The following is a 288358-nucleotide window of genomic DNA, read 5'->3' on the forward strand; positions in this document are numbered from 1 at the left end:
AAAATGCAGCATCAGCCATAATTCTGTGGTTCAGCAACTCTCTCTCTGTGGCTTCTGCAGAGCATCAAGAAGTGCTAAGCATATGGCAAATAAAACATGAGCCTATAGAAACAAACAAGCAACAAAGAGAGATTTCTGTGTTTGGAGGATGCTGGGCCTAGGAGAATCACGGAGGACATGAGGAACCTGGAGGATTGTTGGCTGTTCTATGTGGATCCTTTGCATCTGTGCATGTGACCTTTGATTTCCCCAGTCCTCACACAGGAACAACTATTACCAAGTAAGTCTCCCTGGTAAACAGGGGACAATAAAATCCTTAAAGTACATCTGTTTAGCACAGTTCAGTGATATGAAGTTTAGAGATACTTGAGCTAACTCAGGACTGAGGCATGATACTCTGCTCAGGCTAATAAAGCCTGTTGAGAAGCTCTGAAACACTAATACAACCTTTTTTTGTTCAGCGTGTTTATTAATGATTTGGATGCTAGTGTAGAAACCTTCCTGAGCAAGTTTGCGGACAACATGAAACTGGAATAGATTGTGAACGGAGGATGTGAGCACAATTCAGAAGGGTCTCAATAGATCAGAAAGTTGGGCTAGAGCTAACAAGATGAAGTTCATTGTGGACAGATACAGTGTGTGACACCTTGGGAGGAATAATCAAAAACACAAATATAAAATGGGAGACAACTGGCTGGGTGGCAGCTCTGTGGAAAAGACTTGGGAGTCTTGGTAGACCACAGACTCAATATGAGTCTTCAGTGTGATGCAGCCACACAAAAGGTGAATGTGATTTTGGGCTCCATCAATAGAAACATTAGGTGCAAGACACAGTACCTCTACTCAGCACTGGTTAGGCCTCATCTGGAGTACTGTGTGCAGTTCTGGGCTCCACATTTTAAGAACATGGACAAGTTAGAGAGGATCCAGAGGTGGGACACAAAGGACACTTGTATACATGAGGGGGGTTTAGTCCTTAGAGTTGCATTCTGTGTCCCCTAAATTGAAACTCTGGGTTTTTAATTGAAACCTACAATTTCCATTTAGGGGTTTCTATCACTGCTATCATGAGGGGCCCAATCTTTTTTTTTTCTCCCCTGGCGGAGCCTGCCCGAAGCCAGGGGGTGAGCTGCTGTGGGTTGAGTGGCCCCTGAGCTGCAGGGGGCCACAGTCCTTCCCTCTACTGTGGCGGTGCCCCCTGGGACTGTCTGGGTGGGCTGCTAGTGAGCCAGCTGCTGCCCCAGCTCAGAGGCAGCACTGGCCCAATCCAACTCTTCCTCATCCCCAAGCTGGGGCAGCACCCAGCCCACTAGCAGCCCACCTGGGCAGTCCTGGGGGGTGCTGCTGCCATAGAGGGAAGGAATGGAGCCCCCCCATAGCTAAGGGGCTGCTCGGCCTGCTGGCAGCTCACCCTCTAGCCATGGGAGAGGTGGGCAGGCTCTGCTGAAAAAAATAAAGAAGGTTCAGGCCCCTTCCTGCTTCTGCCTTCATCAGCACCTGCTGAAGGCAGAAGCAGCAAGGGGTCCAATTTTTTTTTTCTGCAGAGCTTCCCTGCCTCTCCTGCAGCCAGGGGACAAGCTGACTAATAGCTGCAATGCATTGTTGGAAACTAAACTACACCAGGAGGCAGTTTAGTTTGCAACAATGCAAACTCATTTAAGACCCCCAAAACTCCTGCATGTGTACAGTGTAATGCCATTAAGCCACCCAAAGTGACATTTTCGTCACATGTACATGGTAATGGTGTCATGTGTAGAAGTACCCCCAGATGATCAAGGGCTTAGAAGGCAAGTCATATGAGGAAACGCTGAAGGACCTAGGCATGTTCGGATTGTAGAAAAGGCGCTTAAGAGGGGACATGATAACAGTCTTCACATACTTGAAGATTGGATACAATTCAAGTACAATTTAGATTGGATTTCTGGAAAAACTTCTTCACTGTGAGAATAGTGAGGCAGTAGAATAGACTTCTGAGGGAAGTTGTGGACTCTATCACTGGAGGTGTTCAAGAAGAGGTTGGACAGCCACTGGTTGGGGATGATCTAGGCGTAGCTATGCCTATTTTCTACTGTGTATATTTCTCATGTTTCTGGGCTTTGCTGATTCTTTCCCCACCCACTTTTTTCTGCTATATGTGTCAGGGTGTTTCCAAAGCTGCCCAGAGGCATTGGGTGTTAGCTAGAACTAAGGCTGGGGACTTCAACTGGGTGTGCCAATTCTCTTGCTAGGAACAAAGCCAGGAGTTCCTGGCTAGAGGGTCTTGCCTCTCCACTCAGGGTCAGATCAATATCCATATTTTGTGTCAGGAAGGAATTTTACCCCATGGTCAGATTGGTATGTATGGCAGGGGTTTTTGCCTTTCTTTATAGTGGGGGATATCGCCCTTTACCCAGGACCTCTTGAGTATATTCTGACATTATTTTACAGAAGGAGGCCATTGGCTGCTGTGGTTCCCCTGCTTTACTTGTGGCAGGCTAGGGTGTTAGGTCTATGTTGTGTCAGGGTTGAGGATAGTTTTACATAAAGTTTAGATTATGGTTTGTATGGGATGGTTTGGATAGTGATGGTCCTGCCTGAGGCAGGGAGTTGGACTACATGACCTCTGGACGTCCCTTCCAGCCCTACTTCTCTATGACTTTAACTACACTGCTGCTGGTGCTGCAGCTAGCTTGCAAGTCATTTCATGGCACTGTATTGTTCAGTATAGATGTTACCATGGTTTATGATAAAGGAAATACTGCCCAACAGATGAATGGAAGAAAAACACTAGCCTTAAGCAAACTTGACTAATCTCCAAAAATCTGTTTTGTTGTTGCTTTGTTTTAGCAAATGTGGCTGTCAGTTTTTTTCAGACAGCATGTTGTTTCCTCAACCCCCACAAACAGGGTTTCAGGATTATACTGGAAGGAGTATTCTGCAGTTTTCATTCTATTTTCTGTTTCTGAGCCCCTGCCATCTCCTATCTCAGATACGTTTTAATTTGTACAAGTGATACAAGGATAGATGTAGTCTGTTTAATTGGTATTAGTCCACTGAACCATATGTAGAAAAACATATATTTCATTAATGCCAATGCTAGTATTCTAAGCCTCTGATGCTCAGTCCTCCCCTTGCCCCTACCTTTCCCTCAGCTCTGAGGTATTCGCTAGGCCTCTGCGAAGCGGCTAGTATTGGCCTTGTATTTGGATTTGGCCAATTCAGGGGACAGTGATTCGATTCAGTGATTCGAATCACTATCCTGAATTGACTCGGCCAAATCTGATTTGGAGATTCAGCTGCTGCCAAACCTCGGAAATCTCTGAATCACCCAGGCCCATCCCCAGCCCGCTGTCCCAGGCTGGAAATGGCTGACCTGCCCGCCCCAGCTCCCAGCACTTTGAAAAAAAAAGCCCCGACTCACTGGGTGCTGCTGGGTGGGTGGTGATCCCTGCTGCCCCCCACTGCCCCACACTGTGTGGGGAGGCTCTGCATGAGCCCCCCAACCCTCCTCCTGCTCCCCCAGTCCCCCTCCTTGGCTGCCCCTCCCACCACAGCTCAGGCCCTTTAAGGAAAATAAAACCCCAGACTCACCATTCCTGCCAGCGGGGAGCGATCCCCGCTGCCCCCTGCTGCCCCACACCAGCACAAGCCCCCAGAAGCCCTGAGGCCACTGCAGGAGCAGTGAGTCCTGGGGTTTTCCTCATGGGGGGGTTCCTTAAAGGGCCAGTGCTGCAGCAGGCAGGACAGCTGTGGGGGGGGGGCTGGGGGAGTCAGGGGGCTCCCCCATGCAACATGGGCAGTGGAGTGCAGCAGGGATTTTCCCCCTGCCCATCAGCACCCAGCGAGTAGGGCTTTTTTTTAAAGCACCAGGAGCTGGGGTGGGCAGGGCAGCCATGGTGGGGCTGGGGGAACGTGTGGGGTCCGGGGAGGGCTGGGGGAGCAGGCAGGGGCAGGGGCCGGGGCCTGGCAGTTGTCCCACCATGGTTCCCTTCCCCCCTCCCCCAGCTCCCCTTTCCCCGCCCCCTACTTACCAGCTCTGAGTGCGGCTGCAACTCTGTGCTGCAGCAGGCGGCGACTGCCTGAATCATCAAAACTTTGAATCGATTCGGACCATTTTATTGGTCCCCTGATTTGATTCAGATTTGGAGATTCAGTGACTGAATTGGGCTGAATCTCCTCCAAATCGAATCACCACTGGAAGCTTCTCACAGCCCTAGTATTCACAGCTCTGGGACCTGTGGGATTTAGCAATGCACCCTCTGGTTAAAGAGGTGTTTCCTAGCCTGGCTTCTGTCCTACAAGAGAGTTTTTTAAAGGCACAGGGGTGAGTTAGATATCCAGTTCACTCCCTTTGTTAGGCTATTTCTACTGGTTTCCAAATTGGTACCTTTCAAATATCTTCTCCAAAAAGATAAATACATGATGCTGAGACTAGACAATTGAGATTAGATTAAAAAGGTGGGTAGGTTATACACAACTGCATGACTGTTGCTCCTCAACATGTCACGTTGTGTTATTTCCAAATGCCAAGTTGCAGTCCATGTGTGAGGATCTCATGATGGCAATGGCAAGTTAAATGAAGTTCTGAAACATGTCTTTGTTTTCTGTACTTTGAGTGCAACTCAGTAATGTCTGAAGGTTTTAACTGAAGTGTTAAGTCACTGGTTTGGACAGAGGGCTGTTATCTGTTCATTATTCCAAGCCTGCCTACCCGCTGATTTGGCTTTTGCAATAAAATTCACTGAACAGTCTCCTCAAATATTGTAGTTAATGAAGCTAAGTTAGACCTGAGTATGAAAATACTGCACTGGATACCTGCTCTTTCCTTCATTCTACCAGGGCAGTTAGCAGCATGTCAGTCAAATACTATTGGTGTCATAAAAGAAATATGAAAGCAGCTTTCTGAAATGGAAGCTCCATTATCAAGCTCCTGAATATGCTTGCTAGACAATGCAGCATTGCTCAAATGTCCTGATACCTATTATGTGACATTCATTTCTTGCTTTAGTGGGTTAGAAAATGGACCTTTTTTTTAACCACATTGTTATGAAGTCTTCTGATTGTCCTTCTTGGGTGTATATATGTACACTATGGACAAGGAAAACCTAGTGCAAAGTGGTTTTAATGTAGCAAAATCAAATGAGGGTACCAAGTAAAAGTTGTACAGCTAATCATTGAATGCGCAGCAAAACATAATAAGATTTACTGTGGATACGAATGGCCTTGGGGGCAGTGGTACTTAATCTTCTGACTCTGCAAGCCAGATGAGTGGGGTGGGAGGTGGTCCATAGGCCAGATCAGGCCATGTGCCAACCCCCGCCCACCAGGATCAGGCCCCAGGATCATGCACCCCTCTGCATGCCCAATCCAATGCACAGGGCCATGCTCTCCAGCACTCTGAGGTTCTCCATGGGTCTGGAAATTTGGCAGCAAGGGAACAGTGCCACCGCTCCCCATCACCAAACTGTCAGACCCACAGGAGGCCCCATAGACTGGATAACCCAGCACTGAGGGCTGGATCTGGCTTGTGGGTCCAAAGGCTGAGCATCCTTTCCTTAGGGTAAATGTGAATCATTTGCAGTAGGATCAGTGAACAGTTTTTTTTTCCCCTTTTTCTAAGTCTAGAACTCTCTCAAGTAACTTGACTAAAACTAAGTTGCTCCTCATTCCTGACTTGCAGCCCCCCAGCCCTACTGGTGCCCCTCACTCCCAAGCCACAGCCCCCTGGCCTTGCCAGTGCTCCTCACTCCCGACCCGCAACCTCCCCAGCCCTGCCAGTGCCCCCAGCTCCCAACCTGCTTACAGCCCCCACTACGGGCAGTGCCTCCCAGCCACCCCACCCCTGTGAGTATGGGCACCGGCCCTGGCACCACCAGCCCAGCCACACAGTTCCCTGCTACCCCAGAGGGGTCCCCCTACCTCTTTTCCTGGTGGAGGGGTAGGTGCCTCCCCCTCACCTCCCCTGCCCTGCTGCAGCCCCAGCACCCAGACACATTCTTCCAGCACTGGCAGGCACCTGCCTTCCCCTCACACACCCATCCCCTGCACACACCCCTGCCACAGCCCCTTCCCACAGCCCCCAAGCTCTGGCCCTCCAATCCCCACTCCCCATAAACCTGTCATGACCCATGGGTTGAGAAACATGCTTTAGAGTAAGCTGCAAGGAGAGACGTAATAAAAGCAAGTGCTAGTAATTTCAGCTCTGGCATGTGAAGCACCAGTATTCATGTGCTGAATCACAGAAATAGTGACAGGCATCATCTATATGATGTTGGAAAAGGAGGATTCAGTGTCAAGAAGGATTCCAGCATCAAGACCACTGATGGCAGGCTTAGAGGGAAAGAGGCTGGCAGCAAGCCATAAGTGTCTTTTGTCATGGGTGGCAGAGAGTAGTCAGTAAAGGTTCTGGAAGAGAGGTCTTTTGGCTATTGTCAGTTTAAATTTGGTAGTTAAAAGAGTTAATGGTAAGGATTGTTGGATACAAATGTCCAACTCAGGATCCTTAAAATTCTGGTTTATTGGGTGGATTGAAACACTGTAATGAAGTTAAATCATAAACCTTGGGGCTGGTCCCCTTCCCCCACACACACACACGCAGTAGCAAGCTACAAGAGTCTGGTATACCTATCCTACAAGCGCTGGAGTCGATGGCCAGTCGAGGCTTCTTTCAGCGTGGTGTTATCCTCCAGAAGGGGGTCACCGGCTGGTCCTTCTGGCTGGACAGGTCGGGTGCTAGTTGAGTTGGAGATCAAGAGGGTGTCACTGAGGGTCACTTTTCACTGCTTTTTATCTGTCCTTGGCAGACTTTGGTGACTCCCCAGTTTTCAGGTTTGCCCAATCCAAGGGTCGTTGACCCTCGTGAGACTTTTCCCCTCAGTGGCTACTGGATGGCATCTGTCAGCCCCAGGGGTCGTCCGCATGTATGTGCAGATTTGGGAGTCCGTTGATGAATTTTGAATAGGGCTCTGGGAGCGGTCGATTTGGAGATATTCAGCCCAAAAGTTGGTCCCCAGCATTGATTAACTCAGGCCAGGGCTTCTAGCCCTTGATCAGTGACAGTTAGAGATTTCCTGGTTGTTACCTTGTCTTCTATTGAGTTCTTCCGTTGGTTGATCTGCAGTTTCCTTAGGTGTTAATTACTGTCTGCTTCTATGTTACACATTCAATCACTGATTCACTCGCTCTTTCAGGGGCTAGCCTGACACAGGGAAGCGGCAGTTTGACTCCTGCCCTTGTTAACATTGTTACTAAACACATTTATAGTTGAAAGGTGAGGAGTATAAAATATAAGCTACAAATGCCATGGCACACAAATAGCTAAAAATACCAACATACATGGGGAGATACAAAATGCACACATACAAATTTTAAAACACAATTCCTTATCTTAAAGTGAAAGAAAGAGGAAGGAAGAAAAGGTAGAAGAGGAAAAACATATTTAAAGAGGGGAGAGCAAATGCAGGCAAGAGGAAAAGGGGGCTTTCTGCTACAGGATCATTAAAGGGGTGGTAGAATAAAGACTGAGAACAGAACTTGCCCACTGGCACAAAGGAGCCCAAATCCTATATCTTTCCACATTAAAATTATATTTTTGAAGCAGTTGTCTATAAACACTAAGTTATATGTAATATTAAACAGTGAGAGCTTTTGAGCATTTTCTTCACTTTCAGATAATCACTTAAATATATTTAAGATATATTTATCTTACTCATTTTTTTCAGTCTAGTCTATGTTCAACAGACCTGTATTTCAGTTGAGTTCCTGTTTTTTCCTCTTACATTTAACCCTGTTGAGTACATCAAGCCCTGTTCTTTGTATATAATTCACATTTACTTTTGGTATACCTTAAAACCAGGGGCAGGCAATTATTTTGGCTGGAGGGCCACTTGATGAGTTTTGGTGGGCTGTTGAGGGCCACAAGGGTAGCCCCGTCCCTTGACAGGTGCCCCACCCCCTGGTCACCATCTTGGGACCAGAAGTCCCACCCCAACCCCTGACCCTTGCCACCTGAAGTCCCTCCCCTTGCCCCGGAAGTATTCCTTTTGGTAAAGGGGTTTTCCATCTTGGAACTGAAAAAAAACAAATTATGTACTAAAAATCAAACATCTACAATAACCTATTTTAATTTTATTTTAAAAGTATGTTTGTTCTGATTTGTGTGTGTTTGCGTAGTGTATATAGAGGTAATTGCATAATAGCTCAAAATGAAGTCTTGTATATTGTGGAGGGGGGTGGGGTGGTGTGGGTTGGTGGGTATGGGGTGTATGTGTGTGTGGAGGTGGAAGGGTGGGGGTGGGTATGTGGGGTTTATGGGAGGTGGGGGCATGGGGGTGTGTGAGTATGTGTATCGGTGAGTTTTGGGTTTTGTGGTGGGCTGTGGGTGTATGGGGGATTGTGAGGTGTGTGGAGGTGGGGGGTGACTGTGGGTGTGGGGTGTGCGTGGGGGGTATGGGTGCATGTGTATGGTGGAATGTGTGTGTGCAGGGGGGCTACAAACATGCCACCCCCCTTGCACACAGTCCCTGCGACCAGTAGCAGCAGGTAGAGTGGTGCGTGGTCCCAGTGAGCTCCAGAACTGCATATGGCTGGGCTGCTGGCTCTACTGCACGGGGCTTACGCACCCGAGCCCCACACTGCCAGAGGGAGCCCCATGTGATGAAGCTGGCAGGACAGATCATGCAGCTTGATCAGGGCAGCAGGGAGAGTGGCAGAGCTGGCCCAGCTCCATAGCATGGCACTCCCACCATTCCCCATGATGTGTGCATAACAGTGAGTGGGGCCGGGCTGCCAGCTTCATTACACAGGGCTCCCCCCAGAGGTGTGTGGCTTGAGCAGAGAACCAGGAAACTGCATGAGAGCCCCACACGATGAAGCCAGGCGGACCCCATGCTCCCATTGACCTGGGTTCCACGTTCCTGTCACATCACCCTGGGCCCCCACCAGCCCTGGCCCTGGGGCAGTGGCATGGGCTCTGCAATCCTGCCCGCCACAGCTCCCTCCTGCCCTTCTGTCTTCTGCAGCCACCACCACTCCCGCCACCTGCCACCACCACCATTTCCCCCTGCCCTGCCTCCACACATTGCCACTGCCCTCCTTCCCCTTCTGCTTCCCTATCTTCCCACCCTCCTGCCGTACCCCCTCTGCCTTCCCCTCCCCTCCCCTCCCTCTGCCCACCCACCGCTGCCGCCACAGCCACCACATTCCCTGCCTGCTGCCCCCACCCTTCCCCTGCCCTCACTGCTTCCCTACCTGTGTGGCCAGGGTCAGGGTCATCCCATGGGTGAGGGTGGGAGCACAGTATGTGCTGCTCCCGCAGGAATGACCAGGGCTTGGCCCCATGCGAGGACAGCAGGAGAAACCTGGTGCTGGGCCAGATATAGTGAATTTGTAGGCACCCACCAGTGGGCTGGATGAAATTGCCTGGTGGGCCAGATCTGGCCCATGGGCTATATTTTGCCTGCCCCTGCTTAAAACAAACACAACCTTAATTAAAGAACCTACATACACTACATCATATCATTTCCACTTAAAAGAGTGAGCTACATCAGTTAGTCTCATGTAATATCAGCACTGAAAAGTTTCCAGATCAGCTCAGAGCAGCAGTAGCAGCAGCAGCGACAGGTGAGAATTTCCCCTCCCTGCCTGCTCCCAGGCTTCCTACAGCTCACACTGTTCCCACGTGGCCACTTCCAAACTGCACACTGCTGCCATGCCCTGTGGCTGCCCACTCACCTGCCAGGCCCCTCCCCTCCCCCCCTGCAGTGACTGCCAGGCAACTCCCCATGTGTACAGATCAGGCCTGCACCACCCCTGCTGGGCCCTGCACCTGTCTGGCAGGTCCCTACCCACCTGTCTCCCTTGCTCCCCCTTTCCCTCCACTCCTACCCCCCTCCCTACCTGCTTGCAAGTCGCTCTTTCCCATCACCCTCCCTTTGCCCTCTCCACTCCTGCCTCCTTTCTGCTTCCCTCCCTTCCTCTGCTTCACCCTTCCTTCCCCCAAATTCACCCCTTCTCTACTCACTTATGACCCAGCTGTCCCCAGCTCTCATTCCAGGGCTGTGGAGTTCAAGGATAGCTAGTCCATGCTGGGAGCAGTGCTTCCTGGGATGCTGGAGGACTGCAAATCAGTCATTTCATCTCATCATCTCAGTGGAGCAGCCAGAAGTTATGATAACTCGAGCTGGGTAGTAGGGTTCAAAGATAATCTTTGCCTTAAGTGGCACAACTTTAAGATACCTAGAAGGCACTTAGTACTTGTTAACAAGCCTTAACATGAAGACACTTGGGGTGCCTGTAGATATGTGGGAACACTACTCCAATGTGCTGTAATTGCAGTGTGTCAGGGAAGACTTGATTAATTGAGTCTGCTGGAGTGAGCTAATAAATGTGCTCCAGCAACCTCCCCATCTCGTGTATTCAGTATCCCTGCACTTCAAAATGGTGTGTGTGGTGGCGTGCTTTAAAGCTCATTGAATGAACTTTAGTTAAAGTGTCCCCCTGCCATTTTGAAGTGCAGGACACTGAATACATGAGACGCTGCAGGCACTTTAATTAGAATGGCTCTCAGAGCCACTATAATTAAAATGCGTCTCCTGCACCCCGGGAGCATATGTAAAGATGCCCTTGGTTTTAAGTGCCCTTCCTATGGTCTAATTGTAACATGTATCCTCACCCTGAGTCAGAGAAGTGTAACTGCCCTCTTTTTCCCTGCCACCCATGGGTTTTGTGATCGTGTGTATTTTTCCATATTTTAGTTGGTGTTAATACATTAGTGTGTAACACTGAGAGTATCTATGAAGTCTTGTTGTCTGTCTGTCTAGTGGATGTTATTCTATACTAGTGTAGCAGACTTTATGACCTGAGGTAATCCTCACTGTATTGCTTGTGCTCCTCAAACAAACTTCAAAATATATGAGATCTCAAAACAATATCTGGGCCAGCAGATTTGAGCTCATTGTTGAAGTATTTCTCTTTGTTTTCATAAGGTATGTCCAGCCTACAGCTCCTGGTTCTGTGTTAATGGGATTAATTAATTGCAAATTAACTTGTTTTTAACTAAGACAATAGCAAATGCTAGGTCTAGACACTATGTAAACATTTGTTCCAGGACACAAATGTCTGTGACTGTCCTAGGGCTCAATTAACTAGAGTTAAAATGGGATCATATATGTTAGTCTAGGTATACTTCTAAAGGCTATGGTTATACTAGACATAACCTTATATGCTACGGTTGCAATAGAACCATTACATGTTAAAGCCACTTAAATACTACAATTTACATTTATCCGTAGCACAGCTGCAGTGAATGTGAGTTGAACTACATCAGAAACTAATTTAGCCTTCTCCAAATTGAACAAATTTAGAAGGATTTGGTTGCTTACACTTGCTTGGAAATACACTGTGATTCACAATACCTTGGGCCAGTGGTGTTCAACCTTTTGACCCCACAGGCCAGATGAGCAGTGCAGGTCTCATCCATGGGCTGGATTGGGCTCCACATAGCCTCCACTCATCCATGAGTTCCAAGATCAGGCTTTGAGGCCCCATGTTGCCTCTGCCAAATCCTGGACACATGGATTGGGCTCTAAGACCCTGTGCCATCTCCACCCAGCCACTTGTGCTGAGTTCTGGGTCCTTGGACCCTGCACTGACTGTCCAGCCCTGTGGGCCAGGATTAGGTCTTGCATTGCCCTGCATGCCCAATCTAATGTGCAGGGCCACAGCCTGTGGGGCTCCCCATAGAAACCTAGAAGTACTGGAGGCTAGATCTGGCCCATTGGCCAGGCCTTAAGTACCCTTGTTGTAGGGCCTTGTCACATGTTCACTCGGCAAACATGAAAACCATTGGAGTGTTGTGATGTTCTGAAGTTAGTATGTGTTAGGGTAAGGTCACATGCTCACTTGCAACAGTTGCAAATCATTGGATTGTAGTCCAGGGTGCATTTGATTTAAATCACTGGTCAGGAAACCTCGATTTAATTATTGTTTTCTACAAAAAGTGCATTCTTGTCGTTTGATATCCTTTATTCATTTAACTTCTTGAAACTGCACTTGTCGAGAAAGGTAAGGGCTTGACTGTGTGTTCACAACTTTGCAGAGAGACAAGAGGGCCTATGGGTAGGTATCAGGTCTGTTCTCTCTCATCTCCATATACTGCTGTTAACAAGGATGTTGACTCTGGAGAGACATATCCACAGTTTGAGAACTGAAACTAAGCATCACAGGGATGCTTAATGGGATCTTCTAAACTGAGCACTGAGTCCCATTGGATAGAGTAATTTTCTTTAATCTATACTAATCTATAAAGGAGCCTCTGGGAACCTCATAAGATTGGGCCCCTGATATAGTCCATGGCCCATTTTGACCTATTTATAAAACTTTTCTAAAAAGGTTACATGAAAATACTGTCTCAAATAGTATATAATTTAAAGTTATAATCCCTAGTCTGTGGTGATATCTATGAACTTTAACGTATCTTAAATTGAAAGTATCTTTATATAGGTTTGTTTGTTTTTTAAAGCATCTTAACAAAAAAAAAAGAATATGATTAAATAAAAAAAATCTGATTTAAATTAGATAATCCAATTTTTTTTTATGTTGATTTTTATCCACCCTGGTAATGACCTATTAAAGTTAGTACATGTTAAGAGATAAGCCTAGCCTGAAAGGGAGCAACTTAGCAATGTCATTAGGAGTCTTACCATGCCCTAAATTGCTTGAACATGTACCTGCTTCGTGTTAAGTTGAATGTGTGATACCACCCTCAGTAATAATACATTACCATCTGATTACATAGGTCATAGGGCATATGCTGTATACTATTAGTAAATCAGTAATATAAGAAAACTCGAGGGCCTACCAGGGGAAAAACTTATACAACACTGCTCCATTTTATGCTGCATGAAGAAAACAATCAAACTGAATAATGTTTATAATGTTCTTATTTTAAAGTTATGATCTGTAATTGTGCTGCATTGCAGATCAAAATTATTGTCATTCTTAACTTATGAGCTATATGCTTTTTAACAGAAATCTGAAAATATAGCCTTTAGGTGTGTAGAAGATAGGACAAGGACAGGATTTCAAGGTAGAAGACATTTCTGCTTGGACTCTTTTTTCCCTCTGGTTGGGTAATTTAGCTAAGAAGGTTGCAGAAAAAAGAGACGTTAAATATGCAATAACTGTCTGTACTTAGATTTCTTTTTGAGGGAGTGGGGGCAGGAATCTCCTTTCCTTTTTCATCTTTGCACATAATTGTCTAAATTATAAAGTAAAGTATATCCTTTTTAGTGAAAGTTGTAACTATGTAGAGAATTTCTGTAACTAGATTATATTCAAGAATATCCCAAACTGGAGATTTATGTCATTTTAATAATAACCAGAGGATGTAAGTGCTTATTTTCGCTGTTTTAAATTGAGAATATCAGCACACTTGGAGGTGGGGAGGATGTTTAAATGACTGACTTTATATGGAAATCTAAAAGGAAAGCAAATGAAGGAAATCTCAAAAGACTCCTAATGAGGCACAAATGAGAAATAGTCATTAGAACAGGAACACCAAGTAATGTGAAGATCTGGGTGGGAAAGAACAAGGATCCCTCATAGCTGGGCTCCCTAGCTGCCTAATGTTCAGTTCAGTCTTATAATTTTGTAGTTGTTATGTTATTTTTGTCTGGCAGTCCTGTTCTAAGCCTGTTATTTGTGTATATTGTTTAGCACTTCCATAAACACTGGTTTCAGAGGACAGAAGAAAACCACATTTAGCTTCAGCAGGCACTGTCATTTACAACTGAATTAAAACAAGCTTAAATGGAAAGGTGTCCTTTTTACAATAGCAGTCTTTATGCCATTTGTTAGGACATAAAACCAGGAACTTTGTAATGACTCCATGTGACAGGTGCAATGCTGTACCATATTTTGTCCATTCAGCAGCCAAGCACCTCTTTCACTTGCAAATGGTGTGGTTAGATTTCCAAACAGGTGCAACTGGAGGCATGAGTAATTCTCCCAACTTAGAGCATATTATTGCATCACCAAAGTCAACAGCTTGGAGAACAGAGGCAAAATCTGTATGTGTAACTGCTGTCCCAAGAACGAACTGGGGATTGTGACATAAAGTAAGTCCCACAAAACTCTAGATGATGCCACCAGGGATTTCCAGGTAGCAGGAGGGCAGCCACAAGACTTGCAGGGCAGAAGGAAAACTTTTACCTCGGTCAATAGATGTATATATGTAATAAAGGGTTTTTCCACAGGGATGAAATGGCCTTTGCAACAACCTGGAGGTGACTGAAATTTAAAATGACTCTGGCATTGTGAATACTTTTGATGGTGCAGAGTCAAAACCTTCAGGAATATAGGTGTTTTTCTTGCCAAACTCTGCGTTTTTCACTTGGATCAACCTTTTTTACCACCATCGAAGTCTCCCCCTCTGTCCCTCTCCCAGGAATGAGGAAATCAGAGGCACTGCATTATCTGCATCCAATGCAAGGCGGGGCGGGGGCTTGTAGTGCTGTCTTCCATCAGCATACGGATGACACTGCAACCCAAGCAGTTTTACTGACTCCCCCTAGTAACTGCATGTTGAACAGGAAGGGGGAACTGGCTACTGCAAAATATAAGTCGAAGTCCCAATGAAGCTGAGCTTCCCAGAGTGATGTCTTTTTTTTCTTTTTTAAGGTATTTTTTATCTTTCATTTCCCCAGCTCACACTGACACACTAACATACACTCTAGTGAAAGTTTGAAGTGGAGCTTTATAATATTATTGGTATTGAAAGCAAACCCTGATAAATTCACAGGTCTCTTGAAGAGCTCTGATGTAGTCATATGAAGGGGAAGTGGGGAAGGGCTATGGATGGCCTCTCAGAATGCCTTCAATGGTAGGGAGGAGAGAGAGACCACCACCAACAGCTTCTTAAAAAATGTTGGTATCAGAGATGGGAGCATGCTCTCCACAATCGCTCTGTCAGTGTCTCTCTGTACCCGTAGCCCACTTTGTATACGGAAAGACATCTGACTTGCTGGTAAAACAAAAAATGATGCCATGGCATGAATTCAAAGGGAAACAGCTGCTACCCTATTGTCCTCAATAACTTTGCATTGCACAGCCTACTAAGAGAGAATATTGAGAGGAAATTAAAAAAAAATTACTTATAATTGCATTGGCAGAGGGCATCTCCTGAGGATTAATGACCTGTCTTTGTACACTTGGCTCCTTCCAGCTAGTCATTAATCCCCACAACTTGCACCTTGGCTGTTTTTTGCTCACTTAAAACAGCACTTTCAATTTTTTACAAAGTATTCTCTATGAAAATGTTAATGAGTTCTGCATCAAGTAACCCTACTGTAAGATGGGCTATACAGAGCAGGGATGGAGAAAATTGTCATCGAGTACTAAAGGAAAGAGTGAGACCTAGATCAGAGTGATGGGTCAGCTTTTCACTGGAGTTGAATCTTCACACTTATTTGTTTGTAACATAAAGACTAAGCATAGGGATATCAGTCTAAATATTGGTAGAAAAACCTCTAGTGACTTCAGTAGGTTTAGGGTCAAGTCTATTGACATTTTTATAACAGTTCAGCAGTAAGAAGTGTGATTTATCATCACTTCAGCAAACAGTTTCTAAGTCTGAAGAACAGTAAACAGTAGTGATTCTCAACTGTAGTGCCAGGGAATCTTGGGGTGCTGCAAGATCCTTTGAAGGGTGCTGTGAGGGGTGAGGAGATAAGCAGATAAGGTGCTTCTCAATTCACAAGACTTGTAGAAGTGGGGGCCTTGTGTCTTGAAAGTCTGAAAATCACTGGTATACACCAGCTGAAACATCCACAGGCAAACAACTGTGGCTATACCCTTGTCACACAAGGGGCTTGTCTGTGTAATAAAAGTCTTCCTAAACAGAATATCTGAGATACTGTACAATGGGTGTGTCTATACATTCATCAATGCAACTTTTGTTAATGTGCATTAAATTTAGTACCTTCATTGTCAGGTACTAAAAAAAAGGCACATTAGCCTATTTTAATGCGCATTGGCAAAAGCGCACCTTTTTGTGATGCTTTAATGCATGTTAAAATAAGCTAATTGCATTAAGGTGCACACGTAGATGCACCCAGTATAAATTTTACAGGTGTTCCTGGCAAATGGAAGTTTTCATGTCTTAGGAAGTGTCCTTTGTACAACTAATGGCCTTGCTGTTCAAACTAATAAATGCTAAGACTGCAAAGGAGGATATTAAAGCAACACAATAGAGACAATCTAAGCTGATAAATTTTCAAAGACTAGTGAGCCATGCCAGTTGCAGAGAGAAGCTTTCTCGTATAATAACCAGAGATTTCTCACTTTTGGTTGCATAACAGGCAGGTTAGATGCATATAGAGAGGGAGACACTACAGAATTCCCTTTTATTGTTTTTTCCCCCTAGAAATAAACTGAAGGCTGACATGGATTTCATTCAACAGCCAGGACATGCTTCAGTTATTTGGCTATGATCCCATCTCAATTCATTGTCTCACCTGAAAATGTTTTGGTTTTTGAGAGTTTAGCAGCCAGAATATGAAGGAGATGTAATTAAACTGAACTACTTCAGCACTCTTTCCCTCGGATTATAATCAAGACAAAGGTTTATAAAGAAACAAAAACCCAGAACCTGCCAACGTAAAATGCTCATAAGCAAAAAGATAAGAGGCATATGCGAGTGGCTCAAATTCAAGGTTTCTCTGCTTTGTTATGTGGAGATGTGTTTTTATCTCAAACAAGTATTGGTACTGCAAAGGGTGACAGCCTCATGGTCATCCAAGTAGTCTGAATTTTAAACCATGAACTTAACAAATTGTATAACTTGCCTGCTTTAAACTTTGTGTAATTAATAAACTCTTCTGGGTGTTCTTTATTAGACCTAATTAGGCTGTCTTGACCTGCACAGAAATTAAACTGAGCAAGTGCAGGTAGGAGCTGTAAAATATTCTTATTTTAGCTTTTGTCTGAGGGGTATCCTTTGGATGGCAATTTTCTCTATCTTCAGTTTTACTCCAGTTGTTGCCATACGATCTGCATATCCCGTTTATCTCCCCGATCAGAGTATGAGCAAGAGTACATTTGTAGTTGGTTCAAAAGGGAAGGGAAGAGGTGAGGGAAGAGTCTTGCTCAGGAATAGTTACTCTGTGGGTGTGTCTATACATGTCCCTATGACACATTTGTTACTTCCAAAAGGAAGTACTAATGATGGCGCAGTAACAGCTCTGCACTTTAACAGCCCATACTGTGCTGTGCATGCCACATGACATTATTTTTAGCTGCTGCATTGCCGTATCAATGCACTATGAGGCAGTGTGTTGCTACAGCGACATAGCTGTGGTGTCACTGTTTGTGACTGCCAATGCTATATCGCTGTAGCATGTTGCTATGGTGATGTAGCATCACGTGTAGATGCGCCCTGTAACTGTTCTGCCTGCCTGAGCCTGTAGCAGTTCTGCGATGTGGAGTCTGTGGTGCCTCTTGTACGAGTAGAAGTGGACACCCCAGAGTTCCTGTCTTAAATGTCCTGCCCTATCCTTTGGTGCAGCAGGCTGTTCACTGGGTATCCAACTAGATGATTCCTTTGAGTAATGAGATGGCTGCATTTTAGTCGGGTAAATTGTGGCTTCTTTGTATTTGAAATTATTTGAAACACTTGCACTTCTAAAGTTGGTGAGAGCTTGCACCACACACCCTAATGTGCTCTGGGATCCTTTGGACTGAAGGACTAAATCAGTTGTGCTCAACCCCTAGCCTGCAGGCCTGATCCAGCCCATGAGTCAATGCCAACTGGCATTTGGGTTTCTCCACAGGTCTGGAAATGTGGTGGTGGGGGAGTGGTGGTAGCATTAATTGCCACTCCTCATGCTGCCAAATACCTAGATCCATGGGGAGCCCATGAACTGGATGAGGTCCTGCATGTTAGATCGTGCCAGTACACAGTGGGACTGGTGTACGGGGTCACTCTGTGGCTGGATCCAGCATGAGGGATTGGGTTGGTGTGAAGACACGTGGTATGTGGCCTTGAGTCACACCTACAGACTAACACCATGCATCAGCCCCATGGACTGGCCTTGCACCACTTACCTGGCCCAGGAGGCTGACAGGTTGAACATAACTGGGCTAAATGGTTAGAGCTGAGTTAATGATGGAAAAGTAATTGCCATTTTTTTAAGCTTACTAACAAAAAAGCTTAGTTTGTTTGTTTTTTTAGATGGAGTAGTGGCATACTCACTAAAAGTGAATTTTTACTGTGGCAATGATTATTGTTAGGAATATGGGGTAAGTTGGGTTTCTTCCTTTTCTTAATTTGAAAAAAAGCAGACGCTTTTATTTGTGTTTGTATTAGCATGATTTATATTTTTATTATATGAAAAATTCATCTAAAAACTTGGAGAGCATTTACTACTAAATACATTAGTGCAGCCATATAAACATTGCATTTTCTATGCCTTAATTACATAAATCATTTGTTTGGTGAACAGGTATTCAATTCCATTCAATATAAATCTCACATATTCATGCTGAATTTTTCCTCAGAGTTTAGCAGTGAATCAAGGATAAAACCCTTATTTCTTCCATGAGGCTAGAATTTCACCCCAGAAGCTCAAATTGTTGTGAGCAATTTTAAAATACTGAATATGTTTTAGAATGTTGTGGCTTCAAGTAAATCTCTTGAACAAAGAAAAAGCAAAACTCTTTGAATAGATGTTCCTTGTGAATGTTTGCCTCTATTTTTCATAAGTGAATAGTACAATGCCAAAAAAGGCAAAGTCCCTATGTTTCTCTTTGTCTAAGCAACTACAACTTGTCTACATCTACAACTTGTCACATTTCTCTCTTGTACTTTTCAGGATGAGTATTAAGAGCATGACAGTTCAGTGTTCCAAGACTGAATCAATGTAATTGCAGGGTACTGGGTGATACTTATTTAGGGCCACTATTTGCATACTATTAATTTATATCCTCTATTACTTATTGATTTGCTCTTCAGTAAAAGTAGATTCATTAGAACAGTAAGCAAAGCTTTTGTAAGATTTCTTGAATAATATTGAGTACTTTAAATAACAGTAATTATAACTGTTACAGTCACTGGGAACAATACGAAATAGCTTTACTCTGAATGATATGCCAGCACTTGTCAACTTGCCAATCACAGGAATCTTTTCAAATGCCATGGTGGTTAAATTATTTTCTAAATGCATAAATATTAAGCCACTGGCACAAAATCAAGACAATGACATCCAGGGAAGGATGCTCACACAATGGATTTTGAATTAAGTGATTCATGAGGTAAAATGTTAAACTTTTAAGAAAAGTATAGTGTGATAGGGACCAGGATCATAGGAAAGTAGGACTAATAAAATATGTTTGAGGTGATCATTTTTCCTGTGTGATAGTGATGTTCTGAAAACAACATTTCTGAGATTTGCTTCTGCATAATAGCAAAGAATTTGGCCCACATTTCATGCAGTATTTCCAATATCTGTGAATAGAATGTGATCAAGCACACACTTGTGTAGTGTTACCATATTTAAGCTGTGACCTCAATTGCTACATAGCTGTACTCAAGTTATCCAGTACTAAAACAGAGCCCCTCCTGTCATTTGAGCTCAGCCAGCAACTTCCCTCCCTTTATCTCCTTGGGGGCCAGCTACTGAAGGCAGACAGCAAACACCAAATAAGTCTCCATATTATAGCACCTGGTCTGTGTTTAATACACCAGGAGCTAAAATGAACTGGAATCAATTGGTGGTGGGTTTTAATTTTCATTTTTCAATTTTTTGGGGAAGGGCTTTGAGGACAGAACTCCTTTTTCATAAAGACCCAGTCCAATCCTCAGAGATTGGGTATGTAATAAGTTCCTGTGATCCTTTGTTTTGAGGCATATTTGTTTCAGATCTTTGCCTTCTGAGATCACTTCATGCTGAGCTCTGTTAGCTTCTGGACAAACTGACCCAAACTATTGTGACCCTCATGTTGTATGGTGCATGGGCCACACCCACAGGGAGAGGAAGGTATCTGGTCCAGAGATCATGGGTTGCATATTAAGGCACTGCAATCATTGGGAGATGAAAACTGCTCTGTGTTCAGAAGAATTTGTCTGCTTCTGGAAAGTTTTGCTGCTGAACTCAAAACAATGCTGCAAGCACTAGTGATCCTTCCAGTCAAATTGACATATTGGTAGGAACCTACTCAAATCGCTATTTCACAGAAATCATGAAGTCAGGGGATCTCTGCAAAATCTGCAGGGAAAAAAGAATGACTAAAAATAAAATGCTGGCTCCCCAGTGGGACTGAGCAGTCCTCCTGGCCATGCAGCCTGGCATGAAATGGACTGCATGAAGTGGGTGGCATGAAAGCAAGCAGGCAAGATGGCTGTGGCCCCTACCTCTCACTGCTGATTGGCTGAGAGGGATGCCTGTCATGCAGCCCTGCCCTTCTACACCAATCAGTGTTGAGGAGTAGGGCCACATGATGGACAACCCTCTCAGACAACCAGCAGCAAGGGGCAGGCCCATAAAAATGGCAGCTGGCCCCACAATCTGCTCATGAAATTGGCTGGCCACTGCCTCAAGTTGGGTACATCACCTACCTATGGATAATGGAATATCAAAAGTGACTGGACTGTCTGCCACTGATGGTTCATCATGGAGAGCAGTGGAAGATGTATCTGCATTGATTATGTCATGATGGTGGTGGGATGTCATTACCATCAGTTAGATCAATTGAGCTCACATTGATTGAGGTTTTATCCAGCAAATATCAGAGATCATTTCCTGCTTATTGTGGCTCAGTGGACAGTTTATTGGTGTAAATTTTTGTGTAGATTTAAAGATACTGACTAAGGGTCAACTCAGTTCACCAGTCTTGTAGACATAAGCCCTAGGAAGGTTTTTAAATGAAAGTTGAGAGTCAGTAGCTATTGACAACAGAAATCCAGGAAAGTGGGAAGGGGTAGGTTAGGGAAACATGAAGGGAGACAGGAAGACTAGTTTTCAAACTTGGGATCCTAAAGTGAGTTATTTGAAAACCACATTTACTATTTGGGTACCTAAGCAAAGCGTTGAAATTTAGAAAGATTAGTCGCAAGATTTAGTTTTAATTCTCTATGCAATGAACACAGTGGGAGTTTTGCTATTGACTTCTTTGTTGAAGGTTTCAAGTGCCCTTTTTCAACACTCACAGAATTCAGTTAATGCAGCCAAATAACATGTATCACATAGTTTACACAATCAAAGTTGTACAAGTCTTTGTTGACTGTTATCCTTCATATTAAGAAAAAATATGAGCAGTATACACTGTATACTTTTTTACTTTTTGTGGAAATGACAGAACTGATGGCTCTAAGATGGATGGAAAATATGAAAGCTACAAGACTGAAAGAAAAAGTAAATCATGGAAAAATTGCTGTGCAAGCAGAAGTATAATATATAGCAGAACAAAATGTATAGTAAGGTCAAGAAAGTTTCCCTGGGGGGGTTGTTTGACATGATGTGAAGAATCATAGGAATGCTGAAAACATAGTGTAGACTTTATGGGTACAATACATACTGACTTTTTTTATTAAAACACAACAGCAGTCACAAAATACTGACACACCATAAAAAAGACTTTTCTGCACAGTATTTTCTTATTCACTGCTTTTTAGTACAACCAAAGCTTTTACTATAACCAAATATGGACATGTTACAATCTTACACAGGGGTGATAGAGAATTCAGTGTAGCATATGTGTTCAAACTGAACTGGGAAGATCTGTTGTCTACAGACCTAAAGGTATAGATTTTATCTAAAGGAGGCATGCAACAGGGCTTCAGCAGCCCTGAGCCAGGGTACAGCACAGCTGCCTTCTTCTGTTGCTCCTAGCATATTGGAATTGCTGTGCACTAAGAAGGAATATATGTCATTATTCTAACTCTTCTGTCAATAGGAGATTGATGCTGTGTTTGGTCTCATGAAGCCTGAACATGCATCATTGAAATCAGATCTCATTTTGCCCACGCACTGAAGTATCCTCATGCCCTAGCCAATCTTGTCAGTGCCTACATGTACATTCCTACACACTAAAAATCTCTGCTGCAGGATAGTATTTATTTAGTACCCATGAACTGTTTACCAATACTATCCTGCAGCAGAGTTTTTAGTGTACAGCAATGCCCATGTAGACACTGATGGGATTGGCTAGGGCATGAGGATGCTTCAGTGTGGGGGCTACATGCCAGCTAGCCATGCACTGGACCACCCTTGTGCTCCAGCCTTCAACCTGCAGTGGAGTTTATTAGCTTACTCTAGCCAAAGAGGGCCATCTGAGTAGATGCTGAGACATTTACTGTGGAGCTAATTAGGTAGCTCTGCAGTGGACATGTCTTCATGTGAATTTATGTGTGCCTAAATTTAATGCCCCTTTAGGCATGTGCCTACCTGTGCTCCTTAATGCGGCTTGCTGGGCAAATGCCTTTGCAGCCTGCCCTGGTCAGCACCCTGGACAGCCCCCTGAAGCCCATGGGTGTTGCAGCCCAGTGCTGGCTGAAGGGGTGGGAGCCACAGAGAATGGCTTGGCCCTGGCCCCAGCCCTAGTCCTGGCTCTAACCCCTTCCCTGTGTTCCTGCCTCCTCTGCGTTGGATGAGAGCAGACTGGAGCTGAGCCTGCAGGGCCCCGTGCTGCCGCTGTGTGTCACCAAGAAGAAGATGTATGGGTGTTGTTCTTCAATGTGTAGACACTGAGCTGGAGTGGGGCTCTGCGCAGCTCAGTCTGGGCAGTTTGGGCACAATGTGAATGGGGGCTCAGCTGTGGATAAGGCAGGCCAAGGAGAGCACCTAGCCCCTACCTGCAATGCATCCAGCCTGCCCAGACTGAGCTGCGCAGAGCCCCCGGGAGCTCATACCACCTCTCCTATGGGTAACGTCATCCAACAGGAAGGCCACGTGCTTGCCTAGGACACAGTTGGGTGGAGCACAGAAAGCCATGCCAGGTTCTGGGGGCAGACACAGTCCCAGCCTGCCTGCTGTCTCAGACAGGAGCCCCAGTGCGGGCTTCTAAGGGCTTCTGAATCCCAGGTGAACAGCAAGGTGTCGTGCCCGTGCAGGGCTGCATTGCCCAGCCAACGTACCTGCCCCAAGGGAGAGCTATGGGGGAGCTGCTAGCAAAACCCCACCTGCTGTGCTGCCCCCTTCCCCTGCAGGGAGTCTCAGGGGGGGTCTTCCCCTTGTGCTCTGACAGGAGCCCTCGTGCCTCCCGCCCCTCTGCCAACTTAGTCCCAAGTCAGTAGGCACACAAACAGGTACTGCTGCTTCTGGAACTGTCATTCCAGCTGTGGTGTCTGCGCCTTGGAGAACAGCACCTGCTGCTTCTTTGTCTTGGCACCTGGTGGCAGTGTGGGGCCCTGCGGGCTTAGCTCTGGCCCGCTCAGTCAACCTAGATAGTGTTAAAGCACCTTAAGGCATCTACACATGGGTTAAGGTGCCTTTAATTAATCACACCTAAATTTGATACCTGCTTTATGTAGGTATCAAATTTAGGCATGATTAGCCTAAAATCATCATTTTTAAGGTGCTTTAAGGGTGTGCATATATAGACCCATGCCCTTAATGTGCCTTAAATTGGCACATGTAGACATGTCCAGTAAAGTCACTAAGAAGATGCAAATGATGTCCTTTCTCTTATGTGGAGGTGTAAAGTAGCAAAGCTCTTTGCATTCATTCTCTCCAGCCTGCACATGTCAGGCACAATTAACCCTAAGTGTTTTGTAAACCAGGCAGGTAGCTGTTTCTAAATCTGCAAAAAAGCAATCCTAACATTGGTCCTAAGGCTATGCTATCTGAAGAGCTCATTAAAGTGCACGGACAATTAGGACTGTTTTCAAAAGAACACATCTCCCAGTGAAGCTTCAAAATAAGTGCCAGATTTTCAAAAGTGTTTAGATCCTATCAACACTGATGTCTGTATTTTCAAATAAGCTCAGGCCATTGTTTTGAAAATCTGGCCCACTCTATAGAGGTGTCTAAATGGTAGCTGAGCTTCTCTGAAAGTGTGGCCCTTGTTATGAGAGGGATGATGCTAGTCTATGCATTAGGGTAGTGTTGGAGTGATGTTCTAGCCATGAGGGTCCTGGAAGTATGTGAGAGGCAAGGATTTTTGTGGGTAATATCTTTTATTGGGCCAACTGCATAGTTGGGAGAGATTGATTTAAACAAGATTTTGGCCACAACAGACCTTTCCTCAGGTCCTTGCCTCCTACTTTGTGTGGTAGAGATTTCTGTAGTATTTAGCATAGTGAATGGCAGAAACCAGTAGGGGTGTGTGAAGTGGGCCCTATTTGATTCTGATTTGGATTCAGATCACTGTCCCCGACTCAATTCAGCCAAATCCGAATCTGAAGATTTGATGCTGATTTGGACATAGACACAGCTTTAAATGTTTTTTTCTATATACCTTGAGGTACCAGTGCAGCTTGTGAATGCTGCAGTGCTGGGGAGGATGGAACACCCCACAGGAATGCGGGGGGCCCTCCATGTGCTCAGCGGTGAACCCAGGGAGCACATGCAGGGGGCCCCCCCATGCCACCCTTGCTTGGTGATCGGCTGTGGGGGGACCCCGGGTGTCCTTGCAGACCCAGGAGTCACCAGTCACCAAGCCAGGGGGGATGCAGGGGGGCCCCCACCGTGCACTCGCCAGTGGACCCGGAAGTGAACCAGAAGTACTTTTGGTCCACTTCTGGGTCTGCTGTTGAGTGCACTGGGGAGCCCCCCCCACACTGCTGTGGGACACTCCATGCGCCCCAGCATTGATTGCAGCATTCACAAGCTCCCTGCTACCTAGAGGTATGTAGAAAAAAACATTTAAAGCTGTGTCTATGTCCGAATTGCCTAATATTTCCGAATCTCTTTGAATCGATTTGGAACACTCCGATTTGATTCAAAGAGATTAAGGGGCCTCCTGATTTGATTGGGAGATTTGGCCACCGAATCGGGCTGAATCTCTGCCAAATTGAATCGGAGACTGAAGTTTTGCACAGCCCTAGAAACCAGCACATTTCAGTAAACTTAAAGCATATCTGTCATGGGCCAGAGTGTGGATGGACCAGAAAAGAAAGTCTAAGTTAGTACCATGTGTCTTCTCAATTGCCTGGTGAGTCACTGAGCACATATTAAGAGAGTCAGTGGAAATTATGTCCTCTTTTTCAGGTCTTTCCTAAGTTTTCATGTATTGGTGCATAAATGTCCACGGATAACATGCTTGGTGACCCCCATTCCTGGCTGAGGAGAGGGCAGGCTGTAAGCGATCAGGCTGAAAGACAGGATCCACTTGGGGTGTTGTGGGTGGGGAGGAAGCGGAGAAGCAACACCTTGTTGCCCCCTGGCTGGAGACCAGGCCTTTGTAGTAATATTGTAGTGCTGGAATCCAGAGGGGCCGAGGTGGTTGGGGAGGGGAGCGGAGGGGCCGAGGTAGTTGGGTTGGGGAGGGGGCGGGGAAGTGTCTGAAAATGTGGTCCATAGCACTACAAAATACTACAGCATTTTCAGCACTACAAACATATGTCTGTTCATGGCTTAAGTCCTCTGACTCTCAGTCCAGTGCCCTTTCTATAGGCCCCTGCTGACTGTTTTTATAATTTGGCTGAAACTTTTCTAATTCCTTCTATTTCTGTATTGTAGGGAATGAAGGACTGATGTTATGAACACATAAGTATAAAGGGAAGATATATATAATATACTGCATATAATAGGATGAATGAAAAAAAAAGTGTATCATTTCTAAATGCAGGTCTTGTCCTTTTCATCATCAAGCTTAGAGCAAAGGTCCTTACATAACAAACAATAAAGCAATTATCTGTAGAACAAACATCAGTTGCTCACAACTATCTCTGTGGGGGTGGGGAGGAAGCAGAGAAGCAACCCCTTGGAGACCAGGCCTTTGCAGTAACGTTGTAGTGCTGGAACCCAGAGGGGTCGAGGGTGGTTGGGGAGGGGGCGGAGAAGTGTCTGTACATATATTACTCCTGGTGTAACATATGTATTCTACCCGTTTCCTTTACCTAATCCCATGGAGAGGGCATTTTGGAATTCCCTGCAATCATCCTTAAATTGTTAGTGAAGTACAAATATTCTACCCGCTGCAACTTAATGGATGCACTTTGCCTGTTTTTTATTCCTTTGGAAGAAAAGTCCTTTCAGAATATTCCTTGTGGTTACACAGATTTACAGTACCCATGAATTGAGTTACTGTTGTGTGGTTAAAAAATTCCACAATTGTACCATTAAAGAATTTTTTTTTTTTTTAAGGTTAGGAAATAACCCCAGATCCCTAATATAAAATTGATGCACTATAAAGTATGGCTTAAAATGCCATGTTGCCGTTGACTTGGCCTCCAACCAGCCATCTAATTTTTTGTTTCTTCACTTCTTGTAGTTTTCCCTCTTTCTGTTCTTTTCCCTTGCAATCTTCCCTTTAAGCTTGAAGGGCGTAAGATTCATAGATGTTAGGGTGGGAAGGGACCTCAATAGATCATCGAGTCCAACCCCCTCATCGAGTCCGACCCCCGGCAATATATAAGGCAAAGCAATAATAATCATTAATAATAATTATTTTGTTGTGCACATCCCAAATATGGATTCAAAAATGAAGTTAATATATTTTGTATTGAGGTGGTTTTTGTGACCACAGGCTGCTGAGTCCAAATAGCTTTAGAGGCCAGGAGCAAATGGCAACCGATGTGTGTTTGAGAATATGGGGCTAGTAAATTTAGATCTTTTCAACTAAAGCTAGTTAAATCCTGAATGCACTGCTGTATAGGGGTTTTAGCCCTAAGGACGTCATACTTTCTGGAAGTGCTTTATTTTGAAAGAGATTAAAAGGTAATTTTAGAACACATCTCCCAAGGAGAAACAAATCTAAAGTGCTTCTGTAGACCCCTTAAAGGCAGATTGATTGGATAATGGCCTAAAGCCTGGTGAAAGGGGCATATGAAATACTTCATCTTGGACAGAACAGGAAAGAATTCATGGAATCAAGATATGCTATCCTGAGCAACCAGCAAATTGACTGTTGATGTGTGTCCTCCTCCTGGCTTTGCCAAGGCTACACAGCATGCTGGGGAGTCTGCGAATACCAGAGGCTGAGGCAGCCAGAAGAGCTAACTGTAACTTGAGATTTTAGCTTTGTGGTCTTTATTCAGAACAATTCTTACATTTAATTATAGTTTCATAGTTGGTAGGGTCAGAAGGAACCTGAGCAGATCATCACGTCCGACCCCCTGCCATGGCAGGAAAAAGTACTGGGGTCAAATGACCCCAGCAAGGTGTTCATCTAACCTCCTCTTAAAGACCCCCAGGGTAGGAGCCAGCACCACTTCTCTTGGAAGTTGGTTCCAGGTCCTAGCTGCCCTGACAGTGAAGTAGCGCCTCCTGTTGTCTAGTCTGAATCTACCCACTGCCAGCTTGTGACCGTTATTTCTAGTCACTCCTGGTAGTGCTTGGGGGAATAGGGACTCCCCCAATGCCTGCTGGTCCCCCCTGACTAGCTTGTAAATGGCCACTAGATCCCCCCTCAGCCTTCTCTTGTGGAGGCTGAACAGGTTCAGGTCCCTTAGCCTCTCCTCATAGGGCCTGCCCTGCTGCCCCCTGATCATGTGGGTGACCCTCCTCTGAACCCTCTCAATGCTGTCCACATCTCTCCTGAAGTGCAGTGCCCAGAACTGGATGCAGTACTCCAACTGTGGCCTGACCAGTGCCGCATAGAGGGGGAGGATCACCTCCTTGGGCCTGCTTGAGATGCATCTGTGGATGCATGACAAGGTGCGGTTGGCCTTCCTGACCACGTCCCCACACTGTCGGCCCATGTTCATTTTGACATCAATAATGATTCCAAGATCCTTTTCCGCCTCTGCACTGACAAGAAGGGAGTTCCCCAGCTTATAGGTATGCTGCTGGTTCTTCCTCCCCAGGTGCAGCACCTTGCACTTGTCAGTGTTGAACCCCATCCTGTTCTCATCTGCCCACCCCTGTAACCTGTTTAGGTCCAATTATTGCAGGTTGTGAAATTTTTAGACATCCTTGGTATTCAAACTACTTAGCATGCTAGAATTAAAGAGTTTTTTTTGTCTAATAAGGAGCTAGAATAGGCTCTTTTTTAGTCGGAATAATAAGGATCCTACGCTAGCTCCTATGCTAAGGTCAGGAGAGGATGCTTTAATAACAAATATGGCTTGTAGTTAGTAATGAAGTGGTCTTCCTCTTTGGAATCAGGGATGTGCACTGAACTTACTCTCTAGGAACGTAACCTAAACATATCCATAACAGGGAGGCCTCCTCATCAGGTCTTTGCTAGCCGCCCTGCTCCTGGGGTAACCACCAACTTCTCTCGTCTGCCATACCTTGATAGAAAAATATGAGAGTTGTTATTAAGGAGGGAGGCTACCCATTACTTGCCCTGCTGACAGGGGCCTAATACCCACTCTGACCTCCCCTCCACAGGTCCCATGCCTCGCAGATGTTTACTTTAGTGTCACTTTTCCGGCCTATGGTGAGAGCAAACTGGGCACATGGTTGTAGCTCTTTTCTACAGTTCCAGAGTGCCACTCACATGCCACCCCTCTCTCACCAGGGTCCCATTTACTCTGCTGGCTCTCACTCATCCTGTTTCGTACGGTCTTCTCTCAGGGCCACACTCATCCTGCCTGGCCTCACGCAGCTTTGGGCTTAGCTCTCCTCACCTCGGTCAACCCCAGCACAGTCTCTTGGGTGTCTCCTGCTACCCTCACCAGAGCATTGACTGAGCAATTGTACAACTGTATGCCTATTTTACTCTTGGCCCCTTGCCAGGCCACTATGCCCCCACTGGGCCTCCTCACTCACCCACACTCAAGGAGCCACGCTGCTCGTCACCCCTTTCTCCCGGGGTCTCACTACTCATCGCCTCCAGGCCTTACCCTGCAGCCTGGGGGCAGCCCCAGGTCCCTCCTCCAGGCTGAGCTTTGCCTCAGGGCTCCTTAATGAGCCTGGGCTCCCTCTGCTTATTAGAATACCACCAGGGAAGTGGGGCTGGGGTTATAAGGCACCCCAACCCATTTTTCACCAGGGAGGTAACTAGCCTGGCATTTCCTGGAGGCTCCCATGCCACTAGGGGCCCCACCAGACCACCCTTCCCCAGCAGGGTGCAGTTTTACATCTTACCCAGGATATAGGGTCACCTCACCCCATAGCCCCTGCACTTACCTCCTGATTATGGCCATAGCAGCCCCTCAGCCTGATGTTATCTCCTTCCTCCTGCAGCAAACTGCAGCCCAGCTTATATCCCTGGGTCCAAAATGGCTGCCCTCATCAGGCACCTCGCTGCTGCCTGTTTTCTGCCCTTAAAGTGTCAGGCACCAAAGGTGCCCTGCCACAACATCTCTCCGATGATTGCTGGTGTCCAGTGCCTCAAAGAACAGGAGCATATAAAAGTGTTGTACTGGATCAGACCACAGGCCTGTCTAGCCCTGTATGCGGTATCTCACAGTAGCACAGAACAGATGCTAAGGGAAGAGTATTTTTGCATGACCTCATTCATCTCCTGTTCCTCCTTTCTTGCAGCCTAGGGAGTCCTAATATTGAGGCTGTAACCCTTCTATTGTGTTTAATACCCACTGTATGAATGTATCTAATCATCTTGTGAACCTGATTAAATAGTTGGCCCATACAACATCTTGTGGCAATGACTTCCACAAGCTAAGTATATGCTGTATGAAAAAGAACTTTCCTTTATTAGTTTTAAACCTGCTTTCTAATATTCTCTTTGTCTATTCCCTAGTTCTAATATGGTGAGAGATGGTAAACAGTAAATCCCTATTTACATTCTCTGCACAAGGAGCCAGCAACCTTCGTAAACCATGGGCCAGAACAACCAGTCACAGTCAGGCCAGTTGGCTTAGGGGGAGCATCAGCAGCTCTACATAATTCATTATCTTATAACCTCCTATCATAACCCCCCTCCATCATCTTTTAAAAAAGCTGAAAAATTCTATCATATTTAGTCTCTCCTCATACAGAGTCCTCTCCATACTTCCAGTCATCCTTTTTGCCTTTTCCTGTACCTTTTCTAGTTCCTTTTGGAGTGGAAATGGGACCAGAATTGTATACGATACTCAAGATGTGGGTCAACCTTACACAGTGGCACAGAGGCACTTTTTGTTTCATTTTCAATTCTCTTCTTAATGATACCTGCTAGTTTATTTGTCTCTCTGCCTGCTGAACACTAGGTTGATGTTTTCAGAAAAGCAGCCACAATATATTAGCCCTCCCTCCTTCACACCTAATTAATGATTTAGCTTAGGCCCCACCAAGGGAGTTCTTTGGCAGTGCGGATGGGACCTGGGAGTTTTCACATCTTTATTGTACCCATCCTCCAATCCTACGCTATTTCTATTTCCCTTGGGCCCATTCAGAGACAGGGCTAGGAAGGGAGCTCAGGTGCTCATTTGATTTATTTATTTTTTAATTGGCTGAAGGTGAACAGTTCTGTTATTGCTTATTTCATAATTAAGTAGCTGGATGTCCCTACATTGTTCAAGGTGCTGTACAAACACAGATAAGACATGATGTTATCCTAAAGACCTTGTACTCAAATATGAAAAAACCCAAATGCCACCACACTACTGACTACAAAATGGGCAGAGACTAAAGCAGAAGAACAGGGAACATAAAAAGGTTAGAATGGGACATGGGTTAATAGACCAACAAGCAGATGTAGCTAGAACCAGCATCATGCTTTGGAGTACATCTATATCTCTTCTCCAGCAGTGAACATTGCTAGGGGTCTTCTTAAATTATGGGTAGACTTATCAATTTTTATGGGTTGGTCACAGCATGAAGAGCAAATTCCATGGACATTTTGTGGATGGGCTCTGGCATCTCCGACCCTTTGGCACTGATTGGTGGAGATGCCCTGAGGGAGAGGAGAAATGAGGGGGTGGCCACCATCTTGACTGCTGGCTGCCCTTTATGTGGCCCTGCCCCTCAACACTGATTGGCAGAGAGGTCCTGCGGGGGAGCAACCATCTTTTCTGCTGCCCTTCATGCTGCCCCACCAGCTGGCACCTTCCCCTCCCAGGTGGGCTGCAAGACTGGGCTGCAGAGGCAGCAAGGACCACTGCCTCCCACACGGAAACAAACATTTTACTTTTAAGTTTTCTTTTTGTTGATTTTGTGGACAATCTCAGATGTTGTGGTTCCCACAAAATTCATGAAACCAGAATTTAAGTAGATCCCTAAACACTGCAGGAGCAAGAGACATTTCCTAGTGCCCTGGGAAAGATGATGAAAAAGAACAAAACTGCTTGTGACAGAATTTAATTGCATCACTCAATGCTCTCCTGGAAGGTGTTCAAATATTTCGGTGTGGAGAGCAGTAGCATAACTGGGGGGCGGGGGGGTGTGGAAATGAGAGGGGCATCAGCCCCAGGCCCTGACTTAAAGAGGATACAGTATGGCCCTCTCCTCATAGGAGCTGGGCACGTGCAGCCAAGTAGTGCATCTGAGGGGGCTATGCCTGGTGGAATGGTGCCTTTCCTGGCAGTCTTTCATAGGGTGGTGGAAGGTAAGACTTCTCTCTCTTTTCCTTCTCTCTCACCCCACCTCCTGCAGTGGTCAGCCACTGCTGACTGAACCACTTCCCTGACCTTTGCCTTGGGGCTGAAAGAGCTTGCTATGTCTCTGGTGGAGGGCAGTAAAAAGACTAGAGCTTGCCAATTTTGGTCTCTCTTGAACATTTTGTGCAGATCTTTTAGCACTGTCCTGAGACGCTGTAATTATTTCCTTGAGAATTTCAAAGTTTTTACAGCAAATAATAGAATTGCTGGAGTTAGACTTCCAAGACAGGAAAAGCAAGAGCTAGCCATTACTGATTTTTCTGAGCCACCTGACTCCTGATAGAAAGAATACAAAGTCTAAGCATATGTTCAGCTGCTGGTACCAGCTGTTACATTCATTGCGGTAATTACTATCATTAGTGCTATCAATATTTCTCATACAAATGTACAAAGGAACATAAATGAAAACATTAAATCTTCTTCATCTGCAAATGTTTGGGTTCAGACAAGGTCAAGCTGTCTTGTCCAAACAAGAGCTCCCATTGAGTTCTTTGGGAGTTCTGTGCACACAGGGTCTTGTATGTTTGGTCCCATTAAGAAGAAATTAATTCTTAATACTTTTTAGTGGATAAGTAATTTTTATGTTATGCCCCGTGTCTGGAGGAGCTGAGTTATGATCTCACAGGAAAAGCTCTTCTGACGTGAAGGTTGTGAGGACTCTTTACATTTCCATTTTGCTTTGGAGGGGTATGTGGAATTCAGAAAGAAATCAGCAAAGAATTTGCTTTCCTACTGTTACAAAACCCTGAACTGTAGATTCTCAATCCTGGGGTACTGCAACCTAGTTTTAAGGGTGTCATAATGCATGTGGATCCTCCAGAAAGTGGTCTGGCATGAACTGCCCCTGCCTTGCACCTGGGTTTGTTGGAGTCACTCATGGTAGGCAGAGGCTGGTTGCATCAGCCCTACCTGTATTAGATGAAGTTGGCACACCCAGTGCTCACAGAAGAGCCTGTGGAGGATAAGCCAGTAAAGAACTAGCTACAACTGTCTGCAAGAAAGCAGCACAGGGTGAAGTGGGAGCTGCTGAGTGAGTATGGAGTGGGCACAGAAACCCAGGATGACAGGACTGGACTGAGAGCAGGCATGAAGCTGGTGCTTGGGACTGCATCCTCACTGATGCACCAGGGAGCTTCCATAGTCTGTTCACTACCTTTCTTGCTCAGGCCAAACATATACCTACTACCTTCAGTCACCAAGTAGTCTTCTATAGCCAGCCCCTGCATCTAGCCTGCAGGAAAGGGGCTTTGCTTGGGGTCTTACAGCAACTATCTCCCTTCCTAAATTGCTTATGAGAGAGATTGCTGCTGCTAAGCAGAAAGGAGGACAACTACTCTGCTGGTTGCAGTTCCTCTCAGGTGTGCTGCAAAATTTCATTCCTACCCTGAAGTCAGACCATTGTACCCATGCCAATGTGGCTACGTACAGACAGTCAGAAAGCCCAAGACTGAATTGATTCAGTCTTTGCAGGTTAGTCTAAGCTGCAAAGGTTGAACCAATAAGCTAATGAACAGACATTCACTTTTGATTCAGGAAATGCAGCCACATGCCTGCAGTGGCTCAAGCCACAAGCCAGGGGGTGCTAGAGCATGGCTCTAGCACAGCCAGCATGGGCTGTGTGTTTGCTTCCTCTTCCTGCTGCTCTTGAGGTCTCTGGGATTTGCAGTCCAGAATCACAGCAGCAGGATTCTGCATGAATGCTCATCACTCTCTCTTTCTGCTTCCAGGAGCCCCTGGAATTTGTAGTTCACAGTTGGGGCCAGCACTAAGTAAGCAGGCAGCTCTGTATTCAGGGGAAGGGAAGTTTAACTCCCCTTTCTGGCTCCAGACCCCACCAGGGGTTTGCCGGGTGTGGGGGAGGCAAGTGAGCCAGCTCTTACTGCTCCAGCTAGGAAGCAGAAAGGTGGGGCCAGCCCTGCTCTCTGGAGCAGACAGCCCAGCCCAGCCCAGGGTTGCAAAATGCTGGAGGACTCTGATTGAACTTGAACTGGGATGGGGTCTGGGACAGAAGTTTCATAAACTGGTTTGACCCAAATCAGTTAAGTCTGATACTGCATTCAACCAGGATTATCTTAAACCAGTTTCAGCCATTTTGAAACTGTTTTATATGCACTGAGCTTCTATTCTGTTACAGGTTTAAACCAGTTTCTGATCACTTACTGGTTTATGTGTAACTTCTGTCCCTAGCCTGTGGGGCTGTGACCCTGAAGTATTTTCATTTTCTGGCTTCTGGTGTTCCCATAATTTTCAACTGGAACACTGCCTTAACATTGGTGTTTGTGCTTTATCTTCATGCTCTTAATTTATAGAAAAATTTCTAAGTTTTTTTTAAAGAGAAGAGACCTAATTAAGCTCAGACTTTTGTGATCCAGAAAGGGCAGAGCCCAAGACTATATAAGCTCCACTCCTGGGCAGAGCAGGAAAGTCCAGCCTGCACTGTGGAGGAAAGAGGAACTCCTTGCCATGGGCTGTGCTCCCTGAGTTAAACTGTGAGTGGAAGCTGCTATAGGTGGGGGATCTAGCAGCTGAAAAGGGGCAGGCTCCAGGGAAAGGCCCTTTGCTACTGGGGTGTATTGTCTATAATGATTGGTGGTAGGGGCTTTGAGGGCTCCCAGGGAGTGGAAATAAGGCCTCCCAGTCCTGTGTATGGGGAGCAGAGATGGTGAGAGGGGCGGCTATTACAAGCTTACCAGGCTGAACATGTACCCAGGCTGATGGAATACCAGTATTAGACATGGGCTTACTCCCCGTGTTTGGTTTCGAGGCCAGGTGGGTCAAAGCTGGTTTGTCTTGATTAGGCCTCAAGATAGGACTCAATTAGAGCAGACCCAGGAAACCAGCAGGCAGTTGCTGGTGTGGTCTCTTGCACCAAGTATTGAGTAAACCAAATCAAGAAGGAACAGCTTATAAAGAATGACTGGCCTCTCAAAGTGGTATTTTCCTCAAGGCATGACAGGCAAGTGTAAAGGAGGTGATTGATGGGAAGACAAACAAACTTCAGCAGGTTGCTAGAAGGCATTGAGCGCTGCAGCCAAGTCCCAGGTCGGTTACATGGAGTGTCTTGGGTCTAAAAAGGTTGAGAACCGCTGACCTAAGTCAAGCAAGTACACTTGCATCAAGAAGCAGGAAATATTTGGGGCTGCTTCAGCTGCCAGCATAATAGAAGCAGCATTAGGGCTCCCTAACAGATGCATACAGAGCCACAGATTGCTACAGCATGACAGTATGTCTCCATACACCCTAGTTTGAGGCCTGGATTGGGTGATACCATATTTTCTCACATATGACACACGTTTTCCCCCCAAAATAGCTTCTGTGAATTGTGGTGCACATTATAAGCAAGGAAATGTGGTAACCACACTACCTGCTGCTTAACCTTCTGTTGAACAAAAGCTGAAATAAGTGTGCATTCAATTCGCAGAAAGCAGAACAATGAGCAGGGTTACCTGCTGCTACACAAGAAAAAGGAAATATCTGTTTTTTCTTCATCTGCCTTTCTGACATCTGAATATCTTCACATTCAGGGATGTATTGTATGTAAGAAACTATGGTATATCACTGACTATGTCAGTTTACCATCATCCAGCATTCTCCTGGCAAAGAAGCCTTATTGTAGGCCAGGATCTGGCCCTGTGATTCTTTTCTTCTTGTTTCCCTTTTTGTTTAGGTCTGTTAATTGTCTTCTACATAAGTACTTATTGAATCAAGGCATTTCACCTCAGAAATGCCAAACACTGTTCAAACCAAGTGGCTGGCAAAAAATGTTTTAATTTTAATTGTTTTCCTCTCTTACACAGGAATAATTAGGATGGAGGACACTGCTAATCTAAAAGACATTCTTATTCATTAAAATGATTTACAAGGTAGTTAAACAGGGACTACTTAATTCTTGTCGTTCATGTCAGGAGAAAATATAAAGTCTTGGAGAAAGTTGCTAAGCCTACCAATACCTTGTGGACTAATCTATTTCCATCTGCTATGAAAAAAAAGTCATGACAAAGTATATTAGTGATGCAAATGAATTACTTGGTAATCAGGAAATTACTTGATACCATGTAATTGCTATTGTTTGCAATGCAGTTTCCATGCCAACACGACATGGATACCATGAAATAACACACGTTGTATCATAGTAACGAAGGCCCTGATTCCACAAGATGCTTTGTCTCGCGGCATTAACCAAGCTGTCTAACCCTGAGCATGTGAATGCTCTATTTGCAGTCAGTTGGACTATTTAGGTACTCCATTGAGCTCCACTTTGCTGTCCACTTGTGATTTCTCATGAATGTCATGACATTTGGTATTGCTTAAACACAGGGCTCCAGGTGCTGCAGCTTCATATATAAAAGAATCACAGCTTTTGTTCGAAAAAGAAAAGATATTTCTATCATGCATGGTTGCAGGGACAAATTGAAAGCAAGAACCATAAAGGCTTAAAAACTAAAATGCAAGTAAAAGGAGCTCCAAACTTATTCATTAACACCTCATTATTTTTAAACCAAGCCCAAAAGGAACTGGTGTGTGATCTTTCCATGAATACTGGCTGTATGTTAACAGAGTTGCTGGAGGCCCCTGTGAAGGAGCCGTTTTAGCTGCTTCATTTCTTTTCTTTTTTTTTTTTTGTCTAGACCAGGTGTTGGCAACTTTTTTGAGCAGAGTACCAAAACCACCCACAACCTCAAATTGTAAGATGTTGGTGTGCCATGGACAAACAGTGAAGGAGCTGAGGGGCCCAATCCTTCTTGTGGCAACACAGCCCCTTCCCTGCTGTCTGCCTCAGGGGACACATGTCTTTGCATACTGCATTCTGGCACCCATGCCAGGGGTTGCCTACCCCTGGTGGAGATCTTTTTTCTCTTCCAGAGAGCCCCTCAATGTGTAATTCAGGATAGCCTGATGGCTAAGGATAAATGGAGCAACCAGCCAGGCTCCACTTCTGCACCAGGAGACTGAAGAGGCCAAGCTAACTATGCTCTCACCTGCCTTACACATGCTTTTTCTGTACAATTCCCAAATCATCCTTACTATTGTTCTGCAAAATCCTTGGGCTAGACCTCAGGATAGCGGTAGGTGAAGGTCAGGTATCAGCCACATCTGAGATGAAGCATGACAAAAAGAAACAAAAAGCCCACTCAAAATGCTAAGGGTGACTCTGCATGTTAACAGGTTTAGCCTGCCTGGGGCTGGGACTAAGTTGGTTGCTGCCTCTCTAGTAGATGCTACCCTGTAAAAGCAGCTACTGTGTGTGGAAGTTCCCTCCTGTGCACTCCTTTTCTTTTCCCCCTACTCTCCACTTCCTAGCTGGCTACAGACTGTTTTGAGTATGAACAGCTGGTATGCATTTCCAGCCAACAGCAACTCTTTACATCAGCTAGGGGAGACTTGTTCACCCATTTCATTATCCCACGTCTGTATACTGTCATTTAGAGTTAATTTGCCTTCTTGTATGCTCTGTCTCAAGAGCCCAGACTAAACTGTGCTCCAACAGTGACCAATGAGGACCTGTTTCCCACCTTGCCAGTCACTTTATCAACAGATATGGTAAGATGCTATTGTCAGGGCTGGCAGAGGCCACTGAACTATCCAGCTGCATTCATCATGTCTATGTAAAAAATAATTCGTAGACAGGGAAGCTGATAACCTACTGGGCGGGAGGGAATGCTGGTGGTAGAGACTTGTTCTGTTAATGGAAGGGTGGAAGTCTATGTGGATTTAGGTAAGAAAGCAGAGAGACTCTTGAACTGGGCTGGACATCAGTTATTTATGGATTTTTGGGTATTCAGATAAATTTGTGTTGCTGCATGTTGTGGGACATAAAAGGTAAAATACAAAATTGGTGAATTTTGAAGGTAGAGTATTTTGCTCACAAAATGCCATATAAAATGTTGATTGAACCAGAAAAAATTGAGGGAGCCCCTTGTCACATTTTTTAGCCCATCATGATCTATCATGTTCTGTGATGGTTTACATGATACAATGGAAATAAATGGCCAAATCTTCAGCTGATCTTAACCTGCATCAGTCCCTTGAAGTCAATGAAGTTATGCCACTGAGTACCCTACTGCGTATCCAGGAATCTGATCTCTTAACATATTTGATTCGCTGATTTTATTGTTACTCAATGTAGTGCACTGCTTTCACAGCTTTGCAAGAAACATTTTGGGTAATGTGGAAGGTGATGACAAACCCATTTAGTACATTTTTTGTTTTGCCTTTTTGTTTTTTTGCCAATACTGAAAATGAGCTTGGTGTCCTAGAAAGCTCCATGACCTCACATTGTTAATGCAATCAGTAATACTGAGGAAGTCTTGTTTTCATGGTATTAGCTCTTAACATTGCAGCTCCACAGCAAAAACAGAACATGAAGTTTACAGCACCACAGCAAATTGTCTTATTAATTTCCAAATTATATCCCCAGCATACGAGAAGATCCATAAATATCTTTCTGGGGGTGTGCTATCAGTGCCTATGTAAACTGTGCAACATCTTATGACCTGAATAGAGCCATTCAATAACTCCTATCTGTAAAATAAAATTTGAAGGAGCTGTTAACTCCATTTGTTTCACTTCTATTGTATTTTCATCTAATTTCTTTCTACAATTTTGTCTGAATTAGAATTATAGGGCTTGGCCCTGAGGCCCAGTCCACTCCTGCAATGCAAATACACAGGAAAACCACCAGAAATCTTCAGATAGGCATTCCCTCATGGAGTCCCTACTTGACAGAGCCAGCATCATATTAATGTGGATTCTCAAAATCTTTTTGAAAGGTCGAGTGTTGCCAGGGTACTGCTGTACTCTGGCAATTCTTGATTGGTAAATGGTTATTTGGCTCCAAAGTCAAAAAGGCATCATTTAAAGCAGTCTAGCTACTCAGGATGAGAGAAATACTAATTGCGAAACTTCCTACAACTATAAGTGACATTTTCCTTCCAAGTACATTTCCGCATTTAAAGTTTTGGATGTTGAAAAAAGGCATTTGTGCAGGCAGATCATGTTGCTAGATAAAATAGCAACCTGTCTGACAGTTCATGCAAGTGTAGCATGCAGTTCAAAATCTGAATTTTACATGCAAAGTTTAAGTGAGACATGTAAAATGTAATAATATATTATTTAGAGAAATATATAAATCATTTAGATATTTTAATTATCTAAATTCAAATAGCAAAAGTAAGGATTTATAAAATAAAATCGATTATAATTTGTTTGATTTTTTTTTTTTAAACAAACCCAATAGAATTGACTCCATTTGGCAGTTGCCTTTCTGGATTCTTAAAAAAAACCAATTTTTGAAATGATTCCCTCAAGTTTGATAATCTTGTTTCTTAAGATACTGTTTAACCTCAATTTCTATACATCTTCATAAAATAACGTGGAACTTAGCCACAGTTCTGTTTTCTCTTAACATCCTTAAGCAGTCTCAGATAGCAAGAGAGAGGTGGTTAAGTTCTTTCAATTCTTTAGCTTTGAGCTCTTGTTCTCCTGCTTGCTTTGCTGCTATAGAACAGTTAAACTCTTTGTTGGCTTGGGATTGCAAAAGTTTTGGCTCCATTCATTTCCCTCCATTTTCTAATTTGTCTACCAAACTATATCACACAAAAAGTGGGGTCAAAAGAGTTTATTAGCACAGAAGCAGCTAATCATCTTAACCTGATAAAATAATCTTGCCAATAGAACATCTCTGCCTGTTCACAAAGCAAGAAGGAATTAGACTTTCTTATCAGAGCTTATCAGTCTGCACACAGCACTGCACTAATGTGGCTATATTGCTTCTGATTTAGGAGCCAGCTGATATAAAGTTAGCATGGTGCATCTTAGGGAACATTCCCTTGCACAATAGAGATGGGGTGTACTGCTGTACTTCATTCATGCATACTGTGTAAACTCCCATAGTTTTTTAATGAGGATAAAAAGGGGTGTCACCAGGGCTAGGAACAGAAGTTACACACAAACCGGTTTAAGTGATCACAAACTGGTTTAAACCTGTAACAGAACAGAAGTTCAGTGCACATAAACCAGTTTCAAAATGACTGAAACTGGTTTAAGATAAACCTGGTTGAATGTACTATCAGACTTAACTGATTTGGTCGAACTGGTTTATGAAACTTCTGTCCCAGACCCTATCCTGATTCAAGTTAAATCACCGTCCCCCAGCATGCTTTCCAGCCCTGGGCTGTGCTGCGCTGTGCTGTCTGGTCCAGAGAGCAGGGCTGGCCCTGCCCCTCCGCTCCCTAGCTGGAGCAGTGAAGGTTGGCTGGCAAGGGTGGGGGTGGGGAAGGGCAAGCCTGGCTGGGGATGCAACCCAGTCTGCAGGGGAAGGCGGGGGGGGGGGGGGGGGGGAAACTGTCTCCTTCCCCTCCCCCCCCAGGCAAAACCTGGCTGGGGTCTGGGGCCAGGAAGGAGGGTTGAACATCCCTTTCCCTGCTCAAACTTACTGCTAGCTGCAACTGTGGACTACAAATCCCAGAAGCACCTGGAAGCAAGAAGAGGAAGTGATGAGCAACCCTGCAGAGTCCTGCTGCTGTGATTTTTGGACTACAAATCCCAGAGACCTCAGGGGTAGCAGGAAGAGGAAACAACCACATATCTCATGCTGGCTATGTTAAAAAAAACCCAACAAACGCTGGCTATGTACCAGAAAACCATGCTTTGGCACCCCCCAGCTTCTGGTGTGAGCCACTGCTGGCATGTAGCTGCATTTCCTGAATCAAAAGTAAATAAATATCTGTTCACATCTGTTTCAATTTAATCTCTGCAGTTTAGACTAACCTGCAAAGACTGAATCAATTCAGCCTCAGGCTTTTTGACTGTCTGTACTTAGCCCAAATGTAGAACTATACAGTGTGGCATTGTCTCTTCCTTGGAGACATGAACATTGCGTGTTCCCAGCAGCTGGGGGGGCATGGCTGTGCTGGTGGCAGCGGAAGTGCAGCGGTGAGAGCCCAGCGGCAGTAAGTTTGGAGCTCCCGCAGATGCCACTGGCACTGTCAGCAGTGTGGGGTGGGGGTAGTAAGCCCAGACCAGGGGTTGGCAACCACCTGCAGGCACTGCCGGCAGTGACGGCAGCTGCCACTGGCAGTGTTGACAGCGGTGTGGTGAGCAGCAACTGCCCGCAGGCACACTGACAGTGTCGGTGGTGCCTTTTTGCAGGGGGTGCACCCCTACGTGTTGCCCCTGCTTGGAGATTTGTCAGATTTCCGGTGGAATTACTGCATGATATTCATGCAGTTTGGGACTATTTTATTTGCTTTCTTTCCATCTCTCACTGTCCTCAGCTGCTTTTTCACAGATGCCTTGGGCAAAGAAAGGCAAGCCCTAGAGAGGGCAGTGTATGGAGCTTCAGAGACAGGCAACCAAGCATGCCTGCTAGCTCATGGGTCTAGTGAGATTCTTTATTTGTGGGTATAGGAGATGTTGCAGAGTTTTCTTGCCTTCCCATGGGCTTCTTTGCAAGACATGATTTGTCCTCTCTATTCTTTCTGTTTTTAGTTCTGTCAGAGCACCTTTCATCCATTGCAAAGATCAATCAAGCTACTGATCTTTCTTTGGAAGAGGTCAGAGCTTAGGGACCCATATAGCTTTGAAATGCCTTTTTATAATGGCACAATAGAGGATTATTCTTCCTACAAGACATATTGGTTAGCAGTAAAATAGATTTTCAACTCCTGTGTAAAAAATTAAATTCTCCAGCCTCACATTTTCTCTATTATTTTGAAATATATAACCTATAATTTATGAGCACTGCTATAGGGGATATATGTACCTATCCTTTCTTTGCAGGAATTCACAGCTGCATGTCACCACAAACAAAAGGATAGATGTTCATTACTCAAATGCAGTATACATCCTAACTTGCCTTCCATTCCAAATGCACATATTACTGGGATCCAGGTAGGTTTCTTACAGCAGATGCTGGTACCATCATTTTCAAAAAGGATGCACAAGATAACTGAAGAGCTATAAAGCTACTGAGTTGCATTTTGATAAATTGCCTAAGCAACAACCTCCTAACTCTCATTTAGAATATCTTTGAAACATTTAGAACATTTTGCTTTCTTAACTTAATAAAAATAATGTTTCCATTCTTACCTCTCACGAATTGGCATACAACCTATCTCAAGTCCATGGAAAGACCTGCATTTACATCGGAGAACTTCGGCTTTCATAGCTCTATTTCCTGATTGCTTTTTGCTGGTTAAGAAGCTTAGTCCTATAAGGCAGATAGAAGAATTCCCTGTACCTGTGGGGATTGATTACTTTAAGTTTATAAATGCCTCTTTGATGGTGAACAGTACATTGAGTACCTTGTTAAAACTGGGAACGCAATGGATGCTTAAATAAACTGCCTTTGATAAATAGCCTGCATACCTTTTTAACTATTATAGAACATTGTACTGCACATTGTGCCCTGAAATTCAACTCGACATAAGCTGATTGCTATCTGGTTCTGCATTTGTTGTTATGATTGTACAGTGATGGTACCTAGAGGTCCCAATCCAGAGTGGTCCCTATTGTGCCAGTTATAAATACATAGTCACAGTCTTTCCCCGTCTAAGAGTACAACCTAGGCAGTGGTACTCAAAATGCTGAGGAGAGAAGCATATACAAAGAGACAGAGTACCCTGTCCATGGCCTAGCTGCTAGGAGAACCTAGCTGTCCTGAATTGAAGCTTATTATTCTATTTAGTAGATCACACTGTCTCCCTGTTTACCTCCTTATTTAATGTTTTGCATAAAAATTATTTTGGATTGGGTGGAGGGACTGGTGTTTTATTTAATCTTTATTAATGCGCATCATATTCTAAGAATGAAGGGGTTGGGTAGCTCAGAGAAGAGCCAGTCAGAAAATGGGAAAAGTAACTTGTGAGCATTTCAGGGGAGATGGGGGGGAATCTCTTTGTTTCATTGAAAAATATTGAAACTTTGAATATTTTTTTTTGACTAGCCATAGTCAGGGGTTTGGAAATGAAATAGAGAAAGACGCATCTCCCTCTGTCCCTGGTTAAAATTCAGCTCAGGCCACCAGTGAATGAATATAGTTTTCCCTGATGAATGGTGATCAGCTAGAGTTAAATGGGAGTCCAGCCTCCATCTAGTTATTACTGAACATGGGTCCATATCATAGTTTCTAGGGTTGGAAGGGACCTGAACAGATCATCAAGTTCGACCCCCTGCCCTGGGCAGGAACGAGTGCTGGGATCACAATACCCCAGCCAGATATCTTTCCAACCTCATCAAAGCTGTCATTGCTATTGACGCTGGTTGACAATTTCTGCATTTGAGGCATGAAGGCAAAACAGCACAGAGAAAAGGCAAGACTGTCCAATAAGGGGTGATTGCTCTGAAATAGTGCTGTGACTGTGGAAAGTTACATAGGGAAGTATACTCACGATGTCTTCTATGGGCCACGACCTTCACTCACTAGGATATCAATTCAGCATCTAAAGTAGAAATCATAAAAACAATTCCTAGGGATTTTTTCTCTCTAATTTGCAGTTAAAATACAGGAGTGCTGGCAAAATGAAATGTTATATAGTGACTTTTAAAAAATATGGACAATTTTTCAGCAAATTCTGTAAGGCAAACACATTTGACTGTTTCCTGAACTTGGTTATTTTTAAATTTTAGCATGAAAAGTTGGTGCTTGCTCCATGATCTTCTAGTTTGATGAAATGGTCCTTGAAACTTTTTAACATGATCACGCTTTCTCTTCTCAAATGCCTTCCTGTTAGAATGACTTTTGATTTATTCTCAGGATATTTTGAAAGTACTTCGTTCGATTGTTCCCATAGCCATTGTATAGTTCATGCCTTAGCCAAACATGACCCTGAATTAATTAATTACATCCTGTCATACATATAGATCTGACAGTGATTCTGTGTACAGCATAATTAATTTTCAAACAAAAATCATAATATTCAAGTAATGTTTGATAGTTGAAATCTATGTGTGTATGATGGAAGCTTTCCAAGAACAGATTTCTTATCAATGGGAGTGCTTGCCGTTAGAAGCAAGTCTCATAAAAGAGCAGGCAAGAAGACAGGCAAGGGAGATAAAGCAGGATCTGGCTGACGTAAAATGTGATCTGGTAGTTAGAGCATCTTGCTGGGAAGCAGGAAATGCAGATTCAAACCCTTCTTGAGTTGAAGAAGATTGCCTAGGATCTCAATCTCAGTTCTCTGGGAAAGTGCCCTACCATGGCCTTCCTTTTTTGACTCGTAATGGCTGCTAGGCATGGTTTTTCTGTGACTAAAATTTCCAGATCGTACGTGTTCTTGGGTAATGTTTTGCTGCAGACCTACCAAGCCACTGTTTTGCTGCAGGCCTACCACCAGGTCCACTGCAGCCCTGTCGAGCATGTTTTATTGGGACATGCATGCTTGCATGACCAGAGCTAAATTGCAAAATGTGTGTGAATGTCAAAAAAACTGCAGTAACACATCCTTGTATGTGCCATTCAGGCATGTCAAGTGAAGTAGGATTTAGTTCGAAGTGATTTACTCAAGGACATGTAGGGATATCACTGGCAAAACAAGGAACTGAGACTGGGTTTAAAGTTTCCAGCTAGCACCATTTACCACTGTTCTCTCTGTATGTCATTAATTTATCTCAAAATAATATGAGCTACAACAGCATTCAGTGCCATTAAAGAATGAGAAGCTGGCAAATAAGAAAAATGTGTTTATATCCACCCTCTGCTGTTATTTCACGCGTTGTATGTCCTTGTGTGCTTTATCTGTGACTCACTTCCAATTAACTATAATAATGTGTGCTTTAATGCACAGTAGCCTATTTTACTGAGCGTTAGAGCTTCATGGCAAAACCCGTGCTAATATGCTAATATACAGTAAAATTAGGTTACTGCACATTAAGTGTCACTAAAAAACCATGTGCTTTTACTACAGCACATTGGGACAGCCTAATGTGCATTTAGTTAGTACCTTACCTTAGAGGTACTAAATTTAATACAGAGTAGCAAAAGCACATTAATGAGCATGTAGATGCACCCACTGATGATTTGTATATAGTCCATTGTCCTACTGAAATGTAGCTTTCTGAATCTGTCATTATTATGGCTTTTTTCATCTTGCTGATATAAACACCTTTTATGGGCAGTTCCTTTGACTTGGAGCTAATGGATGATCTAAATACAACTCTATAGTCTTGACTTTGGTCTCCCTTTCTTATTTTTCCCCTTGTCTCTGACATACTGTCTTCTTCCATGTCCATTTTCCTATTACCCTTTTGTGAACTTTTTCCATGTGTCCTGTACTGGTTGTGTTCTATTTCTCCTTGGTTTCATTTCTTTTTGTAATTTCTAGTTTTCTGTTGAGGTTTATATAAAGGAAATGCCTCATTGTTATCTAGATATGCTGTGAGTTAAATCAGAATGCATGCTGTGAGGTATAAAAAGGACTCTCCCTAGATCTCAGAGCCAGAGCACCCAAAGAGCCTTTTTTGCCACTCCAGTAGAATGTAGTGTCATTTGCTAACAGATTCAAACAACTACTGTATCTGATGGAGCACAGCAGTTACAACAATTGAAAAGTTTGCCTCTACCTTCTTATTTGAATTAAGGTGTGAACTGGTAATAGTAAACACTGGTGGGCTACAACAATCAGTCAGTGGTCCCTGTAGAAGATGCAGGATTTAAAAAAGAAGAAAGAAATTTGGGTCTTAGTAGGCTTGTTTAAATTGAGGAGTCAGTGTGATGGAGCAGTAGACTATTCCATACACTACAGGCATCAGTGAAGGTCTGGTCTGTGCCAGATTTCTACTGTGAACACTTAAACTCAGTTAATTATGCTCACGGCATGGATGTTCTAAATGTGTCAACACTTTGGGATTAGGCCGGATTCAAAGCCTGTTAACATGAGTCTTTCTGATGATGTTACCAGGCTTTAGAACAAGCTCTTTATAAATGTCACCAAATTATTTTTCCTCTACAACCCATCCATGTCCAAATGAATTCCATTTTCCCCACCAATCCCCAACCTTAAGATTATCTCGTGCTTATTTTTCCAGCCAAAGAACTCCAAAGTTCATCCGTGCTTCCCCTCCTACCCCCACCCCCCTCTCAAAGACGGGTTGCTTCAGAATCCTTAGAAATTCCTTCTCCAGAATTAAAGAACATATTTTCCCCCAAGAGCATTACTATTACTACAATTACTTCCAGATAAAGCACATTAAGATCCTTGCAGTGTTGTAGGAATTTTTCTAAGGGTGCAGTCTCTTCAGCTGTGCAAATCAGATCAGAATTTGACTGATTTGATGCTTTTACCCATGTGCATGTCTCTAGTGTCAAAGAAATATTGAATTCATTTTCTGGTTTAGATTATTCTGTGACAGTATGTAGTGGGTGGATTTGGAAGTATCCCTGTAAGTGAAGACTCCAGTTTGCTGCCAAATAGACAAACAGTAGCTGGTGATGTCCAAGGATGTGATGCCTCTAAAGAACGTGCAGTAACCCTACACCTATAGTTTTGTGGTTTATTTTGAAGTTATGAACAGCAATATGCATTTGATACATACTTAATACAGATCATGTGCATGTACCTCATACATAATTAGCTATACAGTTCCCTAGACAGATATCCTTACTCATAGCGTGAAACCACTAGTTTTATTTATATGAGTAAAATTAGCAAGATTTAATTTAGAGACGGTGAGAGAAAGAGAAGCTTAGTGGACAAGGTGTCTTGGAGAGTCATAGGTGTCTTGAAAGAGTCAAAGAAGAGGTTTCCAAATTAGGTCAGAAAGGAAGGGGCTTCCTGGAGAGAATCTGGAGTAGTTTAGGAGAACCTGGATGAAGCCTCAAAATAAGTAAATGGATAGTGATAGAGAGTGACATACTAGCTAAAGAGAAATTATAACAAGATTCTGTGCAGCTTTTGTCATGAAAATCTCTACAGAAACTGCTTTGGAGTAGTCTTGTGTTTGTGCAATTATTTAAAAATATAGAGTATATGATATACCCATATATAAACTCATTTTCATAATTTGATTTTCTTTTCTTGTTTTCAGTTCTTTTCCTCCTAAAACTGCATGCGAATTGTTACTTTACTTTTTTTTCTGCCATGCAAGCAAATATAATTTCCTTTGCAGAATTCTAACATTTAAATGGAAATCACATATTAATGCATATTTTGTGTGTGTGTGTGTGTGTGTGTGTTTTTAAACTAGGGTTCTTTCAAAGTCTGAATATATGTTTTGCTTAGTAATTAACTGGTGCTTAAGTATTTATCATTTTATGTCTAGAGGGGACGTTTTAAAAGCTTATTTTCTTGTTTGTGTGCCAAGAAAGATATTTTGCAAATAATATTTACTCTAACTTTTTACAGAGTAGGAGCAAATGAGAATGATTTGATTTGATTTCTGCTTTTGGGAAAAGAAAATGTGCTTGAATCACTTAAGGGAGAATTTTGCTTGCTACCTGCCACAAACTAATAGTTGAATTTCTGATGCTTCAGTAGGGGGCACTCTTCTCTTTGAATTAGCATTAATGAGTACAGTGTTACAGATTATTGTGCTACAGGTATTAACATGGATACTTCATAGAGGGTACATTCCCTTCCCTGAGCCATCAAGTCCAGTCTCTTGTGTTCACAGTCAACTCCACATGCAACTACAAGGCACAAAACCTGAAACACCCAACAAGATGCTGTAGGTAAAAGCAGGGGAGATGAGGCCCCTGCTAATGCTCTGCCACTGCAGCAACCTAAAGAAGTAATTGGTTAATGCTGGCAGGCATTTAGTCATAGGCGATGCATAGCGGGTGCACGGGCTGCCTGCGGACAGTCCCCACTTGGCCTGCCCTCATTGCCGATGCCTGTGTTGCCACCTGCGGGTGGTCACTGTGCCACCGCCCCCCACCTCTCCCCCCAGCTTCAGGAGGCACGTGTCACCTATGCATTTAGTTAATTCCATTTGTAAATGTTACATTTACATTTATGGAACAAGTGTTCCATTTGTAAATGAGGAACCATTTTACTAGTTATCTTAGCAATAAAATGATGTGCATTATTCTCTTTGGTCTTGAAGCAAAAACAAGTCAAGTGACAGAAGGATGATTTGAGGTTAGGACACTGAACTGGAACTTAGGAGACCACTACTTAGTTCCCAGTTTAGCCACAAACTTCCAAAATATCTGAGAGCAAATCACTTAATCTACTTTGTGCCTCGGTTCATCATCTAAAGCTGAGAAAGTGTTTTTCTATGTCATCTAAAGACATAACTTCAAAATCATGTTATATATCCTGTGTTATATATCCTATATAGCTCAAATATGCTAAACCCATTTCCATTTTTCAAGTAACTTTGGCTCCAGTGTGAACACATCCAAAGTTAGGTAAATCTTTTTTTTTAACTTGTACATTGAACTCAAATTTAAATTTGATTGCAACTATATGCTGAAGTATTATGGATTATGTAATTGTTTCAAAATCTGCAGGTCATTTTTTTCCTAATTCACTTCATTCTTTCACTAATTGTATTCACCGTGAAAAGAAATATAAAGGGCATAAAATGAGAAGGTCATTATATTGATGTTCCAGGCTAACACCTATTGCAACACGTATTTAGATCCACCTACAGGTTCTGTGGGGAACACTTTAATTTTCAGGTTCATTGGTAAGAGAGGTCAACAACTTTTAAAGGCACACAGTCATATAATCATGTTTGAAACATCTGTGGATTTGAAACTTAAACAAAGCTGTATAGAAGTACCTTCCAGTTTTGAGAGCTTGCCTAGTTCACTGGTATTCAACATGAATATGTGGGGATAGGTTCTCAGCCAATGTAGAGTGGCATAACTCTGTTCACATCAATGGAACTGTTCTGATTTATACCAACTGCAGATCTGGCCTATGTGTCTTTCTAAGGAGCAACAGTTCTAAAGGATCTAATCACATTCCTATTATTCCTGTTGTACTGTAACAGTGCACACAATCGCCTACTCAACTCATTGCACCAGATGAAGGATTTTTTTTAAGTATATTTGCTTTTGTAGAATTCTCTTCTTTCAAGGCCAACAGACAAAAACATATGCTGCCATTTACTAACTCATGAGAAATCTCTGAAGGCTTCTAGCAGTTTAAGGTTAGAAAATCCTGTGTTTATCTTTAGTAAATTAAAAGACACTTCAATTTTTAGAATCACTTTTTTTCTTAGTCTCTGATTACAGGGAAACTGTCCTAATCTACATAATCCTTCTTTTAAGATGGAGTGAGGGATACAGATGATACCCGTATGTGGTGCTAAACAATGCAAAGCAATGGTGCTCAGTACAGTGGTCTTTTTACCAAATAAAATTTACAAAGTACAGATCTGAGATTGAAGAATAACCTTGATTTAAGAGGGAGAAGCAAAAGATATGGTTAAAATTGTCAAAGGCATCAGGGGATATTCTATTTGCCATGAATCTAGAGAGCCCAGTGGGCCTTATTCATGGCCAGTAGATAAAAGAAGGCTAGGTTTTCAGGAATTTTTTTTTTTTTTGCTATCTATATTGCATAAATGTAGCTCTTGCTAACAGCAATGAAATGGTGGCAATGAAATTCAAAAAAGAAGTTCAAAAAGTAAGCATGAGGGCAAGAAGGGAACGGTAAGAAAGCAAAATTACCTATGTAAAACTTGTTTAATTAGAAGATTAAATGGCCTGAACAAACATCATAAAATAAGTTATATAATTTTTTGACAGAATAGGATATGGTTAATACTTTTTTTTCCCCAAGCACTGTATCGCAGCATAATTTACTCCTATATGTAAACAGCTAATTATTTTAAATGTGCAGGATGTAAGAGCTGAATGGAATGGGGTAGAAAAGGGAACGTTGTTCTACAATAGACGTCTCTTTCAACAATATCATTAGTCAGAGGGAATGGAGGTTGAAGGGGTCGCAGTTCCATAAATGGCATGCATTCAACTGATGAACCTTCTCCTTCACTGTTCAGGAGATCAATAGCTTTGTTAAGTACTCTGGTGGTACAGGTCAGTATGTCTTTTTGCAAGAGGTTGTGATAGGTTTTAATGTTGTGGGTCATTGCCATTTCTAATGGCAAATAAGAATAAAAAGAATTATTTATCCAGAATATTTTATAGGAGGTGTTGAATTTTGTGTATTTCCAGATTGAACTAAAACTAAATGGGCGTTTATACACATGCTCCAGCAGCAAGAGGGGTGCTTTAATTAGAGTGGTTCTGAGAGCCACTCTAATTATAATGCCCACAATGTCTCATGTATCACAGCATTCTATGCTGAAAAATGGCAGTGGGGGCACTTTATCTAAAGCTCATCGAACAAGCTTTAAAGTGCCCCCACTGCCATTTTGAAGTGTGGAGACACTGATACATGAGACGCTAGAGGCTGCTGGAGCGTAATAATTACAATGCTCCAGCAGACTTGATTAATTAATTACAGCGCATTGGAGCAGCCTTGCTGTTTGTATATAGGTGCCAATAGCATGAGTCAAGTAAAAATAAAGAAGCATTGACTTACTGGTGGTAAAATCTATGGCTTCTGTTACTTAAAGCTGTACAAGACTTTGAGTAATAGAAACTTGGTAGGATTTGCTGAATGAGCTTTTTCCCTTATGCTCTAAAAGCTTAACTTTGGCAATACACATTTCTTTTATTGAAGTAGATAGGTAAACATACGGGTTTGTCAGCTTTGATTTCTATCACCAAAACACTAGTATTAAATAGACACAACCTCAGTGAAGGTAACCAGGTTTGGACTGAAGCAGTTAAAGTGAATTTGGCTCTCCCTAAGTATTTGGACAATCCTGTTCTGATACTATTCTAGTATATTACTGATGGATATCTGTGCTTTCTAGCATCACCATAAAGAAATAGAAATTTACTCAATGGCATGATGATAGATAGCATAAAGGAAAAGAAAAGTGACCCTTTGTCCATCTGTCCATGAAAGCTCAGCCAAGTAAAAACTGCAATAAATCTTTTATATCCCTTTCCCAGAGTTTCATCTTTGCCACACAGTTCTTTTACCACAGTAGAAAACTGAGATAACACAAGTGCTGGATTTTCAGATGACTAGAAAAAGAGGCTTAGGGATAGATTTAGATCGGATTTTCTCCTTCCTCATTTCTTTGAATGGAAAGAGGTCATTTGGTGCAAGCATTTTGGATCCTCATCTAAAGCTCAGTCAGTGGAATTCTGTCATGTTGCTAGACTGACTGAAGTCTCTATTGCTGAAATTACCATTTGGCACTTTTATTTGTTTGAGTTAAAAAATGTCTTAGCTTTTGATTAATGTAGATTTTGATTCCCTTGTCATCATCCCTGGAATTTCTTTCAATGTATTCCACAATTCAGTGGGGGGAAAAAGGTACCATCTAGTGTCACCTCACCATATGAAACCTGATTATTCTGCAGGAGTACATTAAAAAACAAAACAAACCCCCCAAAAACCCTAATTGGCTGTGCCGCCCACAAAAATGGTTCCAGTTTCATGCAAAAAGTTCACAAGCTTTGTTATAGGAACTCACTTGGGTTTGTAACAAAATCCTAGAACCAACTAAGGTTTATTTAGTTTAGGGTTTTGTTGCAAATGTTTGGTATGGCTGTACTTAAAATCCAAGGCCTTGATTTTTAGGGATATTATAGTGGAAAATCTAATACAACCTTAGCTATAACTATGTCTGTGCAAACACTGCAGAACTTTTCAGCATTTAGGTTTATGTGATTACAGTATAAAATACTGTATTAATACCATTGGCCTCTAATTCTATTTTCATGTGTTTTTTTTTTTAGTTTTTTTTAAATGCTTACATTTAAGAAACTAAAAAATCCAGATAATCTAATCTTTCCTGCTTAAGTCTCTTGTATTCCTGGTATGGTCTGATTTTTAAATGATGAATAAAAATATTTTTCATGGCATGACCACACTATTTCCGGTAACGCCAAACTCTTAGTTACTGTCCTTTATTTAAAAAAAACCTTAAAGGTAAAGACCATATTAAAGTTTTGGCTGTCTTTGAAACCATTCAGAATTGTGCCATGCACTTAATGGGACAAAGAGTAGGATTATGTTTTAAGTACAAAAGCGGATCATTTGTTCTCTTTTTTTTTCATAACTGAACCCCACCAAAATTAAGAAAATGTAATAAAAAGACAGTGGGTTTTAATGCACAGATTGTCCCTATAAACTAAGAGCAGTAAGGGGTATATATAGATGGTGTGGTGCATTATAACACATTTTCTTCAGGTAAAAAGAAACTAGAAGATTTACAAATATACTAGGGGCCTAGGCCTGTATTATTCAGGTTAAGATAGAAGTAAGAATAAGTTTACTGGAATGAGTTAAAAACAGTCTGCAGAGCTGTGAAATAGGAGCTATATTACCAGGAGTAGCTAACAGACAGCAGAATTGTAGAAAAAAGGATAGCTTGATTAGTGGAACACCAAGATCATTAAAAAAGGGAGAGGGCCATTAACACCAGTGGAATGAAGAGTTTAGAAAGAATCCAGTACATTGTAATGAGCCATGAATTCAATTGACTTCCTCAGTGCTGCCTGATAAAAAATGCTGCTGCCACTGCTAGTTGGTTTTAACTTTGGGTGAAGCAAGAATCAAAGTGGGGTGCAAATGTACCAGTGTATCTTCTCCCCATTCCCCTGTCCACCCATCCACCCGTGCTTCCAAACCACACTGATTTGAGGACCTCTTTATCCTTAAGAGACTGACTGAGGAATGCCATTACTATTAGCCAAGGAACAACGACGAAGCAGGTAGCTCAAAGAAGAAGAATTAATGACTGTAGATAAAATAGAAATCTATGAATAAACCACTTACATCCTTCCTATTGACTTCCAAATTAGTGCAGATATTTAATGCCTGTTTACTGGATTAAGTCATCTATGGATTGCTAGACCTTCCTTCATACTTCATTGCAAATGTTAGGTATTTTAATTATTAATCCATACTTAACATAAAGTCTATACCAATTCCTTATTCTATAGCTCACTTACTTTGTTCCTATTTCCTTTCAGCACACAGAGGTTTTATACTTTGATGTTATACACTTTATACATTCACTGCCAGAAGGCTTTCTGTAACAAATTCAGGTGTTTTCATCTGTTAGATGAAGCGGTGTTATATTCATAGATGTTAGGGTCGGAAGGGACCTCAATAGATCATTGAGTCCGAACCCCTGCATAGGCAGGAAAGAGTGCTGGGTCTAGATGACCCCAGCTAGATGCCTATCTAACCTCCTCTTGAAGACCCCCAGGGTAGGGGAGAGCACCACTTCCCTTGGGAGCCCGTTCCAGACCTTGGCCACTCGAACTGTGAAGAAGTTCTTCCTAATGTCCAGTCTAAATCTGCTCTCTGCTAGCTTGTGGCCATTGTTTCTTGTAACCCCCGGGGGCGCCTTGGTGAATAAATACTCATCAATTCCCTTCTGTGCCCCCGTGATGAACTTATAGGCAGCCACAAGGTCGCCTCTCAACCTTCTCTTGCGGAGGCTGAAAAGGTCCAGTTTCTCTAGTCTCTCCTTGTAGGGCTTGGTCTGCAGGCCCTTAACCATATGAGTGGCCCTTCTCTGGACCCTCTCCAGGTTATCCGCATCCCTCTTGAATTGTGGCGCCCAGAATTGCACGCAGTACTCCAACTGCGGTCTGACCAGCGCCCGATAGAGGGGAAGTATCACTTCCTTGGACCTATTCGTCATGCATCTGCTGATGCATGATAAAGTGCCATTGGCTTTTCTGATGGCTTCGTCACACTGCCGACTCATGTTCATCTTGGAGTCCACTAGGACTCCAAGATCCCTTTCCACTTCCGTGCCACCCAGCAGGTCATTCCCTAGGCTGTAGGTGTGCTGGACATTTTTCCTCCCTAGGTGCAGCACTTTGCATTTCTCCTTGTTGAACTGCATTCTGTTGTTTTCTGCCCACTTGTCCAACCTGTCCAGGTCTGCCTGCAGCTGTTCCCTGCCCTCCAGCGTGTCCACTTCTCCCCATAGCTTTGTGTCATCCGCAAACTTGGACAGAGTACATTTCACTCCCTCGTCCAAGTCGCTGATGAAGACATCAAAGAGTATCGGTCCAAGGACCGAGCCCTGCGGGACCCCACTGCCCACAACCTTCCAAGTCGAAGCCGACCCATCCACTACGACTCTCTGGGTGCGACCCTCCAGCCAATTCTCCACCCACCAGACTGTGTAGTCATCCAAGTCACAGTCTCTTAACTTGTTCACCAGTATGGGGTGGGATACCGTATCGAAGGCCTTCCTGAAGTCTAAGTAGACGACATCCACCCCTCCTCCTGTGTCCAGGCGTTTCGTAACCTGGTCATAAAAAGAGACTAGATTGGTCAGGCACGATCTGCCTGCCACGAACCCGTGCTGGTTTCCCCTCAGCATAATTTGTCCTGCCGGGCTCTCGCATATATGAGCCTTGATAATTTTTTCAAAGACTTTGCCAAGGATGGAGGTGAGACTGACTGGCCTATAGTTGCCCGGGTCCTCCTTCCTCCCCTTCTTGAAAATGGGGACCACATTGGCCCTTTTCCAGTCCTCCAGGACTTGGCCCGTGTGCCACGAGCATTCGAATATTCCTGCCAGTGGCTCTGCAGTGATGTCGGCCAGTGCCTTCAGCACCCTTGGATGGAGCTCATCCGGGCCTGCCGACTTAAAGGCATCCAGTTCTTCCAAGTGACTCTGCACCATCTCAGGGTCTACGCATGGAAGTCTGGCGCCTTGCTGCTGCCTCTCTACAACCCCAGTGAGAGACTTGTCCTGCCCCTCACTTAGGAACACTGAGGCAAAGAACTCGTTGAGGAGTTCAGCCTTGTCCCCATGTCCGTCACCAATTGTTTCTGCCCATTTAGCAGGGGTCCTATTCCTCCCTGGGCCTTCCTTTTACTCCCTATATATCTAAAAAACAATTTCTTGTTGTCCTTTACTTGGGATGCCATCCTCAGCTCCATGGTAGCTTTGGCCCATCTAACTGCCTCCCTACAAGCATGAGCAGAGGAGGTATATTCGTCTTTGGTGATCTCTCCTTGTTTCCACTTTTTGTGTGCTCCCCTTTTGGCCCTTAGGCTGCCCTGGATTTCTGCGGTCAGCCAGGGAAGCCTCCTGGCCGCTTTCCCTCTTTTACCCTGCACGGGGATTGTCTCGCTTTGTGCCCGAAGGATCGTTTCCTTAAGGCACAGCCACCCATCTTGGGCTCCCATCATTTCAAAACTCCTACTCTGCAGTGAGTCCTTGACTAATCGCCTGAGTTCATTTAAATCAGCTTTCCTAAAGTCTAGTACTTTCACCCTACTAGTTACCTTACCCACTCGACGTCTTATGGTGAATTCTATTATTAGGTGATCACTGTCCCCCAGATGGCTACCGATCTGTAGGTCCCCTACCATGTTATCCCCCGTTGCCAATACCAGATCCAGTATGGCATTCCCCCTAGTGGGACCATGTACCTCCTGTGTCAGGTGGAGGTCCTGTACACAGGTTAGAAACCTGCGTGAGCGGTGGGACTTTGCCGTCTGCGTCTCCCAGCAGATGTCTGGGTAGTTTAGGTCCGCCATGACTACCGCCTCTTTAGCTTTTATGGCCTCTGAGAGCTGCCTCAGAAGCCCCGCATCTCTTTCTTCCCCTTGATGTGGGGGTCTGTAGCAGACCCCTACCACCAAATCCCTTTCTCCTTGCCCCCCATGTAGCCTAACCCACAATCCTTCTACTTCCTCATCCTTGGATTCCGTCTTGATGAGGGTTGACGTATATTGCTCATTGACATAGAGCGCAACCCCTCCCCCTTTTTTCCCCACCCTGTCCTTTCTGTACAATCTATAACTCTCAATATGTACTGCCCTGTCGTGGGACGAATCCCACCAGGTTTCCGTTAGTCCTACTAAGTCGTAGGTGTTTTGTGCAAGCAGGAGAGCTAGTTCATCCTGCTTGTTTCCCATGCTCCTAGCATTAGTATATAGGCACTTGAGCCCTGCGACAGGTGCCTTTGCTGCCCCCCCGCTCCGAGTCCCAAGGGGCCCCTTATTTCTTACCTTCACGTTTTTTACCTGTGCCGTAGTGCTGGCCGCCCCGTGTCTTGCAGGTTCCCAATGTTCTCTTTCTTCAGGCTGGGCTGTCCTTGTGGGTGCCACATGGTTTGGTGGTCCACAGCTTCCCCCGCCCTCATCTTCCCCTTCCCCCGGCGAGCCTAGTTTAAAGCCCGCCGGAGGAGATCCGCCAACCTAGAAGAAAACACACGCTTACCTTTGGGGGACAGGTGAAGCCCATCCCAGCTGAGCATGTCCCTCGTCGTGATGTGCGGGTCGTTGTCCAGGAAGCCGAAGCCTGCCTCGAGACACCACTGCCGAAGCCGCCAGCTGGTCTCTCAGATGCAGTTCTCATGCCATCTTCCGCGTCCGTTCACTGGTAGGATGGAAGAGAATACCACCTGTGCACCAAACTCCCTCAGCACGCCGCCCAGAGCACTGTAGTCTGCCATCAGGTGATCGGGGGTTCTCCTGGCCGCATCATTAGTACCCACATGGACTAGGACCATGGGGTAGTAATCGGTGGGCTTGATCCTGGCCTGGATTACCTCCTTCACATCCTGAATCTTTGCTCCGGGCAGGCAGTATACCTCTCGTGTTGAGGGGTCCTGGCGACAGATGGGCCCTTCCGTACCTCTCAGGATGGAGTCACCTATGACGAGTACTCGTCGCCTCCTCCTCTGGGTCTGCTTGGATCTCTTGACCTGTTCGGAGCGTGAAGAATGTGGTGTTTCTTCCTGCCCAAGGGTTTCCTCCTCCCCTTCCATCTCCTGCAGGGTTGCCAGGGCCTCGTACCTGTTCTCCAGTTGGACTGGAGGAACTGGTACCTGTTCGCTGCGAGCAGCTCCGGTCCTGGCTGTGACCGTCTGCCACTCTGCTGTGGAGGGCATTCCCCAGGCTGCTGCTTCTGTTGGTGCCTGGTCCTGCAGGAAAAGGAAATAGCTGTCAATTTCATCCTCCGCCTCCCTGATACCCCTCAGCCTGCCAACCTCCTCCCGGAGCTCCCTCACCTGTGCCTCCAGATCCCTAAGACGGGCACCTGCCGGGCAGGTGTGGGGGCCCCCAATCTCTGCCCCCCCCAGCCCTGCTGGGGATCCCCCGCAGGCCAGGAGGTAGGGGGACATCAGCTCCCCCATGGGCTCAGTCTGGGTGGAGGCCTCAGACCAGCCCCGGTTAGCCATGTCCCTCTGGGCAGAGGCCCTAGTAGCACTCCTCGTCGACACCATTCTAAGCTGCTGTTTGTAGATCTATTATTATTTATCCCAGTCATAAAAATTATTTGCAGGACACTTATCTCACAAGGATGACAAAACAGAAATACTGTATTTTCTTGTGTATAAGACATTGTTTTTCCCCTGGTGAAGGGAATCGAAAAGTAATGTGAGCCTTATATACCACAGCCAAAAAATAACCAAAATTGTAATAAAAATTGACCAAATTTCAGTCAACCTCATTCTGCAATGATGATGCATGTACTTAATTTAACCTACCCAAATTTTCTTTTAAATCTAATAGAAATGTCTTGCTCATCAGCTTGATGTCTGAAACTAATTAAGCATTAAAATTAATTAACTTTTTATATATGCAGTATTCTTTACAGCAAGATGATATGGCATTCTCATGACACAGCTGCTTCATGACATAAAAGTGTTACTTTTTATATGTAAGTGTCTTGTCCTGGTTTTTATAGTAACTCAGGAGACTGAGTAAGAGTCCAGTCTAAACTGAGCTGCTGAAAACTGACAGAAGGCTAATTGAATGTTTATGCATACTCATGGACTTTTCTTATTTACCCTTGTATATTTTATACCCTTGTGTATGTATAACCCTTGTTATACAATAAATGCTACCACACAACCCTTCAGGCATGTTCTTTCAGCTCCACACTTTCATTCAGAGCCAGCTTTGGTATCTCTGCATAGCACTATTGACATACCTTCAAAATCAGGTTCAAATGAAGTCTAAGACTGGGCACTGCATTGAGGGTGAACATTTCTTGGCTGCACTGCCTCATGAAAGTGGCTAGTGAGGTTCAGCAACCCTGCTTCTGCTCACCTACCCCACTCCAGAAGCAAGCACCAGGTTATGGCAGGATATTGAAGGCATGCAAGAACCAAAGGGTGGGGAGCACAAAGTTAAATGTGGCAGAGTGGGAGGACAATCTAAGGCCCCTGACAGAGTTTACACCGAAGATGCAATTAGCTGGTTAATCACGACTTAAGTAGTGACCCAGCCATAGGTTCATTCAATTAATGGCATGATAAAATGAGGAATCATATACAAAGTTATTATACAAAATATGTGCAATAAATTTGTGGCTAGTTCCCATCCTGCCTTAATTGAATGTGTGGCCAGTGCTTAGCTTCTGGAGCACACTGAAGCCTTTCAGGACTCCTGTGTGTCCTCTCCAGAGGCTGGGACTGTGCTTCAGGTGATCAGAGCTCCCAGCTGTGGGAGTGTAGCGAGCCAAGCTTGCTACTTGCTGGTGCAGGTGTGGTGGGATCTGATGTGGGATCGCACAAGCATGCCCTCTGTCATGCACATGTGACATGGCAGGAAGTGTGATGGTTGGGATCCTGCATCAGATCCCGTTCACACATTTACTTCAATGTCTGCCTGGGGCCTAAGTGTGTGAGAGCTAGGAAAGGAGGAAGTAGGAGCAGAGGAGAAAAAGATGAAGAAAATAGGGGAAAAAACAAAACAAAACCCCAAACCCAAATGGAAAGCATAGAAAATATAGGAGCTAGTAAAAAGAACCTTTTCCTTTTTTCCTTCCTGCGTATCTAACAATGTCTCCTACCCTCCACTGAAACTGTACCCTCTTTAAAACCCTGTTCTCCATGACATCTGCCCCAGGATTTCACCTTGAAAATCTAAATACCCTATGTACTTTTTATTTTTAAACATTTAAGACTATTAAACTATGATAAATACTTCTACCAATTCAAACAGCTCAAATGTTCAGAGGAATATTTTCATGTTTGTGAATGAATTTATGTACACTCTTATACTTCTTCTACTGAGACCATCACAAATCCTGAGATCCTTCATTAGAATACCTGTTGTTCTTATATATATGTATATACACAGTTCTGCAGACCATAGTAATGGATAGGTGCACTGGAAATGTATCTGTGCAAACCTAATCATGATAAAATTAGGGCTTTCAAGTATGAGTGAAGGTGTGGCCAACTTTTCTAGGCACTGTTGTTCTGAGACATGGAGGGTGTATCTACCCAAGGGTGTGTCTACACATTAGACTAATCTAATGCACAGTAAAGTGTCCCTTGTCTACACATGCACAACAATTACTGTGCAGTATATTAGCCTAATGTGCTGTTTTCTGGTACCTGTAGTTGTTTTCTAGTACCTTATCTATGGCACATATAGACACCGACTGGGAGCAAATTACTTCTGATCAGCCTAGGCAATAGCGAGCTGCAGAGGGCGGGGGGAGTTGTCTGCTGGGTGGGATGCTGCCTCACCCATGTGGAGATTGTGATGGATCTCATGATCTCCCCCCAGCTGGGATGGAGCTGCCCACTAAGCCAGGACAGCTTCCCTCTGGAGCTTGGAGCTAAGCCTCCATGTCCCTTGCCATGCCAGGGCTGGCACCCAAGGAAGCCTGGAGCTCCCCCTGGCTGCTGCAGGGTGGCAGAGCAGGGCAGGAGCAGCCCTGGATTGGCTCAATTTGCTCCTGATGTGGGCAAACATGTAGATGTGCACCAGGGAGCACTTTAATGAGCCTGAGTTTTCTGCACAGAAAATTCAGGTGCATTAATTGCATGTGTAGACGCACCCAGAGAGTTCTTTTCAGGGGTGGTATCTTTCTGCTGTCACTTTTCATATATAGGTGACTTGGGGTATGCATGTCATGGGATCTGGACACTAGCAAGCAGTCTTCCAGATTCCAAAAGTGATGCAGAAAAAACAGCTCAAATCCATGTTCATTGGTGAAAGCTCAGAAAGGTTTTTTGTCCTTGGGCAGTACATCAGTTGGTCTGATTAATAGTCAGTCCAACTTAGTGTAGCTTGCCCTTGACAGGTAGCAGCAACACAGTACACGAGACAGGTCTTGCAGCCTGTTTTCATATGAGTGCCCCTTGTCTTGTACCAATTCTTCTCTCTCTCTCCGTCACGATGTTCATCTCTACATGCCTTTTGCAAAGTTTACACACCTACACTTCAGTTCTTGTTATCTCTGCCTCATTAGTGAGTTCTTACTTTTTACATTTGTCCTTGAGTTTCTCAGCTGCTGTTTTCTTACTGTCTCTTTTGAATCAGTGTTTTTTGGCTCATTAGTGTGCGTTAATTTTTTTTTGTATCAGGTCATCCTGCAGTCATGAGGCCTGTTTCTCCCAAGCTCATTTTCAGCACCTTCAGTTATACTAACCGGAACTCCTACAGGCACTAATATGCTGGATCAGACCTGAGATCTATTCAGTCCAATATCTTTTGTCAGACAGTGGCCACTGCCAGATACCCCAGAGGAAGATGCAGTAGGTAGACGAGAGAGAGTTTGCTCCCCTACTAGGTCTCACTTGATTTTTGATAGAAGTTGACCCTGAGATATGAGATTTAATAACTGTTCAGTAATTTTCCATCTTTATTATGACCTTGACTTTTGTTAAATAAACATCCAGTCTGTTTTTTAATCCTGCCAAGTTCTTGACCTCAGCCACATTCTATGGCATTAAATGCCATCTTCTTTCTGTGAAAACATATTTCCTGTTACCAGTTTGTAAACTGTCACATTTTAACAGCACTGAATGACTATTTTTATAAAATAAGAACAAAAACTTCTACTCTACTGTTCTGATCTACTGTACTTCTCTATACTATTTACCATTATCTATTTTTTTCATACTCTTTCTTATTCATCTCTGTTTAAGGGTAAACTGTTTTTCTCATTCTCTTTTCATATGTGATTTTTTTCCCCTTAATCATTCTTATTGCCCTACTAGGAGCTGTCTCTAGTTTTGTGATATTCTTTGTCAGATGTGATGACCAGTACCAGTCTTCCAGATTTGGCCATATACTATATTTATATAATTGAACTGTATTTTCTGTAAATGTGTATGTTTTATTGAGGGCTAAACTACTACAGTTTAGCTTTCATATACTGTGGAGTAGAAACATGAGGACAGGCAGTCACCCTAGAGCAATAAAGTTTCCCCCCCTCCACCCTTACCTTGAGATAACCTGTTCTTGTGCCCATGCTCTATATATATCTGTGAGGAAGGATGGTATTAAGGAATTGGAATAGAAGTTGGGCGATAGGTTCAATTCCCAGCTTCACTACAGCCTTGCATAACCTTGGACAAATAGCTTAATTTTTCTGTGTCTCAGTACCTTACAAACAAAACTGGGACAATGATGCTCTTCTTCTTGGTAAGTGGCTTTGAGATCAATTGATGAAAGGGGCTATGTAAATGCTAAGTAGTCATCATGCTAGGATGGGCATGTGCTAAACATCATCAAATTCTGAATGATGTGTTTTTTTTGTGGGGGCCATAGCAGAGCCAGCCTTGGCATTTTTGGATGGGACTGGCAAAAAATAGTTGCTCCCCCAGATGAAAAGGATAATGTTCACCACAATCAAAACATAAATCACAGGGCCGGCCTGAGGATTGGGGAAATAGGTTAATGAACTTTCTTTTTTATTGTGTTATCCTTTATTTCTTGCCATTCATGCCAGCTTTGATTCTGTGGTTACCTCAGTGCTTTCTTTCATGATGTGTCATTCTTCATGCAGAGTCTTTCCTTAACTGATTCATATGGATCCCTTTCTGCCTCCAGATCTCTTCTCCATACATACTACTATATTGATGCCTACACAGTATTAGTCCATTAATATTAGCTAAGTAGGTAATATTTTAAGAAAATATCTCAACATTGATTTTTGCTTTTATCTCCTCTCTTATTGTTAATTTGTTGCTCCTGTCCTCCTGGCTAAGATTCTTACTGTATAAAATGAGCATACTCTCAGCCTTTTGCTGCAGAAGTGAAGCTCAGCTGCTTGCTGGAATCTGCACCTACTTGCCAGCAAGCAAAAGTTTTGAAAGGGACATCTGTCCAAACAAGCGAAGGGTTCTGAGATGGCTGCTGCATTCCCAAGCCCTGAAAGATGGTTTACATTCTAGTGAGATTAAGGACTTGTATAATATTTCAGAAACACTAACTCTACAACACTTAATGCTTTTGTTATTGTTTCTGTATGTAGGTAGGCAGCAGTATTCTTATTTCACAGCTGTGGAAATTTGACAAGTTGCACATTACCATAAGAAAAGGCACTAAATTCCCCACTTAGGCTAAGTAGAAAAAACATGATTTTTTTCAGGAGTTGAGGGCCAGTGCATGCTGTCCAATGTGCTCTGCTCAGTGTCCCCCCTTTGGCACACTAGTTGTTAACCTATGACCTCAACTTCCATCCCTGTTTTCATTATTATTTGTCCCAAGTACTCAGTAACACATCATTAGTGGCCCCCGGTACTAAAGGGAGCTAATAGTTTCCTTGGAGGGCCTGGCACTGTGACTCTCCTTGACGTGTCAAAAGTCCGGTGTTACATAAAAAAAAGCCCGCACCTTTTTTGTTATGCACTTCTCATCTGTGGCCCCACTAAGTCCTAGGACCTTTGGGTTAACCTCCTTCTGCCCCTGGTTAACCTGGTTGTACATCTGACCATGATGGAGGCTGTGGCCAGGAGGGTCCCCAGGGACTGCGGGCCTGGGCTGTTCTCCTTTCCTATATACAATCCTGTCTCTGGGCAGAGTATCGCTTGGCAGTGTCCACTGGCTCCTTGGACTCGTTTGAGGGCCAGTGGGTGCTGTCTGGTGTGCTCTGCTCAGTGTCCCCCCTTGGCACACTAGTTATTAACCTTTGACCATCACTCCCATCCCTGTTTTGCTATCATTTGTCCCAAGCAACCAGTTGCTGCCTTCTCAGTAACCTCCCTGGTTAAAGGAGGCTAATAGTTCACTTGGTGGACCTAGTTATCTAGGTTCACGATCCCATAAGGCAGCAAACAGGCCTGTGTCACGTAGCCCTGTACCTTTCTGTTATGCACTTCCCATCCACAGCCCCAGGACCTCCTGGTCAACCTCCTCCCGGCTCTAGCCTAGCTGGCCATCTATAAGACCAGGAAGGAGGCTCTGGCTGGGGCAAACATGGGCAAATGTGGGGCTGTCTTCCTGTCACTCCTGCACTCCAGCGTCCTGGAAGTGTTTCACTGGTTGGCATCCACAGGCTCCCTTGACTCATTCAGGGGCCAGTGGGCACTGGCTGGTGCGCTCTGCTCGGTGTCCCCTTCTGAATCCCTTGTTCTTAACCTATGACCTCACTCCTTTTCCTGTTTTTTTTTTTATTTGTGTCAAATCATCAGCTGGTGCGTCCCCAGTAGCCTCCCTTATTAAGGGGGTCTGTGGGCAGGGGGTAGCGGGTCGGGACTGGCCATCGTTGTTTCCAAATGGGTCCTAGTACAAAAAAGCTTGCAAATCGCTGGGCTACGGCTTAGGAAGTCGGAGCCAGGAGGCCCAGGTGGAGGCCAAGCCAGAGGAGGCCAAGTGGAGGAAGCATCCCCCTGGCCTCAGGGGCTGCAGAGACGCCCTTATCAAGGGAGGCTACTGGGGACACAGCAGCTGATGACTCGGTGCCACGGGCAGCAATGACTTGTTAAAGGAGGCTTCTGGTCTGGCGACGGGCCTACCCCCCCGTGATCTTGAGGCACATCAATCAGGCCTGCGTCTGGCAGGGGCAGGGTCTGACCTACGGGGTAGCTCGGGGTGCTGGAAGGGAAAGGGGAGCAGGGTTGTTTCTCCCACCTTGCCTCTCTCCAGCCCTGCAGGCCCCGCGCCTGCTCCAGGAGCGCCGCGGGCAGGCGAGGCTGGGGTGGAGCTGCCCGGCCCCCCGCCGTCCCTGCCAGCCGGCCGGGCTGCGGGAGCGCCCGGGGGCTGCCCGGCCTGGCCCGGCCCGGCCAGGCCGCCTCCCCCTGCCGGGCCCGGGCAGCTCCCCCTGGTGGCGCGCGGCGGCGGCCGCGGCAATCTCGGCGGCGGCTCGGCGGGGAGCGGAGCCTGCAGCTGCTGCTGCCCCCGCCAGTCCCGCGCGCCGCCCGCCGCCCCTCTGCGGCGCCCGCGGCCCGACCCCGGGCCGGCCGCCCCTGCGCCGCCGCCGCCGCCCCGCTCCGCTCCGGACAGAGGATGCTGCGCGGGTGGCGGGAGGCTCTGAGCAGGGGACCGTCCTCTCCTTCCGCTCCGGGCGCTGCTGCCGCCGCCGCCTGCTCCGGGCAGCGATGACTTCTAAGCATCAGGCGGACTGGATCCCTTACAGGTAGGCACCTGGCCGCCCCTCTCGCCTGTGGGGGCCCGGGGGGTGAGCACCCCGCTCTCCCGCCCGGGCACCGGGAAAGTTTGTGAGGTGGTGCAGGGGGCAGGAGAAGCGGGAGCTTGCTCGGCGCGGAGCTGGCGCCGCGCGGGGAGGGAGGGCGCCCGGGGGCACCTCGCTCCCCTGTGTTGCCGCCCGGCAGCTGGCTCTGGGGCCCCTCAAGCCGGGGACATGCCCCCCACCCCCCCTTGGCCTCCTCTGGCAGCGCCCGCCTGGTCCTCCTGGCTCCTTTTCTAGGCTCTAGTGCAGCTCTTCGCAGCCTTTTTAGTACCAGGATCCACTTGGAAATGTCGATGACCAGTCCTGACCCGCCGCCCCCCCAGCATGCGGGGCGTGGGGAGACCCCAAGCAGCCCCCCGCAAGCTGGCCCTGGCTGCAAGGGACAAGCCATGGTTTCTCCTGTTTTTCTCCTTGAAAGGAGAATCTGTTGGGGGTTTTTTTTTAAGTTTGTTGCTCCCTTTTTAAAGTTTTTAACGCCCCTTTCTTCTGTTCCCGCAACCCGCTTTTGGGTCGTGGCCCACAGGGTGAGAAATGCTGCTGCAGGGCAGCGGTTCTCTGCCAGGCTGCCCCGGGGTGGGAGGCCTTCAGATCCTTCAGTGGTGTCAGCCCTGGGCTAGTGGGCAAGCTGGGCTCGCAAGAGCAACCCGGTGACTTCCCCTCAGAATCCCAGAGCATGGGAAGCCGCCTGCCTTGTTGCAGGCTCTCTTGAGTTCTCAGCCGAAGATGAAGGGCCCCGTTGGATTTCTTGTGCTCCAACCACGTGAGGAAAGGAAGAGCTGGTGTTTTCCCAGGGGTGCCTCGAGGCTAAACAAGCTTGAGGATCTCAGGATAAGGATCGGACATGTTCTCGGAGGAAAGGGGCATCAACAGCTGTTGAGTACAGGATTTGGGGGCACAGCCTCGGAAACAGAGCTTCCTAGAGTGCTGGAGGCTGCAAACAAGAGAGGAGCCATGGGGGGAAAGCCTTGGTCAGACCCAGTTCACTCTCCCTTTCAGCATCCGCTTCCTGCCACTGTGGGACACAGGCCTATTTGTTACTTTCAAGGGATCATGAGCCATTACTGACCAAGAAGAATGATGCACCTCTCTTAGAGCAGCCTCTGAGGAAGTAACAACTCCTTTTTTTCGACAAAAAAAAAAGGCAAAACAGAGATGGAAGTGAGGGCCAGCAGTTCAGAACGAGTGCCCCAAGGGGAACACTGAGCAGAGCACTCCGGGCAGTACCCACTGGCCCCTGAATTGAGTCCAAGGAGCCAGTGGATGCTGCCCAGTAAAACTCTGCCTGGAGATGTGACTGGACAAGAGTCAGGAAAACTGCCTGACAGTCCCCGGGGGTTCTCCACTGTGCGACACAGGCCTGTTTGACACCTGCTGGGGGCATGGGTCTTAGGCTCAGAGCAAGAGTTAGTTCCTCTGTTAATAGAAGGATGGATATATGTCGTCTGATTACTTGGGGACACCAAAAGAACAAAGCAGGGGTGGGACTGAAGTTTAAAAATAAGTTCACTGAGGTGGGACACGGAGCAGATCACATTGGACAGTGCCCACTGGCCCCTGAATGAGTCCAAAGAGCCAGTGGGCACTACTTAGTGAATGGACAGGGGATAGGAAAATGACCCTGCAGTCCCTGGGGGTCCTCCCCGGTGGACACAGGCAACTGGGCAAGATGGACCTATAATCTGACCCAGTTAGTGGCTGTTTGTATGTTCTTATGGAGCCAGCATGGACTTGAGTGAGTTCGCAAACTTTGGGCCCTTAGTTGAGCATAGTGGCAGGTTTATTATCATTGACTTCTGTTGGTTCAGGCTTGGTGCCTGTGGTCCCTGAACATCTCTGGCTGCTAGCACTACATCCCTGACTGAAACCTACTTTGCTTTGCAGCTGCTCAGCTTTGCACTTGTTATGCATGTGCATGTGCAGTGTTTTGCCTACTGCTGTAACAGCCCTAGTCTTTAGGGTGTGTTTGTGTTTAGGCAAAGCCAGATTCAGATATCATCCCTGAGGTGCTTTGCATTTTTAGAATGGTTTGCAACACGTGCTTCATGTTGCATTCAGGGCTCACATGTTTCCTTTCTAGAGGGGGTGACTTCTAGATAAAAGGGACACTCATTTGGGGAATAAAGGGAGTTTAGAAATACAGAGGGGCACCTGGCAGAGCATCTGTATTTTGATTTTTGTGTGTATGGGACATGGGGGCTGGTTAGCAAGTGCCTTTTAAGAGAACCTTTTGTTAAGATGACTGAAAGGGAAGGTCCTTTACCTCTTGCCTTATTCACCCACCATCCTCTACAACACAGACACATCATGGGCCATGCAGCAGTCTGGCAATCAGTATTAGCTGCACTCCCAAATCCTGCTGCTGCTGCTGCTGCCATGGAGAAGAGCTGGGATCGCCATGGCAGCGTACACTACCGCTCTCTGTCATTGGCTCTTTGGTTGCCATAAGCTACCGAAGTCTGTGTGCTGGTTCTCTTTCTGGAGAAGTGTGTGCGTCAAAAGTGTGGTGGGCAACGTCTGTCACTTTGAACAGGGTCCCCTCATCCTGGCCGGTCTGCTCAGTAGAGAGAACTGCAAAACTTGTCTGCAAATTGATTCAGGGCTTGCAGGACAACTACACCTTAATGGGAGTCTTCTGATCCTTGTTTATTCCTGTACTCATGCTGTGACTGAAGTCAGTGAGAGTTTAGGTGCTTGAGGAATGCAGAACCAGGATTTCAGAGCACGTTATTTGGCTTGAGAATATTTTACATTATGTATTTCACAAGGCTTTTAATTGCATCACCTTGGTGTTGAGTGGGAGCATTTATAGCTATGCTGCAAATAAATGTTGTTTCAAACTTTTCAAGAAATATTGGCACGTGAGGTTTGAGGAGAAAACCATACTACAGTGCTGAAAAATGATATCGCCAGAGGGGCACAATTAAATACTTTTAAAGGCTGATTTTTCAGGACCTATTTTTGATAGTTTGTTGAACAGATTTTATTTCAATATATTTGTGATGTGTTTAAATTAAGATTGCAAAAAGGGGATGAGAGAGACTTATTTAACATTTGTTTCATTTTATTAAATCAGATCTTGTGTACAGTTAGCTGTACAGGAAGAGTTATTTGATTATAGAGGGAAACTTTATTTTTTTGAAGATCTTATCTTTTCACAACATCATATTGTTGCATTTCCAGACTTACTTTTGTTCCATCAGCTTGCATGTATATAAAACAGTACAATGTAGATAAAGTGCTAAACGTCGTTCTTTTTTTGTGGGAAAGCATAATTTTAAAATAATTCTTTACAGAGTACATTTTAAAAATAAGCAGAGGTATTCAAAATGTCTGGTGGGAAAACTGTGCTTTGCCCCATTGTACATTACAGCCACCCACCAGATAGACATCACAGTAATGGGAACAATATAAATACAAAAAGTGCACACACATGTTCCCAATGTAGAATAGAGTGGTGAATGATACCCATAAAGGTTGTAATGTGTTGGGCAGGGGTCTTTGGGGAGAGGTTCCATGTGCATTATAGACCTAACCCACTAAAGTATTAAAAAAAATTAGAGTTTAAAATTGGTTACAAAGAATCTACAAATACCATGATTGACTCCTGCACAAAGCTTTCTGAGCACATGTGCCAGTGAGAGAACACAAGACCAGGTGAAACACAGCCCCCAGATTCACTAGCTAAGTCTTTGAAGCCAAGTAGTAAAGCATACCATGAGAACAGCTAATCTGTGCCTAGGAACAGGCATTTCATTTGTCCCTGGATAAATTGTGCCCGTGTTTATCCTAGAACAAAAATATCTTGGGCCTGGCATATACACACATCACTCTTCTAATCAGGCTTTAATGAACAGCTAAATACAGTGCTGCTTTTCTGCCCTTGATTCAGTCCCAGGATAACTGTACAGACATACTTTGCAGTATGCCAGGATATCGATACTCCCTCTTATCTAGAAACATGTTTTAGGATTTATACCAGGACAACGGACGTAGATGTCTGTACCGTTGCACTGTGTCTGAGGATAAAATGGTTTATCCTCAGATAAATGCAACATCTGTTTGCAGCCTTTGATTCTCCTGCAGCAGCCTGGCTGTGTCCATTTCCCTGTATTGTAGGCAGGCCAAGCTAAAACTTTGCAGAGGGGTTGGTGTTAGCCCCAGAGATGGAAATGCTATATTCTTTGAAGCTGCAATCTCTTCTCCTGTGCTGTCTGGGTCTTCTCTGTACTGTGTAATTCTGAGAAACATGGAACATGAGCAATGGTTTTTCATATTTGCATCTCTTTGATATCTCCCTCAACCTTTTTATCTCTATTTTTTATTGCATGCTTGCTTTTCAATATGAACAATAGCTGTTAAAAAATAAAGTAATTTAAATTCCTTTTGCTGAGAAGGATATGTTTTTGTTTAGATTTATGGAATTATTTTAATTCTCTTGTATGAAACTTGAGCTACTTTGAAAAAGAGCTGCTTTTTCAGTAGGTGCAAGCATCTGAGAATCCTATGAATACAGTAGTTTTCATCAGCATGGAGGATCCAGCCCAGAATGTACTTATCCAGAAACAGAAGTCTCTGAAGTGTAGGTTCTATTTCAGGGTCTGAGATTATGTATAAAAAGGGCTTTAGAAAAGGAGGGCAAAAATTGATCTTTTCAAAGATCAATACATACACAGTAAGAGAAAAGCCTACACTCCATGTACATCTCAGACTACTTTCTCTTACATTAATGATCGAGACGTATAGAGGTTGATTTGCTCGGAGTTGTGGCCTCTTATGTGTTGTCCTGGTTTCAGTGGTTGCTAGCTGTTTAAGCTCAAAGGCTTGTTGCACACCTGCTGTTGACTGTCACATGTAAGCCATGACATACAATGTCACTGCTAGCCTGGGGATGGAGCACAGGACAGTTGGCATGCTGTACTTCATAAAGAAGTGTGAACATTATTGACATACATACAACATGCTGCAAAATGCTGCAAGCTTCACTTCAGAATTAGAAAATCAGTTTTGACTTTGGGATGGGCTCTAAAATGGTGTGACATGAATTTTAAACTTACATTGCTTATCCTAGCAATCTCATTATGCAAGTGGGCAGAGGTATATCTGAATTTATCTGAGCTTAGAAGTACTACTTAATTTTATAAAATGTCAGATGGCTCATCTGGCTACTTTTCCTTTAAAGAAGAATGAGCCAGATGGCATCGGATTGGTGTGTATCTTACACTAATTAAACAATCTATAAGTGTGTCCAAAATTCACAGAATGGATTTTAGTTTAATTACTAGTAGCTAAAAATGTAAGACACATCTTCCAGGGGTGGTGCTATGTTTTATTTTCTCAGACAGATGGAAATTCATATTATTTGCAGGGTAGAACTTGGAGTATTTTAGCATTTTGCCCCTAGCACCTTTTGTCTTTCTTTTTGGTTTCTTCTTTTTTTGAAGCCTTTACTTTTTTTGGTAGGCTGGGAAGGCCAGTTTTGTCACCTGCTGACTGTAGTGCAGTGCAATGTAATCTGGAATAAAGCTCTAAAATTAAAAAAAATTGCTTTGTTTCAGTAAAACTACTCATATGAATGGAGTTAAACATCTGATGAGGACTTTACAAGACTGGGCCACAGGTGAGTCATTGTGGCAGGACACTTGATGTGCCTGCCACTTTACGAGGTCAGGCAGCTTACTGAGCCACCGGCAGGTGGGGGTCAGGGCTAATTGCTGAGTCAGCTGACCCAGGGGGCTGGCAGGTGTGGTTATGCCTGATCAAAGGAGTCACCTGGGTGAAGGGAGTCTTCTGGTTGGAGGAGGGCTGGACATAGACTAGGTATAAGCCCAGATCCTGAGAGCAGGGCTGGCAGTAACATCTTGGGAGCTGGTGTAGGAACATCACCTGGCAGGAAGGCTGCTGCTTCTGAATGGAGGAGGTTCCTGGGGACCTCGTGTGGGGTCCAGAGGCCTGAGAAGGGACCAAGAGTTTGTGGGCCTGTTGAGGGACAAGGAGAACACTGAGAGAAGGGCTGAGTACCTTGGCCCAGTTGAAAGGCGAGACAAGCCCAGAGAGAGAGGGTCTGAGCGAGAGATCAGACGAGCCCTGGGAGAGGGACTGAAAGTCTGTGGGCATATTGAGGGGCCAGGTGAGCCATGAGAGTGGGTCTGAGTGTCTGGACCCTGTTGAGAGGCCAGACAAGTGCAGAGAGAGAGAGAGGCCAAGTGCACAGTGGTCTGATGAGAAACCAGGCAAGTCCTGGGAGATGGGCTGAGAGTTGGTGGGCCTGTTGAGGGGCCAGGTTGTGTCCAGAGAGGGAAGGGGCTGTGTAGGAAGACCTGTGGAGGAGTCTGAGCCCACAGAGAGTGATCCATGGAGGGGTCCAAGAGGGCAGACCCACAGAGATGAGAGGGCTGACAGCTGTAGGACTGACCCTAGAAACCTTGACTGGCCTGTGTGGGGGCCCAAGGCCCAGGAGGGGCCAAAGGGTGAAACAGATCACAGCGGAGATTGTCAGAGCTGGGCAGGCCTGGAGTTCTCGACTGACCTTGAGGCAGGGACAGGGCCTGGGAGAGGCCAAAGTTCCCTGGGGGACCACAGCCGAGCGTGGAATGGGTCAAGGGGCTTGCAGCCGGAGATGATGATGGCCGGTGGGTCTGAGAGTGAGCTGGGGCCAGTTATGGAGGACTCAGAGTAGGAGATGGAGACAGGGCCAGGGGGCTCAGTGGTTAGCAGCCCAGGAGAGGCGTAGGACATGTAAGATCAGGTAGGCCTGAACACCAGTTCTGTGTAAGACCTAAAACTGCACCCTACTGGAGTTGGTTGATGTGGTAGGGTTGCCAGTGGCACAGCAGCCTCCATGAAATGCCACGCCTGGGCCACTCCAGGGAAAGGAGATGATGGGGTGTTGGAAAGTGTCAGCTCCCACTGCTTTGTGGGTGACCCTGTGGAGGGGGAAAGTGAGGGGAGCACACCCTAAGAAAAGCACTTGATATGGGTCCAGAGGCCCAGTGAGGAGTCAGGGAAGACCGGGACCATGTGGATCCAGAGGCCCAGTGAGGGGTCAGGGAAGACTGGGACCATGGGTGTCCAGAGGCCCAGTGAGGAGCCAGGAGAGACTAGGACTGTGGGGTCCAGTGGCCCAGCAAGGGACCAGGAATAGAGAACAGGAGTGTGGTGGGGCTGGAAGGGTGGAGTGGCCCAGTGAGGGGCTGGGAATAGAACACAGGGTCAGATGGGGCTGAGGGCATAAAGAGCGGCTGGGAAAGTACAGAGGAGCTGACACCCCAGAGAGGGCCTGGGAGAGAGACTGAGGGACCTGGTAGCCCAGGGAATGATTGGGTGACACTGAGGGGTATGAGCGTCCAGGGAGGGGCTGGAGGAGAGATTGAGGGGTCTGAGGGCTGGAGTGGGGCTGAGAGAGGCCAAAGGGTCAGAAGGCCTAGAGAGGGGCTACATCAATGACTGGCAGAACATCTACAAGGATGTCATCTGCAAGGCATGGAACATGGTGTAGGAGAGGTAAGGAGCTATATAATTGGCCCACAAGTCTATGACCACAATCCGGGTGGTCATTATAGTAAGACTAGGGCAGCTGCCTGCACTTGTATCATTATATTTCCATCAAGGTGTGGCAGGAGAGATAGGAAGGCGCCCTAGGAGTGAAGTGGGCATGGTTGCGGAGCCATCACGAGGTGTCACGGCCACCCCGGGATCCCCGACCTTATAACAGTCTCAGATGGATAGTGGTAAAAGACAGTCAAAGGGGAAAAGAAAAAAAAATTAAAAACTTTCAGGTCCTCCTTAGAAAGAAGTAAACACAAGTCTAGAGTTCCTACAGCCCATTTAAAAAAAATTATTTCAGATCACTTGCAAAAAACCTGTGGCTCACTCTAGATTGCAGTAAGCTATGATGTGGTTTATTTTATACAAATACCTCATGTATGGGGTAAGTATCTTTAAACAGCGTCCTTTGGCAGTCTTCACTTAGAATCAAGCACATGAGTCAAGTTGCATACATAACGATAACATCTAAATATCTGGATATCCATAGCGTCTATTGGACAACATTTATGTAAGCAGGGATCTACTCAAGTCGTGGCAAATGAAAGGGATTTTCAGGGACTGCTCATGGCATGTGGAGCTGATTTCTCAGCCTTTTTGCAGTAAGCTCACCCCTTGCTGCTAATCAGCTGAGGGGCCCGATTGTCCCTGCCCCTTGCTGCTGATAGGCCATCTTGGCTGTTCTCCTTCAAGTCTGTGGGCCAAGGAGAGGCAAAGCGCTGCTCGACCTGGTACTGGCTACTGGGGACGACCTAGTCGGCGACCTAGTGATAGATGGGAAGCTGGGTGACAGCGACCACGAGCTGATCACTTTCACCATCCGCCGAAAAGCTGGCAAGTCAGTCAGCAACACGGAAGTCCTTGACTTCAGGAAAGCCGACTTTGACAAGCTCAGGAGGCTTCTCAGTGAGGCCCTAAGGGACCGTGACCACAGGGAGAGGGGAGTTCAAGAAGAGTGGTTGCTCCTCAAGGAAGTGATCCTCAATGCACAAACTAAGTCTATTCCATCTCGGAGGAAAGGCAGCAAGAGGGCACAGCAGCCCCCCTGGCTCTCCAGGGACCTAGCAGACCTCCTGAGGCTAAAAAGAAAGGCCTACAAAGGATGGAGGATGGGAGTCACCTCCAAGGAGGATTATTCTGCACTGGTCCGGTCCTGTAGGGAGCAGACCAGGAAAGCCAAGGCTGCAACTGAACTCCAACTAGCTTTGAGCATCAAGGACAATAAAAAGTCCTTTTTCAGATATGTGGGGAGCCGGAGGAAAAGCAGGGGCAACATTGGACCCCTGCTGAACCAGATGGGGCAACTGATGCCCAGGAAAAAGCCAACCTATTAAATAGGTACTTTGCATCAGTCTTCCATCAGCCCCATGGGACGCCCATGCCTGCTACAGGGCCGGGAAGTCCGGGTGAGGGTGATCCCCTGCCCTCCATTAATGCTGACTTCATGAAGGAACATCTTGAGAAGCTGGATACCTCCAAGTCAGCTGGCCCTGACAATCTTCACCCCAGGGTACTCAAGGAGCTGGCGAGCATCATAGCCCAGCCTCTAGCACGGATCTTTGAAAACTCTTGGCGCTCTGGTGTAGTGCCCGAAGACTGGAAGAAGGCCAACGTGGTGCCTATCTTCAAGAAAGGGAGGAAAGTGGATCTGGCTAACTATAGGCCCATTAGCCTGACTTCTATCCTGGGGAAGATCTTAGAAAAGTTTATTAAAGAGGCCATCCTTAATGGACTGGCCGACGGCAACATCTTAAAGGATAGCCAGCATGGGTTTGTTGCGGGTAGGTCTTGCTTGATCAATCTCATTTCCTTCTACGACCAGGTGACCTATCACCTGGACAAGGGAGAAGAGATTGATGTCATATATCTTGACTTCAAAAAAGCCTTCGATCTGGTTTCCCATGATCACCTCTTGGAGAAACTGGCCAATTGTCGCCTTGGGTCCTCCACGATCCACTGGCTGGAAAATTGGCTCCGTGGTCGGACCCAGAGGGTAGTAATTGATGGAAGTCACTCATTGGGGTGTCCTGTGACCAGTGGGGTCCCCCAAGGCTCTGTCCTTGGACCCATACTTTTCAACATCTTCATTAATGATGTGGACACTGGAGTCAGAAGCAGACTGGCCAAGTTTGCCGATGACACCAAACTTTGGGGCAAAGCATCCGCACCAGAAGACAGGCGAGTGATCCAGGCTGACCTGGACAGGCTCAGCAAGTGAGCGGACGAGAATCTGATGGTGTTCAACGCCAATAAATGCAAGGTTCTCCACCTTGGGGAAAAAAAACCCGCAGCATCCTTATAGGCTCGGCAGTGCTATGTTGGCTAGCACTATGGAAGAAAGAGACTTGGGGGTCATCATTGACCACAAGATGAACATGAACCTGCAGTGCGATGCTGTGGCTAGTAAAGCGACCAAAACGCTGGCTTGCATCCATAGATGCTTCTCAAGCAAATCCCGGGACGTCATTCTCCCCTTGTACTTGGCCTTGGTGAGGCCGCAGCTGGAGTACTGCATCCAGTTTTGGGCTCCATATTTCAAAAAGGATGTGGAGAAGCTTGAGAGAGTCCAGAGAAGAGCCACGCGCATGATCAGAGGACAGGGAAGCAGACCCTACGATGACAGGCTGAGCGCCCTGGGGCTCTTTAGCCTGGAATAGCACAGGCTCAGGGGTGATCTGATGGCCACCTATAAGTTTATCAGGGGTGACTACCAGTATCTGGGGGAATGTTTGTTCACCAGAGCGCCTCTAGGGATGACGACTAAGTCGAACAGTCATAAACTACTACAAGACCATTTCAGGCTGGACATAAGGAAGAATTTCTTTACTGTCCGAGCCCCCAAGGTCTGGAACAGCCTGCCACCGGAGGTGGTTCAAGCGCCTACATTGAACACCTTCAAGAGCAAACTGGATGCTTATCTTGCTGGGATCCTATGACCCCAGCTGACTTCCTGCCCTTTGGGCAGGGGGCTGGACTCGATGATCTTCCGAGGTCCCTTCCATCCCTAATGTCTATGAAATCTATGAAATGCCAGCGGCCCGCCCCCCCCCCCCCTCCTCCCATGGCGGGGTGCAAGGCCAGGCTGCAGGAGCCACAAGGACCACTAGCTCCCACTGTGGAACCAGCATTTTATTTTCAGTAAGTATTTTTTTCTGATTTCAAGAATTTCATAGACAATGCCCAATTTCACAGTATCTGCGAAATAACAAAGTTGGTCTGTACATATAAGATACTAAAGGTAGCAAATTCTGACCCTCCCACTGTCCCATCATTGCTGTCCTGCCTGCCCAAGCTCTGACCCTTTAAGAAAAAACAAAAAACCCCGAACTCACTGGTTCCTGCCTGGTGGGGGGTGATCCCCACTGCCCCACGCCATGTGGGGGACTCTTCCATGAACCCCCCGAGGCTGCTGCAGGAGTTGGAGAGTGCGTGGGTTTTTCGGGGTTTTTTTCTTAAAGGGCCAGAGCTGGGGCACGTGGGGGGGAGGTGTTGTGGGGTAGTAGCAGCAGTGGGGGCCAGCAGGGATCGTTCCCCTGCAGGCCAGCACCCAGTGAGTAGGGGCTTTTTTTTTTTTTTTTTAAAGCATCGGGAGCTGGGGCCAGGCTGGGCAGCCATGGGAGTGCTAGGGGAGCAGGCAGGGGATGGGGCCTGGCAGGGCTCCCCCCATGACCCCTCCCCCCCACCTGCCCCAGCTCTGGCCCTTCTCCGCCCCTACTTACCAGCTCTAAGTCCGGCTCCAGCTCCCTCTGCAGTGGGCGGTGACTACCCAAATCATCGAAGCACTCTGATCCTTTTCCAAAGTTTCAGAGAGCTTCGAAAAGGTTTGGAGAGCTTCGAATCGATTCGGACCTTTTTGGTCTCCTGATTTGATTCGGATTTGGAGATTCAACCACCAAATCTCCTCTGAATCGAATCAGCACCCAAAGCTTCACACAACCCTAATATTTAGCACACAGTCCATTTTTCATGCATAGGTTCTCTGAAATGTACATATTAGTGCTGTTTAATGCTATGCCAGTGAAGATGCTTTGGACGAAAACATGTATCTTGTACATTGTACCTTTGGAACTTCTGTTATTGCGCACGAGACAATAGGAAAGGATAACTTCCTCTATGACTTTATAATGCCTTGATGGCACATAGCTCTTTCAGTTGACTGACTGTTCAGGGATTGAAATTCTTAGCTGACTTTTTAAATAAATATCATCAATGAACAACATTTAAAATAAAAGCATAAAAATATATTTTTTTTATACCAGAAATAGATTGTACTGTTAGCTGAAAAGTATGGTGAATTTAGGAAAATTTGTGGCTCTAGTTTCCTTAGCTCTCCATAAAGCATCCCTGAGCTTTGGGTAACTCTACTGAAACTCTACACAGGTGTGCAAATAATCCCACAAAGCTCAACAGTGTGGCATAGCAGGGAATTTAGCTGTTTTTGTGCAGAGTGCTATATAACATGAAAAATATAAGAAATGTGTTGGCAATAAAAATATATATATTTATATCCCTGGGAAAAATTATTACACTTTTGAGTTTTCTCTTGCTTTAGGTTGTCCTTAGAAATCATAACTTCAGACTGCTGCTCTAGTAACATTATTACTTTTACTCTGATTTCATGACAATTGTGTTGCAGAAGTGCTGCCTAGTGAATTCACAAATATTTGTCACGGGAGTGGTTAAGAAGATTGTTAAAGTGGTACGTAAACAAGTTTTATAACAGAGGAGGTGTTGAAGACAAAACATTCCAAAAGCTATTTCTACTCATTTAAGATGGGGAAAGTAATTTATTTTAAGTGTATTTGCAGTCTGGTAGCCTCTACATTAAGGGTTGTAGTACAGATAAAATACTCAGCTTCTCACCTGGGCTGGTTTGCATTTGTGAGTGTATGTCAAAATATATAGTTGTCATTCAGCATGTCTGATATGAGTTAGGTTAGGTTATTGATGTTTTGGAAGAGGAGTGCTGATGAAGTGAAAGGTGCAAAGACAACAAGTCTGTGGCACACCAAATCAGACTGACAAGTCAAAGCTGAAGATTTTTTATGTATTAAAATTAAAATGGTCACATGCTGTTTAAACATTGCAGATAAAAGTCTGCCTGAGGGGTAAACCTATCCTCCTTATACAGGATGGTAGTATTGTAGCCCACAGACTCCAACTGAGATCAAAGCTCCATTGCATAGGTATCAGTAACATTGAACTGTACAAACACACAACAGACAGTCCTCATCTTGGGGGTTCTTAACAATCTGAATCAACAAGACAGACAAAAGGTAGAAGAAAGGCAGTATTAACCCAGTTTTATAAATGAACACAGGTGCAAAGGATCAGATCAGTTGAAATTGATGGAAAACAAATTTTAAAAGAATGAAAGAAGGCTCAAGAAGAACTGTGATGTGTCCACAGAAAGAGGAGAAGGTAGTGGTAAAACTGAAATTCTGGATCCTTTGTGCCCTAGTCGAGTACTGTAACCACAAGACCATCCCTACAATGTCAAGGTAGTGATTGAGACCAGGATCTAACTTGGCAGAAGGCCAAGTAGGTATCAGGCAGTGCCAGTTAGTCCCTACCAAACAGTGCCTGCTTTGAACCAGAGATGGAAAGGCTGTGCTTCCTGCTGAAAATCCCCAGGTCTGCAACTTTCCCTCCTTTATACATGTAGATTTTGTCTCTCTGTGATTCTGTTTTCACTTGCTGATGCATAATCTGGCTTTTCTGGGAGGCAGTAGTTTCTTTCTGTGATTGAGTGAAAATTGCAATTCTGGAGGGGATGGGTTTTTCTCCATTCACCCCCCCCCCCCCCCGGTGTCCCTTATTCTCATTTAATTATGACCCCTGTTTTTATTTTTGTTTCAATTCTTTTCTCTTGCCACATATACACTGTTTCTTATTACCATTTATTCATATTGTCTGTAACTTCTGTTGCCTTGGCCATTTCTGCCTCTCTTTCTTGGTTTATTTCTCTGTTTTTCTGCATAACTTATTTTTCCTTCTTCTGCTTTGTTATCCCATCCCATTACTTTATAGATTGCCTTTTGTTTGCAATGTACCAAATCTACTTCAGTGTTATAAAATGAGGAAGCATTGAAGAGAACTGAAGGCAAAGAATGAATGGTGTTTAATTTTTGCAGGCAAAAGAAACACAGAAGACTTCCTTAAAATAGCAAGGTTGGAGATTGTGAAATGCAGACTCAGCCACATTGTTGCAGTTTGAAAATTACTGTAGCAAAGAAGAAAAAAATAACCCTTAGTATTAGGTTTTACAAAATGAATAAAAACTGGCTCTCCTCTATTGGAGTACATCAGTAAATCAAATAACAAACCCTACCTCAAGTCTGCCTACACTTTGGGATTCATTTGCATTTTTAATAAGGATTTTTTTACTTGTTTCTGAAACTAGAATGGTGTGTCTAAAGTCAGTATGTTTCCCTGTTACCTTTAATTGGGATTTTATCATGTGTAACTCTTAAGTAATGGTGTCCTGGTTTATGTATCGCTTTAACAATTCCATAGGCAAAAACCTTTAAAATGTAAATTATCCATTCCACATATTGTCAGATATTAATTTCCATTGTTACTGCAGATTATGTAAATATATCTTTACACAGAATAGTCTCTTAAAAGTACTGTTTGTTTTACTTTTCATTTCTTACTAACATTGCCATCCCTGTAGTTTGTAGCTGCCAATTAAAAGGATTAGTAGATGCACCCTTGTTGTCTCTCTAGGAGGTTGTTGCTCCCAATGATAAATTGTGTTATGCAAAGATTACTCTTGAAAACGGATGACGGTGGGGAGCAGAAAAACTACCTCCTTATGGTTTTGCAGCTATTTTTGCTAGGCAAAGCAGTAAGAATGCCCTGCTCTAGATGTCCAGGAATTTTGCCATTGGCTCTGTTATCATTAATTATTTATATTACAGTAATGCTCTGCAGACGTAGACAAGACAGTCCCTGCCCTGAAGTGCTTACAGTCTAAAAGCTGGAAAGTTGGCAGGCAAGGGCAAACAAGGGCATGCATCTTGCTACTTCCATTTTTATGTATTTTTTTCTTTTATAGATAAATAATCATCAGCTGCCCTCTAGTATTCCTCTGTTCCTTAACTGAGTTTTTCTTAGGTGGTAGGGAATGACAGGGTCTTACAAAGGCAAGAAAAGAGTGGATTTCAAGTTGTGTCGGTTTCCACTGAGTGAGGAAATGGAGGGAAGTGCAGAGAGGACTTCAGGAGAATATGAAAACAAGGTAACCATTTTAGCTAAACTGGGGTTAAGAGTGACTCAGCAAAGAAAAACATAGGTTTCTTACTATGGTCACAGAAGATTTTTATGAATCAATGCAGCTGAGGAGCTAAACCAGCAGATTATACTAAAATTAATGTGGTGTATGGAGGGGTATGACTGAATGCTTTCTGTGTGTGTCACAAAGCTAGAAAATATAGAAATGTAAAAAAAAAAAAGTCTTTCACATGTTTAATATTGAATTAAATTGTGTATAAGCAAAACAAAAAGTCTGTTTTTCTTTTTTCCCCAGTTAATTGGAAACTGAAATATTTCCTTTCTTGTTGGTTTTCCCTGCAATTATTAAAGGATATATTGAGTTTTCGTAATACAGTTGTTAAAATAGTACCATATTGTGGCTTTTTTTTCTTCGTTTTATGTTTTAGGAGGCAGGGGAATGATTCAGTTTGAAACATTTCCTTTGGGGAGACTTAACTGGGTCTTCTGCAGCAGAAATTATTAGTGGCTTTCCAGTCCATGCAAGCTGGATTCTAGGGCAAGCAAATATCTCAGTCCATGGCTAAGCTCAGCCTGTTACTGAATGGCTGTCCTTTTTCCCCTCCATACTCTGGTTGTATGCTGAATGATTAGGAAGTTGCTTACAAGGAAGAGTCAGTAAGGATACGCATTGAGAGTCTTTCCATGGACTTTACTGGGAGATTTTTGAAGGCCTCTTATACCTTCATGTTATAGGTAAATGCATAATGGAAAACAGTCTTGTAATACTGATATGAATTTGAGAGGGAATCGCATGATTATATCCATAGCAGTGCCATGTTCACTGTCTGAGCATTTGAGTGCTCGAGACTTCTTTCATGATAATGAGTTTTAGTCTGAGTTCACAGATTTTCCTCAAAGCTATGTACTGAGCTGTAGATTTGTTTTTTAAAGGTTACAGTTCTTGATGAGGTGCAGGTTAGTACAAATTTGTGACTGTTATAATTCATAACTTAATGATAGAACCCAGCTGATGAAGGTAACAAAGTCACAGCGTGAGTTTGTAATGGTATGCTTAATTGTAATCACAATTTAACTACCTACAAGTTGGGAATTATAGGTTGAAATTCTGTGATTGATTTCAAGCAATAAATATTTCTGAGGATGTTTATGAGTAAGACTAAGGGTGGGATAGACCAAATGCATCGGTGTTTGATTCCCTGGTTAAGGGTAGAATCAAGATAGTTATCTAGCCTGATGGTATCACTTCAAATGCTAAATTAGAGGTGCACTGATGCATCGGTCCCAGGCCCCCACTGGGAAGAGCCCAGCACAGCCCTGGCCCCAGCCCACCCTGCCCTGTGCACAGATCCAGGGGCACATGCTCCCCATGCCCTCCTGGGATGCGTGCAATGGACGGGGGCCTCTATCTTCCCCCTCACCCCCACATAAGTTGCTTCCCCCCTTCCCCTACGACAGACTTACCAGCCAGGTGCCGCTCTCCATGCTGCAGGGCTGCATATCAGAGTTGGCTCAGTATTGACTGATATGGTTCGTTAAAAATCAGCCATTGGTATCGGCCCAAAAATCTCTATCAGTGCACCCCTAGGCTGAATGTATCTCAAATTCAAGGTTAGGTACAAGTACATTGAATAAAAATTATGCCAAAGCACAAGCTGAAGAAAAAGCAATTTCTTTCAAAGGTAGATTGTAGTTAGCTAGGTTTCATACAGCCATCTTTGCACTGGTATGCCAGGACAGGCAGATACCAGCTCTCTCTAGATTCATCAATTCTAATAAAACAATGTTGAGAATTTAATTTCTATGGTATATATTAATTTTATCTTTCATGTCATAGTAGGATTGGAGTGTTGTTGTAGGCATGATGGTCCAGGAGATGTATAAGAGGCAAGGATATTTTGTGGTATCTTACTTTGGATCAACTGTATAGTTGGGAGTGCTGTTGGATAAGATTTTGTGTATTAAGGTTGCTTACAGACTTAAAAAAACTAAAATTGTGCTTTAAATTTGGTGTGCTTTGAATCAGCTTTAGATTGAATCGGTTTTAGATTAAAACACTGCTAAAAATCCTTGCTTAGACACCTAATCTATACAGATTGAGGAGCTGGGTCAAACTAATGTGCTGCTTCTTCCAGTAAAAGTGCAGTTTGGGGTTTTTTTTTAATGTCTGTAAGTAGCCTAAGTGCTTTTCCTTAGGTCACTTGTCTGAAAGCTTGATGCCCTAAAGCTTGTCCAACAACTCTCCAAGCTACACAGTCGGTCCAGTATAAAAGTCATCACAAAAAAATCCTTGCCTCATAGAAATTAAAACAGATGGTTTGTCAAATGACTTAAAACAACTACTCAGGCTAGTACTGCTGGAAACTAAGGCCACATATAGGCATTCAGTTTCTCATGGGAGAGTCACTGCTCTCCCAGGAGAAATCATGTGTGTACAGATGTTCAGGATTTTTGTCCCAGTGCAAAAGTGGCCTCTTCAGGAGAAAAATAACCCAGGAACAACCAAGGTTAAATTGCTCCCGGGAGTGTTGTTCCTGAGAGAGTGAATGTCTGAGAGAAGCTACAGCACAGATCTCCAGCATCCCAGGGTGCTTTTCTGCATCTTCCCTCACCACCTACCCAGGGTACAGTGTGTCGCTTGGGCTGGACCCTACTGCTCCAGCTTAGCAGGGAGCAGAACATGCTCCCTTCACAATCCTCACATTGTGCTGGAGGGAGACACAGGCCAACCCTGAGTACGCTATGCCAGCAAATCAGGGCTGCCCTGTGAAGTACCGCCATTTGGTGCCAGACAGACTGAGGGAGTCTGCAGAGCTTGCTGAGATGTGTGTGTACAGGGCCCCCCTGACTACACAGGATGAGTACTGCAAGCTTTGCTCTCCAGGGACTCAGCATTTCAGTGTCTGCTCAGGCGTCTCCGGATAAGTTTTTCTACCAGGAGAACAAACGCAAAAGATTTGTCCCAGGTCATTTGAATACGTATATGCAGCTGAAACAACTGAAAGACTTGCTGCATAGTGGAAAGCATCCCATTATTTTTGTCAGATATGAATCTGTAAAATCCAGTAAGGAAGAGGAATTTATTTTCCAATAAAAAGTTTTTGCAGACTTTGGAGTAGCATGAACTCTTATACTTAAACTACAGGTTAGATATATTGGAGATAATTCACCTTTTGGGACACTAACTTTACATAGCATCAGTAAAATAAGATTCAAGTAGTCTCTGCACACCAGTGAATCACTCTGCTTATTGATTTGTCCAAGTTACTGAATTTTAAATCACTTCTTCTTCTGTTGCAGGTTTTAGGAAGGAAGTAATGTACAAAATTGTAGGGAAAGTTTTTCATACTTACATTAAGATAATACTAACATTGCTTCATTACATTTCCTTACGTTAGAACTGAGGTCTCCGATACTTGGTATGGGACTAAATCTATCCTAAACAAAAAAGGAGAGCCTGCTTCCTTTTTATTATGTGGGATTGCTTAAGTATCTTTTATATTGTTTGCTTTCCTCCTCCGAAATTTGTTGCATAGGTTCTGTGATCAATGATCATTGTTTCTCGGCTGTTCAGCTATAAAGTGTCATAGCACAAGCCACCTATCATTAGGCCTCTGACCTTCTAGAAGTAGGATCATTATTTCCAGATCTGTAAGAAAGAAATCCAAAGCATTCTACTTATTCTGGAGGATCTGGAATAATTTACTCGGAAAGTAGGTAATCTTTTTCAGTCAGATGATATGGCACTTGATTTTTTTTTTTTAGTATAATCTCAATTTGAAATAATTTGGATTTTTTATGATTTGTATTAAAAACATGACAAAAGCTGTAGTATTCCTCTGAAGGGTTTCCTCCCTTCTAAATAACTGTTATGTATATTTAGAGCTGTAGTTCTGGATTAACAGAGTTGGTTTTTTGTGTGACAGTATGCAGTCAGACAACTTTGCTATTTCACTTCAAGTGTTAGGCATTCTGGAAAGATATTCGGTTTCTATAAGCTGGATCTATTATAACACAAGATGAAATTCTGCTCTTATTGAAGTACATAGCAAAACTCCCATTTACTTTGAAGGGGCTGAATTTTATCTGCGTTAGTTTAAGATAGAGTAATTCAAACCTTAAAGAAATTTTAAATAAACAGAAGGTACCCTGTTTTCTGTCTGAAAGTTACAACCTATAAGGTATCCATTGGTTGTTTGCTGTTTAATATTCATTGGGTGCGTCTACATTAGACGCTATGTCGCTGTAGTGACGAGCTATGGTGATGCAGCGTTGGCAGGCACTAACTTTGACACTGCCACTACTATATAGTAGCAACAAGCTACTGCACAGTAGAGTTGGAAATAACTCCTACACCTCCAGGACTGCTCAGTACCAAGTACAAACCTACTATTTTAGCAAGTACTAAATGATTGTGCAGTACCAACTACGCAGTGGGGCACGTGTAGACGCGCCTGCTGGGCTCATCTACATGTTCATTGATGCCCTGTAATAACAGCTACTAACTTAATGCACCGTAATCAGCATTACTGCGCATTAGTGCAGATGAATGTTTTGTGTGTGACACTAAGTACACGTTGAATTAAATCTACTGTGTGTTAGTGCATTAACATGGTTTTTTGCCAGCTGCACTAATGCACAGTAGAACTAGTCCAATGCTCATTGTCTCATGTAGATGTGCCCTCTGTGTGCAGTCCTGACCAGAGCTTGAAGTATTCCCAGACTGTAAAACTTTGCAAAGTTTTAAAATGTTTTCCTTTCTCTTACGATAAAACCAAGCCTTTCTGAGTTTGTCATGGAAAATGATAGAGAGAGTGCCCAGAATATCATGGTTTGCCTGAGACGTAAGAGAACCAGATTCCAACTCCTGGTATGACTCGGGCAAACCTGGGACATGAACCTGGGTCTCTCTCATCTCAGGTAAGTGTCCTGACCCCAAAGGTATTTGTTTTTGGCTGGGTCTCCCATTTTGACAGAAATTTCATCACGAACTTGTTGAATTAAAGACATTTCTATGCAATACTCAGTTAGGACAAATGGGTGTTTTCTGCCAGGCAAAAGAGTAGCATTTTTATTTTAGTCTAACATAAACCTACATGAAATAAATATTGTGGCATATTTAAACTTTGTGGAGATTAGTTAGGATTTTTAAAAGTACTCAGAATTGGTTTAAATCTCTACTCTCCATATTAACTTAATTTCTCACCATTTTGAAAATCTTACCCTGTAGCTACTACTTAAAATACCATTGTGGAGGTCAGAGAGGAGGATGAAAAATCATTATACTTGTTCAAAATGACAAGCAACATATATATAGGGGCATATGCAATTTTTGTACATGGTTTGGCAAGAACAACTTGCTCTCAACTTTAAAGGGTTGTTAACAGGGACATCGTGCAATACATCAGAGGCACACAAGTAGTAAGTTTTCACTGCATCATAAGATGAATTATACAGATATCAAATTAAAAATACTGTGGGTTCTCAAAGAAACTCCTTGTGCATAGTGATGAAGATTCAACCTAAAGCGTCTTAGTCAATTTATAACTAGCTTTGTAATTTTCATTTTACTGCGAACAAGCATTTGGTTTAATAATGCTATGCATGACTGCATGTGCAATAAGCAGTAATTAGACAGTCTTGTGTGTGCCCTTGCTTTTTACTCTAAGAAGTGCACTTGACTAGTAACATTTGTTGTGTAGCATCTTGAGCAAGACCATTATGATATTGCCTCCTTTTGTTTTGTTTCTTTAACTCTGTCAGTATTAGTTAATATGTAGCAACAATTCCTATATTCATTACAGTTTATTTTATTAGTTGGAATTTATTTATTCATTTTCCTTCCTTCCTTTCCCTGCATAACAACTACATTCATTTCATCATTGCTCTTACTTGGCTTACCTTTGGTAATTTTTAAAATAATTTTTCATGTCAGGAAAGATATAGTGTAGTATTTGGGGGGTTTTAAAAGTCCCCTAGAACAGGAGAGGGGGACATGGATCAGTTTTCTGTTAGGGCAATTGCATTCAGAAAGTACTCTTTCAGGTTTGCTTATTTGTCTTTATTTTAATCTGTGTGCTTACTGTTCTCTCCGTATCTTGAATTACTTTTAACTTAAGTCAAGGGCAGCATAAACAGTCATCTTCCTTGTAATACTTCTGCTATCCATAACTGATTTACAAATGGATCTAAAACAAGCATGCTTGACCAGGAAGTTTTCGTGCCTTCGCTTCCTTTTTGAAACTTTCTATGCAAGTAATCCTAAAATAGATTTCATATAAACGCAAGGCTTTATTATTAGAAACAACACCTTTGCTTCTTCCACATCCATGTAACTCTTTATAATTAGAATCAACACCTTCACTTCTGCCTAGAAACAGATGGGCAGTGGGTGCATTCCATGTAGACCAAGTTTAATTTGCACATACCAGCATACTCCATTAAGTCGGCAGCCTATCACATATTGCAGTAATCCAATATGAAGATGACCAAAGTAGTGAAGATTGCTGTGGGTTTTGCATAAGCAAGAAATGGCTGCTCATTCGTAGCTAACCAGAGATGAAGGTAAACTAGGGAACAGCTGGCAGTACAGAAATTAACACAGGAGTGAAGTGCTAAGGGATAAACATATAAGGGATAAATGATGAGATAATCACAAATTTCATTGGTGCCTAAAACTGCTTGTGTGCACCAACCGGCCTCTTCTTCCTAATTCCTGGATTGAATTTGTTGTCATCCATGTTCCAGTTTGGGTCAGGCATCCAAAAAGCAAGGCAGCTGCAGCACTGTAGTTAGGTGAGCGGAATGGAATTGTGCATCATTCACAAATTGATGGTCCTGCAGCCTCAAAATGTTTCACCGTGTATATCCCACCTTAAATACTTGCAATGGAGTAGAACATGTTAAAAGGACCTCTGAGTTAGAGCCATAGCTACTATCAGATGTTGAGGCTTTAAGACAAAGAAGCATTAGTACCTTATCTATATTTGATAAGACTGGTTGATCATACTCAGTGATTTCAGCTTCTGGCTGTAACCCACTATCCCTGAAGTTGGAGCCATGTCAGTGGCTGTTTAAGTGATTCTTCTGTATTGGTTACAGGCTGTTCAGTCAGTTGGCTCAGTGCTTGGGGAATCACTGAATGAAAGGCCCTATATACAAGATGCAGGATTCTTACTTTCATAACAAAGTTGTGAAATTTGACTAAGTGTTGGTTGGAAAACCTTTTTCTGTCAAGCTGATCTGGATGTAAGTGTACTTTGTTGTTGAGGTCTTGCAGTTTTCTACAAATGAAATATAACTCTTTCAGAATGAGTGCAAAGAAAATGAAGACATACACCAAAGAGTAAGATGAACACCCTCTAGCAAATGGGGATCTGAAAGGTGACTATGACTTCAAATTAAATAGCGTAAATGGGCACATATATTCCATAGGCCCTGTTTTGGGATGGGTCTTCAGCTGGTTCATTAAGAAACCTAGAAATATGCAGTTATGTCTAATTATTTGTGAAGTCTGGCTAAACATATGCTGGCTTTCAGATTTCAGTTATAAGTAGAAGGAAGTCTTATTTTGACTATATAAACAGTACCATTTTGGAAGCAACACATACCACCTTACTCATCAGAAATAGCTTCCGACTGTGCCAAAAACAGCTTGGCTACATCTGTGAGAGGCAAGGATTTTTGTGGGTGATATATTTTACTAGCAAATTGCCTGTCAAGAATGACTGGGGTGGGGGGCGGGCAGGGATGGAGCACAGCCACCCACCGCCCTGCACCACCACCACCTCCCAGGAGCAGTGGGGGAGCTTGCACATGGCGGCCACATGCCACCCCCCTCCCCCCCCCCCGCGCTCTGTGTCTGGCCCTGCACCCCACCCCCCTCAGCTCTGCATCCGGCCCTGCGCCACCCCTCCTCCTCACCCCCCACTCCGCATCCACCTGGCCTGCTCTGCCTGGCCCACTCTGCTGGAGCCACACTACACTTGTCATTCTTGACACAGCACTGGCTGGAGCCCCCCCCCACCAGGAGCCATACCCCCCAAGAGCAGTAGGGACAGACAGACAGATACACAGATGGCAGGACTAAGCCTTTGTGTGTGTGTGTGTGTAATATATATATACATAGATATCTATAGATGTATATAGATATGCATATGTATGTATGTGTGCATATATATAGATAGAATTAGATCAACTACATAGTTGGGATCAACAAGCTTGCAAATGCAGCGCGTTCTTCTTCAGGTTACATCTGCTAGAGGGCTTTCACATTACTTCTTGGTGTACCTCTTCATTTTCTCTGCTCTCATTCTATAGTAGTTATGCTTAGGATTGTAGGAAAGTAGATCTGGAAGGGACCTCATGAGGTCATCCAGTCCAGACTTGATTTATAGAAAATTAATTGCATTTGATATTATTCAGAAAGCAGGCCAAAGTGGCACCTTAAAGACTAATTCATGTAGGAAGGTATAACCTTTTGTAGGCAACAGCCTCCGTCAGCTGCTATGAATGGACTTGCAAAGAGCAATGATTCTAAATAGAAAGGAATAAAGTAATTTAAATACAAAGGATAGGGATAGGGGGAATGGACAATGCTGAAAGAGACTAAGCTTGGTTGAAGAGTTCAAAAGGAAAAATAAAGCAGTTCGCTCATTGAGAAACCTGAGTGTTATGAAAGCTTGTCCAGGTAATGGGATAAGAATCCAGGGTCTCTACTGAGACCATACTTAGCACAATCTAGTCTATGGATGATTTCTTGTTCTGCAGTTTCTTGTTCACATTGTTTTTTAAAGTTTTGTTGTTTAAGAACAGCTACTCCAAGGTCAATGATGGACTGTCCAGGGAGTTTAATGTCTTAATGGACTTTTGTGTCTTTCTAGAATTGATGTCAAACTGGTGTCAATTCATTCTTTCATGTAGGATGCCCATTCATTCTTTTACCTTGTCTGTCCAATGTAAGCAGGTGATGACATATATGATATTGGTAAAGGAATAGGTGAGTGACTCCATGTTATTTGGTGTAGCAATGACGTGGTCAGTGTTGATGAGCAGGCCTGGTGGCTTGATGGAATTGGAGTCTGGTGCTGGAAAGGTGTTTGTGGTTGAGGGGTTGCCTGTGAGCCAGGAAAGACGGTCTTGTCCCCCAAGGCTAACTTGAGATGGTCAAACTACCTCCCATCTGATGTTATTGTAAGGGCCCCTCTACCTGTGCAGTTAAAGGTGTGCAGTAGGCTCTAATGTGTGATCCACACAATTGTACCACCTGCCATGCCGTATGTGTATAGCAGGAGGTACAATTGTGGGACTGCACGATAGGTCCCATTGCTCCTTATCACCAGTGCACGGGGAGCCCTGGATCATGATTCTGGGCTTCCCCTCTACCATCTCCTGCAAAGTTCACAGGGGGAGCGGAATTTTTCCTGCTGCATGCCCCACAGCTGACAAGGCTCATAGCAGGATCAGCGCCAGGAACGCTACCACCACTGAAAGCCTTGTCAGCTGCAGGGCTGGCAGAAGGTGGTACGCCCCTGTGGCTGGGAGCCCCTTTGTTGGCCCATCAACAAAGGGGCTCCCAGCCACAGGGGAGCACTTGGCCTTAAGTTCAATTAATAGCATGATTAGCACAAGCTACAAACTTATTACACACTTCTTTGTGGAATAACTTTGTAGCTTATTGTTTGTTTTATCACACCATTAATGTCAGCTGGGTCACAACTTAATGCATGATTAACTGATTAATGTGTAGAGGGGGCCTAAGGGATCTCCAGATTTTTTTAAGCCGGAGTATTCCATCTAAGAGCAACATTATGATTTCAGTACCTGTATTAAACTTCTAGAACATCCATAGTGATTATGCCATCACCATAGTATGAGAGATCCATATGAAAATTGCTTCAGTAGTTTAGAGGAAACGTCTAACTTGAGATCAGTTTGTTTGATGCACTCCCTTACTAGGTCACTAAACACTGTAATAGCTTGCCTTGATATGATACTTTTCATTTGAGGATATTAGAGTATATTACAGAGGAGGGAAAATATATTAATATTCCTGGGCAGGGCATTAGAGACGCAAAGGAAGTGTGATTTGTATAGGCTTGTATGGCAGACCTTAAATGTCTTGGTCCCTATTCTCTCAATACTATATTTCTACTCTTCCAACTGCTAAATTGCAATGTCCTTTTGAGTTTTTATATACTTGGATAAAGCTCCATGCAGGTGTGTCCAAAGGAAAAGACCACTAACTTAAGCCAGTGCAGAAATCTGAAGTGCAAGTGCCCCAACCAAGTTCTTTCTAGAACCACTGGTGAATATTCACATAAACAAGGGAAGCTCTTTTTAACTGTGCAAAGTCTAAACATGATCTTGGAAACATATTTCACCATGACTTTCTGTTGTGTATTGAAATGCAGAATAGCTCTCAGATATACCACATGACAAAGGAAGAATAAAAAGATGTTTCTACTTGACTGATTCTTTTTTTCTAGAAAGCAAACTATATATGCTTTTTCTCTGTTTTTGTATAGTGGGGATATATTTTCTGTCGTAAAATTGTCAGTCATAGCCTAACATCTTACCTTTGTATAATTTTTTCCCCCATATTTTAATTGAAAGTGTTCCATAGGAGGGAGTTAACAGGCTTAAATGTGAGTTTTCTGATGGAAATGTATGTAGAGATGTCATCCCCATTGAAGAAAGAACTGCTTTTACTGTAATTGTTGCTGACAGGCATTATGGCAGACCGAGTGGAATGATTAAAATGGCAACTGTAGTCCTATATTAATAAAATATGAAAGTGATTGTTCAGAAGGTCTTTTTGTAGTGGCATGCTGCTATTGGCATAGCATCTATTTAGTTTTTTTATTTGGCTGTTTAAGAAAGTTACTCTACAGATCTCACTCTTCTACACACTGTTAACAGCGGTGTAAATGCAAATCCATCAGGGCATAGCATCACATTTGCCTTTTGGTTTCAACCGGGGAAATGTGTTAAACTTTTTGTAAACTGTTTGTGAATACCAGTCTTCCCTTGTCCACGAGTAACTAGGTTCAGATTAAACTAATTTATTTCAGTTGTGACCTTACATTAAGTGAACCCAATCTACTTCCTCGATGCGAAGTGTAGTAAATTAAGACACTTGAAGCCCTTCTCGTTCTTTAGGTAAGAGGAAACAAAAATCCCTGGAATGTCTTGTATGATCTCAGGGTCTGTTTCTGTGCGCTGCTCAGCCCAGATCTGCTTACATGGTTGTAATGACATCCCTTTCAGGCTATGCTGCTTTTGGAGACTCTTAAGATTATAGAATTAGACAGACATACATGATTTTTGAGCTAGCTTTGTATTGACGTTTTAAATATATATATCCATATTTGTTGTGGGGAAACCTACATATTTTTATATATTTTATTTACTCAAATATAAGATGGGGCTTTTCCCCCCATTTAACATGTTGGGGAGGGGCTCATTCTGGATTTGAGTACCAGGGCTAGGCAGGAGCTGCTGCTACTGTTACTGCTGCCTGGCTGGGGCTAGGGTAACGAGGTAACTCGTGCAGCAGGGGAGCAGGCATATGGTGGGGAAGCATGGGGGGACCATGTGGTGTAGGGGAGAGCCCCAGGGAGACTGTGCAGTGCAAGGGAGGGGGGGAAATGCAGGTGAAAGTGCAGTGTAGGTTGGGGGGTACTGCATGGTGTAGGTGAGGAGGGCAATGTAGGGGAGACTGCATGCTGCGGGGAGAGGGGGAAACATAAGGGACAGTGGCAGGGCAGCGGCTCTGGCTTGGCAAGGGGCCAGAGCTGCCACCACCGCTACTACCACCACCACTGCTACATACAGTAAATAAAGTAAATGGCAGCAGAAAGTCAGGGGGGGGGGGTGCTTGCAGTGGGAGCAAGGGACAGGGGTTACACCTCCTGCCTCCCCACTGCTATTTTCCCCACTGTGTAGCTATGTAGGGGACAAATTTAAGACAGTACTCCAAAAATTAGGTTCTATACATGGAAAATTATAACAAATATATACTTTTACATATCTAAAATCTATTTCTTGAGGGGTTGTGTTAAATTCAAAATCATCTTAGATTTGGGTAAATATGGTAGTTTCTGTTTTTTGTGACTATACCAAGGGTGATGACATAATTTTTCTTTCTCAGAATGTGCTCTCTATACTCTTCCTGTCTTGACTATCTTACTGGCTAAGGGGAAACACTTGGTAAATGTCACTTTGTGTGCAGAAATTGAATCTAAATTTAAGGTGGATTGCATTCCTACCCCATACTATCACAGGCTCAAGTTCAAACAAGGAAGCTCTTGCACCTTCATCTTCAGTTTTATGCGGCTTCTTTGAAGCATTCTTTTGGAGGGGACCTTAAAAATGGAAGTTTTGCTTAGTCTGTGTGGTGAGTGCCATTCCCCTGATACTTCTGGAGAGAAGGTAGATTTTTCCCTGGTACTTGTGGTTTAACTCATTAGTGTTATGTTATATGTTATACACTTAACACAAATAAAAAAAGTAAGAGGAAAAACTTTGATTAAGTATCTTTAAAAGCCTGAGAAATGTAGAATTTGCAAGCCTGTATAATTAAAACATTATTCTAAAAATATATATATTTCCATATCCAGAATTTGGGATATATTTTCATTGCCCAGTATAGAGGGAATTTGCAACACAATTTTAATGAAAACCATGCTGCCATTTTTTTTCAGCACACTGCTGTTATATTGTCTGTTATTGATTACGAGCATCCAAATTATGCTGGAAGTAAACGGTATTTTATGGCTAGCAGACTACTTGAGCAATTTCTAAGATAGCTATAATTTAATTTATAACACATGACACCCTATTTGACTAGCTGTTTCCAAATGATGAAAAAATAGAAGAATAATGGCTAAGTCATTTACAAATAGCTTTAAAGACATCAGACATGTCAAATGTTAATTGAGTAAACCTTTCATTATTCTAATACACTTGGTATTTATATTACTGTTTTAGGGTTGATGATTATTTTGATATTGAAATAATTTCCATATATGAAGTAGGGATTTTTAAAATCCATTTTCTGACTCATTTATCTTTAAGAAAAGCTTAACATTTTTCTGTTGAAAAATATTTGGGTTATTTTATAGCATTTTGTGTATCTCTCAGAATAGTCATTTTGTTCTTATCCTTCCCTCTGTATGTTAAGATACTGATTTTTTTAAAGATGTTTAGGTGATATAGTAGCAATGGCATATATTAGCCTTTTCCCTTGATAGCAACAATGCCATATGTAGAGTGGTAATGCAGCATGCTAGACCACTTACTTGCAAGCAATTACTCATTTGAATATTCTCATTGAGGCTAATGGGACTATTCTTGTAAGTACAATCACACTCATAAATCTTTGCAGGATCAAGTCCATGATTTTAATGTAGCGATGGTCTCTTGCACCCCTTTATCGATCAACTCTATCATCTTTGAAAAAAAGAAATGTCCAGTGGCCTGTTTGTTCTAAATTGAAAGGTAGTTTAGAGAAGGCTTGATGCAATTCCCTCAGGGCTTTGTGTGGAAAGCATTTTTGAGGACTTAAGTACAGTACTAATTTTGAAAGGAGTATTGTAATTAGAGATAGGAAAGGAATTTGGTTATCTCATCTATCTACAATCATGCTATTGATTGTAAGATAACTGATAATTATTTCTAACAGCCATACCCTCTCAGGATATTGCACATATTAAAAGTAGTGACTTCAAAATGGAGGAAAATATTTAAAGATCTTGTTTCTGGAGTTCTGTCAAGTGCTTCTTACAGTAGAGAAGGATTTGCTTCGGCATAGGGGGGCATTGATTAGAAGTAAGTGTTTTCCAGTGTCCTAGAATTAAAAACCTAGTCACTGTTTTGTCTTCTCTTCTACATACTTCCCTCCTACGTCCCCCTCCCAATAGACAGCACATCTTGCATGGGCTACACATGTGTGTGTATGTGTTTGGAGTGGCTTTGCATCTTCAAATGAAAGCTTGGTGTAATTTACTGCCAAAGACCCTGAAAAACACTCAAACAGTTAGTTTAGTCATGCAAGTAGGTGGTGATAGAGTTCCAAATTTCACTTAAAGAAAAGGGTAGATTACCAGATTTTCCTTTCCAGTCTGCCAGATTTCTTTTTATATTTATTTAAAGGGACGATAGAATAATTGAAACTTCATGTCATAACCTTTTAGAGCAGGGGCGGGCAATTATTTGGCTGGAGGGATGCTTAATGAGTTTTGGTGAGCTGTGGAGGGCTGCAAGAGTAGTTCTGCCCCTTGATGGGTGTCCCACCTCCTGGTCACCATCTTGGGACTTGAAGTCCCTCCCCCTTGTCCCCTGGAAATACTCCTTTTGGGAGGGAGGGTGCTGCCGTCTTGAAACTAGGAGAAAAAAACCAAACCGTATACTAAGACAATCAAACATCTACTATAACTGATTTAAATTTTATTTGAAATTTTTTTTGTCATAATTTATGTGCGTTTACGTAGTAGATCTAGAAGCGATTGCATAATAGCTCAAATACAGTCTTACTCTTATATGTTATGTGTGAGGGTTAAGGGGGTGTATGTGGGGGTGTGTGGGGTATGTGGTTGGGGTGTGGGAGGGTGTGGGTGTGTTTGGTGGTATGGTGGGGGTGGGATCTTCAGAGTCCCTGGAGTGTGCCAGCCTCTGACTGCACATGGTGGCAGCATGTGGGGCAAGCCCCACCTTTCCCTGTAACACACAGCTCTTACACAAATCCCTGGCTGCACATGGTGGCAGCATACAGGGCCAGCTCCATAGCGCATGGCTCCCTGCACTCCCAGTCCTTTCCTGCAGCAGAAGTCGCTGGCCCCAGCCTGGTGGGACCCTTATCTGCATTTCCAGGCTCACAGGCAGGGAAGCTGGGTACAGCCATGGGGTGGCCAGGCTCAAGCTCTGCCAGACAGAGGCTTGTCCCCAGCACCTCCTGGCTCGGGGCTGGGGTGGGTCAGGCCAGGCTGGCATGGGGGGTGGTTGCTTACAACCAGAGCTGCACCTCCTGCATGGAGACGCCAGCTTGCAGAGGAGCAGCGAGGGCCAGGGCTTTCAGAGGGCTCACGGAGGGGCCCCACAGACCAGATGGAATTGCCTGGTGGGCTGCATGCAGCTTGCGGGCCGTATATTGCCCGCCCCTGTTTTAGGGGGTGTCTTTCCCAGTTGTCTTCAGGAACTGTCCCCAGACCAGGCAGAATGATGTGTATTGCTTACCTCAAGTCTATAAATACCCTTAGCCATTAAAGTCTGTGTCTGCTTTCAGGGGCAGATCTGGGGGGCAGGGGAAGTGGCACAGTTGTACTCCGTTTGGCTGTGCGGTGTGTGCAGAGTGAGCTTTCTCAGTTCAACAGCATGTCAGCGCTGCTCTAGCCAGAGCTCCACGTGTGCCCTGAGTCCTAAGCTCACCAGCTGGTTGGGGTGGGGTCTCATTGGAGCCCCGCCACTTTCGTATGGCTCTGGAGAGCAGGGGGTGAGCACCGCTGCTCTTCGCCTTCCCTCAGCACCCCCTGCTGAATTTAGTGGCAGGGAAGAAGAGAGGGTGAATCAGAGGAGTGGCGGTACTCAGCCCCTGGGCTCTGGAGCTGCATGAAAACAGGAGCTGAGTACTGCAGCAGGGGAAAGTTCGTCCCCTCCTTTCCCCTGCTGCTAAATTCAGCTGGGAGCTCTCTGAGCTTACTGACATCCAGGATTGCAGCAAGAGGGTTGCGGCCACATTGCCTTTGGCTGTGGTGCATGCGCAGTATGCTGTCCTCACCTGCATGTGCGCCGCACTGCCAAAGGGGCTGTGGCCTCACCCCTCTCATCATAACCCTGGATCCAGCCATTTTACTTCCATTTGTATTTCATTTCAGCTAGGTGGTGACTGGAAGGTATTCCTGCCTCCCTGTGGTTACATATAGCTCTGTTTCTCCAGACAGAACATGAGAAAGCAGTAGAAGAATTAATAATTATTAGAACAAAGTATTATTTCTCACTTGATTCATTGGAGGCATTTTGAGAGAACCAGAGACAATTTAGCAATAAGGTAGATAACATATTCCATTTCTGTGTTTGTTCTTGTCTTCTTTCTTGGCAAAGAATTTAAGAGGAGGCTTTTTTAGAATGACAGCAATCCATATTCAATAGCTTGTAAAGCGCAGGGAAAAAAAATCACTGGGGAAAACTGTCTTTATTAAATGAAGCATGTTTACAAGGATTGCATGCTGTCATTTCCCCTAATTTTCAATTTGAGATGCACATGCTCTCAAAAACTGCTCTTGAGAACCTAGCATGTTTCATAGCAGATGCAAAGAGAACTGAGACTTGGAAGTGATTGGAAGAGTTCATGGGTTAGCATAATTGTAAGTCAACCTTGAAATGGAGAGGTTACCTCACATTCTACCTTGTGCATATCTTAAGTATGGTCTGAGGCTCTTCTTACATAAAGAAAGATCTTTGTTAGCCTTGAAAGACAACCGGCTTTGTAAGGCAGGTATCATAGTTGATTTCTGTTAGAAGCAATCTAAGTGATGAGCCTGGGATATCTGCGTCTCTCAACTCTGTGTTTTCCTTCTTGGCTAAAGCATGGCTTCAGCTAGTATCAGGCAGTGTTATCAGGTGGCATTTAAAAAAAAATTTTTTTTGCAGTAGAGCACGGGTTAGATGACCTTTCTCAGGTTTGAGTTTTAGATAATCAGCAGAAGAGCAGAAATCACATTCAATTGTGATCATGTGTATGTTTGTTTGTGGGGGTTCTTTGTGATGCAGTGTGAGATGCATTTATTTCTTATGTCTTGGCTTTTAATTGGTACATGCTTTGAAGAATTTGGAGTGCACATGACTTTCAGTAAAAACAGAATCAAAATGGTCACATGGAAGTTAATTACAGGACTGTCCCTATTCATGATGAAGGAAATAAAATGTAAATGATACCAACACCAAATTTCAAAGTGTTAAAACAGAGGTTAAACTGGATATTAAAAAGCCCACACTCATTAGGATTGAATACGATAATCAAATTATGGAAGTTAAATTAAAAATTATAAAAATTGCAGGGTGTAATTAAAACTTTCACAACATACATATTTTAGCAAGCAAGGAAAAATGGTATGTTGCATAGCAATGCTTAGACTTAGTTGTATGTGTCACTTTCAAGTAATTATGGAATGAAATTGAAGCATTATTTTGAATGAGGCTATATTTTGCCAAATTGAAATACAAAAATATATGACAGTGTATTTTAGATAGTAGAGATTAAACTTAATTATGTCAGGCTCTGATAACATATGGTCCTGATGCTATACGGTTACTTTCTAAAATGGGTTTCAAATGCAATTGTAATTTCATGAGAGGTCATTTTGTAAAATAGGAGTGAAATTTTACTCGGTATTAGTTTTCATGCCCTTTCAATATTCTCTATTTTTTTTTTCTTTTTCTTTATATGTAGTTAATTGGTTTTGAAACTGGACTGTGGCTGAAATTTGTCTTGGGCAGTCTTTTAAATCTTTTAAATAACACGGTCTATATGTACATAACTTGGTGACATAAACCTCCAAAAGGAGGAAAATGAAAAGTTAAGCCACTTGACAGGGCATAACCTCACTCCCTTCTCCTATAGGTGCAGAATTGAACATTACCCTAAAAGTACAGACTATGCCCACAACTTAAAATCTCTGCTTCTAGAGATGCTAGGTTTTTGTCTCTCTTTTCTCCTTCCTTCCAACGCAGGACCAAGCATCCACAAGAAATATTGTTGGAAGTGGGGCAGTTTAGTTTAGGGTTGTGAAGGGAAAGAAACATTGAGGAGGCCAGAGTTACGGTTGTGGTGTTTGGTCTCTGATAATGTATAGGAAAAGGTGTCTTATACCAACAAGGGCATTTTTGCTTCCTTGTTTTTGTGGATTTTTGTCAAATATGTTGTGTATGTAAGTAACGGGATTTGACTCGACAGTGACCATTCCACATGCATGTTAGCATAGCTGAGTACTGGTTTGGACTGTAGAGACTAGATCAGGCTCATGTCATGTGGGATCTGGAGCAGAGCTTTCACATAGACCGCTTCAAATCAGGCAGAGTAGGGACTTGAACTCCAACCAAGGCTAGTATCGAGACAAGTGGTCTCCAAATGTTGAGGGTTGTGTACCCCTTATTAAATTTGTTACATTTTGGTGGGCTCTATGTCTCCATGTTATCTATAATAGTCACTACAACCACATAGTGACTTCAGCAACACAAGAGAGATTGCAGAGTTCAGTAGCATAAGTAAGGGTAGGCTAGTGGCACACCCAGGCACTGTTTTAAAAGGGGCACCCAAATTACAGGCCTCCAGATATAGTCTTTGCTATATCCCAAGCCATGGCGGTAACAACCAGGTGCTGAGACACCATGCTGCTATAGCATCTGAGGTCTTTGAGTCCTTGGGGGCAGGTAAGAATGTCCCCACCCCCAAGTTTCCAGTGCTTGGTATGCTGTTCCCCCCACCCCACAATCACCTCCCATCTCAGTCCCCAGCAGGGGTTTGCTCAGGATGCAGACTTGGTTAGTTATGCCTCTGGAAAAGTTGTTCTTTGTTAGTTTTTTTTTTCTCTTTTCCTTCCATTCTTCCCTTTTATATTTCCCTTTGGCCTTCCTTTGTTTCTCGTTCCTCCCTCTTGCGTGCCTTCTAGATGTGCATCATATACCGCATGGATATAGATGCCTTAATATGAGATACCCCTGAATGCCTAAAGTAGCATATAGTGCCTCTCTCTTTCCTATACCACCACTTCACATTTAAAAAAAAAATCCTGACAAAAAGTTTTGTAGACGGATCTATGCTGCGCATTTTGACAAATGTTCTAACCATCTCTAACAGTAATCCTGACTACTTTGCATGTTAAGGTTTGGTTGTATTTTGTTTTATAGGCACCACAGATAGTGATGTCATAATTAAAGCTGCCTGACATCTTCCATTTAAAGAGCCTTTATCTCCAGTTGCTTATAACTTTGGCACGCTTAACCTGTTCAGGGTGACATTTTTACAAGTCTGTCTTGGGCTGATTTTTTTGGCCTATTTTAACCAAAGTGTATTGTATTATTAATTCCTCAGAGTATGGTTAAGAGAAACGTGCATTACTTGGAAATGCTAGAATTAGTCTAGGCAATTTTTGATTCAGTCTTCTTTTGAAAATGCATCATAATATAGTCTTTGCTTATACTGTCGCATATATTCTCTATGTTATTCACCACTGTCATTGCAGGTCACTCATAGTCTCCACCTCCCTTTCAAAAGCATGTAGCACAAATATATGGCACTATTTAAATACACTGACATCTCTCTAGATTTGGGTAAGCAAGGAATAGTTTGCTGAAATGGGCAAAAAATGAATAGGCCAAATTGGACAGATGCTTAGCAGGTATGGAGATTTCATTAGTGTGCAGTAGCGATTTTCTTGGGTTTGTTTTTTGTTTGTTTTTTTAATCGGCATCTTGTATGTTGTCTGGATTTTCTATGTAGTTGTTTTAACAACACTTTTTCATCATGATTTTCTGATTGATTGACAGTTAAATGTTTTACAGAGACAATTCATTTTTGGTGACATTCTGACAGAGCCCTTCCTCTTGAATGCTTTTCCAGCAGAAACTGTCCTGGTTTGCAGGGTTTGCCCACTTGGCTGAGCAGCCTGCCTAATGAACTGATATGGAGTTGAGAGCCTGGAGCCCTATAAAACTCCTGGTTTCACGATGCTTCAGGAGTTTGGGCTTCTAGGGTTGTTGGTTCTATAGCAGCTTGCCAGGTAGAATGCCTTGGCCTTGGGGTCCCTGGTTGTGGTGCCTTCATTCCCATTCTCAAAGAGTTGTGGCTATGAAGTTTTCATTCTAAAACATAATAAAATAAAAAATAGGAATATTAAGATTCTCTGCATATTCATGCAGCACCCTTTCTTGTGTACATGCTCAGGACCCTGCCACAGCATTCCAGTGCTCTCCTGAAATGTAATGCTATTGTTTAAATCATTCAGTGATGTCTGACATGTTGCCCAGTTTTGATAACATGCTCCCTCTTATGGCATACAGTGTGCTTTGCAATCACCTCCATGGCTGCACTGACTAAGGCTCCCAAACGGTGACTGACTGCCAGGAAATTAGTAAGGAAGCCCACTTGCAGAAAACATTAGCTATATTTTAATGGGTGAGCAGAGCTGTCCTGTGTTCAGCTTGCAAGAGTGAAAAATCTGTCCTCACTGTGACATTCTGTAGCCACGTGTCCTTTTCTTAGGTTTTGAGACTTGCTTGGTCCCACTCATGTGTGATTGCTCTTTTTTTAATAATCAGATAAAAGCACAGGAAGGAGAGATGTCCAATATCTAAAAATTGCTCTGTGAAACATTTTAAAATCACAAAAGCATCCTTCCTCAAGGATCTTGACATGAAAGCTGGAGAAAAGCCCCAAATACTTACCTTGAAATGTCACTACGTACTGTTACAGATTACAGTATTTATGAGATTGTAATGGCTCATACTTACAACAATGGAAAGGGGAGGTTACTATGTCACTTCTTTACGTTTGGATCTTTGGGCTATGGAAGCTAACAAGGCTAAATGATGGACAGCCGACTGACAGGTGTGACCTTGATAGATCATTGCGGCCTGGGGACAGCTCCATGGCTGTTTGGCACAGCAGCAGAGAGGACATCCAAGACTGTTAGCCACTGGGATACCCTAGCTGGGCAGTGATTTAAATTGTCAGCTTGGAGTGGGAGGCAGGAGGACTGGAGAAAGTGAGGATCAATATATTCCAGGCCCGCTATGCCCAGGCTTGCTTCCCAGGCTTGTTCTCTGATCTGTTTGGGATGGTTTGGATAGGGATGATCCCGTTTCGGGTGAGGTTTGGAATAGATGATCTCCTCAGGTTCCTCCAGCCCTACTTGTCTATGATTCTGTTATTTCTTCTCTATATATACAGTACGAGGATAATGTCATTATTTTGATATTGTTTATTATTATGATTTTACCTTTCGTGTAATAGCTCCTAGAAAGCTCAGTCATGAATTGGAGCTCAATTTTGCTAAGTACGGCTGTCATGTGATATCTATCTCTGCAGTGGTTCATTTTGAGGAACACTGTTCTCACACCCAGGTATTTGCCCCAAGATTAATCTAATTACCATCGTGTTTAGTCTATCAAGAGCTGATATTAAGTTTTGTTCATTTGTATCATTCATATGCTTTTATGTACCATGATATTCAGTGTAAGATATGATTTTGTATTTAATAATTTAACTCAATCAAAAAAGTATTTGTTTATATTCAGCTCCGATGATAAAGCACGTTTCACTAGGCCTGAGGCATAACCAGCAAGTTTCGCACCATGGGCAAAACCCTTCCATGGAGTGGGGAGGGGAGAGAGTGCTGGTTGCCAGAGAGCAGTGCATTTGTGTTTTGGAGCAAGGGAGGAGGGTGAAATCACTTGGGGTGCTGCTGCTGCAGTAAAATGTGCCTGCTTCTAGTTGCTGCTGCTGCTACAGCAGTGGCATGATGTCCCTGCACCCAGTTGTAGCAGTGGCATGGGACTTCTGTTGGCCTGGACTTCAATGGGGGACCATCACTCTGGCATCCTCCATAAGTCAGTGCCCGTGCCCAGGGCTGTTGCCATATACCTGCCCCTACTTATGCTATTACACTAAACAGTGGTTGAGTACATATTAAAGGAAATTCCATTAGATTCCTACCAGATGGATAGGAAGGGGAACTAGAATCATCAACTGAAATAAGGGAAAGTTTACCTGGAATCATTCATGTGCACATGTATCAAACAGTGACCAGGTGCCTGTCAAGGAGAACACCTACGCACTGAAGCAGCAGACACCAAACCTGAAAAGGAAATCATCTACCAAGATAAATGTGTTCCAGGAAATAGAATAGAAAATAAAAGATGAGAGATAATGTTCAGTGAATTTAAAGAGTAGCCTCTTGCAGCAGACAAGAGAGAAGATGGAGCTAGACTGTTCTCAGTGGTGGCAGACAGGACAAGGAGCAATGGTCTCAAGTTGCAGCAAGAGAAGTTTAGGTTGAATATTAGAAAAAACTTTTTCACTAGGATAGTAGTAAAGCACTGGAATAGGCTACCTAGAGAGGTTGTGGAATCTACTTCCTTGGACATTTTTAAGACCCAGCTAGACAAAGCGTTGCCTGGGATGATATAGTTGGGAATGGTCCTCTTTGATCAAGGGGTTGAACTAAATGACCTCCTGAGGTCCCTTACAACCCTAACTTTCTATGATTCTGAGTCTAGGGCAGGGGTGGCCAGAGTTACTTATCCTGGGAGCCACATCCGATCCTCCACTGAAGTTCAAGGACACGCCCGGGCTGTGCTCCCTGCGGGGAAAGCTGGAGTGGCGGGACGTGCCAGGCTGTGCTGTCCCCTGAAGCTGCCTTGAGGAGAAGTGAGCAGGGCTTTGGCCAATTTCTGAAGAGCCAGAAGTACTGTGCCGCGTGTGGCTTGCGAGCCACAGTTTGGCCATCGTGGCTGTAGGGGAAAGAGACCTCAGCCAAGGAGTGAGACTAGGGGTCACCTGAGAAGATAGCATAATTCCTTGCTGTTGAAAGCAGAGGGAACAGCTTGAAGCTGCTTCAGTAAAAGAGCATGCTAATGAGTCTTTCTTTTTACAGTGGTTTTCTATATCTGTATCTAAACCTAGCAATCTTTTTCTCTTGTTTTTCTGTTTATATGCAATAAATTCATTTTGGGTTTTTACCTTATAGTTCATCTTGTGATAGGAGAGATTTCAGGGTGGCTGGAAGCAGCAGGCATTCCCTTTCTACAGACCTATTTCCTTTTGTAAATCCAGGGAGCCTTAAAAGTTTGTGGATTTTGCCTTGGCTCTAAGGCCCAGTCAAGGGGCTGGAGAAACATGGGCTTTGGACAGAAATGTAGCACTGTGAAGGCATGGAGACTTTCCAGGCCCCTGGCTGAAGTGCTACAACATCACCTCAAAGGTGCTCTCAAGGCAGGGACAGGGAGTTGTTCTTTTGCTCTGCTTGTCCCTAGGGCAGCCTCTCTGTGAGACCCATCACTTGCAGCCTGTCCTCTCTGGCAGGCTGATAGTGTTCACTGGCTCTTCTCAGTATTCGCAGCGGTGGTGGCAACTCTTTACCCTAGGACCAGGGCCTCTGCCAGCTGTCCTCATGGGGGCTGTGGCAGTGGAAGAAGCTGCTGCGGGAAGAGACCTCCCTGCTGTCTCCCACGCTAGCAACAGCAGGTCCCTTCAGGGCTCTTTAATAACTTGCTGCAGGTAAATGAGCCATCAGGGAGCCAGCTGCTATCCTTTCCTTCCCTCCCCTCTCCTCTGCAGGGGGAGCAGAGCTCTGTAGGATGCTTGGAGACCCTGTAGCACTACATGAGACTAACAGATGTTCTTGTGGCACTATGCTTTGTAGCACCATGTGGAAGTTCCTGTTTCAAGCAGATGCTTTTTTGTAGCGGTTGAGCCACTTTTGTGGCATTTCCAGCGCTTGCATGTCTATGTGGTCACAGCATGTAGCACTGCAAGGGCATCTGTCATGTGACAAGTGTAACATCTGTCCATACACTGAGACTGCTAGGGGAGGAGACTCCCAGGAACAAGATCCAGTGAGAGCACTGGTCATACACAGGGAAATAGGAGAAGGACCTGGAGCCCCAGGATCACCCCAAGACCAGACCCAGGTTTGTCACAACTCATGCACACATAATTAAAAGAGTGTGGTCTTTACAGTCAAGTGTGACAGTACTGCAAAGGACTTGCGAATGTACAGAGTTTCTGTCATATGATCAGTCCTATTGAAGTTAATGGGAGTACTCCTGGGCAAGAAAATTAAGCGTGTGTGTAAAAAAAATTTGCAAGATTGTGGCCCCAGTGGGTAAAACAGTATGCAATATTTATGTTTTCTATAGATGATATTACACAGTTTATACTTGCAGTTTGCTGAATGAAATAATAACTAGCTTTTAATAATATAAACAAAATTTGTTACAGTGAGTCCTTAAAGCTTGCAAAAAAAAATCCTTTTTGAAATAAGTATTTTGTTCTCCAGGAGAAGAAATAGGTAATCTAGAGGTTTGTCTACCAAAAGTGCTCTCAACATTTCTATTTCTGTGGAAGATAAACATGAAAAATATTGCCTTCTTCAGTCCCAGCCAGACAAAATATTTTATTACAAGCGCCATTTGAATGGAACAAGTGACAGAATATGTCATTTTCATGCTCTAATACTAACCTGAAACAACAAATGTTCCCTTGGAGACTGTATTCTAAAATGAGACTGTAAACCTACTTTTAAAAAATTAAATAGGAGCTAGGCTGTATCACTTTACTAATGCCACATAGTAGAGCAGGAATTCTTACTATATTTCTGTTTAGCTTTGCTAATGAAAGCAGCTCAGAGGTTCTAGCTAGCATATTCTCTTTCCTTTTCCTCATTTTTAGTGAACAAGCAATAGTCTGTTTTCACATAATTCAAATAATTTAGGGAAAAAATTCAGAACTGGTTCTAAATTAGAAAGTAACACTATTTTTTCTGTTAACAAGTGGCTCTGCTTCTCCTTGGACACTGTTGCTTTTTACCAGCAGATGATGTCATCTGCATATTTGGATCAAACCCTCTGCATGCAAAACTCACTGAAATTGGCTGGGCTGAACTCTTAAAAGATCAGCATCTTAGTTTGTATGGGTATTTGATTTGGGAAGCACTCTGGGACTTTTGGGATGAAAAAGGCGTATAAAATCAGACTATTATTTTAAAGGGCAGCATTCACAACTTCCTACAGCTACCATTTCATTTGTACTGCTGTGCATCTGTAGTAACTGTACCATAGATTTTCCTTTCAAATAACAATACTTGGAACATTGTATTGGTATATATGAAAGCCCATTAAAAAGGAAGTTATGCCTTATTAACCCCATTTCATAGACACACTGGGCACGTCTGCACGAGACTCTAATTGTGCAGTAGCCTAATAACACTGTGCAGTAGTGTGTCACAGCACAGACAGTGCTAATATGCTATTGTGCAGTATTATTAGGCTACTGCACAGTAGCATCACTAAAAAGACATTCGCCAGCACTACTGTGCAGTAACTCTGGTTACTGCACATTTATTTAGTATCTGGTTATACAAGTACTAAATAAATGTGCAGTAACCACTGTCGATTAATATACATGTCGACGCGCCCACTGAGAAGATAAATTGACGCTCAACAGAATAGGACATAAAATGCCTCTAGTGAGCTCTCTATCAGACCATGCCACATTCCCTAATATAGCTAAGAGCAGAGAGAGGTAGTTAGCTGTGTTAGTCTGAAGTTAGGCAAAAGGCAGGGAAGGGTAGCACCTTATAGATTAATTTGTTCAAAGAGCAAATGGCATAGCATCTGATGAAGTAGGCTCTAGCCCATGAAAGCTCAGGCCTCTCTGAATTAGTTAGCCTATAAGGTGCTTCCCTGCTCTGCCTTCTGCTTACAGGTGAGAATGTGAAAGGCTGCACAGGAGAAGGGACAGCAGCAGCTCTGTCAAGCAGGCTTTTTCTTCAGGGTGGTTCTCAAACTTTTCTATATCCAGATCAGCCAAGGCTTCACTGTCCCCCAAGTCTCTCCCCTTTCGCAGTTTTGGGATGCTGGAGTTATCGTGGCTCCCTGACTCCCAGGCTGTGACCCCTTGTATTCATTATACCCAATCAATCGTGTTTTACGTTTTTCTTTATTTCCACTTCCACCTGGATCACTAAAATTTACTAGTTCCGTGCTAGGCTTTTTATATGTCTGTGTAGAGATAATATCCAGGAGGTTCTTTTTTAAATGCATTTCATGGGGCCAGTGGTTGATTAGGGAAATGAACTTTCACCTGTCCAGCTGAGGAACTGAACAATGGGACCTCTTCCAGGGGAAGGCTGATTAGTATTGTTGATGTTGTGATGTTACATTCCTGGGACTCATGCCAATCATCATGGCTACATACGTAAAATACTCAGCTTTTTTTTGAACGTGCAGGGCCTCCGGTTCAGATTTTACTTGTTCCAAGTTTTATTTTTATACCTCTTCATTGACTGTTTAACCTTTCTTTTACACATGTCCACATTTAATGTTACAGAAAGTCTGTTCTGTACTTGGGCTCAGTTACTACACATTTAGTGGATTTCCCTTCCTTTTTTGGAACATATTTTTCACCTTTCCACTCTTGCATTCCATGTAGGTTTAAAAATAGCCCAAGCATCTACTTTCCTCTGACTGCTGCGTACTATCTCATTCACCTCTGTAACTGTACAGAGTGAATCCGTATAAATATTAGATCAGTCAATCTGTCTAGGGAGATAGTGGCAGCCTCATTGTTTGGTTATTTAAAACACTAAATGTGTTATGGGAAACAATCCCACTTCACCTACTAGGCCATTAGCTGGTTTCTTGCAATCTTAATTGAAAGTCACCAATCCAAATATTGTGTGAAGGCTGGAAAATCAGGTCTACTTTCAGATGACTTTCTTGGGGCTCATTCCTACTGAGGCTTATCCCTTCTGCCTGCCTTTATCATTGACCTCATTTTTATTGTCTGAGGACACATAGCACTTTACAAGATAGGGCTGTTAAAGCTGGTGTCCCTGCGAGCATGTAACTTCTGTATCTGCAGTTCTTGCTTTACATGTTAATGCAAAGATTGTGTTCCTAATCAAAAGCTAATGCTACATGGCTATACATCCCATAATATTCTACTCTTGGAGCTTAGTCTTAATTGAACTTCACTCTTTCTAGTTCTTAAATTTGCACAGAGTATAATTAAAAAAAAATGCATTTCTAAAATTCCTGCCAGTTTCATCTGCCCCTAAAGTCATACTGCTGGAGATGTATTTTGATGAATAATGCTAATTAAAATTAAACACAACTATGAGTTGCATAGAGTAACTATGGTTATCATCCTTGGGGATTCAGTTGATGTTTAGTTTAATAATTATCTACGTGAAATTGAGAAAATAATTGTGTACATATATTCTTGTTGTGATAGACTTACATTTTCTTTAATTAATTCCATTGGCTATGTAATCTGCAGTATAGCTGAGCTGAGATGTTGACATTTCTGTTACCCATTTTCTGTGTGACTTCCAGAAGGAAATGTTGCTCCAGGCTAATATTATTGCTTGTTCAGTTGTAAATACCAAGAGCAGTGGTGCGGCGGGAGGAGGCTCAACAATAAGTACCCAGTGTCTACACATGCTGCTATGGCACCGTTGTTACTGAACTGTCATTTAGTACTTCCTTATGGAAGTACCAAAAGATTGCACAATAACAGCTAGTACTGTGTCGTCCACACTGTGCACTATTATTTTTAGGCACTACATCGCTGTATTGATGCGCTATAACCAGGGTGTGTGTTACTATGGCAGCATAGCTGTGACATCACGAGTTTTGTCCGCAGATGCTACACCGCTGTCACTCATAGCTATGGCGATGTAGCACCATGTGTAGATGTGCCCAGTGTTCCTGAACTTAAAATGCAAGAAACCAGAAGTTTTCCTGATCCACAAAAGCTGAAATGTTGGAGTTATTCAAATTGTGACTTGGGTGTTAGCTGAATGCAGAGACTGTTCAGAATAAACCACTCTGGGACTAGCTCTTCAAATAGTAAATTAATTAAACTTTCCTGGACTGGCCATTCATATCATTGAGTTTTAAATTATTGCATTTAACAGTTTTTCAAGAAAAAAAGACAGTACTTTGTTTTAATTATTGATATCACTTGAAATCTAGTCTGCTGTCAGCCATCTGCTCTGCAGGAATTACTTTTGCTGTTATTTTGACCACTAATATATACTGTGTTTGGACTTCTACATTTTCTTGTATTTACCAGCTGAATCTCTGCTGATAATTCTGACACACATATTATATACACAGAATGGCTGTGTGTATATTTCTGCCTTTCTCTTTTTGTTCCCTTTCCGCTTCATCACTGTTGAGTCTCTTTAGGGGTCTATCGAGCAGCTGCACCAGAAGTGGAATAATGCTGTGCTTCTATACAGAAGCACTCTTATTTGCTGTATGAATTAAACAGTGAACTCGCTAGCTGCAGAACAACTGCAATCCTAATCACTTTGACTGTACAGGAGGTTCTATGAGTAAAAAAAAAAATCACAGGAAGCAATGCAATCCTTCATTTCAGCAGCAGTTCCTGGCAGCAGGAGTTTGCTGCATAGAGTGGGGTGAGAAGGATGACTAGACTTCTCTTCTTGGAGGCCTAAGGAGAGAAGCTGTCTGTTGATTACAAAGGATAGTTATTAAATCTCCTTTAAATCAAAGGGTTGAGCAGTTCATTTTGGGTCAGGTTATCCTGGGAAATATCCCAGCCTGTGTGGAACACTCTAGCCCCTGCCATACTTTACACTTTAAATATATTATGCAATTAACTGGTTAATCAGACAATAAATTCAGACCAGCCACATATGCAAAGTAAATATTATATAATAAAAATGTCCATCCAGCTATAGAAAAGCCAACCAGTTACAAAGTTAGGGCTTGAAAATGGGTAACAACTGTATAGCTGTTTTTTATCCAGCTTTAATTTGAACGGGTGGAAGAGCCCTTTCAGACTTCAAAGGTAATTAAAGAGACTTCTAATCAGGGAAGTTATTTAATTTAGTAACTAAAAGTGCTAATGTTCTACCAAGTAACTTCTAGTGGACTACAATATAAGGCTTTCATGGGAGTGCAGTAGGTATATTTTCTGAGGAATTTCAGATATGTCGACTTCTCACAGATTATTAGCATGACTGGTTTGGGAACACATTTAATTAAAGTTGTTTCAAGCTAATTATGTGCCATTCCCGGTGGGGCATAACTTCCATCTGGGACTTCCTTGAGCCTGTCAGTGGACTTTTGTAAGGGAACGAATAGCATTTCAGGTCTACTATTGTAAAGCTTTCTGCTAAGCACTTCCTAAGGAAGGTATGTAGAAGTGTTTGGTTGTAGTGAAGTAAAGAGATTGTCAGCAGAATATGAAAATGCAGTTGGGTCATTCATTTCATGTCCATCATTCCAAAGTCATGTTGGTTGCAATGGTGGTAGAGGAACTGCAGATTACAAGTAGAATAATGTGGAACCTGCAGTAAATATGCGGCCTTCATGGGTCCCATAGAGAGGGACTAAGTGACTTGTCCAAGGTCATACAGGCTGTTCGTGGCAACACAGATAATTGAACCTTCTTCCCAGGCTCTAGGCTAGCACTTTACAATCCTTTCTGTCCCAGTGCAGTTGGGTGGATATCTTGGGAAAAGTACTCAGTACCATTTGATAGGATGTTTTGTTTGTTTATTTTGTTAATTTTGATAGAGAAAGAAATCTGAACTATCGATGTGTCAGATAAGCCTTTGAACATTTGAAGCAGAGGTTTACATCCCCACCCACTCCATCCTTAAAGTCAGCCTTGATCTAAGATGATCCAAACATGATCTACTTCTTTCAGGTGTAGGCATGCACAGTTTTTTCCAAAGAAAAAATAACATTTTCAAAAAATAGTTTTTAATGCTTAACTTTTTTATTTCTACTCTGTGATTCTTCATTTGTTCAAATTGCTAATTGTAAATTATTTTAAACAGCAAAATGTGTCCTTTGGTTGCTTAATTCCCCATCTGGAAAATGGGGATAATATTGCCTGTTCCAAATGCTGGTCTGTTTAGGTCATAAATTGTTTGGTGCAGGGATTGTCATTTCTGCCTTGTGCCTAGACAGCAGAACCCTGATTTTATCCTGGTTGGGGTGGGTGCTACTCTGGTGCAAGTAAAATCATAAAATGACAGATAAGGGACAATTGCAAGGGTGATTCTTTGAAATAACATGTAAAGAAGTAACAGGGTGTGCATTTGGTTGTCTAACTGGGGCATTTCTCATTATAATTAGTGTTGTGATTGTCATCTAAGTACAGGGAAGCTAGATAACAATTTTGCACCTTGGTCCTTGTGAACTAGTCACAGGTAATACTTCTTTTTAGAAGCGAAGCCTGCAGGAGCCATGAGCACAAACATATTTTCTCAGGTAGGGATAACATAGCTGTGTGTTTTTTCAAAGACCCTTTTCATTACAAAAATAGTGAATATGTGCATTTTCTCTTATGAAAATGTTTCTGTGTTATTTTTCTGAAAGGTTTGTTGAAATGTGAACATTTTGCACATTTCAAGAAGCATTTGAGAGACCACTTGTGTTAACTGCTGAGAAATGCATTGTTTGCATCAGGAGCTTCCAATTTTACACTATATTGAAATCCACCTGTGTGAAATTAAAATAAGTGTTGTATGGAGGTTGATTTACTGAATTTTCCTGCCTTTTGGACCCTGAAAGGAAATTTAAGGGGCTCTGTGTAATTTATGTTCTAGCTTCCATCAAGTGTCAGCTTAAAAAGTACATGGCTTCATGGATCTTTTTGTAGCATTTTCCAAATGTTAAACTATAGTTTATGAACAGGACATCAGACTATTAAGATAATTATTATTGTTTTAACCTTTATTATGATAGAGAATTTTTTAAAGGTCACGGTGAATCTTATCTAGTTTTTACTGAATATTGAAGCATCTACATAATATGTTTCATATATTGCTTAAAAAGTAGTACTAGCTGCAATATTCTGATAAAAGGATTGTAGTGAAAAATGTATTAAATCAAGCATGGTGAATAAGAGAGGAAAATATATGAATGAAAATGTACATTTAAAAAAAGGAAATAATCCATATTTAAAAATTTAAAAACTTTCTGTGGGCTTTAAACAGGCTCTTATTGTGAATCTCTTAGAATATGTAGTTATGGAAATGACTCCTATTCAAGCCAGTCAACCTGAGTTCAGGAGCTTTTCCTGAGCTAGGTGCATGGACCGAGACTGTACAGATAATGAGTTGTTGATGTGCACAAGCTCTGAATCTTTAAATCTAATTTGAACTAGAAGTGTAGCAAAACTGAAGTACATCTTACAATATTTTACACAATACATAATTATCTTCCCTTTTAGAATTGCATTAGGATTTTATATTGTATGGTATTTGTTCAAACACTAGAAAAGTAGGCTGTATCCTCACTTCTATTTTGCCTTAAAATGCACCATAGTTAGTTAACATGCTCAATTTAATTAGTTACAGATTATATAGGAAGACCCATTAAATGAATGTGTTTTGGAGTAAGCACACTGATGGGGATTTTCTGACTTGCACATCAAGGATGCAGTCAGGCCCCTACCCCCCCCCCCCCCAATTAACTGGTTAATTGCACGGTAAATTTAGACCAGCCACATGCAAAGTAACTAACACACCATAAAACTCACTATCCAGCTATAAAAGAGCCAAACAGCTACAATTAGTGTTTGAAAATGTGTAGCAACTCATCGCTGGTTTCAGTCCAGCTTCAATTTGAACGTTTGTCAGGGCCCTCAGAATTGCACCTAACAGACTTATTCCAAGTGCCCCACAGTCTGCTTCTCAATGGGCACGTGTACATGTGTGCCCAACTGCGAAGTTGTTACTGCGCAGTCATTTAGTACTGTGCTTTAGCAAGTACAAAATGACTGCACAGTAACCATTGGTACTGCGGAGTCCTAGCACTGCACGGGTTGTTTCTGACCCTACTGCACAGTAGCAATGAACTACTGCGCAATAGCTTGTTACTACTGCGCAATAGCGGCAGTGTCTTGGTTTGTGCCTGCCAGTGCTATGTCACCATAGCAACAAGCTATGTCTCTGTAGCTTGTCACTTTGGCGATGTAGCATCTCGTGTACTCATACCCACTGGGTGCATCTATATGTGCAAATGCTGCTTGATGGGTTTACTCCAGAGTAATGTACTCAGGAGTAAACCCACCCTAGATAGGAATGAAATGTGTGCACCCATTTGGGAGCAGATTTGCTGCTCCTGGCAGCAGTCTGCTCCTACCCCTCCAGCCCTGCACAGCCTTGGGCAAGTTTGGAAATATGAAATAGCAGTCAGTACCCATTAGCTCCAGAGGTAGCTGTTGTCCCACAGAAAATAATATTATAACATTAGGTTCAAAACTCATGATGACCTACTAAAATAATAGAAAAACACATAATGCTAAATTCTACCTTCATTATTGACTTAAATGGGGATTAGATAGGCATCTAAGTATAAAGGTGGACCTTTATGCTTACACACTGATGTTGCTATTCTGCAATTAGGAAGAAACAAAACCCTGTGAAAGTCATGATCTCTGTGAAGCAGGAGGTATTCCAATCCCATTCCAATGAACTGGGGGGCTCAGGATGAGACTGGAATATTCACATTCTGCTGAAACTCAGCTTCAGTGAATTAGTCTGGTGTTCATTTTGTCACAATTTACAGTCTGCATAATCCAAGAGATGTCAGCAATCTGCTGTCAGCCCTATCTCTGGTTGCATGTACTTACAAAGTCTAAAAATAATCACCTTCCACAGGAAGAAAATGTAGAGATATGTCTTAAAAGCATGGCATTACAGCATGTGGATGGAGAGTCATTACTTTGGGTCCCCTTGTAGTCCTATAGAAACTCTAAAGATAGATTCTGAGCACTAAGTTATCATATCTAGAGTACAGATAATTCAAGATATACCTGGAATATAGTGATTTACAGGAACAATAATTTTTCTGGTGTGGAGTTGGTGCTTTTCATGAGAAGGTCTGTTAAGTTTATAGTTCACTTACTGTATCACCTGAGAGGCAGTTACACAGCAGACATTAAACATAGTCTGCTATGTAAAATGAAACAGGAGATCAGGGTTCTTATCCAGCCCTGCCTGGAGGCATAACATATTGCAAGCACTCTGCCATTCTGGGATTCTGTGGCAAGTTGCCTGTGCAGCTCTCAAACTCTGTGCTGCTACCTCACTTTCAGAGCTGTGTCATTTTAAGAAGTTTGTGGGTTATTTTAGTTCTACACACAATGATTGGTACTTAGACACATTTTGCTACAGTCATTTGCCCAAAAATATATTTTGGGAGTGGAGCTTCCTGAGTAGTCAACACACATAACGTATAATCTCAAGTATCACATTCTTGCTGTAAAAGACAGTCCATAATGTGAAGATAGCATTTCCCAACCTTTCACAATATATTTGAGTTTAAAGTGGAAGATGCTAAGGATAAACTAATATCCGCTTTGGATACTTTATTTAAAACCATCTACATGGTGGTGCAGTATACCTCCAGGGAAACTTGTATTGCTTAGCTCCTCCAAGAACAGCATTGGATCATAGGCCTCCTGAGTACAGCGACTGTGTTGCTTCAACTCTGCTGCGATGACTGTATGTGTCTGCACAGTGTGAATGCTCTGCACTTGGGCTGTAAATATCCTGTGGCCAACCAGAAAAATAAGTCTCCAGCTAGCATATGCACTGTATGGGAGGTTATCAAGGTTATCAAGTACATATTATCATAGATTATCGTGTCCTGGTACAGGGGGAATTGTTAGGAACATGCCAGAAGTAGGAAGGTGCTGTTTGCTATGCCACCACACTATAGAAATTCCTGGTGATGTCGTGAAGTGGGAGGGTGTGTGTGGTTCAAAACCATCAGTGTCTTTCCTCTTCCAGGGATGCAGGGTTTATACTGAAACCTAAGTGGTCTACCAGAGAATCTCTCCTAAAGTTCTTCTATATCTTGTCCCATTGTGGCCACGTTGTGTGGGCATTTCACAAATAAATAAGAAATCGGTGTATGCAACATAATACATCTCAGTAGCTAATCTTTTTGTGGGCGTTTGATGTTTATTTTCTCTGGAAAATAAGGCGGAGTTAACAGTTTTATGCCAACACAATTTTTCTTGTTTTATTTTCATTGGTTCTCAACACATAATTAATGAGAGTATGTGGCATGAGCTAATCCACTATCAACAACAATGAACAGTTACCTAAAAATAGAAGAAATGATGGCAGGGTAGCCCAAAATACTTGGGTGTTCCTTGCAAATCTCTGACCATTAGAGCTCACAAAAGTAAATTAGGATTCCTAGTAAGAGTAATTCTTCATATTTGTAAAAAGAAACCATTTCTGGTTCTTCATGTGAAGTTTATACTATTAATTTTCCAAAGCTAATTTTGAGTACCACTGATTTGCTAAATAGCTGCCTAAGTGCTTTACCCTTTTATGTGCTTTATATACAAATTTACAATCAATTCCCTGCTGTACATGTCAGCATCTCCATTAAAAGGTGGTAGAGAACAAAGCATAGGCATAGGAGCCTTGCAAGTTACTGTGCATTTTCTTTTCTGTTCTGGCAAAATCTACATTTTGAATCACATAAACTTCACACAGAGGAATTTATTTATATTTCATAGGTCACACTTCACTCTTTTAAGCCAAATTTTGCAGCTTTAGTCAGGCAACATTTCCTTGGATTTCAGTAGAAGTTCTGTCTTGAGTAAGTCCTGCCAGATTGTAATTGTAACTTGGCACTATATTGACTGCATATACTTTCTAATGAATTCTCTTTGCCTTTGCAGTGTTTTAGATGATGAGGGCAGCAGTCTGCGTCAACAAAAGCTTGATAGACAGGTAAGATTTTGGAGCCTGCTCTGGACCCATTTCCTTTTTTAATAAGTAGAGCATTCTCAATTGGATTACTATGGAAACCTTTACTTATTGACACACACACCGCTGATAACTGATAGAATTATTGTGCCAGAAAATTACATTTTGGAATTTTAGGTTCCTGGCCTTCCAGACTGTGCTACTTATGCTTATGTGATGGGAAGGGAAAGATTTGCATTGAGATTTGATTTCTTATTACTGTCATTTGAGTGATTCTTGCTTTTTTTCTAAATTAGCATTGTATCGTGCAGCTAAGAATACATTATTCCTTTTGGTGGACCATGAAAGAATTGGAGCAACGCACAAAATACAAGTGGGGGGGTGGCAGCCAGTTGCAAATTTCTGAAAACTTTGCAGTAATTTTCATCTTCATCTCATTTCCAGAAACATAGGATTAAGATTGTTTGGTAATCTCTAATGACTGCTGAGTAACCAGTATGCTCCTGTATTTCTATTGCATTCCTAAATGGCTAACATAAAACACTCATTCTGAAGATCTTTGGTGAGATCCAGTCCCTGCTGAAATCAATAAAAAACTTCCATTGGCTTTGACATGGTTACTAGGGCTGTGCGAAGCTTTGGTCCCTGAATCAATTTGGCAGAGATTTGGCCCGATTCGGTGCCCGAATCTCCAAATCCGAATAGAATCAGGAGACCCTTTAGTCTCTCTGAATCATATCGGAGCCCTCTGGATCGATTCGAAGAGATTCAAAAATATTTGGTTATTTGGACATAGACACAGCTTTAAATGTTTTTTTTCTACATACCTCTAGGTACCAGGTGGCTCATGAGTGCTGTCATGCTGGGGCGCATGGAGTGTCCCACAGCAGTGTGGGGGGGCTCCCCAGTGCGCTTGGCAGCAGACCCAGAAGTGGACCAGAAGTACTTCTGGTCCACTTCCGGGTCCGCTGGGGAGCGCTCGGCAACTGGTGACTCCTGGGTCTGGGGGGAACACCTGGGGTCCCCCCGTGGTTGATCACCAAGCAAGGAGGGCATTGGGGGGGGGAGGCCTGCACGTTCCCCGTGTTTGCTGCCGAGCACGTGGAGGGCCCCTCTGCACTCCTGTGGGATGCTCCATCCTCCCCAAGGATCACAGTGTTCATGAGCCGTGCTGGTACGTCAAGATATGTAGAAAAAACATTTAAAGCTGTGTCTGTCTAAATCGCTGATTCTCTGAATCAGCATCGAATCTTCAGATTTGGATTCAGCCGAATCAAATTGGGGACAGTGATCTGAATCAACAAATTGAATCCCTGTCCCTGATTTGGGCTTAATCCAAATCAGAATTGAATGGGGCCCGCTTTGCACACCCCTAACGGTTAGGGTTCCACCCCTGTCTTTATTTCTTCTTCATCCCCTTGCCAGGAACCTCTGTTTCACTTAGCAGGTATTTTTATTGCCCAGTCAAACCATGTGAGCTGTATTTTTTTTATTTTTCTGTTACCATTTCTGTTACATTGTTATGTCCATACCATGCCCATTACTCTATCAATCCATATCATGTTTTCAGCCCCAAATGCTACATAGCTCTGAGACAGTCCCATATCAAGCTGTCTCAGACCCAGATTCTGAGCCCTCCACCATGCTGAGTGGCAGCATACTACCTGTGGACTGAAGTACTACTCAGCACAGCAAATTATACATTCCATGTACCATCCACTATGTTAACACACCCCTTTTGCTATTTATAATAGCATTGAATGCCCTTTTTTATCTTTACGTGAGTGAAGTCAAGAAAACACCCAAGCAAACAGGGAGCTGTACAAGCGCAGGGAGCAAGTGAGACAGACGATGGATTGCTAACATTAGCTTTGGTTAGACCCTGCAGTTCCACATGGACATGCAAATAGGATTCAGCAGAGTGGTGCTTCATGATATGTTGCCTACCATCATGTTCTTATCCTAGAAGTGCCTGGAGGAAGGGATTGGTTGGTTTTTTAAATCAATCCCCTGCCTCTTAGTGTTAATACCTAATTTTTTTTTTTTGGGGTGGAGGGGCTGCAAATGGAGGAGAATGTGTTTAATTAGTATTCAGAGCATATAATATAATGCTGGACTTATGTTTTGTTTTACTGCTTAATTTACAGATTATTGGTTCTTGATTTTTCAAAAAACTTAAATCAGCCTTTTCATGCCTTGTGCTTTTGGTCCTCATTTTATTGGTTCACAGCTTGTGCTTTCCCTGCTGGCCTCCCAAAGGATGTTGTTTCTAAGCAGGCTCTGACAGTTGCTAGACTGCTTAGAAACATCTATTTTAACTATCTGATGCTTTCAACTGAGCGTTTTAGAAAAGCTTTCTATAGCGTAGTATCACAGTCAGAATCCCAATAGATTGTGGTCCTGCCACTTGAAAAATAGTACGCTTCCAGGGAAGTAGCTATAAAGGTGTTGTGATTCTTAAGGAAGTGTTGCTGTCCAAAGTCAAATAACATGCATTTAACTACACCTTGCAGAGCTTCAGATTCCTGTATATGACTAGAATTTACTCTAATAGTAAAGTACTTTTTTTTGTATTTTCCCCAGCGAGCATTGTTAGAACAGAAGCAGAAAAAAAAGCGCCAGGAGCCACTAATGGTTCAGTCCAATGTGGACAGCCGCACTAGAACACGCAGAACGAAACATTCAGAGGAACAAGCGCCGTTGGTTGAATCCTATCTTAACAGCAACAGCAGCACCATTTACCATGGTATATTAACATAACCTATTGCATGCATGTTTACTAGACGTAGTGCAATATTGTAAAAAAATTGAAGTAAACTTGTGGGAACAAGAATGTAATTTTTTTTAATGAAAGCTTTTATTTGGCTATGGGGATGAAAATAACGATAAAAATGTAGAACTCCAAGGGATAGGTTCACAAGCTCAACTACTTTTTAGGTGTCAAGTTCAATAGTTAGGTGCCACTGGAATTCCTAAAACCCATGCTCAGCTGTCCCCTACCATAGAAGTGTGTAAGTTTCTGCTGGTAGTCACATGGGATGTATAAAATAAATGCCAAACAGCTTAGGTCTTGAGAGACCTATACAGCTTGGCATCTGTTTGTCTACGCCCTAGCAGGGCTAACAAATTAGCTGGTCCCCACTCATGGTCCTTATCTGTGGGGTGCAAACTGATAAACATTCTCAAAGCACATCTAACTCCGTGCAAATGATAGGAGACAGGACGAGGGGGTGGTGGTGGGTGGTGTTCTTTTGCCCAGTAACCAAGACAGAGGAGATTTGCATTCATCTGCCTGCAGGGATCTGAACCCATGTCTTCTACCTCCTACCAGAAAAGTCTAACCAGCAAGTCATACAATATTCTGAGCTTGAGTTCCTTCAGTATCTTAAGGACTCTATGGTCCAGTGTTTAGTGCTTCAATCCCTGCTCCAATGGCTATTTACATAGTTTTTTATATGAAGCAGAACACCTCCAAAAGGTGTAATTGAGAGAGATCCACTCCCAGGACATCCTTAGACCCTCGTAGGTGGGATACTTTCCCAAGACAGGGTTTCCATTCCTAAGAGGCAGTATCTCTATTAGTAATTTAGGAAAACAAGAGTGCAGGGCTTTCTCCTCCGTTGTCTGCAAAAAAAGGGTTGACTCGGGCAGCTAATTTCAGGGTTTTATGACTCTGAATCCCAGCTAGTCACACCCCTCATCCACATTTCTGAGTGGCAGCTACCTATTCTGCATTATGTAAATCCTGTTTATAGTTACCTAACTACATACGTGGTACAGGGAGCAGTAATGTAATGGGGGACAGGGATCCAGGCACCTTCTCAAACACCCGTTTAGAGGAGGTGCAGAAATGGCAGCTGCTGCTGCAGCTGACCTGATTCCTGCTGCCACTGCAGCCCAGGTTGATACACCTCTGACAGGGAGGATAGCCACCTAATGTGGAGTTGTGAATTGAAGTGGGAATCAAGGCATCCACAAATCTTGCTCCCAAATACTCATTATCCTAGCTTTAATATTTTTTTTGACTGAACACTTTCATTGTTGTTTTACACTTGCTTGGATTCTAGCTCTCTTTTTAATAAACTTCATTTGCCATACATTATATTCACCTTTGTCATCTGATTTCAGTATTTCATAAAAGATTGTTGGTTTTTTGTGCAGTAAGAAAATATGCTTACTAAAAGCATCTGAGGGATTGTGAGAAATGTATAGTGGAATGGGAATATTTTTCCCTTCTGTGGAATTGATTCATTGAAGATTCAGAATGCACAGGCTATGAACAAAAGGGGTTTGAAGTGTGAACCTCTTAACATGTTTCTAAAAACTACATAAGCTACAGCAAATGATCTCTGGACTAGAACACATTATTTTCTCACACAGTTGGAGAGAAGAGCATGTCAAAATTGAACCTAATTTTTTTTTTTTTATCCTGGCTATCTAAGAAACTGATCTTGCACAGAATTTTATGGAAATATTTTCTTTAGCATTTCTTTAGCTGCAGAAAATAGAAAGCTTCCTTTCATCCTCTTCCCACCATCACAGGTTATCAGAAGTGCAAAGCCTTAGACTGAGAAAAGCTGTTTTATGATGCCCAGGAACAATTGTACTCAGAGCCTTCTTTATATAAAGTGGGAAAACAAGGTTTTAACTCAGCTATGGGCCAGAGAAACCAGACCTTATCCTCTCGCCATCAAAAGTGAAATCCTTATTTACAAAATCTGGACTGAGTTCTGTAACAGCTTGTACCCTGGGCAGTCCTCTGATGTCAGCAAAGTTCCCCGAGGTGTCAGTTAAGACAGAATTTGGCCCTTCATATCACATCACATCATTTCACTTCTTCCAGGTGCTTCTTTGCAATGATTATTCACTTCTTATCCTCAGAGCACTTCATTATAAATTCTCTTACAAACTCAGCCACCAAAGAGTGTCAGTGGGTAACAGACTTTGAGATGACTTCCTTTTTAACTCTTTATTTTTTTACAACTTTCTTTAAGCCATTAAATGAGATATGGTTCTTCCTCCATCTGACATGCACAGGATAAGTAAATAAGGTAGGTGAAATGCCATAGAACTGAAAAGAGATGTATTTGTTTCTCATATTTGATCCATGGTTTGTTAAGCTTTGGAGGACAGCTGCCCTTGTAATACACTGCTTGTTCAGTTATCGAATGCTTCAACTAAGCAGTATTTAATTACCCAATAAAGTATTTTATTTCCATATAAAATCTTGTAATACACTGCTTGTTCAGTTATCGAATGCTTCAACTAAGCAGTATTTGATTACCCAATAAAGTATTTTATTTCCATATAAAATCTTCTGTCAGAAGCATTATTCTTGAAAACTTTAAAAGAACTCCAAACTCTCCTTTTTTGGGGTGGCTTTATTTCAGACTGTGTGTGGTATTTGAGGGGACAGTAATTATATGGTGTAGGTTTAGGTCTTGCTGGCCATTTTAAATTACTGGATTCAGTTCCAGTTTTTGTCGTTTTTTTCCCTTCTTCTTTAATGAAAACATTTATATGTGGGAGTATTAGATGTATGAGACAGCTGGGCTGTATATAAAGAAGAGTTCTGCTTTTTTCCATTCATTTGGTTTTTTAATGGGCAAGCATAAAAATGACTCTTTTGATGGGAATTGGCAGTCTAGTGAATGAACTGTATTGACTGTGTGAGCACACAGGCAAGATCTGTTCCTGTACAGGAAGCACTGCAAACAACATTTTTTCTCATATCTACCTCCCCCTAATATTTTCCTGTCTAATTTCTGTCCATTAGCTTTGGCAGGAAGGTAGGACCCATGAATGCTTGTTGAATTTGATGAGTAAAATGAAGCCTGTTTCTCATGGGAGGGTGCATGAATAAATTATGGGGCCTTTACGTAATACTTTGAGCAAAAGGGGTCAGGGACAGGCCAGCAGGATTTCTCTTATTTCCACCATGTTAGAGCTTGTCTACGCAGGGAAGTTGAATGCTACAGTGAAATAAATGAACATTATTCCAGAATAGAAGTCACTTTGTGAGCAGTTATGCTGGAATAAAGCCAATTTTGTACTGGAACAGAGTGTCCATGCAGGGAGCTATTCCAAAATAGTTATAGGAGAATAACTTTCTGCTCTGGTTATGCTGGTCTGCAGTTTCCCCATGTACAGAGGGCCTTGGTTGCTGTTAGAAACCTGCAGTGCATTTCAGGCTGATTGCTGCTAATCTGTTGATTGCAGGTCCTGCATTCAGGATGGAGTCTATGGGAGGTGAGAGTAGGTCAGAGACCGGAAGGGAGCCAATTAAAGGCTGAGGCTGAATTAAGCTTGGTGCATCTCGAAAAGCAGAGATAAGCAGAAGAAGGTTTATTGCATTTTGGCGCTGGTCTGTATCGGGCCTCTCTGAGGCCACCTGTGTGTGCTGGAGCCAGTGTGCAGGCCCATCTGGTAGGGTGTGCCTGCAGTGTGTGCCCTATGCTGGTCATGAGCACCAACCACAGCACTGCAAGCCCTGGCGTGGGATTGGTGCGTGCTGCACATGACATTAGGGTGGCCATTGGTCCTGTTGTATACTGAACTGTCCTGTTTTTAAAACCCTCTATCCCCTGTCCACTTCTAAATGAGGAAGTGACTGCAGAAGTCCTGTTTTTCAGTTTATTGGTAGAAATACATGTCAGTCATTTGTCCTCAGGATTCTATTGGCTGCATGTAGAGGCAGGGCAATGTATAGCCAGGAGGAGCAGGGTTTTGAGCCAGGGAGGGAGGGAGGTAGTCTTTTTGTGGTGGCCTCACCTCTTGCTGCTGATTGGCCAAGAAGGCAGTGGCCCCACCCCTCATTGGTGATTGGCTGAGGGGGCTAGTGGTTCTCTCCCCCAAGGGGATGTCCTGTATTCTGGGGATGTGTCAGTGGCCACTCTACATGACATGTAGCTTTGATCCAGCACTGTGGCACTGCATGTGGCACAGGGCCAACACTACATGTGGTGCCCCACTAGGCCAGCTCTGGAGCCAGTGCATAGGGTCAGTCCAATGGCTCTGGCACAGGAAGCGTGTGCCTTGGAGTAAGCCCCTGTGCTGTGAGCAGTGCCTATGGCACTGGGTCCAGCCCACGCACCAGATTGGCTCCTCACATCACATCTGGTGTGAGAGGTTAGTCAGGATCCACGGCCTGGATCATATGGCTCCAAATCTGGCCCATGGATCGTATGTTGCACCCTCCCTGCCCTAGGGTTTTCTCCCTGTCACTTACCTGTCATGCCTTGATGAAATTTGGATCTCTTGGGAGGTGGTTTGGAGGTCCCTGGGGGAAGTGAATCTGGCGCCACTAGACCAGGGGTGGACAATTATTTTGGTTGGAGAGCTTAACTAGTTTCGTTGAGCTGTTGAGGGTTGCAAGGGTAGCCCCACTCCTTGACAAGTGTCCCACCTCCTGGTTGCCATCTTGGAACCGGAAGTCTCATCCCTAACCCCTAACCTTTGCCACTGGAAGTCCCTCACCTTGCCCCAGAAGTACTCCTTTTGAAGGGGGGAAGGTCGCCATCTTGAACCCAGAAAAAAAACAAATCATATACTAAAAAAATCAAACAACTACTATGACTTACTTTAATTTTATTTTTTTTTAAATTGTCCTGATTTATGTGCGTTTGCATAGTGTATCTAGAGGCGATTGTTGATAGCTCAAAATACAGTCTTACTTTTGTATAGTGTGTGTGGGGGGTAAGAGGTTTATGTGGTTGGGGGTTGGAAAGTGGGTATGATGGGAGGGGGGTGGGTGTGGAGGGGTGTGGAGTATGTGGTTGGGGTGGGGGGGTGGAAAGGTGTGGGTATGGTGAAGGTGGAGGAGTGAGAGTGTGTGTGGGTGGGTGTGTATATGGGAAGGCGTCACAGAATCCCTGGATTGTATGAGTCCCTGGAGCTGCATGTGGTGGTAGCGAGTGGGGCCAGCCCTGCCCAGCCCCATAGTGCACAGCTGCCTGCATTCCTACCCCAGTCCCCAGCCACAGGTGGCGGCAGTGGGTGGGGCCAGTGCTACCTGGTCCTGTAACACACAGCTCCCACCCAAGTCCCTGACTGCACATGGCAGCAGCATGCAGGGCCAGCCCCACCTGGCCCAATAACACTCCTTCCCAAGTCCCCAACCGTACATGGTGGCAGGGTGTGAGGTCAGCCTCACCCAACCCCATAGCTGCAGCTCCTGCGCTCCTACCCCAGTTCCCAGCTGCACGTGATGGCAGTGGGCAGGGTCAGCCCCATGCAGCCCCACAGTGTGCAGCTCCTACCTGAGTCCCTGACCATACATCGTGGCAGCGTGCGGAGCCAGCCTGACCCAGCCTGATAGCACGCAGCTCCTGCAGGGTGCAGGACCAGCCCAGCCAGGCCCCATACCACATGGCTCCCTGCACTCCTGGTCCTTTCCTGCAGCGGGAGTCCCTGGCCTCGGCCTGGTGTAGCTCTTACCTGCATTTCCAGGCTCGCAGGCAGGGAAGCTGGGAACAGCCACGGGGCGGCCTGGGACAAGCTTTGCCAGTCAGAGGCTTGTCTCCAGTGCCCCTTGGCTCAGAGCTGGGGTGGGAAGTTAGCACCCAGAGCCGCACCTCCTGCATGGAGGTGCTGGCTTGCAGAGGGGCAGTGAGGGCCAGGGCTTCCAGAGGGCTCATGGAGGGGCCCCATGGGTTGGATGGAATTGCTTGGCAGGCCAGACTCGGCCCGCAGGCCATATTTTGCGTGCCCTTGCAGTAGACTCTAACCTGGTTCTGGGGTTAGGTTACTTTGTCAATTATCTCTGCCTCAAGGGTGTCATTGACTCTGTTTTATGAGGCTTCCTGGCCTGGTCAGTAAGTTCTGCCTCTCAGTTGCTAACCCTTTTGTCTGGGTTTCAGTACTGGCCTTGGCTCTTTTTCTTCTAATCAAAGCTTTCAGCTGTGGCCCACTGTTTCGGGCCTCAGCTCAGCTTGTGTCTTTGCCCTGTCCAGGGGCTCAGACCACAGAGAGTGATTGCGGCCCTCCCGTGGCCTCCAAACTGCCCCTTTACAACCACTCCCAGACCATTGATAAGAAACAGAAACACCAGCAAACCACTTGAAATATTTGAACCCCACTCTGGGTCACTGCTAGGGTTGCCATCGTAGAGGACATTCCGGTTTTCTGCTACTCTGTCCTCTATTGATATGAAACCCAATGCCTTTATGTCATCTATTTTTCTCTTCATAAGAAAAATAAAGCATGTAAAGGCATTGGGTTTCGTATCGATGGAGGACAGAGGACAACTGGACTGTCCTCTATGGTGGCCATTCTAGTCACTGCATTGCTGCAAAAGCCTTGTCACAGTCTGCTGGCCTCCTCCCAGCATTTAGGGTACCTTTCCCAGCCTTCAGCTTCTTCCTAGCAGCCTGGGCTGACAGGAGGTCTTCTCATTCCAGAGGTCTGGGTCCCTCTGCCTTCTCTGGCTCAGGAACCAGGGTCAAAACCCTTGAGCACTGGTCTTTCTGGTTAGGTGCATCACTGACCAGCCAGGATTGTCTCTCCCCAAGCTCACTGATCAGTCCACTCATGTTCTGCTGTTTAGCCTAGTTAGGTTTTATTTGCTTCCCGCTGAGCTGACCTGGACTCTGCCCTATTGGCCTATTACTATGCAGGCAGCTTGTAAGTAGTTAGCTGCAGTGCTGTGGTCCCCCTACCCAGCTTCTCCTGGCTGCTTATTCCCCTGTAGCTAGCGTTGCTCCACTGCCTGTGTCTGATTTTAGGTTATGCCCTGCTGCACTTTCCTATTATAGTAACAGTCTTCTGACCCCTGTTCCAGGTGGAAAGTCAGATTGTTTGCTGTGCCCATTCTTTCTTGGTTGGGTGCTAATGCTAATGTTGCCAGTGAAAGTCCCCAGTAGCATTCTCAATGACTGTGATGAGATAGACACTTCTCCACTAAGGAAATGGGATTGAGACCAAAAAACTTGTCTAATGTATGCCACCAAACAGCTACTACGTGGGCATCACTTTTCAGTCCCTAATAACTTGACAGTGGCAGGATTCATGTTCCATTTTCATACAGCCTCTGTATTGATAATGTGAACTTTTTTATCTATTGATAAATTAGTGTGGAAGTTAATTAACCAGTAATTACATATTAAGGCTGAGGATTCTATGAGTTAACTACAGAAAATGACATCACTTAGGAAGAAAAGTTTAAAGTGAGGTCTTCTGGTATCAGTGGACATTTGCACACATGCTTGAACTACAAATGCTGTGGTGCATGCATTTGTATAAATAGCAAAACGCGCGTCAGCGCTGAGAAAGTGGCAGCGGTAGGCTTTTGAACTAAAACACATCAAAGGTGTGTTAGTTGAAAAGTGCACCACTGCCATTTTTCACAGCCCTGACGTGGATTTCGCCATTAATACAAATGCATGTGATGCAGCACCAGGTGCCTCAGCTCAGCAGTTGATCTCCAGATGCTGATACATGTGACGCTGGAGTCTGCTGGAGCACAGTTATTACCACGTTCCAGCAGACTCAATTAATCGTGTCTACTCCAATGCTCTGTAATTCAAGCGCATTGGAGCAGTCTCCCTGCACATGTATAGGAGGCCAGTGACAATGTTTGACAGACCATTTTTCCTTAAGAATTGACTTAAGATGCAGTTTTTCTACGTTAAGAAACTGTTGTTTCCCACAATAGGTAATGGTTATTCTCACGGCTAACTGGCCATTGTTCATATCTTATAACTGTTTGAAATATAAAATTTACATTTAATGGTGATTAGACTCATGATCTCTTATGGAGTAAGGCCTTTGTGTGAAAGGTTTTTTGCATTACTTGGAAGAAATTGTAGTGTTACTTTTTCTCCAAGAAATGTTGCACAGGCATTTGGTATTATATAACCTGTTCTTTTGTCTTCTATTCTGAATGCATATGGGATATGTACAGAAAGAGAAGAAATGAACAGATTCTTGGTAAGAAAATGAGTAGGTAAATAGGATTGAAAATTTTCATCCAAGAGATGAATGAAGTGTCAAGGTGATGCCTTTTTGGCACCAAAATCTTAAGTTTTAATAGTAGTTTATGAATAGTCTTTTCTCTGCAGATGAACAAAACATTTAAGGCCTGATCTTTAGATCATATATGTCAATGGGAATCTTTCTATTGACTTCAGTGAGCTTCAGTTGCAGCCCTTAGTCTTATGAATAATGCCGCTGTTTTCCATAACATCAGATAAAATGTCATTGTCTGTCATCCTTACCAGCTGATTAGCAGTATACAGCAATATGAGTATTTCTATCAAGTTTATAATATTAATAGGAGACTATTGAAACCATTTATTTATAAGAACAAATGATTAATTTGTCTACCCAGAAAAGGGAATTTATAAACTACTATTTTTTTCTCTGTGTTTCTTTCCACTTGTAAAACATACTATTAGTAGTTTATTTAAAATGTTTACTAAATCGTACTCTATAATATCTGGGTCACATCTGCTGATTTATTTACATGCCTTTCTTAGTCCTTATTTCTTCAGATTTGCCGAAGATCTGGAGAAAAGTTTCAGCTCTTACATATGTGAGAGCAAAATTCCTCAGTATGCTTTGGGGGTTTAGGTTGTAGCCGTGTTGGTCTAAGGACATAGGCAGACAAGGTTCCTTGGGTGAATTTGATATCTTTTATTAGACCAACCTAAATGGTTGGAGAAGTTATTAAGCAAGCTTTCGGGTTCAAAAACCCTTTGTCAGGCTAAGGAAGCTGCAGCAGTTGCTGTGTGCTCTTCCTGGATGGAATGAAAAGTAAACAAGCCAGGGGCTGGGCTGGGCTGGGGAGTCAGTTGCCAGGCTGATTGTAATGTATCAAAAATCCAATGTCTGTGTTTAGTCCCTGATCTCTAGTATCCAGCAGGTTGATGAAATGGAGCTCATAGGCTCGTCTCTGGGATGTGTTGTGTAAATTTCCCTTGAGGATCAGGACTGAGAGATTGGAGAGAGAGTGGCCCTCCTGTGAGAAGTGTGCCCCCACCGGTAATTGGGTGTTTCTGTCTTGGACGTTACCAGCCTATGGTTACCTACCACACCAACATCCCACACCAGGATGGCATCCATGCCTTCCTTACATATCTACAGGAACAAGATTACAACCCAGAATACAGACCCAAAGATATTGCTGAGCTTATACACTTCATCCTTACACACAATTTCACTTTTAATAATCAACACTTCCTCCAGATGATGGGAACAGCTATGGGCACTAAAATGGCCCCACAGTATGCCAACCTTTTTATGAGCCACCTGGAAGAAGACTTCCTCAAGAACTGCACCATCAAACCCTTGCTGTACTTACGATATATCGATGACATCTTCATCATTTGGAGTGAGAACCGGGAATCTCTAATTGAGTTCCACCAGAAATTCAACAGTCACGATCCCTCCATCCGACTTTCTTTAGAATACTCCAACACCAACATCCCCTTTTGAGACACAAGGATCAGTATCCAGAAGGGTAAAATACAGACCACAGTATACAAGAAACCCACAGACCAACATACATATCTGCACAAAACCAGCAATCACCCGAAACACACCAAAAAAGCTGTGATACACAGCCAAGCCCTCAGATACCACCGCATCTGTACTGAAGAGAACGCCCGGGATTGCCACCTCGCCAATCTTAAAAAGGCTTTAACCCAGCAAGGACACTCCTCCAGAGAGGTAGATCGCACGTTTGAAAGAGCCACCTGGATACCACGTGAAGAACTGCTGCAGTACAGAAGAAAAACACCCACAAATCGCACACCGCTTGTTATGACATATCACCCATCCCTTGAACCTGTATGGAAAATCCTCAAAAAATTGCAACCCATATTAGAAAAAGACCCTATTCTTAAAAAGATCTTCCCAGAGCCACTCATCCTAGCCTTCAAACAAGCACCGAACCTCGCCAACCTCATCACCAGAAGCAAACTTCCTCAACCCCAGAACACACCAAAAGGATCCAGACCGTGCCATGACAAGAGATGCAAAACCTGCCCCCACATCTCCACCACCTCCACTATTACTACACCCCACAACAGAGCCATCAGCATCCCAGGATCTTACAGCTGCACCTCCAGGAATGTGATATACCTCATCCAATGCACCAAATGCCCTGATGGAAGATATGTAGGAGAGACCAGACAACAACTGCACACCAGAATGAACGCACACCGGAAATCCATCAAAGACAGAAACACCCAATTACCGGTGGGGGCACATTTCTCACAGGAGGGCCACTCTCTCTCCAATCTCTCAGTCCTGATCTTCAAGGGAAATTTACACAACACATCCCAGAGATGAGCCTATGAGCTCCATTTCATTAACCTGCTGGATACTAGAGATCAGGGACTAAACATAGACATTGGATTTTTGATACATAACAATCAGCCTGGCAACTGACAGCCCAGCCCAGCCCCTGGCTTGTTTACTTTTCATTCCATCCAGGAAGAGCACACACCAACTGCTGCAGCTTCCTTAGCCTGACAAAGGGTTTTTGAACCCGAAAGCTTGCTTAATAACTATTCTCCAACCATTTAGGTTGGTCTAATAAAAGATATCAAATTCACCCAAGGAACCTTGCCTGTCAGTATGCTTTGTTCTTTTCATCCTGCTAATGTCTTTTAAAGGGATAATGAATGATAATTTCTGGGATATTGCCACTGGTGTAAGCAATAACTACTTTAACGGCACTCTTAACATATACTTCCTTAAAGATTTTATCTCTATTGCAATATTTAATTTTTAATATGACACTACAACATGTTAGATGTGTGGCAGATTTTTTTTTATATTCTCATTAAGAGCCCACTTTTGCTCCTACCAAAGTCCTTATGAGCTTGCCACCGGTACAGAATTGGTTACTGTTACCTATGCTAAAGTATAGCAATAGACATTTTTTTAACATCTTTATGTAGTCCCAGATCTGTTACTAGCTAGTTCTATGCTAATGTAAATATAATTTTTGCACAGATTTATAAAAAGTGATCTAAAAGCCAGGCTTTTTGACCAAGAAGCTGCAATTTTTTTTCCTGTGAAAACAGTGAGTTTCCATTGGGAACAAATTATTTTTTAACAATATTAAGTGAATTTGAACAAGAGCCAGGTCAGCTTTTATCCATCTTACTTTGTTGCAGAGATGGCTTTTTTCAAGTTTGGAATAAGCACCATCTTCAATTAAGAACAGATTAAACCTCTCAAAGTAATGCTCACAACAAGTTCCAAATTAGCAATTTAGATTAACCATGTGTAAAGTAGCAAAATTACTTTCCTGCTTTCTTTTTGACATTTGGAAGCATGGCTAAATGAGATGTCTGTATTTTGTGCCAAGAAGATTTCCAATGACAAGTCATAGCTCTGAATTGTTAAATATGACATGCCATTCTATTCTGGCACTGTAAATGGTGAAAGAGAAAAATGAGTAGCAAACTGTCAAATTATAAGGTGACAGATAATCATTCATTTAAAAAAATGTTTGTGTATATTCTTCACATACTTGGATTTTAAAAAGGCCTTTGACTTGGTCTCCCACGATGTCCTTATGGTAATATTGGGAAATTGTGGCCTCAACAACTTAACGGTCCAGTGGCTAGGAAACTGGCTCCAAGGTCAGACCCAGAGAGTGTTAATAGATGAAATTGAGTCAACATGGTGAAGGGTGACCAGTAGTGTCCCCCATGGTTCAGTCCTCGGACCAGTGCTTTTCAACATATTCATCAGTGATTTGGATATGGGTGTGAAAAGCATACTGGCAAAGTTCGTGGACGACACCAAGTTATGGGGGAGTGAGCTCATGCTGGAGGACAGGCTGAGGATACAGGCTGACTTGGACAGGTTTGTAAAGTGGGCGGATCAAAACCTAATGATGTTTAACACTGAAAAACGTAATGTGCTCCATCTGGGGAGAAATAATCTGCAACATCTGTACAGGCTCAGCGGTGCTACATTAGCTAGCACCACAATTAAAAGAGACCTAGGGGTCATGATCAACCACAGAATGAACATGAACTACCAGTGCAATGCTATAGCCGGCAGAGCAAACAATACACTGGCATGCATCTCAAGCAAGACTAAAGATATCATCCTCCCGCTCTACTCAGCATTGGTGAGGCTGCAGCTGGAGTACTGCATTCAGTTGTGGGTGCTGCACTTAAAAAAGGATGTGGAGGAGCTTGAAAGAGTCCAAAGGAGGACCATATGAATTATTAGAGGTCTGGAGAACAGGCCATATGAGGAGAGGCTGAAGGACATGGGACTGTTCAGCCTGGAGAAGAGAAGATATAGGGGGGACTTGGTGGCAGTCTATAAGTATATAAGGGGCAAACATCATGGGCTGAGAGAGCATTTGTTCAGCAAGGCACCCCAGGGAAGATGAGGAATAGTGGACATAAACTGGTAGAAGACCACTTCAGATTGGATATAAGGAAAAACTTTATGGTTTGATTGTCCAGAGTCTGAAACAGACTCCCCCCAGAGGTGGTACAGACACCTACCCTGGAGATCTTCAAAAGACGACTGGTTGCACACCTTGCTGGGGTCGTCTGACCCCCGCAGTCTTTCCTGCCTAAGAGCAGGGGAGCTGGACCTGATGATCTTGTGAGGTCCCTTCCAGCCCCTAACTTCTATGAACTAGTGGCAAGTATGCCTGTTTTCTATTCAGCATGATAAGGTGGTATTTTTTTTGTGGCAGACAGTTATGAATATGTTCCTTATATTTAATTATACTCTGGATACTTAGGGTGCCTGCAGACATGCCAGGAGGCTGCTCTGATGGAGCATGCTAATTAGCACACTCCAGCCATCCTCCACATCTTGTGTACCAGCGTCCCTATGCTTCAAAATGACGGTGAGGTACTTGAACTAAAGCTCATTTGACGAGCTTTAGTTCAAGAGCTCCTGCCGCCATTTTGAAGCACAGGGACACTGATACATGAGGTGTTGTGGTGCTTTAATTCGAATGGCTCTCGGAGCTGCTTTAATTAAAGTGCCCCACCCCCAGAGCACATGTAAAAATGCCGTTAGAGTGTTGCCTGACCTTACAATAAGGTATAGAGCTAATTGTATGTTCTCAACAGACACATATTCTGGTGTCTCCATTTAAGTCATCGGCTCTTCATATTCCCTCTCTTTTAAGAACTCATTTTGATTTGCAGGCAATCCTGATTTGTGCTTTTGTTTTTTTTGTTTTTTAAAGCCCCCCCCACAATAATAACCACAAAGAGCACTCACTGTAGCATGTTTTAGATTTATCTGTGATTTTCAGATTAGAATCTGGCCCACTGATTTCACTCCACATATTAGGCATGTCAGTAGACATGAGGTGCATCTACATTTGCATCTTAATGTGCAGCACTAAACTCTGGCATTTATCATGTTGGGATTTATTGCTCCCAGGCACCATGTTAACACATGCATCTGGGACAGCAGCACATTGAGCTGGGTCAGAGCAGCCGCAGCTGGCAGGGGCCAGGCAACCCCCCACACTGAAGTACCCTTGTACCCCAGCTAGCCCTGTCAGCATCTACACATGCATTGCTGCAAAGTGAAAAACTCTGCATCAGGATAGCACTTTTATTTACAGTGGAGTTATATGGCCTAATAACACTGCATGTGTAGATGCTAAGACATTTACTGTGGAGCTAATTAAGCAACTTAGTGGTAAATGTCTCCCACAGACATGTCCATAGGCATCTAAGTATGATATTATTCCACCCTGTTCAAACAAAACTATGGCCAGAAAGGTTTAAATGCTCATACTTCAGAAGAGATGTTGAAAAATGGGAGAGTGTTTAGAAAAGAACTATAGGAAGGATTTGTGATCTGGGCATTACCTACAGTGAGAAACTTAAGCAGCTCAGTTTATCAAAAAGAAGGCTTAAGTGGGTCCTTAATCACAGTATATGAGTATTTACAATGCAAAGAAGTTTCTCATAGCAGATAGATCTGTAATATCGAAGAATAGTTATAACAGATCCAGTAGCTGGAAAGTGAAACTAGACTAAATCAGATTAGAATTAAAATGCAGATCTTAATGTGAAAGGTAATTAATCAATATACGCAAGGGATGTGATGGGTTCCCCAGTTTTTAATGTTTTCCCATCAGGATTGGCTCTCTTTCCAAAAGATATGCTTAAATGGATTACAGAGTTGGGATTGATACATAAATTGTTGAGTGGAGTTCTGTGGCTTGTGTTATATAGCAGATATATTAGCTTGTCATACTCTTACTTCCTGGCCTTAAAAATCTATGAATTAGAAACTTAAAAATTTAAGAGCATGCTTGGACTGGGCAGTACCTTTCACCATGAATAGATCCATTGATATTGACAAACGTACACAAATACTATTTAAAGACCTTCCTAGGAGAACCATAGATTTTTAAGGTGGCCACTCGAGCAGTAAGGCAGTATGCATGACTAAGGGTGGTGATAATCAAACCCTCAAAAAGGAAATACCAGAATGATGAGATATGCCACACCTTGTGAATGTCAACCTCCTTCTTCACACTTATGCTCACATATGGCTTGCTGTGATCCCTTAGAAATTGGATGGAATTTGAATTCCTTGGGTATGTTGTCTGTTCAGACTTCAAGCTCTAATATCTGTCCCTGACTGTAACTTCCTAGTCTCCTGCATTGTAATGTGTTTCAGAACAGCAGCCCCCAGACATAGACCACAGCATGCCATCTGGCCCTTATAGTATAGCTTTGATGACTTGACTTGGCTGAAAACTACTGTGTATACTTTTGAGGGTCAAGTAATATTTGTGTACAAAAATACAGTCTCATGTATTAAAATTACAACTGGTGTTTTCTGCTACTTACACCTTTTGCTTCTGGAACTAGAGATTCTGGAGAATTTCAAGTTCATGAGGACATGTGCTATTTTCAATCATAAGAAGTCACTCCTATAGCAAGTTAAGTTTTAGTTCTTTTTCTTCTGTGTGGACCAGTGGTGAATTCTACAGGGTTCTGTGCAGGTACTGGAATCTGACTGTATGCTAACTGTTGACATGCTAATTTCTGCATGCTAACTTATTTGGGCTGAGCAAGAACAGCACTTAGCATAAGGAAGCCCTGACTCTGACTGAAACCTTTGGATGTCATTGCAATGTACTGGCTTCCAAAGTGACATGCTTTAGTGGTGGTGATGATGAAGATGAGGTCTTTTTTGCAAGATTTCTATAAGGCATGCAAATTGCTGGTTATTTTATGAAACATAACCTTTTCCCCATCTTTGCCTTACTAAATAATTATTATAATTAGGAATATCCCGGGCCTTGTAAACTATTAAAAAAATTACAGTTTAAATACAGTGTAAAACTAGATTAAATAAAATTATAGTGGTGGGCTGTTCAAAAGAGCAGCAATATTCTTTCATGCCAAGAAATTATGAAAGAAGGTGCTAAGCCATTTTTATGGTGATATGTGAGAGTACATTAGAAAAGGGTATGCAAAACCAATGTATTTGCACTGATTGTTAAAGAGCATTTTATTAAATTGTAGGTTAACTTTCTTTGCTCACTGCTCATTCTGGGTTTTACTCATTATGAAATAGAAACTGTAAGAACAGTAACAAATGGCCTGAGTTATTGCTTAGTAGAATTTATACAATAATTTGCAATAAATAATTTAACCAACTGGCTTAGCTTCTTTCTCTTTGGTGGATTATCACACAGATTACATTTTTTAAATTATTTAAATCATTTAAAAAATCCTTAGCTCTGTGTATTGACCTAGAATAATGGTGCTCAACCTTTTGGCTCTACAGGCTAGATGAGTGGAGCAGGACCCATTTGCTGGCCGGATTGGGCCCTTTGGCCTGCCACCACATACTTCTTGCCCCACATGCTGGGATTGGATCCTGGGGGCTCAGCATCATCCCCTCCCACCACCCACATGTCGGGATTGGGTCCTGGGAAGCTGGCACCATTTCCACCCGCCCCCCTGAACACTGGGATTGGGTCTCGGGGAACTGGCACTGCTCCCTCCCACTCTCTACACGCTGGAGTTGGGTCCCAGGGAACTAGCATCACCCCCTTCTGTCCCCTGCATTCTGGGATTGGGCCTTGGGGCCTGATGCTGGCCCTGTGCTCTGGGATCAGGCACTGGATCCAGGACTTTACAGATTGAGGATCCCTATGGATCCGGAGATTTGGCAGCAGTGGAGCAGTGCCACTGCTTCCCGCCACCAAATTTCTGAACCCATGGGGAGCACTGTGGATAGCTCCATGCTGGATGGCATGGAACCATGGGCTCGATCTGGCCAATGGGCAGAGGTTGAGCACCCCTGACTTATAACAGTTCTTTTAGGTATTTAATATCACTGTGTTATGTGGGCTGACTAGTTGTGACCAATTTCATAAAGATAATTAGTAATATTCTTTCCTGCTCTGAGAACAGATGTATGGGTAAGCATTTGTCTCTGAGTTAAGGTTAGAAAGGAAAGCAACAGGGGTGATGTGGTGAGTGTCCGCTATAGACCACCAGACCAGGAGGATGAGGTAGATGACGCTTTCTTCTGACAACTAGTGGCCCTGGTTCTTATGTGGGACTTCAGTCACCCTGACATCTGCTTGGAGGGCAATACAGTGGTGCATAGGCAGTCCAGGAAGTTTTGGGAGAGCATTGGAGATAATTTCCTGGTGTAAGTGTTGGAGTGGCCAACTAGGGTCTGTGTTCTTCTTGACCTACTGCTCACAAACACGGAAGATTTGGTGGGGGGATGTGGAAGTGGATGGCAAGTTGAGCAGCAGTGACCATGAGATCATTGACTTCACTCTTTGGTGAGCTTAAACACAAAAATGAAACTTACAAGAAGTGCAAGCTCGGACAAACAACTTGGGAGGAGCATAAGAGTATTGCTTGGGCATGCAGGGATGAAGTTAGGAAGGCCAAAGTGCAACTGGAGTTGCAACTAGCAAGGAACATGAAGGGTAACAAGGGTTTCAACAAGTATATTAGCAACAAGAAGAAGGTCAAGAAAAGTGTGGGTACTTTACTGCAGGGGTTTTCAGCCTTTTTGGATCAGTGTACCCCTGGTGGCCGGACACAGATCAGTGTACCCCTGGTGGCCGGACATAGAGCGGGAGGGGGAGAAGGGTGTGCGGCCGGATACGGGGGTGGGGGAGTGCACGGCCAAACGCGGAGTGGCGGCAGCCGCCATGTGCGAGTTTCCCCTGGGTGGGTGGTGCCTGTGTGGCAGCACGGGATGGTATGTAGCGGCACTCCATCCCTGCCTGCCCGCGCATACCCCCTAGGGCCTTCTCAAGTACCCCCGGGGGTTCACGTACCCCCAGTTGATAACCCTGCCTTGGGGGTGGCAACCTAGCAACAGGTGTTGAGAAAAAGACAGAAGTATTCAATGCCTTTTTTACCTTGGTCTTCACAGGCAAGGTCAGCTCTCAGACTGCTGCACCTGACAGCACAGTTTGGGGAGAAGGTGAGCAGCCCTCAGTGGTGAAATTGGTTGGGAATTATTTAGAAAAGTTGGACATGTATAAGTCACTGGGGCTGGCTGAAATGCATCAAAGGGTGCTGTGGGAGTTGGCTGATGTGATTGCAGAGCTACTAGTCATTATTCGTGAAGACTTGTGGCAATTGGAGGAGGCCCCAGATGATTAGAAAGGGGCAAATATGGTGCCCATCTTTAAGAAAGGAAAGGAAGAGGATCTGGGGAATTACAGACCAGTCAGCCTCACTTCAGTCCCTGGAAAAATCACAGAGCAGGTCCTCAAAGAATCCATTTCTAAGCACTTGGAGGCAAAGAATATGATTAGGAACAGTCAGCATGGATTCACCAAGGGCAGGTCAGGCCTGATCAACCTGAGATAACTGGCTCAGTGGATGCATGATATACCTTGACTTAAGCAAGGCTTTTGATACCGTCTCTCACAACATTCTTGCAAGCAAGCTGTGAAAGTATGGGTTGGATGAATGGACTGTAAGGTGGATAAAAAGTTGGCTGGATTATCAGGCTCAATGGACAGTAATCAATGGCTCAATGTCTAGCTGGCAGCCAATATCAAGTGGAGTGCCCTAGGGGCTGGTCCTGGGGCCGGTTTTCTTCAATATCTTCATTAATGATCTGGAAGATGGGATGTACACCCTCAGCGAGTTTACGAGTGACACAAAACTGTGAGGTGTAGTAGACACACTGGAGGATAGGGCTAGGATTCAGGGTTACATAGACAAATTTGGGGATTGGGCCAAAAGAGATTTCCTGAGGTTCAACAGGACAAGTGCAAAGTCCTACACTTAGGATGGAAGAATCTCATGCATTGCTACAAGCTTGGGACTGACTGGCTAAGCAGCAGCTGTGCAGAAAAGGACCTGGGGGTTACAGTGGACAGTAAGCTGGATTTGAGTCAGCAGTGTGCCCTTGCTGCCAGGAAGGCTAATGGCACATTGGGCTGTATTAGTATGTTGCCAGCAGATCAAGGGAAGTAATTATTCCTCTCTTTTCAGCACTGGTGAAGCTACATCTGGAGTACTGTGTCTAGTTTTGGTCTCCTCACTATAGAAAGGATGTGGACAAGTTGGAGAGAGTATAGCAGAGAGCAACAAAAATGGTTTGGGGGGTGGGGCACATGACTTATGATAAGAGGCTGAGGGAACTGGGTTTATTTAGTAGGGCTGTGTGAAGCTTCAGTCCCTGATTTGATTCGGTGGAGATTCAGCCCAATTTGATAGCCAAATCTCTGAATTCGAATTAAATCGGAGGACTCTTTAATCTCTCCGAATCAAATTGGAACCCTCTGAATCGATTTGGAGAGATTCGGAGATTCGGACATTAACACAACTTTAAATAGTTTTTCTATGTACCCCTAGGTACCAGGCAGCTCGCGAATGCTGCAATGCTGGGGCACATGGAATGTCCCACAGGAGCTTGGGGGGCTCCCCAGCGCACTCAGTGGCAGACCCAGAAGTAGATCAGAACCACTTCCAGTTCACTTCCGGATCTGCTGGGGACCGTCAGAGGCTCGGCGACTAGTGCCTTCTGGGTCTGGGGCAGCATCCATGGTCCCCCTGCGGCGAATCGCCGAGCCAAAGGAGTGCGGGGGGGGGCGGAGCCTGCGTGCTCCCCAGTGGACCCAGAATTGGGCCAGAAATACTTCCGGGTTTACCGCCGAGCGTGTTGGAGAGCCCCCACATACTCCTGTGGGACGCTCCATCTGCCCCAGCATCGCAGTGTTCACAAGCCCATGCTGGTACCTCGAGATATGTAGAAAAAACTTTAAAGCTGTCTGTGTCCAAATCGCTGATTCTCTGAATCAGTATCGAATTGTCAGAGTTGGATTCAGCCGAATCGAATTGGGGACAGTGATCTGAATCAACGAATCGAATCACTGTCCCTGATTTGGACCAAATCTGAATCAAATAGGGGCCGCTTCACACACCTATATTGTTTAGTCTGCAGAAGAGAAGACTGAGGGGGGATTTGATAGCATTCTTCAACTACCTGGAGGGTGGTTCCAAAGAGGATGGAGCTAGACTGTTCTCAGTGATGACAGAACAAGGAGCAGCAAGTTGCAGCAAGGAAGGTTTAAGTTGGATATTAGGAAAAACTTCTTCACTAGGAGGGTGGTGAAGCACTGGAACAGGTTACCTAGAGAGGTGGTGGAATCTCCATCCTTGGAGGTTTTTAAGGCCTGGGCTTGACAAACCCCTGGCTGGGATGATCTAGTTGGGGATGGTCCTGCTTTGCACAGGGGGTTGGACTAGATTATCTTCTGAGGTCCCTTCCAACCCTAATTTTCTATGATTCCATGATTTCTAGGAAGGAAAATTGTGCTTACAAATTCTAAACTTGTTTTTGAAAAATATTCAGTGCCTGCTGCTAGGAAACTGACTTCTGCTGTTATTATTTCCAGCATAAGCATTTGATCATTAAGAACAAATATGGAGCAGAAGTAGTGGTAAATATTTATGGGCAGTGTTTTTATAAATATTTGCCTAGTTTTAATAGTTTTAATATTTGTCTAGTTTTTAGTATTTGCCTATTCTGCTGTCATTTTTGCACTGTAGCTTATTTAGTTAGATTACAAAGTGCATCCAGATATTTTGCATCTTGACTTACAAATTCTGTTGGTACAGCACAAGGTGATTCAATACCCTCACAACACAAAATGACAAGAGAGCAATTTTTTCTCTTTGTATCAGTGAAAGAGCATTGGTGTCACAAGGCTGTTAGGGCACTGCCCCTTTCTTGAGCAACAGTAACAAGTCTGATATTCAGATCCCTGTGACATGAAAAGAATACTACAGTTTTTTTATTTGCCATTAAATCAAAATTCTGAGCTAATACAGAGAGATTATTTCCTGGTGTGTCTCCCCAAAAACGTGGTATCTTTCCATATTGAAATCAATAGAAAGTAGATAGCTAATCTATTGTTTCATTTAATGAACATAGAGAATTTAAAAATGAATGATTAACTTATGCCATCCTATTATCTGAAAGTATCCTTGTCACTGGAAACCTTTCTGTTATCATTTGTGACACCAGAAAAGAATAACATGATAGATATGACAGTATGGAGTCATGCATCTGTTCCACTTCAAACACATCTTGTTTGCATTTCAGGGTTATCTAAAAGCAGAACTACTATTCTTAGCCCTTAATACTTATGGGAGAAAAAAATTCAAAAAGAATTATTTGAAGTGCATGAGCACATTTTGAGAGCTCCCTAGCGGCTCTCTGCTAATCTGCCCCCACTCTTGCAGCTTCCTGGCAGGTCACCTGCTACCCCATATACCCAGGGCTGCCCAGCTTTGAGATGTTCAGAGGGCACTTAGCTTAATACATGGACACTCCCTTCTTTAGAGCATTTAACACACGGGAAAGATAACGTCTAACAAGAGCCTTAGGGTGCATGTAGACAAAAATGGGGGCCCTAAATTGAAGCAGTAGGTTTTTAAAAACACTGCTTCAATTTAGGGCCAAGTAAACTCCAGTGTTGTGAACATACCTGTGCACTTACCTGCTTCTCCAGCAGCAGGGAGGGGAGGGCAAGCTGCCAGTTGGCACAGTGGTCAGGGGGAGTAGTTCCCTCCACGACAGCAGCGCCCCCCCCCCCCCAACCAGGCAGCACCCGCCTGTAGGCACACAGCTTGGGCAGTCCTGGGGGCACCACCACAGCTGCAAAGGGAAGCACTGGGCCCCTGCGCAGCTCAGGCAGGTAGGCAGGCTCCAGGAAAGAAAAAAAAATGCCTTTTTTTTTTTCTTGGGCAGAGCCTGCCTTCCCGGGCTGCTGCCACACTGCCTACATGGGCTTCCTGCAGAGCTATGGAGCTGCATGGAGCACAGTGCTTCGCTCCATTGCTGTAGGGCAGCAAACTAGAACTCTTTGGAGGAGTTTTAGTTTGCTGTGCCCCAAGTCATTTAAGGCACAATACGCCACCAAATTTGCTACAGCAGCTGGAATTACTGCACAATATGCAGCTGACACGTGCAGATGGCAACACCATTAAAATGGTGCAGAAGCATTTAACCTGCTTTAAAGTGTCATGCACTCATTTCATCTACACATGGCCAGCATGCCTTGACATTAGGTAGTGGGGGAGCATGTAACAGTCTGTTTCCATTGAACATGTGGCTAGCCCAGAATAACTGTGGACACAACATGCATATTAGTGTAACTAACATCAGCGTATTTTTTCCTACTGTTTTTTCACAGGGTAACTATATCAAATCATAGTAAGTTGCTCTAACAAACGTAATGTTTTGTGTCTGCTCCTATTTTACACTTGTGTAAATGCAGATTATGCTGTTGTAAATGTGATATGTCTAGCACCTAATTGGGGTTTTTTGAAAATATGGCCCCTTAGCTGCCTGTCAAATATCTTTTATGTTATTGTTACTATTGCCATGACTGTTTTTATTTTTCATCCCACTGAATGGACAGTTGTGTTTATTGCTGACTGGGGACCAGTTTAACATATATATCTCTCATTCAGGGCCACTTCTGTGGAGCAACCTATTGTTGCATTGCCTCAAAAACAGCCTCTAAAAACAGATTGCGACTGGTCATTATTTGCCTCTTGGTTCTCATCCTGCTTGGGAGGAAAGCATACATTGTGCCAGCTTTCTCTCTGTCCATTCATCACTCTTGGCAAATTGTGTGTGAGGTTGGAGGAACAGAGAGGCTATGCTAACATGACTTTTCCTCCCCTTTAGTTTATCGTAGCAGGACAGAGGTAGGTCAGCCCAGAGCAGTGTGGGGTGAGGTAGGCTAATGTGCTGTGGCAGCAAGGCTTGGGGATGTGGGGAGAGGGAGCATTCCCCTGGGGCCAAAACCCTCCTTGGGCTCTTTGTGACAGCTGCTGCCTTCCAGCAGCTGCCAACTGCAACTTGACAGCTTGCCCCCTTCCCAAGCAACTAAATGCACCCCTTAGGGAACAGCTCTCTAGTGTCCACTGGCTGGAGAGCTTGCCTGTGAAACTCTCTGACCCTGGGGATTGGAATACATGTATGTTCCAGCTCCAGGGCTAGTTTTCTACCAGTAAAAAATTAAGACATTCTTACTGGTAGAAATGAGTGCCTCTCTGTGGCCATAGTAAATGCAGGAAGGCATGATATTTCTTCTGTGGTCCACAGTCTATAAGAAAAGTAGAAATTACTATCCAGTCCATGGTCCACAAGAAGTATGGTGTTAGTGCGATCAGCTTGAAGGACAGAAAACTGGAGAAATGTTGCCATGCTTCTCATTGCAAAGATAATCTTTGAGGACCGGGGTCAGGTCCTAAATCCATCCTTTTTTTTCAGGCAAGCTCATACTCGCATGCTAAACTTTGACTGTAATGTTAAGGCCCTTTGAAACTAATGCCTTCCTGAATAGGGGTCCTAGAGCTAGAAATGTATATTGTTTAAACTTTTTATTTTTTCAAAAAGTATAAAAAGTGGTCATTCAGTAAGGAAAGCACTAGTGAGGGTGTTTTCATACAAAATATATAGAAAACAATACCAGAGGATTCTGGGCTAGATTTGACTTTGTTTTAGAAGCTGTCCTTAAAAGCTAATTTTACAACTAAGAAGAAAATCTACCAACTCCTCTTCACTACCCAAGTGTAGATAGTGGGGAGTGATGCATCTTAAACATTAGTTTTCTTCCTCTGCCACTTGCCAAGCATTACAGAACACTGTGAATAAGACATTAGAAATAACGGGGGCAGTGACCACTTACTCCCTGAGGGAGAAGAGCAAGACTCAGGTAAAAGGCAGCAAATATTTGGTATTTTCAGTATTGATGTTGTGTATTCAAAATGGCCCTAAACATAACGTACTGGAATGTTTCAAACCACACCTCTTGCAAGATTTAGACATCTATAGCTGGCAATTATGCACCGGCTTTCAAATCTAATTCATGCAGCTGCAAGCCTCAGAAATAGCAATGTAGCTTCAGGCTCTTACTCGTTAGATCAAAGAAAAGTTGATGTGACGGTGGGCAGTTGGTCCTTTAAGTTTTATATACCATGTACTCAGTTTTTCAGTTCATAATAGCACAGTGTTGTATCCTGTTCTGTTTAATCCACATTTTAGTTTCAGTAAATGGTGCTTGATCTGAATGCATGGGCATTATTAAAAATGTTTAGAATGGCTTTAGAGAACTGGCTAGTCACTGAATGTAGGTCATTTGATAAGCTGATAGCAAACCACTGAATTCTAATTACAAGCTGGATCATCATCATAAAAAAAACCCTCTAATTTTTTTTTTTAAAAAGACACAGCTGCAAATATAGGACAGTTGCCGGGCTTGCAAATGAACTATTTAAAGGGTTTTTTCCCCCAGCAGGGATTCTTTGCTGTCTGGGTTAAACACAGAACGCTTAAAGATAATGGAAACAGGGATTAATGTGCTGCCTTTCACCTGAGTCTTGCTCTTCTCCCTCAGGGAGTGAGTGGTCACTGCCTCCATTATTTCTAATGTCTTATTCACAATGTTCTGTAATGCTTGGCAAATGGACTGCTGCCAGTGAATGTATGACTAGCACTAGTCACTTGATAAAGACTTTAAGTAGATCCAGGGGTTGGAACAAAATAGGTCTTATTGTCCCATCTGATCATACAGACTTCTAAAACATTTCTGTATGACTTTAATACTGGAGCTGTCCGGAGTTAGGGAAAGAAAGTAGTTAATGAGCTCCTCAGACACTTGGTGTGTTGTAAATTTGACACTATTTATAGATTCCTATACTGTGGAAGAGGAGATGTGGGTTTGCAAATTACGTTTTAAGCTAGTAGAGCTAAATTCTTCCTGCCTTATTTAGTTATAGTGTCTCACTGAGGTCAATAGAGCTGCTACATGTATAAGAGGGGAAGAACTTTCCCTATAGCTTAGGGGTTTGGAGTGTATTTATATCTTGTATGATAGAGGTTCCTGGGATGTCAGGAGTTTAATTGGGCGTTATCTGCTTTATGGATTTTGGGAGTTTACCCAGGATGTTAAATCAATCTTATGGACAAGCCAGTTCTTTCTTGTAGGCTCCTTGCAATGTGTATCTTTTCCAAAAGGAAAAGCTTCTTTTTGTTTCTCATTTAGCAAAAATTGAAGAGCTGGATGGAGTCAGATATATGTCCTACAGGATGGTCTCTTGGGAGCTCTAGCAAAAGCAGCCAACTATTTTGAATTTCAGGATGATGTCCTGGCATCCCAAAAGCATCCCTGAAATAGGACTTTTGTCCAAAACTTGGAAAATTGATCCAAAATGAGCCCAACTCCTGCCCCTACCCCCCCCCCCCACTCCCAGCTTCTGCCCACTGAACATGGCACCATGCAGTGTCTTGATATCTGCCAAAAAACCAAACTAATGCACCCAGGTAAAGCTCTACATGAACCTGGCTGTGCTGCTTCTAGTTTGGTGCTAGCTGTGGATTTGATGCCCAGAGTTGCTTGTTTTAGTTGTAGGACCATATTCTTAACTGGTATAAACCATCTCATAGTTTCCAGGACTTAAATGGGGCTATGACATTTTGCAAAATTTGAGGATACGATCCTTGAATATCTTGCTGTACTGCTCACAGGAGGGCTGTACGCCCCGACTGTTTCTTTGAATGAACATGTTAAGAACCTGGAAAGTGTTACTGAGTTGCTTTATTTCTCTTAAGAGCTTATTATGGCTAGAAGAATAAACTGTTGTACATGTAGATTTAACAGATTACAGTCCTCAAATGCTATCAGGCAACAATTTATTATAAGTGGTAAACCTTTTTACTGGGGAAGTCGCTGTAATTGTATGAATTATGTTGGCATTCATAATGACAGCTGTCTTGCACTGGAATGTCTATAGAATGATTTAATATGTAGGCTTTAAAAAGAGAGGATTTTTTTTTAATTTAACTGGATAATATATACATCTACATAAAACAAGGGGCCAAATTTGATAGTACTACATAGGTAAGTTTAGGTCACTTTTCTGAAGTTAAATTTTCAGACAATGCCCTGCATTAAGTTTTACACTGGGGCAGTAGAAAATTTGAAGGAAACAGTTATAAATTATCTTACACTGTTAAGATAGTTCATGCCACCTGATCTATATCAGCACTGACACAGGTTTCATTACAAGGAAATGTGCTGCTTACAGCTGCTTAATATTATTTTGGTTGTATTTTTGGCCTCGTGCATAACAACTGAAACACTTTAGGAGTGGACAGACACAAAGAAGATGAAAACAAAGTTTAAAAAACTTTCTAACCGTAGCAAATCTTCCATTTGAGCAGTCTCTTATTTAATTTCTTTTCTTCATGAACTCTCTGAGATATCAACCAAGCCTTAAACTCTGCTGTGTCTGCTTTTTCCTATGTGGCTTCATAGAGTTCTCATTCCTCTCTCTCTTTCTTTCTCTCTCTCTCTCTCTCTCTCTCTCATTTTTTGGTCTGTTTCTCCTTTTGGTGTGGGGTGCCCTGACTTTCTCAAGCAGTTCAGGAGGCCGAGCAGCAAGATGTAAAGGTGGTAGCAGATGCTCAAGCTCCAAAATCGACTAAAAAAACCAAGGCAGCAGCTGCAAGCTGTCAAACTGGCAGCACCAGAAAGGAGAAAAAGGGGAAACACAAAGGTTAGCTGCATGATACTGAATATCAAATGTTGAATTTAATGGCAAGATGCTTCTGTACGTTCAAAGTTTCTTTAAATTATTTTGACCTTGTGACAGCTGAAGATTGTTTAAATGCATATTGTAAAAATGCATGCATTGGATTGGAAAATTTGCTTGGCTTGTTTCTAGCTCAGCACATTGCACACATGTAAGTGAAGGGGGGATGAGACTTGTTAACCAGATCTTCTTGCAAAGCCACATAGAATATTCCCAGTGACAAAGAGGGGAGGAGAATATATTAATGCAGCATTTTTCATAGAAGTTCTAGGCAATTATCTGCTGAGAGCAATTATTTGTCATATGTTTTTATATCATCTGTATTTATGGTGCTTCAGAGAAACCACACTTCAAATGAACAAATATGTATCCAAACTGACCCTGAGTTTTAAAAATTACACTAACTCAGGCTGAAATCCTTGCCCCATTGAAGTTAATAGAAGTTTTGCTGTTAGCTTTGGTGTGGTTCTAAAATTACAGCTTCAGAGGCACCAGATCAATGTGTAAATAAAAATCTTTATGACATGATTTTGGGTGCTAGTAAGTAGACGCATACAGTCTCTATTCTGAAAATAAATACTCATCATAGTGACAAAAGAATTACGAGAAATGGAATTACTGCCAGTGTTAGATGTAATCGCTGAACTACAAGAAGATAGATGGAGCAAGCGGGATGAAGTAATTGAATGCTCTGTAAGTGATTTGTTTTTATACCAGAATGAATATACCTTTACTTTGAAGGCAGATCCAAAGCCCGCTCAAATCAATAAGTGTCTTTCCATAGATTTCAGTGGACTTCAGGTCAGGTCATTATGGCTGCCTGTAGACATGCTCGGGGGTAGGAGGGAGGGGGTTTTAATTAGAACAATTCTGGAACAGTCACTCTAATTAAAACCTCACCATCACATGTATTAAGCTCTTATGCATTTAAAAATGGCCACAGGATGCTTTATCTAAATCTCTTTCTACTAGGTTTAGCTAAAGCCCCCTGCAGTCATTTTAAGACATGATGGGGGTTTAATACCCATGATGGCGAGGTGGCACTGGAGTGTTCTAATTAGTACGCAGCGCAGATGATTAATCTAACTAGAACGCTCTGACGTGTTCTGATTAGAACACAAACAAGCACGTGTCGAGGCAGCCAAAATCGCTATATTATCTGGGCTCTGTGCTGTTCTCTCATATATGTAACTTTCTCTCCTTTACAGTTAGGTAAAATGTGTGCGTTTGTGTGGTCAAGAACGCTGTTTATATATTATACAATTAGAACCTGGACAGATGTAACATTTTAAATGCTTCAAAGAGCAAGTAGACATGCATACATACCTAAGACCTGTTCTAAAAATGGCCAAAGCACTCCAATAATGACCCTGAATTAAAAAGCAACTTCTTTGAAGCACTTCATTTCAAAACACTTATAGGAGATTACTTGGTCCTCCTGTATCCCATAGTGCTCTGCTCTCCCATTCCTTTCCATTCTCAGGGGGAGGGAAGGGGAGCATGCAGCCAGTGTGAGATCTCCTGTGTACATGGCTGTCCTCATAATCCCTTGACCCCAAGAGCCATGTAAGGAAACATGTATGGATTCTAGAACCAGGAGACCAGAGGCTGAGCACACAGGAGAGCGCTCACTGACTGTCTGTCCCTATCTCTTCCCTTCTCCATCTCCTCCTGCCTTCCCACTCTGAACCCTGGGGAAGAGGAGTAGAGCTAAAGAACTGAGGAACCTATTGTTTCTTCTGGCTGGAGAGCATGTTGCTTCATACTGTTACAGAGATTTTGTAGCATTTCAGTTTGGGGCAGAGGGCAATTGGTAGCTATGCATCTGTCCATGGTCTAAAGTTCTCTGAATTTGAAGTGCCCCAAATTTAAGTGGTATTTGAAGCACTCCAAATGGATGTTCCTCCAGGGCCTGAGTTAAGATCATGATACTGGGCTCCTTCCCCTGTACAGACCTTATAGCATCAGAGCCTGCAGTAACAAATGATATTTAATCATGGTTGCTTACAGACATGGGGGCGGAAAACAGTGCTTTATTATAAGTTTGGTGAGCCCCAGCACCAAGCGCAGTGCATGTCCACAAGCGGCATCATATTAGTTGAACCCCAGTCACCCAACATCTGTATAGATCAGGCATGTTTAAGGGCTTTTTGGTACCTTTACCTCATAGCTGATTGAATCAGTTTTAGATAAAAGCATCAAAAAGTTCTGCTGACGTGCCCAATCTATACAGACGCTGTATAGCTGGGTCAAACCAATACGCTGCCTCTTCTGGTAAAGTGCTGTTTTGTTTTGTTTTTCATGTCTGTCAGTGCCCTAAGGGCCTACTTCTGCAGCTGTTCTGTTTGTGTCAGTAGCTTTGACTGCGAAGGAACACCTGGGTTGGAATGGCTGTGGAGTCTGCCCCCACTAGCTAATTACATTTTTTTGTAAAAATTACTGTTAAGCATATGTGCTTTAAAGTAGAGCATCCTTAAGCTGACCTGAATTTTAAACTATTGGAGATTAAAAAAGAAAACTGGGAACATGGATTTCAGATTTAAAAAAAAATAATTTAAGGTAGAAATCTGGAATACCAAGTCTTACCTTGAAGCAAATTTTACTGGTGAATAAAACTAAAAGAAAAAAAAATTATGTTTGTAATGGAAGTGCTGACTCAACCTGTACCCAAGCATTACACATGGTAGTACTTAAATCATTTTTACTATATAATCACATAAATTCTGTTTAAACTCTCTTTAGACTGAAATATAATAGCCATTTTTTCTTGTATGGGACTTCATACTATATTGTGAACAAAAGGTAAAATATTACTTTAATTTTAACAAATGTACATGTAGTTGGGATTTGTATAGCACTCGAGTACATATAAGTGGTTGCATTATACATTCATCTGTGCTGTCTTACTTGACTTCTTTGGCTCCCCAAGTGAAATCCTAGCACCACTGAAGTCCATGACAGTTTGGATGTTGACTTCACTAGGGACACCTATCACAATGAGGGGCCGAGCCTGGTTGAGGTTCTTGGGCCTCATTGCATTGCAAATAATTTGTTGCATATGTGGTTTAAAGTGTGCCCTGTAAATCTTGCAGTACATTGTATTGGTTAATATGTCCACTGGGGTCCTACTTGCTGGATAGATGTCTCGGTCAGCAAACATTTTTGGGTGGCACAGTTGCATCCTGATCTGTATATGCCGAGTAAGGAGGGATATATCATATTTAACCTTTTATTATCTCAGTATTGGCTATACATTGATGTTATTTTTTCATTCTAAGGATCCTGCTTCTTTGTTTTAAGGAAAGACTTTTAAAAAGAAAAATTCCCAAATAGGCTGTTTGACACATTTTAGCAGAAATTCAAATTGTTATTGACTGATTAATAATAATTATGTTTAACTAAGTATATTACTTTAAATTGGATTATAATGTGAATGTGACTGTGTAGGAATGGCATCCTCCTACTCATTTGATTTATTCCTTATATGTTTTGTTAATTATATCAAAGAACATATGTTTTGTTTTATGAAATATTACCTATCTTGCATCTCATAGAACCAGTACATTTAAAGAAGAGTCAGCTGGACTTTAATTTTGTTCTGCATCACTTTTTTAAAAATTGTTAGCTGAATTCTGATTGAAGAATCTTTCATTATTGTTGAAAATGTGTGAAACATAAGGATCTAACATGACTTTTAGATCTTATACTGATATTACAGGGCTGACTGATAGAAACAACAAACAAACATGTAAATGAAGCAAACTTGAGGGATCACTGGATCACTTGGTATCTCATGGTAACATTTTTGTAAAGGTGTGATAATTTTATAATTACTTTTAAGCTTTGTAGAATAATGCTCGGTTGCTAGTTATTTCAAACAAGTTGAAAGTGAAAATATGTCTTTAGAATTACGTTAATCATGTCAATTGGCAGCCAATTCTAAAAATCACAATAAGTAAATTATCTTCATACTAAAGGTGAAGCAAGATTATCATTTTAGGGCTGATTTTCACAAACACCTGCTTTTATATATTGGGCACTAATATATATATATTATATATACCTAAGATGTGTGTGTGTGTGTGTGTGTGTGTGTGTGTGTGTGTGTGTGTGTGTGTGTGTATATATATATATATATATATATATATATATTACCACCTGTGAAAGTAGACAGTCCTTAGGTGCAAGGACTTTTATAACAAGAGGCATGATTCAGTGGTTAGGGCAGAAGCTTGGGTAAAGACCATTCTAGGTTCTCTGGGTATATCTATACCGTCTTCATGCTGTACCTGGGTGCTGTTGCTTTAAAGAATCCTGAGCATATAACCAAACTGGAGCACTCTTAAGGCTCCTCTAAGCAAGCTATGTTGCCCTATTTCTGGGACTGGTATAAGCAAGCTGATGTGTGTGCTTCTCTTCAGTGTCCCTTAGGATCTGGATATGCTACCACTGGGTTATCCCAGTGACAGAGTCACTTGTGTCCCTTCTCCAACTAAAAAATGAGGATATTTCATTGGAGTTGTTGTAAGACAAAATTTATGTTTGTAATGGGCTCAGAGATCTTCAGATGAAAACTGTTATGAACATGTCAGTTGTTGTTTTATCCTGATAATTTGTTAAATTATTTTGCTTCAATTGAATATATCCAGCATCAATACATTTGGTAAACTGCGGTATTCACAATTGTCCTGATTGCTGCTGGTAGTTTTTGCTTAGCCTGGTTTGTTTTGTAGGGGATGTGGTCACTATCATGGCCTGAAGTGTGTGCTTACTAAAAAGTTAAATAATAGTTATGGAAATCAGCAGCTGCCAAAAATATTTCTCTGTGTTAGTATGACTTTTAACCCAGATGCTGTAAAACTCTGCTAGTGCGTGAGAACCAGAAACTGAAACTAGCTGGTATGACTGTCCAAAGTATGCAAATGGGACTTGATCATGTAAGCAGCTAACAGCTCCTATATTTTGTTTTTAGTCCTCCTAATGCCTGCCAGAGCTGGGAGTACTGATGCCAGGGTTTGATTGGTTACTTTTGGGATTGACCCCATAATAAACATAGGGTGAAATTCTCATAGGTGAAGAAAACCAAAAAGTATCTTTTCCCCACCTCCTTCCACGTGTATACACACACGCGCGCATGTGTGCACGCACAGCTTAAGCCCCAGAATGTGGTTGTATACAGACTAACTGTGAATGTGAGAAAGCTAAGGAGACACAGTCAGAGCTGTTGTAATCAGAGACCTCTGCACCTCATTGCTAACCTAGGGGCTAGGGACAGACATTCAAAAAGCCTGAGCTTGAATTGATTCAATCTTTGCAAGTTAGTCTAACCTGGCTAGGCTGAATCAGTTTGTAACCACACAGACATTGCCTCTGGACTGAAAAAATGCAGGCACATGCCTGCAGTGGCTCAGGCTAGAAACTGGGGGGCCATAGAGTAGCCCTCCCTTCCCTTCTATAGTGCTGAGCTGGGGGGGGGGGCATGGCCAGGCCTCAGCAGGATGCTTTGATTAGGAAGAGTTCCTCCCCCCCCCGCTGATCAGTGTGGGAACCAGCAGGGATTTACATATCATTTATTTACACAGCATTTATCAGCCCATCAGAAAAACAAAAGGATCTCATTAGTTCAAGCTCTTCTTAAACAGCTTTTTCCAAGGAAGGAAAGGAGGGACTTTACCAGCTACCTGTTGATTAGCTCCAAAAAGGCCTAAGCTGACACTGCCTTTGTCCTTTCTCTCACAGCAGGGATGTAGCCAGCATGTGGTATGCTAGCTAATGCTGAGAGGTATCTGTGTAAGGCAGAGGGGAGGGGGGAATCCCTGCTTGAGCAGGAAGTGGTGAGGGGGAGGGTAAGAGCAGGAGGAAGCCAGGCAGATGCTCTGCACCTGCAGTCTCTGCCAGAGCTGCAGCTAGGGAGCAGACAGGAGAGGCCAATCCTGCTGGGCTGGAGCAGAGATCAGAGCCCCACTCAGCAAAGCATCTGGGATGCTGGGGGACTCTGATATAACTTAAACCAGGAGCAGGTCTGACATGGACGACTGGTGCCTCCTGTGTCAGGGGGGGCACATGGCCTTCTTCCTCCTATGGCAGATTGCGCCAACTGGGACGTGCAAGCAGGGCACCTGGAAGTGCCAGCAGCACTACTGGTGCCCCCACTCCCTGGCCAGCGGTCACGGGGGGGGGGGGGGGCGGCACTGGCACTCACACCTGCCCCCCCTGCCTGTCACCTAAGTGGGGAGCGCTGGCTGTGAGGGGGTGTACCAGCTTTCTCAGGGGGGTGCACATGCACCCCCTACATGTTGCCACTGGGGTCTGGGACCAGACATTGCATAAACCAGTTTGACCCAAATCAGTTAAGTCTGATACTACATTCAACCAGGCTTATCTCAAACTGGTTTCAGCCATTTTCAAACCAGTTTATGTGCACTGAACATCTGTTCTGTTACAGGTTTAAACCAATTTCTGATCACTTAAACTGGTTTGTGTGTAATGTGTGTCCCTAGCCAGGGAGAGTGCCTCCACACCAGCTCGGAGTACACTGTTCTTGGAGGTGGCAGGTAGAGGTCATGTTATATGGAAAAGCACTGAATCTACAGTTGTGTTGAGCTAATATCCACGTGGGGCAAGAATTTGAGTTGTCTGTGGCCAGTATTCAAATCTCTGGATAGAGTTGTAGGACCAGAAAGGGTTTCAGAGTGAGAGTCTGATTGAAGGCTAGGGACCTGGATTGTAGTTCCTACAATTAGGTCCCCGTAAGAAGACTTCAGAATCTGGCTTTGTGGAGGGAGGGCTGGGTTGTGGAAGTTAATTAAATTTTAAAATTTCTTCCATTATCTCAAGTGGTTTTAGATTGGAAAAAAAAGATTTTTTTTTCTTTTTAGGCTCTTATTCCAGGGGCCAGCTTTTGGAGTTGGTTACACTTGAACAGTCTTATTCATTTCTTGGGAATTAATTTGCCTCACAAAAAGTAACCCCACTGTGTCCCTTTAGCCAGTGGGATGCATGCTGGAAAAGGTGCGAGTTTACATTTATACTCTAAAATGACATATTTAAAAGGTTTCCCCTGGTGTTTAACTGGAGTAAAGATTAAGATTCTGAGCATGGCTGAGTCCTTTGTACTAAAAAAAAATACAGCAGACTAGATTTTATGAATAATCAGCTAATTCAGAACTAAAACCTTTGCATTATACATGAGCATCTCTTGAAGCTTTGTTGTAATGATTGTACTTTGGGTCTTAGATGTGTAATGCTTTTCTAAGTGGCTCCACAAATGATGAAGCTGTGATCAGAACAATGAGATAAAGATGAGCATAAGGGAAATATTAGGCTTAATGAGCCTGCAATGACACAAAGAAAGAGAAGCAGCCATAGGATTTGGATAATGGCTCATGTATGGCTGATTGTCATTCCCAAGTTCAGGGTCAACAAATTTTGTACTAGTGCCCTATTTAGGGCAGTCTGATCAGTGTGCCTTATACTATAGCTGTTAGGGTCTTCTTACTGACCTATGTTACTTACCAGGTATCAAGTCCTTTTTTTTTTTTTTTAAAGGCAAATTCACTGCTTGCATTTAGTAGTAACATAGCTGTCTGGTTAGCCTGACAAGTTTGGTAGTTTGGCATCTAAATACAAGTTTCTGAGTCAGCAGTTAACTGTTGTACATAAAGTAGAGTTTGAAAAAAAATTATACTTTATGGCCCTTTTGCTGTATTTCCAGTTAAAACACCGAATCAAATTCTGGCTTTCTTTACATTTTGAGTAATGTCTACATGCTGCCAACGGCATGTGGATTGGGGTAGAATTTGTCTCAGTATGTGCATTTCATCTGCAGTATTGCTTAGGTAGTCACACATGGAAGAATAATCAGAATAAGCATGTAAAATACACCAGTTAGCTATGAAAAAAATCATATTATACAATATAATCACACCTGTAAATATAGGAACAAAGCAAATTATAGCTTGTGCAAGCCTCTATCAGATACATCTTTTACCATATTTTTCAGAACTGACATTTCTGGAAGTATATATACACATGTCTTTTCAAATAGAAGCTACCATGACAAGTGGTTGATAAATAAGCCAGGTAAGGTGTTTGTTTTTTCTAGGAGAAACCAAGCTAGGAGAAAAATGAACAACTGACCCCTGGCCTAACTCTAAGCAAAGCTCTTATGGAGTAAGTGGGCTTCGTGATTTGACACCCATAGATCCTATGATTTTTATAAAGATTTTGCAAATTAAATTTGCAATGTGGAGGTGTTTCATTGCAAAAATAAACAACACACTTCTTATTTTCCTGTTGTCTTTTATGTTGAGTGTATTTAGCTTATTGCAGCATTATCTGATGCTTTTGTAACAGCCCCCAAGCAGAGGAATGAGCTTTTTCCAGGTATAATTGTCTGTGCACATCTGACTTGACGCCTCCTTTCTATTAGGAACGTTATTTTGCTTCTTGGCTTTGCCTGTTTTATCCTTGCTTCTTCCCTTTCTTTCCTTTTTATTTATACATTTGGAATAGCCCATCCTAACAGGGCATGCCTTAAAGCAGGTTGATTAGGAAGGCCCTGGCACTCGTTGCAGAAGTAGCACGAGGTTTCAACATAGCATTTCCTTGTTTAAGAGAAGCTGAGTTAATTTTGAGCTGCTTTAAGTTGGCTCCACTCTACATAAGAGCTGGGGCAGTAGAAGGAACAAATGAACATTAAGAAAAATCCTGTTATCTCTGAGTACTAGAACCCTCTCTAAACTGCCCTTTGGCCACCTATGAATGTGACTGTAAGGTTAATGGTCTCTGGTGCCATTCCAGAGACTCCTTAGCATATAGATTATGAAAGGACAGGCACTATTGCCGAAGTCCTGACTTGTCAAAAGCAAATCACTGAAGCACCTGACTCATTTTAGTGGAATTTTTCTAAGCCAAATATTGTGGTCGCTGGATGAAAAAAGGCCTAGTAAAATAGGTGAATTTTGAATCAATGGTTCACAAAATTCTGGCCCTAAAATATATTTTCAGAAGTTACGGTGAGCCTAAAAATTAACCAACACTTTGTTTTACTCTTAGTTGATTTTTAAAAGTTCCCCTTAGCTGAACTCTTCCATATACAAGGTTTCATCTCACTGTGATTTTTTTTTTTTTAAACAACTGAATTATAAATTCCTAAAGGACATGTTCTAAAGAGAGACTCTTTGATATAACTTATTAGTATATCTTATTGAATAGTTACTCGAAAGGGAGCTGTTTTTAAATATTGATTTATATATAGATAAATTGGTAGAATCTGCATCATTATTTTATAACAGCACCAGAAGTAAATTTTATTCTAAATGGAGTATCTCCTTGACAAACAGGGGATTCAAGAAAGATACGATTGTTATCTGGTCTGTTTAACTTAAAACGTGGATCACTTGAGATAAATGCAGAACTGTGGTTTGTGAATGAAATCCTTTAAGGCCTGACAATCCTTTTTGTTCTGATGTGAGTTTAATAAAAGATTTTTTTTTTCTTCAGGGTACACTCAAAACGGTCTCTTTGATTTTTGAAACAGGCCAGTATTCCTTTTTAGTATTATGCTGCCATTTTCAAGTCAGAAAGAAAGCTGCTTTCTAGTGCTCCAGAATAGTAATATGCAGCTGCAGTGCCAGTACCAACCTCCTGAATCTTGTACATGCTGATGAGATTTCCAGATCCAACCATCTCCTTTCTGAAGCATGCTTAAAAAAAGTCCCACCCATTTAAAGCACTGTTTCAACATCATTGCTGTCAGCAGTTTTCTAGAAGAAGGATGATTTTGTTGTTAAATGCACTAGGCTGGAACTTGATAAATCTGTGTTTAGTTATCTGCTCTGTCACAGACTTCTTGCATGACCTTGGGCATGTTCTCAGGCCTGATTCAGCAAAGTGCTTAAGCACGTGCGTAAAGTTCAGTAAATTAATAGTCCCATTGATTTAAATGAAACAGCTCGCATGCTGATTTGTAAGCCCATGCCTGTGTGCTTTTCTAGAATAGGACCTGAATTTCTTTAAGGTGCTGCAGTGTCCCATCTGTAAAAAAATCAGGCAGATCCAGGATTTGGTAAAGGGGGGTGTGGGAATAGATACACTGCCAAGGTGGCTGTATCCCCATTTCCAGCCTGTTCCCCCCAGCCCTTTTATGTGGGCAGACCACACCATGGGAACCTCTGGGGACTTTTTAAAGTTCCGAAATCAGCTAAGCATCCCTGCCCTCCCCTCCATGGTCAGAGGTATGTCCTATCCCGTCCCTTCCATCCCCTCCTCCTCCAGCTGCTGCTGCTTTCTCTGCTGTCCTGGGGGAAGCTTTCCAGCTTGTCCTGCCTACTCTAGCTGGTCCAGGGTCTGGGCTCAGCTGGGAACAGTGGCAGCTGCAATGGGGAAGGAGTGGACTCCACCACACTGTCTGGTTCCCTGCCAGGAGCTGGTGTGGGATCCTGTTGCTGCTGTCACTGCTGTAGGTGAGCCCAGCCCCGCTTGCAGCAGCTGGAGCATGGAGGAGCAGCTTTGAAGATTCCCCTGCCCCTGGGACAGCAGGCAAAGCAGCCGTGGAAGTCAGGCATCGGAGGAAAGGGAGGGAGGGGATGTGCCTCTGAGCATGGAAGGGAAGGGGGTATGCTCTTCCATTTGGGGGACTTTTTAAAATCCCTAGAGGCTCCAGCAGCACAGATCAGTCTGAAAGAGGGGTGCAGTTATGTCAGTGCACCCCCTCTGGATCCACCCCGATGATGATAATATTGCCTTTCCCCCCCCCAAATGCCCTTGTTTGTACTGAATTTCATCTGCTGACATACTGCCTAATCACTTAGTTTGGTTAATTCCCTCTGTAGTGCCCTAGAGCCCGCTTTAGATTTGCTTCCTGAGTTAGTTCATGAACATCCTATGAAGAAATTACTTCAGTAAAACCAATTTTTTATGCTAATTGAGAGATTCCCGGGGGGGAGGGGGGATCCAGTTGTTTGATTAACCTTCTCTTGCATTTAGTTAAATAATTTCTGCATCTTTCTTTTCCATAGTGCTGTACTATTTTTTGTACATCTAAGAGACAAGAGTGCACAATATTTACTTGAAGCTTTTTCACAACAAAATACATAAGTACATAAACACACATTTGATTCCGTTGTACATGAAACCCCAGGATATGGGATTTTTCTATAACTTATAGTAAGTAAATACTAGAGTGATCATTTTGGAAAATTGATTTATTGTGCTTATACCCCTGATACGCTTCTGCCTAGTCATTCACATCCTATAGTATCTGACAACATATTAAGTAGTCTGCTAGTTGCTATCACATGTTGAGTCACAATTTATTCAGATTTAATTAGCATAATATGTGGGATAGTTTTTCTATATGCTATTGTCAGATAGCTATCCATCTCCATATTTCCGTTAGTACTTATGAACATTTTTACCAGCTAGCTTAACATTGCTTGGTTGTGCACATTTTGCTTTTTTTATTATGGTTTTGATAAGAACATAAGTGCCATACTGGGTCAGACTAATGGTCCATCTACCCCAGTATCTTGTCTCTGACAGTGGCAGAAGTGGATGCTACCCAGGGGGAGCATTGAACTGGATATCTCTAGAGTGATCCATCCCCTGTTTAGTAACTTCCCTGGCATCCATCATTTATTGGATTAGAGATGCCAAAAGAAACATCTCCAACCACAGTTCAATAGCCATTAATAGGCCATAGAATCTTAGCAAATTAGGCTTGGAAGGGACTGCAGGAAATCATCTAGTCCAACCCCCTGCTCAAAGCAGGACCAGCCCCAACTAGATCATCCCAACCAAGGCTTTGTCTGGTCAGGTGTAACAAGAACCCTTGCCCTGTTACTGGAGAGTGGCATGTACCCTTTAAAGGAAGGGTCTTTGTAGCACAGGCACAGGCAACCAGCAGCCCTGTGGTCAAGTCAGCTGGTAGGAGAGTCATGTGACCAGAAGGGGGCAGGGCTTTAGATATATACAAGTCAGAGCCAGAACCAGAACAGGGAGTCATCTGGGAAGCAGGAAGGGAAGGAAGCTATGCTGTGAACTGGCTGCTACTGATGACTGCGGGGCAGGGAGCCTTGGGAAAGCAACCCAAGGGATCTGACACAAGCATAGTAGGAAGCTGGTGGGCTGGGGGATTTGTATTGTTGCCAGATGGTATAACTTTGTGTTTGGGTTTTAACAGATGATTTGTGGAAGGGACAAAGGGGGTGGCTTGGTCCTTTTCTGCAGAGCTGATGCTTAGCCAGTTGGTGCGCAAGCTGTACCGGTGCATAGGATTGTTCTGTCCTAAGTTCAGGACTTTATTCATGTTCTTATTGAACCGCATGAGGTTTCTTTTGATCTTATTTGTCCAGGTCTTTCCAAATCCTAGCCCTATCCTCCAGCGTATCCACTACTGTCCCCCCTCCCACCATACTCCCTCACCCCGCTTGGTGTCATCTGTGAACTGCACTCCATCCTATATCCCAGGTTGCTGATGAAGATGTTGAACAAAATCAGACCCAGGACTAACCCTGGAGCACTCTACTTGATACCAGCTGTCAACTAGACATTGAAGCACTGGATTACTACCCTTTGAACTCAATCCAGCCAGTTTTCTATCCACCTTACAGTCCATTCATCCAACCCAGACTTCTTAGGTTGCATGCAAGAATGCTGTGGGAGATCATATTAAAAACTTTGCTGAAGTCAAGGTATATCACAAGGTATCTCCCCATATCCACAGAGCCAGTCATCTCATCATAGAAGGGAATCAAGTTGGTCAGGCATGACTTAACCGTATCCTTGGTGAATCCATCCTGACTTCCTAATCATCTTATCCAAGTGCTTAGAAATGGATTCCTCAAGGATCTGCTCCACGATTTTTCCAGGGACTGAGGTGAGACTGACTAGTCTGTAGTTCCCCAGATCCTCCTTCTTCCCTTTCTTAAAAAGATGGGTACTATATTTGGCCTTTTCCAATCATCTGGGACCTCCCCCAATCTTCTATGAGTTTTCAAAGATGATGGCCAGTGGCTCTGCAGTCAACACCCTCAGCTCAGGTGCATCCTGTCTGGCCCCATGGATTTGTACATGTTCAGGTTTTCTAACCTGTTCTTTTGCCACTGTCAGCTGCTCACCTCCTCCCCAAACTGAGTTGCCATGTAGTCCGAGAGCTGACCTTGCCTGTAAAGACTGAGGTAAAAAGGACATTGAGTACTTCAGCCTTTTCTGCATCCTCTGTCACAAGGTTGCCTCCCCCATTCAGTAGAAGGGTCCACACTTTCCTTGATCTTTGCCTTGTTGCTAACATATTTGTAGAAAGCCCTCATGTTACCCTTCATGTCCCTTGCAACTCCAGTTGTGCTTTGGCTTCCCTAATTTCATCCCTTCATCCCTGATTAATACTCTTACATTCCTCCCTAGTCATTTGTCCAAGTTTCCACTTGTAAGCTTTTTGTGTTTGAGCTCATTGAAGAATTCCTTGCTAAACCAAGCTCATATTCTGCCATGCTTGCTATTCTTCCTGCATATCAGGATGGTTCGCAAGATCCCTCAGTAAGGTTTCCTTAAACTAAAACCAGCTCTCCTGGACTCCTTTCCCCTCTCAGACTGGCCTCCCAGGGCAACCTGCCCATCAGTTCCCTTAGTGATGGGAAGTCTGCTTTTCTGAAGTCAAGGGTCCTTACTCTACTGCTCTCCTTCCTTCCTTTCCTCAGTATCTTGGACTGAATCATATCACAGTCACTGGTGCCCAAGCTACTATCCACTTCTACATCCTCCACCAGTTCTTCCCTGTTTGAGAGCGGTAGGTCAAGAGCATGGCCCCTAGTTAGCCTCTCCAGCATTTGCACTAGAAGTCATCCCCAATACCGTCCAAAAGAGTTCCTGGATTGCTTGTGCACTGATGTACAGCAGGGTGATTGAAGTCCTCCATGAGAACCCAGGGCCTGTGACCAGGAAACTTCTGCTAGCTGTTTGAAAAGAGCCTCATTCACCTCATCCTTGTGGTCTGGTGGTCTATAGCAGACCCCTGCCGTGACCTCACCCCTGTTGCTTTTCCTTCTGACCTTGATCCAGAGATCCTCAAGAGGCCTATCTCCAGTTTCATACTGGAGCTCTGAGCAATCGCACAGCTATTTTACATAATGAGCAGCTCCTCCTCCTTTTCTCCCCTGCCTGTCCTTCCTGAACAGTCTGTAGCCATCCATGACAGTGCTCCAGTCATGCAGTCCCACCAAGTCTCTGTTATTCCCATTGCATCATAATTCTATACTGTGCAAGGACTTCCAATTCTTTCTGCTCATTTCCCAGGCTCCATGCATTAGTGTACAGGCACCTATGGTAAGTAGCAGATTGCCCTACTTTTTCAGGCAGGATGTAAAGGCCTCCCCTGTTGCCCCATCCCATTTGTGCTTTCTTCAGGTCACCCACTTCTCTCAGGGCTTTGGTCTCCATGCTCCCCCTCCCCCGCCATGAGCCTAGTTTAAAGTCCTCATCACTAGGTTATTGAGCCCAGCTGCAAAGATGCTCTTTCCTCATTTAGTCAGGTAGATCTCCTCTCTTCCTAGCAGTTCTTCATCTTAGAACATCCCATGGTCAAACAAGCCAAAGCCCTGCAGGCAGCACTATCTGCACAGATCTATCATCCATGAATTTGTTCAGTCCCTTTTTAACCTGGCTATGCTAGCTGCTTTGCCACATCCTACGGCAGTGAATTCCACAAGTTGACAATATGTTGCATAAAGAATACTTTCTTTGGTTAGTTTTAAACCTGTCAACTACTAGTTTCAGCGGAAACCCCCTAGTTCTAGTGTCGCCTGCTTCTTTCTGGGTTATCTCATGAACAAATAAAGATACAAGCAGTAAAGCTGCCTCTTACTCTGCCATTCTTCCTGAAATTCCCTTTCTGCCAGAACATTGAGGTCTCAACTAGCTAGAATAAAATCTTTCATTGAACATTTTAGAAATGCCATCAGGATGATATTCAAGTACTGTCGAAGTCTGACAGCAAACCCAAATCTGACCTGCTGTGAATACATTCTCTCATTCCTGTTCACAAAGCCCATCTGATTCTTCCCCAGAATAAATGCATTGTATTATTTAAATCACAATAATTAAATTTCATCATTTAATATTACTATAGCTCTATAGTAATTTGAATATTCAAAATGCATACCAGCAATAACTTGCTATTTCAATGCCCTGAGCAGAATGGAGGGGGAGAGATGTGTATTGGGAAGGGGGTGCAGTTTTTCCAAACAAGTCTTCTCTATTCTCAAAATCGTGGCTTCAGCAGTTGATGCGACAGGGGTGCAGGGCCACTGCTGCTGATCCACTACAGCACGCTCCTCACACAGCAGCTTCAGCAACTGCTGTGACGTAGGGTCCTGGGGGCAACCATTCTGGTGCCTCCTCTAAGTCTGCAGCCAGGGCAGGTGCTTTCCTCCCCCACTCGTAGATATGCTACTGCCAGCAATCTTACAAAAAGCAGTCTGTGTGCAGCCAGCTGTGTGCAAATAAACCTAGAATAGCCAGCTAGTGTGTTTAGTTTTCTGGCTAGTGTCCTCTATTCTGTGAGGAGGAAGCTGGGGAAGTGCTAACTGCCATGATATTGTGACCCTTTTCAGCTGGCATCCACTTCATCACTTTCCGTCTGTCCCAATGGGAAGAAGTCAGAGAACAAATAAGCAGGACAGTGTGGTCTCAGCAGGAGAGAGAAGATGATCCAGTGATTAGAGCAAGTACTTGAGACCCCAGTTCAGTTCATCGCCCTGTTGAAGACCTACCACATGACCCCAAGGTATAAGTTCCCACTCTGTATATAGGGATAATAAATATGACTTTACCTTGCAGAAGTGTTTTGGTGCTCAAAACAAATCAATACTCAAGGTCAAATAATACAGCAATGCGGATCTTATAAATACAGTATCTTGATAGATAGGTACCAGAGCTACATCTGAAGGGCACTATGAATGCCATGCAGGAGATCTTTCTAAGACTTGCAGAGTCAGAGCTAATATATCCTTGGGGATTTAAAGTCCCCTATACAGCTGACACAGGGGAAGGTCCCTAGAGAGCTTCTATGATCATCTGTCAAGAGGCTGAGATGGGTCCTCATTTATCCATTTTATGTCTCTGTATAGGGTCATGACCAACGTATTGGAAACTTTTTTCAATAAAATTTTGATGAGCACAAGGAACGTGAACATGTGTCTGCAAATACAGGCCAACCTGTACAATTCTGCCTTTTCTATAAGGGAACTTTTGCTAATTGTAATATTGCAACTGTAGGAAAAAAAAAAAAAAGGTCTCAGTAATTAGCTTCCAAAGGTATGTTGTCATTGCCCAATCAGGTGAGACATAAATAAATTTTAAAAATTAGGGAAAATACGTTGGAAAAACCTCTTGAAGTGAACTTAGGTATTTGCAACACAACATCATATCATAAAGCTTAACTGGGAAAAAAACAAATCTCATTTGCTTCTCATGCATTAGGTAGAATTTCTTTACTTCCTTTCCAGGGCTTGCAGGTACAACTCTCTTTCTTGTTTTAATCATGTGTTTCATCATTTTATCTCATCCTGTGGCAGAGAATCTGTGATTCAATCTCTGCTTTCAGTCTGGGTCTATAAAGTTAGTTGTGCATTTGCATTAAATAAATAAATACATACATACATACATACATACATACAAATGCAGGCTTTCCCCCCCCCCCCAACAGTTTTGCAGCCAAGTTAAAAGAATCCCCTACAGTGGGCATCATTATTTATTTCAACTACTTTAGGATAAGCAGGGATCCTCGTCTTCTCTGTTTAAAAAACAATAAATTCTCTGATTTAAAACCCAAATTCCATGGTTAAAAAAAAAACAAGACAAAAAAACCCCAAACACCACTATATATCTAGTGACAAAAATGTTTCATTTATATATTTACAGTTTTTAAGCAATTTGGAAGCCTACCACTGTCTTAACCATTATATTAAAATAAATTCTAAGTACCTATACATTTTGGTATTTGCTTTTGGGATTATCATCATGAGAAAAAAAAAATCATAGCTCCTCCTGCCCCCTTGACTCACTAGAATGCAGGTCCAGGCCCCTCACTCCCAAGCGATAGCCCCCAACCTCCCCAGCCATGCTGGAGAGGCCCCCCAGCTGCCAGGGCTACAGGGCCAGGGACCTGGGCCCACAGCCTCCTGCAGCAGCACCTGAGCCCTAGCTGCCACTCATGGGAGGTGGCAATTACTGGCAGAGCAGAGCCTGCTGTGGGGGTGGATGCAGGCTGAGCCTGCTCCTACCCTCCCCCAGGGTCTCCATGGCCCAACAGGCAGGACCCAGCACAGCAGGGCAGAATGGGGCTGGGTGGGGAAGCTTGCTGCCACCACTGCGAGCCTCTGCCTGCCTGGCAGCAGCAAAGGGCACAACTCCGCACTGCCGCATCCACTGCTGCTGGGTGGGCAGGAGACACCTAACCAGGGCAGTGCAGGGCTTGCAGTGGCAAGGAGCTTCCCCACCTGGCCCTGCACTGCCCTGCCGTGCTGGGTCTTGCCTATTGGGCTAGAGGCCCTGTGCGGAGAGCAGCAGGGTGAGAAGCCTAATGCCACAGCCTGCAGCCCCATGAGCTGCCTGCAGCTTCATCCCACACCCTGCCAGGGCCCTGTGGCAATGCATTTGGGTCCTGGGCCCCAATCCCCACACACTACCCTGGCTGGACAGCAGCCTCAGCCCTAGCCAACTCCCTCCCTCCATACCAGTGGGGGCCTCAATCCCACTCCCCCACAATTTACCTGCAAGAGTGGCTCTCCAGGCTGCCTGGCAGCTGTGTGTATGTGTCAGCATGCACATGATACCCCCTGCCTGACCACTCCTCCCACTCCCCCAGCCCCTTTCAGGCTGCAACTCTGTCCACCTGCAGAGAGGTATTTACAAATGTGGAAAATCTGCATGTTTCTCTGTTAAAATGAAAAACCTGCATTTTTCTCAGTTAAAGGGAAAAATCTGCAGTTTTTTCCATGGGAAACTGAAAACCCAGATCCCTGGTAATAAGAGACTTCTTAGATTATAAACTTCTTAGATTAGAGCTTCTATTATGTATATGAACAGTACTTAGAACACTAAGTACTATCAAAATGCACATAGTGGTAAACAAGAATGAATCCTCATGGGCTGGAAATGGTAAGAAAAAGATATTTCCTTACCATCTCTTTTTCTCAGTTTCTAGCCTTGTTGAAACCAAGAGGTACAAAGGCATGAAACTATTTTACCAAATTTCACATGCTCAGAGGTAGGTTGGCCTTTGGGCCAGAAGATGTTTTTTTCTATGCTGGTTCATCCACTCCCAATAAAGTAGTCAACATCTTCACAGGCTTGTGCATCAGCACTGCCTTATTCTGTACTTGAAAGAAGCCATGGAAAATCCTGAACTCTGGTAGTAAAGAGTTTATGTTCCCCCTTCTCACAGCCCACTCGCTGGCTTTGGTCACCTTTGGACCCTGTTCTCTTAAGTTACAGGAAGCCAGTAACTAGAAATATTTTGTTCTGCACAATAAGCTGTTCTTCTGGTCTATGGAGGAAGAAGCCAGAATTACACAAAGCATGGAAAGGGAGGAAGGGATCTAGGATGAATCCATGCTCCAGAGGTTTTGAAATGCTTTTAGATACCTGGTGGTAATGCTAAAGCTGTTGACTGATGTAGGACTTCTGTGCCTTATACAGACACGTGAACGCCTTGTTTATACACGTGTGGGTTTGTGTAAAAATATACTATACACACCCTTACATAGAAGAGTATGGATAGAGAAAGAGGTAATCCTTAGTAAAGACAAGTGCTTCTTGAACGCTTCGTTTCCTGTTAGCCACAAAGTTTTGGTCATCTTAAATTGTTTTGCACATCATACCATATTTATTTGCATACCACATACACCTAAATAAAATACACACTGTGACAAGTGGGAACTCCCTGACCAGTCAGTACTGGCCACCCACATGTCTTTGGGCAGCACTCCCTCCTGCTCTTCTGCCATGCCTTGATCATAAATGGTTGGTAATTAGGCAGGAGGCTGCCCTTTGACTGCCCTGTTGACAAAGGCCAAATGTACATGCTCCAACCATCCCTGCATATGTCCCATGCCTCACAGATGTCACCAACAGCTGTGCTAAGCTTCAGTCTGATGCTGGGCCCAATTAGTCACAGTATTGAGCCTTACTTTCCGTCCTGCTAAGAGCCACACTCATACCACCTCCCTCTCCCCAAGGCCTCTCATGCTCCACCAGAGCTCACCCAGTCTCTTTCATCCCGCCTTTCCTGCGCCTCACTCGTACCACCCCTTTTCTCCCAGGAACCACACTCAACCTGCCCTACCCCAAAGAGTCCTCAGGCTTGATACTGTTCACTCCCCAGCCAGCAAGCATGCAGCCTTTGGGTACCTCCCGCTACCCTCATCTGAAGGAGCACTGGGCAGTTCACAAAATACTGTGCCGACTCTGCCCCTGGTCTCGTAGCCAGGTAACTCCCCCAGCTGCCCTCCATAAAGGGGTTGATGGCTTTCCCCCGTGTTCTCCTCACAGCTCCTCCTCTGCCGCCCCTCCAATTGGCCTCTGTCCCACCTGCATCCTCAGGCACCTGAAGGCTTACCTGGACCTACCTCAGGCCCCCCATGCTAGCAGGGCCTCAACTCAAGTCCCTGCCGACAAGGTCCCCACTCATGCCCCTCACTCACAGGGCTTCACAACTGCCACTCCTGTGCAGCCTTTCAGGTGCCCTTCTGCACCCAACTCTGCACCACCACCTCCACTGAGGCATCTACTGTGCCCCATACTCTGGGGCCTGGGGTCGAACACCCCTGCAGGCTCTGGTGCTGCTCGTTGGCGTGCCTGGCCCACAACTCACTCCCTCTCACCAGGGCCTCAACTGCTCCTCTTATGGGGGTCTTCCCCCCACCCCCCCATAAGTCTCAGGTGCTTCTCAAAGCTAACCTAGCCTCCACTACACGTCTTCAGGGTCTTGCACCCCAATGGGATCAGGTGTCCCCTATGGATGTCCCTAGCCCCACAATTCCCTCCAATGTTAATCCTGTAACTCATTGGCTGGTGAGGGCAGGGGTTTAGGCACCCTAACCGACCTTACACCAGGGAGGTCCTCAGTCCTGGCATGTGCTGGCCCCACCCCACCACAGGCAGGGCCACCAGGCCTCCCTATCTCAGCAGGGTGCAGTTTTAGGTCATGCCAAAGACCAATGAGGCCTCCTCCTTCCCTATAGCCTCACCCTTACATAGATTTCATAGACATTAGGGCTGGAAGGGACCTCGGAAGATCATCGAGTCCAGCCCCCTGCCCAGAGGGCAGGAAGTCAGCTGGGGTCATAGGATCCCAGCAAGATAAGCATCCAGTTTGCTCTTGAAGGTGTTCAATGTAGGCGCTTGAACCACCTCCGGTGGCAGGCTGTTCCAGACCTTGAGGGCTCGGACAGTAAAGAAATTCTTCCTTATGTCCAGCCTGAAACGGTCTTGTAGTAGTTTATGACCATTCGACCTAGTCGTCATCCCTAGAGGCGCTCTGGTGAACAAACGTTCCCCCAGATACTGGTGGTCACCCCGATAAACTTATAGGTGGCCATCAGATCACCCCTGAGCCTTACCTCCAAGCTGTTCTCAGAGGAGCAGCTCTTCTGGGAGATGTTGCTTCCTTGGCATCTGTAAGCAAACTACTGCCTCCAGCCTTGCTGGCCTGGGACTTAAAATGGCCAATGGTCAGGGCTGGGCCACATCTGCCTGGGGCCTGATCCAGGTCTTAAAGTGGCAGAGCACTTAAGGTGCTCCTGCACCCACCTTCCTCCTTACAGTGTTTAGCAGGGAAGGCTTTTACCTCCTGCTCCCCAAAACAGGCTCCCCAGAGCCTGTGATAGCCCTAAAGTGGCGAGCACCCCACTAGTGTTCTGCCACATGCACCTTTTTTGAGGAAGACAAAGAAAAAAAAAGATTTTTCCTTTTATCCAAGCTGTTCAGAACCTTGTTCCTTGTTTAAGACCTGGAACACAATCTTCAATCGCTAATTTTGGAAGCAAAGGTGAGTGGTGTATGTAAATAAATAAGATATTTCCCCTTTTCATACAGGAAAGGTTTTTCTTTCAGATTTTTCTTTTTTTCCTGGTTGCATCCTCTGTCTCCGAAATGGGGTCAGCTCCAGAGACAGTTCATAATGTGTAATAACACACTCTACTAGCAATGCATCCCTCCAAATGGAGGAATTGATTTTCTTCCTCTTAATCTGTGACCTGCCAATGTAACCTTTGTCCAATGCCTAATAAGATGTCATGGTCCTGACGAACTGTTTTGTGGCTTCCAGAAATAGCAACTTCAGCATGATTAGACTCTATTTTATAATGTTGTTGGTGGCATTTAATTCGCCATAGACCAAAGTCTGCTTGATATAGGTGCCAGCCTTTTTAAAAATTGTGTGTTCAGAGTTAGGTTCTTAAATTCCAAAGTGGGGGGGGGGGGGAAATTAATGGTCCCATAACTCAAAGTGATGAGCACTTCCATTAATTCTAGTGGTACTTGGTAGTCAGCACTTTTGAAAACCAGAGGACTGGCTTAGAAGCTTAACTTCTGGAGCCACTTTCCCTGAAGAGGACAATTATGAAATAACTTTCTTAGAGGAAAATGTTCTGAGGATTTATACGTCTAGAACGTATTTGCTGTCCTTATTAGTGTACTGTCACCTGTGGATGTTCTTGTTATCTATATATATGTCGTAATCATTTTTTTGGCTTCAACAAAGCTCCAGACTTCATTGTTATCTTGTGTCACTAAGTTCTGCAGGTTGATTAAACATCATATTATAATAATTTCTTATATTTGTGGCTTTTAAATTTAATTAAATGTCTCCTTATTTTTGTTTTATGAGAGAGGGTAAATTGAAGTGCCTAATTTACCTTTTCTGTGCCCTTCATTATTTTCTTTTTAGCTTCTATAGTCTATGCATTCATTATTTCCTTGTATTTAACTTAGCACTGCATGACAATCTAATTAAAAATTGATATATACAATATCAATATAAAGCATTAAATATATTTAAATATGATTAATTTCTAGATCTAAAAAATTAATAGGAAATTAATCATCCATCCAATGATGCTTTTTCTAGTAGGATTCCATACTGATCTGTCCTTGGCCCAGTGCTGTCTAGTATCTTTTATAAATGATTTTGAAGTAAATATTAAATCTTTTCTAGTAAAGTCTGAAGGTTACACAAAAAATTGGGAGTGTAATAAATAAGATGGTTATTTTTACACAACAATCTGGATACTGGCTAAACATAGTTCATTCAAATATAGTGTATTTTAATTAAGCCAAATGCAGGATTGCACACCTAGAAACAAAGAATGTAGGTCAGACTTTCAGCATGGGGGACTGTATCCTAGAAAACTGTGATTCTGAGAAAAACATAGAGGTCATGGGTCATAAACAACCGGATATGAGCTTCTAATGTGATGTGGCTACAAAAGCTAATGCAGTCCTTGGCTGTATGTAGAGTGGGAGTAGAGTGGTGGTTCTGCTTTGCAAAATGCTGAGGCCCTATCTCTAATGATCATACTTGACAGGTCTAAAGGCCAATAAGAACACTTTGAACTTAGAAGGAATTCAGAAAAGATCTCAGGAGCGGAAAACAGTGAGGCGTGAAGATCAGTTTTAGTTTATCAAAGGGAAGGTGATTTGGTGAGGAGTATCTACAAACAGGGCATGTCTACACAAGATGCTACTGTGCAGTGGTTACTGCTCATTTATTTAGTACTTGTATAAGCAAATTCTAAATAAGCGTGCAGTAACTGGAGCTGGTGTGCAGTAGTGCCGGTGAACATCTTTTAAGTGGCACTACTATGCAGTAGCCTAATAATACTGTACAGTAGCATATTAGCACTGTTGGTGCTGTGATGTGCTACCGCACAGTCAGAATCTCATGTAGATGCGCCCACAGAGAAGATTTCTAATAGTAGAAAGTGAAAGCTAGACAAATTCCAACTAGAAATAAGGCAGAGATTTAAGGGTGAAGGAAATAATTCAATAGAACAATTTATCAAGGAATATGGTAGATTGTTTATTACTTGATAAATTATTTAAAATCTGTTTATCACTTGAGAAATCACTTGAACTCATTGCTGTGAAATTAGTCAGTAGCAAAATTCCCCTGAAGTTCAACAAGTCCTAGATGTAGGAATTACTAGGTGATTCTGGCTTTTGCTATACAGATAAATGACCATAATTAATTCCTTTTGGCCTAAAATCTATGAATCTCCAAAGCCTCTGTTATTTTATTTCTGTCTTTCTTCTACTACAAGCATTTTCAAAACTTTTTCATGGTGTGGACCGCATCTTAAGTGTATTTTATCTCATGGACATATCTGCTGCCATTCACAATTGTGCAGACTTCCCTTTTTTAGTTGTGACTCATATCACTGTGGCAGCAGAGTTGTAAGCATGGAAAGTTAAAATGAAAAAATATGGAGTATATTTCCATTTCTAATGCAATTTTGGAGCTGCCAACAAGGAGAGCAAAAATTACTGCATCAGACAGCTCTGGACAGACACTAGTGATCTGTAGAATATAGTTCAGGGCATTCATTCGTTCATTAGGGCATTCATTCAGCTCTATTTGGCTATGATTGACCAGTTTTCACATTCTAAATTATGAACAAGCTGATGTTCATCTTACAAATACCAGTTACTAGTAATAGTCACCAGCGTTCCTCCACTTTGCTTGTTAAAGGGTGTTATAGAACAGCAAATGTGTATAGGTTTTTATTAGTTATTGTAACTATCAGTGATAATGCTACAGCTTGTATTAGTGGAAGTACATTTTTAAATGGCTGACAGTAACACGCAGCAGCACTAAATCTAACTAAGAGTTGAAATATAATTGCAGACTGATGTCGATAATCTGCTATGCTGGCAAAAATGAAATTGGCTTACTGTAAGAGAGCCGTTATCTTCACTGTCTGGTTGTAACATATTTGTAGTTTTATATATAGCTATGCAGAAGAAAATATCCCCATTCTAATATTCTCTTTCTAGCCAGGGAGTATATTTTTCTCCTCCTCTGTATTGTATTTTCATTGGTGTCTTGCACTGTGATTTGCTAAACAACTAACACCACATTATGGCTTGTCTGCATGTTTGAGCCTTTTAAGCATAATCATCCTTCTCTTGTAGATTTCTGGTTCTAACTGGGAGTTTTCCAGGTTTCTGTCACTTGTAGATATTGCTTGACAATGACAGTACGTCTGTGTACAGTCTAATGGACAGGGCACCCTGGGCTTGGAATCAGAAGGACCTCAGCTTTATTTCCGAATCGGGGGTGGAGGTGGGGTGTAATATGCAGAGCCCAGCACAATGGGGCCAAGCTCCTGGTTGGGATCTCTAGACATTACTGTAATATGAATAATGCATTATAATAAAGCTCTGTTTATAAACATCGGCACATCTAGCTGAGCAAATTGCATCTTCATTTATGTGCCTAACTCCTCATTTTAGGCAAGCAGGAGCTGAATGAAGTGCCTAAATATAGCACCAAATTATATAAGTATATAGACTGCCCCTTTTGAAGGAGTGAGATGCACACTGGACATGGGGGTTCTGGTAGCATATTAAACCTCCAGAGAAGAAACAAGGCTCATAATAATTTAAGTGAAAAACTCTGTAAGTGTGAACTTCTCTGCATCTTTCCTGTTTGACATGTGCCGTTTTTATGTGAAATTCAGCTTGTCACTTTTTATATTTAGCATTTTTTATATGCAGAAATCTCTGCAATATCTGATCTGTTTTACATCCCCAGAATACACTGAAAATTAGGTCTTTATTTCTCATGGAAACAGTTATGCTAAATTAAAAGTCTGCAGGCTAGAAGTGAAAAACTCATCTCATTATTGTGTCTCACTGTCCTCAGACCCATAGATATACACACATTCCAGTTGCTTCCACAATTCACCTAACCAAAAGAAAGGTTTGACATTTGCGGCTCCAATAAAATCTACCCCAGATTTAATGAGGGTGTTTGTTGTGGAAGTGTCAGACCCGAGCATTTTGAAGCTAAGTAGGTTTGTTCTATGAACTCTCATGTGTGCCAGAACTCAGAACACTTGATTCTGGGTCATGGCTCTTTCCTAGCAGAGATAATGTCGTAGTTCTGGGAACAAACCAAATGGCTTGGGAATGCTTGTGCAAGTGAGTTATGTGCCTTAGAGGCTATTTTAGTCATGAAAATATAATTTCAGATGGACTGCTGAGTTTGCGTTTCTTAGATAAGTACTTTGCAGTACTTCTGAGTGAACTGTTAGCTTTTTAGTAATTCTTTTATACAACAACAACTAGAATTTTGCTGTTGTCTGACAGGAATTGATGGCCCGGCTGCTTTTCAAGATGAGGTTAAAGAGATAGGAAGCCAAATTCAGATTCTTACAGTTGGACAGTCTAACCATGATGAGGATGATGGAGAGATGACAGCTAGTGGCCAGCAACAAAGCAAGCAGGACCTTAGAGCAACAATGCAGAAAAAGGGTAAGTAACCAAAACTATCTGCTTGTATTACTTATTCTGTTCTGTATCTTGACACTTTGTTCCATTCTCAGACTAAGAGACTTTATGATCCTTCATACTTTCCCTTTAAGTCTCTACTGCCAGAAGAAAGCATCATTCTTTCAGTACTCAATATTTTCTCCATAATAGTAATGAAGTTCTCCATTGGCCTGGGGAGCAAGGGACTCCTACACAGCCTGAGACCTGGCTTTGCCATACCGCAGTGCAGCACTGCTGTCGAGAGAGGAGGCAGATGTTAAAGTTCATGCCCATGAGTTAACAATCTGAATTGTAAGACACTGGAACATATGTTAATGCTGAAAAAAAGGATTTCAAGCACTTGAACTTAAACTTGAAGGCAAACTATCTAAGTTTTGGTTTATCAATTCTGTTCCGCTAATATATTCCTATTGTAGGTTCATGTTCATCAAGGTGACAATGACAGCTGTATTTTGTGTACTACTGTACCACATTACACTTTGTGCCTGTTCTTGGCAGCAATCCTCTCAACTGTTCAGGAGGTTTTTTTCAAGGACAGCTGCAGTTTGGAATGAAATAACTGTGTGCGTGCACGTGCATATGTGTGCACACGCATGTGCATGCATGTTTGTGTATGTGTGCACTCTTTTTCTTTAGCAGCATTACTTTTCATCAAACTCTGGCATCAGGAGGAAAGAAATCTTGAAATTTTCACAATGCTTTATTTTTTTTTCTGAAGCCATCTGCTTTAAGGGCTTGGCTTCTGCAGTGTGCAGCCTTTGAAGTTAAGATGGTTTGAGCCAGAACTCTTCTGCAGACAGAAACCAGGGCTTTAAAAATATACTCTGATTCTACAAAGAGCAAAATATGTGTGGAAACTTGATTGATGCAGAATAGACTATTCTTACCTAAATGCTAGTTTCTTTTCATACAGCAGTCTCACTGAGATTCATTTTCTCAAAAGCTTCACACTGCAGCTATGAACAACTCTGCCTGCAATGAGCAGGTTTTCTCCAAATGTGAAATTTCCTGAGTATTTTGATCCAGAGGACATCAAGATGACTAACAAGTTCTGACCCATGTGGTAATTGTCACTTAAAGTGAGGCTCAGAATATTTATTTTCCCAGTATGTGACTCACTAAAGCTGGTTATTGTAAAAATTATTAGTAGACTTTTCAGTTTGGTCAAACCAAAGGATGTTATTTTTGGAGGGTAGTCTATTTTCTTTTGTCTTCCAGGGTAAAATAAGTGTATAAAATGCATTTTTGCTTTCACCAAACCTGGGTGAATTTTCCTACTTTGATTTTAGGGTGGTGTCTGAATTGTAAACTTAAATGTATTTCTCATGTGTTCTGAATGTACTCTTGATCAGAATAGTAACCCTGCTCAAACAGGCACACTTGGGGCACGGTACCAGTTTGTGTGAGGGTATGTATTTGAATGAGGGTGCTCTGGGGTTTAGTGACTCTTGTGCTATCTAGTGCAATGTGCTAAGGAGGGTATTAGGAAGGGTCTCAACAAATGGAGGTTCCATGGTGTATACCTGTTAGAGGGGCGGTATGATGCGCTGTGGAGTGAGTTAGCAGCTTTGCAGACAGATTTTCCAACCCATGGGTGTCCCTAAATCCCTGACAACATTTATTTAGGGTTGGAGCTTTCATGTAGAGGCCCAGTGCTTTTGCATTGCTTCCAGGACACCTTTGTTGCCATGTCACCATGGGTTTACAGAACCATACTGCTATGGGTATTTTGAGAACAGTTATTCACATACCATCTTCATTCTGTACAAGTTTGGGTAGGGGAAAGGCGTGCTTAAGGGAATGCTGATGGATGGGCCTGGAAGGAAAAAGCTATGTTGATTGTTGCTAAAATTGCTTGGCCCTGATTTGAACCCGTCTGCTGTTTGACATAACTGTGTGGCAAGAGTCCCCTATTAACAGATGCATATCTGCTCCCCAGAGAGCATCAAGCAAGTCTGTTTCAATTATGATATGATAGGTTTTAGAATACATTAGTGTATAGAGAATAATCTCCTTGTAAGAAAATGCCAAATGTTATATTTGATTTCCCCATATTCCACAAGGTGCCAGAACTAGAATCATTCTCTTCCTAGGGGAAATATTCTGCCATTTGATTTCAGCAGCCGTAATGTATAGAATTCCTTCTTGGCGAGTGAGTCACTTGAACAAAGACACGCTTCCTCCTGTTGTAGGAAAAAAAAAGATCTGGAAAGCTAACACCTTTGTTCTTTCCCTTGCCAGATTCATTAATGTCATTGGAACAATTTGGAATGTAGTAGTCTGAAAAGTCTTAACTCTTCACTGCTGGGTAGAAATAAATTTGCAGCTATTTTGAGATTTAGGACAGCAGTAGATTTTGTTCTCTGAGAACAAAACTGAAACAGGAGTTATTTAAATCACTCCTTATAGAAGATGCTCAGAGCCAGCTTCTCAGATAGTGGCACAAATTACACCAGCAAAATTTGAAGAGTGTACAATAGATATAAATACAGAATACAATTCTTTATGCTTATGTGTTTTTAATGTATTTCAATACATGCTTTTATGAACAATCACCAATTTGGGATGTGGAAAGTGTTCTGAACACATAAAGCTGTGATATAATTTGGATGCCAGCATTTGAAAAATTGGGTCATGTTAAGTAGTTTTTAATGTTTGTAATAGGAATCAAAGAAGGCCCGTTAACAATACTCTGCGTGGGTCAGTCCCTGTTCATGAATGGTGAAAGGTAATGGGTCTAGATCTTCAAGCTTTTGAGTAGTCACTTTGGTTCCCCTACATACAGCATAGTGTTGGAGGCTCTTTGACTCCATCTTGTATTGTTTGTTTTCCAAGCAGGGGAGTTGAACCAGTGGGTTGAGGGAACCACACCTGTTGTACATCCTTACACATTGTTTAGTATTTTTCAGGAATACTTCAGCCATATACACCCACTTTTATCTCTGTGCATTATTTCTTTGTCCAACTTAACCCTGGCGTCAACATTAACTAAAGGCATTTACAATAATGTCACAATAAAATAAAGAAAGTAAATACATTAAAAAGACTCTGGCATGCCATATTACTGTGTGTCAAAATTCAAATGCAAGAAAATTGCCAGGAGTTGTTCAGCTTGTAGTATATGTCTGTTTGGTTTGGTTTTGGTTTGGTTTGGATTGGTTTGGTTTCGTTCAGTTCAGTCTTTGACTGTTGTAAAATAAGTATTTTTTAAGTGTAATAAACATTCTCTCTTAAGAGAAATATTCCCATCAAATTAGTGTGCATCTATAAATTACATCTGTGCATGCCAAATCTCAGAAGTTGGCCAAAGACTCACTGTGAAGGACATGCACAAAATGTTCAGAAAGTTTTACAACCCAGCAATTTGGCATGAATAATGCATTCTGGAACCTTAGTTTCACAATTCAGCTCCTCCTGATTTAATTCAAAATACTAAGAGGGAAGTGACAACAGGCTTCAGCTGATGTAAGTCATTTTTTTTTTCAAAGTGTGCCATTTCTTTCTTTATAAAACTAGTTGAAAGTTATGGCAGCATAGATGTGGCCCCATCCAGCAAGCCCTTACTCACATAATGAATCCTGTTGACACGTAAGAATTATTCAAGATTATGGGTTTGCAGAATGAAGCCCATGGATTTTTTCCTTTCCCAGATCCCCATGCAAATACATCCTGGTCCACTTCCACATCCCAATCCAGTCTTGTGGCCCTGGATCATGCTCCAGGTAAGTACAAAAGGAAAAAGTTCACTTTGCCCCTACTTCTCAGCTACAAGGACTTAAGTTACCATTTGTCCTATTTATGCTTCTGTATTTGATTTAACAATACTGGAAAGTCTGAATCAAAACTAGGGAGGAAAAAAATACAGCACATTGTCATCTATCTAACAACTGTAACTTATGCCTTGGACCAAAAGAGAAAAACAGCTTCACCTTCATAAAACTCTTGGAAAACTAAGTCTGGTAGACTTCCCAGCAACTGCTTAGCAATACCTCCTGCTTCCAAGCCTAACTTGGTCTTCAAGTTCCATAATCTCATTGGTCTGGTGGTTGGGCTGTCCCAGAACTAATTAAAACTAATAACATGACATACATAAATGCTAAGAAGGAACCCCTCTGTCCTGGGCTTATTTCTTTATTTTTGCCAAAAGCAAACATGCATGACTACAGAGCCTGATTTTATAGAGGTCATCATTTACTTATATAATATAATAATGTCATCTCTGCAGACATAGTGTGCAGATATATATATGTATAATTGTATATGTATGTGTGTATACACACACTCACACATATATATAATATATGGACATATTATACATAATGTATGTAATACATACACATATTATATATCTAATATGTACAGTGGTTTTTAAGGTTTGCATGTAGTTGAAAGGAGCTGCACACAGGTCCAGTTGCAAAAGTAGGGATGTATGGCATGTTTAAGACATGAGATTGGACTTGAGAGATATGGACTAAATTCCTGGCTTCTTGTATGACCTTGGGTAAATCACGTCATCTCTCTAGAACAGATAATGATACTTCGTTTCTATCCATGACTTTGCGTTTTGTGTATTTAAACTGACAGCTGCTTATGCCAGATTGTGTCTCATACCATGTGTTGGTAAAGTGTCTAGAATGCTGGGGTCCTGCCTCTGCCTGCAGCAATTGCATACATAACAACAGTTTGTACTGTGTACTTGAGCAGACAGTTTTAATACATTTCTGTTTTATATAGATTTGGCTCCTTGCTCCTTAGGTATTTCCAGCAGCATGAATTTTGATGAAGAAGAAGATGAAGAGGATGAAGACAGTTCAAGTTCCTCCCAGTTAAACAGTAACACCCGGCCTGGTTCTGCAACAAGCAAAAAATCGAACAAGGTGAGGAGACTGTGATGCAGTAGCAGTGTTACCTATTGATTAATAGGGATGGCCTGGTTTCCAGGTCAGAAAGCCAGGGTTGCTAACATGGACAAAAGCCTCTTGAGGATGATTTGATGCAGTGCATCACAGGGCTTATAGAAGTTACAAGAAAAGGATGAATGAGAAAGGGGCTTCTGAAAGCAAGAAATAGGAATGGATAAAAAGGTTCAGCCTAAAAGTAAGAGCTAATTTAATTGACAAGTCAAGTCAGGTATTTTCAGAAATAGAAATATAGCTAATATTGCTGAACTTGAATGAAGAGGCAGAAAAATAGGTAAATATCAAATTGTTCGAAGATAGATAGATAGATAGATAGATAGATAGATAGATAGATAGATAGATAGATAGAATTTCTAGTTCATCCATTTAATTAAAAATATTGTTTGTGTACCATGGGGGGAACATAATTATGTATGCAGTAGCATATACAATTTGATAGATAGATAGATGGCTGTATTGTTTTCTTGCTCTGTACTTGTCACTGCTCCTGTTATTGGTACGCCAAGGTAAGTTACAAGTTTAAAAAGTTTACACCTTATAAATCAAAAACATTGGCCAAACCCTCAGACACTTCTGACGGTTGCTGAAACTGCTTTCTGCTCTCTGTTCTTTGATGAGCAATGGGTAGAGTATTCTCATGTCTCTGCTGGCATTCCCAGCCTTTCCTCCAGTGTATTCCATGCCTGTACAGAATTCCCTTTTCCTTTCACCAAACTAAAAACATCCACTATCATCAAATACAAACCGGAGGGAGTTTGGATCTAGGGATTTGAATTGGAGTTTGTTTAGTGCTGGTTATGACTCCAAGGCCAGGTACAGACATTACACTTTTACTGGGATAAGTGATCAGAAACTGGTAACAGAACAGAAGTTTGGCTCACACAGACTGGTTTAAAAATGGCAGAACCCAGTCTAGGATTTGCTTCCCCCACCACCACAGGGCGAATGTGTGTTCTGTTTGCTATGGGTCTAAATTACACCGCTTGCAGAACACCACACATAACTTAGACTGATTCCTCCTCGGGCTTTCTGAATATCTGTACCTGGCCTGAATCTCCAGTTGCATCTACTCTAGTGATTCCCAACATTTTTGGACTCAAATTATCCCTCACTGGAGACCAGGCATCTCTCCATAACTTTTGTAAATTGATTTTAAAATCTAATTTACATATTACAGTGCTTGAGAGGGGCTACGCAGTGGGGTGAGGTACGGGCTAGGCAGGGACGAGCCTGCCTTTACCTGCTTATCTTCTCACACCTCACTTTTCTCCTCACACTTCATGGTCCCCTTCAAAGAATCTCCTAGCACCCCAGGGTGTCATTGCTCTCTGATTAAGAATCACTGAGCTACTCTTTTTCCTAATTGATCCTCTATACGGGCACAGCTGGCATTAAAGCCTTCTGCATGAGCTTCACATGAGCTGCGAGCTCTCACCCATGAAACAAGTGGAGATTTCTATCTGAGCAGCTGTATTCAAATCCCACCCATTTGTGGCTGGGCAGGAGACAGTGTGGCCTGTTTTTGTTTGAAGTGACTTCTATTGTTTTTTTCTTTCTTTTTTTGCGTTTTTTTTTTTTAACCTTTTTTTTCCTATTTTCCGTCTTCCTTTTGTAACTGTGAAGGAAACATGAGGAAACCTCAGGGTAAACGCTGTTACTCTTTCAGGAAGCAGCCTCAGCACCCAGCCCTTCCACAAATGAAGCTGTCATAGATGTCGATGATCTGGAAGAATTTGCTGTCAGACCCGCTCCTCAGGGCATCACAGTCAAATGCCGAATCACAAGAGACAAGAAGGGAATGGATCGAGGAATGTACCCCACTTATTACCTCCACTTGGAAAGGGAGGACGGTAAAAAGGTCATAGAATATATTTAAATGGCATACCAGTTGCACCTGAATTTAATATGATAAAATGTGCTTTCAGGACTTGTACCCAGAAAGTATAATTATAGACCTCCTTTGACTAAAAGCTTGGTCCTATGCAGTGTAAATCAAACTAAACAATGTTATCACCACAATCCATTTACTTTCCTCTTCTTTATCTTACTACGCGGCCATAAAAAAGTCCTTTCTTGGCAGCTTAACATAATAGTTAACAATTGGGTTCTTTGCCCTGTATGACCTGAAGGGCATCTGTTTTCAGTTCCCTTGGAGAAACCAGTACAAGCTAGAATTAAACATTTAACAAAGTGTACTGGGTTTAATTATTTAAGCCATAAATAATGGATTGAGGAGCTGAGCAGTCAGTGTCCCTTTCTGGTTTTTACCCATTTTTGCTAATCCTCTGGTGACCTTCTGTATCTTTGCTGACAATGGTGAACCACAGAAGCATTGCCCATGGTTTCTTTTACTGGGGACAGAGTGGTGTGGGTCAGGCTGTCTTTGATATTCCAGAATGTGACATTTTATGACTTCCTTAGGTATTTCTATTAGCTGGAAGAAAACGAAAGAAGAGCAAAACCTCTAATTACCTCATCTCCATAGACCCAACTGACCTGTCTCGTGGTGGAGAGAGTTTCATTGGAAAACTAAGGTAAACATATAAGCACCCAAAATACGTGGCCAGAAGATGAAATTTATTTTCTTAGCAGAATAGTCAGTTTATCTGAAACTAAATTTCCTACAAATTACTTAAACCTCCTAATTACAGTCTTGGTGTACCATGTGACTCCAGTCTGTGCATAACATTTTCAATTTATGTTAGTGACTTAGCAACATAAGACCTGTGTTCAAAGGTGATTTTAGGCACTGAGGGCCAGAGTGTCAAAGGAATTTTAGCGTCTAATAATGTATAGAAATGCCTAATGCATTAATTCTCAATCAGGGTGCCACGGGACCATGGGCTGTTGCAAGAACCTTTTAAAAGTGCCATGAGGTGCCTCTCAATATTAGCATTAAATGTGCAATCACCTACACATTATTCCTAAGATAAATCCATAGCATTTTCTAAAGGGAGTCTTGAGTATAATGAGGTTCAGAACCACTGGCCTAACAGGATTTTCAAAAATGCCTAAGCAGGGTAAAGGTTTGATTCCTACTGATTTAAATGCTTTTGAAAGTCCGCCCTTACACACTTTTGAGTTTTCTTGTCTTTTTCCCTTTTGTAAAGATACTAAGTAGTGTTATTTATAAGAGGAAGTATATATACTTTTCTTCTCCACTCCCCCCACATCTGACACTCAGACTGTAAGTTCCTTGGCACAGTGACCATATTATATGCTTGTACGGTACTTAGCACACCAGAACCCAAGTTTCTGTAAGTGTTTTGTGCTTAGAACCCAAGTGTCTAAGAGCATCACAAAACACGTACAGAATAATATGATGATAAGTTCAAAGTTTATTGCCACGCACATTTTATGACCTCCATTTAAAGAAAAAAGGAGGGAAATTAATGTTGTTAAAATCTTTTCACGTATATGCAAATATATATAGAAAATGTATGTCTATATATGAAAGTTGTTGTCTGATAGCACTAGTGGCTAAAAAAAGTAACTATGGCTTTATTATATTTGATGAGTTTTTATTGTGCTCTTGTACTTTGATTAAGAGACGTCATGACAGTTCTGCAAGCTTAGTGTGATAATATGGACCTTCACTATACCACACTTTTTTTGCTATAGCTTACCTCCCAAGGCATAGTCACCAACTTTTATTTTTTCTGGGAGGAGCCTAAGATGATGGATACATGGAAAGTTTTACACATTTCAGGTGACAACCCTCTTCTCGAGGTGGGCCAAGGCTGTTGGGACCCGGCATACTCAGCACCTCTGTCCCAAGAGTACATGATGATTTGGAAATTCAGATTACCTCTTTACTTGCAGTTAATATGTCTGTTTTTTCATGGTTTTATGACCATTTGAGACTTTGATATGATAATGAATTAGATAGGTTGGACTCTGCTGTTGACAAAGGTAATATGTCTTCCTGGTTTTTTGATAGATCAAATCTTATGGGAACTAAGTTTACAGTATATGACAGTGGCGTAAATCCAATGAAAACAACATCAAGCCTAGAAGCAAGTAACCTGCGTCAGGAGCTAGCTGCTATTTGTTATGTAAGTACTGCTCATAGGCAAAATATGCAAGAAAAGGAAATTAGTTTTCAAAATAATTCTCTCCATTACATTAAACTGGTACAAGATAGCATATACAGGCTACCCCTGTTTAATGCTCTTTTGTTTAGTGCTATTTCTCTATAACACTCATTTTAAATTGATACCTGATTTCACTCAGTGCTCAGTGAGTTTCATTATTACACTCATGGTCGCCATCTTGGGTCATTAAAAACACTTGCGGTCACCATCTTTGATTGTCAGATACTTTTGGTTTCACTTAACGCTCATTTTGCTTAACGCTTGGTTTTTCAGGAGCCAGTTAAGAGTGCTAAGCAGGGGTTGCCTGTAATCTCTGAGCTATTCCATCTCCCAGTTTCAAACTGCCTCTCAGGGAAGCCATGAGGAAACAAAGGAAAGATACTTTCTGCACATGCATGCCACATCTCCAGTCAAGTTGCCTGATGTCTTAATCTTACCTCTGGTCAGATGACCTCAGAGTTCTTATATGGTGGGATAGGGGGGGAGAAGGGTAGAATGCTTTATAAAGCTTCAAAAAATGCGGCATAGACACAAGGCAAAGTATAGTTTTAAAATATTCAAATTGAGACATTGCACCATTTACATAAAATCACAGGCTATTTAAACATCATCATTAAGCCCATGAATGCTGCACTGTAGACTTCGGAGTTATCTTCCATATGTGTAAAACTAGTGCAATTGAATTCAAGTAGTGGATATGATTCTGGAGAATGGGGCTTAAACAAATTGACACATTCCTCACATGCCTATATCTGGACTAGTGTATTTAAGTATACAAGAAAAAATGTTGTTCAGTTGATCTTTCTGTATTCAGAAAGAATGTGTAGATCTGCAAGTGTTCTATTTAACCCAGGGCAAAAGGAAATTTTGTTTTTATTTATTAATGACCATGCCTGTTAAAATGAAGATCGTCAATAGCAGCTGCGGCATAAATGCAGGATAGTAAAACACCACACAGCATGTTCCCCAAATGTCTTTTTCCTGAAGTAACATTTTTCATTTCAGTCTTATGCAAAACATGGAATCAACATCTGGTCTAAGATGTCAAAAGCACCCCTGTGCACTCAGCTCCCTCTAGGCTCATCCGATCAAGTACCCATCTGGAGACATTTGTACTGAATCATCTCTGCAGGTCTTGTTATACAAATGAAGTCAAAAGCTGGCAACAGCTTGTTAATTGTGGGGTAAATGTGCTGAAATCCGTTGTGAAGCTCCTCACCAGGGTAGGGCCCAGGGCTAAAGTAAAAGCAAGGACTGAGTTTATCTGAGCACGCTTAGGCAGTTGTATTCTCATCAAAGAGAACCATAGCATGATGGCAGAATACTTGATTAATAAATCTGCAGCAGCACCCAATGGCCAATTTCAGAATAGCTGTGCTTTTGAAACTGAATCTGAAGTACGACAAGAATGAGACTTAGGGTGTGTCATTAGCTATATTCTTTGCTGCAAGGCAGTAGCACACAGGTTGTAGCACATAGTTTAGTCTGCAGCAGATTCTGCAAACTGATAGCAGAGTTAATAAGAAATGGTTTTATCCAGCCTTGTTCAATGAAAAGACTCTCGCCAAGAGAGCATTCCTTAGGCCCTGAATCCCTTGTACAGAGAAGTAGCTACTATAACTTCATGTTAATTTTAGGGAAAGTTTGGGCTTTGTATGTAAATCAAAAACAAATCTTATTCTACACAGTATATGTGAGGAAGTCACTGTTGTGTGGCTAATGTCCAGAAAGGAAGAGAGTGAAACCATGAAAATCTAGTAGATACTGCCTGTTTCCCAAATTAGAGTTTGTATGCAAGCATCTAGGGCGTGTAGTAAGTGGATTTTATGATGGTTGTTATTACAATGCAGTACTTGTGATTTAATTAATATATATTGTGTTTTAAAACCAGGGGTAAAAACGAGTTCCTGTATGTGAGTCACCATTACAGTATCTCCCAGGAGCAGTTTAGTAGTTGGGCAAAGGACAGATTATCTGTCACACAGAGGAGGCCATATGCTCACCTGGTGAAAATCATGATAGCTCTGTACTAGTCAATGAAGCTATAGTAATCTGTGCAAACTGAGTGCCTGGCTCAGATTCTAAATTTTAGCTCCTGTGCACCAGTACAAATCAGCATTGTGTTAAAGCATTGAGTTACACTGGTGTGAAATCAAAATTTTACCAAGTTCCCCAGGTATTGTTGTCCACAGCCCTGCATTTACACAAGAAAATATTTAATATGCGGAAAACATTTGCAAAAATTGTGTGCGTTTGTGGGGGGTGAGTGTGGTAGTGATAGAACAGATAAGGAAAATTCAGTTTAGGTGAAGCTTGTTCTGGCTTTATTTAAGCTCCTTTTGCCTCCCTGTTTTCTGTATTCATATATGCTGTATTTATGTAGGACAGAATTTTCATGTGGCAACTTGATTTTTGGCAAAATGATGACATCCAATTGATAAACACTTTCATAAATCCTTTAATGGTGTAATCATTGACTGGTATAATTTACCCTGTAAAATCAATTCATTCCTCCCCTTCTATTCCCGTTCCATTTAGCAGACACATTAATTTAATTTTTTATAACTAATTCTAAAGAATATATATCTGAAATTTTAGAGAGATAATACTGCTTGTTAGGAGTGAAATGATAAAGAATGGGTATTAACTGAGAGCTTTAACAAAGTCTCTAACCAAAGCAATGTCTCAATGGTTTGCATATAAAGCAACTGCAACTTGCTGAGAAATGCTCAAGAGAACTACAACTGTCAATAGTTAGTGAAATAAGCATAAGTTTCTTCTCAAAAGTTGGCTCTTGCACTGTTATTTAAGTTCTCTCTTGCTCACATATGCTGTCAAACAATAACTGTAATTTGGGTCTCAGTTTAAATATTGGGTGTAAATTGGCAGTTGCAAAGATGCCATTGGTTGTCTGGCAAAGACAATGTCATACATATTTTAAATAATTAAAAAGTTTTCCATGACTAAATGTTTTCTTGGAGACATAACTCTCAACTGCTTCTGTACAGGATTTCAATGGGAGTCATCCTGCATAGCTGAAACATTTTTGAAGGCCTGCTGAAATTGTAGGCCAAATTCCATGGACTGTTTATAGCAATACTCGGAGGTTTAGAGAATGACATAGACGTTATCTGCACAAGGAAATTGTATGCTAAACTGTCAAAAATATCTAATGATAGGGCATGCCATAGTTTGTTATGCCCAATTAGACACATCTTACATGTTTTTGGGTTATGGTCAGAAAATCATGCCTCTTCCAAGTGACTCCAATACTCCAACATAGCTCTCTGGGGGGAGTGCCTTTGGAAGGAATTTTTCCCCCCTCTAGTATGGTGGCATGACCAAAACACTTCCTCTCCCATAGATAGACTTCATTTTGCTTATTACCTAAGGAAAAAAACACATATGTGGGGTAGGATTATTAGGTGTGCCCAACATTTGATCTTAAGGTATCACTTGCCATTGACATAGATGGGAGCAGTGATATGCCAACACGGAGTGCTAGGCCAACATCTTTCTTACAGTTCTTTCAGTAGGGTTGGGCATTTGACTGAACAAATAATGTTTCATCAATTGACTGGTCAAATATCAGTCAAAAATTGTTAAACATTGCCAAGGGGTCCAAATAATACACAGAAAAAGCACAAATTTTCTGTTAAGAAATGTGTTAAAAACTATTAAGAAATCACATTTCTGTCAAGAAAACTACAAAAAATGTAGGGTTTTTTGTAAAATTGCCATAATCTTTCATCAGTCAAAAATATACAATAAATTCAGTGGTCAATTGACAATATTTGACCAGTCAAATTGATTAGCTTGCCAACCCTACCTTTCAGGGAAGGCAGAAGAAGGTGATGATAGAGAGAGAAGAAAATAAAACCTCTTTGCCTATCCCATTTATTAGGTACACAAGGGTTCTAAGGCCCTTGGCAGACGTTATATTTGTCATGCAATTAACATGTTAATTGCATGAAAAAATTGCTATATGCCACACATGCAAGAAATGTATTGTGCAATGAAACCTTTAATGGGAATCATCTTTGTGCCTTGTTTGTAGCCTGTTTTAATTTTAAAGCGTGTAGCCTGTTTTAATTTGAGATATAGGTGGCAAGGAGCCTGAGATCAAGGAGCCGTTCCCCATCTCATGCTCCCCACATGGCAGCATGTTATTCCAGATAGAAGACTGCTCCCTGCATAATTCTCAAGCAGCAGGTAGCTGTGTCCTGGACTTGGGGGCTGCCTCCTCTCCCATCTTACCAGTCAGGGGCACAGCTGGGACATAGCCACTCTTTGCCTGTTGAAAGGTATGCCGTGCAGCATGATATTGGGAAACTGGTTCCTGATGCTGGGGTGTGTAGTGCACCTTTAAAAGTTCAGATGCCAGCAGTTGTGTAATTGGGTCCTGACAAGTTTTACCCCAGAGCCCAAAAATCACACAGTCATGCAATTAAATTAACATTGGCCTGCTCAAATCCCCAAATAGCTGGAGGATTGGTCATCTTCCTCTTTGCTGCTTTTTTGTAACTCAGTCTTAAGGGTAAGATCCACTTTTGTTACAAAAGTAGATGCATTAATGGATATTAAAGGACATGAACAAGGTGGAATAAAGTCCACATAGACACTTGATAAGTCCACATAGACACTTGATGGGTGGAGAAGAATCTGGACCCTGGGCTTTCTGGTTGGTGGTAATTGAGAGAGTACTGCAGTAGTGGACACTTATAAGAACCTGATTAGATAGCAAAATTACATTTTTTAGAAGAACTTACCCATATTTTCCAGCATAGAACATGTCACCAAATAAGACAACTTATTTTTGAAAGGGAGAATGAAGAAAAAGAAAATCAACCCTTGAAAATGCCAGTATGTATGGTATTTTTGCAAGAAAATGCAGGCAGCTGCAGTAGGATGGAAGGAAATATCCGTGGCTGCTCTGTTAACCCTCTGGCTGCAAGACAGGGTAGGTGCTGATGACTGAGCCAAACTAGCTGGCCCCTCTTCTGGACCAGAGCTGAATGGGCAGCCAGCAGTACCTGCCAGATTAGCTGAAGGCTGTCCCAGCTCATGTGGAAGGCCTGGGCAATTCGGCTCCAGCAGGACTGGGCCCTCAGCTGACCTGGCAGGCAGTGCTGGCTGCTCACCTGGCTCAAAGAGTGGCTGAGCAGTTTGGCTCCTGCAGAATCAGGCTCTTTGCTTCCCACATTTCCTCACTTAAGACACGCAACATAATTTTCAGTAGCTAAATTTTGGGAAAAGGGGTATTATGTGTTGTATTTGAGTTAGTATGGTATGCATTGCATGGGCATTTAATTGGTGCCAGTGTGCTTTCTCTCTCCCTGCAGTCCCTGCCTTTGATTTCATGATAGCATATTTGTTTATTTTAGCATTTTCATTTCTAAGCCTGACATTTCTGAGAACTTTACAAATCAAAGCAATACTGACAGATGCTTACATTGGCAGCTCTTCCTCTTTTGCTTTTGTGCTGGCTGTAGACTAAAATGAGTCTGGGTGGCTGTTGCATCTTTTATTCTCATTAAAATATGTGACTGAATGTAGTGAGTATGAAGTTATAACTAATTTTACTGTGGTACATAACAGTATTCAAGCAGTTTGGTATTTCACATTCGTCTTTAACAATCAATTTTTACCTGCATTAATGTGCTCGGTAAGCGCTTCTAGAAGCTTTGTCACAGAGGACTTTATATTGCAAACCGTTCACTTTCAATTTTTTTGTTGCCAGAACTTTAAAACAAAGATAGTGTGTTTTACAGCCCTGCTGCATGCAGAAAATTCATCTAGTTTTTGAGTGACTTAACATATGAATTTTGTGTGCTGCTGCTTTGCCAAAGAAGGTAGTTCCCAAGGCCAAACATGTATCGAGCATTACAAATATTTTTCTAATGTATTTTTTAGGAAACAAATGTCTTGGGCTTCAAAGGCCCTCGCAAAATGAGTGTGATCATACCAGGCATGAATATGGACCATGAAAGAGTTTCTATCAGGCCACGAAATGTAAGTCCCAGTGTCTGTCAATAATAATAGTTATTTGAAGGAATTCTCTGAGACTGGGTTTCTCACGGAGAGTACTAAACAGCAGTATGTATATGTGATATGTACAGGAACATGAAACGCTTCTCGCAAGATGGCAGAACAAAAATACAGAGAGTGTCATTGAACTGCACAACAAGACTCCAGTCTGGAATGATGACACCCAGTCTTACGTTTTAAATTTCCATGGTCGAGTCACACAAGCCTCAGTGAAAAACTTCCAAATTATTCACGATAATGATCGTAAGTACAGATCATCAAGTTGGAACCTTAGACATATCACTTGTTTTGTCTACAAACTGTCAGTGATTTTGTCTAGACCCTTATTACCTAAGTGAATCATGGAAAAGCCAGTAAGTCTTTATTCATTTATTTGTTTGTTTGTTTGTTTTTAACTGTGGGCCTTTGTTCACTGCTCCTCTGTCTTTTCTTCGTCTATATTGGTGCAAAGTAGGGCAAAACACTCCTATGGAGATCTGATAGTTTCTTACAGATCTGTTAGTGCAGCATCTGAAGTGCAAGAGAAGCTTTAATACACCTTTCTACCCTCTAGATTGTAAACTGCTGTGGAAGCTAATTTGATCTCGCAGTTGCGCTGTAGCAGCGCTGTGGGCTGCGCTAAGGTATGCTAAGGACCTGTTGGAGTAGTATAGGGATGAGAATTTCATGCTTATATAGGCAAATTGCTAGCAGCCTGCTATGTTGTTTCTCTTTAAAGATCCCATTAGTTATCCATGTAATATTGTAAAGGAAATCCCACTTGAGTCTCAGTATTTGAGCCCTCACTCCAGCTGCCCTCATATGAGCTGAAGCCACTGCAGTCAATTCAACTGCTTCCATGAGTTACTGCTGCATTATTTGCTCCAGAGCCACATTTTGCTTTAGTTTTTGGGCTGCAGGATGGCACTGAGCGCATATTTATTTAGGAGGGGCTGTAGCAAAAGTTAACGTTTTGTCAATTTTTATGACTTTTATTACAGCTGACTATATAGTCATGCAGTTTGGCCGTGTAGCTGAGGATGTATTCACCATGGACTACAACTATCCAATGTGTGCACTACAAGCATTTGCCATTGCTCTCTCCAGCTTTGACAGCAAACTGGCTTGTGAATAAACAAGAGTGGTAAAGTATTCACACAGCTGAAGCAGTATGCCACAAAGGGAAAACAGGATTCCAAGTACTTGCTGGTGACATTTGGGGTTCATGCTAAAAAGGCCAGGGAAAGTACATTTTTGGAAGGACCATGGGATTGTTGTGGAGAAAAATTATGTGAATCTTTTAAAAATTCAGGATATTCAGGAAATATTGGGGTTTTTTTCTGTTTATATATTTTTCTGGAAGTGGCATCAAGTTTCTGTAAATAGAAGTCCATTCTAACATTCTCAGTTATGTTATGGAGATGTGCCATGATGTACTGTACCTTGGCTCATGTAGCACCATTAGAAGTGGTGTGTCTTTTTCTAAATCCAGAAAGCTATCTCAAAAAAAGAAAAAAAAATTGTTTTTACATTTAAGAAGCATTTGGAGGCTGTAATCATACCTCAAGATTAATTTATTCCATTGAATACTTTGAGCTTCACATCACCCAACATAGAAGAAAGATCACCAAAAAAGATGCACTTTTTGAATTTGCAAGGAACTCATGTAGTACAAAGCCAAGTCTGAGAGTAGAAAGCCTGTACTGGACTGAACTTGATTTGTTACTATTTATGTAAAGGGGCATGGTGAATTGTAATTACAGTAGGGGAAAAAAGAAAAGTAGAAAGCACAAAATAATGTTGCACAAGTCACTTGAATTTTAAGGAATCATTTCATGTTTTAACATCTTCATGCTTTTAATTTCTGTCTCAAATATAAATGTATTGGACTTACAGAAAATGAGTGTAAGCCTGAATACCAGCAGAACACAACTTTAAACTCAGTTTGGCATGTTGGATGTTGGAAACTATATTCTTCTATCACTGTAGCAGTTCAGATGCATATTTTGTGTCAAGTGATATACATAGTTGGATAAAGGTCTCTTCCCAGAGATGCATCATTTTAAACCAGTTGTTCATTTGGCAGAGGAAGGAAGTGCAAATATTATATTAAATCTGTTTGACCTTTTGTGATTTTAAATTTTGCTGGTTGAGTTTTGTCAAACGTTCGGTGACAACCAATCTCCATATTTATTTCCCTTTGTAAGAATGCTTGAAACCTATTGAAATTGTATGTCACTTTATAATGTCAAAGTGCCAGCTACTGAGCAACATGCTTCTAGGCAGATATTGTGTACGTTATATACAAAATAGATACACGCAGGGTATTCAACTAGCTTAAAATAACATTTTCTTCTGTTTCACCTTTTCTAATGGGTCTGGAATATATAAGCAAATTTTGTTCCAAAACATAAGCTCTGTGCACACGATTTTCTGGTATTTTAAACATTTCAAATTTCATCCAGGCAGAGACTTTAACTGTGAGCAATGCATAAATCCCCTTAAGAGTAATGGAGATTGAGTCTCTCCCTTCCTTTGTGCCATTCAAAAAATAGTACCCCAAACTGACACACAACTAATAGGATTTATATACAGTTCATCAAAAGAACATTAAAAATGTGAATAACATGTAAAAGAAACAGCCACATTTTATACTATGCTTATTACAAACCCTTTTCCTATCCTGTACAGCATCTCTACATTGCACAACCAAAGATTATATAATGAGAAAATGTGATCAAATCTGCTTGTCTCACAGCCTGCAGTCCTTTTATAACTTCAAGAGACAGGCCAGGAAGACAGGTTGTGCCATTTGGACAGTATGATTTCAACTAATAAAAGAAATATGTTTGATTCTGTGCATTTGCCTTCAGGTCTCCAAAAGTGGGGGCAAAGAAATTTCAGCAGACAAATGTATTTGCTGTGGGATTATTATATCTTGATATTCAGCTTTGTTTGAAAGCCTCAGCTTTGTTTTTTGGGAGGTAGGGGAGGGAAAGGGATGAAAAATAAAAAAAAATCAGCAACCCTTTTTAAATGTCAGTGAAGTTAATGGAAAAAAGCCTCCTGGTTTTTATAGTTGTTTGCTTGATGGGTCCAACTATCAGATACTTTGTTTAAATCACAGTTTTCCCTTTGTCTTTGTTTTTTTGGCCAACCCCCCCCCAGTTTCTTATTATAGTGTAAAATAAGAAACTATCTCCTAATTTAAGAGGAATGTACTGTCCGTTCCTACAGTGGATGATAACGAGCCATTTCTTGCAGTTTTCATTACTCAGCACTTTGCTCATGTAAGACTACAGCAAATGGGTGCCTTATTCTCTGCATTTGTCAGTGAGTTCTATACCACCTGCCTCTCTCTCAGCCGCTGTCCATTATGTGACTCTGAATTTTAACAAATAAATGGCTTTTATGTCTGACTATGTCTAATGTTTACTTACTAGTTCTAGTGATAACTAGAGTCTGTGTCCAGCCCATTGCAAAGGTAGATTTCCCTTTTGTAGAACTTGGACTGACTTAGGCTTTGAAAACACTGGGCACATCTACACATTCATTAATGTGCCGTAGTTACTGTGCATTAAGTTTAGTACTTGGTTAGCCAAGTACTAAATCAATACGCAGTATCTTGTGCTGTTCCACAGTCACGCCAGTGCTTGGGTTTTTAGTGATGCTTATTGCACATTAGCCTATTACTACTGTGCAGTAGTGTATTTGCATGGTTTTTGCCCGGCACGCTACTGCACAGTGTTATTAGGCTACGCACAGTTAGTGTCTTGTGTAGATGCGCCCACTGAATGTTGGGAAATGTTGGAATTTAGGGCTTTAATCCTGGCCATCTCTAGTGAGTTGTATAGTCTTAGGAAATGGCATTTAGGACTCTTTTTTACCTCTGTCTGCAAATCCAGGTAGAAGAACATCCTCTCGTACAGTAGCATAATTAGTCATGCCACCTCCAGGAGCCTACTAAGAGGAGGTGAGCAAACAGCTGCTGCAGCCAGCCCACCCCTGCTGGCGCTGCCACCCAGGGTACAGACCCTAGCTGTTATGCCTATGCTGTTGTATTGCATGTCTTTAGCATACCAGGTTCGTTGAGTTACGCTGGAAAAAAAAACACATCACACTTAAAGACCCATATAGGAATAATACCAAACTTTGAAGGGACAAAAATGTTAAGGGAGACATTGTTTACCAGAAGAAGAATGCCTTATATATCCAAGGATTTTCATCATTCTGGGCACCTCAGTCAAGAAAGTAAAATTGCAAACATTAGGGGAAAACTTTTGAGACAACTACAGCCATGAGCACCACCACAGCCATTGACTGACTACTAGAGTAGTATGGTATGATAGAGTGAGGGTTAAGTGCTAAGACCTTTCTGCTCTGTATAAACATTTAAACTGAGATTGTCAAAGGAGCCCAGGGGAGTAACGTGCCAATATCTCATTGAAATGTGGTGTCACTTTTTTTTTTGTAGGAATTTCCTCTGCTGTCCTTATACAAAGTCTTGACTCTTCACTGTTGACAAGCAAAGCACTATATTTTGTTCATCCTCCTGACTGTCAGCTTCTGCCCTTGAGGTGAATGCATATTTGTATCGTTTCAGTCATTGCATATTTTTATAGTTTGTGAAGTGTTTTGCAATGTTTCAGGGTGAAAGACTACTATATATGAGGATATTATGGCTCAACCTTTTCTCCCCAAATCTTGTCATCTGATTAAGTAGGCAGAATCTTTTGAAGCAAAGCTCAATATCTGGGGACTTCACAGGCCTTGAGAAACTAAGTCATACCCTGCACAATTAAAATACATTTTGATATGAGTAAATATTTTCAAAAAATCTTCCTCCCAAAATACCCTGTAGCACAGGTCTCTGCATTAAAATTGCTAATGCAAGAATGCTACTACTAGTAGCTTCTGGAATACCATCTTATCAACATTTAACAAAGACTAAACCTTGTCTTTTCAGTACAAAAATAGAAACAATATCAAGGCATATACTTCCTCTACTTGCTCCAATAACTATTTGGTTGGAGGTTGATTTTATGTTGTTTTAAATATTGATGATTTTGTCTTCTGCTGTGGACTTTGGCAGGGATATAGAGATATAGATATACACATGCACATGTGTGTGTGTGCGTGCATGCGCATGTGTGTGTGTGAACAAAGTGATAAGCTAAATTAAAAGGTCACATTAAAGTGTAAAATATTTGTCTACAAGCAGAACAGGGAAGAGATATGCATACATACACACGCACACACACGTGCATGTGTACACGTGCATATCCCTTTCCTGTTACAGTCTTATTGTGGATCCAAATTACAGTGCCAAGTTTTCTCTGTACAATACTGAACCAAAGCCCTGGATCCAATCCTCCTAGCCCATTACTAGCTTTTGATGGGTGAAATGGCGGAGAGCTTCAACCAGCATAGACATTGGGGGTAAGATTTAGGGAAGCATTTGGTGTTGACTCAATTCTGCTCTTGGTGAGACTCTTACCCTGTACATTCACTGCAAACTGAGGAGTTTGTAAGCAGTTTAACCCTTTGGCACAGAAAAGTTTGCTTAAATATTTCCACTATGTTCTCCTGCATCTGAACAGTTTTTTGTGATATTTGTTTGTTATCCATTATTTGTTTTATGGAAGAGTCCAGGTTTCCCAATGAGGATGGGACTCCACTGAACTAGAGAGATACATAGACATAGAAAGAGACAATCCCTGCCCTGAAGAAGTAACAATCTAGATTAATACCAATGAATTTAGTTTCTGATTACGTTAACAGGATGGGGTAGTCTTGTTTCCTGATCCTGGGAAGTGCTGATGGGCACAAGTAGTGCCAGTGACATTTGAGGTTATCAGAAAGCGGGCTTGAATTTGCTGCGTCCAGACAAGCACAGACATTTGATTCCCCAGGGACAACTAGCAGCGGTACAAGGTGTGCCACTCTGGCACATGGCAAGTTACTGCGGGTGGGGTATGCTAGCCCCAGCAGCCTTACCTTAGGTCCTGGGGGCCAGGCAAGCTTCAGCCACAGCGCTCCTGCACCTGGGAGTTTGGCTGGCAGCCAGAGTGTGGCTCCAACCGGCCAGGCTCCGGTTTTGGGCAGTGCACACTGCCTCCAGATGTACCGCCCCACTTTTTTTCCATGCAGCTTATTTTGACCCTGGGATCTCCCAGGGTCAAAAAACCCAACCCCTGCACTGCAAGGTAGCAGCATGGGAAACACCTGAATGTGCAGTGTGTGGCACCACAGATGGGTCTGCACCACCACATACCACGTGGCCAAGCTCGTTTGGATGCAACCAGTGGAACTCTCCGAAGGAGTCCGCCTCTGCTATCCCTTTGTACTAGCAAGGCCTAAAATCTATATGGGTTTCTGTCTTGCTAAGAAAATACTTTGCACATTTTTAAATGGAAGTGAGTACCTTCCAGTAAAATATACCTCTTCTGACTATTTTGGATACCACACTTAAGAGAACAGCATGCACTGGATACTAATAGAAGGGGCTGATTCTCAAATTCTCATCAAGTATCCATGTAGGACACCTTTGCAGTTTTTAGGGAAAAAAATTGTTCTCCATTGTCCCATGCATCTAATTTTGGCCTTCACTTGAACTGCAAATTCTGAGTATGTGTGAGACACAGCGTGAATTTACCTCTAGCAAATCAGTATTAGTCAGCACAACCCTCTGCCATGCACTACTTAGGGAAGGTGCACTTTGTCTATGTGCTTCTGCATGTATGAAAGCCCATTTTAGATTTCCTAAACTGTAGACACTTAAAAGAAACTTCTTTGTTGTCTTACTGACTGCTTTCATATCTTAGCTAGCTGATAAACAGGAAGAAAAAAAAAAGATTTGCAAAATTACACATTTTTTCACCAGAATTTCAAAATATTTCACTTTCCTATGAACTAAAGCTCAGTAGCTGACACTCAGAAATACTCATATTTATTTGCATGCTGTGCACCACCAAATAAGGTAGGTATTTTGTCTTGGGAAGGTAGAATGAAGAAATTTTTTTTTTCTTTTAATCAAATACTCAGAATCAGTTTCCTTGTGTAAGATATACACCCCAATTTTTGGTCACTAATTTTTGGAGAAAAGGTGTCTGGTATGTAAATAAATAAGGTACATATACATTGAAGGAATATGCATTATAAAGTATTTCAATTATTGTGTTCTATTTAACTATGTAGAGGACCTAAATACTTTTTTTTAGATAAGTACATATTTGGTGAGCCTACATCCAGGCTCCTGTTCATTAAATTATTTTATGTCAGTGGTGTAATTAAGAGGAATTTGATTAAATCTTGAGGAAAACTTTCTCCCTACTTTAGAATCTGGTTGACCATTAACAAATGGAAAGGTGAGTTTTATGTAAAACTACAAGTTTTGTTGTATATGTTAAGTGCTTGTGCCACTTGGAGAACGAATCCATAGGTCAAAATTCCTATGTAAAATGGCTCCATAGAGTGACTTACTGGTTAAGGCACAAGACTGGGAATTGGGAGACCTACGTTTTAGTCTCACCATTACTCACTTCGTGATTTTGGACAGATCTCTTAACTTCTTTGTACCTCAGTTTTACCATGCGTCAAACAGAGATGATAGTTAATGGGACCTTCCGTCCAGTTCTGTTGCGAGGTTTGAGTGCCCTGTTACCCTCAGCCAAAAGATGTTATTGGTGTGTGAAGTATTATATTTCAGTTTATATTAGCGGAAACCTTAGAGAAATATGAATTACTATCTGACCTGGGCAGCTAAGGAACACTGACTAGGTGATTCAGTCCTGGGTTTGAAGGTTTTCCTCCATTGAAATCAGTGGGAATTTGCCTCTAGTGGGATGGAAATTTCACACTTTGTGTAATGCAGGTCACTAAACATGCTGGGAAGCACTTAGTTGGAGCACTTGGACAAACAATTTGATGGATTTCCCTTTTCAAACTGAAGTATCATTGCTTTTTTTGGTAAATCTATGGCCTTTTTAAAGGACACATTCATAGATATAGTGCAGAGGCTAGATAAATTGTGGAGTTACCTATTTGTCCTTTTTTCCTGTGACAAATCAGATACTAATGGTGCTTTGAAACTGTATTTTGTACAGTTTTATATAAGAATCAGCTACCGTTACTGCAGATGGTGGCTCTGTTGTGCATGTCTGCTATAAAAAGAATTGGTTTCTTATGTGCTATGATGGATTGATTACCTGCATGGGATGTTTACAACACACCTCACTTTTGACATATAGACGTGTAAATGTTGGATGTACATTTTAGTTGGATCATCATTTAGGAATATTGCAAGTAACACTGAATTGCATAATGAACTTTGTCAGGAAAAATACAAATGAAAACTTTAAATCAAGTTTATTTCTTAGAGTTAAAAAATCCAGCTGGTCGTTATTTGTAGTTGTGTATATGAAGAAGTCATAAGGAAATCCTCTGCTCCATAGTTTTTCCTAGGAGCTTGTTTTGAGTTTTAGGTTTCACTTAAATAACCAATCCGTTTGACCTAAGCCTCGGGGACTTGCCTCTGAAGACATTTGCAGGATCAGGACAAAAACATAAATGTCCTAATGGGGCTGAGGTTCCTAACTTCCCCAGGCACTTTAAACACTCCATTCTGAATTGCTCACCCATCACCATTAACTGCTGGCAAACACATAACTGTATGAACTACTCAGCTCCATTTGATTTCTCAGACAATGTTGCACTGTCCTCAACACAAGTACTGTAAGATTATCATACATTTGACCTTGAGCTATGAAAAATTCTGAGTTATTGCATGTGACCAGTCACTTTTATAATGCACCCACTCCCTCCCATTTTTGGCAGCAGGTGTGCAACAAAACTTACAATATTTAAACACATTCATGAGAAACAGGAGTAGCTTGTCCACCCTACAACAAGACTTTTTCACCCCAGTATGAATTAAGCAGAAGACATCTTAAGGCCTGACATCTTGTTTCCTAAGAAAGAAAGAAAGGCTTCTCACACTGGAAAAAATGAAATCCTATTATGAAAAGAGTTGATCCTCAACTGACTGCATATAAATGGTAGCTTTATTTAAAATATACCCAGAGGTAGTATAGGCCTAAATATATCTGTGATTTCTGAGCAGCTCTAGATATTTCATCTTGGGCCTTTTGAAAGACAGTTTTTTTCCATCGGCTTTCTCAATAGGTAGTAGTCAGTAGCTACCTTATGCTTATAAGTGAGGTTCAATAATAAACATCTAGACTATCTCCCTAAAGGCTCATGGTACTGTTCTGACGCACTTCTAAGTGGGGTTCTGAATGTCAGTGGGCACGTCTACAAATTCATTAATGTGCTGTAATTACAGCACATTAAGTTTAGCACCTGTAATGACAAATACTAGTTTAATGCGCTGTAATTGGCGCTTCTGCACATTAACGCAAACAAGCGGTCTTTTTGTGATGTTAATGTGCAGTAGACTAAATCTACCATGCATTCGTACAGGTTTTGCCTGCTAATCTAACTCGCAGTACAATTAGTCTACTACACTCAAAGTATCTCATGTAGATGCACCCAGTACTTCCAGTGCTGGCTGCAAATGAGTTTGTAGTAGAACTTCTCAGAAAAGTGCAAAATCTTGATGCAAAACGCATCTGGATTTTCCACTAAGTTAGAGTTTTCTTCGCCGCCTCTTGCCCCATTTTCAACAAGTTCTATTTTGAATTCTTCATGGTCAGATTTACAACAGGTGAGAGGTGATAAAACATGTGGGGTATTCTCTCATTGGGTGCCTATACATAAACAGCAAGGCTGCTCTGACGCGCTGTAACTACAGTGCATCGGAGCAAACCTGATTAATCAAGTCTGCTGGAATGTGGTAATTACCGTGCTTCAGCAGACTCCAGCATCTCATGTATTAGCATCCCCGCACTGAAAAATGGCAGCGGGAGTGCTTTAACTAAAATTCACTTGCCGACATATTTTTTTAGCATGAGGATGCTGATACATGAGACGTTCCAGGTGTTTTAATTAAAGAGGCTCTCAGAGCTGCTCTAATTAAAGCCCTCTCCCCCCCCATCCTAGAGCATGTGTATAAGCTCCCATTGTCAACAGGAAGTCTGTGATATCAACAGGTTAAATGACTTTCACACTTAAGTAGCAAATGGAAGCTGACATATCAACCCTACTAGCAAATGGAAGTCATTTGCAGAGCTGGAACTAGGGGTGCTGACAGATGTGCAGGTCCCCCTCTAACTCATGGCGCTTTGCATAAAGCACCAAGAGTTAGAGCAACCCCCCAACTTCACCTGTTGGGCTGGGTGGAGGGTCGGGGGAGAAAATTGAGTCTGTCTGCCTGTCTCATGATCAGGCTGGGCTGATGCAGCCCCACCCTCCCCTTCCAGCTCCAGTGCTGTTTGCAGGAAGGAATGGGGGAGAGGGGAAGGGGAGTAAGCTGTGGGCTAGGGTTTGCCAGGCCTGAACTGAAGGAGGGGGAGAAGGGAGGGGCCACGAGACAAGGGGACTCCAATCCATCTGCCCCTCCTCCAGCTCAGGCTGGGCAAACCCCAGCCCACAGCTCCCCCTCCCCCTCTTCCCTCACCACTCCCTTCTTGCAGACAGCACTGGGCCCAGTCGTGTGACAGATTTACCCTAGGGAACAGAAGTTCCCTAAGGTGTCCAAAGTGGATTGTCTTCATCTGAACCCACTTTGAAGGTTAATTTTTCATGCAATTTGCTGCTTTTAAAGTGCTCTGTGCATATGTCACAGCACAGCTGTAGAGCACTTTCAGAGTTCTTAGTCCCTAGATCTGTGCTTTAACTGGTAGACCATACATAATTCATTTGTGAATTGGCATACTCAGCTTTGAGCTTTCATGGTTAACAGTAAACTAATTCACTTTAGCATTGAATGAGAGAGAATTTTAGCTGCTGGAGTCCTGAGATTTCTAATCAGGAAATAGAAAAATAGATTGAAAATCCAGCATCACATGATTAAACCCTTTTGGGAAATGTTTCTGTCCCAGCAGCAGCCTTTATTGGGGTGCTCTCCATAAATAAAAAATAAAATGAAGAGAGGCACGTATGTGAAATGATTTACATCGGGGAGTGGAGGGCAGGTAGTGCCATGGACAGCCCCTGTTTGTGACACTCAGCAGATCAGAGAGGGGACAGGCAGCACAGTGGCAAATAGAGCAGGAAGGAGAAAGTAAAGCAGCAGACTGGGCAGGAAGCACAGGCCAGGAGGAAGAAAGCAGCTTGGTTAGGGAGCAGAAAGCAGGTAGCAGTTTGGTCAGGGGATACAGGTCAGGGAGCAGAAAGGAGAGCAGCAGATTTCCCGGAGAAATGGGAGTGGATATAAATGTACGAGAAGAATGAGAAAATAATAATGCAGTTTACCAAATAGAGTTTCTCCAGCTCATTTGCTATTGTGGAAAGTCTTCTACCTTGGCCCAGATCTTTTTCATCTGGTGCTTTATTATTGCCATAGAACAGGGGTTGTCAACCAGGGGTATGCATACCCCTGGGGGTACTTGGAAAGGGGCTAGGGGGTACATGCAGGTGGGCAGGGATGGAGTGCTTCCACCCACTACCCCGTGCCACCGCTGCCCAGGAGCAGGGCTGGAGGGGGGCAAGGGCAGTGTCTCCCCTCTGCGGGCTGCACAAGCGCCCCCTGGCTGGCTGGGGGGGAGGTCACAGGCAGCAGCCACCGCCGCCATCTACCACCCCATGCCACTGCCGTGTGGAAGCCCCACCCCCTTCTCTTTGTCCGGCCACCACTACCCCTCCTCCCCCCTGCTCAGCGTCCGGACACCACTACCCCCGCTCCGCCAGAAGTGTACCCAGAAGGGGTACATTCCTTTAAAAAGGTTGAAAAACCCTGCCATAGAAGACATATTAGGGTTGCTTTTATTCAAATATCAGGGAAATGAAAAGCTGCTTAGCAAATAAATCTGGCCAACCAAGTTTTGCTTAGTAAGAAACACTGGAAATTATATTTAGTTTTATAACCCTTCCCTTTCTTTCTAGGATTTTATGTTGCAAGTATTAGCATGTGATACTAGAGGGAAGGATTTTTGCAGGTGATATCTTTTATTGAACGAATTGCACAGTTGGGACAGACTTTGATAAGCTTTGCAATGCACTGAATTCGCCTTCATGTGATTTACTATAAGTCTTAACTTCTAGCTTGGTTTCAAATAGAACCATGACATGAAGGCTGCTGTTTTGAAGATTTATCTCTGTCTTATGGCAGATCTAATTCCATGATGCAGATTCTCACCTTTTATGAAATGTCATAACACCATTGAATTCCAGGATAGCATGACAGTTTACATCCACTGAAGGTCTGCCCCTCTAGCCGAGCCCATTAATACACGAAGCCAGTTTTCAACACCATAGATCACAGTGCTTAGAGCAGACCATGAGGAAGAGTTTCTAATCAATCATTCTTCAGATCACCTGTTACACACACGTGCCAGTCTTTTAGTTATACATACTGCTCTGATCTTCCAGCTTCGGTTTTGGAATCACTGCTTTTTATTTTTTCTTTATTTAAGTCCCTCTTGCTGCAAACTGTCATGGAGTATCTACAAAGGGCATGTCGAAACCTCAAGATGGATCAAGTAAAGCTGTGGAGTCAATGCATGCAAGTTAATGGGAAGTATATCCCTTTATACAGATGCTTCTCATTCAGAAGTAAAGCATCCTGTTGCTTAGTCCTCCTTTATTAGCCTGATTGTGGAATTTGAGGTAGGTGATGAAATGTAAAGTCCTGGGTACTGTCTGAACAAGAGACTTGAGAAGCACTGTAAAATGGATTTGCTTTTCTTTACACTCAATGAGGCAATGAAGATCTTCCAGGCCATTCTATCTCTTGGCGTCTTGTGTTGTCCAAACTTCACAACAAGTCACTGGAGAGCCTCACATCTGGGGAATTCATTTTTAGGGGTTAGACAGAGGTAGGAAAAGCACAGAGTAAGGTGTCAACAGTGTTGGAATAGTCAGACTTTTAAATGACATCATCTTATCAGAATTATCAGTTTTCATTGGAAGGATGAACATTTCTTTTTCTGGGTTTTTTTCTTTTTCTTCTTTTTTTTTTTTTTTTTTTTTTGCCTCATGGATTTCAGTGCTGGGAAAGGCCTTGATCCCATTTATGGTATAGCTTGCCATATAGGAAAAACATACAGGATATCACACCTGAAGGATATCTGTCACTAAAACATGCAGTTAACCTATCCTGAGTTCTCATTCTGCTATACAGTGGGCATGCTTGTTTCTATAGGTTTGCTTCCTGACCTGGGTAGAATAGTTCACTGTGTGCACCTCTGAGGCTGGAAATCATTGCTGAAAAGATGTGCTTGGAGCCTATAAAAACTGAATATTGCAAAACCAAAGCCATCAAAATACGTCTACTTGAGTGCTAAGGAATAGCTCTTCAGGAGAGCCACTGTCTCCACTTAATATTCTTTAAATATTCTGGCATTTTCATCAGAATTCTGTCCTTATGTGCGCCTCACCATGCATATAAGAACTGATAAGAACTGTAATTGCAGCTTTTCCACGTGGATTTCATTGTTCTTTCAAAAGCTCTTTATAATTTAATTGGTTTCAGCCACATAGCCATCTTTTCTGAGCAGTAGGTACACTGAACAAGGGGAGTGTAGTTGCAGAGAACCTAGGAAATGAGCATTTACAAACACCCTGCAATTTCAGTTTGTTCAGGGATTAATGTGAAGGTCATAGACAGTGAATAATTGACAGCAAGGGTAAGTTGATTTTTGTGTTGGGAGCTTGGCACACCATTTATTGGAAGCTTTTTCTAACAATAAAAGGCATCCACATCTACTGGAAGGTACTAATGAGAAGCACTGGAGTTTGATATTGCTTGATGACATATAGTAAGTGCTGCTGGATTGATGTTGTGTAATGTTGGTGAGGAAGCTGGTGAGGAATACCTCTCCTCGGACACACTTTTTCTTTATCCATTTAGTGAAGAAATAGGTTTTGGATCATGTTCAAATTTCATGTGTTTGTTTTTTTCCCCCTTGTGGATCATTAGAGTATAGAAGAGTTTCACCACTGACTTCAGTGGACTCTAGGCTTATCGTCAATACTATACCCTGTACTTGATGCCACCAAAAGGATGTGCTCATGGTGGGGGAGCTTATTCTTTTAAACTGGGCTTCCTTGGATTTACAGGAATTGGGGACTGCTTCCACAAGTACTCTTTAGAATGAATCTGGACATAAGAGGCCAAATTTTGCATTTGTGTACATTCCATGAAACCTCATTGAGCCAAAGGATCTAAGCAAAATTAAAACGGTGCAAAATTTGGCTTGCTCTGTTAAATGTGCCTTAAAATCATGAGACATTATTAGCGCAACCAAATATGGTGTGCAATAAAAATATACTGTAGGTAGTTGTGTATATTTTATGTACCTATGTCTCACAGAACAGGAGTAAAGAATTAAACCTACACAGCAATTGCTAAAGCACCTCGGTAAGTTTCTTTAATGGCTAAGAACAGTAATCAATGTGTAACAAGACATCTGGCATTGCGTATTCTAAAACAGGAGACAAAGACATTTTGGACTTTATATTTTTAAATCTCTACATAAAATATAAGCAAGGGGGGGTTCTTTTAAAAAGTTATGAAATATCAGAGCTGCATGAACATAAGGTCACGTGTGGTGTACTATGATGGGCATGTCTACATGAGACATTTACTGCACAGTAGATTAATTAGCTCTGCAGTAAACATCTCGGCATCTACTTGTGCTCCCCATTAGGCTGGAGTAAACTAATTTACTCCACAGCAGGGCAGTTCTTGTAAATGCAAGTAGATGCATGTGCATGTGTAGATGCTGCCCTGGTTGATTGGGGCATGAGGGTGCTTCGGTGGGAGGGCTGCCTGTTGGCTAGCCCCACATTGAAACACCCTTGTGCCCCAGACAACCCCCTTGCAGCACACTGAGCCAGGAAGAGCAGCCTGGGATGGCAGACTGAGCCCCAGGTCCCCCTGCCAGCCAGGGTTGCTCCGACCCAGACTGACATGCTGCAATCACAGGTGCACATGCAGATGTGCTCCTGGGAGCAATAAACACCGAAGCAATCAGCTTCAGAGTTTACTGCTGCTCCTTAATAGGCTTGTGTAGTCTTTGTAAAGGAAAGGTGCAGATATGCCTTACCTGGCCAAGGTTTTAAATGTTACAATGAAATGGCTTAAACTTACTATTTTTCCAACATTTCTCAATATTCTAGGTAAAGTCCACAAGGAGTTTCCAGAGGTGATACAGTCTAATCATACTACTCACCTGCTGTCCATTCTGAAAGGGTAAAGGGTGTTGGTAACTTGTCTGAGAGGTTAATTGTTGCAAAATATCTCGAGACCTGGTTGACTGGAAGAAGAATATTTTTCTATCTAATAATCTTGTACATTCTGTTTTACGAATAGCATCTAAAGTGACTATGTCTGAAATACCATATTTACTCGAAAAAAAGACAAGATTTTTTCTTCTCATAAGGGGGTGGGGGAGCTCTCTTACATTCAAACACAAGGAAATCTTATTTAAATACATTGGCTATCATTGAACTGCTGCCAAGAGCAGCATGTGCTCAATAATAGAAGCCAACTATGAAGTTCATTAAATGCAGCCAACACAGCATGACTATAAAATACATGGCCCATATTGGGCAAACTTGCTGAATTATTTTTTTTTGCAAAAATATTAATTTCTAGATAGATACATATAACTGTCTTGTGACAACCTGTCTAACAACCTGTCTTGTGACTGCTATGGTTCACTTGACAATCCAAAACACACTTTTACAGGTATATCATTCTTAGTCCCATTACAAACATGCTGGGGGGGTTTTGCAAATAGATATAAAACTCCACCTCCAATACTCTGCCAAGTGGCCCTTGTGGTTCACTTGGCAGCTCAAAGCACAGTAAAAACCTGTTGCATAGTTCACACCGTGTGCCCGCGCACCTATCTCCATACCCATACCCCCACCCACTGCTCTCCTTACAAACATGCTGATGGGAACTTACCACAAGAATGGAACCCATATGATTAAGATATATGTGCAGTCCACCTCAGCACTGACTCTTTCAAGTCATGGTAAGCCACTACATTGCATGCATTTTGACTTCCGCTTCACTCCCACAGATGAGTTGTGCCTTTCTCTCCCATTCCCAATGATCCCTGTTTCTTCACTAGCCTTTGCAAATTTCACCAAACGGGGCCCCAAACAGTTCACCCAGAATCCCTCTGTCTCTTTCTCTCTCAGCCTGTGACATATGAGTAGTATGGCCCCACCCTCCAGGAGGTGAAGCCAGAGCCCTGCACCTCATCTGCATATAAATTTTTGGAGCATCCCAGGACTCGTGACAAGAACATCCAGTTCCAGTCATGAGTGGGGGACTAATTAGCACATGGATCTGGAGTATACACACATACTGAGCACTGCTCAACTGTGAGGTCACCATCGCTTGAAATCCTGTTGACTATAGCCAATGAGCTATATCATTGCATAGTTTGTATTTTATGTAAGTAGGTACCAAAGTACTGCTCAAAAGTGTGTTTATGGAATACCTAAGCTAAAGCTTGCAGCAGTTTCAAAAAAAGATATCATGCATCACTTCTGAATGAACTGAAGTCTAAAGCCGTGTGTGGACAAAACAAGAGGTGTGTGTGCATGACACTTTAAAGCGGGCTAAATGCTTTTGCACTGCTTTAATGGTGTCAGTCTTTGCACACCTCAGTGGCATATTATGCTTTAATTCCAGCCGCTGTAGGAAATTTGGCGGTGTAATGTACCTTAAAAGACTTAAGGTGCAGCCCTAGTTTGCTTAGTTTGCTGCCCTACAGCCATGGAGTGAAGCACCGGGCTCCATGCTGCTCCACAGCTCTGCCCAAGAAAAGCAGCGAGCCTGATCTCCCCCGCATCCCCCCAGTCTGCCTTCCCGCCTGAGCTGTGTGGGGGCCTGGTGCTTCCCTCCGTGGCTGCGGTGTCCCCCAGGACTGCCTGAGCCGAGTGCCTGCGGTTGGGCACTGCCTGGGGGTGGCTGCTGCTGCCGCGGAGGGAAGCACCAGCCCCACCTGAAGCCCAGGGACCGCTCTGCCTGTCGGCAGTTTGCCCTCACCTTCCTGCCCGAGAGGCAGGTAAGTCAGTGGAGTGTGTGCATGGCAGGAGGGTTTAATCAGCCCCAAATTGAAGCGGTGTTTTTTAAAACTCACCGCTTCAATTTAGGGCCCCCCTTTCATCTACACACACCCTAAGGGTACTATATGCAAATCACTACAGCTATGTTTAATTTCAAGGTCATTTTTTCCAAAAATGTTCCTCACTTCCATGTGCTTAGGGAAAACAGACAATAAGGAAGAGGGTGAAGGGGCTGCAGGGGGAAGCAGAGGGGCTGACCCCACAGATTTATTTTCCCTGATGTAGCAGTGGCAGGGGGACAAATTCAAGGCACACCCCCCAATAATTAGATTCTATACCTGGAAAATGATAACAAATTTATCAATTTTCTATGTATAATATCTCATTATTGGGTGTCATCTTATGTTTGAGTAAATATGGTAGCACATTTGTTCTATTTTTTCCCAGTTTGTACACTTGTACATCTAATATTAACAATTGTATAGTTAGCTTTGCCATTACCCTTAAATATTCAATCAGTCATCGATCAATCCTGAAATTGGCTTTGAAGTAAGGCTCCTGACAAGTGCAGCAGTATATCTTTTGTCTATTGTAGGACTGGGCCTTCATTTCTCCCTTGTTGAATAGTTTCTTATATACCTGAATAGGACAACAGGGGGGAAAAACATAATTGTATGTGGGTATCTTTTTCTTTTTTTTTAACCTGGTACCTGCTTTTTAAAGTTGTATCTCAAAAAAGGGGTTTTTTTTTGGGGGGGGGGGGGGGGGAGGGCTTGTTTGTTTGCTTCCCTTTTTTGTTTTCCAAAACTTCAGGTTGATGTTGACCCTTTAAAGTAATACTTCCAAGCACTATTGTTATCCAGCTAATGAATCTCAATGAGCTGGTGTACAATATTGAGTGTTAACGAAGCTCTTTAGGATTTGCTGGGACTGGCTGACTTAAGAAGAATGCATCTTTGTTTCAGATTTCTTTTTACATCAAATTCTAGAAGGTAGAAGCTGTAGGTGCTACATGTGTGTTTTTGTTCCCAGAAAGTCAACATAAAAGTTTACTAAGCATGCTTTCTCCCACAGTAAACATTTTCTAATTCATTACTGTGCCTTTCTTAAAATAAACCAATGATTTACAGGAGAATTTGACTATGGTACTGTCTAGATTTCCTTTAAATTATATGGGGATCAAAAAGGGGAAATTATCAGAATGGGATAAATTGTCTTAATCTTGAGAACAAATATTAACCATTCATATTTTTTTCATAATGCCTACAGTGTGTTATGTCTGTTTGCACAAGAATGTCTTGTCCTGTTTTGAGTAGTCAGGCATCTTATTTTTGTTCAAAATGACATGGAGTTTTAGATAAATCGGCAAAAATATGCTTTTATGAAGTACATTTTTAAAGAAACTCTTTGGTATTCTGGAGCAAATGTATTTATTTATCAGTATGTGTAATAACTAATTTGGTATTTTCAAATAATTACATTGTGTATGTTGTAGAGATTATGGTGTTTGTTGATACAGAACATCTGTGCAGAAAAATTAAACTTGAATTGTTTCAAACAAGCATGTCTGTTTTTATTTTTGAAGGTGGATAAGGTCTTATGAAATTACCTATATGGTTGCATCTAGTATGGTACAACACAAAGGTGTGGTGTGGCACAAACTCACTATATAAGTCAGGGGGACAAAGATAGTCCACGGACCAGATCTAGCTTGCAGAGCTATGTCGTCTGGTCCACTTGGTTCCTAGAGGGGCTGGGAATTCAGTGAGGGGCAAGTGAGGGTGGGGCCTAGGGCAACCACCTTTTCCAAATTGGAAGGCGGGGCACTGGAGGTGGGTCCAGATCCATCCCATGTGGACCCCCACAGTAAAGATTTGGTCAGGAGTGGGGCGGAAGAGGGGGGCCTAATCAGTTTGACATACTGATGTAAGTGATAGAAGTCTCTTGTTAAAAGCAAATATAACCACCAAGAGCTAACCATGAATTGCAGTGGGACTAATTCAGCCCAGGTGTCAACCTGATGGCTTAACGATACTGCCAGAGCCATACGTTTGTACTGACCTGTAGTTTATACTCAGTGAATGTAAAGACTTGAAACTCATGTCCAACAAGTATGTCTCTCCTCTCCAGGAAAAGGAGGGTAATGACCTCAAGATGGTCTAAGAGGACAGTTTTCAGCTCAAAAGAGGCCTAACTAGCTGCAGCTACCTCTTTTGGAGGCTCTGAGCCACCTTAGTTGCTACATGAAAGGAACTGAGGGCTGCTGCCCCCTCAGCTGTTGGTCCATGAAAGGATCATGCAACATGTCTGGGGAGATGTACTCGTGGCTTCACATAAGCCAAACTGAAGGAGATGTGATTTCTAAGCAGGTACAAAGATTGGACCCAAAGTAAACCAGCTGCTATTTTCAGAAGCTACCTGTGGGATATGAGTGAAATGACTCCTTGGAAACCACTGTGTGGGGCTGGCAAAGACAGGGTAACAGCTGTCATATTGGGAAGGAACAGAGGGAACCCCCAGCCATCTGTAGGACCATGAAGAACCATATATGGTTCGGTGGATGGGTGGGCCCCATAGGTTTGGGGGATTGAAGGGAAGGGTAGCTCCTATGTTTCCCATTTGGGGAGGTTGTACTTTGTGGTTCCCTCTTTCCCTGCTGGAGACCTGGCTGTCCTGAGAGGTTCCTGTATGAAGTCAGGAGCACTTACTGAATGCCCCAAAATAATTAAAATAGACAAAAGTTTGAATGATGTTTAAAGCTTTTTGGCTGTGTCCTGAAACAATTTTTTCCCCTAAAAAATATGGTTTTGCAGTAATGTCCAGATGCAAAACTGCATTCCAGTGTAGAACAAAAACAGGTTTGAAAGCACAGGTTCTTCAATGAATCACAAATTTCTCGTGCTTGCATGGTCCTAGATATACCACATGGAAGCAATTTCTGTTGCCAGTGTTAGTTGCTTACTAAGACTTTTTCCTACAGGTCTAAATTGTTGAGGAGTAAAGAAAATTTCAGGGTTTAGTTTATTCCACAGCTATAGCATTGTTGTGTGATTTAATGTTCAATTTAAAATACATGGGTTCTGAAACAACAATGTATACATCTGGACCAATTCTTATCTGGGTTCTGTTTTGCGATGTTGGTGGGAAAGATGAGGATGGTCAAAAGATCTCTATTATCTTGTTAGGTGAAGTAATATTCAATTAGACCACCAAATTGCACTAAATTGGTCTATGGCCTGGGGATTAAGTGCATGTTGTGCTTTTTACTATCTTTCCTTGAGCTGGGAAAGAAAGGAACACAACAAATGGAACTTAACAAATGTGGATGGAAAATTACTTAAATGGTTAGCTCTTATCCAAATGCCATCTCCTCATCAGTAATCTTTTATTTTTAGCATTCTTTGAACTTATTTTTTGTCAGAAAATCTAGCCATCTTTTCCTACACTCTTCCTGGCTTGGTCTGCAGCTGTTAAAAAAAAAAGACGAGGCCTAGTTAAGCATTTACACGTGTGTGTGTGCGCGTGTGGTTATAAAAAATGTTCCATTTAAGTAATACATGTGCTATTTATTTTACTTTTAACGAAGTGTGCCTTGATTTTAATGGCAAACGGAACAATGTTAATGCTCCTTTATTATTACAGTACAGTGACACATGCTTTCAGTACACCTCAGTATTGGCAAATGGCAGCAAATTTGGCTTGAACAGTGCCTATGCTACTTTAATTTTCTATGGATCCCATGCATTAGAGGGTGTGGGTCTGTGACTGCGTCTACACATGCAATTAAGACATAGCAATAAACTCGAGTGCTTATTGTGCTGGAGTTTATTGCTTCCTGGGTGCCATGATTACATGTGTGCCTAGGACTGCAGCACATTGAGCCAGGTTGGCACAGCCCCAGGTAGCAAAGGGTCCAGGGGATTAGCCTGCCAGCCTAGGGCTGCTCTGATCCATCTTGACATGCTTTGGAGGGGTTGGCTGAGGCACAGGGGTGCTCTAGTGCAGAGCTAGCCAGCAGGCAGCCACTGCACTAAAGCATCTTTGTGTCCCAGCCAGTCCCCTCCAGCATCTACACGTTACTGTGGGATAAAAAAAACTATTTACAAGTACTATCCTGCTGCAGAGTTAATTAGACTACTCTGCCTAATAGCCCTGCACATGTAGATGTGAGATGTTTACTGCAGAACTAATTAGTGAACTCCACAGTAAATGTCTTGTGTAGATGGGCCCTGTGACTGCATAACTGGCCTGCTAGAGAAGTAGGCCACTCTCCAGGATGTTATGGCTGGGATCCAAATAAGCACTCCTCCTGAGTTTGGAAACATCTCCACTAAGGATTAGAAGCAGCAAAGGTTGTGAAGGTTGCCTCTCAGTCTTTTAAAAAGGTCCTTTTTCAGATGTTTCTATAAACATACTTCTATCAGTTGATGTCCAGTCTCCCAGATGATCAGTCTATGTTTTCACCTCTCATTTTTCATGAGGAAGGACAGACTTGGGTCAGTCATCCAGTTTTAAGAAAGGCTTCCCAGATGAGAATCTCAAGTGGAAACAAATTCTTCCCTTTGCCCCAAACATCTTCATGCCACAAAGACCTACTTATAGGCTTATTCTAGCCTTTTGTATTTGGTTCTGCAGCAAGATAGGTATCTGCATACTATGAAGGGATGGGGGCCTCTCCCTGTCATTTCCTCCTGGCTAGCTTAGTTTGCACCCTGCTTACCTTGTTGCTTTCTGATGGTCTCATTCTTAAATCCATGTGAAGACATTTCTAACATGAGATACCCCATGCCCTGGGGCACCAAACACCGGACTGTGAATACCATGAATCTGCAGGGCACCTAAATGTTAGGTTTTGTAACATCCAAGTCTCTTTGTGGCTCCAAGCTGCAGCCCACAATGTCAGGGGCTTTAACAGGCAACCCAGCCAGGGCTGACCACTTAGTTGGCCAAGCCTGCCTGAAGCTCTAACTGGCAGCCCCACCTGGGCTGATGAACCAGCTGGCCATTATTAGGGCCTCCTGTTTGGCTACTGAGGGCCGCAGTCTCCTTATTTAAATTCACCTGTGATTGGAGGCCAGCCAAGCTGTAAGAACCAGGTCATAGGTGGTCTGTCCTAGTAGACAGGCCACCAGGGGAGCACAAGACAAGAGCTGAGGGACCCCAAACCACATGGGTGAGTGAAGTGGGGAGGGCAGGAGCTTGCGTGTAAGCAGGGGAAGAAGCCAGAAAGCCATGAACAAAGATCCAGAGAGACCATTCAGTAGTTCTGCCCGAGTGTTCTGGACTCTGGCTTTTAGGAGCTCTGTTCATCTTCAATAATTCAGTCCCTGAATCTAGAACCCTGACTTGGACTCCATCTCTGGCATTCCCCCTTGGCTTTGGTAACTTGGACTCAAGCTCCTATCTGTGCCCCCTGTGTACCGCTGAGTTCTCCAGATCCTGTTTCTAGCCATCCCCTGGTGGCCTACCCACCAAGCCAGGCTGCATATTAGGGGTGTGCAAAACGGGCCCTATTTGATTTAGATTTGACCCAAATCAGGGACAGTGATTCGATTTGTTGATTTGGATCAATGTCCCTGATTTGATTCAGCCAAATCCAAATCTGAAGATTTAATTCTGATTCGGAGAATCAGCTATTTGGACATAGACAAAGCTTTAAATGTTTTTTCTACATACCTCAAGGTACCAGCGTGGCTTGTGATCACTGCAATGCTAGGGCACATGGAGCATCTTGCAGGAGTGTTGAAGAGCCCTCCACATGCTTGGTGGCAAACCCAGAAGTGGACTGGAATTACTTCTGGTCCACTTCTGGGTCTGCTGGGGAGCACACTGGGGGGCCCCACATCACCCTGGCTCAGCGATTGGCTACAGGGGGACCCCAAGTGCCCCCCCCCAGACCCAGGAAACACCAGTCGGTGAGCCAGGGAGGCATAGGGGGCAGACCCGGAAGTGGACCAGAAGTGTTTCCTGGCTCTGTTCCCTTGGGCACCACTGGGGGGTTACTAGGAATAACGGCCACAAATTGTTAGAGAGAAGGTTCAGGCTGGACATCAGGAGACATTACTTTACAGTTAGGGCTGCCAAGCTCTGGAATGGACTCCCAAGGGAGGTGGTACTCTCTCCTACCTTGGGGGTCTTCAACAGGAGGCTGGATAGATATTTGACTGGGGTGTTATGACCCTGGCACTCATTCCTGCCTGGGGCAGGGGGTCAGACCTGGTGATCTGTTTAGGTCCTTTCCAACCCTAAGCACTATGAAACTAAGGATGGGGCAACCGTGGGGGGAGGCAGTGGAGGGGGGATCAGGGGGCTCATGGCAGAGCCCCTCATGCAGCATGGGACAGTGGGGGGGCAGCGGGGATCGTTCCCCCCCACCTGGCAGCATCTGGTGAGTGGGGCTTTTTTTTAAAGCACAGAGCGCTGGTGCGGGCAGGGCAGCCATGGGGGGTGGGGGGGCTGGGAGAGCAGGCAGAGCATGGGACCTGGCAGAGATTCCCCCATGGTCCCCTCCCTCCTCCTCCAGCCCCCCTCCTCCGCCCCCTACTTACCAGCTCCTAGTCTGGCTGCAGCTCCCTGCTTCAGAGGGCAGGGACTACCCGAATCATCAAAGCTCTCCAAATCTTTTCCAAAGATTCAGAAAGCTTCAGATCAATTCGGACCTTTTAATTGGTTCCCTGATTCGATTCAGATTTGGCCACCAAATTGGGCCAAATCTCTTCCAGATTGAATCAGCACCCAAAGCTTTGCACAGCCCTACTATCTAGAGGTATGTAGAAAAAAACCATTTAAAACTGTGTCTATAGCCGAATCTCCAAATCTTTCCGAATCTCTCCAAATTGATCCGGAGAGTTCCGATTCGATTTGGAGAGATTAAAGGGTCCTCTGATTTGATTCAGATTCAAAGATTCAGCCACTGAATCAGGCCAAATCTCCGCCGAATCGAATCAGGGACTGAAGCTTTGCACAGACCTATTGCATATGTGCTGGTCTTTACACAGTCCCTTGCTTTCCTTTCAAACACCTTTAAATCCCCAAACTGGTTCTTTACCTTCTGAATTAGCTCGCTTTCTAGAGCGCAGCCATTATGCTTGCTTCAGTGACACCACTGACTCCCTGGGTTTTAATACTGTTTTGATATTTTTAACCTTTGATATTTTTAATCTTGACCTTATTAAGAATGTGGCCCTAAAATTGGAGATATCAGAAAATGAAATTATCCCATATCGCACTGCATCTACCATGTAGAAAGTTTTGATAAAGATAATCCACTAAAATGTAGCTGTAACGTATTACACAAAATTATTTGAAAAGCTCTCTTCCATCATTTTGTGAATAGATTGGAATGTGTTTAAAATATGCTTTTTGGGAGATGTAATTTAAACCAAGTGCTATCATGTATTTACTGTTATCTCCTGAAGATGTTTGGTGAAATGAACTCACCAAAGTTCATGACGTTTCCCACTGAGTGGGTGCACACATCTCTGCCCCTTTCTTGGTATCTTGTCTTGGCCTTTTCCATAGAGATATCAAGCACTGAATGTACACTGAGGTCTTCCACTCACTGCAGGATTAAAGCATGTTGGGACCACTGCCTCTACCTGGCTTTGTACCTAAAAAGGAGTTCTCCAAGACTGTCAACATGGCACCAAGCAAAACCATTACTTTTCTTTTAATGATATTGTACAATGTAATAAGCAGGGGAGTGGACATTCTCCACTGGGTCATTATTATCAGCATATGTGAGACAACTTGTGTTTACTGTATTTCCAACCTGTAGATTCGTTATGTGCCCAAGGAAGTATTTGCATGACTTTTTGCCAGGATGCTCATCTTCCTGTTGTCCATTTACTATGGCTTCCCGATTTGCCATTTCCCTTTCACTCTCCAATCAGACCCCTAAACAGCATTCTCCAAACAGAACTGCCGGCTCCCTGAATGTGCCAACAACTGTCTCTAGCCACTCCCAACCAGCTCTAAGACGCAGATACAGAACAGTTCCCCCCTTGCTGCTGCCAGTGCAGGGGGTAATGCTATTTGCTATTTTGTGCATGGTTGTGCAGGCGTTTTTTCCAGGCAACTGGAGCCTGGATGCTGAGAGGATGAAGACAGGGCTGTCAGGAAAGATGAGGGTGGAACAGTTGACTGGTTCCCCCAGTGTCAGTGCCATTTGAGCTGCACTGCCCTGATAGTCAGTACATCTCCTGCTTGGCATTCCTGATCAGCAGGAGGGACTCCCCAAGATCCTCCTGTAATAATTTAGGTCCCACAGTGAATAATGAAAACTATGAATGAGGAAGAGAACAGACCTTTAATGATACCACAGCACGGGGTTCCTCTAGCACAGACCATGTGGCTGCCTCCATCTTGATTTCTCCTTACTCTCCAGGGATCATGTTCAAATTCCTCATGTGATAAGACATTCCCTTGTAAGGGACTATCTCCAAAGTCTAACCCTTATCACTACCTCTCCCCCCACCCCTTTTTTTTATATATAAAAATAACCATCACAATATAACAACAAAAACAACAACACAAAACCACCATGACACCAAGCAATCCACAACCTACAGAGGTGAGGTTACCAGCACTTCACCCTGGAGCAAGTCTTTACCACTCACTTTCCTATTCTTCAGGTCCCTTTAACTTATTCACAGACCTCTATGAGACTTTCTGGCTGTTTCACCTGTGTCCTGGCCCTCCAGAGTATTGCCTTCTCATTAGAGGCTCTCTGTTGCATCATTAGTATCTTCACCTTCTGAGGAGGAGGAGGAGGAGGAACTAGGAGCCATTAACTGAGGCTGATCCAAGTCCATATCTCTTGCCAATGTCCGAGAGCTAAGTGGAGGAACGAGTAGGTCTTGTTGATTATGTCAAAGCATGCCCCCTTGGTCTGTCTGAACTAGATAGGACTGTGGGTGCGCTAGCTGTTTCACCATACCCTGCCGGTCCCATGTTCTCAACAAGTAATTCCTCAGACAAACTCTAACACCTGGCTTTAGTAGCGAAAGTTCATGAGCTCTTGTATTAAAGTAGTATTTCTGTTTCTTCTTCTGATCTTCTTTCATTCTCCTTATGGCTACCGTGTTAGCACTTTCCAATAAGGTATTAGTAATGGGCAGATTCAACTGTATCTACTGGCCCATTAACAACTGTGCTGGAGACCAGGCATTGTCCAGAGGTGTGCTATGATAAGCCCGTAGTGCTTTATATAAATCCCCTCCACTGTCCAATGCTTTTTTCATTGCGTTTTTCACCATCTGAAGGGATCAGAGGCTCTGCAAGGACATTTGATTAAGGATAATTGGGACTTGATGTGGTGTGATGAAAATCCCAATCCATGGCAAATTGCCTAAACTCTGCACTGGAGAACTGTGGCCCATTATCACTGAATACTTCATCTGGAATTCTGTGCCTTACAAATATGGCCTTCAAGCAAGCTATCACTGAGTGATTGCTGGTACATTGCAGTGTACAGATTTCCAGATACAAAGAGTAATAACCAGTAACTATTAAATACACCGTGGTGTTCCATGTAAAGAGATCAGTGCCCACCTTCTCATAGGCCCTGTGTGGAACAGGGTGAGGCTTTACTGGTTCTGCCTGCTGGCAGGGTCTGAATTTCAAGCAGGTGGAATAGTTTTCAATTGTATTAGCAATGTCCTGATTGATCCTTGGCCAATACATCACTCGCTTCTTGCATTTCTCAATACCTGAGTGTCCCTCATGGATCTTCTGTAGCATTCCTCCTTGGAGGGTCCGTGGTATTATGACTTTACTGCTCTTGAAAATAACTCCTTCAATGACTGAAAGTTCATGTCGGCAATTCTGGTAGTCCCACATGCGCAAGTCACAGGTACTCTTGGCCGCTGGCCAACCCGAAATTATCATTTCTTTCAGGATCCCTAATGAGCAGTCCTTCTCAGTTTCTTCTTCTATTTGTTGTAGCCTCCTGTCCGTGATTGGAAGTGAACTAACAATCAAGTCAACATAGGCATGCATCTCTGTCTTGGAGGTCTTTTCTGCTTGTCCAATAGAGACAATTGCCCTGGACAGTGCATCTGCTGTAAACAGAAACTTGCCGGGTGTGTAGTTCACAACTAAATCATACTTCTGCAGCTTAATCATCATTCTTTGAATCCTTAAGGTGCAGTCATTCAGAGGCTTGTGAAATAGTGCTATCAAGGGCTTGTGGTCTGTTTCTACATTCACTTTCTGCCCATAAATATATTGATTGAATCTCCGGCATGCAAACAAAATTCCTAACAACTCTTTCTCAATCTGTGCATACCTGCTTTCTGCCTCAGTTAGTGATTTAGACGCATATGCAACAGGTTGCCATCGGTTGTCAAAATTCTGCAGTAGCACAGCACTTAATCCCAACTGTGAAGCATCTGTTGATATCTGTATTGGTTTCCGGGGGGTATAGAATTTTAATACAGGTTCTTGTATTAATTGTTGCTTCAACACCTTCCATGCTTCCTCCTGTTCTGCCTTCCAGCACCATACATTTTTACTCTCAAGAAGCATCCTTAGAGGTGCTGCTGTTGTAGACAGGTTTGGTATGAACCTTCCAAGATAATTTACCATTCTCAAAAAGGTTGCAAGTCTCTTTTGACTGGGGGCGTGGCATCATTTCAAGCCTGAATTTTTTTCTTGTCCGGTTTCACCCCTTCTCTAGAAATAATGTCTCCCACAAATGTTAATTCTGTAGCTCCAAAAACACATTTCTGTCTATTGAGTTTCAAATTTGCATCCCTCGTTGCCTCCAATACTTCTCAGAGCCTACGATCATACTCTTCCTTGGTGAAGCCCCAGATGATGATATCATCCATAGAGGTGTCTACACATGGAATATGCTCATAAATCATATGTATAGTTTTGTGATGCACCTCCAGAGCTGAAGCTATACTAAAAGGTAAACGCAGAAATCGATACCTTCCAAATAGAGTATTGAATGTGCATAATTTAGATCTTTCCTCTGTTAGCTTCAGCTGCCAGAATCCTGAAGAAGCATCTAATTTACTGAAGAACTGCATTCGCAAACTGAGCCATAATCTCTTCTCTGGTGGGCAACTTAAAATGTTCTTTCTTTATGGCCTTATTGAGATCCCTTGGATCCAAGCATATCTGCACCTGTCCATTATTCTTCTCCACAATAACTAGGGAGTTCACCCACGCTGTTGGCTCCTCAGTTTTCTGTATTACCTGGGCTTCCTCCATCCTTTTTAGCTCTGCCTTTAGTTTATCACAGAGGGCAAAAGGGACCTTTCTGCATTGGTGTATAACTGGGGGGACCTATTTATTTATCTGAATTGTATGTTCCCCTGGTAAGCAACCAAGGCCTTGAAACAAATTGTGATATTCCAAGATAAGGTCCTCATAACCCGAGCCAGAGCGTTCTAATGCAAGCACCCGTTCAACCAAATTGAGCTTTTCACAAGCTGCTAGGCCCAAATAAGTGTCACTTCCTTAGGTACTACAATGAATGCAAGATTGTACACCACATTTTTATGTTTGATGCAGGCTAGGCACTTTTCCTTGACCAGTATCTTCGCTCCTGAATAGGCAGTTATGGTTACTTTTGTAGGCCTCAGTTTTGGTTTACTTTTCAGCCTTTTATAATCTTGCTCCGGTAAAATGTTCACCTGAGCCCCTGTATCCAGTTTGAATGGAATCATTATCCCACGTCCTTCCAGTGGCAGGATCCAGTCCTTCTCAGTAGCTCTGCTCAATTCTACTGTAGCTATATAATACTCTCCCCCTGGAGTATCTTCAACCATATGCATCTGGACTTTATGGGCTTGCACTTTGCAACCTTTGGCAAAATGATTATTCCTACCACAATTAAAATAAAGCTTTCCTAATGCAGCACATCGTTTGGAGCCATGCTGCATTCTACACTGGCTGCATGCTTGCCTGTACTCCATTGGCCCTTGAGTAGTAGCTGGGGCGACCTCCATGTGAAGTGGCCTTTTCTGTCTGTCTTTACTACATACTGCATGGACACCGCCCCCAGCTGCATTCTGCTCTTTGGCCTCAGCCTTCACAGTTTCAGGTGCTCTACAAATCTGTATAGTTTTTTCTAGGGATAGGTCTCCTTCCCGTAGCAGCTTCTCTCTGCATCCATTTTCTATAATGCCAAAAAATGATTCTATCCCTGACCAGAGAATCTGTTGCATCCCCAAAAACACAGGTCTCGTTGAGCCTTTTTAACTCTGTGATATAATGCTCTATGCTTTCATCTGGTTTTTGCATGCATATAAAAAAAAATATGTCTTTCAAAAGTCTCATTGCGTTTTGGCATACAATATTTTTCAAATTTATTCAATATCTCATTTAACTTCAGGTTTTGGCCTGGATCAAATGTAAAGTTGTACACCTCAAGCGCTTCTTCCCCTACCACACGCAGGAAAATGGATGATTTAACTTTATCAGTTTTCTCTTCTGCTCCGATAGCAGCTAAATACAATTCAAACATTTGTCTAAATTTTCTCCAATTCTCAGCTATATTGCCTGACAATGAAAGGCAAGAAGGGGTTTGTAACACATCTATATTTAACTGTCTCTCTGAGCTGCTTACACTTCTGCCTTGCAGAGAAGGTACTGTACTTGCAGAGGCCTTTGTTCCTTGCTGAGTGCAGCTTCCGGGCCCTGAATTACCAGCTTTCTGCTAGGGATAACACTGCAGATCCAGCCAATCTTCCCCATTCACCACTTATAACACCATGTAATGATTTAGGTCCTGCAGTGAATAACGACAACTAGGAATGAGGAAGAGAACAGACCTTTAATGATACCACAGCACAGGGTTCCTCTAGCACAGACCATGTGGCTGCCTTCAGCTTGATTTCTCCTTGCTCTTCAGGGATCAAGTTTAAAATTCCTCACGTGATAAGACATTCCCTTGTAAAGCACTGTCTCCGAAGTCTAATCCGTATCACTACACCTCCCAGGGCTGGACTTGGTCTTGGCCTAGTGTAGTCAGGGGAGCAACTATTTTTGGCAGGAATGCCATAAATTAGCTCTGCACCCCCCCAAGCACCCCTCTGATACCTCTCCCTTATACAAACTGCTGCTCTGCTTTCTGCTCTCTGCCTGCTTTGCCACTCTGTTTTGCTTCCTGCCCTATCTGCTACTGTGATGCCTGTCCCCTCCCCAATCTGCCATGTGCTGTGCACAGAGGCTGTCCACGGCACTTGTGACAGCTGTGCCAGAGGTAAGCAGCTTGTTTTTCTCTTGGTCCATGGCACGGTTGTCATCAGATAGTTCTAAGGCCACCCCAGAGTCAGCAACAAAGCATGTTTCAGTGAAGTCATCCCCAGCACATGTATGGGTTAACTCCTTTTAGTAAATGCATATCACCCTTTGGACACAAGAAATCCAAAGGTTTCCTGAAGGGCTAGGCCTTCAGGATCTTCTTATGCTATCAGGCCAGTCCCAATTGTGCCCATGAGCTAGCATCTCTGACACAGTCCATTCATTAACCACCTGGTTTGAAGCCCTCTGCTTGCTATCCTTTTCCTGGAGCTTTCTGCAGAATGAGATACTTTATGACACCATGTGATCATCTGGTGGGGGAGTGGGGTCATAAAAAGGATTTGCAGCTCTCTCAAGAAGCTGGTCCAACAAGCAGAACTGGAATGTTTGTCCAGCAAGTAATAGAAGCAGACCACCTTTGTTATTTGCTTTCAGAAGTTCAAGTCACACGTAGGGCTTCAGACCCCAGGGTAGTAGAGTTGGGAGGGAGTCACAGAGAGGTCCTTCTGGGGATTTGGGAAGCTTGGGCACTGTAGGATGTTTCTGGGCTCACCAACACCGTTTTGCCTTGGTGAGAAGGATGCGCCTAACCCAACGCATTTCACTGTGAAGCACTTCAGTTATTCCTATTTCATTTAGGGTCTTTTCTGCTAGTTTGGGCTGATTTGTTGTATTACAGCACTGTACATTATCTGTCCTCCCACTTTTTACAGTTTTTTAAAGCCACTTCACATGGTATGACCATTTCAGCTGCTCTAATTCATATTCTCAGCCTGCAAATCTGTCACTAATGAAGAATTAACATCTGCCCATGCTATGCCTTATGTCAGTGCAATACGTATATATGGAAATACATAAATCAATCTGCAGAGCTTCTTGCATTACATCAGTTTGACAGAATCATAGAGAAGTAGGGCTGGAAGGTTACCTCCAGAGGTCACCTAGTTCAATTGCCTGCCTAAGGCAGGATCATCCCAATCCAAGCCATCCTATAGAAAACTATACTCTAACCTCCTAGTAAAACTAGAGTCCAGTTCATATTTCTCCTTTTTGAAGTCCTGGCTTTAGGCAGAGGTAGATAGGAAAGTACCCATACCTTCTCTGAAATAATACAAATACATGACATTCACTAAGAAGCAGGACATAAAGTTTTATTTTTTAGTGTCTGAGCTAAACTGTGTAACTCCCTAGTGCTGTCATCAGGCTGAAATAAAGTAACCACAAAAAAGCTTAGGACAATTTAAAAAAATTATACTATGCAGCACCATATCATGTGATGTATATAACTGCACATGTGAAACCAAGGAAGTATTTAGTGTACACAAAGAGCAGTAAGGCTCAAATCTAATGCCTCTGTAAGCAGGTAAGTAACACTGAGCGCCAAAGTTGGCCATGTAAGTGGCCTTTTATGTTGGTTACCTGGGTTTTACATGCTCTGGCCACTTATACGCTGTTGTAATAATATAGTACTCAACCCCTGCTAGCCCACTCCCTGCACTCCCACTCTGGGCCCTGCCAGCGCTGGTCTGGGGACATTGGTGCAGGCCCCGCACTCCCGCTTGCTTCCACTTTCCTGCCTACCAGCCATTCCGCACTACATGGCTCCTGACTGTATGGCTGGACCGTGGGACACAGCAGAAGCCAGCCAGGCCCTGAGGACTAGGGCGATCTTTGCACACGCGTGCCCCGCACCCCCCCACACACACACACACACACACACACACACACACACACACACACACACACACACACTCTTACCTGAATTTCCCACTCTTGCACCACCACAGGCATGAGCAGGCCCACGGTCTCAGGCCGAAAGCCCCTAGCAAGGGCTTGAGGCTGGGGGCAGGCCCGGCTGTTGCAGGAGCCTGCCATGGTTTCCCCTGGGTCCTCTTGCCCCTGGCTCCTGTCATCTTTGACAAGAGCCAGGGGCAGATACATATTAATTTTCTAAATTTTTTAGGGCCCTGTCGGCCAGATAGAATGGCCTTGTGGGCCAAATCTGGCCCACAGGCCATACTTTGCTCACCCTTGCTCTAACACAACTAGAAGCCCAGTTGGGGAAAACCTTTTGGATGGAATGGCCAACTTCTTAAATCTCTCACCACAGGCACAAAGCAGTACAGGCGGGAAAAGTTGATCCTGTGTAAATAGGCTTTCCCCCTGTATTATTGACCCAGTTTCTCAGTGGGCGCTAAACTGAAAAACTAGGTACTTGCTAAAATGATGAAGCCTTGCATGGCGAGGACTGGATTGGGGTTACCCTTAGTACTAGGATGGGAAGTAAGGGATACCATAAAGGGCTGTGTCGATTAGTTCAAGATCTAAGGTAGACATGGGAAGCAGTGCCAACTTTTTGACTTTTGGCATCAGTCTGGTACCAGTAGAGCCAAGGAGGGCACAACCATGGTCAAGGCAGGTGCTCGGATCAGTGGACGATGTTGGTCCTGATTAAGTTCACCATATGAGAACCTGTGGGTGCCCCAGTGGGCCTGATCGTCTCAGACTAGGAAGTAACACAAAGGCAAGCGGTCCCAGAGCTTTATGAGCCACCTCTGGCTCTGTATGTATCAATTATTGACACCAGTTTTACTGCATGTGGTGTACTTCCAGTATGGCACAGATCCCCCAGGTGGTGGTGATGGTGAGCTGGGGTGGGGGAAGTGGCAAGGCAAGAAAGTGTTCTGCGTGAAGAAGTCAGAGGGAGGAGCAGGTCCTTGCTTTAATTGTAGCTGGGATGTGGGAGGTGGGGGGCGTGGGCAATGGCCTCTTGGTGTCAATCTGGAACCGTGCATTGTTGCTGGGGAGGAGAATGAGTACTAGCGCGGTGACCTAATAATTTGGAGCTGGGATCCAAAGACGAGCTGATGGAAAAGATGAAACATTGTTTTGTGTTCTTTTCTTGTTACTGGCTTAAAGCAGAGGGTGACAATGTTCTGCAGTGGGATGGGGCCATTTCCAATCCAGCCTGTGTTGCATCAGAGCCAGAGTTGCAGCTGGATCTAAAGCCAGAGCTCCACTCACTATCTACCCTGCCACTAATACTGCCTCTTCTTCTTGCCATACAGTTGCCAGGCAGACAGTGCCCTACCTTCCCCGACCCTCGCCCTCTGCACCCCCGTTGGTGAAACACCATGGAAGCTGGATAAATATTCTGCAGACTAGTTAAAATGACTGCAGGCAGGATCCAGCCCATAGGTTGCCAACCCCTGGTTTAAAGGGCTGACCTGTCACATGTCAGACACATGGATTCCCTAAAACAGCACATGCACCCTGCATGCAAGTCTGAAGCAAGCATCAGCCCCTTGCAAAAAAAAAAAGGGCAGCTTTAGGAGCCCAGTGATTTAGGTGAAGGCAGCATGATCATAAGAAAAAGAGGGAAGCCTTCAACCAAGTCATGGAGAAAAATAGCAAAAAGTAAAACTGAAGACTGGAGCAAAGAAAAGGGAAAACAGGATTTCTGCCTTGAGGTACACAAAAAAATGGGGATGGAGAAATGGATTCTCCCCCCCCTCACCCCAAAAGGTAAAGACAGAAAATGCAAAATGTATTTTTTGAGGAAGAATGTGGGCCTGAGGTCACCAAAACACAATACGTCTGTGTGGACAGTCACTTAGGATTCTTTGCTTAGAAGCCGGAGTTCTTTAACTGCTGGGCCAGGATCTTAGCAAAGTCCCTCCTTTCCCATAGAAACAGCTATGAGGGGCAAGCCAGAAGGAAAGGATGGTAGCAGGAGTCTGTTCCTGTGGCTCACTGGGATAGAAAGGCACTACCTATAAGCCCTGGGTTCTAATCTCTGCTTCTCTCTGTTTAATCCATGATTATTAAAACCCTTTGCAGAAACCCCTTTGGTGACAAGAGCAGGGGTGAGAACCCAGAATCACAACCAACAACACCCTGAGCCACAGATGGGCTCCCTTCTCCTTTGCACTTTCTTTCCTACAGCCACTGCATATCTTCCTCTCTTAGCTTCCCAGTGGGCCAGTAGAAGGGGTACATTTTCTTGATGTATGTTCAGTCTTGGTAACCAGTGTCTCTTACTTACTGAACAAGTATCCTAACCATTAGGCTGCTGACCTAAAAGGCAGGCGAGCCTCTTCCTCCTCCCACTGATTTACTTCTGGAAGAGAAGGCTAAGTAAGTGCTGCTTGCCTACCTGTTGGTTGTATTAACAAGTTAAAAGCATGCTACCTAATAGTTTGTGATATGCTATTTATGTATTTCACACAGTCTTTTGCAAACTTTCAGATTACACTTCTGTTTACCACTTGGCCAGCAGTTTGACTTTATTATTCAAAAACAACTTGCTACATTTTAGTCTTATTAAATACAGTGTTAAGCTAGGTATCTAAGGCATCCGTATGCCTCTTACATATAAGGTTATTTCCATATTGTTATACTTTGAAATATGCTGCCAGTCTCAATCATAAATAATAAAAAGAATACCCACAAAGGACATTTTGAATTTCACTGACAGACACTTATAAACAATAGGAACCCAAATTACATAAGCACAGCTTTGCAGAAACTTAGCATTCCAGAAGTCTGCACTTCCATGAACTGCCCCAAAATGTTGTTTGTGGTCAAGAACTGAGCTGATGTCCTCTTCTTCATGAGGGTTAGATTCCTGTCTCATTCTCAGAAGATTTAACTATACCATATCATTTACAGAGAGGAACAAACAATGCCAACTGGTGGTAATCCAGTTTCATAAAAAATATCTTTGACAAATCACATACATAACCTTAGCAAGCAGATCTTGATGCTTTTGCAAAATAGCCTATTTTAATACATATAAGTGGTCATCATCAGCTCCATTTGTCTCTCCAATAATTATTTGCAGGGGTAACACAGTATTTAATGAACACTGTCATTGCACACAGCTGGAAAAGAAATGGCACTTGCACTAGGCTGAAGCTTTGGTATTAACATATTTCTGAAACAGAGTAGCACAATGTTTTATAAATAAAGACACTGGTTTTGTTGGTTGGTTCGAATGAAGCTAGGCAAGCAGAAACCAAACATGTGGTAAGAGCATTTGACTGCAGGCATGTGACTGCTATGAGGCAGAGAGTGTGAAACAGCTTCTGCTGTGATTGAGGTCATCTGCTATGACTGCTCTAATTCAGAGATACTAAATATGGAGGAAGAGAAACCTCATTCTGGAAGCACAGATGGGAAGACTGGGCCAGATCCTAAACATCATAAAGCAGCTAAAGGCTCCTCCTGTGTGGAAGCTGACGAAGGGGAATCCCAAGGTGGAAGAAGATTGCTTTTCTAGTGACCACTTCCACTACATAAGACATGTCATGGGTTGTTTAGGAGATAGGACAACGAGGCAATGTCCGCCCTGCCTATTCCTGAAATCAGCAGAAGTTTTAGTGCGTAAATTACTGTCAGAGTACCTTAGAGCAGTGGTCAGCAACGTTTTCCAACAGAAAGCTGGAAAGGTGCCGTTTGGGTGTGAGGTAGGCTGGCACTAGGCCCTGGCCACTGTTCTCTATCACCCACCACTCCCCTGAAAGCCCCAGGCAAAGCCCCACCTGCCCCCCCTCTCCTGAATGCTGCTGAGGTCTCCCACTGCTGAAGCCCCAGCTCTGTTGCTTGGTTTAATGGGTCCATGGGCTGGATCCAGTCTGTAGGCTGCTGCCCTCTGCTTTAGAGCTATACTTGACCTGCTGTAAGCTATGCTGAGGAAAAAGCCACCTTTCCTTGTTCTCCCTTGTGTGCCATGCCCAATGGCTTACTTATCAAAATGAATGTTGAAAGATCAGGAATTTCAAAAAGCTGTCATGAAAATAGGAGAAGGATGTATTTTACTGCACAATGCTGCCTTCATATAGTGGCATCACATCCCTGGTTGCAGTTACTCTGCTCCAGGAACAAGGTTTTATTTTCCCATGTTATATATTAGCCTGAAAACAACCCAAATAGTTCGGGCATATAAAATTAATGGCAAACTTCAAAAGAAAACACAAAGCAGTAACATTCACTGGATTCTTGATTCCTGTCATACAAGACAGACTTCCATCCAATGTGTATGTAAGTGACTGAGATGGTGTGGTGCCAACAAGGAACGCTGACAGACAAACTACTGAAGAGGGAAGTCCCAGCCCCATTAAAGTCAATGAATAAAAATCAATCAAACTCATTATAACACAGTTTTTGATTTCTTCAACCCAAAGCTGTGTTCCGATTGGCAAGAGGGTTGTTTGGGTATTGTTTGCACTGCTCACAAAGTATGGGCATTACGATATTAAATCATCTAATTCACATAAGGGCCATCCATTCAGCCATGCATATACATGAATAGAAGGGAAAATTACAGTATAAAAAAATCATTTGGTCATATTTTTCATATTTCAATACAGCAAACATTTACCAGCAAGGCCTAACAATCCCCTCCCTTCCCTCCCACAATATTCCTTTTGTCTTCTCAGCTCAGCTGCTGTGAAGTTTAACGTTTATGTCTACAGTTCCCCTTCAATGCTCCCAATATGGATTCTTAATAAAATTTCAACAGTAATGTAGGCCCTGAAGTAGCATTAAGTGCCCCATCTAGGCTGAAAGGAAACATGTTTATCACCTGAGCAATACTATTGTACACACTTGAAGGAGAAAAGCACTCATCACCAGCTCACCTGCCACCGCCAGCTCTTCTTCCAAGAATTTTTCTTGAAGGTTCATTTGCTGAAGTGGGAATGTTCAATATTTCCAATTCATTCTCTGAGGCAACAGCAGAACTGCATATAATTTGGAGGAAATGACTGCAACTGGTTTGAGAAGGAAGACGCTTCACAGAGGACAAGATTAAAGTTTAAAGGGTCTTCGGTGCCTTTTGGGCCACTTTCAACCATCATTTTCCATTATTAAAAGCCAGATTGAAACCCTTGACACCTATAATCTTGTTTGCAAAACAGCCTGCTAGGAATTGCTGGGGCAAAAATGACAGCTTCTGAGGGGACAAAAGGAGAAACTGTTTAATGTAAAACTGACTACAAATGTGTTTAGTGTCAAAATAATGATATTCTAAATAGAAAAGGGAAAGCATTCAATAGCGTCTCAGATATATTCTCTTTTTTTCTATAATGAACTATTTTTCCAAAGTAGAAAGCTTTCATAAATAGCAAGAATGTCATCATATATTCAATGTAAACATCAGAATACATTTTTTCTGAAAAATTAGGAGGGTTTTAAAATGAAAGAGATATGTGATATCAGCACCTCAGATGCACTTAGGTATATGCAGGCATTCAGTAAAATAGGACCAAGACGTGCCCTAGTGGTCTAAGAATAAAATGCCTGCTGTGTCATATTTACTGATGAAACAGAAGCAGTTATTCCTGGATCGAAAAAGCATCTTGTCACCAATGCAGCTCATGCTGGATTCCTTGACAGTTAGGTGATTAGATGAATTGACAACTGCTACACAGGTACAACCTCAACGCTTTCCTCCCCATCAAAACACTAATACAAATGGCCTTGTTTTCATAACTAGTCAGGGAGGCTGGACTCCGGGGTATGAAGTCCTTCCCAGTGCTGACCATCAGGATCCTGTGGCAAAGCTAGTATTTCAGAGGAAAGGGTGTTATTAAGAGGCAGCAATCAGAAAGTAGAGAGAATGTGTGAATATCTGAAGAGAGTAACTCTGGTCAAACATGTTGCAGTCTCTTGCAAGCAAGGAGCACGGGCTGCTGGCAGGTGAATAACAAGCAACGAAGACGCTGAATGAAAGAAGTCATTACCTTCCAAGTCAGGTAGGTGCTGGTACAGTCGTTACCAAACTGAAATTAATCTGAAGTGCTGAAAGTGGAAAGGGAAGGAAGTCTGGGTCACGAACAAAGAGCATACATTTGACAACGTGTGGGATGTTGTGGGATGTCACCATTACTATAATGACCACACATGGTTTCCATCATTCATGTACTTTTGTGTTTCGCTTCCTCAGTGCACCAGCTTCACTTGACTCCCTGCCAGCTTGGATTTTTACTGCTGCATTTTCACTGTCAGATTCTACAGCCAGGTTCTCTTTGGTTGGCTCTTCTGCCTCGCTGCAGGTGTCAGAGTGGAACCCGGCATTCTCTGCTACGACAGCAGGATCATCCTCCTCACAGTGACAACAATAGCACGTCTCAAAGTTATGGCTAGGATGAAGGACACCACCCGTGTTGCTGAAGCTGGGCTGCTCATTCTCTTTCTGTCCTGTCTCATGGCTGTCCCTCCCTGAAGTGAAATTGGACAATAAGGTTTCACTACCCAAATAATCCTCATCTCCCACACCTTCCATTCTTTCTGCTAGCTCTTCAGCAGAGGGCTGAGTGGGGCCAGGGTAATCTACAAGAATCGTGTCCTGGCTTCGCTTAATGCAATCAGAATGATCATAGACAGGATAGGTCTCTTCTGGATAACCTTTGGAACAAAAGTGATATGTGACTTAAAATATTAAATAATAAGGGTTGAAAAGAAACAGCAGCTCTAATGATGACGCTGATAAAATTACTGTGTTGACAAATTGTTCCAAGAAGATTATTCTAAGTAGTTTGAAGTCATATTAGTGTAACTCTGAGCTTTCACTCTGCAAAAGCCCACAGTGGTGCAGCTAATGCAAACTAACAGTATCCCAAACATTGAGGGGACAGGGACAAAACATAGCCTCTTTGAAACCAATCGCCAAACTCAGACTGACTACAAGGGGTTAGGATTTCAACCCAGACTTTTATAAGTGTTTAATATCCATGGCTGGTGCCACACAGAGTGAGGGAAACTGCTGGGTTAACAGCCCCATATCTCTAAGTAAATGCGTTTACAAATGCCTCAGTTCCGCTCTCCAGATTCACTGAGATGTGTTTTGAAGAGTGCAGATATAGAATTAAATAGAATCATTTGTCAAGCTGGAAAACCAGATAAAACCAAATGCTTTTGTGCATTTCATTTCAGGAAATGCATCAAGAACTAAACCAGGAAAGCACAGCTCGAGGCTACTATTCATGATTTATATTTTGAACCTTTTGAAAGCTTCCTAAAGAGCAAGAAATTATGACTGCATAAAAAAGCCTTCAGAATTCTACAAGTTAGCAACACAAACATGGGTTATATAACACTAAAGCAACCAGAAAACAAAATAGCTTTAAAGTACAGAATTTTAGAAACCTAGAATTCCTCAAGTGAATGTCTCTAATTATCTTTACAATACGGGAGCAAACAAAGAGCTACCAACAAAAACCAAACTCAAGTAATGCAAAACACATTGATTCCAATTTCCAGTTGTATTAAATTGAAGCAAATAAAATCCGGCCAAATGAAGAAAAGCAAACACATAAATCTATGTCAGCCAAGACAAAGTAGCAGATGGTGTGTGCTTAATCTCATATGCAATTCTGGCAACAGATATCGTGTTATTCTCACAATGTGAAATGCTAGATATTTCAAAATCCTTTCGCTCATTATTATAATTGGAAAAAAATGAGACCCTCTTGTGGCATTTTGGAAGCTACCATTCGAAAATGAAAGAAGCAAAATGTACAGTATTCTTTCTACATTTGGGGAAAATAATCCATTGCTGGAAAGCTATTTATTTTTTTAAAAAGAGTAAAGAGGAAATAAAAATGCTCCTTTACCTTCCCAGTCTTCCATATAAGGAGCTTCTTCAGCTTCTTTCTCTGGGGAGATGCCATCAATGAGTTTGCCTTCTTTCATGACTCTAGTGATCTCTCGTAGTTGCTGAAGTAATCTTTTTTCCTGGTCTGTCGCAACATTTTGGGCCCCACTAGAAAATATCAAACACCCCAGTAGACACAAAACAGTGGGAAGTAACCAAGAAGATATTCAAAGACTTTTTGGAACTTTCTTGGGTCATACAGCAGAAGCCTGAAGGAGTGGAAAAGTATCATTATTTGACATCTGTATCTATACAAATTATAAGTTTCATCAATGCCTGGTGTTTGTATACTGAGTAATGTCAGGATATCTATCAAAACATCTGCAATCTCGACTAAGACAAAAGAAACTGCCCAAGATGGTAACAAGCAGCAAGGGCTAGGAAGGAGGGAAAACTAGCTATGGAGTCACCTGGCTAGCACAGAATGCACTCGGGTAATTCTTAGGAGCCTGTCATCATAGATTCATAGATGTTAGGGTCGGAAGGGACCTCAATAGATCATTGAGTCTGACCCCCTGCATAGGCAGGAAAGAGTGCTGGGCTCAGATGACCCCAGCCAGATGCCCATCTAACCTCCTCTTGAAGACCCCCAGGGTAGGGGAGAGCACCACCTCCCTTGGGAGCCCATTCCAGACCTTGGCCACTCTAACTGTGAAGAAGTTCCTCCTAATGTCCAATCTAAATCTGCTCTCTGCTAGCTTATGGCCATTCTTTCTTGTGACCCCCAGGGGCGCCTTGGTGAGTAGAGCCAATTCCCCTTTATGCCCCCATGATGAATTTATAGGCAGCCACAAGGTCACCTCTCAACCTTCTCTTGTGGAGGCTGAAGAGGTCCAGGTGCCCTAGTCTCTCCTCGTAGGGTTTGGCCGGCAAGCCCTTAACCATACAAGTGGCCCTTCTCTGGACCCTCTCCAGGTTACCCACATCCCTCTTGAAGTGTGGTGTCCAAAACTGCACGCAGTATTCCAACTGCAGTCTGACCAGCGCCTGATAGAGGGGAAGTATCACCTCCTTGGCTCTGTTTGTCATGCATCTGCTGATGCATGATAAAGTGCAGTTAGCTTTTCTGATGGCTTCGTCACACTGCCGACTCATGTTCATCTTGGAGTCCACTAGGACTCCAAGATCCCTTTCCACTTCCACGCTACCGAGCAGGTCATTTCCTAGGCAGTAGGTGTGCTGGACATTTTTCCTCCCCACGTACAGCACTTTGCATTTCTCCTTGTTAAATCACATTCTATTGTTTTTCTGCCCATTTGTCCAACCTGTCCAGGTCTGCCTGTAGATGTTCCCTGCCCTTCGGTGTGTCCACTTCTCCCCACAGTTTTGTATCAACCCCAAACTTGGACAAAGTACACTTCACTCCCTCGTCCAAGTCATTGATGAAGACACTGAAGAGTATTGGTCCAAGGACCGAGCCCTGCGGGACCCCAGTGCTCACGTCCTTCCAAGTCAATACCAACCCATCCACCACCACTCTCTGGGTATGACCTTCTAGCCAATTTGCCACCCACCGGACTGTGTAATCATCCAAGTCACAGCCTCTTAACTTGTTCACCAGTATGGGGTGGGATACTGTATCGAAGACCTTCCTGAAGTCTAAGCAGATGATGTCAACCCCTACTCCTGTGTCCAGGTGTTTTGTAACCTGGTCATAAAAAGAGACTAGATTAGTCAGGCGTGATCTACCTGCTACGAACCCGTGCTGGTTTCCCCTCAGCATAATTTTGCCTGCCGGGCTCTCGCATATATGAGCCTTAATAATCTTTTCAAAGACTTTTTGATTACCCCGAAACTTCTCTGCCATTAGGGGGAATCTGTACTCCCATCTCCTCTGCTTTACCTTGTAGCATGTTAAAGGGTAGTTTTGGTTTTGTGCCATGTAGTTGTGGTATTTGAGGTTAGGAGGTGGAATCTGTGGGTAGATGGTTGCCTGAGGGACTAGACTTGATGACTCAGGAGATCTTTTACAGTGTTCTGTTCTTATGGTTCAAGGGCTTAAAGAATAAAAATAAAAATAAACCCTTACTGGGAATTAGAGTACCTTGTTTCAGGTTTGTAGGAAAATGCAATATTTTATTCTGTTACTTCATTCAGTATCTACATTAAATTTTACACAGTATATAGCACACATGTGGTGCCACTTAGAGACTCCTCACTGTTAGCATGGACTCAAGTGGCTCTTTAATTGTTGCTGTGAGGGTACAGAATCCTCACTGCCTAGCTGAAAATCTTCTACTTGTGAGCCATCAATGACAGCTATAAATCAGTTGACTGTCTCCACAGTGCCATCACTGAACAGCACAGGTAGCCCTGCTGCCCAATTAGGGTATGATTAAAAATTGCGCAGGACTGTGGTTAATTTCTGTCCTTTGGATTTGTGGGAGGGAGGAGGGGCAGGGAGAGGGGAGGACTGATTTATTTTTAAATTAAATTAAAAGTATATTACTGATTTGATTTATTGTCCAAAAAATACAAGCTCTTCGTAGCCACAAAAAAGACAGCAACCATTCATTCCATTTTCAAATTTACTGAAAGAGCTGGATGCAGGAACAGACTTAGGACCATGTGCAAATCAAGTTAGACAGACACTTGGCTGGAATGGTCTAGTCAGGGATCCTCCTGCCTTGTGAAGGGAGCTGGATAAGACTGTCTTGTCAGGTCCCTTCAAGCCCTACTTTCCTATGATTCTATGGTCGTAGCTGCCTCTACTTAGGTATTGTGACACTTAACATTTAGGTGCTTTGTCCCAGGAGGATGATCCAACCTGACAGGGGTTAGGCACCTGAGATCCCATACAGTAGGGCTGCCAACTGGTGCCTGCAAGGGGCCAGCATGTGGCCTGTGGGCCATATGCAACTGCTTCTCCTGCCAAAATTGAACTGTGCCCTACAAAGTAAAACAAGGAGGCCTGGGGGTGTCCCAAGGGCAATCCAGATTTCCTGGTTACTTGCCTTCAGCTAGTCTATAAGAAATGCTAGGGCATAGTAGCATCCCTGAACTCATGTTCCTCCTTGCGGCTTAAGCATCTGAGGCATCCCTCACCTTGTCCAGAAAGAAGGCAGGACAAAGTGGCACACAGCTAATTACCTCTCCTATTGTTGGCCACCTGCAAAGGGAGAGACTCATAAGACATTTGCTGGAAGTCTGAACAATGCGTAAGAGGAGGAAACAGAAGGCATGTGATGAAAGAAATTATCGTTTCCAAGAACTGCAGCAGTTCATTCTTGCTGGATACATGCGCAGCTCCAAAAGAGCCATTACAGTTTATTGTGGCAATGATGCACACACTGTATTGTGGAGTCCCAAAGTAGTCACTGGCAGGTACAGTAATGGTTTCATAAACTTATACTGAGGTCCCAACAGTTCCTAAGGAGCTATCACGGCTGCAATGAAAATCTATCACCAACCTTGGTGTCTCATACACTTCAGTTTGAAACTCGTTTTCTTTTTGGCTTCATTGTCTTAAAATGTCACCATTAAAGAGCAGTTGTAGCAGAAAAACAGTTCCACAGAGCTTTATATGTATCCCACCTCAATACTGCTGCAGCCCATTTATACAGTGCATGGTAAAAAAACAAGTTTTTTATAACTGTCAGCTCAGCAACATGATTTTGCATTGGCAATCATGCTGGGTTAAGTCTGCCTCTTAACCAGTTAGCAGAAATAAAGATTTTGGAACAGTTTATGCCTCGGTGAAAAAGAGCTATACTACCAGAGCTTAAATTTTCATTTACTACAGTGTTACCATAGTGCAGCTGACACATGTGATACACCCTCTTCTAACCTGCTCTAAGTTGTTTGTACTCTAACACCCCATGTATTGTATAGGCAGCCTAAGCACTAACCCAAAACTACAGCTTCTCTTAGGGGATGTGTCCAACTTACATTTTGGGTCCATTCTAAGGAATCTAATATTGAAAGCTGGGATTCACAGTCACTTGAGCATCATTTTTGTGGACTAATCTCTGTGGGATTCCCACAATAAAATGAAGGATATACTAAGGTAGCAGATAACAAGAACATGGAATGTTTTATTTAAAATTTCCCTTGTTAATATTTTCCTGTTTGACACACTATACTAAAGAAAAAAACAAATGGGCTCCAAGCCAAACTGGATGCTATAATAAATAATAAGTGTATGCTTAGTACAGTTATGTTGTAACTGCTGAAGGATTATAGTCTATTCAAGACAAAAAATGGATGACTGAGATATTCACAAAGCTTTATGTTTCATGATTCCTTAGCCTGGTACCCTGTATGGTCTATCTTGAAGTACTTATTATGTAATTGATGTTACTGTCCATTTCTTAGTTTGGATACTTTGGATACCATTCTAGCCTCCCTCCCTCCAAGATGTTTCTGTACCTGTCTCCTTGCTCATGTTAACCAATACAAATACTTATAACAATCCTTTTCCCCTTTTAAATAGTGTCTTCTATTTCTGTGAGTGAGCATTTCCTAGGCTTAAGCTAAAGTCTTGGCAATTATGCAACTAATGCATCACTTGTGATGATCTCTAAGCTTAGATATTCAATAAATCAAAGTTCCTTTCTGTCTAACCTCCGTGCAAGACAGGACTGGATAATGAGAGAGATGTCATCTGATAGAACAACAAATAAGCTATTCTGAAATCTTTCAATCTCATATCATTATAGAAGAAGAAATGCACAGGGAGAGGTGCAGCAAAGGAGGGCAAACTATACACTAACTCATTATAGAAGGAAATAAAAAGAATGATGGACTCACTTTATCATTCAGCATGGAAACAAATTCTCTTTACTTAAAACATCAATATTTTACATGAAGCTATTAAACTCTGATCCCAAACTTATTTGAGGCCCATAAAAGAGGTTTGGGGTTTTTTTCCCTAGAACATGCATTTTTGCAGCATATAAAATCATTAGGTTCTGAGGAGAGTTTGACAGACAGAAAAAGCTGAAAATCTCTAGTGATGGCTCTGGGGCCTTGACTAAGGGAAGAAGGACAGTTTCATAACGGAAGGGAATCATTACAAGGCAATTCCTGGTTTTGTCACAGATTTCATGTGTGACGCTAGATAAATTACTTAGGATGCCTGTACACAAGCCAGGAGGCTGCTCTGATGCACTGTAATTACAGTGCACTGGAGCAGACTCAATCAAGTCTACTGGACTGTGGTAATTACCGCATTCCAGCCAGCCTCCATGTCTCGTGCATCAGCATCACCACGCTTCAAAATGGCAGCTGGGGTGCTTGAACTAAAGCTCGTTCGACGACCAGTTTGAAGCGCAGGGATGCTGATACACAAGATGCTCTGGGTGCTTTTATTAGAGAGGCTCTCGGAGCCCCCACAACTCCGGACACACATGTAAAAATGCCCTTAATTCCTCTGGCCTCCAAACTCCCAACTGTAAAACCAGGATAATATTTCCTTTGCTCTGCCTATTTAGACCGTAAGTACTTTGGGCAATGATTCTGTCTTGCTATGTGTTTGCACATTGTCTAGAATCAGTTAATGACTCTATAGACATTCCTATAATAGTAAAATTAATTCAACCTTTCTGGGACTTTTCTGTCAAAGATTTTCTTTATTACCTGTTCCTAGGAGGTGTGGGTCATTTTGATGGTCTTCTCATACTCTTTAATTTTAAATGCATCCTCTTTTAAGGTTAAAAAAACGTCAGCAATGAACTACAAGCTCTAATTTTATTTCCTAATTGCACGCATGTATTTTTCTTAAGGGCCTTGATTCCAAAAGTCAATGAGAACTTAAACTCAGATTTAGGAAGTCTTTCAGTTTGGGTGCGGTTGAAACCTGTGCTTGTATTTCTTTGTATTTGTTTTAAATGGGTACTATTTGCAAAATTTGTTTTTGCATTCAGATTTGGATCAGACTCTCAGACTGTTCATGCCCAATACCACAAATTTAGATGGACTGACCAGTAAAAGGGAGATCTACTCGTGGCAGACTCTGATTGAACTCCATCAGCATTAATGAAAGTTATTCCATGGATTTCAATTAATGCTAGACCAGTTCCTACATCTCCCCCGTGGCTAAAATTTGCCTTGTGCAGAGGGTTCCCATGACAATTTAAGCCCATTTTTGAGACATCAAACAGGTGGTCAGTTTAGGGATAAATAAAAATATTTAGACTGTCATCTTGATTTAGATGGCAAAAACTAGTTTTTTTCTCTATAGAATTTCTAAGCACAAGAACTGGACTAGATGACATTGTGAGGTCCCTTCCAGCCCCACTTTCCTATGATCCCTTCCTCTGAACTGCATTCTCTTCTGGCTCATGCTCCAAGAGACTTGCAAAATGATGTTCCAGTCATAATAACCATGCATGTCCCCCAACTACCTTCCATACATGCCTTTTGTTAAGACTTGTGCAACTAGAGTGAAAGCAACAGGTGCAATGCGGCCTCAATTTACAGATGTCATTTGGGTAAAATTTATGGTGTGTACAAATAGGACATGCAGATTATTCTAACTACAGTACTGTTCCTGCAAAAACTTTCAGTATTGGCACTGATGCAGGAACAGAAAGACTTTCAGATATACACTGAGCTTGCGAGACTGGCAACTGCAGCAGCCATCCTTCTACTTGCAAACTGAGGAAATAAATTATATAAACAGTAAGATGCACCTATGTCAACCCGGAGTTCTCCAGTGTGAGTTTTACAAAGTAGCTTGTCATTGCAGACATTAAAGCCTGGTACTTTGCTTACTGAAAATAATAGGAGACTTTTTCCTTGAAATTTGTTGCATCTAAATTTTCAAATTCTGCAGCTTGAGCCCATCTCTAGAGATCTGGCTTAGTTTTATTTGCTTTGTTATTGTATCTATATGCAGCAGGCTATTTCATAACTATTAGATCTCCAGCGAGGCTTAGGGCTTTAGAACTGTCCTGTAGTAATTTAAAGTCATTTTTCCAGTGTCAAATTCAGAACACCTAGTTCATCCCGCAAAACACTTTTCGCTTATACTTTAATCTCCCAAAGTCTCATTCTCATATGTCAGTCAAATACAAATCACAGTTCTTGGACTATTTTTTCCATAACAAAATATTTTTATGAAAGAAAATGCTACAGCTAGTTCAAGTTTAGTTCAACCTAATTTCTATGTTTAAGGTTTAAACAGAGTATTGGTGGATATGTTATTAAAGGAAAAATCTATTAAAAAATTCTGGTTTTCCAATGTTTTTTTTTCCCTTCATATTTAGGTGCAAAGCAGGATTGCCAGTTAAATGTGTGTGTCGCAGGGCACCTCGGTGCTCAGCTCCTGGAGAGGAGAAACTGCCAGGGAAAGAGCCCTGGCAGTGCCTAATGAGCACAGCTGCAAGTTGCCGGGGCAACTAATCAGAAGCAGCTGGCCAGAAGGGGGCAGGGCCTGGCCTCTGTAAAGCCCAGGGCTGAAGCCAGGTTAGCAGTTCTCTGCCAGCAGCCTGGGAGGCAGGAGCTCTGGGAGTGAGGATGTGGAAAGGAGCATGACTTGCAAGTACAGCTCATGATAGCCCTGAGAGGATGGGCACTAGAGTTTGGCCAGGGGGCTTTAGGTTTGTGTTACAGCCCGGAGGCTTGGGTGAGGCTGTAGGGGTTGGAGGAGGCCTCAATTATAGGGACCCCAGAGAGTGTGGGGTGCCTTAGCGCCAAGAGGGCACATTATTTTCATAGCGCCAGAGAAGGCGCAGCTCGCACGCCAGTGCGTGAGCAACTGGCGGCGAGGAGCGCGGCCAGTGGGTCGCAGGTGCAACCGGTAGGTTGCAGACGGGGGACGTAGACCCCGGATCACGTGCGGGGGGACATAGACCCCAGCCCCAGAGCAAGGGGCAATTTCATTGAGAAGCCCAGGGTGGGCACGGTGAGCCCCAAAGAGGGGGAGCGCCACGTTGTATTATTGAGGAGCCCTAGAGTGGGGCCATACTGAGGAGCCCGAGATGGGTATAGCGAGCCCGGCCGCAGGCTAGTGCGGCAACACCCCTCAGACTGAGGCAGGGTGCTGCGGTTGCCCCGAGAAGACAGGGAGTAGCAGCGCGGTGAGCTGGGGTCAGAGAGGGTATCCGTGTGGTTGGCCAGGGAAGGGCCGGGGCCCGCTAGGGAGTCCCTGAGCAGGACCATACCATCAGGGGAGGCCCAGCGGGAGGCTGGGCACGAGAGAGAGAGAGAGCCCAGAGTGGGCTACACTATAGAGGAGGCCCGGGAAGCGGGCATGCAGACATAACAACGTCTATTACATCTGCGAGGCTTGGGGCGTGGTATTAGGGGCTGGTAGGAGCCACACATAGCGCATAAGGCTAGGGTGTCTGAGGAACACCCACCGTATCGGGAGACCCCCAGGGGTCCCGGGACACACGAGGACAGAGGTCCCGAGTAGCCGTGCCCAGGGAGTCATAGGCAGCCTCCCAATCGTATTCCAGCAAGACGTGGCGGGCGAGAATTAGAGGGTGCCTTGGGCCGGCCTGACACGGAGCGAGGGACCTCGAGGAGATCACGGCCCTCCGAGAGGACCCCGCCATGGCATTGGTGCATTGGCCGGGAAGCAGCCGTGCACGGGGAAAGAACCCGTGTCCCTTACAAGGGAAAACGAACCTTACGGCTATTTTACAGATCGACAAGGCAGCGAGATTGAGGGGCTTGAGAAGGCAAGCTCAGATCATAGGAAAGGCTGCTTGTCGAAAGACATAACAAGGAAGACGTTGGGTTAGGTCTAGAAAAAAGAGGCTTAGCTATGGCAGGAATAGTAGCTCTAGAAGACAGGTGGCAAGAAGCCTTCACCTGGCAGTTGCGGGTGGATGAGGCAGAGGAAAAAGCTGCCCGTCTAGAGCTGGATTTAGAGATAATGAGGGCACAGAAGGAACAAGCCGAGGCAAAGGTGGCCGCCTTAGAGTTGTGGGTACAACCCAGGAAGAAAGAAGGCGGTTCCAAAGAAATAAGGCGCCTGATGGCATCAGGAGCAGAGAAGACTCGAGCTTTAGAACGGCTCGTGGCGGAGGAGGCCAAAAAGAGCAGACGGCGAGAGGAGCAGCTGCGAGAGATGCAGGAGGAGTTGACTGAATGGAGGAGGAAGTCCCCAGAGCCTGATAGGAACCAAACAGGAGAACAAAAGGAGGTAACGCAAAAGCTTGAAATATCTAAAAGCCTTATAGCAACCCTCCAGAAAGAAGTCCACAGTCAGGTGGAACAGATAGAAAGCCTGGAGGAGAGCCGGGGGCTCTGGCGAGATAGATGCGACCAGGCAGAACGCATAGCTGAAGAGCTTAGGAAGAAGCTGGCAGAGGATCGTATATGGGTAGAAGAAACCAGGAAGGAGATAATAAGAGAGATGGAGAGAGTGAAAGAATATACGGCCAGTCAGGAGGCTTTAGAAGCACAGAAGCAGTCCCTTGAGGCTGAGATGAAAGTCAAAATAGAGGAGCATATAAAGCTGCAGGCCCAGTGTCAAAGGGGAGAGAAAGAGTTAGAGACCCAGGTGAGAGAGACTGAAGAGTTGCGGGCCCAGTTGGAAAAAGGGGCAGTGGAAAAGGACCTCTGTGAAGAACAGATACGGGCCCTTAAAACCCACCTGGAGGATAAAGCAGTCTCAGCTGCAGACCGCAGAAGCGGAAAACGACTGCCTGGAAGACCAGGTACAGCACCTTAAAGCCCTTCTAGAAGAGAGTGCGGCTAAAGAGGCAGCAACCGACACTGAGAGGGAGCAGCTACGGCAGCAGATGCAAACCTTGAGACAGCAGGTACAGGCCTTAGAGGAACAGATTAAAACGTTCCAGGAACAGAGATGGTCCCTGCTAATGGGGGTGGGAGCCAGCACCAAGGAGGGTGTAGAATTGCGGGCTCGATTGTATGAAGCAGAAAAGGACCACGACCAAAAGGGGGAAGAGATCCAGTCCCTAAAAACTCTGTTAAAAGAAAGCACAGCCAGGGAACTGGCATTGCGAGAGAGGGTGGTACAACAGCCAGCACAGACCGCTCGGATACCTTGCGGAAGACTGGCCACAATAAGCAGTCAGTTGGAGGGACATGCCTCCAGGGTCAAGGCAGGATATGAAGAGCACCTCCAGGAGCTTAAAGGCCTGAAGGAGGTTTTAGTAGATGCAGAAAAAATGCTAAAAGCGGTGCAGCCCATGCTCCTGAAAGAGGCAAAGAGTCAGGAGCCACCTAGAACAGAAAGTTTGAAGATCCTTAGAGAAGAAAAGGATCCTGAGCAGTGAGAAAAGAATGCAAAGGTGGAGGCACTCTTAGGGGTGAACCCCATCAAGTTGAAAGAAGAGATCACCACTGCAGTTATGGAGAGTCTCAATCAGAGATGGAGTCAGTGGGTGGTCCAATACACTACTGAGATGAATGACCTCCGGGAAAAGCTGGGAAAAGTTGCTAGTGGGGGTGATGCTGCAAGATTGGCAGCCCTAAAACAAAAGCAACAGAAGAAACTAGACCAGGGGCCGGAGACAGTTCAGATTCAGGTGTATAGCAGACAAGGGGCGGCTGCTATAGGGGAGAAGGCGATAGAATCTCCTGGTGAGAGAAGAGTCCAGAGGCCTGAAGAGGACCAGAGAAACTGAAACCCCAAGGAAGCTAAGGGGGGAGGAGAGGTGCATCCCAAGCTCTACCCTAGAGCGGAGCTACCCAGCTCTGTGAAGCAAAAGGGACCATGTCAAACCCAGATGGCAGGTCCAACTAAAAAGGTAGAAGGTCCATCTACGACTAAAGCAACTCGGTGGGAGACAAGACAAAGGAGAGAAAGACGACCATATGTTTATATTAATAATCTCCCACGGCAAGTCGGGTGGAAGACCCTAAGGAAGATAGTAGAAACCAGAGTCAGAGAGGTAGCTTGGGTAAAAATATATACAGGGCCCGGTGGAAGATCGACCGGCCAAGGAAAAATAGAGTTTTGGAGGATGGAAGATGCCCGGAAAGCACTTAAGGTTCAGTGGGAGCTTTGAGGAAAGCTCCAGGATTGGCAGGAAGCCAAGGAAAGGAGGGAGGTATGGAATCGAACACGGAAAAGAGAAGACCTGGGACACAGACGGAGGAAGAGGGGCGAGACACCCCATGTAGCAGGAAACAGCTCTCCCAGCAAGAGAGAAGGGGCTTTGGCTCCACAGGGTAAAGGCGGTAATAGAGAAAAAGAGAGAGGCCTGAGTAGCACCCTACCAGGGAGAAGCTAGTGTGAGGGGACTACCTTTGGCAGGGTAACTCCTGGAAAATCCCACGCGGTGCACCCTGGGGAAAAAGCGAGCAGGGAGCGCCTTAAAACCTCCGTCACTTATAAGAGAGACGCCGGGTGCGGGAAGAGAGGCCGAGAAGAGCTGCCGAAGCCAACGGGATTTGAATGAATGAAGATCTGCCTCGGTGAGTCAAGATCTTAAGGGGGGAGGTGTGTCGCAGGGCACCTCGGTGCTCAGCTCCTGGAGAGGAGAAACTGCCAGGGAGAGAGCCCTGGCAGTGCCTAATGAGCACAGCTGCAAGTTGCCAGGGCAACTAATCAGAAGCAGCTGGCCAGAAGGGGGCAGGGCCTGGCCTTTGTAAAGCCCAGGGCTGAAGCCAGGCTAGCAGTTCTCTGCCAGCAGCCTGGGAGGCAGGAGCTCTGGGAGTGAGGATGTGGAAAGGAGCATGACTTGCAAGTACAGCTCATGATAGCCCTGAGAGGATGGGCACTAGAGTTTAGCCAGGGGGCTTTAGGTTTGTGTTACAGCCCGGAGGCTTGGGTGAGGCTGTAGGGGTTGGAGGAGGCCTCAATTATAAGGACCCCAGAGAGTGTGGGGTGCCCTAGCGCCAAGAGGGCGCATTATTTTCATAGCGCCAGGGAAGGCGCAGCTAGCACGCCAGTGCGTGAGCAACTGGCGGCGAGGAGCGCGGCCAGTGGGTTGCAGGCACAACCGGTAGGTTGCAGACGGGGGACGTAGACCCCGGATCGCGTGCGGGGGGACATAGACCCCAGCCCCAGAGCGAGGGGCAATTTCATTGAGAAGCCCAGGGTCAATGAAAGCCCCCAAAAAGGGGGAGCGCCACGTTGTATTATTGAGAAGCCCTGTGGGGGCACGGCGAGCCCCAAAGAGGGGGAGCGCCACGTATTATTGAGAAGCCCTAGAGAGGGGCGATACGGAGCAGCCCTAAGGAGGGGCGATACTGAGGAGCCCTAGAGCGGGGCCATACTGAGGAGCCCGAGACGGGTATAGCGAGCCCGGCCGCAGGCTAGTGCGGCAACACCCCTCAGACCGAGGCAGGGCGCTGCGGTTGCCCCGAGAAGACAGGGAGTAGCAGCGCGGTGAGCCGGGGTCAGAGAGGGTATCCGTGCGGTTGGCCAGGGAAGGGCCGGGGCCCGCTACGGAGTCCCTGAGCGGGACCGTACCATCAGGGGAGGCCCAGCGGGAGGCTGGGCACGAGAGAGAGAGAGCCCAGAGTGGGCTACACTATAGAGGAGGCCCGGGAAGCGGGCGTGCAGACATAACAACGTCTATTACATCTGCGAGGCTTGGGGCGTGGTATTAGGGGCTGGTAGGAGCCACGCATAGCCCATAATGCTAGGGTGTCTGAGGAGCACCCACCGTATCGGGAGACCCCCAGGGGTCCCGGAACACACGAGGACAGAGGTCCCGAGTAGCCGTGCCCAGGGAGTCATAGGCAGCCTCCCAATCATATTCCAGCAAGACGTGGCGGGCGAGAATTAGAGGGTGCCTTGGGCCGGCCTGACGCGGAGCGAGGGACCTCGAGGAGATCATGGCCCTCCGAGAGGACCCCGCCGTGACAGTGTGTAGCAACTGTTTACTGGAACAGATTATTATAAAGTCCAGCCCTGATGAAATATTTCACATAAATTCAAAAAGGTATTCATGGAGAGCATAACTGCATTCTTGCTTAAAAAAACACGCATAATACTAGAAGCTAGCATACACTCAAGTCGTTCTCTTCGGCAGAATTCAACAAAAATCATGGGGCTATAGTATGCTGTGGGGGGAGGGTTGCTCTGTTTTGCATTTTATGTTTACTTTAGACATCTGCCATTAGCTCCCAAGCTACATAGTACGGTATGTAATTGGAACATTCTCTTTAAATAAGCTGAAACTGGAAAGAATAATTTAAGTATAGAACTGGAAAGAAAAAAAAAAAAGAACAGAGCAAAAATATATTATGACAAGCATAAATTCAACAGTAGACATTATAAAGCATTATAAAGTAGTGAGAGTTACTTTTCATCCAAGGGATCTACATTTGATAATAAGCAGATATTTTTCTCCTGCAGTTTGATTTCTGGTTATAAAGAAATTTTTCACCTTTAAAATTCTGTGATTTGAAACATACCTGTCACAATTAGATCCTACTCTGTTAATTAATTTTTCCATGGCTTCCTCAGTTTCTCTCAATTTTTCTTGTAGTTGGGTGAGTTCATAATCACCTGCAAAACAAATAGGATCCCAAGAGCTATCATTAGAATCTTTGAAAACTTATTCCTGTTCTATTAACAAAGCTGGATTGTCTCCGCAAACAGTATATCCAGACAAACTAATTCGGAGGCAGCTAAGAGACACAAATAAGAGAGCCCCTAGGAATGTTCTCTTTCACTTCTCCAGGTATAACAGAAGGAGTAAAGAGAGTTCCCTGAGATACAGAAAAGGAACCGTCTCAGAATGGCTCACAAGCAACCACTGATATGCAGACTGATTGGCTGATTATAAACGTCTTGGAGATTGAAATGATATGGCAAAAAATGTCACCCAATCATATGTTCTAATGGAAATGTAGTAATAGTCTAACCTATTGTGAAGTTACCTGTTCTCACTAAATTCACCAGATAAATTCTTGTAAACAAAGATTCAAAGTTACTGTATTTAACAAATTTTCTATGGCAGGGAGCACAGGGCCAAGAGACAGCTGCCTCCTGACAGGGGCTGGAAGATTGCTCCCTGCCCCTGGGAGGTGCCTGCTGCCAGGGCAGACTCTAGTGGTGGAGCACAGGCAGGGACAATGTTCGCCTGCTCCGGCAGCAGGCAGCTCTAACCTTGGCTCCCCAATGGGGGTGGGAGGGAGCAGGAGGCTTGGAAAGAGCTGCAGGGAGAGGGGCAGGTCCTAGCCCCCTGTCCTGATATGCTTGTGGGGCAGCTAGCAGCAAGCCCCCAGATGGGCAGGGATTCTCCACCCAACTGGGGCTGGCTGCTACCTGCCCCACTAGCATCCAGCAGAATTTACATGTGTAGACAATCCCAGTGGCCATGTCTACATGAGTGAGGGACTGCACAATTGTTACTGCACAGTCATTTAGTACTTGCTCATCCAAGTACTAAATGACTGGGCCGTAAGTGGCGTTACCGTGCAGTACCATCCCTGCATGGTTTTTTAGACGCTACTGCACAGCAGCAACAAGCTTGTTACTACTGTTCAGTAGTCTCGTCGTCACAGTTCATGCCCAGAGACGCTGTGGCACCATAGCAATGAGCTATAGTGCAGTTGCTCGCTGCTACTGTGATGTAGCATCTTGTATAGACATGCACACTGATCCAGCAGAAGCCCAGACTGGGGTCTCATCAAGCAGCACACTGCTCAAACTCATACTGAAAAACAGCTGCTGCTTTGAGGCACTTACAAACTGATTCGGCAAAGAATGTGTTTAACTTTATGCACCACTGACTTCAATTCTTTATGCACCACTGACTTAAATTGTTTCATGACATCAGGCTAAACAGTTGGGAAGAGAAACTGAAGTGGAGAGTAGGGAAGTCACTTCTGAAAGGTTGCAAAGCATGTTAATATTAGAGAAAGAACAGAAGTCTCCTGATTCCCAGTCCAATGATCTATCCACTAACCCATACTGTCTGCACTTCCCAAGTGATAGATACTTAGGAGTACAGATAGAGGCATAAAAACATAGTTGACTGGTATCATTTGTTTTCCATCACTAATTTTGTGATTCTGTAAAATACTGCGGTAAATATTTGGCTCCTTGGAAACATAATTCTTCTAACCAAGTATTGTAAAAATTATTTTTATCTCTAATTTTTATCATTAGCTGTATTTCACAAAATTGCTGTGCATGTGTGTGTAGATCTGTGGTTCTCAACCTTTTTAAAGTCAAGGCATCCCTCTGAAAAAGCCAGCTCTTACTTTTCACTCATTTTTTTTTGACTACAGAAAAATACTAGAGCAATTCTTCTGTTGCAAACAACTCAGACAGACCACAGCAGGTCAGAAACGTTTCTAACACTATGAATCCCGGTTTGAAATCTTTGGGTTCATCTTGCAAATCATGTTTACACACCTCACAGTGATGATATTATATGACACCCGGCAGCACTAACGAAAGTATCTCAAGGCACCCTAGCTGAGAATCAGTGATACAGATAATAAAATGTATAGTACTGTACACAAGACCTGCATGATATTACCAGACATGTATATTTATGTCAAAATTATTACACTTATGCTAAGGAAAACATGACATGACTCTACTGATGGTACTCTCTTTTAATACACTAGTTATATTTTCTCTGAGAATCTAGCCAACAAAACAATGCATTTAAATAGTGCTGTTATAATAATAACTATTTGTCTGAACTTTAAAACTAACAAATTAATTTGTGTAATTACAGCCTAGAAATAGACAGACTTATTATGTCATTGGTACAATTTCCATCAATCATAGAAAAAAAAAGACAGTAATGGGTGAGAGAAAAAAAAGGTTGCCCAATTTCTTTATAATCCAGATATCACCCTTTAGCAATCCAAGACGTGAGAATGGGAAGAAAGAATGCAACAGAGAACATAGTAACAGTTCAGTATATGCAAATGCAGAAAAAGATCCCCATCTAAGAGCCCTTAAAAAGTTTTGTAATCTAAAATTTCCTATTGCAGCCACATCCTAAATTAATTTTTAATCACCTGATATCTTTGGCCTTTTGTTATATAGTGAAGCTGATTCAGTGAAAGTCAATAGAAACACTCATCACTTTCAGTGGGCTTTGTTTCAGGCACCTATTCTGCAGACTTGTTAGTTAAGGTTTGTTCAGTGCTTTGAAGGAATAAAGTGCTAATTATTATTACTGCTTACTGGAGACCTAAATCATAGAGTTAATTTCTTTATAGGTTTGACTGGATTCACAAGTGATGAATTTAAAGACCAATTAAATTATTATCTTGCCCTAGTGAAAAACCTTTTACCCTCCAATCCTGCAATTCATGGAGTCACACCTACATGCAATAAATTGCAGGAGTGGAGCATTATATTCTATAGGTCTACTTTAGTGTGAGATGAGCTGAAGAGTTTGTCCTTGTACAATCTGTATTGTGTGCCTGTTTCTCTGTAGATGGAGTGTTCTTTGTACTAGTTATGAGTACTGGTGATATAATGGTGCTTTAAAAAAAGTTTTTAAAAAATCCAATACCCTCAAAAAAGAGAGAAGTATAGGCTCTCCTTGTACTGTTTTATATTGTTCTCAAAATGTACACACTTCACCTGTTATTGCAAAGAAATCAATCCACTAAATGGTTTTATTATGCACATTCACTTAGTTGGAAAGTGATGTCACAGTACCTGTTTTACCACAGAGTTGATTTATCCAACAGCAACAGAGAAGCTATTGCTTGCTGTCATATTACACAGAAAAGCAATTTTGGTGCGTCCAGAAGACAGAGAGACAGGTCTGAATATTTGAAGAGTAAGCAGTGAAGTGGGTCATTTCTAATCATCTTGGAAATAATACTTACTGATTTTCCTATTCATGTTTCCAGGTATAGTAGAAGGACATTTCCGCTCCCCTGTAGTGGTTTTTCCCTTGGAAGAGAGCTGATAAGTGGAAAAAATGACTATGGTAGGAGTTATAACAAGAGCAATAAAGAAGCCCCAAAGAGATTAAAGCAAAGAAAGAGACAGAAATTAAAATTATACTAGAAACCATCCACTGAAAAGCACAAGAGAAAAAATAAAACATGACTGCAAAGAAACCTAGAAATCTAGATTATCAAAACTACCATCAGATCTTCATAACAAAGGACATTTTAAAGAAAAATGAAATATCACCTGATAAAATGTCATATTTACATTTAAAATATTTGTTGCAAGTGACCTCTGTTTCAAGTGGCCTGAATTGTGTGCACATAGCACACACACAAAGGGTTTATGACTTAGGTAACTACTGGCTAGAGTAAAAAGTATCTATTCCATTTCTCTCTCTCTCTAGCAAAAATGTTCTGCCATTTATTTACTTCTCTGCCTTTGTACTCTCACTCCGACAGACCCACACACAGATGCCAGGAGTTTCTACTAAAAAGCTCTAACCTCTCCATGTACTGCCTCTCCTCTGTATGCTCTGAAAACACAGTGGATGCTCTTTAACTGCTTAAGCAGCCCAGCCAACATATCTTATTCCTGGCTTGCAGCAACACTTCTGCTTCTCCTGTCATAGGACTTTTCTGAGCACAGACTGACAATCAATTAGAGTCACAGTTTGGTGCCAGGTTCCATTGTTGCTCTAGGAGGAGAGGCAATCTACAAAAGCTGCCACAAACTAGCCTCCCTCCCCTGCTGCTTGGTATATTGAAGTATTGTAATCAAGGCAGCAAACACTCTGGATAGCGCACATAGCCCTGTCAGTACCCTCTCCAGCTCAGTCCATTCAGGAAAAACAGCAGCAGCTCTGAATAGTTGCTCTCCTATCCCCCTACACTAACAGGTGATGTATCCCCAATAAGATATGTAGCATGAGCCAAAATAAAACCCATTTGAAGTTTATACGGGCAAATATTAGGTCTTTTTGAGACGTGGATATCCATAACAAGTTCTAATGGCTTAAACCATGTTTAAGCTGCCTTTTTAAACCTGAATTTCAAGCCAGATTCTTAGCTAAGGTGGCTCCATTGAAGTCAATGAGGCTTCACTGATTTATGCCACTAAAGTTGTATTCCTTTCATTCTCAGAGGGATTTAATATTTTTCCTTAACCTTTGAGAAGGAGAAATGATGTGATCGACTTTCACATGCCCTTTCTCCAGGCAAAAGAATGGCTCTCTAAAAAAAAAAAAAAAAATTCTTCTGGAAATCTTAAAAGTGAAAGGATTAAAACCAGATATTACATTGGGACGTATGCTACAGTCTTAATGAGAGTGCCATTGCAACAACTACCAAATGCAACACAGCCATCTTTTACTGTCCCATTAATTTACTCATTGAAGACGGGTTGAAATAAAAATATTTTTGCCAAAACGATTTTTAAGTCAGCTCCAAAGTTAATATTTTCTTGTGATTTAATCAGAGTAAACACCCTGAAAAATGGATCCATCCTTCTTACCTTAAATAGAATATACAAGATGTATAGAAAGATTCCAAATCCATAAATAGGTATGATCTGTCCCACCAGGCCTCTTCCGCTGCTGCTGCCGCCGCCGCCGCCACCTCCTCCGCCACCTCCTCCTCCACCCCCACTTGCCTTGGCCTTGGCAACTGCTTCTGCAAGATGAGACCTTGGAAAATGGCCTCCAGACCTGCCATCTGGGGCTACCTGGTGAGGCATCATTGGTGGAAACCGGTCTGTTTTCCCTGAAAAAAAAAAAACCCAAACCACAAAGTAGTGTTTGTTTTTTCCTCCTTTCTGTAAGTATCATGAAATACTCAAGGCTGGACTCATTTGTATCATATTGCCCCCAAGAACCATAGCCCCCCCACCCCACTCTGCCCCGCCCCCATTAAGGTATGCTGAACTTGTTATAATTGTGGACGCTGTAATTTAAGATGGGCAGCTCCATCAAACACTTGGGCAAATACAGTTTCTCTTCTCATTTCACAGAAGTGGAAAAGAAGGTAAGGAGGTTAACACAGACTTGAGACTGTTTGCCTTAGGCAAGGTGGTCCAATTTTGGTACAGCTGGGGACTGCGCACGAAATGTGCGGGACATATGCTGTGCGAGCAGGCTCCAGGGATCCCCCCTGCCTTCCAGCTTCCCTCTACACCAGCGGTTCCCAAACTCTGGCAGTTTGCGTGCCACCAGTTTAAAACAATGCAGCCTTAAGCACCGCCAGCTAATTTCCCGTTCCACCTTCAGTACCACCAGCAATTTTTCGGTTATCTAAAGTGATTATATGGACACTAGACGGTCACCTCGCTGTGACCCCCAGTTGTCTTTCCTGCTTGGTGCAGGGGGCTGGACCCGACGATCTTCCGAGGTCCCTTCGGGCCTCACAATCTATGAATAATAGATCAGTTAACGGGTACCACGGACAGGTCGTCGGCGTACCGCTGGTGGTACCGTACCACAGATTGGGAACCGCTGCCCTACAACACCGGGCGAGCCACCTGGCCAGTGCACAGGCCCCTCCGTGCAGGCAGCGGGGGCAGCATGCGGCCCCCAGGCCTCCCCTGCCACACAGCGGCCTGTCGGCCACCGCCTCCAGCTGAGCGCCCCAGAGCCCGTGACAGGATCACACCTCAACGGAGATGAGGGGGGTTCTGTGCCTCAAAGAGCTGCGACCCGCGCCTGAGTCGGGCCTGAACCTTCACCACAGTTTGGGCACGCTGGTGCAAGGCGCCGCGCTGCTCTGCGCTCACACGCGCCTTGCACGAGCGGCGACCCGGGCTGGCGGCGGGAAGGGCGCGAGGGGGCTCACCTGGTGCCCGGCCAGCGCCGACCTGCTTCCTCCCGGCGGGGCTCGGGGCAGCGATGGGCTCCGCGAGCCGCCTGTCGCCGCGCGGCGCCGCCTCTTCCGGGGCAGGGCTGCGCGGGGTGTCTGCCGCCGGCTCGGGGGAGGGGAGCGCCCCGCACCCCCGGGAAGAAGCAAAACCCCGAAAAGCGTTTAAGATGGCACGTTGTTCCGTTGATTTTGCTTCGTAAAATGCTCTCACACCGGTTCGTCCTGTTCCGTTTATTTTGCTCCGTTGAACGGATTCACATTCACAGCTTTTGCTGGCACTGCACGTCAGTCCGACTGTTTTGCTGTTACATGGATTCACGGTCAGCTTTCCGCTCGCTCTCGAGCCCGTCCGCATTCGTGTTGCTCCGTTATAGTGATTCATAGTCATAGAAGTCATAGGCGTTAGGGCTGGAAGGGACCTGGCAGGATCATCCGCTCCAGCCCCGCTACCCCAAGGGGCAGGACGTGTGCTGGGCTCCACTGAGCCCAGCGAGATAAGCATCCAAGTGGTATCCAGGTTAGGTGCTTGCACCACTTCTGGGGGGAGTCTATTCCAGGCTCGGGGCACTTGGGCAGTAAAGAAGTTTTTTCCTATGCGCAGCCTAAAACGGTCTTGCAGGAGTTTGTGACTGTTAGACCTTGTCTTCCCTTAGGGTGCCCTGGTGAACAGGCATTCTCCCAGATCCTGATGCACCCCCCCCCCATGTACTTATAGGCTGCCACCAACCCCCCCCCCCACTTCTCCAGGCTGAAGTGTCCCATGCCTCGCATGCCTTTATTCAGCTTTTGCTTTTTCTGCACATTAACCAGTTTATTTTGCTCTAGTTTCTCAAAATTCCACCAAATTCAGTGTTTTGGCCATGCAATTTGCTGTTTTGCTGGTACATGACACTTCGCGGGTACATGACACTTTGTGTTTTGTCTTCCAGCCCTGCTGGGCCCCGTCTACATTTGCTCCTTGCTCTCCAGCTTTCTCCACAAGGAGAAATGAGTTGAATTACATTCCAGTCTCCTTGCACTGTGCCACAGAGTTAGGCAGAGCTGGAGTGTACAGTATGGCCAGAGGAAGAGCCAGAAATACAAGCAACCAAGGTGGGCTACCTGAAGAAGGGTGCTGCAGCCAAGCTTAGGTCCAGCTACAAACACCCCTTTTTTGGCATGTAGGGAAGGCAGTTGGTGCTGGACCAGACCACCCTTGACAGTGTGACACCCACTGGAGGCAGGCCACACAGCAAGCACAAGTGTGCACACACACAGCTGCACACAAAACCAAACTCATTGCTGGAATATCACTGAAAATAATACTTGATTTAATTTTATACTCTCTGAGTCACAGTGTTGAGCATTTTTACAGAGTGGGGTGATAAAATCCAATGGAAGGTATTTCATGGAGACAGAATAAACTAACACTGCCATTGAATTAAAGGATTATATCACCAGTATGCCAGAGTCCTGAGCAGAAGTTATAAAATGCAGTGAGTATCAATACTGTCTTGGTAAGTTATATCAGTTTAAAAAAATCTGTTCAAACATTCTGTTAAAAAGTTTTTTGGACCAAGAATGATATATTTTTAAAGTCTTGTGGGAATGAGCAGCTCTGTCCAAATGCACGGTCTGTGACCCAAAACACTCTCAAGCCAGTTCAGCCCTTGCCTTCATTCTGTTCGAAGTTATTATACAGTCTAATTTACTGAATTATTAAAAATGAACCATGCAAGACATATCTTATTTACAAGGAAGTCCTGTTGGTACAGCAGGAATGGCTTGTAACAACAGGTTGTTATGGAAACGATGATGTCATACAGAAAGCACTCGTTACTTCTGGTGGGGATTAAGCAGCGGGAGCAGATAAACTTTCAGGAATCATGTCATATTCATGAAAGTGTCCTTTAGAAAAGAGCAAAGTGAGCAGGGGATACAGAAAATAATTGACAGAGGAAACTGGCCTTTTTTTTTTACATTTTCCATGAAGCTAAAAACTTCCATGATCCACTCACTAAAAACTTAAATTCATACAAGTGCAATCAAGGCTAAAGGAAAACTGCCTTGGCCTTGTACAATCTAGACATTCTCAAAAAAACAGATAAGTAGGTTTCAATTAAATAGGTTTCCCATTAGCTTTTCTGTTCTGGGTCTATTACAATGCTATTTTCTTATTTTTATTAAATATTTTCTCTCTCTTTCCATTGTGAAAATGGGAAAACTTACATAAGATCTTTAAGACAATGAACTACATAGAACAAAGTGAAACTGGTCTTCATGCTGTCAAATACACTGGAAATATTGGGCGGGGGCATTTCTCTGATCTTCAATTCTACTCATCTTTGGTGCCAAGTATAAATGAAAATTCAGACAGGAGGGCAATTATTTTTATGTGGATGATGTTGCCATAAAGCTGCCACTCCACTCCCAGCCTACCTACCTTGATGGCTTATACAAATTGCAGGCAATACTAACAGCAACATGGGTATAACTATGCAGGACATATTATGTCATGCAGTAATACATATTACTCACAACACAAGATCTTACAACACAAGATCTTACTGAAATCACTGGGACAAGTACTGCAGGCCACAGATCAATGACAAAAGGTCAGTAAAACTAGTTTGGAAAGGCAGTTTACAAAATGATAAAATTATTAATCTACACTGTCTCTTTGTAGCCTTGGTGCATGGGGCAGGTATGAATTCCTGTGAAGGTAGTGCTTAAGAAAGGTGTCTGATTGACATTCATAGTGCATGAAGTTCTCTATCCACAGAACAAATCCAACTCGGCCAGTCACAGTGCAAGCTTCCACACATATATGTGCCATTGTACCTCACTGCAGCCCAGGTAGACTCCTTCTGAAGACATTTCAGTGCCTGTGTTCATTTACTCCTCAAACTCTCTGCTGAGACCAAGGCAGCAGCTACCAGTCAAGGTGGATTTTACAACATGGAAAGCTTTGTGGAGCACTGGATTGGTGCCAGGACATTTCACACAGGCTGCCAACAGTATCAACTTGAATCCACTACTAACATGGGCTTGAGACACCTTGGTGGTCACTAAAGGGTTCTAGATTGTATCGTTAATCCTTTGAGCTAACCAGGCCTTCCAGTGATACTGTTTTCAAAGGTGGAAAAATGGAAAACACTGGTAATATTTTTTCATGTTAATTTAATTTCTCCAAGTCCTTCTATACCATCCAAGTCACTAGAGAGTTATTTGCATGGCACCAACAGTGCACTAGGTGATTTACAGGCAGCTATGGACACAGCACTGACTAATCCAAACAGGCGGAGGATAGAAGCGATGAGGCTTAATATAGAGCAGGCTAGAGGAAGGATGATGAGACACAAAGCTTTCTGAATTGATTGGATCTTCTACTTTTTCCCACTTCCAGTGGTTAAGTCTCCAATTTCTCATCTTTATGCCACTCAATGTTGTAGACTTGGTCACGTCTCCACTCTATAGTATCCCAATTGTTTCATACTTTCTTTGCTTCAAATTATTGTGGCTGGCTGGCTCTAAACCCTCCCACTTTTTGCTACAGCTGTTTTGAGGTGACTAGTACAGAACACCACAATCCAGAAGAGGATGATTTAAGTTATGGTATTATTATATTTTCAGTATTAATTTTAATCTCATTTTGGGAATGGTATTTTGCTATCCAATATTCTTAAACACTTCATTATCAAGGAAGAGAAAATAAGAAACCACCTACCTCATATCAATAAAATGATGTCACACTTCCTATCAAACCATCAAAACAAACCGTATGTGTAAAATTCTCATTTCTGTTCTGTTCCATTTGCTGCCAGATAACACTGGAAGAAATAGTCCCCCGATACTTGTAGCGAGTACTGTTTCTACAGGTCTTAAATGTATTTTTCATTCCTGGGTTAGGAGAAGACAACTGCCTTTCAGGAGGCTTTCGATACAGTAGTTCTCAACTTTTTTAGACTCAGGGCACTCCTTGGACAATGCCAACTTTTAGCTTTCATTTGTTTTTTGACTGTAGGAAAATAATAGAGCAACTCTTCTGTTGCAAAGAACTCAGAAATACCACAGCAGATTAGAATTTTTGTTAACATTATGGATTCCTATTTGAAAACTCTGAGTTTATCTTGTGAATCATGTGTGCACACCTAACAGTGCTAACATTGCGTGGCACCCATGGCACTTTTGAAGGATCTCAAGGAATCTCAGGGCACTGTGGTTTAGAATCACTGATTTTAAAGTATGCCACGGCCCTTTCAAATGATTACCTTCCTGCGTTCTGACTGAGATTATACAACCCAACAAACCTGATAACAAGATTTGGTAACCTTATCTGCCACTCCTTGAATGTCTGTTGCAGCCTAATTAACTTAAATAAGGGTTTTAGTGATTCTTTAATAATACTTCAAATACCTGTAAAAGAAGTAAACATTAAATAATAAGTTTCTCCTAAAATCTATCTAAGCAAGTTTAAATCCAAATAACTGTGTTGAGTATCCAACTGACACCTCTACTGTATGCTTGTATAGGATAAAAGGTCAAGTTCTCTCTAGGATGCAGGCTAAATCCTCCTCAAAACATGGGCAGCATGTTACAACCAGAGAGCTTATGCATCCTACAACATGTTAATAGTCAGCTGAATAAAAATCTATTCTGACTTAAACCTAGTCAGTAAATGGATATGTGGAGCCTTTGAAAACCCAGCTGATTACATGTAGTTTCTTCTGTGAGGAAAGTGCATATCTTACAACTACCAAGGCAGTTTTGGAGCATGTTACTACACTATATTATGTATTCATATATCTAAACATCTTACTGGTATTGATAAAAATTAAGCTCATAGAAGAACTGTACTTAAATGTGGGCAATGCATGAATATACCTTGGCTGGCCAGCTGCAAAGTGCTGCCTTTTGCCATCAGGTTGAATTACACGTATATGTTCCCATTACCATGTTATATTTATACTCTATCTAGCTAGATACTTGCACAACTTGCTGCCCATAGTTTCAGAGTGTTTTTCCATCTTTAATTAATTTGTCTTTGTAACATCCATGTGAAGTACAGAAGTATGATTACTGCCCTGTTGAAGCCAAAGCAGTTATAACCTCCCACCCCAGCCCCCAGAAAACACACAAAGCTACTATTAGACCCAAAAGTCTGTTTTTAAAATGCAGTTATGTTAAACTTGCAGCCGTCCAACTTTAAAAAATGTTTCACTGTTTCCCTTTGGAAATGCCTGCAGTTATTACAGCCTGACTTCTGCAGCACTGAGGAGCAAGGAGTGCTCACTCCAGCCCTTGCTAGCAGATAACATGGTAATGCAGTCGGGTAGGCTGACACCTATACAAGAGCACTCTTGGCTTCATGGAATATTTGACAGTTTTTGACTGTGGTAAAATAACTGATAGTAAGTTGATTGGCACAGATCAAAATTGTTCAAACAAGATCTGCATCACTTGTATTTATTTTTATAGAAAAATAAATGTCGTTTGGCAGGTGGAATTAAATTGCTCCTATCAAATTGAAAAGTAGACCATATTTCTACAGTGAAATTGAACAGCTAATAGAGACTACATCTGCAGTTGGAAAGAGGCATCTAAAGTGCAGTGCTAGAAAGGGCTGAGTACTGTCCCCAAGCTAGAGATTAACTCACAATTAGCTTTAAACATACACGTCCCACTACAGTCTAATGTTCCTGTGCTTTGCTGAATTTGGGGCAGAGCATTCAGCAACTTGTAGGATCATGTTCTGGATGTGCTACCTCAAAAACAAGCACTAATCCAGCAGCTCCTGATCTTTCTGGGCATATGACCTCCTTTTTCTAGCACAATCTCTTCCAAGATAATTTATTTGGAGCTCATAACCCCACTTGAGTTTATGAGTCTTGGTTTAGGAATTACTGCAAGAAAAGTCTGTTCTCTTTCAGTTTTGTTACCTCAAAAATCAACCCCAAGTAAAGGTTGTAAATATGAACATGTGTGCTGGCCTGCATGTATACAAGTTTTTAAGATTTTCCTAAGGATAAAGAGTGGTATTTTCTAGTAGCAAATCTAGCTTTAAGGTTAACCTAGGCAAAGTGGAATTTCTATAGATAGCTAACTACACATCACATCAAGCCACAGCACTAAAAGAGAAACCACAGCCTTATGCTTGGCTCCACCACTGTTGGGTAGATATGAGCAAGTCATTTCCCCCTCTCTGTGTCCCACACTATTTCTATTTTATAGATGAACAAACATACACCCTCCTTTGTAAAGCACTTTAAAATCTGCTGATGGAAAACATGGTGTAAGAACGAAGTTAAGTTATATAAAAACTTCTCTACTCCTGTAATCAGATCCCTATTCCCATGAAGAGCTCTATTAAAATGAGACTCTGAACTGACCCGGGTTCAAGAAAGCTTGTGTATATATAATCTTATTCAGTTAGTCTATAAAGGTGCATATCTAACCTGCCTTCTAACTTGCAAAGGAGACCAATGCAGCAGATTATGATTACAAATTCAGGATCTACAAGGGCTAGAAGGTAGGTAAATGTGTGCATTTTGCTAGTGTCATTTCTTACCATACATGAAAGTGAAGCTTGACTGTGTAGTATGAAGAATGTATGTTGCTAAAACCAAACTAAAAAAAAAACCCCATGCAGTAGGAAACTAAAAGACCATGGTTTAAATTAACTTTGATTTTGTATACAACAACAAAAGCAAGACATACACAATGCAAACAAATAATAACATAAAATGTAAAAGCTTCAAATAAGGAATGGCAAAAGACCATGAACACAAGATGCCATAATTTAAAACTACTTTTGCAATGTATGCCTGAGGTATATAAACAAAGACAGGAGTCAAATGATGCTTGGGAAATTTGGTGAAGGTTTTGAGGAAAAGCAATGCAAATTGTGTCAGAGATGGGAGCAATGAACTACTCTGGGGTCTGAAGTTCCATGGCATGCAAAAAATCTCTGAAATGAGCACAAGAGCATGTGACATCCAAAACTTTTTTTGTGAACAACAGACATATAACATGAGAGAGGAGTTAGCAGTGTCTGTCTAAAGTCAGGCAGAAGGCAGAGTAGATTTTATCTCAGATTACAGGTATGTATAGTTAATGCTATGCATGTCTGATTTAGTTAGTCTATAAGGTACAAATTTACCCTACCTTCTGCCAGACATATAACACAGCATGTCAACTGTAAAAGTGCTTTACACAGCAGTGGGGAAATAAAAGCCACAAAATAAAAGTGCAGGGAAAGGGCCACAACCAGAACAGCCACTACACTACTGACCAGGGAAGTGGGGAGCGGAAAAGAAGTGGGAAATGTCTGGTCAAGCCCATGAACGACACGTGCCCCTGGAGGCAGTGGGGACACAGTGACCACCCACAGGTGGTGGTGGCGGTGGTGGGAGTGTGGCGGCAGTGAGTGGGGAGCTCCCGCAGGCAACTATAGCAGTGTTGACGCAGGGGTGGCGAGTGCCAGCCAGTGGTCAGTGACCACCCGCAGATGCTGCTGGCAGCAACAGCGGTGGCCAGTGGCAATTGAGGACTGCCTGCAGATGCCATTGCTGGTGTTGGTGGCGAGGGGATGGTGGGTGGCATGTGGCAACAGCCCACAGGTGCTGCTGGAAATGTCAGTGGCGTTTTTCGCAAGGAGTGCACCGCCAATCATGTGCGCCCACATGCACCCTCTACGCATTGTCAATGGTCAAGTCCCATTCTTAAAAGATGAAGTTACATGTTTCATAGATTCATAGATTGTTAGGAGCTGGAAGGGACCTTGTAGATCATCGGGTCCAGTCCTCCTGCACTAGGCAGGTAGGGACAACTGGGGTCAAGTGACCCCAGCGAGGTGACTGTCTAGTCTCCTCTTGAAAACCTCCAGGGTAGGTGACTGCACCACCGCTGGAGGGAGTTTATTCTACAGTCCGGACACCCTGACTGTGAAGAATTTTTTCCTGGACTTGAGCCTGAAGTGGCCTTCTAGGAGTTTGTATCCATTGTTCCTGGTCTTCCCCAGAGGTGCCCTGGTGAACAGCTGTTCACCAAGTTTTTTATGCACACCCATGATGTAGCGGTAAGCTGCTACCAAGTCCCCAAGTCTAGGTATATAATGTTGATCTCCCCGTGTCCATGTGGCAAGAAATCTGTTTGTAGAAGATGAGATTCATAAGACAAGACCTACCCATGACAAAGCCATGTGCGCTGTTGTTCAAGATCTTATCCTCAACGGGCGTGTCCACACAAGCGGGCACATGCCTCTTGCCCTGCCTCAAACCCCTTTGAGGCGGGGCAACAGGCACATGTGGGAAGAAAAAGATGTTTCCCACGCTGCAAACTTGAGAAAATCTGACCCCTGGATATCCAGGGGTCTAAAAAAAGCGAAGTATAAAAAAGCAGGGCAGGGCATGGTCACGGACAACCAGAGGCTGGGTCCTCCATGGAGATGCTCTGGGTGCCAGAGCATCTCTATGGTTGCCCCTCATCCTGGTGCTGAAACATGCAGCTGGCCAGGCCGCATGTTTCAGCACCAGGGCTCTCATTTGCATGTCTTCGATTTGAGCTGCTGTAAGCGCACGTGCTTGCATGTGTGGATGCGCTCTATGAGCATATTGCACATATATTCTTTAATGAGTTTTTCCAGGAGTTTCCTTGGGATGGAGGTTAGGCTGATTGGCCTACAAGTACCCGGGTCCTCCCTCTTCCCCGTCTTGAAGATGGGCACAATGTTGGCCCTCTTCCAGTCCTTAGGGATCTCCCCAGTATGCCATGATTTCTGAAAGAGTTTTGTCAGGGGTTCCGCAATGACCTCAGCCAGCTCCATCAGCACTCTCGGGTGAAGCGCATCTGGTCCTGCTGACTTATAAATATCTAGCTTTTCTAGTTGGTTTTGCACCAGCTCAGCATCCACAGTGGGAAGGCTTATTATTCCCACCATGCCCCCTATGATCTTTATCTCACTTGTCTTTCCCATTGGTCTGGTGAAATACCGAAGCAAAGTGGGCATTCGGAGTTCATTTTTTTCCTGAGTGTCCGTTACCAGCTGTCCCGAGGTGTTAAGCAGGGGCCCCATGCTTCCATTTGTTTTCCTACTGCTCCCCACATACCTAAAGAAGGATTTCATATTGTCCTTGGCTCCCTTGGCTAACTTGAACTCAGTCACTGCCTTAGCTTTCCTAATCATTTCCTTACAAGTGCAGACCACTGTTGTATAGTCCTCCTTGAGGACTGTCCCTAGCTTCCACTGTGTGTACGACTCTTTTTTCTTTTTCAAGAGGACTGCAATGTCCCTATTGAGCCAGGAGGGCTTGCCAGCCCTTCTGCTACCTTTTTTCTTCATAGGAATGGTTTCCTTTTGTGTTTTGAGGATTGTGTCACTCTTTGTGCACCCCATTCGCCTTCTGTCCCTGGTCCCGCATGTTATACTTAGACCACACTGAGGGCACTTAAAATGCAAACATCCACAGGTTAAAACTTGTTAACTCGTGCTAAGTGCCTTCTGAGTCTCTCAAAGTTATGCCACTTCAGGTGAGGGGTAACTCTGAACCATGCTACCAGCTTGTGTAAGGGTAATTTCAGTCTTCTACCTAGAGCTAAACAAGCAATTTGTAGTCCTCCAGCATGTTGGGATGCACCACTCCCAGCTCCCCAAGCTCTATACATGCAGACTAGGAGAACAGGGATAGAACCCAGGTATCCTGGCTTCTAGCCTCACTCCTTCTCACCAGCACTCTAGTGGCAAGTGAGAGCTGTGCAAGCAGGGTGGATAAAAATCAACAATTTTTTTATTTAAATCAGATGTTTTTTATTTAATCATATTTTTACTTATTTTTTGTTAAGATGCTTTTTTTTTAAACCACTTATATAAAAATAGTTTTAATTTAAGATATGTTAAAGCTCAAAGATATCATCTTGGAGTAGGGATTACAACTTCTCATTACATTCTATTTGAGACAATATATTCATGTAACCTTTTTAGAAAAGTTTTATAAATCGGTCACAACAGATCATGGACTATATCAGGGGCCCAATTTTATGGGGTTCCCAGAGGCTCCTCTATAGATAAGATTAAAGAAAACCACTATACTCAATGGGACTCAGTGCTCAGTTTAGAAGATCCCATTAAGAACCCCTGTGATGCTTAGTTTCAGTTCTCAAACTGTGGATTTGTCTCTCCAGAGATAACATCCTTGTTAACCGCAGTATATGGACATGAGAGATAACAAACCTGGTTACCTACTTAACACCCTTCTTGTCTCTCTACAAGTTTGTGCACAGAGTCAAGCCCTTACCTTTCTCTAAAAATGCAAAGTTTCAAGAAGTTAAAAAAATACAGGATATGAAACAACAAGAGTGCACTTTTTGTAGAAAACAATGATTAAATCGAGGTGCCTGACCAAAGATTTAAATTGCGATTTAAATCAACTTGATTTAAATCAAATCCACTCTGTGTAAAGCAAGAAATGATATCAACTCAACTCAACTCTTTGCATGCAAATGCTCACAGCACATTCTAACTTTAACACTGATTAACACTGCATAGATTACGTATGGCCTAAATGTATGTAAGAACTGCCACTGACTGGGTCATACCATAGGTCTTGGTCTCCAGTGTCACACAACGATCAGGAAGAAGGCTCTGGCTGGGAGGACCCCAGGGTGGACTCTCACATCTCTGAGCAGAGTTTCACTGAGCAGTGTCCACCGTCTCCTTGGACTCATTTGAGGGCTAGGGGGCATGTCCAGTGTGCTCTGCTCAGTGTCCCCTCTTGGAGCACTTCTTTTAAACTTGTGACCTCACTCCCATCCTTGTTTTCTCTTTAGTTGTCCTCTGAACTCAGTTGATGCGTCCTCAGTGACCTCCCTACTAAGGGAGGCTTATATTTCCTCCTTGATGGCCCCAAGCCCTTGGTCCATTAGGCACATCAAAAGGCCTGCATCATACACAGCATACTCTGTTCAGTGTGCCCCCTTGGTGCATTCATCTCATGGGCAACTGGTGCCTCCTGAGTCTGGGCGGGCACCAGTGAGACACAACCAGGGGTGGTGGGGTCCCCCAGTGTTCGGTCGCCAAGCACACCTGCAGCACAGCAGTGGCAGAAGTGCTGGCACTTCCGCATGCAGCATGTGCCACTGGTGGAGCCAATTTCGGGGGAGGGTCACTAGCACTCTCTGTGCCCCCCTACCAGCCAGAGCGCTTGCTGTCAGGGGGGCACCAGCACTTTCAGGGGGGGCACGTGCCCCGCCCATCCCCTCCCTACGCGTTACCTATGATTCATCTTAAATCTATGACTTCACTCCCGCCTCCGTTTTCTTCTTTAGTTGTCCCTAGTAGTCACTTGATGTGCACTTAGGGGCTCCCATATTAAGGGGGGGCTTTTAGCTTTATTTGGTGGGCATTCGCTCATGTTCCCAGTGCACATCAAACAGGTCTATGTCACAGAAAGTATACTCTACTTGGTGTCCCCGCTTGGTGCACTCATTTTAACCCTTTGATATTTATTCCCTCCTGTTTTATATTGTCTCCCAAATTCAGCTGATGTGTACCCAATAACCTCCTCTAATAATGGTGGTGGTGGCAGGAAATGACAAGGCGGGGGGAAATGACAGTTGTTCTGTGGGTGTTAAGCCCATGCCAACCTTCTGTGTCAAATAGGCCTGTGTCACACAATCCCCCCTTGAATACCTCATTATTAATCTGTGACCCCCATTTGTCTCATCCCTGTTTTCATTCCTGTTGTCCCCTGGCATCAGTTGAGAGACATTATAACCGGGGGGGGTGTTCTTTGTGGTTCTTAGCAGGTTCTTTGTGGGCTCACGCACATCACTCTGCATCAAATAGGCCTGTGTCACAGTTCCCCCACCGCACACCATCAATACCCAGAGCTCTTGTAACGAACCTCTGATCCCCACTCCCATCCCCATTATCTCATTAGCTGTCCCCAGCATTAAGCTGCTATGCATTCAGTTGCTTCCCTAAATAAGGGAGGCCTAGAGTTTCCTTAGTGGGCTTAGGTGCAGTTTCACTGCATAAGAACCAGGCCAGCATCACACAAGGCCCCCCCTTGGAGTGCTCATGATGAACCTCTGACCCCCACTCCCATCCTCATTATCTTGTTAACTTCCCCCAGCACTCAACTGTTATGCGTTTAGTTGCCTCCATCACTAAGGGAGGCTCCCCATTTCCTTAGCGGGTATCATCACATAATAGACAGTCCTGCTTCATGTAGAATTAGAATCACAGAAAATGAGAGTTGGAAGGGACCTTAGGAGGTCTAGTCCAGTGGTTCTCAAATTTTTTTGTACCATGACCCATTTATAAATATTGATGGCCAGTCCCGACCCAGTGCCCCTCACTTCCAACCTGCTGCAGCAGTAAACAATGCCCGGCATGGCAAGCAGAGGGCAGCTGCTGCGATCATGGTGCAGCCCTGATGGGCGAGCCTGGAGCCGGCCCAGGCTGGCAGTGGTGGTGGGTTACAAGCTGGTGCTGAGCACGGGGAAAAGCGGCCCCACTGGTGCTCCATGCTGTAGCCACTCGCAGTCTGTGTGGGGCTGCCTGTGCCTGCTCAGGACAGCCCTGTGTGGGCTGCGAGCAGCTGCAGCAGGGACCGCCAGCCATGGGGCAGGGAAGGAGCCGCTTTTCCCCCGCGCTCAGCACCAGCTCCTTCCCTGCCAGCAAGCAGGGGTCAGGGCTGCGCGCTACCCTCAGCCTGTACTACAGGGCTGGGGGGGCACTGGGAGTGAGCAGGTGTGGGAGCCAGCGGGAGCACAGGGCCTGCCCTGGTGTCCCAGGGCCAGCACCAGCAGAGCCCAGAGCAGGGCAGCAGGAGCATGGGGCACTAGCAGGCAGGGGCTCTATGGAGCTATGCCAGCTCCCCCCTCTCCCTGCTGGTGCAGCCCCAAGGGTGAGGAGCTGAGCTGGCCCAGCCTGCCTCGAGGGCTGGGGCAATACCCATGGTCCTCCCCTTCCCCCCACCTTTTTACCTGAGTTTCCCATGCTGGTGCAGCCACGAGGAACCACATGGTCTCAGGCCAGAAGCCTCTGCTAAGCAGGGGCTTCCAGGGAGGGGGTCAGGGCTGGGTAGGCCCTGCTGTTGCAGGAGCCTGCCGGGGCTTTCCCTGGATCCTACTGTCCCTGTCTCCTGTCATCTTTGACAGAAACCAGGGACAGATAAATATTAATTTTCTAATTTTTTTTAGGGGCCCCACAGGCCAGCTAGAATGGTTTAGTGGGCTGGATCCGGCCCGCAGGCCATATTTTGCCCACCCCTGGTCTAGCTCCATCCTCTTTGGAGCCCCGCTTCAAGTAGTTGAAGGCTGCTGTTAAATTCCCCACTTCATCTTCTCTTCTTCAGATTAAATAAATCCAGTTTCCTCAGCCTTTCCTTAGCAGTCCTGTGCCTGCCGCAGCCCGTTTTGTTGCCCTCCACAGGACTCGCTTCAATATGTCCAGGTGCACAGCTCCCCTTGCAATACCCACCAGAAGCCTTTGACCTCCGCTTCCTCCCCATCCCTGGCTCTGGGCTTCTTGGCCCCAGGCAGCCCCCAGACTGCTCAGCTGCTTCTCACACTCAGGGAGACCCCTCAGTGTCTCCATGGGTGGTGGCCCTCAGTTGCCTCAGGGCCCAGCACATGGGAGGCTGCAGGAGAGGCTGAGCAAAGTATGAACAGCTCCCACCCCTCCTCCTCCAGCAGCTCAGAGCTCCCCGCCCCCATGCTCAAGAGCTCCCAGGTTCTGACATGTGACATCAGTGTCTGTGTGGGTGGGGTAGGGGGTGCCATGATATCACCACCCATGGACAGTCCCACCCCTGGTGCTGGGGGAAGGGGATCCTTACCCTCAGCTGGTGCTGGCACAACGGAGCTGGGCTCCTGCCTCCCACCCCAGAACAGGAGGGTCCAGGGCAGGAGCGGGGAGACAGAGCACCAGGCTGGAGACCATGGCCACCTGCCACACACTTAGGTACTCCATGGTGGCCCTGGCCCAGCGCAGTCCGCACTCCCATGCGGCTGGAAGTGGAGCCGGCTCTTGGGGCCGGTCTCGCTGGTACCCCTGAGGCACTTCTGGTATTGGTTGCTCTCGGGAACTACTTAGAGGTGGGAAGCTCACAGGCTACATTCAGTTTTGCCATGGCAAAAGGGAAAGAAGCCCCTTCAAGACCAGCCTCCCTCCTGCAGGAGTGTACATGCTAGCCTGGCATGCTGGCTGCTGGCCAAGACCAGTCAAGATGCCCCAGAACCCAGCTATCCTTGGGCACTCAGCTCAGAAGGGAAATCCATTTCTTCTGCTTTAGAAACATTACTTTGTTCTTCAACAGCTGGGCTCTGCCTCTTGGCTGCCCTTGTGGCATGAGGTGACTCCCCCTGACTCCAGAGACAGGTGAGCTCTGTTTTTTGACTTGTGCCTAATGCCACCCTCAGCAGACATAGCTGTCAGCAAGTTCCTGTTGAGAAGGGGGTGGGGGGCTGAGGAGCCAAAAGTACCAGCCACATTGGTGCTTCCCATGCTATTGGTTACAGTAGTGATTCTCAACCAAGGTACTGGGGTACCCTGTTGTGCTGCCCAAAGCTTTGAAGAGTGCCATGAGGTGTGAGGAGATAAGCAGACACATTAGTTGAATAAGAACAGAGTCAGGCTTGTTCCTGTGTGGATAGTTCCCCACCCCTGCTGCCCAGCCTCTCTGCAAGGAGGTAAGCAGTGTAATATATAAATTAGTTTTGGCCACTAAGGGCTACTGGGGGCTAAGTTCACATAAGCTATAGAGACATGCCTTGAGTCCAGAAAGGTTGAGAACCACTGGGTTACAGAAATGGGTGGGACTGAACTATTCCAATTCTGTGGGATTAACCTGAGAACAGCCTTTGACCTTGACTCCTGTGTTATCTCAGAGTATCATCAGACTGTCTTTGACCCCTACTGTTTCTGAAATCGTTTATATAATCACTTGGCATGTGGACTATTCCAGCATCTTTGATTACAGCCTTCCTAACAGGTGGTTGAGTATCATCACTGTAAACCTACTTTCTCTTTCAACCAAAGGTAACAAGGCAACAGCTTCTCCTACCCTTTGTGTCTTGCCCTGCATGGGTATTCCTCATACTCAATGAAAAACTGATCTGCTATGTAAGTAGTTTTGGGGCAGACTTTGCATCATACCATGGCATAGGGCTCAACCTTTTGCTGCATCAGTCCACAACTTCACAGGAAAAGTTACAACAGCAAAGGAAGCCTCCTCAAGATTTTACCTTGAGGAAGAGTGATACCACCCAGGGTAACTTGTATGTAATATTAGTAAGTTAATATAACTGGAGTATCAAGGATATTAATAATCCTAAAATAGTCTGTATATAAAATATTTTCTAGTAGTATTTTATATACTGCTAGATAGTGGTATCTACCAGTATGCAAAATATTTTCTACTAATATTTCCTTATAGAAGCAAGTGATCTGTCCCACTGAAAAACTGAAAAATCTCACCTTTCTAACGGTGTAAAGACTTCTGTTTCTATTCCTGATAGGTTGTAAAGTATCAGACCAGTCAGTGATTCAGTACTGGAAAGTACATACCCAGCATTTCAGTGTAGGAATCCATGCAGATGAGAAGGAATAATGTGGACACCTGTCTTCCCCTCTCACTCAGCTCTGCACATGCTGACCCACAACCCTAAGTATAGGGAGGAACAATGAAGAGGTCACACTCTCTCATCTCACATCCTATTACAGTAGAAGCATGGGAGGATCTAGAACAGGGATTGGCAACATTTTTGGGCAGAGTGCCAAAAACACCTGTAACCTTGACTTGTAAGATGTTGGCATGCCAGGGGCAGATGGTGGGAGAGCCATGAGAAGCCCAATCTTTACTGTGTGTGGCAGCACAACACTAACCCCTTCACCCAAGGAATGCGTGCCAAGCAAAATGCCTTTGTGTGCCAGACTTTGGCACCTGTGCTGGGGGTTGCCAACCTCTGATGTAGAATTTTGAAAAGGGGGTACAGGTGATGAGCTGCAATATCACATAGAAAACAACACATATTTTTCTACAATAAAAAATAAACTAGAAGCTTTACTAATAGGCAAGGGACTAGGGCTGTATTATTCAATTTAAGACTAGGAAAAAATACTATAACTTTACTAGAATGAATTAAAAACAATCTTCAGGGCTATGAAACAGAAGCTTCATTACCAGGAGCATTTAACAGATAGCAGAATTGCAGAACAAAGTATAGCTTGACTGTAGAATATCAAAACCATTAAAAAGGAGAAGGTCATTAACACTTGTGGAATAAAGAGGTAGATTATAATGAGTCATGAAGACAATTGACTTCCTCAGCACTGCCTAAATAGAAATGCTGCTGCCACTGGTTTGAAACCATGCGTGGACCAAGAATCAAAGGGAAGGGGGGTGCAAGTGCACCAGTGTACCCCCTCTTGATCTGTCCCTGGGCAGCAGGCAGGGTAGGGCACCTTAATGATTAACTCTTTCAGAAAGGGATACACTTTTGTAGGCTACAGCCTTCTTTAGATTAGCCCAGTAGGGATTTGTGAGTTCCTTCTCCCTTCTATTTTAGTAGATGGGGAAATTATTTCAACCCCTATAGAATATGGCGCATTTCCTATGAGCTGCAAGGTATTCTCTGCTCTTCGGTTACATCAGCATTATTTCTGGAGGCAAAATACAGTTCTTAGATGGCTCAGAGCAAGATCAAGCCTGGAGGTCTCTTTTAGAGAAAACGACAGAAGCATTTGTTTTGAATTAACACACTTTATTTTTGTGGGGGTAATTTTTTAGGGGTATGCCAAGCAGGCCCTATTCAATACAGATTTGGCCCGAATCAGGGACAAATCAGTGATTTGAGTCGTTGATTCGGATCACTGTCCCTGATTCAATTCGGGCAAATCCAAATCTGAAGATTCGAAGCTGATTTGGAGAATCAGCGATTCGGACATAGACACAGCTTTAAAAGTTGTTTCTACATACCTTGAGGTAGCAGGCACAGCTCGTGATCGCTGCGATGCTGGGGCGCATGGAACATCCCACAGCAGTGGTGGGGGGGCCCTCCACATGCTTGGCGGCAAACCCAGGAGTGAACCGGAAGTACTTCTGGTCCACTTCCAGGTCTGCTGGGGAGTGCGCGGGGGCTCCCCCCATGCCTCCCCTCTCAGCGATCGGCTGCAGGGGGACCCCAGGTGCTCCCCCCTCAGACCCAGGAGGCACTAGCCACCAAGCTGGGGCCTGCGGGGTGGGGGGGCCCTGCGCGCTCCCTTCCGGGTCTGCTGCCAAGCATGCTGGGGGGCCCCCCGTGCTTCTGTGGGACACTCCATGCGCCTTAGCAATGCAGTGTTTACAAGCCTAGAGGTATGTAGAAAAAACATTTAAAGCTGTCTCTATGTCCGAATCTTTCCGAATCTCTCTAAATTGATTCAGAGGGTTCCGATTCGATTCGGAGAGATTAAAGGGTCCTCTGATTTGATTCCAATTTGAAGATTTGGCCACTGAATCGGGCCGAATCTCCGCCAAATCAAATCAGGGACCGAAGTTTCACACAGCCCTAGTCATTTTTGTGCATGTAACTCCATGCATTAAAGCACCTGGTAAATGGTTTTCATGATTTTCTTTAACTGCCACAAGAAACACGTTTTGGAAGGGGCCTACATTACCTATGGTATTTCCCTCCAAAATTGTCTGCTGGTTCTATCTCTAATAAAACAGACTTGCCACTGCAAGACCAATGTTATCTAACCAGGCTGTGAACAGATTTTTTAATTCTATAGGTGCCAGTGCTTTGTCATTGCCAATGCTAGGGCCATCATTCTTGTTAGTCTCAGCTGGAGCTGGCATAGTGGAAAATGTTAGCTGAAGAAGACTTCTTTAGGCAATGCTTTACTTCCTGCATGCCCCACTATATTGAGTATTTGCCGAGTTCTTCTCTGTGACCATTATTTTTTGAACACAAAGGACAGAGAGATTCAGGGCAGGACCACATTTATTTCAAATCTGTTCAACTTACTAAACCTAATATTTTTTTAGGAAAAGCTTGGAAGAAAAAGTATTTGAAGATTGCAAAATAATTTGGTTAGGCTGCTACTGTGTAAGCTCTTTCTCACTGCCATTCTCCTAAACTCTACGCTGATCTCCCTCTTTATTGTTAGAATGAGAGAAGTTCATTGTTCATATAGCTTCATTCTCACAATTGTAGGCAGAAACTGCCAGTCATGTCAAATTAAATGTTATGGTTTTGTATTTCCATTATATTTGTATGACACTATATTACTGTAGTTGAATTAGACTGTTTTCCATGGGGTCTAAGCTGTGACTACTGCATTTAACTTACTTTACGCAAGAGTTACCAGTAATTGGACTTGAACTGAGGATGGAATTGCCTTCCACTAAAATACTTCAGACCACGATGGAGGCACAGCACTGAAAGGTCGCAAATTACTAAAAAAAGTAATTTCCACAGTATAAGGACTTCAGAAGATTTGGAAACCAACCTGATATGTTGGTACTCATTCTTGTACAAGATTTCACCTCTGGGGTGAGGGCAGCTCTTAGCTGGTCTCCTATTGACCAATATCCCATTTACCCCAGTGGACTACCTCTCTTGCACAGTCCTGTCAGTCTTTAACCAGTTCTCAGTAACCTTGTCACAATCCTATAAGGAATGAATGACATTCACTACTCAGTGTCCATCACATACTTCTGGTGTGCTACTGAACACCAAAGTAGTATAGAGTATACCGAGTCAAGTAATGCTGCTGGTCTTAGTGGGGCTACAGTCCCAAAATCCCAAGGACCAAGAGGATGAAAAGCATCGCTTGCCACTGTTAGTGCATGCATGTGTGCATGCCTGAGACAGAGAGAGAGAGAGAGTGTGTGTGATTTCCAGAGCATTGATGAGTTAAATATGACCCTGAAGCTGAAGGCTCTCATGATAATATGACAGATTCCTTCAGCGACAAGTGAAGTTTCTAATCCCACTTGCACCTTCAAGTATCATCACTTCTAAACAGACATAACTGCTCTTTTGTCTGAATGTCACGTGCTGTTCTTTACCAATATTCTTCTTCTAAGGCAACATGATGTTTCATGCAGCAATATTAATCATAGGTGCTAAGAAAGAAATGCAGAGTTAAATGTTTTCTTAGGGTCTCTTCAAGAGGTTTCAGCAGTATATTGAAAAGGAGAAGATCCCCCTCTGTAGAACCTTAGAAATGAGAGCTTTTGCAGAGGTGGAACATGTCTCTGTAATAACTGTTCAATAACTATTGAATAGGAGCTCTTGGAGCCATTGAATTGCTCTCCAGCTTCATTCTGATGTGTTTTGTAAGCCAGGCCACAGCTCCTTGGTGACTAACATGGCAATATTTAATGGACAGGCTGAGCAATGTGAACATTGTCCTTGTCCTTGGCCATAATGAAGTAATAATCTAGTGCCACGTCTAAACTGCAATCCCAACTGCTCAGGATTGAAAATGTTTGCATTTGTTATACACTCATTCATGGCTTGATTGCAGCTAGCTTTCTGAAGATTTTACTAAAGCTGTCTTGGAGACAAACCAGTAGTTGGTGATTTGCTGCTTACTAAAGGCCAGATTCTGCCACCCTTACTCATTTATTTCAAAGGGACTAAGTGAGGAGTAAGATTTTACTCAATATGAATTAGACAGCAAAGTGTGGCCCTTACTTCACATTGATAAATATCTTAAAGCAATGTATAATTTAAATGATTGTATAGCTATATGGGAAAGTCAATGGATTAATTGATGGTATTTATTTTCTTTATCTCTGAAGATTAAAAGGTTGTGTGCCCTCATCAAAATTCTGTTTAAACTTAATTGAAAGTGCAATATATAATCTGTATAATGAGTTTTTGTGGCTGCAAGTATAAAATATGGTATTTGTATGTATTTTCTTTGTAGAGCTTATCAAAGTATATATTTTCCACTGGAAATAGGTAAACTTTGTGCTGAGTGAAACATATGGTGCAGATTACCCACATTTGCTGTTTTAATGTAGACATATGAGAGTTCTGAAATAGCTTTTGAATTCTGAAACTGTTATTTTACATTTAAATCTGAAGCCATCACTAGTTGTCTTTGAAGGGGAAAGTCATAGATTGTGTGATTAATTGCCCTAGAAACTGGGTTAATTTCACACACAATTCTTGAACAGTAACAGCAAAAGTTTAAGGACTTGATGCAATACCAACTCCACACAGTGGGAAACTTTCCACTGACTTTGGTAGAGTTTGCAAATTTGCAGTAAATATTGACAAAAATAATTTAACATGATCTGTGCTATACATAAACTATTTTACACTTTTAATAGCATTGTAAAATGAATTAGATGCTGTGGGTGATGCCTAGGGTAACTATATGCCCCTGACAAACTGGGACAGCCCTGGCTTCTGTAGTCCACTCCTGGCCAGTTAGTCAAAAGTCCTGGAGTATAGTTCAGTGGGGATGTGGAGTGGCATGATGCACCAGGCAGGCAGCTGGGCAGGCACTGCTGCTCCTGTGCAGGAGCAAGAACATGCCACGAACAGGCAGGGTGGTGCCTGCTCCAGTCTGCCCACCTTGCTCTCACACAGGAGCAGCAGTGACTGCCCAGCCACTTGCCTTGTGCACCATGCTGCACTCCATGTCCCTGCTGGAGTCCATTCCAAGACTCTTGACCAATTGGCTGGGACTGGATTATGGAAACTGGGATTGTTCTGGTTTGCCCAGGACATATGATCACCCTAGTGATGCCTCCTACAATTTATCTTTCACGCAGTTGTCCTTTGTTTCTTTCAAATAGGTGTAGTCATTCTAAGATTCTACTGGGCAACGTGCTTTATATATGGAGCCAGAAAGTACTTAAAACAGTGGTGCTCAACCTGCCTGGCCCTGTGGGCATCATGACTGGCACATGCGAGGACTGTATATCTTTGAGAGAGACAGTTGGACAGAGCTAGAAAGAGAGTCTAATGGCTGTCTGTGCACTGTTAGCAGGAATAAAGAAATCTCTTAGTTAAAGTGGTTCCTGACTCTGTGACCTGAACCCATAACATGACATAGTAGCAGGAGTGGTTTAAAACAGGTGACTGCATTGCGTGGAGCGAGCTTTGAGAAAAATAATAAAGAAACAAAAAATGAAGCGACTACGGGCTCCAGCAAAGATGAAACTCTCCAGCCATGCAGCAGAGAATTAGAAAAGGTTTGAGCAACGATTCAACCTGTACATGAGGGTGAGTGGGGCCACTGAGAAGCCAAGTGACCAAAAGGTAGCTCCTAGAGCTTATGAATTGGAGACAAGTGAATGAAATGTTTACAGGAGGAATAGGAAGCACCAGGAAGAACAGGAGGAAGAACAAATAGTGTCCAAACTGGAGAAGAACATGGAAGAGACTAGAGCATAGACTGAATGAGACAACACAGAGACTACAGCACAGACTGATCAAGACAATGCAGAGATTAATGTGATGCCTCACAGATCTGCAAGACTGCAAAGGGCACTGTGAAGACTTATTGAAAATTCTTAACTTATTACAAATTTGAATTTGTGTGTGTGAATACAGATACATACTTATTAGGTAAAATGTGTTGCATTTTTTGCTTGGATTGTATATTTTCAAGAGAGGTGGAGTTGGACAGAGCTGGAAAGACAGAGTCTGATGGCTGTCTGTGTGCTTTTAGTGGGAATTAAATAACCTCTTTGTTAAAGTGGTCTCCGACTCCTGCGAACTGAACCCACAACTTGACAGCGCAGAGGTTGCCTATGGGCCAGACCTGGTGGGCAGGGGTTAGTCCATATGTCTGATCTAGCATGAGGGTGGTACATGGGTTTGGTCTGTAGGTATGATCCACTGTGCCGGACTGATCCTATACACTGGATTTAGCTGCAGTGTGATCCTACATGCTGCCATGATTTGGTGTACAGACTGATGTCATATGGGCCATGGGGCTCCCTGTAGGCCTGGAACTTTGGCAGTGTTGGGGAGTGGTGGCAGCTCTGGGAACCAGAGCAATTAATGCTGCTACCACTCCCTCATCACCAAATTTCTGGACCCGTGAGGAGCCCCACAGGCTGGATGACGTTGCTTTTTTGGGCTGGATCTGGCCCATGAGCCATAGGTTGAACACCACAAACTTAAAAGAATTTCATGGTAGTCATGAGATGTTGTACTAACTTAGAAGAGTCATTTAATGATTCTGAAATTGGCTACAACAACAAACTTTCACACTGCTCCAATACCATTATAGAAAAGAACTTACGTCTTGTACAGACATTCATAAGAAACCACAAGTGTAAAGATATTCAGGCTTTTTCTCCCAGAGTAAAAATGACTTCTCCAGGAGAAAAATAGGAAAAACCAGGGTTAAATTATTCCCAAGAGAGACTCTCCTGGGAGAGCGAATGTCTATATGTGCCATCACTTCTCTCAGAAGAAAACATCATCCTCCAGCATCCCCATCTCCCAGGGATACAATATATTGCTTTCTGGACTCTGGTGCTGTAGCAGAGAGCGGAACATACCCCCTTCACAATCTCTATATTGTGCTGCAGGGAAACACAGGCTGCCCATGGGCAATCTGCATCAGCCAGTCAGGGCTGCCGTATGCACTGCTGCTATCTGTCACCAGGCAAACTAAGGGAGGCTGCAGAGTATGCTGAAATGTGTACATAGTGCTTTCTCCCCATCCCCATGTGCACAGTGTCAGCATTGTAAGATGTTCACTCTTCAGGGCCTCAGCATTTGAATGTCTATACATGCCATTCTGTGTAAGTTTTTTTTACCAGGAGAACAAGCCTAGGAAATTTCTCCCAGATTATTTGAATGCCTTTGTCAAAGCACTCAGGAAATAGGCACCCTATTAGGGCATTTTATACATCATTCCTATTTCTATTTAATTCCATTTTGGGACATGCACGCAAAACTGATAATTTATCTGACTGAAAAATTATGTTAAATGAATTGACTGAATCATCTTAGGTCTGCTTATTTAATTTCTTCATACTTGATGAACACTTACAAATCTGGGCCTGATATTGCTTGCTTTTATATCAGTGTAAATTAGGGATATGCGAAGCTTCAGTCCCTGATTTGATTTGTCGGAGATTCGGCCTGATTTGGTGGCTGAATCTCCAAATCCGAATTGAGTCAGAGGACCATTTAATCTCTCCGAATAGAATCGGAACCCTCCGAATCAATTTGGAGAGATTCAGAAAGATTCAGTGATTCGGACATACACACAGCTTTAAATGTTTTTTCTACATACCTCTAGGCGGCTTGTGAATGCTGCAATGCTGGGATGCTAGGCACATGGAGTGTCCTGCAGAAGCATGGGGGCTCCCCAGCACACTCGGCAGCAGACCTGGAAGTGGATAAGAAGCACTTCTGGTCCACTTCCGGGTCCGCTGGGAAGTGCACTGTGGGGCACCCCCACACCCCTCCCCAGCTCAGTGGCTGGTGTCTCCTGGGTCTGGGGGAGGCAGCTGGGGTCCCCCTGTGGCCAATCACTGAGCCAGGAGGACATGGGGGGGGGCATGCCCCAGCATGCTTTCCGACAGACCTGGAATTGGACCGGAAGTAGTTCTGGTCCACCTCCAGGTTCATCACCAAACATGTGGAGGGCCCCCCTACACTCCTATGCTCTATGCGCCCCAGCATCACAGCATTCACAAGCCACGCTGGTACCTCAAGGTATGTAGAAAAAACTTAAAACTGTGCCTATGGCCTAATCACTGATTCTCCAAATCAGCATTGAATCTTCAGATTTGGATTTGGCTGAATTGAACCAGAGACAGTGATCCAAATCAACAAATCGAATCACTGTCCCTAATTCCAGCCAAATCCAAATTCAAATTGAATAGGGCCTGCTTTGCACAACCCTTCTGTAAATTAGCAATAGCTTCCTTAAAGTCAACAGAATTAAGATTAGCAGGAAATGGCACGAGTGAAAGAATTAGGCCTAGTGTTCCCAAGTGTTTGGGGTGTCCTGGAGTGCTGGTATAGCTCTTCAGAAAAGGGTTACTCCACTTAATGAAGATCTGCCCAGTTATCCTACAAGTATGGCAGCCTGGCTGCAGGTGTGCAACCTTTTAATGTAGGCTGTACAAGTTGGCCCTGAACACATATTTTTGGGAGCAAGCCCATAAGGAAGCCTGTGTATCCATGACTTCACTCATGTTGGTACCTGAGCTAGCTAGACTATACATGCTTCAATCAGACTCTGATTGCAGTGTAGATATATGTTAAAAGTAAAGGGCTAAAGGGGTCTTTAATGAAGCTGAACTCCCATGGAAGTACACGGGAACCTTCCATGAGAGTGATTATAAGGCCAAATCCTGCAGCACCTGAGTACCCATAGTAGGCCACAAAGGCTCACCAAAAGCTGTTGGTGAGCTGTAAACAGATAAAACCAGTAGCCAAAACATCAGCTGATGAGTTTTTCTTGGCACATATCTGCTATTCTATTGCAAAAAGAATACTGTGAGGTGGGCAATGGTGTAAGCTAATAGATTTGTGCACTATTTGGAGTCACTGAGATTCATAAGAAGTAGCAGCAGAGAATCATATTTTCTGTGCCTTCCTATGTCTTATATTAGTGCTACCCTGCAAGCTTGGATTGAGGATTTGTTCCCTCATTGCCTTTCATTGAGTAAACCTATTAGGTATGAACTTTGATCCTTCCCTCCATTTAGGCCTGTTGGATTTAACCCAAAGTGAGTAGTGATGTAGCTGCAAGTGCACTAGATGCCCCCTGCTTTCCAACTACATGGTGGTAAGCATAAAAGTATGAAGGATGGGATTATATAGGGTAAAATATGACCTAGAATGAATAGAAATGGTTGGCCTAGTCAAGTAGGAGCCAACCTTTTTGCTCCCTGCCCTACCTGCCACTGTGCTGCCTGTCTCCTCCACAATCTGCCACATGCCACACACACAGGCTCCCCATGCTACTTGTGGCACCTGTGCTTCAGGCCTGGCCTAATCTATGTTTTGGGTAGTGGTTCAGTGAATTAAGGCCCTTTCTCTCCCACCTCTTTTGCCATTTTCCTTTGGTGGTTAATCATTTTCCTGTGGTTAATCAGGAGAAAGAAAGTGCAGACATGGATTCCTTGGGCTGTTCTGCCACAAAAATAAAGAAAATAGTCTTCTGCTCCAATTAATTAAACAAACTGATATAAATTCCCTGCTTAAATCGCACTTTGCATATCCATAATCTCTGCACTACATTTTATGTATACTTTACCCTTGGGTAAAAATTTGTGAGCATATAAATGCTTTCTCATATAATCTTGCTAAAGCACACTCTTGCCTATAAATATTCATACCACTGCCAAAACATTTGCAAGCTTTCCCCAAAGGTGAAATATGTGTAATGTACTTTGCCTTCTGGGTATAAATATTATCCAATACATTTTGGTTAATATGAATACACTAATTATTCTTGTAACCCTTTTAAAAAGGGTCATCCTCATGATGTGAATTTTTTAAAAATGTAATTACAGTAATTGGATACTTAATCTAATTAAAATTGGCTTTATCTTTAATGGAAATTTTTCTAAAGAGGCAGAATGACAATTGACTTTTTGATAATCACTTTTTTCTTTCAGCTGGAGGATGCGTTTAGTACAGTGGAAACCAGAGAACATGGCCTCTCTACCGTGTGCCAGCCACCTTCGGAGCTAGTCAAACTAGGGTTTTATCCATTAGAGAAGAGTTTCACTTTAATTATAAGGAAAGTATCCTTAATATTGATTTTTATTGTAGCTCAGGTACAATTAATTAAACAGGTCAATATAGTGCTGACTGCTCTGTAAAGCGTTTTCTAAAGGATGAGACTTATAGACAGTAAGATAAAGCCGGTGTATACCAAGGCCTTGCTCCCGCAGCTGGGTTAAGACAAGCACACTCTCATGCTCAGGATAGAACCCCATTAATGTTCACGGACTGTGCTTTGGCAGAGACTAGCACACATGGAGTTAGGCAAGCCAGGAAGCTTCCCAATTCAACAAAGAGATAAGCTTTACTAGTTTGGTCTATCATGAAATTGATATAAGGAAACATGGAGATGTCATATAGCCACCTCAGTGCTTGCCAGTAGCACCCAGGGATCAGAAAGATATAACTGCATCTCCAATCAGCCTTTGAGCCTCACCAGAGGCTCCCAGTAAGGAGGAAAGAAAAGGCAGTAGTACCAAACTCTGTGCATTATAGTAACCTAAATTAAATCACTTAAATATTCTTATCCATTACTGTGTTGGGGTGATACCATGGATGCTGTACCAGCTACAGTCTCCTTTTCCACACTGCGTTTTAAAGATGGGTGTTGGCAATGGGGAGTGGACCCAAAGGACAGGTAAAAAGTGTTCTTTCCTGGCAGCAGAAGGCCTTTGTCAATTTAAATACAATGTACCTGTATTGCATACAGTACCTGCTGCCCTCAGCCTCTGCATTATGCCTAGGAAGTCTACCTAAATCTCAGTGGGACTTACCGATTTTCATGGGTTGATTGGAGCCTAAGCTCTAATTCCATGGTCATTTTGTGGTGGGCCCGTCCCTTGGTAGTGATTGGCAGAAAGGACCTAGGGGAGAGTGGTGACAAAGGGGTAGCTACCATTTTGACAGCTGGTTGACCTTCATGTGGTTCTGCCCCCTGGCACTGTTTGGCAGAGAGGCCCCAGTGGAGGAAGGAGGACCCCCTTTGTGCTGCCCCACCAGCTGGCACCTTCCCCCCCAGGCACTGAGGACTGCTGGTTCCCACTGGGGAGCCAACATTTTATTTGTATTAAGTTTTTGTTGTTGTTGTTGATTTTGCGGATTTCGTGGACAATCTTGGATTTCACAGTTTCCATGAAATCTGTGAAACTGTGAACTAAGTAAGTCTAGATATGCCTAGGTAATATCCTAGCATATGCTAAAGCTCTTCTTGAGCAACACAGGATACTTTTGTAAGCATAAAGTTGCTAATATGAAAAGCAACCCAAAGCATAGGTTATAAATTCTGAACTTTTTCCAAAAAGGAAGGATATATCCTGGGCATATAATTAACCAGGGATTTTTCTACCGGCAAAAACAGAAAAGCTGGCCTACAGAGGTAGAGAGTTTTGCAGGATTTTGCTCCTTTTAACAGATTGTCTATTCATGGTTTTCCCAATATTGGAAAACTGTTGTAGGGGTTGAGAAAGGGAAACAATTTCAGCAGTCAGCAGAGTGTGATATAACATTGAAAATGATTCTTGCAATTGTTTCTGTTTTTGTTTGCCCATGTTTTGAAATTTCTCTCATACTGGACACAGATACTAACACTTATATTTTGCAAACATTATTGGTACAAGAATACAAAGGACATGAAAAGTGGTTGCTGATAATAGCAAAAATCTACGTTCTCCAGAGAGATATAACTGCATGAACTTTAAAGGAAATCCTGGCTGTATTTAACATTATTTTTAATGCTATTTGCATGCATTAAAAAATATAGTCAGAACAAACCAGGTTTCCCTGGAATAGCTCATTAGATTCAGGAATTCTGAGAGACATCTTGCTAGATGGTTGGAAAAAAAGCAGTGCTTTAATTGATTTCAAACACTGTGTTGTCAAATGCAGGCTTGGTCACAACTGAATTGCTGATGCTTTTTTTCAGATGGCCTCATTCAAATGCAGTCCTAATCAGAAGATGAAGAAGAAATTGACTGTTCATGGACATGGGACAGCTATCTTCTCTTTTCCCAAAAGTGCAGGTGGTCCTGGTTCACCCACTAAAACTTGGGACATGGATTTCTAGAAATGGACTCTACAACAATTAAAAGCTTCCCAAATAGAACCCTTATCACAAAATAGCATGTGATTGGAAAACCAATTAGCAAAGCACAACCATGTGGAAGCCATCATCCCCTTAGGCTACCACAGCAAAGTCTTTCTGGTCATAGTAGGAAAGCCTCAAGGTTAAAAGATAAATTATTGTACAGGAGATAGGAAAAAATAGTGAGTGATGAGTACAGGTATTAGCTGGTTGTGCCAGATATGCTAAAAAAAAAAGAGGACCGGAAGTATGTCATGATTTTAAAACTACCTGACAATTCCTTAGTCAAGTTAAGAGGAAATTCCTATTAGATAAAATGCAAGCAAAATATAGAAAACTGGTGCAGTAACCTCAGTGCTAGTATCACAAAGGAAGGTCTCTGTAAAACAGGAAGGACCCAAATACAGCCAATTCTCATGGGGGCACTAAGGGCGCTTGTACACACAAGGGGGTTTCATTCCCTTAAATTGAAAATGGTGGGTTTTTGATAGGTGGGTTTTTAATTGTGACCCATCATTTCAAAGTAGGGGCTTCCATCACTGTTATGGAACAGGGATGGCCCACCAGCAGCCACCACTGAACAGGTTCCCTTGGGGAAAAAAAACCCAAATGGTGAGGGGCCCAATCTCTTTATTTTTTCTCATGGAGCCTGCCCAACTCTTCTACTGCCAGGGGGCTGGTCCCTGAGCTGTGGGGGGGCCCAATCCTTCTGTCCATGGTGGGGGCACCCCCAGGACTGCCTGGGTGGGGTGCTAGCAGGAGAGTGCTGCCCCAGCTGGGAGGCAGCACCCACCAGATCCAACTCTACCCCGAGCCAGCGCAGGGACCAGCACCCAGGGGCACTACCAACACAGAGGGAAGGCCCACCCCCCCTGCAGCTCAGGGGCTGCATGACCCAACAGCTGCTCACATGGGCAGGCTCTGCCAGCAAATAAAAACAAAGAGCCATGAGGGGCCTGATCCTTTTTTCCCTGCGGAGCCTGCCCACCCCTCCTGCAGCCAGGGGGTGAGCTGCTGGCAGACCCTGAGATGTGGGGGACCCTGGGCATTCCCTCCACAGTGGCAGTGCCCCCACCTGCTAGCAGCCCACCCAGGTGGCCCAGGGGGGCACTGCCACCATGCAGGGAAGGACTGGGCTCCCCTGTAGCTCAGGGCCTGCCAGCAGCTCACCTCCTGGCTGCAGGAGTGGTGCGCAGCTCCATAAGAGAAAAAAATTAAAGGATTGGGCCCATTGCCGCTTTTTTTTTTTTTTTCCTTAATGAAGCCTGCTCATGCAAGGTGCTGCTGGGTCACACGGCACCTGAGCTGCAGGGAAGGGCCCAGTCCTTCCCTCCATGGCAGTGGTGACCCAATCCAATGGTGCACGGGGTGCTGGAAGCCCGGATGTGAGGAAGTTCGGGCTTGGCTGGCTTCCAGTGCCCTGTGCACTGTCCCCGCCACCTTCCTGCCACTTGGGACCTTCTGGGAATGGGCTGGCTTGACCCTGGGACAGTGCAGGAAGGTGGCAGGAGGACAGCTGGGCTAGAGAAGATGGTGGGGATGGTACATGGGGCGCTGGAAGCCTACCAAGCCCGAGCTTCCCCAAGCATGCCTGGGCTTTCAGCGCCCTGTACACCATCTCCACCACCTTCTCTGGTCACCAGCACACCTAGCTGCAGTCCTGCCACCTTCCCACACTGCCCCATGGGCAAGCCAGCCCATTCCTGGGGCAGCACAGGGATACAGCAGGAGGTATGTGACGTGTACATGTGACCGTTTTTTTGTCCACAATAGGACAATTAGCTCAGATCAAAGTAAAATACATCAGAGGTGGTTTAGGTTGCCATGCTGAAAGAAATATTGCCACAAAAAAAATTGTACACGTGTACATGGTGACATCATGATGTTAGACTAATGGTGATTGCTCAGCAATTTTCGTCATGTGTACATGGCCACATCATCATGTGTACAAGTGCCGTAAGAAATCAAAGGCTATGACTGTTCTAGAAGTTCTAATGCAATAATTCATCAGATTTGGGGTCCTGGGTGAATTACACCCAAATCAGGAGAAAAACTGAATCTAAAGTACTCCAGCAGCCCAGAATCTGATAGAATGTGGAAAAAATTAATTGGATGTTATAAAAGAGCTGGCTATCCTTGTAGAACAACAACAAAAGGACAAGCTAAGCATATCCCAAACCTTATTATTGTTTATAGACCAGCAATCAGTCAATGCACTCAGCGTACCCAGTATCTGTCTCCTGAATCAGTTTGAGAAATCCTCAAATCCCAGCCAAGCTCTTGTATAAAACTCACTACAAAAACAAGGAACTTGGGTCATTTGAACTATAAAGAAACCCAACAATCCAAATGAAGAAGCTCAAACCTTTGCCAGGGAAGATTTGAGGATAACCTCAGATACAGCTGAGAGATTCAATTATGTAAGATGATAGGAAAAAACTCTTAGAAGAGGAAACCCAGTATCCTAGGGCACAGTCTTAGGGCAGGAGATAAATACTGCAAGAGGGAGCTTCTCTCTACCTGCCCAAGTAAAAGAAGTACTGTATAGAATACAGTTGGGTGCCAGGAGGACCCACAGTTATCTAAAAGGACCATCTTAGGAGGTATCAGGAAGAAAAGAAATCAGCATAGCTGGCCTCAAAAAGAGAGACTATAGGTGTGGAAACTGAGACTAGAAAATTCTGACAGTAATAAGCTCCCCATCAGAACAGAATAGCAGTTTAGACCATAAGCCCCACAGAAACCATAGATGCACCTCAGGAACTCCTTAAGAGAAACCATTGCTAGTAGTTGCAGGGAAATGAGGCAGAGACAGTAAAACTCCAAAGAGATTTGGATGGCAGCAAAAATTGTTTGTGACTAGTGATAAAAGTAGCCCAGCAGAAAGATACTGGAAATATGTAAGGAATTAAGATGGTATCAATTGTAATTTATTGTATTTATCCATTGTAATCAATTAACAAATTATTTTATGGTTTATTTACAGTGTCATCATTTTAGGTTTTGTCAAGACGAGATGTGATGTTGAGGACTGGGGGGTGTTCCTCTGGGCTAGGCATAATTGTGAGTTAGGCATAACTGTCTACCTTCCTTAAAGATAACTGGAAGAAATGGTTAGGTTTCTTTATGAGACTAGATAGATGAAAAAACAGAAGCCTCCATCACAGCCCTGTGTTACAACCAAAACCAAGGCATATTTGTTTTGTGAAGTCTGTGAAAGAGGCAGAAAGACAGATAAGTAGAAGGAGAAGCAGAAGAAAATGGAAGAGTAGCGGAGCAGAAAAGCAAAGGACACGGTCAGAACAAACTTTGGGCATGAGCAAAGGGAGCCCTGGAGGCTGGAAAATGGCTTGGAACTGTGAGCAAAGATGCAAAGACCATGAGCAAAGGTTTATTTTATTTTCCACAAGTACTGAACATGAGGCTGAAGCCAGTCTCAGGACGACACAAGAGATTCCTGTCCCCTTGTGAATTGCAGCCCTACTTGGAGGACAAACCCTTCCCGCTGGCCGCCTGCCCCCTTCCTGAGAAAGAACAGCCAATTATTCCCCCTCCTTTGAGGAGCTGACACTCTTGGAGAAGAGAGAAAGCAGAAGGAGCCATGCAGCTCGGGTTAACTCCACTACCTTCTTCCCTGCTCCCTCCTGTGAACAAGATGGCTTTTCTTTGCTCCTTCCCTGGTAAATTAGGCCTGGGGAGAAAAAAATATGATTCCATTGTTGTCCCCAAGCCTACAGGAGGGAGATGATGAACTCTAGGAGCTGCAAGTTGATGTTAGAAAGACAAAACTTATATGGGGACTGGAGGACAAGTCAAATTGATAGAGAAGTCAAGAGCTGGATGAGGGCTGGCAGGCAGAGTCGGAGGCCAGGGCACAGGCAGAATTGATCTGGGGCCTGGGTAGATGTGAGGACCAAGAAGGCAGAACTGAGGTAGGGACTAGAAGTCTGGGAATAATTTGGATATGAGGTGGCAGAATTAATTGCTGGGCAGTAACAACTGTCATACATGCATTGATGCTCAAGGCCTAAAATCAAATCTAAACCAGACTCTACCTCCTCACACCTAAAATGCCATGACTTTTGTGTCCACTCCATGACTCTGAGTATCTAATGTGGTAGTTGAATTTGTAGAGCTGGCAAAACTGCACTGCCTCTTGTTGTTTGATTCCAGCTGTGTTTGGGGAAACTGGACTTTGTGCATTCTTTGTAGATAAACAAGATTTTATCAGAGACACATCTAACACCATCGTCAGTTTTGCCACCTAACAGAAATAACCTCCAACACTCCAAATTTAAGTAACTGTTTGGGTCAAAAAAGGGCACCAGTAGAGTTATTATTTATAGGAACACATCCAGGTTTTTCTCTTCCGCTCTGTTGTTTACTAACAGAGAAAAATGCAACCATTATGTTATATATCAAATCTTCTGGCAGCTTTTTTTATTGTACTAGCTATTTAAAATAAGACTTTTTCCGCAAAACAACTTGCTCATGGAAAAGCCTCATTCATATTAAGCTGAAAAAGTTGAGAGCAAAGCACTGAGTTCTCCAGAAGATGGCAGTACCAGTACAGAAAAAGAAAGAAAGAAAAAAAACCCAACCCCAAGCCTCTGAGCATCCTAAGGTTTTATAGTTTGCCAGCTCCAAACTGATATATAACAAGTTTTAATTTTTTCTTAAATACATGATCAGATAATTATACTTCAATGACTGTCAAAAGAAATAATGATAGCACTCATTACAACTTTAAAGTGTATCTGGTTTCTCAAGGGTTCACAACAAACATTCATTCATCTGAATGGAAACAGGAGACATAATTAGGCAGTAGCTCATTTCTATCACATATAGTGTAGGCCATAATTAATTTTAGCTACATGTGTTCATACTGGATGTTGAATCTCCTTTTCCCCCCATACACACCCACTGGTATTGTAAATACAGGTGCTATATAAACAACAAATATTTACAGTAGTGGGTTTGTAAAACTTAACACTGAATCCAATTTGAGGAATGGAATAAACACTTGTGGCAGTGCTCAAGAGACATGAAGAAGAAAACAGCCAAATAAATGTACTGAAAATGAATAAGGAACATAGCACTGCACCAGATGCAGCAATATGCTAACTACATTACCAAATAGATTGCAATATGCTAACTAGATTGTCTAAAATATATTCAGCCTATTTTCATGAATTTTGTGAGTCAATGTCTATGATTTTCAGGTGGAGCTTGATTTCTGATTATTTTTGTCACAGTATTTCAAGGATATTGTGCTGTTATTACGTATGATTTACTAAAAATAATGGATCGATGGAAAGATGCTGAATGGACTGTGCTTTTCTTTCCATTCATTTATTATGTTTCTGTGTCTTTTATTACCAAAAGTCGTTACTCACTCTAAAAATTTATCTACCATTTCAATAGAGAGAAGGCTAGTAAGGAGTTATTCTGTATACTGCCAACATAACCACACAAAACTCATCCAATTTTGTTAAGACCTTTTGTTGAGAATCAAAAGTTAGTGAAGATTGTATTATAATACCTCTCCCTTGACCTGAAAATCACTCAGCTGGATTCAAGTGGACCAGAAATGTTTCTATTTCCATATAAGGTAGATCTAGGGCCTTTTTTTTAAAGTTCTGCAAGTTCATACAGCTGATCCTGCCTTCAGTACCAACAATTGAGCCTCTTGTGGGGGTTCATGACATAACTCTATTTATCTGAAGGTTTCAGCAGTGAGTAGAAAGAGAATGACCTTGTCTGGACAATGCCAAGCTGTGCGTTTTCCTTATGCATGGGGCAAAAGCTATTCATGGTTCATTGGATCTTAAAAAGACCTCTGATTTTGTGGGACACAGTCAATATTTAAATGCACCGAGGATAAATAATTTGGGGACTGAACCAATAATGCCCATTGAAGTCAGTGGAAAGAGGCACATTGGCTTCAGTGGGGTTCAGATGAGGTCCTTGCTTTGTAGCTGGGGATAACACAAGGCTATTGGTAGATCATAATCATTAACATGCGGAACCTAAAAATGCCTTAACTAAATGCAGGGAAGCACAAAGAAAAATTCTGTTTCTCTCAAGTGTTCTCGACTTCAGGAATTTTGTCAGTTTGCCTTTGAGAAACCTTCTCCACATCCCTTTGTCAGCATCACTAAAAAGCTCAGTGGGTCACATTCTGCTCTCATTTATACCTTGTCAACCTCACTGATTTCAGCATGTTACAAGAGTACAAATAAAACAACAATTCAGTTCAATTAATCTGCAAACATTTTTGTGGAGTCATACCATTCTCTGCCACAAAAAGGAATATAGGGAGAATTTGCCTCAAGGTCCTTTTCATTTATTGCAGCAACATACCTGGCTTACCCGAAGCAGATCATTACAAATCAAACTCCACAGGTATGGCTCACAAACCATTGCATTTTCACCCTTCATAAAAAAGTGATCATTCCTAGAATGGAACTAGTGAGGAAGGTGCTACAAACCACTGTAGTTTTCAACTTGACAGTAAGGGTAGCCAGGCACTTTTAGCTATAAAAGCAGGAGTTACTGTTGTGAACAATTCAAATATTATTTACCATGGCAATGGTAGATCTTAATCCTTTTGTTAATAATGGTCTTCTGTAGGAGACAGGATGATCCAATTAATTAATCTATCAATCAAAGAGTCTCTTAAGCATCTGAGACACTTAACAAGCAAACAAATGGAAACAATTACATTCAAGGTCAAATCAGTGTCTTAAGAAAAAGAAATAGACGGAAATTCCATAAACAAACATTATATTATTACTTCCTAACTATAATGATAGATGTCTGATTTGGACCAAAAAGTATCATCTGCAGGAAGGTATGAGCAGATACCAAAAAGGTAATATGTACATTGTACAACAAAACCTTAAGCCTCATTTACTTTTTAATACCCAGTCTTGGTAGATATCCCTCAATGATGTAGTAGTGGAACTGTTGCTTCTTATGACTTATTCCTGCATGACTGACAGAAGAGGCAGGGAATCTAACAGGCACCATAGAGAATTTTATTGTCTTGTATGGCATTTGAATGTAACAACAAACACTGAAGCAGAGAAGCATTTTTTTTTAGTGATTGCCCTACAAACTCTATGATCTGCTATTTATTTCAGTATAGTGTTTTAATCAAAATAACATCAAAGTAATGCACCCTAGGAGCAGGACTGATAATATGGCCATGACACGGAACTAATCAAGAAGGAAATTGGATATCCATACTAATGCTGCTTATAGTTTAACAAGTCAGTCTTGTCCACACTCAAGCTAAGACAGTTAGGTGACATTCAAGCCAAAGAATTCACCAACAAACTCTGAGTTTGTAAAATGGAGACTCACAAACAACTTCATTAAAGACATCTGTGGAGAAGAATGTAATTGATCTCACAAGAAAAAAAATTGCAACAGACTAAGAGAAAGAGAAGTATGATGGACAACAGCCCCACCTACCCTTCATAACAGATAAATAACCTCCAAGAGAAGACAGCTTACTGGACAGGCCTGACACAGAAGAGCTATATATTTGATATTAAAAGATTGTGTCTAAAGATACATATATACTGACTATCCAAACTATGTTTGTTTCTATTCTGCAAACACTCATTCCCCAAGGACAACATAATACAGTCCATCTTCATGTGAAACACTGGCAACTCTGGGACAAGCAGAATAATTCACAACTCTCTAAAAATGAACACATATCCCAGTAGAGCAGGGATGGGCAAAATATGGCCCACGGGCTGGATCCAGCCTCCCAGGCCATTCTATCTGGTCCACAGGGCCCTTAAAAATTTTTTTTAAGGTAATATTTATCTGCCCCTGGCTCCTGTCAAAAATGACAGGAGCCAGGGGCAGTAGGACACAGGGGAAGCCACATCAGGAACAGCAAGGCCCCCAGCCCCAGCCTAGGCCCTACCTCCACAGCTGGAAGCCCTTGCCTAGCAGAGACTTTTGGCCTGGGACCATGGGGCTGTTTGTGTCTGGGCTGGTGTGGGAAATTCAGGTAAGACCAGGGAGGCAGGGGAGGACTGCAGGGAATTACCCCAGTCCTTAGGGCCGGGCTGGCTCTTGCTGCGTCCCACAGTCCCGAGCAAGCAAGCACATGGGAGTCACCGAAGGCCAGGATCCTTTTGCCCAGATGGCCAATCGTGGGGAATGTGGGGTCAGGGCTGTGCGTGCTTGTCCCTACCTGTACTGCGGGGCTGGGCTGGGGGGGCTGGGAGCGAGCGGGCGTGCAGGACCCAGTGACAGCTGGACAGCAGTGTGGGGTCCGTGCCAGTTCCCGGGGGCCAGCAGCAGCAGGGCCCAGAGCAGGGCAGCAAGAACACAGGGTCCCAGCCTGCAGGGGCTCCATGGAGATGGGCCAGCTCAACTCTCTCCCTGCTGGTGCAGCCCAGCCTGGCTCCATGGACCCCTGCCAGCCTGTGCCCTGCACTCCTGCCACTCCACTCTGGGCCCTGCCAGTGCTGACCCGGGGGCATCGGTGTGGGTCCTGTGCTCCCGTCAAGCTGTCACCAGCTCCCACGTGCCCACTTGCTCCCAGCCCCTTAGGCCCATGGTACAGATGGGGACAAGCATGTGCAGCCCCGACCCTGTGTGCCTTGTGCTCGCCCATCTGGGTGAAAGGATCCTGCAGGTGAAAGGATTCGGTCCAGGCTGCCCAGGCAGGTGCCTGGCTTCCTAGCAGCCTGGCCCAGGGCCAGGCATCTATGGAGATGCGGATTGAACCCGTGGCTGCTTTTGCACTCTGGCAGCTCCTGCTGCTGCCAGAAGGCTGGGGGCCACAGGGGAAGGGCCTGTCCACCCCAGGGCCAGCAGTAGGGGGTGGCTTGAGCTGGCAGGGATGCAGCCCGGGGCACTGGAAGCCAGAGGAGGCGGTGCGGAAGTTAGATTATGTGCCTGAGGCTTGGGGCGACAATGGCCCAGCTGTCTCTCCCCCACAGGAGGCCCTGGCAGGCACCACCACCCCAGAGGGAAGGCCTGGGTCCCCCCGCTCCTCAGGGGCCTGGCGGCCTGCCAGCAGCTCACCCCCCAGCCCCAGGATGGGTAGGGAGGCTGTGGCAGGAGCAGGAGCAGGATTGGGCCTGGGGCCGCTTTTGTGCTCTGGAGCCTCCTGCAGCTGCCTGGAGCCTGAGGGCCCTCCAGGAAGGGCATGGCTAGCCGAGGGGGTAGAGGCCGCTGGGGGTGGCACGAGCCAGCCGGGATCTGTCCTGGGGCTCTGGAAGACAGGGAGGCTGCAGGAGCCCAGGGGGAAGGCCTGGATCCCGCTGTACTGCACGGGCCCATCGGCCAGCGAGCAGCTTGCCCCTTGGCCCCGGGATGGGCAGGGAGGCTCTACAGGAGCAGGATTGGGCCTGCAGCCACTTTTGCATTTCAGGGGCTCCTGTGACCACCAGGAACCATGGGGCCCTCCAGGAAAGGCCTGGCTGGCCCAGAGGGCAGTGTTGCGGTGTGGTGGAGGCCACTGGGGACAGCATGAGCCAGCAGGGACCCAGTACAGGGTGCTGGAAGCCTGAGAAAACTCCCCTAAAGTTGGATCCCAGCGGCTGCGCCAGGGTGCTCAGGCTCTGGGCTATTGCAAAGTGGGGGCAGGTGCTGACCAGCTAAAGGGGGAGTGTGCAAGGGGCTCCTATGCATACCCCACATACCATCAAACTCTTCCCACAAACCCCACAACCACACCCTCCTCCACACACAATCACACATCCCACAAATACCATGCCCACACACACACTCACACATACACACACACACACACACACACACACACACACATCCAGAGCTCCCCACAAACCCCACACCCACCCATACATACCCCCTGACACCCCTGCACACCCTACACACTATACAAGAGTAAGACTGCAGTTTGAGCTATTATGCAATCACTTCTACATACACAGCACAAACACACACAAATCAGGACAAAATTTTTTTTTTAATTAAAATATATTATTATGGGTATTTGATTTTTAGTACATAATTTGTTTTTTTTATGGTTCTAAGATAGCAAACCCTCTTCTCCAAAGGAGTACTTCCAGGGACAAGGGGAGGGACTTCCGGTGGCTAAGGTCAGAAGTTAGAGGTGGGACTTCCAGTCCCAAGATGGTGACTAGGGGGCGGGGCACCTGTTAAGAGGCGGGGCTACCCACACAACCCTCGACAGATTGCCAAAACTTGGTAAGCGGCTCTCCACCTGAAATAATTGCCCACCTTTGCACTAGACCCTAGACCAGTGGTTTTCAACCTGTAGTTGATGGACCCCTGTGGGTCTACAGACGATGTCCAAGGGGTCTGAGAAATATGACTATGATCAATCAAAGGTATGTGAATACCCACACTTATAATTCAAAGGGGTCCACACCTTCATTCAAAATTTCCAAAGGAAATTTTGCAAAGAAAAAGAGGTTGAAAACCACTGCTCTATACTGCTCTAACAATAATGCCATAGAAGTTATTTGAAACAGAGCATACAATGCCAATCACGGCCCACAATGCCAACCAAGGCTCTGGTGGATAGCATGAAACATGTCAAAATAATTTCAGGAGAGAATCATAGAAGTGACTGGATCCAAGAAGCTTACCCTATTCAAAGTATGCAAATGAACATGGCGACGAATTATATTTAACCTGTTTGATGCTGCTCTCAGCACATATGCTAGTAGACATCCCCAAAGCTGGAAATCTACTGAGACTCTGTGTGTGTGTGTGTGTGCGTGCGTGCGTGCGTGTGTGTGTGTAGTGAAGAGTGCAATGAAAAGAGTGTATATAGATCCTCCTCCCAGGGGCTGCATAGGAGGCAGGCAGGGAAGATGAGGGGAGAGGGGGAGAAGGATGCAGGGGGAGTCCAGTCTTAGTAGGGGGTGGAAGTAGGCAATGAATGTACATGACCACAGTGGATGGGGAATGTGCACTTTGGATGAATGTGGCTTAATCCCTAAGGGAAACTAGCTATCTAGACAAGCAGGAAAGGCCGAAACACCCTTTGCTACCAGGAGAAATGCAAAACTCTAAAACTCTTGGTTCAGAGATGATATCTTTCATTAGACCAACTAATAAAAGGTATCATCTCTTAGCCAAGAGTTTTAGAGTTTTGCATTTCTTTATGTCTCAGACCAACATGGCTACCACATACACTTTGCTGCCAGGAAGCAACCATCCAACTAAACACCCAACAGTCATTAGACTCAAGAGCATGAGTTATTTTCCACAGGAAGCCAGTAGCTCCCAGTGATACTTTTAAGGCCCAGGATTCTTGGAATATCTCACACAGTGAAAACAACAGCTCTCATGACTGGCAGCTGCTCAAGTCATTCACCAACGAATACTATTTTCAAGTCCAGCAGCACGCAGCCTCAGTTCTACCCACATCAGCAGCAGTTCATTCTTCCCCACCATCGACACAGTGCTCACAGGGCAAGTCCTTACTAGGATCTCTGTTCCTGGCTTGATGGAGGACCCGACAGGGTTCTAGGGCAGGAGTCATCAAAGAGCTAGAAGTGTCTGCACGTTTGTATTGTCTCCCCTTGCAGAAGCCCCTCTGCCAAAGCCCCACAAGGGAGCATCATGAGGTGAGAAATCCAAAAGCTGGGATGAGTGCAAGTGGGGCAACAGACCTATCATCTGCAATGTTGTCCCTCAGTCCTGTGCTAACTGTGCTGCTGTTGGCCTAGTTTATGTTATTTATTTCAAGCAACACAAAAACTCAGTGGACAGCAACAGACAAAATTGGCCATGTACATGCAGGTCATGCAGACTCAATTGTCACCCTATTGCTCTACTAATGATATAGAAGTTACTATTGTAGACAAAAGCCCAGCATCCGGACATCAATATCTCATTTTATACTGAAGAAGAAATACAGGAATTTCAAGAAGCAAGTCTGAATCACTACGGCTTTATTCCAGTTTTACCCCAGTATAAATCCATTGGCAGGGATGGCCACCCCATGACATATACCACAAGTGACATGGGACGCCTGTGTGTGTGGTACATGGCAGATCAGGCAGGGAACAGAAAGCAGACCAGCAGACCAGCAGGGAATTCATGGCAGGGGGCAGAAAGAAGTGTGATAGATCAAGCAGGGGGAAAGGATCTGAGTGGCACCCAGGGGGGCACAGGACTTAATTTGTGGCACACCTAGTAAAAAGGTTGGCTTCCACTGGGCTAGGAACTCAACTAAAGATTTGTTTATGTTACTATTTTAAAGTGGGTTATTTGTAAAAGTTCATCTGCACTTTAAAATACTAGGGTTATAATTATTTATTAAGAGAAGGGAGTGGTAATTTCTGCCGTTGCTGAGTCAACAATATAACATCTTAACAGAAATATTGTTTGAAACACTGAGAAATAAAGCCTGCTTGAATTGTGCCTCAATTTGATGTAATGAGGTCTCCCCAGTGCAATTATCTCTGACACAAATTAGACAAGACTCATATCTGTCCTAGTAAACAGCAGATTGTTTATTTGGATAAATGTTTTTCCCATTAATATGTCCTATTAGCCTTTTAATGTTCTCAATTCTTTTACCCACAGTCTCTTCTTCATTCAAAAACATGTCCCCTGCAATAATAATGAAGAGTCCAGTTGCCACTTCACAGAAGACCTTTGTCACTCAGCTAAGAAATTATCTGGGATATGCAAAGAGCATAAGTGAATTATATGCTGAACTCCCATTTGGATTCAATGGCAAATCAGGCATTTAACACCTTAGAAAATCAGCCAGAATCTATCAGTAGTGGCAACTCTGTAAGAGCAGCATATACTGTTTCAGTTTCTATCAAATTTACTATTATATTTATATTGTGGGTGGAGTATGGTATATAGATGAACTTCAACTTAGCAGTTCACCACCTTGAGGACTTAATGGTGCAACTTGCATTGTTGTAAGTATTTGGCCACACAGGTAGTCCTAGGATACTGCTATGGAATGGCCTGAAAGTGTAAGCATTGGGCAGTGTTAATGGGTTGTACAGTGTAGACCTGAAAGATTTAAATTAAATGATTTTGCAGTAAATTAGAATAACTGCAGCACATGCACCTTACCTGAACTGGCAAATGCTTTGCTACAAACCTCTTCCAAAACTTCTTCCAATAATCAGTAAGGAAAGAAGGTTCTAAAATTCTTAAATGCCATATTTATAGTAGCCAAAAAGTGATATGGAGTAATGCAATGATCTTTTACACCACTATTAACACAGTCTAAATATATAATATGGATGGTTAATGAAAGTGATGACAACTTGTAGTATCAGCATTTACTAATTAATAATTCCTTTTTGAAGAAACCACTTAATGTAAAGTTGAGAACAACAATTATTGTAGCTACATTCATTTTGTCATTGAAAATTATGAAAGATATGATCTATCTGAAGTAGTGATTTTTCACTGATGTGTGAATTTATGATCCAAACTGTCACAACTATGGCATGATGGATCCTCCTAATTTGAAGGGACAACTTTTTTTTATACATTTTCAAAATGTGGCATCTCAGATTTTAATAGGACTCCTGAAAGGCCTGAGCTTCTGTCCTTGCTGCTCTGATGGCAAGATGGCATAACTTATTTTGTGCATACAATTTGAAAAACATAGTCATTGGCATAAGTGAAACTGCATACATAAGTGACAGTTGACATTTTGGCCAACACCAGGAACCGAAGTGGATATCCTCAGAGCTGAAAGCATGACTTAAGTCAGACTTTCCAACTAAGGGGTACAAGAGACAGTTGCCACAGAGGAAAAACCCACATTCTAGACCCACGGTCCAGGATGAAGGGTGGGTTACACATATGATTAGAGGTAAGGTTGAAGCCTTTTTTTAAATGGGGCACTGAGGGTATTGTTACACATTACAATTTGCACATGCTAAGTCTAAGGAATGTTAGGCCTTATTAAAATTATCATGTGAAGTTAAATCAGGGAGGGCAAAGTCTGGCCCATGGGCCAGATTGGGCTTGTGGCGCACTCCATTTCTCAGCAGCCCCTGCCTGCACTGCTGCAGCTGGTTTCCATAGAGAAGCTAGCAGCAGTGGTGCTGTGACAGTGCGGGTCCAAGGTTTCCATGGAAACCAGCCCCAGCATCACTAGCAGGGCACACGGCAGGGCAGGGAACTGCTCCAGGGCTGGGATCTTGCAGCAGTGACAGCGTAGTCTGGAGCCAGGGCAGAGCTGTGCTCCGCGGCCCACATGCCCTGGGCAGGGGTGTGCAGGCAGCGGATTGTGGCTCTGCCCTGGCTCTGGATGTCTCTGTCACCACTGCAAGATCCCAGCCATGCAGCAACTCCCAACCCTGCTGTGTGCCCTGCCAGGGCTGCTGGGATCTGTCTCCATGGAAATCCTGACCCTGCACTGCCATGGCACCACAGCAACTGGGGTCTCCATGGAAACTGGTTGCAGCGACGTGGGCAGGGGCTGCTGGGAAATGGAGTCCAGACACCAACCAGTCGCCCATGGCTACCTGGCTTTCCCTACCTCTCTGTCAGCCCAGGATAGTAGAGTTCTGAATACTAGATGATCTGTGTGTGTGTGGGGGGGGGGGGTGTCACTAGGAGCAGTGTATTCTAGGATACTGGAGGTCCACAGATTGCTGGTATTGGCCCTGTGGAGCAGACTTATGTTATTGCAACACAAGCTGCCTAACACCAGCTGGAGATAAACCTCGCCTGAAGAGGCGTAACTTTGAGATGCTCAGACGGCACTTAGTTCATCGTTTTCTACCATAACTCATGGACACTCCCATCTTGAGAGCATTTCATACATAGGAAACGTAATATCTAAAAATATCCTCCTAGTGGGGGTGGTGCAGGCACCTACCCTGGAGATCTTCAAAAGGAGACTAGACACATACTTTGCTGGGGTTATTTGAGCCCAGCAGTCTTTCCTGGCCAGAGCAGGGGGGCTGGACCCAATGATCTCAGGAGGCCCCTTCCAGCCCTAAACTTCTGTGAATCCTAACTGACTAAGGAAAAATTACCACTGTCAGAGATCGTTTCCCAGCCCTGGCAGGACAGAAAGCAAGTTTCCACTAATACAGATGGAGCACTTTGATTTGAATAGAAATTCTATACATTCATTCAGGTTTTTTTAAGTGTTCCTTTACATCATCAGTAGGATTACTCTAACCTGTGAAAGAGTATCATGCTGTCCTGCCTTCTGCCTAACTTCAGATTAACAAGGCTAACCGCTTCTCTCTATTCTAACCTGTGAGGGTACAGATAAGTGCAGCAATTGTACCACTATCAAAGGATAGCAATACAAGCTGTTCTGATGCAACTGCTAGATGTGCATGATTCTGTAGCCATATGAATATAGCAATACAACTGCAACTTTATCCATGCTTCATTCAGATTCAAAGTTAGGGTGATATAGTTTACTTGTATCGCTACAGGCCCATGTAGATATAACTTTTAAATCAGAGTTGTCCAAATTCAGCAGGGCTGTGCATGCCTCCATGCCACACATCATGTGGACCATATGCTGCAGTGGTAGTCCCCACAAAACCTCTCTGCTGGGTGCTGACAACCTTCCCCTCCCTCACCTCCCATTCCCCCACTGCCACACACGCCTCAACCTGATCTAGATCGTAACAGCTGCTGCATGCTCCTAAGCAACAGCTTCCCCTCCCTCTTTAAAACATCTAAAACATGTTTGTCCATACCCTGAGAAATATGTTACACATTCAGAGCAGGTTGCACCTATGCCCACTATTTTTTTCAGGCTGTCTGCAGATTCAGGCAGAAAGGCTAACAATGCTCAGTTACACTGATTTGTATTTTCAGGCCCTTCTTTCGTAAACACTGAGGCCAGGCACAGACACGGGCCAGGTACACTATTACTGTTCTAAGTTATTGGAAACCAGTCTAAACCTGTAACAGAACAGAAGTTCGGCACACATAGACTGATTTAAAAATGGCAGAACTCAGTCTAAGATTGACCTGGTTGATGTGCACTCAAACGTCATCAATTTTGGTATGACCAGTGCATCAAACTTCCGTACCAGTTCCCCTATCAATTCAGGCTGCTCTTGATAGGGCTGTGCTTCAGACCGTCCCACAGCCCTACTCAACACTGAGTTACGCCCAGTCCTTCAGGCAGTAAAGATGTACCCTACTGTGGGCAGGCCGCACTACTGCCCCCTCTCTGGGGCCCATGGGGGCTCAAGTGGCTGCAGCCATGCCTGGCCCCTCTCCCATGCTAGGGTCTTGCACCCCTTAGGGCTCTGGTGGCCATAGCCGTGCCTGGCCCTTGTACCCATGGTGTTGTGGGGGCTAGGGGTTATTGAGGCGCCCCAACCTGCCTTGCACCAGGGAGGTGAATGGTCCTGGTATTTGAGTAAGGCTGCCATATCACCAGGCCTCCCTTCCCCTGCAGGTTGCAGTTTTAGGTCATGCCCAGGACCAGGAGCCTCTGAGTCACCTGCCTTGCTCCTTCCCTCACCTCCAGGGTGTTCCACGCCGCAAGGGAGCCGGGTAGTGCTCCTTCCTCGGTCACAAGCAGCTGACTGCTGTCTCTGCCTGCCTGACCTTTGTTTGAAAATAGCCACCTTAATCAGGCATCTGTTGGCTGCCTGCTCCAGCCCTTAAAGTGGCCAGCACTACAAGTGTACTGCCACACGTGCTCTGTTCACTCCTGAACTAACCTACGCCACTTACAGAACCCCACATAGATTTGACTGATTCCCTCTTGGGCTTTTGAATGTCTGTATTCAGCCTGAGGGTAGAATTTACTTTTTCTTCATATGAAAGCTGAGGTTGGAGGGCCCTAGGCATGTTTATAGGCCCAGATTTTGAAAAGGAGTTTGGTGCTGTTCTACTTAGAGTGCTATAATGCTTAACTCATTTAGGAGCTGAAGTCTCATTTTCCAAAGAGAATTAGGACCTTAGACCCAGATCCTCTAACTTCTACTGAATACTAAAATCAAATGGGAGCATTTAAATCAAGAGGAGTTAGGTACCTAAATACTTTTGAGGATTTTGGCCTTAGGTCAGATTTGTATAAAGGTATTTAGGCACCCAAATCTCTTTGGAGACTTTAATGAAAGTTACATGCCTAACAAGAATAGACACTTCAACTTTTTTTGTGGAGTTCAGCCTATCCAGGAACTTGAGTCCTATTAAAATCAGTCAGGGATTGGGTTACGGTGCATGTACACTAGTTTGGCCTGCTATACTGGTACAGAGTCCAAGTCACAATCGAGCCTCTCAAGGAGTGTGTCTATACACATCCATCATAAATAAAAGACAGTTTATAGATTGAAACAGAGTGTAATGGGAGGAAAGTAATTTAAATTATAATACTTAATTGGACATAAGGATTCCTAACATCCTCTTACTTTCGTAATTACTAATACACTTAAGAATTATTTTATCAATAGTCCATGATATAAAAAAATTAGTTGACATCAGCTCATTAGTTAATTAATTATAGGGAGAAAAAAGCTGAGACACTAAGAATAGAATCAAGTTCTAAACTTCTGCTTGTTGAGAAAGACAGACTGCTTAGACTTGAGAGTACACACAAGGGCCCTCATTCCCAGTGCCCTGCATGTTGATGACTCGTTTGCAACACTACAGCAAGATACAGGCCAACAGTGAAACAGGCTCACAGTGCCAACCAAAATCCCTGATTTTATTTCTTTTATAATTATTTGAAAACCTTCCCTTGGGGGCTAAGGAGGTCCATGCGTGGCCCCAGCCCAAAGGCTTGCAGAGTCTGAGGAAAATCCAAGAGACAATTTGGAGCTATGGGGGAAAATAATTTGTTTGTGTTATAATAAGCCTTTAAAAACAAAACTCTTAAAAGGCTAAAGAAAAATACTGCAAAACTGGACATACTGTATCTCTATGAGGAAACATCTCTTTGTGAAATCAAAAGGGAAAAAGTATGAAGTATATAACCAAATGAAAAAAAACAATGAACTTTGCTGCATGTACAG

General features: G+C 43.5%; 2 protein-coding genes across 7 annotated transcripts; one reads left to right on the forward strand and one right to left on the reverse strand.

Moving 5' to 3' along the window:
- Nucleotides 1–63574: 63574 nt before the first annotated feature.
- Nucleotides 63575–186380, forward strand: TUB (TUB bipartite transcription factor). Of its 4 annotated transcripts, XM_019477110.2 has the most exons (13): nt 63575–63967; nt 113268–113319; nt 115879–116041; nt 142197–142331; nt 167739–167903; nt 171572–171643; nt 172677–172798; nt 174507–174698; nt 175262–175374; nt 176781–176895; nt 182848–182946; nt 183054–183225; nt 183963–186380. In XM_019477110.2, the coding sequence occupies exons 1-13, from the start codon at nt 63930–63932 to the stop codon at nt 184094–184096; spliced, it is 1572 nt and encodes a 523-aa protein (XP_019332655.1). In that variant the 5' UTR covers nt 63575–63929; the 3' UTR covers nt 184097–186380. The 4 variants fall into 4 exon arrangements, with proteins under 4 accessions (XP_019332655.1, XP_059578631.1, XP_059578632.1 ...); XM_059722648.1 differs by lacking the exon at nt 171572–171643 and having other exon boundaries at nt 63578–63967; XM_059722649.1 differs by lacking the exon at nt 142197–142331 and having other exon boundaries at nt 63581–63967.
- Nucleotides 186381–217598: 31218 nt separating this feature from the next.
- RIC3 (RIC3 acetylcholine receptor chaperone) lies at nt 217599–242704 on the reverse strand. 3 transcript variants are annotated; one of them, XM_019477092.2, is made up of 6 exons: nt 242600–242704; nt 241287–241534; nt 239708–239786; nt 236312–236405; nt 222984–223132; nt 217599–221775 (listed from the first exon to the last, which is right to left on the reverse strand). In XM_019477092.2, the coding sequence occupies exons 2-6, from the start codon at nt 241509–241511 to the stop codon at nt 221282–221284; spliced, it is 1041 nt and encodes a 346-aa protein (XP_019332637.2). In that variant the 5' UTR covers nt 241512–241534; nt 242600–242704; the 3' UTR covers nt 217599–221281. The 3 variants fall into 3 exon arrangements, with proteins under 3 accessions (XP_019332637.2, XP_019332638.2, XP_059578634.1); XM_019477093.2 differs by lacking the exon at nt 242600–242704 and adding an exon at nt 242420–242558; XM_059722651.1 differs by lacking the exon at nt 242600–242704 and adding an exon at nt 242420–242547 and having other exon boundaries at nt 217599–221589.
- Between the last annotated feature and the right edge of the window lie 45654 nt (nt 242705–288358).

The sequence above is a fragment of the Alligator mississippiensis genome, chromosome 2 (assembly GCF_030867095.1).
Source record: "Alligator mississippiensis isolate rAllMis1 chromosome 2, rAllMis1, whole genome shotgun sequence".
Classification (NCBI taxonomy): domain Eukaryota; kingdom Metazoa; phylum Chordata; order Crocodylia; family Alligatoridae; genus Alligator; species Alligator mississippiensis.

Bases quoted from the DNA above. Each gene is read 5' to 3' on its own strand.
- RIC3 (XM_019477092.2), bottom strand. From the start codon at position 241,511: ATGATGCCTCACCAGGTAGCCCCAGATGGCAGGTCTGGAGGCCATTTT. The intron at 239,787-241,286 runs GTAAGAAGGATG...TCCACTTATCAG, and splicing joins TCTTGTATATTCTATTTAAG to CTCTCTTCCAAGGGAAAAAC. The intron at 221,776-222,983 runs GTAAAGGAGCAT...TTTGTTCCAAAG, and splicing joins TTATATGGAAGACTGGGAAG to GTTATCCAGAAGAGACCTAT.
- TUB (XM_019477110.2), top strand. From the start codon at position 63,930: ATGACTTCTAAGCATCAGGCGGACTGGATCCCTTACAG. The intron at 167,904-171,571 runs GTAAGTAACCAA...TTCCTTTCCCAG, and splicing joins AGCAACAATGCAGAAAAAGG to ATCCCCATGCAAATACATCC. The intron at 176,896-182,847 runs GTAAGTACTGCT...TGTATTTTTTAG, and splicing joins AGCTAGCTGCTATTTGTTAT to GAAACAAATGTCTTGGGCTT.